This window comes from Balaenoptera ricei, chromosome 2 (genome assembly GCF_028023285.1).
Source record: "Balaenoptera ricei isolate mBalRic1 chromosome 2, mBalRic1.hap2, whole genome shotgun sequence".
Classification (NCBI taxonomy): domain Eukaryota; kingdom Metazoa; phylum Chordata; class Mammalia; order Artiodactyla; family Balaenopteridae; genus Balaenoptera; species Balaenoptera ricei.
In genome coordinates, this window is record NC_082640.1 from 24,015,814 (window position 1) to 24,291,063 (window position 275,250).

Sequence of the window (275,250 nt, forward strand, 5' to 3'; positions counted from 1 at the left end):
ATTTGTCTGAGGCAGGAATAGGATCAAATGTGGCACTATCGCTATAGCACCTAAAACAAAATGTAGCTGGAGTGTTGAGTTTGGGATTTTGCTACGTGTGCCCCCCACCCCTGCCCGCCCTTCTCCTACCCCCAAGAATGTCAAGAATTTGAACTCCTGTTCTTAAGGTGAAAGGGCATTCACTCAAATCTGTATGAAGGAAAAAAGTGGCAAATCCTGAAACATTGGAACTCTCCAATGACAGCGCCCAAGTTTAAGATGGCAACAGACGACCACTGCCTTGGGTGTTTCACCAGTAACCGGAAACCACATCTGAATTAGGAGCCAGTCAGATCTTCATTTGCATCTCAGTAATCCTCTACTTCTTTATTTCAACATTGAGCTTTAGGCTTGAAATATTTGCTAAGAAAGCAGAGAGGCGATTAACAGAGATTTTTCAAATGTGTGCCAGCGTTACACATTCTGTCAACAGAGAAAAAGGAAACTATACAGCGTAGGTTACAAAATGGTTATTTCATGTTTCGCAAACATTCCAATCAACCCTTCACTGTGGTGTTATTCAACAGTAGAAAAGCAAAACAGACGTGAAGCCAGCTCCTTTCCATCTTGCAGAGATCCATCAACTGCAAATATACCCAAGAATCCCAACGAGGAAATTTTCCTGTTTCTCCTGCTAGAAGATCGTCTCCTTGAGGCTAGACAGGGAGGAGGGAACGGCGGCTCAGAGAGGACCACAGAACCTACTCCAGCCTGGGGATGGCTTCCTCTGGGCTGCATCCCATGAGCCCCAAAGATCCCCAGTTTCCCAAATGAATTGATGTTGACTATCTGGGGTTTGCCGTATCTCCTAGTGAGTAATTGAACAAGTTTGGGCTTTGTTATTTTGTTTTGTTTTGTTTAAACTCCTTTTGCTTCAATTAGCTAGAGCTACCAGATTTTAGAAGAGCTTGGCCACCACTCTTGATACCATGTTATGTGGTTGTTTTTAAATCTTTTAACTTTATTATCTTTTTATATTATTATTCCAACAGACTGCATGAAAGGCAGTGATCACTAACACAGAACACAACAGGTGCTAACATTCAGCCAGGTTGCTCTCAGAACCCGGGCTGGCGGGCCTGAGCCGCTGACATGCACGCGGGTAGCTCATACACTGCTACCCTCATAGCACAGGCTGCAGGAGAAGTGACAAAGGACAGATGCTCTTGTACCCTTAGAAGCTATTTAATAAATATCATTGAGAAACAAAAAGGAAAAACAAAATCAGCCCTGTGGAGCAAAACCGCCTTAGGTCAACTGAACATCATCTAGTTTATTCAACCAAAAATTGAGAGAGAAGGAAACACAAAAAAAAAAGCAGTTCTTAACACTAGCAGGAAATAAATTTGTACAACAATTCAGTCTGTATAATATGATGAAATAAATCTACAACTTCTCTTATGTTGGTGCTTTGAATTATACATACAAACGACAATTACAGGGACTTGTTCACAAAGCATGGAGGCCTAGGAAAGTCTAACTGAATCCTCCATGGCAATCTGGGAGTGTAACGCGCTGCCCGGAGTGATAGAATTTCCTACACAGAGGCCCACAGCTTTGAGTGAATGATTCGCCTACAACATTTTTCTTTTTTTTTTTCCTTTTTCTTTTTTTTTTTTTCTTTTAATGCATCAATCAAACTGTGACCAGGAAAAGGAAACAAAACTGGCAGTTTGTCCATTTGGATATCAGAACTAGTTTCTTCTTAATTTCCACACTTTATTTTCTCCCATCGTCCTTAAAATGCATGGCGTCCTTCGTGCCTTCCTGACAGAGGCAATAAAGTCTTCTTCTTCCAATGTACAGTATTTCTTACAATATAAGTTATATGCAATGTTTAGCGATTTTTTTTTTTTTTTCACAGCACTAGAGAGACCCTGTTCAATAGGGAATATGAGTCTGAATGGCTTATTCACAAATGGTATCCAGATTCAGGGAGTGAGAACACAGACACCACAGTGGGTTCCTCTGTCCAAGTGGCAAACATCGTGTTGCTTTCTGCCTGCAAAAACATATAGATCCATCGGGTTTCGGTTTCATGATACTGCTCCTGCGAAAATGCACGTAGAAGGGGCTGGAGGGACTCTCGCCTGGAGATCTTTGAGCATCGAGCAGGGACCCTAACCCATGGCGGTGACCATACTGGAAGGGTGGTGAGGTCCGAAGGAGAGGCTGGAGGGCGGGTGCATCGGCGTGGGTGTGGTCAGCATGTGGCTGGAGTGGCTGAAGGGTGAGATGTGACTGAGGGAAGACATGTGTCTGGAGAGGGCGGCGGGGTTGAACGAGCTGCTCTTGGGGAAGTCCTCCAGCGTGTCGTGCACCTTTTTGCACTTTTTGGATTTGCTAGACATTTTTCGGTTTCTGGTCTGGATGCCTTCCTTCTTCATAGTCAGGGGTCTGTTAATCTAAACAGAGATCAATTTTTTTTTTTTTTTTACTTTATTTGGCTGGCTCTGAAATAGTGCAGACTTTCACACCCCAACCCGGGTTCCTCTGACTGCCCCAGATCAGGGATCTGCTTTCAGGGGGCCCCTTCCTCCCCACCTTCCTGCCTCCTTCCCAGGGACCCAGGGTCCTGCAGGCTAGGGTTCTGCAGTGGGGGTCTGTCAGCCTCTATCAATTTCAGAAACCAAGAGGCCACAGGTAAGGTGTTCCAAGCAGGGCTTATTCATTATGTTCATCTGCACCAATCATTTGGGGGAAAGTTTGCCTCAGGGAACTTTCTGTCTCCAAGGACCATATTCTAGAGACCCACCCAAGATGGTTGTATTTCTCTGCTAACTAAAATATAATAACTTGGGCTTCCCTGGTGGTGCAGTGGTTGAGAATCTGCCTGCTAATGCAGGGGACACGGGTTCGAGCCCTGGTCTGGGAAGATCCCACATGCCGTGGAGCAACTGGGCCCGTGAGCCACAATTACTGAGCCTGCGCGTCTGGAGCCTGTGCTCCGCAACAAGAGAGGCCGCGACAGTGAGAGGCCCGCGCACCGCGATGAAGAGTGGCCCCCGCTTGCCGCAACTAGAGAAAGCCCTCGCACAGAAACGAAGACCCAACACAGCCATAAATAAATAAATAAATTTTTAAAATAAAATAAAATATAATATAATAACTTGTCTTCTTCCATTAGAATGACCTTAGACTATTTCATGAGCATGGAGGCAACAGAGGGATTTTCAAGGGGGAAATAATATCTTGTCTACTGGTCCAAAATCTGTGTTAGGACTTTGCAAGTACTGCAAGGCAACCGATCTTAAGCGTTTGTCTCTGCCTTGAGAAGCTAGGACTGCTTCCCTCTTCAAAGTAATGTCTGGTTGTCTCTCTTCTAACGAACTTTTCGAAACAAGAGGTGCTGTAAAATCTTCCCCTGAAATGTATAAGTTCTGGGGTCATAATTTAAGACAAAGTGTCTTTCCAAAACATAAGCTCCTGCCCAGGCCACAGCAACTGTGATGATTGAAAGCTGCGATTTCTACCTGGTCCTGACTATCCACTTTTTACTAGACAAACAGCAAAACAACCAATCCACAAGAATTTAATATCCACTTATGGGGTACAAAGCCCTGTGCTAGCCTGAAAGTACTCTCCTCCTAAAAATCAAAGACCAGGCCTGAAGTTGAGTAAAGAGACAGAGGCAAGCGCTAGTCTTCCGTCTCCGGGGCAGCAGACCAGCACTCTCTTTCTGATAAGCCTCATGTGTTTTGTTTTGAATACACATTTGTTTTAGGGGGGTGGGGAGAAGAATCAAGAGAGGGGATTTGACAAAGCAAACTGAGATCATTCCCCACGAGGAGTCAGAATCAGATTGACCTCAATAGCGGCCATCTGCCCCGCAGAGCAAACCAACGGCACATCTGGCCATGTTTCTGGGGAAATGGGCAAAGGGACTCAAAGAGGGAAGGTCAGGGTCTCAGTCGCTCCTGACTCCTTGGGGAACAAACAACTCCTTCCTCCAGGGTCCTCAAGGGTGGAGGAAGAGGAGATTTCACGGCTCTAGGATCTGCCTGTTTGCTCCAAAAGCTAGAAGGAGATAGTTAAGGAAGAGAGAATCTAGCAGCCAAGAAGGCCAGGCTCCGACAACGCTACTGGGAACAGCAAACCCACAGCTTCCTGGGCCTGAGCTGGTCACCTGGAGACGGGTACAGAACCACTCCGTGGGACTGACACCTGCTTTCCCCCTTGTGCAGGAAGGCCACGTGAGTGACGATAGAGGACCTAAAAGGTCGTTGCCCAAAGAACATCTCAGGGTTCCTTCCTCAAAGTCATAATCAAGATAAAGATGCAGCTACAGAGGCGATAGGAATCTACTGTCACATGGAATCTCCCCCAAGATACTGCCTAGACACACGGCTCTTTACGCTGATATCTAGATATACAGAGCCAGGTATCTAAATATAATATCTAGTTACACAGATAGCCACACAAAGCCAGATAACTAGTCCCAACACTGATACTGAGATAGGTAGTTATCTACACACCTAGATAAGAAGACAGGAACTAACTTAGGTCGTGCATGGTATCTCGATGGGCAGAACAAAACACAACAAGAGGAGAATGTTAATAGATTATTATCTCTTATTGTTAAATACACAACAAATCCGCCTCCTTCTGTGAATTCTTACTAAACCAGAGAAGGCAGAAGAACCACTCTGGTGGATGAGCACGCTTCTACCTCCCAGCCACTGGGGCCCGACCGTGAAGTCGGGAGCTAATTAAGAATAGGGTGGGGGCTTCCCTGGTGGCGCAGTGGTTGAGAATCTGCCTGCCAATGCAGGAGACACGGGTTCGAGCCCTGGTCTGGGAGGATCCCACATGCCGCAGAGCAACTAGGCCCCGTGAGCCACAATTACTGAGCCTGCGCGTCTGGAGCCTGTGCTCCGCAACAGGAGGGGCCGCGACAGTGAGAGGCCCGCGCACCGCGATGAAGACTGGCCCCTGCTTGCCGCAACTGGAGAAAGCCCTCGCACAGAAACGAAGACCCAACACAGCCAAAAATAAATAAATAAATAAATAAATAAATAAATAAATAAATAAATAAATAAATAAAAGAATAGGGTGGGAGTGAGGAGTGAAGAAGTTTCCTTGACCTGTCTTTGATTTAATGAGAAATTCGTATTCTTCAGAAATAGATATTTTTTTAGATTGGACACAATTGACAGCCTATCTCACTGTGGCTGGGTAGTCAAAGAAATTTACAGCTGGTTCATTTCTCATAATTCCTATACTTCTGTGGAAACAGGAAAGAAGTATATATACACACGCAATTCATTACTTTGAACAGAACTTTGGTATATTCTAAAATGAGAAGGTGCTTACTCTCCTCTCCTCCCTATTAGTCCTGAGGTTATTGATCTCCCTGCAAGGCCTTTCGCAATTCAGAAATCCATCCTGGCCCTTCTCCTTCATCAGCCATGTTCCTTACTTCTCTGAGTCATCATTTCTTAAAGTAAAAGGGAAATCAAAATAATTTCTGCCCTGTCTACATCATGGGACTCTTTGAGGCTCAAATGTAATCAAGTAACATGAAAGTTCTTTGCAAAACCATACATTACAACCCCAAAATCATTTTATCAGCTGTACCAACCACTTGGGTAGCTCATAAACCCTAAGGCCCCAAATCTTCCAGATTTTAATCACAAATCTGCTTCTCTCCACGGCAGTGAGCTAGGAAACTCCCCAAAGTGAAAACGGGTCTGGGGTTTCATTGCTGATGAATGTACACAGACCACAGTCTGAGGATGTGTGGGAGAGAAGCGATGGATTGTAGTAAGACCCCAGTTCCGTCAGCGCTGGGCCCCTCCTCTCGAGAGCGGACGGCATACGGGCAGGGAGGTTAGTGTTACGGGGGTCCCCGGGAAACAAATCAACTCATTCCCAAGAAGCACAAAAGGACTAGATTGCTGGGGTCACCCTGGGAAGTTCTCCTGTGATTCAAAAACTCTAACCAAAAAAGCTTCCTCCCCAATTCCCAGGTGTTTCTGGGTAAGATGCGTTGACTGCCAGAATGGTTCTGAGCAAAGCCCTCCGCCTTTCCCCATTCACTCCCAGACATTACCAAAATCAGACTGGTCAAGAGACTTCAGGAGAACCAGACAGAGCCAGAGAGATGATGTGAGAGAGACAGGGAAAGACAGACAGAGACATACAGACAGAGAGAAAATTCTTTCTCTGGGATCAACATAAACTTCTGGCCTCATAAGGGTCATGGCCTGTCAGCCAGAGTTGCTGCAGGGAAAAAAAAAAAAAGTAGCTGAAATTTTTTTTTTAAAGGTAAACATATTGCAAAATGGGAGGACCGCCAAATTGAAAGATTAAAAATGACACAGCCAAACCCATGTGACTGACTGACAATTATCATTCTGCTAATGTGATCTAGAAGGAGAAAAGCATTCTTTTCCCTGGTAAGGATAACCTCCGTCGGCTGCTTTGCAAGAGTTCTCCTGGTGAGGACAAAGTCAGCAGATGAAATCTCTCAGCCATTTCATCTCATATCTTTTATTCAGAGAATCCTTTTAAAATTCACCAAGCCTCTTTACCCCTCAGTAACTGAATCGCCCTGAACTCTTGCGCCGTGCATTACAATCCTATTTACCTTTCTCTTCACTCTCTGGCTCATTCTCTATTTTTTTTTTTTTTGCAAAATGTTTAAAAGTCAAGGAAACATCAAAATATGACTGGTGACTTTGGTTTTTCCAAGAGAAAGATTTTTCTCCCCTTAAAAACCCAGACCAGGCCCACCACGCGTACTGTTTCCAATACAAACTAAGGGGCTGGGTCATCCGCTTTAAAGCCTTCAATCTCAGCAAGGCTACGCTGTGCCGAGTCCTTTCCTACACTGGGTCCTATTGCAATGCCTTTTCTGAGCCTTGTCATTGGGCGATTCAAATGGATAACCAACAAGGACCTACTGTAGAGCACAGGGAACTCTACTCAGTATTCTGTAATAACCTAGATGGATAAAGAATCTGAAAAAGAATAGATATAATATATGTATAACTGAACTTTTGCTGTACACCTGAAACTAACACAACATTGTAAATCAACTATACTCCAATAAAATTTTTTTTAAAAAAATCAGAAAGGGGACCAGGGAAGGGGGAAGCTGTGCACAGGGCATCATCCGAAGGGGGCCATTCGGGGTCGGGGCGGGGGTGGTGCCCGGGACACTTACATTGTGCAGCTTGTAGTACAGCCCGCAGGCATTGCAGACAGGGTCTCCATTGGCATTTCTTCTCCAGAGAGTCGTAGTTGTGGTTTGACAGTTTGCACAGGACGTACCTGCCCTTCTTGCTGCTGACTGGGGAGCGGGAAGAGAGGGGAGGATAAAAATCAAAACAAATGTTAAATGGGTTTGCAGAACTACGGAGACCGACTTAAAAAAAATTATCATTGAAATCAAAACTAGCAAGTGGCCCACATGAAAGTAATAAAGATCCCCAGAAGCTGCATCAAGAAGAAAAATACAGCCAATCCACTGGCATAGGAGCAGGTCAGACCATAGTCCGGTGGTCAGCACAGAGCCTGCTGTCCCCTGGGGAAGGATTCGGGAGGATGAGAAAGCCAACACCACCTCACCGACATAACGAGCCCTCCTCCCTCCCCCACAAAGTTTGCCAGATGTTTCATTTTTATGGGTACCAATTTTGACTTAACCAGACTGGTTTGGGTACCAGGCTCTCAGTGGCTTCCTTCGCCAGGCCTACAGGAGGTCTTTTTCAAGAGCAACTGCCCAGAAAAGCAGTTCTCAACAAGGATACTGGTCATCACAATAGACCAAGAGCCAAGGAAGAACAAACCCAAGCATCAAAAGCGCTTTCTAGATCCCAAATAAAGAAACGCTGGGGGCTTCCCTGGTGGCGCAGTGGTTGACAATCTGCCTGCTAATGCAGGGGACACAGGTTCGAGCCCTGGTCTGGGAAGATCCCACATGCCACGGAGCGGCTGGGCCCGTGAGCCACAATTACTGAGCCTGCATGTCTGGAGCCTGTGCCCCGCAACGGGAGGGGCCGCGATAGTGAAAGGCCCGCGCACCGCGATGAAGAGCGGTCCCCGCACCGCGATGAGGAGTGGCCCCCGCTTGCCGCAACTAGAGAAAGCCCTCGCACGAACCGAAGACCCAACACAGTCAAAAATAAATAAAGTAGCTATAAGAGCACCCAAGCCCTTACATTAGAAAAAAAAAAAAAAAAAGAAACGCTGGATGATAAGGAGGGCAGAGTGCTGACAGAATGCGAGAACGTCTGCGCATGTGTGGCTGGCACACACGGGATGGGCCACGGAGAAAGCACCAAGCCAGACATCCTAAGGGAACAAGACCCCAGCCAATCTGCAGGCATCCTAAATGTGCACGGCCCACGTTTTCAGATTTGATCACTCGTGGGGACAGCCATCTTCATCCTCTTTAGGTGGCTTTCAGTTAGTGAGACGAACTGAGAGGAACAAGGAATTTTGCAATCCACCGGGAACACTGGCCCCGCTCCTAACTTCATTTCATTTCACCCTCTTGAAAGTAGGTGCTTCCTATCTGCTGTTCACAGAGCAAAATGGTTACAGGTCAGATGTCAGCCCCAAGCTGAATTTTCATTATTTGATTGTGTCACTGCCTTCATTTCCTTTAAAAGGGAGATTTTTCTTTCGCTTTTCGACACACTTAAATGTATAAGGGGACTGTTTCCTATGTCCATACGTTAAAAAAGAAAACTTCAGCTCAAAAACTTTTGAAAGGAAATGAGGTTGGGTCACTTGTAACCATGTATCTCTCATCTCCTCACATCCCCTTGCAACATAAAAAGAAAATTTCAACTGCAAAATTATTTCAGTCCCTGGGACTTAAAAATATTAGCACAGACAAGAGAAGGAGTAAGAATTCAGCTGGTCTTTATCTGTGATCAAGAAAATTCTGGGGTTTCCCTGGTGGCGCAGTGGTTGAGAGTCTGCCTGCCAATGCAGGGGACACGGGTTCGGGCCCTGGTCTGGGAAGATCCCACATGCTGCGGAGCAACTGGGCCCGTGAGCCACAACTACTGAGCCTGCGCGTCTGGAGCCTGTGCTCTGCAACAAGAGAGGCCGCGATAATGAGAGGCCCGCGCACCGCGATGAAGAGTGGCCCCCGCTCATCGCAACTGGAGAAAGCCCTTGCACAGCAACGAAGACCCAACACAGCCAAAATAAATAAATAAATAAATAAATAAAAATTAAAAAAAAAAAAGAAAGAAAATTCTGGCATGGTTAGGAAAGCACGGAACAAAAGAACAAGGATCAGGGCGTGCTTTTCCATCAGTATTTTATCCAGCAAGAAGTTGGGCCAAACACCCGAAGAGGTCAGATATTGAAAACCCAGTGGCAATTCTGAACGAACCAAGCTGATTCCTTTCCTTTCAAAGCTACTCAATTGTTCCACAGAGATGCTGCCCCTTCCCACAGGTTTAAATAGCAGAGCTGTGGCTTTTTCCGTTTGTTTGTTTGTTTTTAGTAATTCTTAGTTTCTGTGTTCTGAGGAACTAGAAAGGAAAAACAGCCCTTCTCCCTCATAACTGAGAAGGTTCTACTTTTGAGTTGTCCATTTGGAAAATAATTCACTGCAGTCCAAGAGTGCTGTCTCTTATCCCATATGCCTCTGGTCCACCTGCCTTTATGAAACATGATAATTTAAGACTTAACCGTTGCTCTTTGTGTACTCTTGGGAGGAAAATGATATATGAAATCGGTGCTTAAGGATTTTGACAATTACATTATCATATGATTATTATTATAGCCCTGGACTAGTTTTCCCCCTTTAAAACAAATACTTGGATATAATAGACTAATATCTACTCAAGTACCGGATTTCCCAGCCCAACAACTGGGAAGGGATGGTACAAGTGCATAATACCAACCGATAAAATAAGAGTTCCAAATAACCATGCTCATGGTGCAGCCCTTTGCAGTGTATTGAAGGTAACATGAATCCAAACAGGCTTAGACTTTATGAGAATTTATACAGAACCTCTAAGTCACACTGTTTGGGTCACTAGCAGAAGACAAAGTATATTAATAAAGCAAGCTAGTTGTGAGACTTATGAAAATCTTGCAACACTAGGAAAAAAATTCTATGGGTCTTCCTTTCTATTTCCTGCACGAGTTTATGCAGTGTTAGATATGCATCTATAGAAGAGCTAACTACACAGAGGGGGCGGGCGGGGTGGTCTTCAGCAAGTCTGCAAATGTGCAGAGCAAAAGCAGCACACTGGAGAGACAGAGCAGGGAAGGAGGGACAGGAAATATAGGAAAGAACAAAAAGAAAGTTCTAGGTATTCAGAAGTCAAATACATCTATGGGCTAAAAATATAAGTATATATATCCTGAATGGGCCCCGAGTGTTTCTCTGGAGCATGTGAATTCTATGGAACTAAAAATAAAAAAACACCCAGAAGAGGTGAGTAAGAAAGAGAAGGCAGCCTCACATGTGACAGCAAAGGAACTCTAGAATTAAAAGTAATTATTACTCAGAGTTCTAGAGATTTCTTATGAAAGGTGAATGAAGACAAAATTATGTAAAATGCAAGTCCAGCCCTCCTGTACAATCTACCCAGACAGAAGAAACCCCAAGAAAATGTCAAATGTATTCTTGCTCATCAACCAGACAACTACGGGGTCTGACACTTTACTGCTCTCTTTTTCCTTCTTTACTTTTACCTTAAAAAAAAAAAAAAAAAAAGTCCAATTATAATGGTACCATGACTTATTTTAACAAGAAGTTTTTTGTTGTTAGTTTTCTTTCTTTTGTTTTTCTTTTCTTTTCTTTTCTTTTTTTCTCTTTTTTTTTCCTAAGACCAGGTTTTGAGTGATTCAGAACATTCTTTTGTGGTGCGATCATATTCATTCTGTGCTAACACCTCCAGCCATTTTTTTTTTCAAACACGTCTTGTTCTGATACGTTCAAACATCTTGATGTTTAGGTTGGGGAAGCTGAGTTGTTGTTTATGAGTTATCTCCAGAGCTCAGATATCCGGCAGCTTTTTCCTAGGAAGTTAGCTTTGCACATGAGAGAAAGGAAAAAAAAAAAAGTACCAAAGAGCATGGGGACAAGTCGGGGGAAGGTTGAGAGAGCTGGAGAAGGGGGCAAAGATGAGAAAGAATAAAGCCTAGAGACCTAGGATTGCCAAAAATTAAAGTCATGTGGGCACTGCCATCCCTAGAAAGATTTTCCTTCTTCTGAAGAGGATGTGAAAGGTGTTGATTTGCACTAAAATCTGATGGAGAAGACAAATAATTCTTTAAAAAGAATGCAGAGGATTTGGGAAGGGTCCACCTTAGAATCTGAGGGATGCTGCTTCATCCATTAATTTGCATGGGGAAATTCCCCTCCTCCCCTCTCTACTTGGTGAATCACCACAAAAAGCATTTTGATCTCTTGACTGTGGTTACAGTTATCATTTGCCAAGCCTGCTTTTATTTGTCTGTTACATACACTTGCTATTCAATCTGGCCTGAGATTCCAAAGACAAGTTTGCAAATGAACCTCTCAGGCTAGTTTTCCTTATAAATGCTTGCCAGTGCCAGGTTTTCTCAAGTATTCCTAGGGGTCAAGAGGTTTAAGAAGGGGACAAAGAGGGGGGAGAGAGGAAACTATCACCCGACCGGCAGGAGTTCAAAGGGAAAATAAGACCAGACACTAGGGGAAACCAAGAAGCAGGACAGGAATCACACAGTTTTCCCCACAGGAATTACCTGTGGAATTCAATTCCTCAATTCTTCAGACCAAGGAAGAAGAAAAACTCCATTAAGTCCAATGGCTGCTGTTTGTGAAATTCAGTTAATTAGCCCTGGCACATGAGATCTCATCCGTGGCACTAAGGCAACCCTGAGACTGTAATTACTTCTTAGGAGCCCACTTGTATGACTTCAGAAACAAGTTCTGGGTGGCACCTGGGACACTCCATCCCCGTACTAAATTCCTCTGTGAAACCGTGACTATCAATGCATCTTAAATCAGTCACCCTGGTCCTGTTAAAAGCAATCATTCTATCAGTGAAGACATTTAAGATTTGATAACCCAGAAGTCAGCATCCTTAAAAATGTGATAAGTGACTTAAGAACCATGGAGGGGGAGAAAGGCGGCGGGGGTGGGGGGGGTGGACCTTTCTGTATATCTAATTTGAAAAAAAGAAAACAAAGAAGAAAAAAAAAAACTATTCCAAGCAAGCTGATTTTGAGCCGTCCTGCCAATTTCCAGCAGAAAGCTCTTCTTCCTGAAGAGAGGAAGTTAAAGACACAAAATGGAGAGTGTTGGGCCAGTGCTTCCCAAGGACAACTCACCAGCCTGCGCTTGGGTTTGATGAGGGGCCGGTTCTGTCCGTTCATCTTGTGGTAGAGCCCACAGGCATTGCACAGGTAATGCCCTGTTCCATCTCGACGCCACAGTGGGGTAGACGTTGCTCCACAGTTCACACACTCCCTGCCTTCTGGAAGCAAGATCACACATAAGTCACTTATGGAAGGAAAACACACAGAAAAGCTGCCAGCAGAATTAGGGAATGAAAGTTAAATGGAGAACTTTTTCTCTCTTTTTCCTCTTTTGGGGAACTTTCCCAGCTTCCTTGAAGGTGGCTCCTGAGTTGAAAAGAGTTACTGTGTGACCCTTTCATGGCCTAACCATTCCCCGTGTACACACACACACACACACACACACACACGGCTCCCAGCCCAAGAAACAGCATAGGAATCAGTAGCAGCAGAACCTCGTCCTGGGCCTGCCTGACTTGATGGGGAAGGTCAGGCAGAGCCAAGGAGGAAGGCGAATTTCAACTTGAAACGATTCCCTGAGAAAACCCTGAGCCCCAGACGATGGCGAAAGCACAACATTCCATTTCGCTTCCCTCAGAGGAAAACCAAGATGACCCATTATCGTCACCAGGTCTGTCTATGCGGATTGATTAAATAATGAAGATTAGGATGGGGCCAAAGGAGAGATTCATCGATAGGTAGATAGAGAAACAGATAATCAACAGATGAACAGATGGATCAATCGGCTGATTGATTCTAGCACCGAGGGCCTTAGATTTTACTTCCAATAAAACTGTAAATGTCCCTGGCGGGCAAGGAATAGATGAAGACCCAGCAGGGTCCACTCATTCAGTCCCCCATCATCTTTTTTACTCTCTAGAAAAAAACCAAGGTTTTCTGTGGTTTTCCAGCCACTGAGACCCCAGTCTGAAGGTTGGAGGGAAAGGTAGAGCAATCCTGAAGGCAAGGAAGCTGGAGGTGGGGAGGGAGGGAAACAGAGCGAGGGGGCGTGTTGGGAGGGGCAGAGGGAGGAGAAGATCAGGAGAAGAGGCCGGTTTATGGGGGGAGGGCAGTGGGGAGGCCCTTGGGTTGGCTCATTAACCAAGACTTGCCTGCAGTTGCTCTTTTTCCAAAAAAAACAAACAAACAAAATCAACAAAAAACCGGCCAGGCCGGGTTGAAACAGCACTCACTCCAGGGGCTGGAGAGTGACGGGACCCACCTCCAGAGGGAAAGCCCTGGGAGAGAATCCCTCCAGATACTATTTTAGGAGGAGGGGAGTTCGCTCACAGAGTTCTTCTCAACTTCCTCGGGAGGAAGAAGAGCAGGACGGTTGCTGGGAGAACTTGCCCCGCTCCTGGGGGGCCTCGTTCTCCTGGCAAGGACGCACCAGCTTCACTGCCAACCGAGAGGGACCCAGGAGGAGCCCCCGACCCTGCAGGGCCAGTGGCTTCACCAGAGCTGGTGCCCCCAAGAAGAGGAGTCAGGAAAGGGTCTTTAGGGTGCAGGGAAGGGCCTTGGGGATGGTAGGAGAGAAAGATGAGCCCCTACCAGTTGTTTTAAGAGGTTAATCAGCTGACCCCAAACTACCAGGAAGAAGGGAGGAAGGGTGGAGGAAGGGAACCCGCAGGCAGGACGCTTGGGAATCTTGACTCCCCACGAGGAGGGCAAGGCCAGCCCAGGGCCTGGGGACCTGCTCAGATTTAGGAAACCCCCAGACCAAGTATGAGGGTGGCAGGGAATTTACACCCCTTAGCCTGGGCTTTTCCCCAGGGACAGGCTCTCAAAAAAAAAAAAAAAAAAAAAAAATGTTAAGGAGTTGAGAGATTTCAATTTCTTGCTCCAAATTCCAAAAGGTTCTTAACCCGGGGTCTACAGAGAGCCTTCCAAGAACCCCTGAGATTATCCACAGAAACGTGGCCCTCACGGGCCAGGAGCATTTGCTAGGCACCCAGCAGCTCTGAGTAGGCTCTGGGCTGAATCACATCCAGATTCCTCTCCTTTGGGGTCACAAGCCTTCGGGATGGGGCTGCTGAAGGTGGGAGAGGCACGGGGAGGAGGAGAAGGCAAGTGGGTGAGGAGGTGTGGCCGCAGGCATAGCCAGGGCCCTGCAGTCCTTGTGCCCCCGGTGGGCGCTGCGTCAGCCTCTTCTGGGGACACTGGCCTGGCCTGGCACGCTCCCCATCCTGCGCAGACAGGGGCCTCGGGCTCCCAGCCGTTTTGTCCCAGACCTCTGGGGGGTTTCTCGGGCTCCAAATCCCCTCCATCCCCGGCAGCTCGGGCTGGACTGCCCCGCTTCTGGGCACCTGGGCCGGGGGATCTCCCTGCCTGACACGATTAGTCTGATTTCCTTTCCTTTGTCAGCCAGTGGGGAGGATAACAGCTTCCTTTTCCGAGGGACCTTGAAGGCCAGCAACAGTTGCCTCTCCAGCAATTGCACATTAGAGCAATTTTCTGTCTTGATTCACTCGGCAAGTTTGCGATTGCCTTGCGTGGCTTTTTCTTATTTTATTTTATTTTTTTCCTCTCCTTGTTGCCTCTCATCTGTGACTTCAGCAAACAACCAGTTTTCCTAATGGAGGCCCTGACTGTCTCCTGCTTTCTTTCTCCTCGCTCACCGCCTGCTGTGAGCTGCTCAGACAGACACCTCGCTCTTAGGTGACAACCACAGCGCCGGGAGGCCTCCTAACCCTCAACAGCCATTTTCAAACACCCCTTGGCCTCCGACTGAAATCCTGAAACTGAGGCTGGACTGAAGGAGTAGGGGAGGCTGCAGAGAAAAAGGGGGAGCTGGATACCCACCGCGGAGGGAGGGGGGAGCTAAGAAATGGTCCCCCCCCCACACACACACAAAAGGCTTGGTGTCTTGTTTGCAAAGACACATCTCAGCCCGGACAGCCCGGGCGTTAAAAAAGCAATAGGTGCTCTAAACCACAGCTCAACCGTTTCTCCAAAATGCGACAACCCTCCCTTCTCTGGGCTCCTCCTTCAGACGATAGCAAAGAAGAGGTTAAAGGAAAAAAAAAAAAAAGAAAAGCAACCAGCAACCACTAAAACCAAGAGAATCCCCTTCTCAGGAATTCCCACTCCTTCCACCCTCTTCACGGAGCCTCGACACTTGCCCCGCACGCTCCACGTTCCCGAAAGTCCCAGCTCCCTCGCCGCCCAGGTGTGCTGCTCTGGGTTTTTTTGACTGTGAGAAAGGAATAAGGAGGAGGAAGTCAAGACCCAAATTTAAACTGGCTCCTCTCCTCTCCAAAAAAATAAAAGAAAATAGGTATATAGGTACCCCTGGTTCTGGTTTAGGGAAACCGCAGCCCTCGCCCTCACCCCTCCCCAAATGTCCCAGTCTCCAGGGAAGAGACAGAAAAGCCAGACAAACCCGAAGGCAGAAGGTGTGGACGGAGGGGGAGAGATCAAATGCGGAAATGAGGGCAGAGGACGAGAGGCATTTGGAAAAGTCACTCTGTCCCCTCCCTACACAAACCACCACCCCAGCCTCAGAGACCACAATCTGGCCCCCAACTTTTCAGCCCTACCAGAAAAGAGAACTTCCCCAAAAAAATCCCACCCCGACTTCAAAATGGACAGGTTGTTCTCTTACTGCCATCAGCCTCGGAGCCTGGACCGAGCCCCCTGCACCCCGCCCCCGCTTTTGTGAGCAGATCTGTACCCCGCTTCCCGGGGACCCTCCGCTCGCCGAGGCAGCCAGCCCACTTTCCTGCCCTGTTCTCCCTTCCCCTTGCTTTCTCTTCGGCTCCACCAGCGAGCCTACCTCCCTCTCCCTCTGCCGACTTTCATGTATTGAACACGCAGGTCTGAGTTTTCTGTCAGCCTAACCGCATCCGGGCTCTATTAAAGTTCCTGGCTCGGGATAAACAATGCAACTGTCGCGTGCAGCAGTCTGAAAATAATTGGATTAGCTAAAACATATCAACTAAATAGAGACAGTCCTGCCCAGGCAGTCGGAGTGAATGTCACCCTGGAAAAAAACCCTGGAAACTGATCTCATGGTCACTGGGCACCCAGAGCCCTCCCTCGGAAGTTTTCTAAACCCGGGTTTTGCAGGCTCTGTTTCAAGACTGGTTGTCTCATCCAGCAAAGACAAGTGATTTCCACCACTTCTGTGTATACAGAGTCTCTACAGAGAGAGGGCAGAGGGTAGCCAGTTGGGACAGACCAGGACGGAGACGCCCACCCTGAAATGGACACCCCCAAGGAGACATGACAATCTTCCCCAAACCACCTCAAAAAATACAGTGAAATCTCATCTCAGAGACTCCCCGACTCTGATTCAGCTGCTTCGACATTGGTGGTGGTTATTTTATTTTTAAAGCATAAATACTTTGTGTGGGCTTTACTGTTTCTTTTCATGCCAGCCTCTACACCAAGAGAATAAAAATGCTGCTCGCTTTTAGCTGGGGTGTGCTTTTCTGAGGGAGAATGGGCAGAGGAAGCAGAGACATACCTGGGGAATCTTTTTCCATCCTTCCTAACCCCTCTAGCTTCAGATCAGTCGGGAAGTAGGTCGTAAGATGACTTCCTTCCCCTGCCTGAGCTCCCAGCACTAAAAGATACTGCAGGTAACTAGCCTTTCTGACTTCCATTGAACTGCCTCCTCAGGGCAGAGCCCACCTCTCTACCCAGAAGTCAGGATGGGAGACTTCTTTTCCACGCAGAGAATGTGTGTCCTATCTTTGCCACGGTCCCGCCCCCGGCGAAAAATATACACACGCTTTATTTGTACATGTCTGTGTAAAGGGCTGTCCTCTGGTGACTGTATGACCCCCTCTGAGCTGAGCGGAGGGGAACGGTCAGGACATAGAGGCCAGGGGGGTCAGAGGAGGGACCTGTGTTTGTTTGGGTTTCAGGAGGTTTCGTTTTAGCATTAAACACTAAAGATTTATTCCCTCCCCTTCCATTTGCGCTTGGAAACTGACTAAAGGTTACTGCCAGCACCCAGAAGTTCCTTGGCAGGACAGGCAGGAGATGGGGGTCTGTTTTTGTTTGTCTTTTTCCTTCCCCAGCTCTTGGGGTTGGCTTTTCAATCAGATCTCACTTGCCCTCTGCTCTGAAGACAGGAATGAGATAGGACACACCTCATTCTTTCCCCGCTGGAAGAATGGGAAGATATTAAATCTCGAAGGGTCTGAACGGCCACCCAGCTCCCGGGAGGGGCCGGAGGGAACGCTCTAGTCCCTGTCCCGGATTTTGGAGCAGGGAAGGGGACGAGGGGAAAGGTCTCGAGGGGAGAGAAGGTTCCTACCTGTGCTGGATCTGGCCTTGGGCCTCGACTTGCATCCGAAGCCGGTGGGGGAGCCCCCGAGCAGGCTGCTGGGCGGGAAGAGTCCGGAGCTGTACTCGGGAACGTAGGGCGGGTAGGTGGTGATGGGGTGGTGGGCTGAGGCCGCCGCCCCTCCCAGGGTGGTCATGCTGCTGCGGGGATGCGCCGACTCGAGCTTCATGCTGTCGGGCAGAGGCACCTGGTACTTGATGCACTCCTTCTCGTCCTGGCGGCCCGAGCCGGCTGAGCCCGGGGTGGACAGGGACGGGTCCGGGGAGACGTCCTTTGGCGGGGTGGGCGGAAAGGTGAAGAGGTGCGGGCTGGAGTGGCCCGCCGACAGGGACGAGGACGAGGCTGGGGGGTACACCGACAGGGGCCCCGGGGAGCCGTGGTGGATGGACGTCTTGGAGAAGGGGCTGAGGTTCCAGGGCGAAGCGGTGTGGTGGCCGCCCAGCGCCTTGCCGCCGTCCAGCCAGGGCAGGGATCCGTGCAGCAGAGGCGGCCGGCACACCTGGCTCCCTGCGTGGGTAAAGGGGAAGGCCCGGGAGAGAGACAGGCGAGTGAGAGTAGCCCCCAGAGGCCTTCAGGCACCTGGGCATCCTCGCCCTCCACCCCAGCCTCCCTAGCAAGACAATCCCCACACACACCGGACCTCACACTCCCTGATCCTGGGGGCCCCAGCAGTACCTGGGCCAGCACACCCCCTTCACCCCTATCTCCCCACCAATGTCCCATCAAATCCAGGGAATTAAGGGCCTGTGTCTGACACCCAAGAGGTGCTGTCATGGAGCGAGAAGGGCCCTGGCTTCCTTGGCCTCTCCAGATACACTTTCTGAATCACAGCCCTGAGGTCCCTCTCTGGAACCTGACTTGATTTATTGGTTTCCTTCAATGGCCCAGCGGCCCCCAGCCCAGACCTAATCCCAGGCAGCCTGATAAGAGGGTGGGCTGGGAAGGATGAGGCCTGAAGGGGTGAGCCCAGCCATACAACCACTCAAAACCAGGAGAACACACGGACCCTAAGAGAGGCCCAGCTGCAGAGCCAGCTCCCCACGCCCAGAGCAGGGAGAGGGCTTGGAAGAGAGGAGAGGGAGCATTTTAGGGTTACTTGCACGTAACCCCACTTCACTGCTTGCTCGTATTTGGCCAGGCCTGGAATGGGATTTGCAGGGAAGTGAACTGCTCAGGCTGTCGGAGAAAGTTTCCAAGGCTGGACTCTAGGATGGCACTTTTATCTGCCGTTCTCACCCTCCCAAATCCTACTGGAAAAAAATAAAACAGGCCCATATGCCCCCAGAGTTATGATTCCACCAGTGCAATATGTGAATTTTCACCTGAGCCCCTGAGACACAAAATTCCAGTTTCTGTGTCTATTTCACTCACACACAGAGTAAATAGAGCTGTCGTTTGAAATGCAGAGTTTTAAGGCAGCTGTAACTCAGACCAGAAGAGGCTCTGAGAAGGGTAAGTTTAAACGGCAAGTACAAATCCACACACTTATTGATCTTTTAATCCAGTACCTGTCTCAGCATTTGACATTCTATTTAACCATTAAGAACAATACCGAAACTAAAATCTTAAGAGAAAGGAAGGGGAGGGGAGTCGAGGGGGAAGGAGAGCTCTCCGAACACCAAGGGTCAAGCTTCACATTATGCAGGAAGTAGTATAGTAAATAATATTAAGGCTGCATCTACCGCATTTCCACTTAACTGCTGATCTGCACAGAACAAGGGCAAAGAGCGCCCCATCCGCAGAAACAATTGTTTGAAACCTGGTGACAGCAGGGAGGAGAACGCCTGCTGCCCTAGGGGCTCTGTCATCGGCCCCAACCCCGGGACCTAAGTCGGGGAACCAGGGCAGACCTCAACTGAGATCGCCTCACAGTTCCTCCGCCTGAAATGTTGCAATTTCTTCTTTGGGAACACGCTTACAGATGGAAAGCCTTAAGAGCTTTTTCCCCCCAACTACATAGAGCTGGGTTTCTCTCTACCATTTCAGAACTCCCCTGAACTCCTCAAGGTGAAAGAGAAAGAAAAAAAAAAAAGAAAGAAAGGAAGAAAAGAAAAAGCAACTGGAATCGCTCCTCCATAAAAGGAAACCCTGATGGATCCCAGATCTTCTTTGGGAGCCTAATGGGTCTGTTGTAGGGCCGAAGGAGAGAGCAAGGCAAGAGTTGCAGGGAGCAGGCAATGAGACAACCAAAAAGTGTAGACGGAGGAAAATTCCGTGCAGCCGGGAATCTAGGAAACCCCAAATGTCTCAAACTTAAGACGGGAATCTTTCCACCAAAACCCGGTCAAGCACCAGACTTCCCTTCCTCAGAGCCTAGAGGTAGGAGATGTGCCTAAAAACCAAATGCACTAGCTTTGGGGAAAGGCCGAAACACAGCGGTGGGAATAAATACGTTTCTCGGGCCTTTCTGGAAATGTGCCGGAGAAACATACCGAGGCACGCCGGCAGAAGCCCCAGAGAGAGAACCACGGGATAACTGGGGGAGCGAAGCCCCTAGAAAGAACCCAGCCCCAGCCAGGTTTGGCCGGCACCGGATGCCCGGTCGGGGGAGCGGTGGCCGGTGGAGGCAGAGGCTCGGCTCCCGGCGCCCGGGATCTCCGAGGCCCCCGAACCAGCGGCCGCGCGGGGAGAGAGGGTTGCAGCGCGGCACCCGCCAGGTGAGCGCCAGGCCCCGGGGACCGCAGTGGCGCAGAGGCGCCTGCTGCGACTGTTTTGAAAAACAGACTCTCGCGACGATCGAGACGCCTTCCTCGCCCATTTCCGGGCCCCAGTTTTTTTGTTGTTGTTGTTGTTTTTTAATGAAGCAGCAACGGCACTTGGGGGCTTTGGCCGGGTATCCCCACCCCCTGGTCCCTCCCTGCCTCTCCGACCCGAGAGAGCCGGGACAGTTGGACGGAGGTCCCCGCACCCGGGGCGGACTCACCGTGGTGGGTCGGAGGGTACCTCTGCACGGTGGCCCTCACCGAGTTTCCATAGTAGGACGGGACGTGGTTGCCTTGACCGTCAATGTTAAAAAGTACATCCACCTCCTCCGGCAGGGGGTACTGCGCCGGGTCCATGTAGGAGTGGCCGAGGCCCGGGTGGTGCGTGTCCGGATGCTGCCCGTTGAGGACCGCGGGGTGGTGGTGGCTCACCCAGCGCGGCTGGTCCGCCGTCACCTCCATGGCCCCGGCTGCGCTCTCGCCCTCTCGCCGGGCCCGGAACCCGCGCGCTGAGAGGGAGGGCGGTCGGGCTGGGAGGTCGGAGGCTACGAGGCTCTGCAGGTGCTCCTGCCGTCGGAGGGGTGGGGGTCGTTTAAAGATTTGTTTTCAGTTGGGAAATGGGAAAGCTAGGAAGGAAAGGTGAGCAAATGAGATTTTTTTTTTTTAATCTTTGCCGGGTAGTTTAGCGAAAAGAAGAGAAAGAAAAAAGAAATTCCAAAAATTACGTATGGGAGTATAAAGGGGGACCAAATTGTAAAAGGGGGGCAAAGACTGGCTGGAATTCTGCAAGTGAGGCTCCTCTGCACCGGGGGCTACTCGACGACTCCAAGACTGAGTCTCTCCCGGGTCACCTGCAAAGGAGAGAAGGGGAGACCTGGATGAGGTCCTAAGTACTTAGCACCTGAGTTTATGAAGTGGCACCACCTCCCCCCGAGCCGCCCGGCCCCGCGCCCGCGCCCCCGGGACACGCACACACGACGCACACACGCGCGCACACGCGCACGCCCCCTCCGGAGGTCGGAAAACCGGGAGGCAGCGGGGGACTGAATGACTCCCAAATACATCCCCAGCAGCCCGGCTCTCCCGGGAACCCGGGACTGACTGAGCGGTTCCAACTTGGACGACAACTCCCTCCCTCCAGGGACCCAGGTCCCAGGACCTACTTTCCAGCCTCCAGAAACTCTCCAAAAGAGGAGGGTTGAGTTTTCAATGTTTTAAAGTCCTCCCAAATGGAGAGAGAAAACAAATCAAACTTAAAAAAAAAAAAAAAAGTCGCCAGTACCAACCTGGGTAGCGAGGAGCAGAGAGGAGGAGGAGGAGGCGTGTGACCTGGGAGAGCAGAAAACTGCCCGGTCAAATTGCGTGGCTCGCTCTGTCTCGCGCTCTCTCCGTCTCTCTCTTTTTTCCTCTCTCTCTCTCTCTCTCTCCCTCTCTCAGTATTTTTTTTTTTTTTTTTTTTTTTTTACAGGGAATGCATTCTTTCTGAAAGTATCAAGACGGCGCCAGGCAGCTCAGTGTTCGCAGACAGCTGTGGCGCGACGGAACTTAAGGAGGTTCTAGTGTCATCCGCGCCGACGGGGGAGGAGCCTGGCTCTGGCGAGGAGGGGACAGGATCACCAGCACAAGGAAACTGCAACCCAAACCCGCTCAGGACTTCACCGCCCCCCCCCACCCCCGCCTCTCCTCCCGCCCCTCCACTGACCGGAAAGGGGCGCCGCGGAGGGCGGCCAGGGCGGAGGGGCGGCGGGGCGGGTGGGCGAGGCGCACCCGGGTTCGGGGCGGAGGGGGCGGGCCGGAGGGAATTCGCGCTCTGGCCCTTTAAATGTGGCTCCAGCTCCTGCCAATTCATTCCGGCTCGGTAGGTTATTCCGTGCCGAGGAAACCGGCCTGCCCCATTCATAAAGTTTATTTCTACAGGCGGCCTTTCTTTTTCAGACTTTTAAAATGAGCAAACATTTTTTGCATTCAATCCAGGGTATGGGGTAGTTTATTGATGTGGGGTCTCTGCGCAAGTAAAAGTGATCAGGAAAAAAAAATGTAATGTCATAGTACTTGGAGATGTGCCTCTCTCACCTAGGGATTGAGAAATTGGGCAAAAAAAAAAAAAAATCTGTCTTTGATTGAAATGTCGGTGATACTTTGGTGGTCGTGGTCAACATTCTCCCAGCCTCTTGCGTTAATAAGCCTCTCGAATGTTTCAGCTGTTGCAGCTGTCCTTTCCAGACCTAATATTTGTAATCAATGTGTGCTTTTTGGCTTGAGTGACAATAGTGATGGATGAAAAGGAGAGGGGGCGAGAGGCTCTGTCTCCCCCAGCACAGAGAGAGCGGGTGGGGAGAAAAGCGCTCGGGTCTTCACTCCGGTTACCCAACTTTTTCCCTTCTCCCCGCCCAGGGCCCTACTTAACTCCCGCTCCCGGCGTTTTTCCCCAGCCCCCTCCTCCGACCCCCACCCCGGCCGCCGGGCAGGGCAGCGGCGGCCTCCCCCGGGTCCCGCAGAACGCGGGACTCGCCGGGTCAGACCCCGCAGCCCCGAGCGGAGGGAGCGGGTCTCAGACACGGCCCGCGGGGGGGGGGGGGGGGGGGCGGGGCGCACGGGGCGTGGCCGGGAAGGGGCCAATCAGCGCGCGAGGCTGCGGCCGGGCCGCGATTGGTCGGCCCCGCGGGCTCCAACCTCCCCGGCCTCTCTCGGTGCTTTGAGCCACTGCATCCCCTAGCGGCGCTCAGGCTCCTGCAGCCGGCTGGCCCCAGAACGCGGCCCGGGTGTGCAAGAGACAGGCGGGAAGCGAAGACTCAGGTTCCACCCGTGGCTCACCCCAGGGCAATGTGTGCGAGGATAGAGTGTGGGTTCTTCCGCAGGCTTTCCCACGGACGGTACTAAGAGCTTGATTTGGGGTTTTATTTGAAGGCATTATTCCCTCTTCGCTTCTCTGCCCCATAAAAGTTCCCTACAAATACACACACAAAAAAGTCGACATAGAAGAGACCGTTCCTAAAAGTAAGTTCTAGAGGATTCTTTTCGTGCGGTGAAGGAAAAACATCAACACTCAGCCTTACTTGGTGTGGGGTGTGTGTCCTGCTTTAATATACAATTCTCGTAGAAAGACTAGTAAATTTTATTTGGAAGAAATGGTGGAAACGTGGGTTTTCCCAACTTGGAATTGGAGCTTCTCTTGAGTCTCCGTCTTCTTAAATCTTATGTTCGTTAGAAACCAGGGTTGAATTTCTAGATACGGAACAGGAAGAAAATCCCTAAATTAACCCCCCTCCCCCATGTTTCTCCTGAGCCCATTTAGTCCTTGTTTATTAGGGCGGCCCAGTAAAAGAGCATCGATTTTCCCTCATTCCGACCACGTCTCTCTAGGGCCAGTCAAGCTGCCAGCCTCTCCTCCTGCTCACGGCGCTCTGCAAACCTTTTAATTATTTAGTTTCTAACATTCACCGGAAACCGCTCCATAAACAAGGACAGACGAACGCATACACATTTTTGCTAAAATCCCCGAGATTAAGATTAAGGATGGCAGCAGAGGCGAAAAAAATGAAAAGAGCATCTTTGCGCGTCGGTCTAAGACCAGGCAACACTAGCCGGACCCCAGTTCAAAGCCACGCGGAAAATCCCAAACGTAGCTCTTTGGTCCTCTACGCCGAGAACTGAAAGCCCGGGAAGTAAAAGGGACCCATCCTCCGAGAGAGAAACTGCTGACGCCAGGACTTGAAAATGTTAACTCCCGAGGCTAAGACCGATTTTAAAAGACAAAGAGAAAAATATCTGAGAAGGAGGCCTTCCGGTGTAGCGGCGCCTCTCTGATAACAGACAAAACTTTTTTTGGGGGGGGGGCATTATTCATTTTAATTAAATCGCAAGCGCCGAGTCAGGCTGCAGTAAGCTCAAGATTCACCCCCAACCCTTGGAAAAATAAAAGATCTTGAAGCCCCTCTTGGTCTGGGTGGTTTGGAAGTGGCAGGGAAGCGTGGGGGGCTGTGGCTGGATGCCCCGTGTAATAGAGCCAGCCTGTAGGGGGTATTTAACATTTAATTCCCAGCCGGTCCGCCCCTGTTCCCGGACTGACAGTGGGTAATTGGGAAAGAGGACGTTGCTCTTTTGATGGCCCGCGCCGGCCAGTCTCGCCGACGCCACACTGGGTTTGACGTCACGGGCCCAGCCCCAGAGCCAGGAGCACAGAGCAGGGGGGGAGGGAAAAGGAGAGGAGGGGGATACTGGGGAGGGAGGGCCGAGGTCGGCCCCGGGACCCAGGGGGAAGGAAGGGGGAAGGGAGCCAGGCCGGAGAGAGGCTGCGGCGCGTGGCCTGAGGCGGAGAGCCTGGCTGCGGGGGTCTGGGCCAGGCCAGGCGCCGGCCTGACCCGCCTCGCCGGCGAATGCAGGCCGGGCTTCCTCCTCCGAAGGAGGGTGGGGGAGGGGAGGGGGCTCGAGGCCCGGCGAAAGGGGGGAAAGGTGGTCCTGAGCCCCCCTCAGCCTTAGCTCGCAAAGCTAATCCTGGCCTCCTGTGGAGATGCCTCGGCGCCCTCCTACAGACCTGAAGGCACCCCTAGCCAGGACCCCGGGCCGGGCCTGGTCTAGCGAGTCCCCTCTTCTCCCCGGGAGCGACCGGCGGAGCTCCGGTGGAGGAAGAGAGGTGGAGACCTGGGAGGATGCTGCCGCCGCCGCCGCCGCCGCCGCCACCACCGCTGCAGGGCCCCGGGCTCCTGCAGAGCGCGAGGCCTCCCTCACCAGGGTAAGGGGCTGGCCGAGGTCTGGATGCCTCGGACCCTGGGGGCAAGCATCCCGGAGCCGAGCAGGCGACAGCGCAGCCACCGCCCATCCCCCGCCGCCCGGAGCTGGTACCTGGGCTGTGCGTGGGGCGGCGGGAGCGGGTTGGCCTATTTGAAACGCCAGGCCTCGAGGTGGCTGCTTCAGGCGTCACGTTGAGCGGGGTGTGTGTGCCCTCTTGGGGAAAGGGTAAGAAATGGAGCCTTACTTTCTCTCCTGGGTTGGGGTAAGCTGGGACCCACACACACACACCCCAAACACATGCCCCCCTGTTCAGGTCCCTCCCACCCGCCCTCCCCGGAGCTCAGAAGCTCTCTTCGGATGCAAGTGGGGAACCCAGTCCCGCAAAGGAACCGGAGCCCGCGGTGCAGAGGGGAGGAGCGTACCCCCAGGCTCACCCCTGGGGTCTCAGGACCCAGAGAGCGGAGATCCACGCGGCCAGCGTCACCCACCCGAGCCTGGCGACAGGCGCGTCCAGGCGAGCTCCGCGGGGCCGAGGTGCCGGGAGAGCGGCCCCGGGCGCCCGCGCGCTGCCCGCCTAGGGTAACCAGAAAAGCCGAGCCTCGGGGTCGAAGTCATAAAGTTACTAATCCCGCGCAGGGGGAGAGAGCGTGCCTCGGCCGCCTGGGGCGGTCATTTGAGCGTGTTTACTTAAGGACTTTGCAAGCGGAGCGCGCGCGAAATAGTCGGATTTCCAGAGAGGCAGCAAATATTTGCAGGCGGGAGAAAGAAGCGGAGCCGGGCCGCGCCGCCGCGTCCCTCCCACCGGAGCCGCGGCGCCGGCCTGGGCGGACCCGGCCGCGCAGTTAAAGACAGAAGTGAAGCCAGGGACCTGCGGGGCTGGGGGCGGGGAGGGCGCAGAGCCACAGCAAAGGCCAGAAATTGGAGCGCGGCCCCGAGGCTCTGGCGAGCTGGGGCTGGAGGAGGAGAAGTCCCTTCCCATTCCAGCCCGATCAATCTTCCTTGGCTGCGATCGGTCATTAAAAATGGTGTGAACCGGTCGCGGTCGCTGTGCGTCTGGGGAGGAAGTGGAGGCCAGAGGTGCCGAGGCCGGCGCCGGCGCCCCGCACCAGCCCGGTTCGCGCGCGGGCGGTCTGCAAGCCTCAGGCCGGCAGCCAGTTCGTCGCCGGGAGCCGAGCGCGGCCCGGCGGGGCCTTTAATTGGATGTCTCCATTTTTATAGTGGCCATTGTTGGAGCAATTAGCGAGAGACAATAAGCGCCAAGAGGCGTTTAATTCGATTCCATGCGCCGGCTGCGGCCGGGACTAGGGCGCTCTGGAAGAAGTGGCTGGCCCAGAAGGGAAGACCTGGTTAAGTGTCGGATCCCTGCCTTGCCGGTTTTGTCTTAGGTGTGGGAGGTCTCAAGAGGCAAGCTGAAAGCGGGGTGAGGGCAACCAGATCCTGGTCCTGGTCCTGGTCCTGGACGGGGGGAAACCCGTCCTGGGCCTCGCTAGCCCTGAGGGGCTCCCCCGGAACCGCCGCGCCTGCAGGCAGCACGCGTCCGAGCTGCGGCCACCGCGCGGGTCCCCAGTGCTTGTTAGAGGAAGAAAAGCAGAGAGAACAGGGACGTGGAAACCGGCCTCCTTCCTCCTTAGCCCTGGGTCCCCCACCTCGATCACCCGAACTGTCCCAATTTCCTTTCCCATTGGGGGAGGAGGGGCAAAGGAGAGAACCCCCTTCTGGCGCGTACACACCTCCCTCTCCACCGAGCCAGCCTCGCTACCCCCTCCTCTGCCTCGGCCCTCGGATTATGTTACCGTGGCCGGGCGAGGATTTTTACTGGATACGAGAATAGCACAGGTAAAGCTGTATAAACAGCTCGCCGGCAGCCGGGCGAGAGGGTTACGCCGGGGACACGGCCGGAGGCGCCACCGCCAGGCCCCGGCTGCGCGAGCGAAACGGCGGGGGAGCCCGCTCGGGCGCGGCGTCCCGGGACAGCGCAGGCTACACACATATTCTACGATATCTCTGCAGTTCCCACCCAAGCCCCCTTTCTCTTTCCCGCATGAGCTGAAATGCAGAAAGTGGAGAGCGGAATCACAAGCTGAGGAGAGAGAAGTGGGCAGTGCTGACTGTTCTGTTCAAAGGAAATACAGCGAGCAGGGAACTTGGGGGGGGGACGCAGAATAAAGGGGACCCCAAAATTCACAGGCAAAGGGAAGATGCTATAGGTGGAAACGACAAGGGGGAAACCCGCGGGAACTCGGGCGAAAAGCGCTCTCGGCACGCGCCCAGACCCTCCCGGCTCCCACGCCCACCCGCCCAGGCCCAGGGTCTACCTGCCCTGGAAAATGAGCCAGCACTTTGGGGGTGGTATGTGGTTTGATTTACTTTTTTTTTTTTTTTTTCCGCTTATTCATCTATCACCGGTTAAAACTCGGAAGGAAACCCGCTCGGGCCAGGAGGAGCGGCGAGAGACGTCGGAGAGGAGATGCCCTCGGAGATTACCCCCTCCCAATCTGCCCCTACCGCCCGGCCGGGCCCTCCAGCTTCAAGGGATCCTGGCCCTCCCTCTGCCGATACCCTTTTCTCCCCCGTAGAGAAAAACCCTGATGGTAGCGAGATAAAAATTGGGTAGGTAAGGGTGTAGCGGAAAGGGGGAGGGGGAGGGAGACGACAGGGGATTTCTGTTTTCGAGTTTAACAATGCACATGTCAGAGGGTTGGCCATGGGGGGAGCCCCGGGGTTGGATAGGGGAGAAAGATTTCCCCTTGAGGGCCAGTTGAGAGGAATGCGAGTCACACTGGAGGAAGGGGGCCCCTCCGAGCTCTCCCTCCCTCCTGGTTTTGGGGGCCTGGGGGACAGGTGGAGCCGCGAGAGAAGGGAAGGGATGGAGGTGCTCCAGCGGGTCCCCGCGGCGTCTCCGCGGCCACAGGCCGTCTGTCCCGCCCCAGCGGCACCACTGTCATAGGAAGCGGCTAGCGGCGCCTCACCCCAGGCTCTCGTCCTGGGGGTGCCTCAGGCCGCACCGCTGTAGCCTCCGGGACGCCCAGGGAAGGGAGCGGCCACCGCAGCCAGGAAAGGAGTCAGCAGTGCGGGATTCACCCACGTGAACAACAGGCCCTCGCGTTTTGGGGGCAGAAGGGGTGCACGTGGGGCACCGGTTCCACTCTCCCCTAGCCTCCCAGCGCCCCCGGTTTGTCGCCCGCCGCCTCACTGCCGCGCATCTCTAGAGGCCCCTGGCCAGCCCCGAGCCCCAGCGCTCGCCGCGGCCGACTCTCCGCCGGCCACTTCATTTTGGCATTTCAGGAGAAGGAGGGCTTTCTCTTGGGGCTACTGTGTTTTTACTTCTCTAGCCTGAAAAATTGGGGTGTCGATTGCTGGACAATGACGGCTTCGAGGGCAGGGGCCTTCACGACCGGGAGAGGGAAATGGGGGGAGGTAACTCCGTTCCGACCAGCAGACAGCAGAGGCGCGAAGTGTTCGTGTCTTCCTCTGGACACGCCGGAGAGCGCGGTAAAATCTGTAGATCTGCCCGGCTCCGAGGCGCCCACCCTCCGCCCTTCCCTCTCGCCAGGACTGCGCCCGGCCGCCGCCTCTCCCCGGCGGCCTCGGCTCGCGCTCGGCTCTCCGCCGCCTGCCACCTCGCGGACCCCGAGCAATTTGTTATATAAAACCAAACAACAACCACACACGTGTGTCTGCACACCCGCAGCGACGGACACCCAGGGAGTGCTCCGCTCGAGCGCCCTGGGCCACGTTTCTTTCTCCTCCTTCCAACCGCCGCACCCCCTCACCACCTCTAGTCCCGGCTGCCCAGCGGCCAGGAACAAAAAGTGGGGTTCGTACTCCAGATCCGGGGCTTCCTTGGCCCGCTCGCTCGGTTACTCCCACCATTAAGAAAAAGAGGTGATCGGAAATATTTGGTCCGCACACAAAGACACACCACAAAAGGAATGCACTTTTCTGTGCGAAAGGGCTGGAACACCGAGAAGGAGACCACACCTGAGCGCAGCCGAAATGGTTAGAATAACCGGCTGCCGGAGAGCACTGGGCCTTCGGACTCTGCCCCCACTACCTCATCTGCATCTCTAATTGCCTGCTACCTCCCGCGGTTCCTGGCGCAAAGTGCCTTAACCTCCGGAAGAGGGGTCCTCAGCCACCCGGCTCCCGCGTACCTGCCCTTTTCCCAGGCCTCTCGGGGTGGCCCTGCGCTGCTGGGCGTCCACCCACGGGTGTCCACTCCCACCGCTTCACTGCATCCCCCGACTCACCCCCACCTCCTGTATCCTTGGCACAAAGTCAGGATGAACATAACAAATAAAGCAAAATGCAGCTTCCTCTGTCTCCGGGCTTTTGGCAGGGAAGACCAACCCTGATCCTGATTCGTGGGGGTGGGGGGGAGGGCAGGGTGGGTGGCGATTCTGTGTAGAAGGGAGGGGGGCCCGTGGGGTGCAGGGCTTGTGTAGGGTGCACCACTCACCCGGCTCCTCAGACCCCAGCTGCCTTCTCCAGCCAGGAACTTGAGGCCTGGCAGGGCTACTGCTGGGAGCTGGGCCTCCTGCCCAGTCCCAGGCAAAGTCGATATGGGAGCCCCTAAGACCCTGGGTCTGCACCCACCTGGGTCTTGGTTTGTCTGACCTGGATGCCGTATCCCACCCCAGATTCAAATGGGCAGCAAGTCCTTCCCTCAGAATCACACGTTTTAAAGGTTTAGTGGTAAGCCCCCTCCTCACAACCAGCCACTGGGGCCCTGCAAGCATCTCCTATCCAGGACTCCATCTCGATTGACTCTACCAGCCTGACTGGGACCCCCTGCCCCAAGCCTGTCACACAACCAACAGCCCCCCTCCACACACACACACCCCTTTTCTACCACAGCCGCTAAGGGATGGGAGGGCTGCAAATGTTACTTTATTATTATCTGTCCCTTTAAACTTCATTCTCCCCCCACAACCCCAGTGCCCTGGTGAATGTGGGTGACAGAGGAAGGGAAAATCACAGGTGAACTGGGAGCCAAGCAGAGGAGAGATCCTCCGGGTTAGACTCCTTTGCATCCCCTGCCCTGGACAGACTCACCCGTGTCCACTTCCTCAAAGCACCCTCCGGTGTCTGAGAGGAAGGAAAGGTGAATAAAAACAACTCTCCTACTCAGAGTCACTCAACTTCCCTTGCATTTTAACGTTATCTGTCTTTGTTGGGAACTGCTTCTGAATGAGTGACTTCTTGGAGGTCTGTTGGTCCAATGTCCCGGGAGAAAGTAGAGTTCTTGTTTCCTCTCCCCCTCCCACTCCCCAGGACCCTGGACACCCTCCCTCCCAGGCTGTGGTTTTCTCACCCACCTCAGGGTGCTCCTGGAAGCAAAGGTGCCTGCCAGCCACCAGCTCCCCAAGGGATGCCAGATGCCCACACATCTGGGCTCCAACTTTCAACCCACAGTGCACAGCTGTTTCTTTAATTATATGCAGAGACAATGAGCCTAAACAGTCACTTGTAGGCAGAGGGAAATAAACATGAAATTGACACTGGACCCTGCAGCCACCTTGGGGAGAAGGCTGAGATGCTCCTTCAAACTGGTTCTATTCCCCAACCCTCTGCCCTCCCTGAAGTGGAAAATGTATGTCCAGCCCTTCCCAAGCATTCCCACCATCTCTTATTTTTCTGTTTAGTTCTTCTTTGCATGCCTAGTTCTACTGGCTCTTTCCTCCAAACAAGGACACACACACATGCACACACCACGCGCGCCCAAGGTCATTGCAGAAAGCCAAAGATTTCCAGGGACCAGAAAGAACAATAAGGACTGGGGTCTAGTTCACTTTCTTCCAGGGGCAGCTGTCTCTCTGGAGTGGAGACCTCCTCTTAATTCTCTCCACGTGGAGCAGGGAAAGCCATTGCAGAGTTAGAGACAGAAGATAGTGATATTCACTGACCTGGGTAGCCTGCTCTCGGCGGCCAGCTGTTTTTTATTTTTTCCTGACTTGCTGGAGGTCTGAAGGCAGAAATGACAGGCAGACTTCGCCACTGTTGTCGCCGCTGAGGTCCTCACCGCCCCAGCTGCTTACGGCATCTCACGCGGGCTTCCAGCGAGAAGTAAAACCTGGGTGATGTGCATCCTTCCTAGGAACACCCTCCCCCGCCTTCTGCACACTGTAGAGAACGGAGCTCTTCCGGGTTGCGAAGAGGGAAAGGGAGGGAGGGAGGGAGGGAGGAAGACTGAGGGAGGAATGAATTTCACCCCTTTTTGCAAACAGGCAAACCGCACATCAGGAGTGTGTGGCACTGGCAGAGTTGAGGGATGGGGAAAGACTGCCTGAAATGTGACCAAGCCCCGTGGCACCTACAAAGTCCACTGTCTCTAGCAGGGCTGGAATTAACACTGTAAATGTCACCAGTAATGTTGACTGGGTCATTAGCTACCATAGATATAAAAGCCTTTGCAGAGTTTCCCTCCCATTTTGGGAGGAAGTGGGGACCCAGTGGGAGCATCTAGAAGTAAAACTCTCGGCCACCATTAGCAGGGTCTCTGCCCCTCAGGTCCTCCCCCCCATCTGACTGTTCCACCCGTTTCTGTATATGCTGACGCTTCAAAAATGAATACACGCTACCTTCCGGTACTTGCAGCCACAGCTGGCCAGTGAAAGGAAAAGTAGGGTGGCCAGTGACAGCTCTGGGCTTGCTTGCTACTCTTTGGCTCTCCTCATGGTCACCATAAAAACATTTGGAGGTAGCGATACCTGTGCGCCCACTAAGTAGAGGTTTGGGGATGGGCTCTCTAGGGTTCCCAAGCTCTTTCAAGAAGACTTCTAGGGGAAATTAACCTTCTAGGAGAGCGAGATAAGGGAGCAAGAATCAGAGGTCACTCTGAAGATAAAATGTCAGAAAGAAAATGATCCTATTAGTCTACCCACTGGACCCAACAAACTCCAGCCCTCCCCTTCGAAACCCCCCTCTCCTGTACCATCCCTACTTCTGCTGGTGGGAGGTCAAAATAATTCAAGGAGGGACTCTGCCATGAATAAATTTGGCAAGAGTAAAATGAAACTCCATAAACATTGGGGTAGAAAGGTCAGCATCCATTTGTTTTGACAGGTAGAGTTTTCCCTTCACAATATTTATACAATAAGAATATGGAGACTGACTTTAAAAATAAATCAATCTTCGGGGAGAAATAAAATGTGTCCAACGCTGGGCCAGGAAGTCAACAAGTTTCTTGTGCTGGAACCAGTTCGGTAGGAAGGAGTGGCCCAATTTGACGGTGCCAAGCGTTCAGGGGTGGTTGTCCCTTGGGGGGAGGACGAGGCCATTGGTCAGCAGGGTCAGAGTGAGAGGGCAGAGGTGGGGCGGCGACGCGGAGGGAAGTGGGGGAGGGTCGAGGAGAGCAGGTACCCAGCGCTGCCCAGGTGGCGGGCATCCAGATCGGGGATGGGCTGCTGCCCCCGCCCTGGAGACCCGCCTGCCTGCAGCCGCTCAAGCCCCTGAACTCAGACACAGCACCGACGGCTTTGCGCCCCGCTCGGCATCCTCCGGGTCCAGGTTTAAGCCGAGAGCCGCTGGAGAAAGGGGCTTATATCGTTTGCCGACCTGGCCAGGAGAGGAAAGGGGGTCTCCCTGCCCCTGAGGAGGCCCCAAAGTCCACCTCGCGTCCCGACTCAGCCCCTCCTCTGCCCTGCTGCCCTCTGCCCCCGCCTTCCGCCACCAAGTGGCAGAGCCAAGTTCTTCGGCGCCAGGGCGCAGAGTCCGCAGGGCCGCGCGTTTCGAGATCGCTGGGGAGAAGGTCACTCTTTTGACAGTCTTCCCCCAACCTGTTGCCCTGGCGCATCTCGGGGAGCTGTGGGCTGTGCCGGGAGGGCCGCCAAGGGTTGGGCCGCGGGGATTCCGGGCCCGTCGGGGTCCCTAGGCCACCTCGCTCCTCCTCGCTCGCTGCCTCGTGGAGAGTAGGACCCCGGGGCCCAGGAGGGGTCATCCATCACCCAGATGGCGGTAGCTGTCCCCTTAAACTGGATATTAGCAGTACCCCCGCCTCGCGGTCCACCAGGCCCGTGGGGCCATTTGCCTCTTTCTCCAGCTGCCCTCCGGCTTCTGGGCCCTTTGGAGATTCCCATCCCTCCCCCTCCCCCCTCGCCCCTCCCCCACCACAGAGTCACCTCCAACCTGAAAGCCTTTTCCCGTAGAATCAGGATCCTGCCCTGCAGCCCCTGGAACCCCAGGCCGGCTCCCTCTCCGCCACCCCTCCCACCCCCACCCTCGCCACTCTGTCCCCAGCGCGCGCCCGCGACCCTCCGCCCGGTTCCGGCCGGTCTGGCGGCCCCTGTCCCCGTTCCTTTTCTGCTGACGCGGGCACTTGCTTGTCTCTGGGTCTAAAGTGACTCTTTGGTTAAGGGACTGAGAAATCTGATCGCGTGCACACCGCTCCCCCATCGCCCAATTCTACCTTCAGTAAAGGAAGGCTTAGTTTAAGGAAATTCGACTGCCAAAGACACTCGGGCTTAAAAAAAAAAAAAAAATCCAAAGGACTTAATTAAAATATAACTGATTTTGAATTTAATGGTCAGACAGGGGCAAGATTCAGAGAAGAAATGCCAGCTGGGCATTTCTTGTTATCTTGATGGACTTAGCGGTGGAAAGTGCTGCTAATTAGGGTCCAGGAGCGAATTATTCCAGGAGGGTTGGGGGAGATTTGATGGGGGGCGGTGGGTGGGAAGGGGGGTGAAGAAAGGAGAGAATTTATCCTGAGAAGTAAACAAAGTGAAGGAAAGACGCTGGTCGCTTAGCCAGACGGGCCAAAGATTTATTCGATTCGCGGACACCGGCCCATGCACACGGTAAAGACGTTGCTTTTATGAAGCTACAAGTCGCTTTCTGAATTTCAAAAGCTACCACCCTGGCTCGCTGATTCGTGGTTCAGGTCTCTGCGCGTGTGTGTGCGTGTGTGTACTTGCGCGTGAGAGACAGCAAAAAAAGACCCTCTCTTATTCGGGGGCGACTATGTTAAACGCTGAGGGGCCACGGATTCCAGGGTGCTCAGAGCTGCCCCGTCCTAACAAGTCCGAGGGGGAGAGGGTGACTTCACCCCCAAGGTTTCAGGACTCTCCAGTGAGCCTTTTCATTGAGGAATCCTTGCTTGGTAAGCGCCTGGAGCGCCAGTGCCAGAAGGCAGGGACCCAGCTCCCCACCACATACAGAGGACACTCAGGTGCGGCTCACCTGTTCCTGCACCCCTGACTCTCCCCATCCCCGCCCCCAGCACCAACCACCGGCCTTTTAATCCCTTAACCCTGGACAGGCGATCCTCCTTCCCCGGGTTGGATTCAGAGGCTGAACCACGGAGAGAACTGTTCTGAGGCTCCAGGGCCTGGGGACTGAGCTGGGTTTGGGTTCTTCCTGGAGGGAATCACGCCATCCTAATTGGCACCAGCATCGACTGCTTTCAATCCCGTGGTGCGTCGGACCTCAGTCCCACAAGCTAAGGCGTTTGATTGGATTTTAACTATAAAGGGAAGTCGCTGGGCATGTGAGGTAGAAGATGGATCAGTAAATGACTAACAGATAATAATAGAAACACTGTGTCCCTGGATTTCTGCGATGGCCGCGCAGATAGGAACTTCACCTGTTGGATAAAGAAAAAGGAGACCCCGTAGGAAGAAATAATCGCTGGCAGAATCTCCAATCTTACTAAGAATGTGCCGCCACTTAGAGTTGTTCTAAGCAGGGCTCAGGGTGGGGGGGGGGGGACCATATATTTATTCTTCCGGGTTTCCCACATCCCATTTGTTTTCCGTAAAACACAGGTAATATTTTTTTCTCCTGTGCATCGGTCTACAGCGTCATTCCTCTTGTCCATTTTTCTACCGTCCTTTATATACCCTCAGATTGGCTTAGTTCGTCTAAGTTCACTCTCTGCCAGACGAAAACACACACTCAGATTAGCCTTGGTTTAAAAGTTCCAATCTTTCAAGCACACTCACTGAGATTTATTTTATTAGAAATGTGTAGGATGGGTGGGGTGTTGAGAGGGAGTAAACGGCCCTCTAGGGTCGTTCACTAGTTCTTTCATTTTTCTTTCTTTTTTTTTTCTTTTTAACAGAACATTTTTATTAAACTCAAGTTTCTGGTCTGGCACTTTGCCTGTGTTTCTCTAACCAAAACTGCGGGGCGGGGGGCGGGGGGGTGCGCTGGGTGGTGTGGAACCATGGATGTCTCAAATGAAAGTTTCACAAAGCAATGACTGGAAATTAAAAAAAAAAAAAAAATCAGACCTATTCCACCCAGGCGCCCTAAATAAGTAGCCCCGTTTGCAAATTCCTATCAATTATTACGTGATGGGAAAAAATCCTATCTGAAAATAAAGCACGTGGACGTGGAGAATTTTAATTAAATCTTACTGTGGATATAATAACATGGAAGTGATTTTTCATTCGGTGCTTGCCTGCTCACCAGTGTTTTATGGCGTTTTCTTGCCTCTGACTTTATTTTAAAATATTAGACGAGGTGGAGAATTATAAACGACTCTTTCCTTATCTGTACTGCTCACATATCCAGGATCAGAGGAGCTGATTAAGAAAGAAGTCAGAGGCAACGTTGGATTCATAATGATTTGGAATAATGAATCCTTATCTCCGCTTTCCAGATTATCTGCCTTTCAGCTCCCAATGTTTTGTTACATGGGATAATTTATTGCATCTAATACATCACAATGAATCTGATGGTAGAAAGTGATGGCCAACGTTGTGAAAGGGGGCCCTTATTTTTTATCCCGGGGCAATGAAACTGCTTTTTGCAGTTTTTAATTGGGAAAATATAAGGTAGATCTGATAAAAAAAAAAAAAAGCTGGGTATAATCTTGCCTGCTCGTGCTTTACCGCTCTGCTCTTTAATTAGTGTGTCAATTTCAGGCTGAAATTAACAAGATCGACCTGAAACCAGCGCTTAGTTTCTCCCCAGCACCAAGATCCCGATTTTTAACATGATTTATTTTTATGAAAAAAGAGATAATTAATCATAAACACTGACGAAAGCACAGAGCCAAGTTGAGATAAAATGCCATTTGCATCTTTATATAGAAAGATACCAATAATGTTAATTTTTCTGAGATTTCTTCTCTCCTCACCATCTCCTGCCCCAACACAGCTCCCACCCTGCCCGCTGCCCACGCCAGCCCCATTCCAAGTACACAAGAAAAAAAAAAAAATCAATTCCAGGTTCCTCTTTGGTATTCATTGCTCTCTTTTTTAAAGTGTATATATTTTTATATATATTCAGCTCCTCTGGCTTTGTCTATTAACACATGCAGAATTGTACAGGTTTCCCTCCCCCAGAGCAGAGTGGTGGGTGGATCCGCCTGTTCTCGCAGAGCCCCCCACCCACCTACCCTCATCTCTTCCCTCCTTTAGCGTTAGAGAGAAGAGGACTCACATCTCATTTAATGGTTAATTAGTTACAATAATTGGCATTTTTGTTTCTTTTTGTCTTTTGCCCTAACGACCATGGAACAAAAGTCATCTAAACGCAACAGGCTTTCCTCTCTGCCTCTTTCAGGATGGATTTCAGAATCCAAGGCTACACCCGTAGTCCCCTCCCTACCCCTGACAGCACTAGCCACCTCCTGGCTTCAGGAAGTAGAAGGGGCAGGAGTCACTAGTAATTTGCTCTTTAAGCTTTTTGTGCCTGTTGATTACTTTCTTGTTGCTTGGATTAAACAATCGTTGCAAATATGCAAACCAGTGAAAGGCGATTCATACATATTCGCTCTCCAATTGTCCCTCCTGACGTCAGATCATAATTTCTTGGTAATTGGATGGCTTGCACCCGAATAATGCTCATCTGACATTCTCTACGTTTGCTCTAGGTTGTAGTAGACTTTGTACTGGGAGGGGGAAGGAGGACTTGATCCTTTTTTAAAGAATTCTTTTCTGTTCACTGTAGTTTCTATTATCTCCCTTCCTCCCCTACGCTAAAGAACATTAACTTATGACGTGTAAGGATATGGAGTTTGTTTCCTGGGAATATAATTTCCCAGGCAGTTTTTGAGTAAGTTGAAGAAAGTTGAATACAGGCCGGTAAAGATGGAGGACATGGAACAGTTGGGGTGGGAGTAAGGGTGAGGGTCTATAGAGCCAGATCTACTCTCCTCCCTCTGCTTAGATCTGCAAAGAGTCCCACTTGGTCACTTCTACCCATCTTGCAGCCTCTCCTGAGACCACCGTAGGTTCCCAGCTATCTGGAGTTCAAGTCTCCACTCCTGATCCTGCCCCCACTCTCTCAAGCCAAGTAGGCAGCCAAATCATTATAGATTTTAAAAGCTTGAATCTTGATTATAAAGCTATTTCAGGTTTTAGGGGGTGGTTGAGAGAGAGAGACCTGATTTTCTGGGATATTTTCTCTTTCTGTTCACTTTGGCCTTAGTTCAGTGGACTTAAAAGATGTCTAGTTCCAATTCTGGGTCCAATATTGTAGGACTTGCCTCTCCTTCCCCTCTCTTTCTCTCCCTTCCCGCCTCCTTTTCATCCCTTCCCCCTCTCCCTTTTCCTCTCTTTTCCCTGCTCTTCAGGACACATCACTCCAAGAATTTCAAGTATCAATTATAAGTAATATTAATTTCTCAGCCCCAACCGGTGAAGAGCAGATGATCTGATAGGAGTATAAAAACGGTGCTTCCCTAGATGAAACAGACCAATGGAGCCTGCTGGGCCAATTCCCATGCCCAGATGAACATTCAATTTTCCGGCATTATCTCCACACTTAAACTCGCTTTCTCCATTTCTGTGCCAAGATAAATTTGCATAATATTTGCAGCTGTAATTAGCTGATGAGCATCTCCTAGCCTCCCCCTTTTGTTTCTCTCTGCATTTGGTCTTCCATTGATGCCACGTTTGATCTTTAATATTACAGGAGTCCCGATAGAGGATTGCATATCTTATCTTCTCAGCTCCAAAATCTTTTAAGAAGGAGGGAGAAGGGGAGAGAGGGGTGCGGGGGAAAGGGTGAGTGAGGCGAATAAAGCCTCACTAATCAGAGTTTGAAAAGGTTATGATGGCAGAAGGTATAGGTAGTGACAGGACAAATAAGAGAAATGGAGAATTATGATGGGGAGGGGGTGGGAGGGGTAGGATGAGCCTTCGGAAATGGGGAGTCTGGAATGAATGGGTTTATTTAGAGAATTAGGGAGTGGGGTAGGGGGGATTGGGCTGAGATCTGGAACGTGGATGGGCTGGGGGAGTGCCGTTGGCACCCAGCCTTAACTGTGTGGCCCTTCCTCCCTTTCTGGGCAGCTGGTCATTGCCGGGTCGGGGTCCGGGTAAGATGCTCTGTTGGGTTGCTCCCTTCAAGCAGAAACTGCAAGTTTTGAAACCAGGCGACTCCCTTATCTGGTCATCTGTTTGTCTCTGTTAATAGAGACCACAGCCCTCCTGAATTTCTAATATGCCACCAACACTTTATTCCCTCCAGCGCTGTTTAAAAGAAATGAAAGGCCAAAAAAAAAATTATTTTTTAAAAAGGAAAAGAAAAAAGATACAAGGGACTAAGAAAAAGGAGACGAGGAGTCCGTCGCACTGAATAGTGTCGCCTCCAGAAGTGGAGCGAAACCAGAAAAGTGGCCCCTTGCCTCGCCTGGCTTGTTATTGTTGTGTTAGTTTTCCCCAAATCGGGAGTCTTCTGACTTGGGTGGCGGCGGGGCCGGGAGGGAAGGCGGATTAGAGGAGCCACTGGTTGAATTAGTATTTGTGGGAATCCGGAGGGGAGAGAGAGAAAGGAAAGGAAAGAGGCAGAAGGAGGAAAAAAAGAAGACAAGAAAGAGTCGATTTCCATGCCAATCATCGGAACAAATAGCTAACATTTAACGTTTACACCCGCACTGGCGGCGCCCTGGCGCTCCGAGGACCTGGAGCCGGGCTAAAATGTCCCGAAAGCCTTTGGAGAAAACGAGTTTCCAGCTATCAGGTTCTCCCCGTCCCCCCCTTCCATAAGGCTTCGGTTTCAGGCTGGAGTTGTCCAATGTCTGCGTCGCTGCTCCAAGCCCCTAAATGAGTGTCAAAGAGGCAAATATCAAATAGCGCCGGGGTCAAGGCGATTTAGTTAACCGCGCAGGGCGCTCGGGACTTGAAACTTGTGTGGGACTCGCGGGGGAGTAAGGCGGGCGGAGGGAAGGCCAGTGAATGAATGATGCGTGAATGAATGAATGAGGAATGAACACCCAGACACACGTGGGCTGAGAGCGCCTCCACGCACCTCCTCGCCCCGCAGGGCAAAGCAAGGCTCTCAGTTGGAGGAAAGTTCCTTAAAACTTTTATTTTTATATAATGAGGCCAATTTTCTAAAGCGAAGTTAAGAAATTGGGCGCTTCTCCAGCGCTTCAACGGGTACCTTTTGTCATTGTATTGCCTCAAGGCTTCAGTTTCCCCACCTGCTAATTGAGGGGGTAGGACCAGAGGATGGCCAAGGTCCCTTCTTCGTGCGGAAAAAGCAGGCTGCAGGCCCAGAGCGGTTAATCAGGAGGGGGGCGTCCCCGAGTTGACCAGGTCTGCAGCCCCCATGCGCCCTGGGGACCCCGGTACCCACCCCCCCGCGTCTCGGCCACAGGCGCTGGCCAGACTTCCAGCAGCGAGAGCTTCAAACTCCCCCAGTCCAGCCTGCAGGGTTCTCCCCCCCACCCCACCCCTGCCCCGCCCTGGGCTCCGCCTCCAGGAGCAACGGCGGTTATTCTCGATTATTCTGGGGGTCGCCGTCTAGGGAAGTCCCGCGTGCCCTGCTCCAGCCCACCCAGACTCGTTAGGCGCTCTCTCTCCCGCAGTCTTGTGCCTCTCAAGTGTTTCCCAAAGAGAGCATCCTCTTTTTGGGAGGGGAGGGGGTGCGGATTGAGGTTTCCTTCAAAATTCCCGACTCCAGAGCCAGAGCGGAAGCCCAAGCGGACTCAGCCTTTGGGCGCAAAGCGGAGCTGCAGGCGCACGGCGCGCGGGGTTAGATATCGATAAACCCAAGGTCGCTCCTTAGGACTTCACGGTGTCTTTTTTTTTTTTAATTTTTGAGACCCAGGTCTCTGTGCGCAAGCAAGGTGGGGGGTTGTGTTTGCACGCGCGTTGATCTGCGTGCGTGGGAGTCTCAGCCGCCAGCCTCAGGAGCTGGGGGGTTGGGGGTGGGAGCTGAGGGCTGGCGGCTACCGAGCGGGTCGGTGGGGGGGGGGGGAGGGGTGTGTGCACCAGACTCGACGATTCATTTCGCCGAACGCTGAGTCGAAAATCAAGTCGAGCCAGTCGGCAGCCGGCAAGAGGTTGCTTCGGAGGCTGCCGCTCAGGCTCCAGGACCGTGAGCCAGGTCCGCACTGTCTTTCCTGCCTTGCCCCTCCCAGTGCCCCGCTCCCCACCTCCGCCTCCTCGGGCGCAGCTCGGGGTCCGTGCGAGGCCGAGCGCCTGGCCCCCGGGCTTCTAGCCTGCGGAGTGGGGGGTGAGTGCCGCGGACAGGAGGAGCGCGGGGGCCGGAACACAAGAGCGAGGTGCCCGGACGTGCCGGGTGGGCTGGGGGGGGGGTCTATTTAACCCTCCTTTTGTTGAGTTTTTCCCTCTCCTCAGTGTAATTCTCAGCGATAGTCACGAAGACTAATCACGAAGCTACTTTCCCCCTTCTTTCTCAAATTAAAAAAAAAAGAGAGAGAGAGAGAGAGAAAATACGCACCCAACTCCACTACCGTTCGGGTTCCGGAGAAATTCTCAAATAGAGCAGTGTAATTTCTCAGTTGATTTTGATTGACATACTGTCCCTGGGATCATGTGTTAATCCCTTCTTCACTCAAGCCTTTTCATAACTCATTTCTCTCTTGCTAGATGGGGACTCTGATGGTTACCGAGGCAACGATGATAGCGCTAAGCTATTTCCCTGTCTGCAAGGAGACCATTATTCCGCGTGCATAGGCCATTGGCAACAGAGGTCGTCACAAAGTCGTTCACAACACAGCACACGTTTATTAAACTTTTATTCTCTCTTTTCCCCCAACACAGAAACTAGTTTGCACTTGTACGGCGGGGGGGGGGCATCGTTGGCCTGCTCCGTGTTGGCACTGACTGCTCTCAGGTGCGTGGGCCCCACGCGGACACTCCTCACCTGCCACCGTCGCGCGGGGGCCAGAGGTGCCCCCACTTCCCCATCTGCCCTTTGAGGTCTTCTGTGACGCTACCTCTGGGACCTCGGGGATAAGAAGAGGGGGCAGCATCTAAGTGCAGACGGGAACCGGCTTTCCAGGCCCCTTCGTTGTCTACCCTCCTATGTATAGTCACCCGCTGTCCCCTCTCTCGGAGTGTTCCCTCGGCGACACCCCTTTTCTCCTCCCCTCCTGGGGACCTGCGCCCGCTGGCCCCTCCGGGCGCGCTGGCCGCCCTGGCTCCCGAGAAGCCACCTGCCAGGAGCGCACGGGTCTTAGGTTTCTGTTCCCAGTTTGGCCAGGAAAAGGGCCAGAGGGGGGCGCAGGCTCGGAGATGGATGGATTTGGTCCCCAGGCTTCCGGCTGCGGCGGCCTGGGGCTGGGGCTGGCAGGTGGGGAGTGGAAGAACCGGACCGTCTGGGGCGGTCAGGCAAGAACACGACCCCGAGAACGGTCTCCGTTAAAGCAAGCACGGCAAACATCTGTCTTCCCAGCCTGCAAGGCCCCCAAAGCCAAAGGGCGGTGGTGAGGGCCTAGGACGGCACGGCCTCTATTTCCCATCTTCTCCCAGTTCCTCCCTCCCTCCCTTCCTCCCTCCCTTCCTTCCTTCCTGACTTTTTCTTCCCTTTCGCCCCTCCCAGTCTTTGTTTTTCACGGGAGGACCCACTGGGGCCTCAGGGAGTGAGTCTCGGGCTCCAGAGCGGTCTCTGTGACCTTGACCCGGGAATGCCTGGCCTCCACCAGCCCCAGGTCCCAGGCACTGCCTTCGCCGCCCCTGCACCCGCGCACCCTGGGGTCCCGGGGGGACACCCTTGCCTCACCCACAGCCAGGGTTGCCCCCACTGCGGCCTGTCGCGGCCCCCCCTTCAGCCCCCCTCCCGTCAGGACCGGGCCTCGGAGATGGCTCGCTGCTCTGAAGACGCCAGCGGGGACGCAGAGCCGTGCAGCGGCGGGGCAAAGGTCGGGGGCTCTTAGGTCAGCAGGTGTAGGTGCTCCAGGGGGCTGCGAGGGGTCAACTTCCCTCCCCGAGCCCGCAATTGCCCACGGCCTGTCACGACCCCGCCGGCGATACTGAAGGCCAGAGGGGATGCCGTTTGCACGGGTGACCCCAGCTCCTTTCTGCCCCCGGAGCGAGGGGTGCTTTGCTCAGCCACGGAGGTGACACGGCCTGCCGCCTTGGGAACACGCCTGGCTCGGGGTGGGGGGCTGAGTGTGGTTTCGGGGCATCCGAGGAATGGGAGGAGAAAGGCCGCAGCGGGCCTCAGGGGCCTGCTCCCGTGTGCATTCGGGCTAGGAAGTGGAGGTGACAATAGTGCTAGCACACTCGGTGGCCCTGGGAGTCTCTGCTGAGGGTCAGCTTTAGGTGTGACAATCTGCCATCTGTGTGTTGTAGGGCACCACGTGTCACACAACTCACCAGGCAGCTGAGTTATCTTGGGGAAACCAAACTGCTGAAACTCTGTTCTAAGGAAAGGACCGTCCAGGTTACAGGAAGCTGGGGCCCTTACACCAAAGGCCGTAACAATAACAACCTGGTTATATTATAACAGTGACTGCATCCATCATAAAATATATCAGTTACAGGATAATGCTCATTAAACTCAGAACACCCTGTCAGATAGGTTTATCCCTGTTTTACAGGTGACGCATCCTGTCTGGCCGTGACCAGCCCTCATCCCTGCTCCTGGGACTTCTTTCCTTCCAGGAGACCTCAGTGTGCGCTGCGGATTATCAGTGGGGTTACCGGCCTTTCTATTTCTTCATTCATCCCTCCTTCCTTCCTTTAACACTGTGTCCCCATAATGGGCACCCTGCTAAGCTCTGAGACCACAAAGCAGGAAGCTGTCTCTGTGTACAGGTAGAGTGGGGAGAAGGACAAACAAGTAAATCATTCGAGATGCAATAAACACTCTGTGAAATGCCTGCTGTGTGAACCCAGAGGACAGAATGCTTGGGAGTGTCTTCGAATGTTTACCAGATTGTGAAGCTTGATCTGACTCTCCGGATGCTTATGAGCTCACAGAGTGGTGCAGGGGGCAAGAGGTATTCCAGAAGTGAACAGGCAGTTTCGATGGCACTGGGGTGGGGAAAGGGTCCGGAGAGTTTGATAAAGGATGAGAAAGGCAGTTCCCCGAGCAGGGGAGGAGTGGGAGAGGTAGGGACACAGGGCAGTGAAGTGTCACGGAGTCAAGCTACGTGGCCTTGTCCTGTGGGCACTGGGGAACCAGCGATGGTCTTTATGCAGACGAACAGCGGGATCAGAATGAGTGAAGTTGGAGATTCTAGATGCCATTCCGGTGACCAGTCTCCCCTTTTCCCTCAGCTACACACCCACAACTAAAGTGTCTGCTTCAATACTTCCAAACTGTATAAAGCGACTGGGTAATAACAATTTTTTAAAAAATGCTTAGGCGAAAGCAACACTTACACCAAGGCTCCTGTTTCTCTGTGTGTTTTCTCACTATCGCTGCGTGGGACCTTGGTCCTCTGGGCTCGTGTAAGTGTGTTGAGAACAGCAGCCCTGGTCGCTGGCTCTGCTGCAGTCACAGCTCTGCCTGGACCAAAGGCACTCTGACAGTTTCATGGCCGCGACAGAAATCAGCCAAAGCCCAGAAGGTGAGCAGTGACACCACCTAGAAAAACGCGCTGCACCGTGTCTGTGACAGCAAGAGACGGGGAAGCCGCTCGCCCTCATGAATATATGGCAGGTATCTACAAACCCTCACACTAATTGATGGTCTCCCTATATATCATCCCAGATAAAGGGCCCCTGTGCAGTAAATGCTGATGTTGAGAACACCCTGATAGGGCTTTGTTAACAAGAAGATAACAGAAGAGCAAGATATGTTTGTTTAGCTGCCTATAGATAAACCCAATAGGTCTTTGTTAACTTTTCATGACTGATGGCAACCGCTAACCATGATAAATAATCCTGCAACAGGGAACTTTATTTAACGAGCCAGAAATGGGACCTACATTTTTAGCTCCTTTGAATGAGGAGGAGGTATTTTCTGTGTGTGAGTACAGCTATGTCATAGTACATCAGCGCCTGATTTTCTCTAAATAACTTTAAACCGTCAGCCGGACCTCTGAACCAAGTTGACCCTTGATACTTGTTCAGGGTGTGCTGTTCCAACCACACAAAAGCCGAGCAGGTCTGAGGAACTGGATTTTACAGAGTGAAATCTAGTCTTCAAAAGAGTGGCAGAACCTTGGGAAATCAACACAAACATCTTTTGAGCAGCTACAAACAGGTAAAAATGTGCTTTTCAATACTTGTGAGGAATATGGTGGCCAGAGATGACCAACCCGTCAACATGTTGGACGTTGCAGAGTCTTATCCAAAACTGATGGCTGAATAAACATTTATTTTTCAAAGCTGAGGCGGTTAGTTTTTCACTGTCTTTAACGATGTCTTGCCTGGTGAGATACATCATCCTTTACCTAGATGGGTCCCCAAGTCAGGCTATGTCCAGAACTCACCCAAAACGAAAGCCTCAAAGTACATCAAAGGCAGCTGTTTCATAAATCCAGTTCCAAAGACCAAATTTGTGTGCTGCTGGAAAAAAAAATGATCATTCCGCTGTTGTCTTTAGTGCAATCTTTTACAAGAAGGCAATCATTTTTTACTAAAAACACCATCTGAATTTTATCTTTGCTAAAACGCTAAGAAGGAGGGCAGGAGTTTGACCCAAGCATAGAATCTTCCCTAACTTGCAGACTAAGTAATTTTGATGGGAGAAGTGATCCTGGGTCTCTAAAGTGACCCAGATTTGCCACCAGTAAATGGGGATCTCGGGTAAAATGATGTTTCAGTTAATAAAAAGAATATTAAGGGGAATTCATTCTCCATGTAGAAAAACGACTATTTGCAAAAGCCACAGGTTACATATGTCCTAAAGTACTAGCGAAAGCTTTCTTTTCTTTTCCTTTCTTCCCCCCCACCCCCCCCACCATGTGTCACAAATAAGAAAGAGCTATTGTAATTCGGTTCGCCTTTTGGTTCTGAGAGAAAGCTGCGGTTGGATTCACTCTCTGGGGCAGCTCAGCCCTGAAAGCATCAGATTTGATCCCCTAGACTCCCTGGAACCGCAAGTTCACATCCCCAAGGGGTTGGGCTCAACCCTTCCTCCTTCCTGGGCAATAAATAGCATGGAAACCAGGTTATCTGTGTGGCCAACTTTCAGGAAAGACCTTGAAAACAGAGACGGGGTGGACCTGGGCAGTCACGTGGTGCTTTCCATCTCCATGGGGTTTGCTGCGGGGTGGCTGCGGCCACCTGACAGGCGGCAACGGAGCAGCAATCCCAGGAGATGCTTCTCCCGGGTTTCTAATGGAAGGCCATTTCAAAGCCTGCCTGGACTCAGAGGCAGCCGGCTCCCTTTACCCTGGTGGAAAGCCATTGGGTGGCTCCATCAGATTAGCTGAGGGGGGGGGGGGTAGGGAATTTGGAATGTTTACTTTCACATCCAGCTTTTGGTGGCATGTCTGTAGCGCCTTCTTATCTTAGCACCATATTTTGTATTCGTGATTAGTGGATTGGCTTAGGTACATCGTGATTAATCTTTCTTTCTTTCCTTTTGTTTTTTTTTTTTTTTTTGGCTCAAAGCGTTGGTGCCCTCACCTGAGTCTAAACAATCAAGTTACTGAAACCCTAGCACACTTTTTAAACCTTGCGCCGCTTCTTTACATAAAGGGCACTGTCTCCACTTGAGCTCTGAATATACTGTTTGTCCAATTTCTGACATGACTCCACTTAATATGAAAGACCAGCTTTTCTTGTGGGGAAAAAAAAAAAAAAATTCAGACAATGCCAGCCAAGACCATCGAACGGCAGGGTTGAGGTTTGTTTGTCTTAGCGACGTGGGCTGTCATCACACCTGAGCAGTGACTGGGGCAGAGGCAGCTCACCTGGGCCCTTCCTTACGATTTCTCCAAACCTTCTGTTTTCCTTCTGATCTTTGAGCACCAGTGAAACATGATTAACAGCTTAAATGAAGCCAGATTCTTGTTTCTAAGTGCATGATACATATTAAAAATGATAGCCATGTGATGTGACTTTTGCGTCTGTAAACTGCATAATTGTAAAAATTATACATGAACACATACTTAGGGAATGCTGTGAGCTGTAGGTCTTAATTACACCATGTATTTTTATATAACCATCCTTCAGCTGAATCTGTGTCCACAAACTTCTCAGAGACAAAGTGGGCCACTGTCAAATGTCAGCGTTAACCAGTTGCTTGGGAAAGGAGGTAAATACACTTCTTATGGCAGAAATACCATCTTTTGAATTCGGTCAGGATTTCTGCTGCATTAAATTGCTGTATTGTCTGTGACTACAAACTGAAACGTGGGCTAGCTTAGTTTGGGCGGTCTGGTAATTTGAAGCCCTCCAGTAAGGGCTTGGTATTTTGTAATCAATAAGCAGAGCTCCTGTGTTGTTTTTAGTGATTTGAAACAAAGTTCAGTGACAATGATTTGTCCATAAAAACATTTGAACAAATAACTAACCATCCAAGAAATGAAGCAGATGTTGAAAGGGTTTATATTATATCCAAGATGCTAGAAAGGGCATGGAAGTGGTTCCCAAGTCCATAGATTCAGTGTATGTATATGAACAAGTACATCATGTGTTCCTATTAATGGTTGAATCAGTGCAGTAGAAAAATTTCACTACAATCTCATACGAACCACTGATAACTGATAGGGGCAGACTCCTGGATATACAAAATGTGGACTTAATGAAAAACTGTTAGTAAGTTGAAAACATTAAACTCTGTGTTTTCTTGCCTTCTTCCATCTGTTGACAATAAGGCAATATAAATAACTCTATGCTGTTAAAGATACCGTCCCATGCAGGAAATGTTAGGGAATGTATCCACCCCGTCAGCAGCTCTCGGCCACCCCACCACTGCTACAGCCATTGTACCTGGTGGAGAGATGCCTTTCTGCTGTTCTTCCTAAAAATGTGCTCTTACAAGAGGTAAACAACCGGAAAAGGATGTGCCTACTTTTCGTATCCTGATTTTATTTCAGTTTTTTAACTTTAAGCCTATTTTTTAACGTTATTTTCAATGAAATCCACACCTTAAAAATGTTGAGGGTGAGTCATTTCTGATTGGGTTCCTTTCATGTGACACACACATATCCCTTCCCCTATGGACCTGACATCCTAACAGGCATCGGACAGATTTGACGTGTCGCTACCTCTGAAACGGAACTAATTTATTTATAACGTTTGAAGTCTCGAGCACAGAATGTGAGAGCTACAAGGAGCATGTAGACCTCATGGGACCTCTTTGTTTCAAAATGGAGGGGCTGAGGCCCTTGGGAGAGTTGGGCAGACAGTTAGGAAGTGAGGCTGTGATGTCTGTCAGTGCTTCCTGGTCAGAGCTACAGCGAAGGAGCAAAGAACATCCGCGGTTGTGTCTGTCCTAGAACTGCAATGATGTGCTAGCTACTAGCCACCTGTGGATATTTACATTTCAATTAGTTAAAATTATCATTTTTAAAATTTTCAATTAGTTTAAATTACTATTTAAAAATTTTTTTCAATTAGTTAAAATTAAACGAAATTAAAAATTCAGCTTCTTAGCTGCAGTAGCCGCATCTCAAGTGCTCCATAGTCCATGTGGCCGTGGCCCCGGTATTGGCCCGAGCAGAAGTGACGGGACATTTCCATCCTCATGGCCTGAGCCCAGAGATGAATGCAGTGACTCCAGAACACAAATGCTTGTGCGTGGAAGGGATTCCTAAGCACATAGGGAAGCGGGGGGGTGGTGCAGTGGCAGCTCCTCCACTAGGGGGTGCTCTAGACTCCAGTGCATCCCTCCAGCCCGACTACATTCAGAAGGCTTTGAGAAATTCCTCCTTGTTTTAAGTGTAAGTTAGGTTTCCTTCCTTTATCTGATCCCTTTCCTGCACTGAGGCCTGAGGTTGTTCAGGAATGGACAGGCAACCATGTGCCTGCTGAATGTGGGTGAAGGCCAGCAAGGCCTTGTCCTCCATGATTTACTGTTTCGTCTAGTTCTCTGAGATTGTTCAGCATAAGAATCAGAAAGTGCCAATGCCAAATCCATTGCACTTTGACTTGCTGCATATCAACATCGGTCATCCAGGCCTGCTGACAGCGGCATACCTCTCCCTCCGCTCTCCACCATTGGGTACCATACAGATGGGTGTAAAATTGAGCTGGAGAAAATGGGCACTGGGAGGAAGTCTTTCTCCTGGTGGCCTTCTGTGTCCAGTAATCAAATAGCTTGATAATAAAATCGCCTGGCTAATGTCTTGTCCACCTTTCCAGCCTCGACTGTAGCATCAAAAGAGCATTGCTCTTTTTTAAATGAAAAAAAAATTTTTTTAATTGAAGTATAGTTGATTTACAATATCGTGTTAGTTTCAGGTGTACAGCAAAGTGATTCAGTTATACATATACATGTATCTATCTAAATTCTTTTTTTCAATTCTTTCCATTGTAGTTTATTACAAGATATTGAGTAGAGTTCCCTGTGCTATACAGTAGGTCCTTGTTGTTTATTTTATATATAGTAGTGTGTATATGTTACTCCCAAATTCCTATTTTAGTCCTCCCCTCCCCTCTCCTTTGGTAACCATAAATTTGTTTTCTATGTTTGTCTGTTTCTGTTTTGTAAACAACTTCATTTGTACTATTTTTTAGATTCCACATATAAGTGATATCATATATTTATCTTTCTCTTACTTCATATAGTATGATAATCTCTAGGTCCATCTATGTTGCTGCAAATGGCATTATTTCATTCCTTTTTTATGGCTGAGTAGTATTCCATTGTATATATACATCTTCTTCATCTATTCATCTGTCAGTGGACATTTAGGTTGCTTCCATGTCTTGGCTGTTGTAAATAGTGCTGCTATGAACACTGGGGTGCATGTATCTTTTTGAATGAGAGCCTTCAACTTTTTAGGATATATACCCAGGAGTGGGATTGCTGGCCAAGATCGCTGTTTTGATGGGGTGTCGAAATCCAGAATCTGAGTCTCATAGAAAATTCAGAATTTATAGAGTACTGAAAAATTATTGGAAGAGCAAGATAGTACCTACTAACAAATAAAACTAAAAAAACAAAACAAAACTCACAATAGATACTATAGCTCCCATTTGTTGAGCTCCTACCATGTGTTAAATGCTTTACATATGATCTTATTCAATTTTTACAATTACCCAAAGAAGACAGTCCTATTCTCCTTTTATAGAGAAGGAAACTGAGATTTAGAGAAATTAAATTTTTTTAAATTAATTTATTTATTTTTGGGTGTGTTGGGTCTTCGTTTCTGTGCGAGGGCTTTCTCTAGTTGTGGCAAGCGGGGGCCACTCTTCATTGTGGTGCGCAGGCCTCTCACTATAGTGGCCTCTCTTGTTGCGGAGCACAGGCTCCAGACGCGCAGGCTCAGTAGTGGTGGCTCACGGGCCTAGTTGCTCCGTGGCATGTGGGATCTTCCCAGACCAGGGCTCGAACCTGTGTCCCCTGCATTGGCAGGCAGACTCTCAATCATTGCGCCACCAGGGAAGCCCCGAGCAATTAAATTCTTTATTGAAGTTCATTCAGCAGTTGAGCAACACAGTCAGGATTCAGATCCAGGTTCTGACTAAGAAAAAAGTGTGCTCTTGGCTACTATCTTGCTGTCTAGATTCCTTAAAATTTAGTTAACGATCTAAATGCAATGTGAAAAGAAGACCTATAAAGCAGAAAATATCAATTTAATGCATGAAGCTCATCAAACAGCCTGTATGCACTTTAATGGGGGCCTAGGTCTGGCCAATTCAATTTTTTAAAAATCGGTGAAAATATGGTAAGCCAAAAATATTTTTATCACACTTCAAACAATATTTGGCTTGACGCGCACTTACTGGAAGTGGGTGTGATTCCTGGGCACAGCGACCCTAGGAGTCAGGCGGATAACCCACCCATGTCACAAGGAAGGCCACCGTGTGGTCTGCCTAAAGGTTTTCAGATTCAACATTTTTACAGCCCTGTGATGCGCTCTCCCCAAAATGAAACCAAACAACAAAGCGACCTTACCTACAGGCCTATTTCCATGTGGGGTCTTTGTGGAAAATGACATTTGAGAGGGTGTCAGCTGAGTTTCTAGAAGGTTGCATTCCACAGCAGCCTTCCTGGGAAGCTCTGATGGCCTCACTGAGCCTTCAGAGTAAAATAAAGTTTTTCCTCATACTTTTTAAAAAAACATACAGGTATTTATAAATGCTTTTTCCCCCTCTTACCTTACTTCCTTAGTGAGAATTCACCATATTTTTCCTTTAAGCAAAACTCTCCTCTGGCATTTAACATGACAGGATTAACAAAAATTTGATTTACACCTATTGCATCAGGATACATTTATTTCAGTAGATTGATCTTTCTAGAAAGGCTCAATTTTTTTGTTTTATTCAGTTTCAGATCCAATCTTTCTTCCTGGGAATGTTATAATTTTGTCAACTTACTGCTGTGGTTTTTTTTTTCAATTAAGATTTTTTTTAATTGTAGAAAAGAACAAGCACAAAAATAGCTAAAACTTATATATACAGTTTAAACAAATGACTATAAAGTGGTGTTTGTATAACCACCTCCCAGGTCAGGAAATCAGACTTTGCCTGTACCTGGAAGCAGCCCGAGCTTGCTTATGCCGCCTCTTCCACATCCACACTCCCCTCTCTCCCCACAGAGGAAGCCGCCATCCTTACTTTTATGAGGGTCCCTCCTGGCTTTCCCACCTTTGTGTGCATCCTGAAACACGCGGTGTAGTTTTGCCCTTTTGGGACTTTATATACGAGGACTCAAACTACATATACTCTGATGTCTGGATTGGTTTACAGCGTTTTGTGGTAAGCTGTCCCTTGGTCTCATGGACCTAAAATTGAAAACTGGTCAAACGGGAGTCAGAACTGATCATCTTTCCACGCACTCTGGCTTGGATCCACTTTTGAAATGTGGACCACGTCTCTCATGTCTTTCTCTGTCATCTCTCTGTGACACTGGGGACATGTCTCAGGTCATCTTTGCATCCCTGTAGCCTGGGAAGATGCCTAATGGTTTTTTTGGGAAGCACGTGGATGTGGTTAAGTGCAGCACATTCTGGGCCTCTTCTTTGTTTTTGTGAATGTTGTAAATAGCCACGTCAAAAAGTAATAGAATGAAGGAGAGAAGAGGAACTGGTCATTTAGAAACCTTCTAGAGAATTCACTTTCTAAAAGCTAGCCAAAAAAGCTTAGTCAACATTCCAAACAGTATAAGAAAAGAAATAATCAGAATATAACCTGATGATATTTTTGGATGATTTGAACTCCCTGTGATGACTACTTTTATTAGAGGTTTAAATGAGATCCTAGAAGCAGCAGAGACATTTGCTTCAAACCACTGAACTGGGCAATAGTTAACTCATGAAGAACAGTAACAATGACAATCTTCAGTTTTGTGTTGTTTTGCTTAAGATGATCCCATCCTAAGCGTTTCACTAATCAAATACAAGACCAAGCCAAAAAAAACCACAAAGAAAAAAAAACTCCCACAAAACTTCAGAAGGTTAACAAAATCCTGACTAGGTTCCAAGGACACAGTAGGAGATGATTGCTTGGGGCAGAGTACCTAAAATATGCTTCTGTTTTTTTTGTTTTTTGGTTTTTTTTGGCCATGCCGCATGGCATGCAGGATGTGGGATCTTAGCTCCCTGACCAGAGATCGAACCTGTGCCCCCTGCAGTGGAAGCACGGAGTCTTAACCATTGGGCCACCAGGGGAGTCCCAATATACTTCTGTTCTGAAAGCCCAGCACATTTACATCTCGTGGCATCCTTCTGTTTACGTATAAATGCATTTTTTCATATATTGTCAACTCTGCTAGTTCCCAGGATCGTTAATGTAACCGTTCGCTAAGCTTTTCAATATTTTGTTGTAAATATAAACCCTTCAACTATATAAAGCTATATCCACATTAAAAACCACTGCAGTCTAAGGTGGATAGAAAGATGATGTGGAGAAAAAACTAGTAAGGAAGGGGCTTAGGATTTGATGAAATGCACATTAATACCAGAATATGGTGGAAACAAGTACAAAATGGTGGAGGCCAGACTGCAGGAAAACTCAACGTGGAGCTAATGCACTTTTGCCATTTTCATGAAGTGTGTCTAGCCAACGTTGAATGAACGAACCAAAGTGCTTAAAACTGTCCTTCTATAAACTAAACTAAAAGCTGAGTTGTCCGGGATGAAAAAGGTAACCAGCAGTTGTTTTAATACTTCGCACATAAACTAAATGTTATGTTTCCCTGATAGGAAGAAGAAAACGTTCAGCTGTCCACCTAAATATCTCATTTCCAGTGTCACCACTGGCCGGCACGCCGGGATTAATAGTTACTTTAGACTTTTTAGGCCACAACGAATGCAAGGTTCTCAAAGAAACGGTTTCCTAAGAGAATGACTGATACTATTGTGGAGAGAACGTTATTCAGAACATTATCTGTTTCATTCTTCAGTTGGGGGGCGACTATCTACTTCTAGACTTGAACTTCTAAAGAAAACTGCTATGATCTGAAGAGATTGGCCATAAAACTATTTGTATTGAAAACTTAGCCCGTGTGCCTTTAGTGAACTTAATTCATTAGCATTCTCACTGGCCAGGTTTCCATATCTGTGTTCATTTTATACTTTAGTTTGGTTACCAGGTCTTTGTTGAATCGTCCTATTCAAAGGAGAACAAAGGAGGTTTAGGTGATACAGTAGGGTAAGGCACTATATTTTATCTTTGCAAAAAGCCCGACAGAGCCAGAATGCTCTGATGCCCTCTGATTTTCTCCAGGATATTTGGAGCCACAAATCAGCTAGAGGATAGAGCTCCTCACTGTGCTTCAGTGCAGACACCTTTAGAAGACAAACAGTGTGCCAGTCACAGAAATCGCGCTTGGCCAGCTCCTCAGGGCTCCGCGGGCAGATCAGCTCACCCGAGGAATGGGGTTCCTGGGAGGGAGGGGTCTCTCTCTCTCTCTCATACCAACCCCTCCAATTAAATCACTAGCCCGGCCAATTTTTTTCCAGACTACTTCTCTTCACGAAGCATCATCAGTGCTGAGGTCAGTTGGTAGTGCTGGCATAAATGACGATGGTCCACCAGCTTCCCGACCGCTGGGAGACTTCTCATGCTCCCTAGGGAAATACTCTCCTGGTGCCTTTGCATCAAATTTTCTCAGTTCCGGTAGTTCCTCAAATGTCTGCTGCTCTCTGATTTCCTTCTCCCTCAAAAGTCAAAACCCACTTTCTTCTTCTTGCGTGGGTCCCCTCAAGGTTTTCTCCCAATTAAACTGTCATCTTTCCCAATGTAACCCTCTCCCCTCTGGTCCAATACAGGTTTTTCCTTTCCCTGTTTAGTTCAACTTCATTAGGGCAAGTGAATTAACCTCCAGTCTCTTTGTGACGTCTGTGGCACTTGTGGTTACTCTCTTTTTCTTCAGTGTGACTTTATGGAGGATGGTTCTGCCCAACTTCCTAACTCTGCTTTGGAACACCAGGGTTTCATTTTCTAATCCACATTTCCTTTTGCAGTTTCTCGGACTTCCTTTGGTTGGTATACGGACAGGCATCCAGTAGAGACTGAGACCACCAGCCCGTTTCACACAGGCCACTGAACAGTCAGAAGATGGTAACAACTTTGGGTCTCTGGTGACCTGAACTGGATTCAACTCACTGACCTATTCCATTACTAATCCCTTGAGCTCTCCAGCCCCCTGAAAATGATTCTTTGGTTTTATTATTGCAAAGGCCATTTATAAAATCATGAACTGGATTTAGGAAAGCAACCATGAAATAGCAAGGGACAACAAACTGATTGAAATTCCTTCAATGTCATTTGGGCTGAAGTCTCTCAGACAGTAGGATTGGGCGAAGGTTATATATTGGCACCTCCATTCTTATTTCAGTGGCATGACCAGGTCACTTAGACATGGCAACGTCAGATACACTGACCATGCCTCGAGGAGCTAAATCCTAAATAAAGAAAATGGAAAAGCAAACTATGAAATAGCCAATAATCTTTATTTTGCACTTCCCCACCCCCATCCCTCTCCAAAAAGCACTAAATGGGTAGATTTGTGCATGTGAAAATATTGTATAAAGTATTTAGGATGATCTCAAATTAATAGAACAAAAAACACGTGTCTCAACATAGATGCTTTGTTTCTTTGTAGGGATAGAAAAACTTTGACTTCTAGAACAAGGAGGGCAATGAAATACTGCAATCTTGAAAGGGTGACTCCATTTCCACTGATTTGCAATTTAACATCCATGGCAGAAAGCCTCATTTCTCTAACCACATAATATGTTTTAAAATATGATTCATACACTAGTATCAATTTACTTGGCATTTAAAAAAATCACAATTTCTATTAATATATTTGTATTAGGTTCAAAGCCCATATTCTAGTATTCAAGATATCCATTACACTGGCCCAAGTTGGGATTACTTCAAAATCAAGTAAAAGTCCATATTTATTCCAAAGTTGCTAAAATATGCTAATAAAATTAAATTTGATGTTTTACATTAAAAATAAAATATTTGGTTTATCTCTCAGACATCTATAACATATAATAAATAGTGGGCAGTATAGTAATATAATAAAGTTTTGTGATACCCTGAAATTTGATGAGTTTTCTTTAAAAAAAAATTTCATAATATACTTCATTTCAGCCTTAAACCACAATATCAATGAACAGATTTGCAGAAATAAAACAATATAAACACAAAATGCTACAGTATATATATATATATATTTCCTTTTTTTTTTTTTTAACTTTCAGGGAATCTACATGTCCTTTGAAACAAAAGGAAGTCAAAGAAATTTACAGAAACAAGAGATAACAAAACAATTTCAAATCATAAACCATAGATTTAAATTGCCTTGTTTTCCTTCCAACTGCTCGGGTCCTTTCCCCCAGTGTTTTGGGTACTGCATGGGTTCAGCTCAAGGCAGGTAACTTTGAACTACGCATGGCTCTTTTTTTCTAGCCTTCTTTGCTTATGTACAGCAGTAATTACAGACATGGCTGAAATCACAGCAGATTTCAGAGAAAGCCAGATTTAAACATGATAAAAAATTTTTAAAAATAACTACTTCATAAATATTTATTATTTACATTAGGGGAGATCTCCTGGTCTGAAGAGTTTTTATACAAGTTGATGAAATGGATAAGCTGTGAGAAGAACACCAGCAGTTTAGAGAAATGGGCAAAGTCGGGAGGCAACAGAGACAGAAAATAGGTGAGAGTCAACAAAAATAATTTGCACAAAAGCCAACAGGACATGATAGAAACCTTTTTCTTAAAAAATATAAGGTATTTCACAAAAAGCCTGAACATTTTACATGTTAGTACTAAAAACAGGGAGGGAGGGGAAGCTTCATATATTTTTCATCACAAAAATATTTACCGACACTCCACCTGGAGTTTTCTTTTATGTGATTATGATTATCTCACTAGAGAGGGAAGGAGGCTGGAGGCGCAGACAGACTACCAACGTCACCCTCAGTCACGGTCAAGGCAGGCCACACGCCATCTCCTCATCTAACACCTTAAGGAAAAGGCCCTGGAGAGAATCAAGAAAATCGGAAGGGAAGATTATGGTCTTTTTATTAGTAATACTTGTCACTGGTAATAGAAAACAGAGGCGAGGTGGCCCCGGTGCCCCGCCTCCACGTGAGTTTTCCTTCGGTCTCGACCACGTGGCCCCGGGCAGGGGTGTTCCGGAAGGAAAATCCCTGCGGGTGGTGTGTTTCTGTCCTCAGTCTTGCGAGGTTCATAACCTGCAGGAACATGGTGGGAGGTGACACGGAGGCGGGGTCACGGCACCTCCCCTGAGGCATCAGGACAGGGGCCCCCGGGGCGTCAGTGCGCCCGGTGCTTCCTCTTTTTGTGCTTTTTATCCTTCTTTTTGTTGGCACACTTGGGACAGAACCACTGCATCTCTTCCGGGGGCGCGGCCATTATCCCGACGCAGGGCCTGCATGGTTACCAAGGAAGAAAAGGCTTCAGACAAACAAGCTTTATTTATCCACACATTCTTTTCCTGTGTTTTTAAAGAATTTCAAGTCATTAAATAATGTCCTAAGTCTGTGATGTATTTACCAGAAATCCAAGTCACATAGCTCTGACGGATGCTGCGCTACTGCTGGGCGTGTGGGTGATCACCTTACACAAAGCCCCTCTCCAGGCCCCGCTGGAGAAATTAATTAGCTCATTCATCCTTTCAGCCAGAAATAGTCTAATGCTTCTGAGCCACGGCTTTGTTTTTATCTCAGAGATATCATATAGCACGTGACTAAGTGGACTCCTATCTTTTTATATCTGATATTTTCAAGATAAAACAGGAAGACTGCATGCATTTTGATGGTGTTTCTTCGGTTTTGGGGGGGCGCTGAAGAGGTGCAGAAACCACACAAGCTGTCCCTTCACTTCTGCACTTTGTGACACGTTTATGGGGGGTTCCCTTAGCGTTGCCGTCAAGCACTGCAGCTGCTACAGAAAACGACTGGCAAGAAAGGAAAGGGAACCCCCTCTAGCTCCTTTTCCTTTGTTAAAGCAGGAGGATACATAAGCCAAGCAACACATTTGGAATTTAGGCTGAATAATGATAGTCCAAAGACTCGTGATTTTTGCAATGCACATGAACGCCTTTCTCTTGGCAGTGATTCTGCTCCGTACACCGCTCTCCGGAGAGGAACTGCCCTGGGAGAAAAGCCAGGACGGGCCAGAGGCACCCCCACACCCTGCGTGCAGAGCCCCTCCCCCCAGGGCCACGATGGGGACTCACCAGTGGTACCAGTCGTCACAATCGTCACAGCCAATCATGGGGCTCCCGTCATCGGGCTTGTTGCAGCCGGGACAGAACCAGATCTGGTTCCCCCATTCGTCTCGGATCTGGGGTTGCAGGGGAGGGAGCAAAACAGAGATGCTTTGAGAAAGAAGAACCCAAAAAAGGGCACAATAAGGATCATTACTTCACACTGAGAAGCTAATACACCGACAGATTAAACTAAAAACAAAAACAAAAAACCCAGTAGTTAACAATTTAGTAAAGCTGTGATCATGGTCACCACTATCCTGGGATCACCTGAAAAAGCAAATGGCTACTAAGTGTTCAATGATAAGACATTTCTTTTTCTGTTTTTTGCCCCTTGGCTTGCAGGATCTCAGTTCCCGACCAGGGATTGAACCCAGGGCCCGGCAGTGAAGGCCCAGAATCCTAACCACTGGGCCACCAGGGAACTCCCAAGACATTTCTAATGAATATTTTAAACTCTCTTTTGTAAGTCATAAAAACAAAGCATTTTATAATCATTTCTGTGAGCAATATGACCTACAGCCACTTTTATCTAAAGAAATCCTGTAAACACACACATCCTGAATGACTAGGGTTTTCATGGAAGTAACGATGAATATTTTTGAAAGCTATTGAGCTTAACTCTATGTTGTTTCCTCCATCGCATTCACAGGCCTGGAATTAATAAATACGGCCAATGTGCATGTATTGCCTTATTACTTATTAGCCAAACCCTTCTCCTGAACTAGCTGATAAGATCAAGGATATAAAAGAGTTGTTACTAAGTAACTTTCCATTCCCTTTATGACATTTTCAGTAAAGTACAATCAACTAAAGGGCAAATGAAATAAGGGACGCGGGAGGCCAAAGAGCCACACATTTTCATGTTATTTTGCAACAAATAATGCTGTGCTCTGAACTTTGCTTTACTTAACTTAGCAGTTCCAAATGAGAAGCATCCCTAACTGAACAACTTCCTCAAATTCCACATGAACAAGACCGATTTGGAAGAAACAATTCTATGACGGGCATTCAAAACCAGGAATGATAATTTTCTAAAGTTTTTCCAATTACACAGCATATAATTTCATTCAGTTTATTTTGCAAGCTATAGTCTCTTCTGGTACTTTAAAATACAACACTGACTAGATGTGCAGGAGAGAAATGGCTTTCTCTGTGTGTGATGGGTGTACGGGGGGCAGAGATGTTTCATTCCACTGATGCGCTATTTTAAGGCTGACCATTCTCAAAACAGTCTCTACAGAGGCAGAGGATGCTGATGTGAAGGCTTCCTAAACAAATCTGTGGGCAGCTACATCCCTGACTCGGTCCTCTCTAGTTTCAAGGGGAGAGACCACCAGTTAGCACGTGCCAGCTGTCTGGGGCGAAGGCTGGCCCAGCGCCCTGGGCCCTGAAGCTGCCATGCATGGCCAGTCCTGCTGCTGGCTGACCTTTCTTGAAATTAGGAGGCCGTGACCCTGTGACATGGGAAATCTGCCACAGCACCCATAATAACTAACGCCCAGCGCTTCACGGTTTACTAAGTTCTTTCAAATGTCTTACTTGGTTTCATCATCCTAAAACAATGCTTGGATAGGTTAGAAATGGGGAGACTGGAGCTAAGGGAATGTCAGTGACAGTTCCAATGTCACAGATTGGGCAGTGACAAAATCAGCCTTTTTGCTGTATAGCCTGTGTCCTTCCTTCAATTCACACATTTTGTCTTCTGTCTACAAAGCGTCTCTGAGGAGACAGAAGGCTTTTCATCCATGTTGTCTATGCAAATCTGATCCATCTCCAGGGAGTTAACTCAAAAATCCACTGGAGAATCAGAAATCAGCGACCACCTAGTCTATCAACCCCCTAATTACACCTGAAGAAATGGAGGCCCAGGAGATTAAGTGTAAAATCCTCCCCAATTAACCAATCTCGGGGTGATGCGGCCTCAATTAAACACCTGTAGCAACTGGTCCTTGAATGGACTGATTTGATGATCACAGATTTTTGTATCATGTCTTCTATTTTTGTCTTGAATGGCCAATTTCTTTCTTCCTGTTAATATTTCATGCCTTTATATCCTCTCTGAAGATTTTTGAGATTTTCTTATCCTTCGTATCATTATAGTGCCTCAAATACTTAATGATTCATTGAAATTTCCTTCCCAAATGCCTTTATAGAGATGTAATACTTGCACAATTTATAACAACAACAGCAGGAGTCTGACCCTGCCACCCTCCAGCCCCATCTATTCAGAAAGACCCGAACCACCACTAGGCTGACAGATCTCAGTCTACGTACTTGGTGATGTCGGCTGTGTCAGCTCAGCTAGGACCTCCATGTGCCTGATATCTTTTTGTCGTCTGTTTATGTGTCACTCTACAGAGCTCAAAGGACATATTTATGTAAGTGCTTTATTACGTGATTGAATTCAGGGCTTGAGTAAGATCTGATACTATTAAGTATGGGGAGAACACGTAAAAACGGTTCCATGACAACCGTGCGAACTTATTCATCAAGGTGAGTTTTTCCACCTGAAGACCGGCTTGGACCCAGGAAGCGCTGTGTCTGGAAGTTCATTTCCGTTCACTCTGCAGGCCCTGGTATGTTCTGCACCTTAGCCAGCGAGTTACTATAATTAGTGCTGCTGCTCAGAAAGAGCAGCTGGCCCATCAGACGTGTGTATATCACACAAATTATACTCTTAAGTGAATCACTGCTTGACCAAGAAAGTCAATGAGGGGTTTAACTATCACTATTCACCTCTATATTTATACACTGATTGTGCTGTGTACAGGTATATAGTCATCTTCCAAAACAATGCCGAATAAAGAAAAACAATGCTCTGACATTATTTATGGAGACTAAATATGCAAACATCCTAACAATACTTTTCAGCTGAAAGCTTGAAAGTGCAATGAAAATGCCTTTCCAGTCATAAAGAATTGCCTCTGAAATTCAATAATGATTCATCTGACACTGCATTTTTAATTGAAAACATTTTCATGAGGAAAGAGTGAGCTCTTAAGTGGCTGTTTCTTAAATACTCCAAAAATAGAAAGTAGCGCACCACGTAAGTGCTGACCGTCTCCGTGACCACACTCCGGACGGGGGCTTTGGAACTGGCAGCTCCCGAGGCGGCGGGGGCCGGAGCGGGCATCCCGGTGAGGGGCGCGCTGGCCGGGGCCAGAAGGGGCAAAGGCACGGGAGCGGGGGTGACGTGCACGGGGACAGGGGCGGGGGCCGGCGTGGGCGGCGGTGTCTTGGGTCTGTTCAGAGAAGGCGCTGGCTTAGCCTCGGGGGCTGGGACCACTTTGCTGATGACACTGTCAACAAAAGAGAGAAAAGGAAAAGTCAAAACACATAGTTGAGTCAAGCCAGGTAGCTAAAAACATGATCGCACAATCACTTGGTTCTTCTAGCAGCAAACGACTTTTTGGGGAGTCCAGAGAGCGACGGAGCTCAGGGTTAAAGGCCCTTCCCCAACCTGCTTCTCCACTTACTGGGTCACGGCTGGCCGAGATGTCAGGCAGCGGGGGTGAGGCTCCAGCTCCTTCCCTGGTGATGTCGCCAAGTCGTGATTAGAGCTGCGTGCTGCTCTCTCTCTTTTTTTTTTTTTTAACAACTTTATTGGAGTATAATTGCTTTACAATGGTATGTTAGTTTCTGCTTTATAACAAAGTGAATCAGTTATACATAATACATATGTTTCCATATCTCTTCCCTCTTGCATCTCCCTCCCTCCCACCCTCCCTATCCCACCCCTCTAGGTGGTCACAAAGCACCGAGCTGCTCTCCCTGTGCTATGCGGCTGCTTCCCACTAGCTATCTATTTTACGCTTGGTAGTGTATATATGTCCATGCCACTCTCTCACTTTGTCACAGCTTACCCTTCCCCCTCCCCATATCCTCAAGTCCATTCTCTAGTAGGTCTGTCTCTTCATTAACACTGTCTTACCCACAGAACCCATGCCGGGGAAGAAGAACTAGGCTCAGAGCCAGGATATCTGAGTTCAAACCCTACGTCTTCCACAGGCCGGCACGTGACCTGGGGTAAGTCGTTTAAAAGTAAAAGTTAAAGGAGGCAAGAATATACAATGGAGAAAAGACAGCCTCTTCAATAAGTGGTGCTGGGAAAACTGGACAGCTACATGTAAAAGAATGAAATTAGAGCACTCCCTAACACCATACACAAAAATAAACTCCAAATGGATTAAAGACCTAAATGTAAGGCCAGACACTATCACACTCTTAGAGGAAAACATAGGCAGGACACTCTCTGACATAAATCACAGCAAGATCCTTTTTTACCCACCTCCTAGAGAAATGGAAATAAAAACAAAAATAAACAAACAGGACCTAATGAAACTTAAAAGCTTTTGCACAGCAAAGGAAACCATAAACAAGATGAAAAGACAACCCTCAGAATGGGAGAAAATATTTGCAAATGAAGCAACTGACAAAGGATTAATCTCCAAAATTTACAAGCAGCTCATGCAGCTCAAATATCAAAAAAACAAACAACCCAATCCAAAAATGGGCAGAAGACCTAAACAGACATTTCTCCAAAGAAGATATACAGATTGCCAACAAACACATGAAAGATTGCTCAACATCATTAATCATTAGAGAAATGCAAATCAAAACTACATTGAGATATCATCTCACACCAGTCAGAATGGCCATCATCAAAAAATCTACAAACAATAAATGCTGGAGAGGGTGTGGAGAAAAGGGAACCCTCTTGCACTGTTGGTGGGAATGTAAATTGATACAGCCACTATGGAGAACAGTATGGAGGTTCTTTAAAAAACTAAAAATAGAACTACCATACAACCCAGTGATCCCACTACTGGACATATACCCTGAGAAAACCATAATTCAAAAAGAGTCATATACCACAATGTTCACTGCAGCTCTATTTACAATAGCCAGGACATGGAAGCAACCTAAGTGCCCATCAACAGATGAATGGATAAAGAAGATGTGGCTCATATATACAATGGAATATTACTCAGCCATAAAAAGAAATGAAACTGAGTTATTTGTAGTGAGGTGGATGGACCTAGAGTCTGTCATACAGAGTGAAGTAAGTCAGAAAGAGAAAAACAAATACCGTATGCTAACACATATATACAGAATCTAAAAAAAAAAAAAAGGTCATGAAGAACCTAGGGGCAATATGGGAATAAAGACACAGGCCTACTAGAGAACGGACTTGAGGATACGGGGAGGGGGAAGGGTAAGCTGCGACGAAGTGAGAGAGTGGCAAGGACATATATACACTACCAAATGTAAAACAGATAGCTGGTGGGAAGCAGCCGCATAGCACAGGGAGATCAGCTCAGTGCTTTGTGACCACCTAGAGGGATGGGATAGGGAGGGTGGGAGGCAGAAAGACGCAAGAGGGAAGAGATATGGGGATATATGTATATGTATAGCTGATTCACTTTGTTATAAAGCAGAAACTAACACACCATTGTAAAGCAATTATACTCCAATAAAGATGTTAACAAAAATGAAAAATAAAACAATAAAAGTACTAGTTACTGTGCGCCTCTAAGCAGCTGGTGCTATACTAGAGGCTTTCCATACATCACCTCATCTAGCCCTCACAACAACTTCAAAGAAGTTATAGTGACACCGCTTCATAGATGAGGAAACAGGATTAGAGAGAGAAAGGAATGTGGGTAAATGGGTGGCAGGCTTAGAACCGAGGTCTATTTGATCCTAAAACTCTTCTTTTCTTTTTACAAAGTGCCTTTATTTGAGGGGAAATAAGTATATCATCTCAAGTTTAGAGAAAACATATTTGCTTCTGGTCTCCCTCCCTCCCTCCTCCAGAAGGAACCACTGTCCTCCAGCCGGGAGGTGTGTTTCTAAATTTTTGTTCTTTGAACTTTTTCTGCCTTTGCAGATACCCATAAACAATGCATACCGTACCACTGTTTTATGTGTTTCAAGTATATAAACAATTCACACTATATTTATCCTTTGCAACTAGCTTTCCTCACTTAGTTTTTTTTTGTAACTGAGATATAAGCAACATTGTGTAAGTTTGCACAGTGTGTCAGCTTGACACATTTGTAAACTGCAAAATGATTACTGCAGTGGCCTTATTAGCTAATACCTTTATCACACCACGTAATTATCATTTCTTTTTTTGAAGGGAATTGTTCGGATCTAGTCTCTTGCAACCTTGACATTTGTAATACAGTACTGTTGACTATAATCTCCATGCTGTGTATCAGATCCTTAGAACTTATTTGTTTACTAGTTGCCCGCTTAGTTTTATGCTCTTGATTTATTGATATATATTACTTATTTTAATTGCTATATAGTATTCCATAGTATGAATAAGTCAAAGGGTTTTTGCCCATTGTCCTACTGACTGTACAATGTATTACCCTGTAAATGTTACATGTTAACTTGTAAATATGGTGATGAATCTCCCTGGGCTATATTCCTAGACATAAAGTTTCATCTTTATTAGGAATCCGGAGCTGCTCTCTGAAATAGGCTGCACTGACCTACCTCTTCCTACGATCCCGCACGGACCTTCCTAGACCTTGCTTTTCTGATCAACAAAGTATAAATAAAGATGGCGGCCTGTGAGGGCTACGGTGAGAACCTGAATAGGGAGGAACCCGTCAAGAACTATGTACAAATGGGAAGTGTCATGGCCATTGCTCATGTCATCCCCAGCATTGTCATGACCAATCCACACAGGGCCTCTTTCTCAAAGTCCTTGTTTAGAAAAACACCTCCCCTACAAAGCACTGATTCTTTGCTATTCTGGTCAGAAGACTATAAAACAGTATTTCAAAAATTCCATCATTATACAAGCAAATAAACAGTGCTGTTACTTGCTCTCCACTTGTTTCACGTGAGTGTGATCACCCTCCTAACTCGAATGCAGCCAAAGACCAAGAGAATTTAACATGGGCTGTTTGTCCAGGAGACACTCAATAGCTGCTTAATGTAATTCATAGTGAATATTTATCCAGCATTAACCAAGTTCCCAGCTGTTGTGAGTGCTGGAAAGCCAAGTGCATGCCGGCACCTGCTGAATGTTTACTTGCCTATCTCAACCCTCATAACAACCAAATGAGGTAACAAGTGCTGATATTATCCTCCTTTTGTAGAGGAAGAAACCAAGGCACAGAGATTAAGTACCTTACGCAAGTTCACAGACTACTATGTGGCAGAGCCAGGATTTAAACCCAGGCAGCCTGATTTCAGAACCCGCGATCTTAACAACTACACTCTGCTGTCTCTCAGTGCTTACTGAGTGAGGTTTGCCTTACATGTAAGATGAGAGGTCCAAGTCATTACTATGGAATTTATATCCATAGGGCAAGCACTCCTTATTCTTATGGTTAGACTAAAATTTAAAAACACTGTTCTGGGAGGCAGTTTCCCATAATGGTTTAAAATATGGGTGCTGGCGCATGCTAATGCACATATATGGAATCTGAAAAAGTGGTACTGATGAACCTAGTGGCAGGGAAGGAATAAAGATGCAGATGTAGAGAATGGACTTGAGGACACAGGCAGGGAAGGGGAAGCTGGGACGAAGTGAGAGAGCAGCATGGACATATATACACTACCAAATGTAAAATGGATGGCTAGTGGAAAGCTGCCGCATAGCACAGGGAGATCAGCTTGATGCTTTGTGACCACCTAGAGGGGTGGGATAGGGAGGGAGGGTGGGAAGCTCAAGAGGGAGTGGATATGGGGATATATGTATACTTATAGCTGATTCACTTTGTTGTACAACAGAAACTAACATAACATTGTAAAGCAATTATACTCCAATAAAGATATTAAAAATAAAATAAAATAAGGGTGCTGGAACCAAAACTAAAGGAAAAGCAGGAACCCAGAGAGGTAAGTAGAACACAGATGCTTCACTCTGAGGACATTTGTGTATAAGGTGAATCTGATCTTTGGTTTTGATACAGAGGACGGGTTTCAAAGCCCAGGGCCTGTCAAAGTGGAAAGTCTAATAGAACTCCCTCCCCACATTAACGACTCCCAACAGGCTATACCAATTAGGTAAGAATGAATCAGATCTCATGAATTCTCAACTCTGGTGGTCCAGGACAACACATTTAAAGTAATTTGCACTTGTAATGCACCTAGGTACCCAGCACGAATCATCTTGAAAGGAAGTAACTTAAAATCTAGGCTTCATATTATTAATACAGACAATTATTTAAGGAAAAAAGCAGCACAGAATCAAAGATAAACATATAAGGAAGCAAGGCTGCAACAGGGAGAACCAGAAGAAATAACAGACAGTATAAAGAGACCCATAAAGACCACAGATACTGCAATTATCAACTACAATACAACTCTGCTTACAGTGTTTAAAAAAATAAAAGGCAAAACTGGAAATTATCTGCAGGTAATAGGCGGTTACACAGAGTTATCTAGCAGATTTGAAAAGATCCAAACAGACCTTATAGAAACGGAAAGTACAGTAACTGAAATTTAAAACTCACTGGATGGGAGAACTAAACTGAATAGAACAGAAGAAATTATGTAGAATGTAGCCTGGAGAGGCAAAGAAAATACAATAAAAAGGTCTAATTAGTACTGTTTAATCTAAATTCTAGAAAGAGAATGAAACAGAGGTAAAATGTTAACAAAGAATATCTGACTTTTACAGAACTGATGAAAGATACTAATCCACAGACGTAAGAAGCCCAACAAATCCCAGGCAAGATAAATAAAAAGAAATCTATACATACACACATCAGAGTGAAAAGATAAAATATCACAGGCAAGGAAAAAAGTCTGAAAAGAGCCCAAAGGAAAAAAGGACAATTACTTTCAAAGAAAAAACAGGTGACAGCTGACTTCTCAACAGCAATGCTAAAATCTAGAAGACAGTGGAGTAACATCTTCAATATGCTAAAGGCAAATAAATTTTGTCTTCAAAAACACCTTTCAAGAATAGGATGAAATAAAGACATTTTCTGGCAAGCAAAATCTGAGAATTTGCCACCAGTGGACCCTTACTAAAAGAAATTCTAAAGTAGCAATTCCCAATTTTTTTGGTCCTAGGATCCCTTTACAATCTTAAAATTAGTGAGAAACATAAAGAACTTTTGTTTATGTGCATTATTATCTGCCAATACGTACCATATTAAAAATTGAAACTGAGAAATTTAAAAATAATTAGAGAGTTCGTTTAAAGATAACAATAACAAACCCATTACACATTAACAGGTAGCATTTTTTTAATGAAAAGCAAGAGGCAGTTTCCTACAAGTTAGTTGCAATGTGCAATCTAAAACCATATCAATAAGCTTTTCATATTCTGTTATATTAAAGTCCATTGACCTGTCTGGCACTTTGAATAGATATTTTACCAGTGCATGATTTTATAACATCATGCACTGGTGATCTGGAATATTGGTTCACTGAATTATGCAGATCTTTCAAATATTTATACATTATATAATATTTTTAAAAATCATATTTGTTGGTGTTGCCATCCATCTCATCAAAAATTTCTTAAATTGTTGAGGAGCTGTCAATTTGTAATGATATGTCTTCCAAAATTCTAACTTTCACATAAAAGCTTGAATTTTATCATCTATAACAAATGCTCTCAGGTATTTTCTTTGAAATAACAGTCTTGGGCCTTCTCAAAAAAAATACAACATCCGGGATTCCCTGGTGGCGCAGTGGTTGAGAATCTGCCTGCCGATGCAGGGGACACGGGTTCGAGCCCTGGTTTGGGAAGATCCCACATGCCGCGGAGCTACGTGGCCCGTGAGCCACAACTACTGAGCATGCGCGTCTGGAGCCTGTGCTCCGCAACAAGAGAGGCTGCGATAGTGAGAGGCCCGCGCACCGCGATGAAGAGTGGCCCCCGCTTGCCGCAACTACAGAAAGCCCTCGCACAGAAACGAAGACCCAACACAGCCAAAAATAAATAAAAACAAACAAACAAAAAAACCTCAAAAAACAACATCCATGGCTGCTTTGTATCCTAATTGTGTGCATATCTGTCTTTATCACTCACATTAAGTGGTATATTCCTCAGGAGTAAGGTATGTACTATCTTATTTGTCTTTGAATTATCTGCAGTATTAAACACAGTGTCTTGATACATGTTCATCAACTTTAATATGTTTAATGCCTAATATTACAGGGAGAATGCTCCTATAGAATAATTATTTTACTTTTGAATATTTTTTGCCTGTTTAAAATATTTAAAAATAGGTCAGTTTACTCTATTCTTTCCTTCCTGCCTACCTTCCTTCCACACTACTTAATGAGTCCCAAGACCACTGAGATTTCTATGTGCCAACATGGATTCTAATTCCTCATCTTTCTATTCATTCTTAGACCAAGAATGATCACGACACCAATGCAAGGTACAAACACATCATGAAGGTTTCATTCTTTTATCTGAAATGCTTTTAAATTGTTTTAAGCTATACCAAACCCGTAATGAATATTATTTGCCTTGCCTGACTCTGTCTCAATCCCCTTTCATCTCTTTCTATTTTTCTTAGATTTCTCCCTTTCCTACAAGGCCTGTGAATGGTGCCCATGAGAATGGTTTAGCAATAGCAGTGCAGCCAATGGATGTAAACAGACTGTTGATCAATTTATGGGGCAGTACCTGAAATCTCAGAAATACCTACTTGTACAAATTTTATTTTTCAATTCAGAGAAATGGTCTTTTAATGAAAATAACTCATAATAAAGATAATCCTTCCAAAATGCCAAATATTCCTCCAGTTCAATTAAATTTCCCCTTTAAATTTGGTATGTATTGAATATATATATATATTTATATTTCCCATTCAAATTTTCTGAGTAGCAAAAGGAAAAAACATAAAAGTGGGTACTCAGTGTTGATGAGACAAAACACGTCCTAATTTTCTGCTTCCAAGAGATTAGACTGGTATTATATAGGCTCTTAAGTGACTTGTCTTTCCCAACTCTTTTGTATTTCACCAGAAAATTCACAGAGTTTGAAAGTTATTTTTGATTCTAGCTGCTCAGTTACTTTTGTGGTAACTGGAGGCACAGTTTTGAGAACAATTCTTTTATTATCTCTTTAATTTACAGAACATTACAGAAAAAATACATAAACAGTATCACATGATATAATTTCTCATCACTTGTGAGATAAACTATCATTACTCAACCTAACATGATCACTGTAAAAATAATTTTGGATTCCTATTGGCCTCCACCGCCGATCTTTATTGTTTCCTACTTCTAAACAGCACTTTCTCTGTACTTCTTTCCCTTTAGTGGCACTTTCCCTCCTCTTTAACTGCATAGTAAGCTCTCCTCCAGAGCTCTCTGTTGAATAAGCAATGTCTTCAGAGTAACCAACACCGCCCACAGCTGGGTCCCACAATGGCTCCACGCTGCTAACATTACATCTTTTGGAGGATTTGATCAGAGGGCTCTAGCTGCTATAAACACTGGTGTTATTCATAAAAACATGCAGAAGGAGGAGTTTTGGCAGGATTTCTTTACCTGTTTCCCCAGCACAAAACAGTGAAATAAATAGAGTGGGTCATGCGCTGCCTGGCCTGTAATGCAAACTCAACAGCTTGACAAGTCAACAAAGGGCCCGTCCTCACCTCTCCAGCCACACAGAGGCTCGGAGGTTAGAGGCAAACACCATTTGGATACATCTACATGGGGAGTTTAATGATCCTCATTAGTCAGCGATTGTGTGCAAACACTGTGAAGCCGGCCATCAAAGTTATCAAAGTCCGTATGACTGGCTACTGAACTGCACAAAGTTCAAAAGTTCCCTCACATGGCTCACTTACTTGCCTCAAAAGCCAACAGCCATTTTTAAATGGTGACAAAACGATGCCATAGGTAAAGACTACTGTAATAAGCACCTCCATGAATGTTATATAAACTTCTCAACAGGGAAGTTCTTTGATGTCTGGGAGAAAACCCACTTTGATTAAAAAATATATATATACATACACACACACACACACACACATATTCAAGCCACAACTTGATTTTCTTCTTCAGAGTTAGAACTTTGATCAATCTCAGAAATACCATGCACCTTTTGAGATACACATGAAACAGATTCCCATGTTGCATTGTAAACTAAGATTTCACTATATATTACTATAAAACCAGATCATTGTGTCTGTAGTTATCTAAAACATCACAGTTTTGCTCTCTTACTTTTCTTGTAAAAGTCCCGGAAATACTAAGCCCAAGCGTGGCAGGCAGCCCCCTCCCACCCTGGTGGAGTGTTCTCCCAGCCTGGGTGGGCTCTGACTTGGACAGCTAACAGGATATCGTGAAAACAACTGTGTGTGACATCCGAGGTAGGTCATAAGAGACACTGCAGCTTCTGCCTTGCTCTACGGAAGCCAGAGGCTAAGTCATGAGGACACTGAAGCTGCCTTAGGACGAGGCCCATGTGACCAGTAACTGAGGCCTCCTGCCAACAGCCTGTGTGAGCCCGCAGTGCATTCTCCATCCCTGGTGAGGCCTTCCAGTGACTGAAGCCCTGGGCAACAGCTTGACGGAGACTGCAGTCAGAACCACCCGAATTCCTGACCCACGGGAAACTAGGAAGTAACACGCTTATTGCTTTAGCTGCTAACTAAGTTTTGGGGTCATTTGTTATATGTGGGAATGGAAAATTAATATACCAAGTATTTAATTTATCACATTTAGGTACATAAACGAATATTCAGAATTCAGGAGAAATTATATTTTAGAGCATCGGTACTTAAAATGCCAAAGTGTAACACAGTCATTTCCATATTTCACATGTGATCAAAAGGAACAAATAACAAAAGACAATTATGAGAATCAGTGCTATGTTGATTCTTCAAATCAATCATTATCCTTATTCTTCTTGATCCTCACAGCTCGACTTTTAGCATTCATATAATTAGCACATAACTGTAAATGGATTTAATTCCTCAAGCTCATGGCTTGCCTCTTGAATATTTACATCATCTTATCTTGTCATAGCCCAAGTACATACCAAGTAGCAAACATTTTGTCTTTTAATTCAGGCATGACCTATTTGAAAAATGAAACAGATTGCATGAAGTAATTAGAGGAAAATATAGCCACTGTAGAATCTTCATTTCCAAAGAAGATACCCAAATGATTAGACTTCTATTGTCAAATGTTCAAAATCTGTAAAATACCCTAAAAAGGGCATGAATACTTAGATAAATAATAAATAATGCATATTTCCTCATATTTGCAAACAGATATACAAAAGGATAATTTAAAAAAAGAAATAAAGATGGTAACCTATAGGTCGAGGAGGATAAAGGTAGAGGGAAAGGGCGGAAAGCAAGACATCTCTGAACATATTACATAGTTTCAACTTTGGGGGCAAGTACATGTCTTACATATTCAGAAAATTAAATTTATAAAATTGCCTACAAGTCAAAAATAAACGGAAAGGAATGAACCTCAATGCATATCTTGTTGGTGACACAACCACACACACAGAATTATTTCAGGTGACTTCAGGAGGTCATCACTTTGGACCCTCCTCAGATTCTGCTCCACCCAAGTCTTTTCTGATCCTTCCTTGCTGGAAGCAATCACCTTGAACTTCTGTATCATTTGAGATGTATCTCTTATAGACTTTAACACTTTCCACCTCTATTATGATTGTTTACATCTACATTCCTGAGAGAAGAACCAACATCTGATTCAAATTTACCATTTGCACAAGTGTATCTCCTTCGACACAGTTTTACTATGTATATAATCAAAATTAGTATTTTTCAAATGCAAAACAATTTGTAAAAAATGTAAAACCATGAGGGTGTTGTCTAGGGCACTGTCAGGGTTCTTTTCAAAAACCAAATTCCCTGGAGTCAGAACTTCTAAAAGATTTTGTGATTTTAGAAAAGCTTCTGCTTCTCTCCAGCAAAGAAAGGGTACATTTAGTAAGAAAAAGCAAAACCAAATGACACTGAACATTCAACATTGATGAAACTTCACTTTTAATACTCTCTGAGCCTGGAGTCTACAGAGGAGGATGAGATGCTTTTACATGAACATATGCTAAAGTTGCAAGTTAACCATAAAAGATAAACCTTCACTCATTCATTCATTCATTTTAGGATTAAATAACATCCCAGTTATTTGAAAACATTAAAAGCAGTAAGATGATATTCAGTGAACCTGAAAAATGAACAGGATTGTGATTAAGATTTGTATCTCACTGTAGTGTTATAATATTCAGTTATTACTGAAGTCATGCTTGGAAAACCCAACACTACTTTAAAATATATTAAAATTTGATAATAGCTGCTGTGTCTTCACCAAAAATCACCATGCTTTACATGAATTTTTATCTTCCTCAGTAAATAGCATGGAAAAAATATCATATATATATATTTATAGCATGTGATATATATAGAGATGTATACACACACATACATGTTTTTTCACCTTTGTGGACTAAAGAAGCAGAAGTAATTGATTAAAATCCTAAGTACACGCGGCATAGAGAGCCAAAGATGGGCAATCAGTGAGTGTGCTCTGGGAGAAAAGCTACTCCCAGATTCAAAAAAAAGCAGATTCAAATTGAGGGGTGTCATTTTTCATCTATCCAGAGTATATGAGAGGTGCATCTGTTACTAGATAGATAATGCAAGTCTTTAAAAAAATCCACATTTCCCTTTTACATAGACTACAGAATGACCGACTTTACATTATTTAATAAAACACATTTGGAAACTTAGTCACTCCACCTGTAGGATCTTCCAATTCCTTTAAGCAACTTATTTTCAGCATCCTCTTATTATTCAAAGGACCTCTAAAGCTAGGCAGAATACCAGGAGTCACAGTTTAGGAAGGAAAAGCAATCTCTGACAGAAGATTTCAAGACCAAACGTAGCCTTCCCATTGTACTCCAGGGCTAAGAGTAAGCTTCCTCTGTCCCCTTCAGCCCTCTTACTTAAGGAGTTTTTACTTGATAAAACCAACTCCTAATGTTACAGCCATTCTGGAAAAGTAACTCAATTAAACTTTATTTTGATACCACTTCAAATCTGTGAAAGCTTGTTCAAACAGAGTGAAAATCAGTGCTATGGTTCATCAGATGAGAGGCTGTTTCAGTCCGTGAATCCATCTCAACAAATATTTATCGCCCGTCTACTACGTCTCCTACCCTTGGGTGGCTGGGTTCAAGGTGAATGGGGCACACCCTCAATTTCCAAGAAACGGCTGGGGGGGAAGACAGTCACATAAGGGTAGTAGATCGATAAAGCATACGAAGTGGAATAATTTGGATGAAAACAGTGTATTCTGGGCACTTGGCAGAAGGATGGCTAGCCTGGGGTAGGGGTGGGAAGGTGGGCTGTGATCACTTTCCCTAATGACAAGTGACAGTTTTAAAAGATGAATACGAGTGACTCCGATGAAGAGGCAGGGGGGTGGAGGCATTTGAGGCAGATGGGACAACCTGAGAAAAGGAATAAAGATGCAAAGCATCCTGTTCTGCATGGGAAACCGCAAGCAGTTTGGAAGCGCCACAACATATAAAGCATAAGCGTTCTAGACAGACTGCTCTGGAGGGACTAAGTATGGAGAACAGTTCTGAGAGGCAGCAGGAAAGGAGAAGAGGGTAAGGAATTGACAAATATTGTCGGTCAGGCGGGGAGGGGCTGGGGACTGGTTGGTTGTCGGGTGGGTGAGGGGTTGGGAGTAAGGGAGGGAGGCATCCCCCTGCCTTGGGTTTCTGTGATGCTGGAGCTTTTACAGTTAGAGGGTAGAGCTTAGAGCTCAGATGGGTGTAGGGTGATCGGTGCTGGGTACTTGATTTGAAAAGTGGAAAACTGAAAAATCTGTTATTCTCTCAAGGAGGCAAAATAGCTCCGGTAGCTAAGGGCATTTGTGTTTCCGAGCCGAAGGCATCTTTGCTTGGAGGGTGGGGGGCAGTTCCAGAGGCCTGTGAATAGGCATCAACATCTTTCCTCCTCTGGTGCTGATGACTACTTGTGTCTAGACAAGGAGGAAAGACCCAAATTTGAAGATGGTGACTGGGAGGTACAAGAGTTCAGGTGACATTCACAGGAGACCTCACAGGAAAGGGTCTTTCTCTTTCCTTAAGTTTTGTTCAAAACAACACTTTTGGAGCTGGGAGACACTCACGTCTTAATTTTCAGATGTCCTGTCTGGTGACATGACATAAATAAAATCTCCCAATTCTTCCAGTCAGAGTGTGTTTGTCTAATTTCAAGTTACTCTAGAAACTAAGACAGCTTGAAAATGGAGGCTCTGATCTCATCATCAACAAATAAAAAGCATAAGGAGTACAAGGTTGGGGAAATAATGGTGTATTCAATTTGGAAAGGCCATGTTTGAGGTGCCTCTGGTCTTTCCAGACTTTCTAGCAGGTAACTGGGCAGACTAGTCTGCATTTTGGGGAGAAATCTGAGCTGGAAGTAAAGATTTGGGAATCATCATCACCTAATTTTGAAAAGTGAAAAAGAAACTTTAGGGAGAAAGAACAGAGTAGTAGGCCAAGGGCAAGAAGAGAAAGAAAAAGTGATCAAAGAAAGATAGAAGCAATGATGGAGAAAGAGAATCAGATGCACGTAGTACCAAGAAAAACAAGGACTAGAGAGTTTCATAAAGGGCTTGGTGGGAACAACGGTATCTGAAAAGCAGGAAGGATGAAGTCACAGGCCTGCAGCACCGCCTTGGGACGCATTTAATCATCTTAATGAGAAGCTTCAGAAAAGTTTCCAGGGCAGAAACCAGAGCGTAGGGAGTTTAGGAATAAAACTGGAAAAAAAAATTGGAAGAAAGTACATACAAGGAATATGCTTTGAGAAGCGAGAATGAGAAGAGGAAGTTACATGGCCTTTCCCTCATCTAGAGGGGGAGGCTGGTGAAGGTGGGAAGGTTTAGGATGGTAGAACCCAAGGCTGAAGGGAAGATACCAGAGGAAGGAGAGAAAGATACAGAGGAGAAGAGATAACGAAGGGAAAGAACTTCGGGGGTGAGGGGGGGAGGGCGGGGTCAGGAAAGGCAGAGATGGAGAAGGAGCTGGTCCTGAAGATCAGGAGGGATGCTGGGTTCCTTGCTGGACCCTGGAGGACAAGCCGTGAGGACAGATGCAGTTCTGGAACCCAGAAGAGTAAATCCAAACGGGGTAACGCGTCTAGTCAGTCCCCACGGTGACGTGTCCCTCAATCCAACCCATGTGTTGAGACTACGGCAGCCACACTTTTAAAAGGCTGCAATATTCTAAATGAGCGGTTCCCAACCTTTTTGGCACCAGGGACTGGTTTCGTGGAAGACAATTTTTCCACAGACCGGGGGCTGGGGGGCAGGTGGGGGCGTTGGTTCAAGCGATGGGGGGTGGCAGATGAAGCTTCACTCGCTCGCCTGCCGCTCACCTCCTGCTGTGCGGCCCATTTCCTAACAGGCCATGGCCTGGTACCGGTCCGCGGCCTGGGGGTTGGGGACCCCTGTTCTAAATCACAGAGGCCGGGCAGTGACACAAATTTCCATCTCACGAGCTACGAAGGCTGGAGTGGGAACAGGAAGGAAGAAGCATCACACAACGCCTCTAAAGTCTCTATGTAAGTATTTTAATGTCATAGCCCCTAAAAAGACAGGGAACAACAACAGAATGCAAAGAATTTAAATTTTCTATGTTGCTGTCAGTAATAGTAAGAGTGTTCTCATCAGTAGGTATACATTCTCTTTAAACACTAGAAGTGTGAGTAGTTTGATCTTTAGGGGAAATTATAGTCAGATAGTATCCAAAAGGTTACCATGATATAGCTAAATTACCTCTGCCTGTCACAGGTTGAAGAACATTTAAATTCTGGAAGTCCGCATCAGCTTTGTCTAGATAACAAATCTTAAGTACCTTCCTATATTCACTCAATTAGTGATCTTGGGCCTTGATAACACTGCAGGGAGAAACTTTCCAACTATCATTCAAATCATATCTAAAAAGGTGGTCATAAATATTTTAAAACCTAAGTGAACTAATAAGACCTAGACCCATTAAGGATAAGATCTTTTACAACAAATTAAATAAAACAATTTATTGAAGTCTGGACTCAAGATAAGCTAGATTTACTAGCTGACCTTTTATTCATTTAAAGAACAAAATTAGCTCTAATTGCATTAGAATGGAATCCAGTAAATTTTCCCCAGTCTTGTAATGTGGCATCCGTGTAAGGACTGCTGTAATTGTTTACAAGTAAGATGGAAATGCTTTGATTATGATCTTTCCAGTTGTTTTACTGGGTAGTAAAAACATTTCCCAAAACCTAAAGCCAGTTTTTCTGACAGCATACTATTTTCTTCTCTTGAATACACTGCATCTTTGGTGTTAATCAACAAACTATCATGTGCCAGAGGAAGAAATTAAACTTGGGGATTCCATCATAACTTTAGCTCAGTAAAAACGAGAGAGTGATATACGGAGGTTAAGATATCCTAGTCTGGAAAAATCAGAAAAGGGCTGAAGACCCGAGTAAGAAAAATTTTAACCACCTGCTTCCTCTTGGAATTATAACTGAGATATATGGGTTTGGGTCTGCTGAATTTATAAGTATAAAAGGTAGCAAGAATAATGTATACCACCCACAATTTGTGTTCTCATTGTTCAGCTGCTAGGAAGTTTCATTTGTAATGTTACCATCTTTCACTAGCGTTAAAAGTAAGTCATTTGCCAAAAATTTTAAATACAGTCACTCAAGAGTTTTATTCTTATTTATTTTTTTTTGGGGGGGGGGGTGGGTCACTGTTCTTGTTAGTTAGCTTCTAATATAGGCAAAATAACCTATGAAATGTTTCAGCATCAGTGGAAAGTTAACCAGGGCAAAACAAAGAAAACTATCAACACTTTTCAATCTCTCTCTCTCTTTTTTTTTTTTAAATCAAAGCAGACAGTTTTATCGGAAGGGAAACAAATTAAAAATAGAAGAACAAAAGACCTTCCAAATCTGACAGGATGATGGTCTGAAATGTTCTTAAACTTTATTTCTAAAGGATCTTTTCTTTTAACCAATAAGCTTCCTTGCTCTGCCTCCTCAGTACACTTTCATAAAAATATGAATCTGATTGCCTTTCCCTAAATAAAATAAAAACATATCAATTGTTTTTGCCTGCCCCTCATCCCTTATTCTGGTAGGAGAGTCCTTCTTTCCTTCTGGAACCTAACATTTCCCCTTCTAACAGGGCTCTCCCCCTCCCACTGGGGCTGGTTCCTGGATGGGAACCCACAGCAGATGCTGTGAAAGCGGGGGCGGGCAGTTCAGCCTGTGAGCACTAAGAACCACACCAGCCAAGAGCAACTTGCACCATCTTTGCCACCACACAGAGGTTAGACGGAGAAAAAGAAAGTGAACAGAGTCTTAATGACAGTTTTTGAACCCTTGTTACCACTTTGCCTAAAGCCAGTTTCTTTGAGCTAGTTTGATTAGGGTTTCTCCTACTTGCAACCAACAGTCCTGACTAATACATAGAGAAAGTGAGTGTTTCAACTAGGGAAAGGAAGACTCCTTACAGAGGCACCTTCACTGAGTGTGTGTCTATGTTACATCCTTGGATCAGGGGTTGGTGTAAGAAACAGTCAAATAAAAAAAAGGTGTTCTTGCCATCTGGTTCCTCATGGAAATAAAATTTCAAATTTAGTGTCTTCAAAAACTTTGTCTCTCCTGAGAAACTAGGAGGTACCTTCCTTTTTAAAACTGCATTTCACTCTGCACTTATTGCTAGGAAGCCATAATCATATTTGATGTGCAGTCATTTGCTTCTTTTTCCTCTCCTTGGCCTTGGTTTCCTAGTATTTTCTAGTATCTTTATGTTCTCTCTTTAAGTCACCCTTAAATTTTAGACTGGAAAAAAATCTACATATGAATAAATGACATTTTAAGTGTAGGACAAAATATAGAAAGTGAGATAAAAATCATTTGCTATTATTTTTCTAAAGAACTTGTCACTAAAACACCACTATACACGTTTCACCTATTATATGTCTTTCAGTGAAATCTGGCTACATAAAAATATAAAACACTTACTTTCTTTAAAAATATTTTAAATGGTTATTTTTGTAATTGCCCATGGTTATCCTCTATTGCTGGCTGTCCTATCAAAAACAGTTAATCAGAAAAGTTTGGACCACAAAAAAGACAACAGGGCTTCCCTGGTGGCGCAGTGGTTAAGAATCCGCCTGCCAAAGCAGGGGACATGGGTTCCATCCCTGGTCTGGGAAGATTCCCACATGCTGCGGAGCAACTAAGCCCGTGCACCACAACTACTGAGCCTGAGCTCTAGAGCCCGCGAGCCACAACTACTGAGCCCGCGCACCTAGAGCCCGCGCTCTGCAACAAGAAAAGCCACCGCTCCGCAACTACAGAAAGCCTGTGCGCAACAACGAAGACCCAACACGGCCAAAAATAAATAAATAAAATAAATTGAAGAAAAAAAAAAAAAAGACAACAAATATCTGTACATATTTTACATTTTTAAAGGTTGAACATTATTTTTCAAGATTAATCAGCAAAGTTTTAGCTCTCATTTTTACAGCATATATAAATAATTTAGAAATTACAAGTATTAAGAAGCCTCCTCCCAGCCATAAACTAAACTCTATAAACTGCAATAAAAAAACTGAATTACTTACATGAAAAAAAAAAGTGTCCAATTTTCAGCACCTCTGCTAAAAGAGGTCTGATTAATGAAAGAATTTCCTGAATTATAAGAAATACATAATACCGTGAGTATTATAATACTCACAGCTGTGGTGATAAAATGTTAGCAGAAAGAAAACTGTAATTTCCAGCAGTAAAGTGGTCACTGAAAAATATCTCAGCGTAATTTGCATATTTTGGGAAAAGGATTAAACTTGTGAAAGAGAATACTTATTGTGACCTCTCAGCCAAAAGAAAATTTAGAATTATTAATGATAATGATACTGTTTTCATGAAAGGTATCATAAATGATTCTGTGTCACTTGATCAAATACAGTATCTAACTGGAACAATAACTGAGCCTTACTGGATTTTTGGCGGGGCCCAATTCATTACCCCCTCCCTGGTGAGCTCATTGAATACGGGCAGCAATGTCCTGAGAGCAGGACCAGCTCCCAACTTCTCCAGTACAGTAACCCTACCGACCAGACCAAAGCTCCCTGGTGGGAGAGCCACTCTGCCCTCAGAAGAGCCAAGGAACAGACGGAGAAAAGGACAGAGCTGCTTCCCCAGTACCAGGGAGACGACAGCATTCAAGATACATTTGAGAAATGTGAGGGGGAAAGAACGCTTAACCCCCTAAGCACCACCATTATTCACCCCCAAATCTTTACAAACCTTGACCTTTTTTCTTAATACCTTACCAATTCCTAAAGTTATCTTTTTTAATGAGAAGCTCCTTTAACAGAATTTTGAGCTTTATAAATATAACCACACATTTAATGTTCTGCCATGTCTTTCCCAACAATCCTATCTAAACAGTCCCACCCTAAGGTACTCCCTTCCTCACGTTACTCTGCTCTATTTATATCCTTCATAGAAATGAATAAATGAACGAATGCCGAAAGTTAGCCCAATTTCCCTACACTTGCTCAAAATAAAGGGATGGTAAGACTGGGATAACAAATGACATGGCGACTGTGCTGCCACTTGCCCATCCCATAGCGGACATCACACGCACTGTACTCTCTGTCACCAAGTCCAGCGGGACCTTCAAAATCCTGATCAATATGGCTCCAGGTGCTGCTCCTGGGCAAGCTGAAACCTACCTGCTTTCTCGGCATCAAGGCAAAACTTGACTGTTGGGCCAGACTCAGTTACTTAATGATTTATTTGAATGTGTTGTTTCTCCCCATTCATATCACCCCCACAAACTATGGATGTTGAGATTGTAACTTCAGGGTTAGTATTTTAGTTTCATCTTCAATACAGACTAACAGGAACTCTGGGTCCCCATTACTGGGAGACCTATTAAAGGAATTTGAGGTCCTTGTAAAGTCACCCTGAATTTTAACACTATCAGAAGGAGGCACTGGACTGACCACAGACCCTTTAGAATCCAGTTTCCAGGCACGTTAAATTAAGGGGAAAACAAGGGCCCTCTGTCTGGCTTCAAGGGACAATAATAGAGAACAGAGGAAATAATCTAACCTCAAAGTACCTTCCTGGATCATGGGTCAAAGGCATAATTTCTTTATAAGATTTAGAAACTAAATATTGTCTTAAACATCTTCCAAAGAGAGTGTATAATTTGAACCCTGTAAAGCTTTTTCTTTTTCCTGTAGTTTCAAAAGACTCTATTCTCTGCCTGTTCTTTAGCAGTAAACAACCCCTCCTCCTAGACTATTCAAACTCCCCCATTTGAATGCTAGTCTGCTCATTAATTCCACTTCAAAAGAGCATTATTACACCCCCTGGCTGTATACAAACTAAGTGAAGGCACATTTATATGACTCTACCATCTCTTTTCCATTATTACTGCCAAGGAATAAGTCATGTATCCTTATGCTATGACAATAAAAGATTACTTTTAATTTCATATTATTTTCATGTTCATAAAATGTTATCCTTCTTTTAATTTTTTTTCAACCATTCTTGGCTTGTGAGTCATAAAAAACAGAGAGTGGGATGGACTGGCCATGGCCATAGTTTGCTGACCCCTGATTTAGATTTAAAACAAAAAAACAGAAAACAAATAAGTTAAAAAAAAAAAAACCCTTACTCATTAACTTATATTTTATATAAAATCCTATTGCTATGTGACTTGGGCCTCTTCTTCTCTCTCTTTTTAAGTTTAAAATGTAATATATTTCACTTAAGTTATTCCTTTGTTCATTATATGTATTTCCTTGTGTCTGACTTTGGTCAAGTGATTAATTATTCATATGATATGGGAGTTATTTACCTAAATGTCAGAAAGTTTACATGTTACATAAAGTTATACTTTCAAGGACAATTTGTCTAGAATGTCTGGGTACTATAATTTCCGTAATACTGAACATTTTGTTCCAGAGTCATAGGATCTATTTCTCACATCTTCCAATATCTTAGGTAGATGAGTGATTTATCGAGAGGAAAAGAAATTACTCAACAGAATAACTGAAAGACGCTTAAGGGTAGATGAGATGAATATTATTATCAGTGCCTTTTTACAAACCTTATTTCTCTAAAGGAATAAGCAAGCCAAACTTCTGTGTGAAAGGAAAGATGAAGTAATGGTGAGTTATGAGAAAAATGGAATAAATATGAATGGGTAGGAGAAAAGTAGTTCTCCAGTGATAAATAAGAACATCTTCCCTTTAGAGTAGTGAACCCAAGTACAGGATTTCCAAGGAGATGGTAGGTACAGTTATTTTGGTTGGGTCTCTTTGTTAACTAGCCCTCTGTCCTCTGATGGTTGAGGGAGAAGGATGTTACTAAAATTTTTGTAGGTAAGATAGAGGGCACCAGAACCAATATTTGGTTTAAAAAGAGCTCAATCTATAGTATTTTTGTTACGTTTTCTGAGCTTGTCAGCAATACTACCACCTACTGTCTAGGTCTCTACTGGCACAACCAAAACGAGTAACGTGGAAATTACACAGATAATTTCGGTAAGAAAAGCACAAACTATTCGGATTTTCTTCTTTCAGAAGAATATACACTCTCCTAGAAGGCCACGTTTGCCCTACACCACCATTCATGAGAATGACGCTGGGATTTTTCGTTGTATTACACTTAGAACTAACAGAAGCAGTGGCTGCATAAAATACACGCTACACACAGACTTTAAGATGGAACGAACCATGAGAATGCAAAGCAAATTTCCTGTTGTCTACTCTACCTACTAAATAAGTAAGTTCATGGCTACTACTTTCATTTTTATGGCTAAAAATTGAATGAAAGTTAAATGCCTTGTAAGCCTATTTTCTACATAATATTTGATGGTTTGCAAGGTAAACTAATCCATTTTCAGGCTTACTGGTAAAAAATAAGGTTGTAAACTTGTACTTTGAGCTTGTAAAATTCATTTAAATGATGTATAATATGATTTTTAGAAGAATGATTTTCAACATGATTTACAAAAAAAAAAATCAATGCTTCATTATCCTATTAGGATCATATAATAGCACTGTAGACCTTAATTCATACCCTCAAAATGAATAAAAGAAACAAAGCCAACTAATTTACTTTGAAGCAGGGTGGGTGGATGTGATGATTCCGTGAAAATTAAGAAAATAAACAGCAAACATGGGGTTTACATTTCCAGTTCTCTCTCTCAAAAAAAGAGCAGACAATTCAGACTTCAGTTGTTACTACTATATACTGTTTCACCAAGCCTTTGGCAGTATCCTTGTTTTATATGCACAGAATAAAACCATGTGCCATCTGAGCAAGAAGAGAATCTTCATTCTTTGTCCTGGTGACAGAGAACACACACTTGAAAAGGTTTAACATTACATCCACCTGGGTGTAACATGGTAGTCAGTCCATTCAATACATAGTTTCTTATTTTTCAGATAACCAGAGCCTTACAAACTATGCAGAAACAATGTCCTGTGCTAGTCTTTATAAAAGAGAAAAAGTGCCAGAAAAAAAAACCCCAAAAAACAAAGGATCCTATATGTTGAATAAAGCAATAAGCATTAACTCTGAGGAAGACACCAATAAAAATTTGAAAATGAAGACTTCTCAAAATACAGCTTGACCCTACTACATATTCACACTGGGAAAAGGTCTATAGAATCAAATCCACTAGGAAGGAGCAGTGAAGGTTAAGTTCCATCTATTGCACCCTAACTGGAAGTGTCTGTACTTACATTTTGTCTTGGCCAGCTCCAACTCTGAGAGTCAATCTGGGGATCACGGGGCTTGGGGCTGGGACCACTGGCTCCACTTTTATCTGTTGAAGATATTACGTTAGAGTCAAATACATTTTTTTCAACAAAAGTACCTCCTCCCTTTTCTCCTACTTCCTCATCTCCACAAACTTGATAAGCCTTTAAGTTTCAAATGTGTCTAAAATGCTAGATGTAAAGATAAACTGGGCTATTTTGTTTTCGCTCCCCAACTGAAGGCTACCAGGCAACATGGGAAATTCCATAAACTTTAAACACTTTAGTAAATATGGGAGTTATTTCTGCATTTTCTTAGTTTTGACTAATTTCTTGGATTTTATTGTTAGAATTTTTAAACAGAAACTGTTACCTGGGTCATTCAGTGGAACGTTTAAGTAACTGCCAGACTTAACAAAAACAGAAAAAAAATGCAGTGATAGCTTCACTACAAGATAAAATGCATCTATTTATGGGTCTTGAAAAACATTAAACTCATCTTATGTTTACAATGTCATAAAAGAAAACTGACACACGAAGTGTAACTACAACACTGAACTCTTCCATTTTTTGGCTAGTAGAAAAATGATCTAAAATATTGTACGAGACAAAGCATATTTATTTAGAAAGGATTTATGGTGAAGGCAATAACTGCTGAATAAGTTGAAGATCTCACAAATATCTGAGCTAATAATCAGAAAGGGAATACACAAATTAAGTATGGTGTTAAAGGGATTCTCCACAATTTCTGGCTTGAAGATCCTATATAGAACAATTGACATTTTGAATGAACAAAATGAACAAGAGATGTGCAGTTCAAATTATTATCTACATCAGAGTATTCCGGCATTTTTGGTGGGATGGTTCCTTGGTGGTCCCAGGCACGGCCAGATGTTTAACATCCCTGGCTCGGGTACAACTACATGCCAGTAGGACACTGCTAGTCACTGTGACAACTAGTGCAAACCACTGACTTATATATTTCAAGCTCAAGAGTTAAATCATAACAGAACAGTGCAGTGGTTCTAAAGGGGAAGGAATTTATAACGTAGTGCTCAGTATAGTATATCATACAATCAATATATTGCACATTGATCAAATCTATCATTTTTTTCATGTTTTTACCTGTCCCCTTCTTGAGTTTTTTTTTTTTTTTTAATCCCGTCACATCAAGATCTATGACTTCGATCATTCTCTTGAACAGTGTATGGTAGGCAGGAGGTACTCAACCAATGTCTGTTGAATGAACCACTTATCCTGCAAGCACCCTCAACTCCCTTGCCTCTTGGTCATTTCACCATTCATCCAGGACCAATCTAAAATCATTCTCTAGGGCACTGAGTAATTCCAAAGAAAATATTTAAAACTGTACAAACTTCTGCCATCAAAACTCCAATTTCATCTGTGCCTTTAATACTATCTGCTTATTTGGATTCCCAGTTAAACTAGTTAAGAGCAGAGACCATGCCTGTTCTGTTTGTTGCTATTTCCCAGATCCTATCGTAGGGTCTGACACATAAGTGCTTAAGATATATTTTAAAAATTAATCGGAAGCGATTATTTACAGCTTTTAAGACCCATCCCATGATTTCCTTCCTCTTCTGCCCTTCAAACCCCACAGGAAAAAATACTGAGGCCACTAAGCAGAATTCCTTCAATTCCCTACAAACTTCTCTGCACTCACAATTACACTAGAGTCCATCTCCTCCAGTCTTCGAAAGACTTCCTCCTTATTTGTAGCATCTTCAGCTTCTCAGTTCCACTCATTATTTTCATCTAGCTTTCAAATGCGCTCAACTCTATCCTTTAAAAAACTTACCTCCCCTTCAACCTCTCGCTGACAACCCCTCACACTTTCTAGTCTTCACTTCATCGTCTGCATTTCTCCATTTCTCCTTCATTCCTCACCCAACTCCACTCTACTTTCTGGCCCAACCACACCACTAAACCACTCCTTCTAGACAATCTTTCCAAATGCCCCGTCTGTTTCTTCACTGAGGTCTTCATCACACTCCTTCCCTGTCCCTAGCAAAGTCCTCTCCTCTCGTCTTTTTTTTTGAACACAGGGTTCCATATCTAAACAAATCTGAAAATCAGTGGTCTAGCCTATTTTGTAAACTACTAAGACTTCTATATTTTTCTCACCATTCTGTTATCTGTGGGAAAATAAACAAATATATACAAAACAAACATTTATAAAACACTTAATGTTTGCCAGGCATTGTGTTTGGTTATTTTCCAGATGTTCTCATTTAGGTTCTTTAACAAACCGGTTGGGGTATGGTTTCCATTTTACAGAGAAACTGATCATACATGAAGCAACCATTTTTCCTTTCTTTCCTGTTTCTTTTTCCTTTTCTGTTTTAAGGTCACAAAAATAGCAAAACTAGGACTGAATACAATTCTTTTTATTCAGAGAATAAAAAATTATATAAAGTTCCTATATTTCTTCAATTCTAAAAAATTTTAGGGTCACACACTCCTAATTGACCTGAGTATTGGGAGTAGTATTCCATGTTCCTTCAACCCACAATACTATTATTGAAGCACTTAAATAACACTTTCTTAAGCTTTATTAAAAAATAAAGCTGTTTGCCCTACCTTTCAAAAAATCTTCTTCACTATTATTATGCTTCACATTGTATTTTGGTCCACTGCTATTACCACACTACACAATAACTATAACTTACCTGTATAGCACTTCACAAAGTGTGTCCCATATACATAATCCAATTTGATCTTCACAACTCTATAAGGTAGGTGTGGAAGCTATTATTACTCACATGTACTAAGGGCTCAGAAAGATTAAGTGGTTTGGCCAGTTACAAAGTTAGTAAGTAAATGACTGAAATCCAGTTCTCCTGGCACCAAATTCATCCTGTTCTACCATACTACTCGTGACTCTTTGCCAGACATTTCTGAGTCCTTTTTTCTGGTAATGCTGATGTCTTGCATGAAGCTATTTCGTTTCTTTGTCAATGTCTTTTATGATGAATGACATATACTTGTGAGATGTCTAGGGTACACTGTAAAATATATTTTTTTCTCTATGTTATTTACACCATGTAACAGGTGTAAACTGGACTGTCCCAGGCAAACCAGGACATATTGCAACCCTACCTAAAAATAGTTAAATACTTAATAGTTAAATTTAATAGTTAAATTTCATTCTTAAAGAAGTTAAAGCAGATTTAACTTAAAGATAAAATTCAAGCAAGCATGGAAAAAGACTAATAAGGATGTTAACAATGTAGATACAGAAAGTACAGTTTCTAAATAAAAATTTCTCACCAGACTTTTGTTTGTTAACTTTATCTGAATGCCCACCCAAATAAAAACACAGGGATGTTTCCTACAATCATGAAATAATTTCTCATGTGTCCATCCCAGCAAGCAACAAACTAGATGACAATGACTTCAATTACTTACTGCCATCTTTTAATGGCATGAAACGAAAATCTGGGGGAAACACGAGCTTGTAAGGGTTAAAATAAAAGAACAGTACTTTAGAGCGATGCTGAGAATTGGGGCACGCAGAACAGCATTTACAGTGGATTACTAAGCTTCCCAATTCACCAAAGAGGCAAAGTCCAGTAATATAAGACTCCTTTGTAGCTAACTAAAAATACATTGTCAGTGGATTTGTCCAGTTTTATGTATAAGCAATACTTCTTTCACCTGAACTAATACTAGTAGTCATATAAGCCCCTTATTGCCATGTGCTGCATTTTTTTTGCTAATCTTCAAGGATTTAGCTTCTTTGCCACATACCTCAGGGCACCAACTGATAAAGCTCTAACTCTCCATTTTTCCGGGACACCAGCAGTGCGGCCTTGCAAAAAATGAAAATCGCTCAAGAGATTTAAAGGGGAAATTTATTTTTAAAATCCTGACTTGAAGCAAAGAGGTGGATTTTTAAAAAGCTTATCTATAAGGAATCAGTTTAAATTTAAATTCTATCTTGGAACTCTTTCATGCATTCCAGCTTTAAAGTTTATCTTCTGACAGGGACTTTCTGCAAAGGTAATGGGCAGCTTTGTCAATATAATCTGGCCAAGTTTTACTTTCTATTTTTTTAAATGTTAAACTTCTTTCATTAAAAAAAAAAAAAACAAAAAAAACCTATGTGTGTGTGCTAGGTAGGGTGGCAGCAAGTTCAGCCAGCACTAGTTCAGACGTCTATCTATGCTAATATGTCAGAAAAACACCCAGAAATACTACTGGTGAAAAGCTGAATTTAAAAACCGACTATTTTAGATGCTGAACTATGACAAATGGTAACCATCCTGTTGTCTTTCTTAACGATGAAGGTCTGTACATTATTTCCATTCAGAAACATAGTCTAACACTGATAGACTGTTTAAAATATTCAACAGACAGAAGATCTATGGTTGTGGTGAAGTAAAACAAGTGGGATCCCGCGAGGACAATGAAACAGGACTCGGGCTTTCAGTAAGTGTTCAGTTCATTCCTCTGAAGCCTTGGGGATGGACTTCAGGAAACTTCGATAAATTCAAACATACTCACTTAAACATTAAGTTACTGGCTTCCCCTTGGAACAAATAGTTATAAGAAACAGGAGGGAATATTTCCCCCTTCTTACTGGGGTTATTTTATTTACTGAAAACCCTTCATTTCACTAGTTAATCATGAAAGCTGATGAGAAAAGGCTGGAAACGAGTCAACAGTACTTTACATAGAAAGGAAAGACGATGGAGACCTTCTGTCAAAGGCACAAACCGGGAAGACCACTTCTCATTCTCTAAAAAACAAACTGTTTAAGTTCAATAAAAGATTATTTCGGGGCAGATGCTAAGGGATTTGGGGATAGACTGGAGACACATGAGACATTTTAATTGCTCTGATGACTGAAATCATTCAAGCTTTGAGGACCGCCACTGCCTGTCCTTTAAAATATGGCAGCTGAACGGGAGCTCACTATGGGCTGATCAGGGACTAAAGTTTTCTAAAAATCACGATGGCCCTTTACTCTAGACTGTGAGCCATTCTCATCCCCCTCACCAGCTTCCATCGTGGGCCTGAGAAGCCCACGGGCTTCAAGCAGACAGGCCTGGGTCATGTCACAGCTTGTCCACAAGTCACCGTACCTCCCTGCGCAGTTTTCTCAACTGAGGAACAGGAGCGACGGTCTCCCCGCCTCAGAGCTGTCGGCCAGGCCTGGCAAGGACCAAGTGTACTCACTCATTAAATACCAAGTGTGTGCTGATGTCATTTACCATCTGGGTTAGTTCACTCAATCGCCAATGTTAGCTCAAATAAAACAATTCATCAGCCAACAGGAGAAAAACGGGGGTGGGGTGGGGCGCTCCATTATAGAAGTATGAGCTTTCCATTATAAACAGATCCCAATTATCTCTGGGTTGATTATCAGCATTATTGGTTATTGTAAAGAAACTGGATTGTCCGAGTCCATGTATCTTAAATGACACAAACTAGTCTTCACTCAGTGTTTCCTATGAGAAGGCAGAAGAGAAAGCCTTTTAAGCCAAAATATTCTTAGAGCACGTATAAAACTATTGTTTTTAAACACAGGGAAAGCATACTTTATAATGATGCGGTCTCTTCCCGGTGTCGAATGGGAGAAGGGAGAGAGGGAAGGAAGCAGAGGGTCAGAGGTTAGGAGAGCCTGGTGAGTAACTAAGAAGTGGCAGAGCTGAGACCAAAAACCAGGTCAGTCTGACTGCCAAAGCCCAGGCTCTTCAAGGCCCAGTATTGGGCCTTTTTATCTACAGTCTGTGATGTCATCATTTTGGGGTGAAACTCTACCAGGTCTTCTCAGATCATATTCCAATAAGAGCATAAAGACATATTTCCAAGTTCGACAGATGGATTTTGGCTTGTCTTCTATACAAGGTTATATGAACCTTCAATTCCACTAACATAAACGAGACATTTTCTTATTTATATTTTTACTGAAAATACCACAAGTAAAAAGAGCCATGGTTTGAAATAAAGTCATGTAATACATACACTGACACAAACACAAATACAAAATTATAATAAAAATTTAAACTGCTCTGAAATTTTCTATTAGGTTTATCACAGCTAAAGCTATTATGGTCAAGTTTGTGACCGTTTAACACCTTGCTCTTCGTATGTTTTCCGTAAAAATTTACTTGGGTTCTACTTGAAACAGATGAAAGACCGGACTCCTAACCCTGACTGAGGCATATTACTGCCCATAAAGGGGAGTTAGAAGACTGTGCATAAATCGCCATACTCTGGATTATTACCACTACTAGAAAAACGGTTTTTCCTTCTGAGGGTGCATCACTGAACCCGGTGCCATAAATTATTTCACTTAATCCATTTTTAATTTAACTGTAGGAAAGGAGTGTGGTTAAGAACATTAGTTATAGCAGCTGATGGCCTGGGTTGAAATTGCGGTTCCCGTTCAACCACTTATTGGGTGTGTGATCCTGGGCAAGTTTATTCATCTCTCTAAGCCTCAGATTCTTATCTTAAAGTGACAATAATTACAGTATCTACCTGATAGAGTTGTGATAAGGAACTAAACTTGTATATGGTGTTTAGCATACAGTAAATACTCAATAAATGTTAACTATTACTGTCTGCAGTTTTTTAAAAAGTGTTATTATCATATCCCACTTTAAAGACGAAATGCCGGGAAATTCCTTGGCGGTCCAGTGGTTAAGACTCCATGCTTCCTCTGCAGGGGGTGCGGGTTCAATCCCTGGTCGGGGCACATCACGCATGCCGCACGGTGCGGCCAAAAAGATAAAATAAAATAAAATGAAAAATAAAGATGAAATGCCTATGGATTAAGGAACTAAAACACCTGCCTCAGATCTGCCTGATTCCAAAGTCCAAGGCTCCTTCTATCTACCATGCAGATTCCCGTTTAATTAATGGGATCTTTATTGGTTCTTGTATTGATAAAAGTGGGTATGACTGGTAAAAACTTTACAGGCAGGTAAAGTAAATATGGGGAGGTTTTTCTTTTAATTAAAAAACAATGGGGCTTCCCTGGTGGCGCAGTGGTTGAGAATCTGCCTGCCAATGCAGGGGACACGGGTTCGAGCCCTGATCTGGGAAGATCCCACATGCCGTGGAGCAACTAGGCCCATGAGCCACAACTACTGAGCCTGCACGTCTGGAGCCTGTGCTCCGCAACAAGAGAGGCCGCGATACTGAAAGGCCCGCACACCGCGATGAAGAGTGGCCCCCGCTTGCCGGAACTAGAGAAAGCCCTCGCACAGAAACGAAGACCCAACACAGCCAAAAATAAAATAAATTAAAAAACAACAACAACAAAAAAACAATGCCCTTGCTTGCTGATCCAGGTCAATGTCCATGACCGTTGCTTCTGTGAGCTGGTGAGGAGGAGCAGGAGGAAGGAAACTACGGCCCTCGGCCTTCTGACCGCGGACTTTTTCTTGGGGCAGCTTATGTACGCCTTGTTTTGATTTACTCTTGTTGTCTTCTGTGCGTATGTAAGAAAATTCTTAGATCACAGGCAACCCAATTTCAGGTCTATTTTCATTTACTCATATGGCTTGATACTTAGGGGGATTAAGTGGGGTTGAAAACAGAGAAGTCCTAATGTTTAAGTTAATATCTCAATTTCTACTCCTTGTCAATGGCATCCCACGGGTTACACTAGATTTACCCTTTCCTAGCTGTGCAAAGGGCTAAAATTTAAAAGAATGCCCAGGAAGCAGACATAATTTTTCAACACTGGAACCACAGCCGACTCACCCTGTCACACACAGGTCAGTCACCAGGGTCCAATGAAGCAGCCGCCTCTTTTCAGGTTTCTGTGTTTTAGTGGTTGATTCAAAATGGAATAGTAACACTCGCCATCACCATCACCGCCTTCTCCACTTATTCAGCATTTACTTATGTGCCAGAAATGGTACTAAGCAGGTCTCAGATGTTATCTCATTTAATCCTCACCTAAGCCACTTGCCCAAGTTCACAGGGCTGAAAAAGTCAGGATGGGAACTCAGGTTTAACTCCAGAGACAATAATGTTTATTATTTTTAAAGCCCTGATGGCTGACTTTTGTTAAGTTTTTATCTTTAAAAACTGATCCATAACCATCAAAACTGATACAAGGACTTGTATTCCTCTGTTAGGTGAAATCTGTGTGACTCATAACTGACCCTTTGCCTCTAGCCAAGATGGTCTGAGAGACATGTCCTTCCCAAAGTCAGGTAGGTGCTGAGAAAAAGCATGGGCCGCTGTTACCAGCTAACCTGATGGGCTTTACTGAAGCTCACAGTGCCCTCTGAAACACCTCTACTGACTTTCCAGAGGTGAGATGGTGATGAAAGCAACAGTACTCTGATGTGCTGAGGGCTCATTTGGCAAGTTATTAGGTACCTGATGGGTAAGCGGCTAATCGCTGCCGGGCAGGATCACCAGCCATAAACATTTCAAAACGGGAAGTAAGTCTGTGTGTAAATGACCTGGCTCTTGCTGGTTGTGTGAGCTTGATCTTGGACAAGTCACTCAGGCTGTTTCTCATCCATAAAGGTTGATAATAATACCTGCTGGACCTGTGTGACGGGTGTGTCGGGGGAGAAACTAAGGTTCGTGGAAGTGCTTTAAAATCTTCCAGGTACCACGGAAAAATAACATAATGATAAAGTAATTTCAAAAATGGAAAAAAGAGTTGGATTTCTGTGTCTTGTTAACTTGCTGATGTTCAGTTATTAATATCAGAATTTCCATTCTACTGCCTTATATTTTAGAATAACAGCCAAGGGGGACAGAGAAAGGAAAAAGTTAGGCAGAAAAATGTGAGAGGGTAGTTAGCTCGTCAGCTAAACTAATCTTCCCAGTTAAGTCTGAAATGGAAAACATTGCAAAAGTATGGATAATGGAGCTGCTGTAGGTCAAATACAGCATATTTTATCATGTGGAAAAAATTACTAGGTATGATTTTGTAGCCACCCTCAAAGAGGAATGCTTCCAGAGGGCAGGGAAAGGCTACCTGAGGATCTGTACGTATGGCACCAGACACTTAGACACTTTTTAAGAAAGTTTAAAAGAAATTTCTCCATCAACAAGTCAACCACTATAACCCAAAGAACTATGGACAGAGAGCAAAGCTATAAAAGCAGAGGTCGCATCTTGTGCCCAAAGGATCGAAGTCTTGGCTGCTACAAAGTGCATGATGCACATCAGTTTCTTTGGCTATATTCTACGGAAGCCGGATTTACTTACATGGGAAAACACTTAGAATTAGTTTCTACCCACCAACCAGGCTGCCAGATGAGCTAGATACTCAGAGACATGTCCTAATCTTATTAAAGCAGAAAAGAGGGACTTCCCTGGTGGTGCAGTGGTTAAGAATCCGCCTGCCAACGTAGGGGACACAGGTTCGATCCCTGGTCTGGGAAGATCCCACATGCCGCGGAGCAACTAAGCCTGTGCGCCACAACTACTGAGCCTGCGCTCTAGAGCCTGCGAGCCACAACTCCTGAGCCCGCGTGCCACAACTACTGAAGCCCGCATGCCTAGACCCCGTGCTCCGCAACAAGAGAAGCCACTGCAATGAGAAGCCCGCGCACTGCAACGAAGAGTAGCCCCCGCTTGCAGCAACTAGAGAAAGCCCGCGTGCAGGCGCAAATAAAATAAATAAATTAATTAATTAATTTTGTAAAATCCTGTAAAAAAAAAATAAAGCAGAAAATAGAAGGATAAGAGATGCTACAGAATGTAGAAGACAGGCATAACCTTAAATACTTGCAAAAATGGCTCACCAAACAAAACTGAGTCAGTGAGCAAGGACTCCAGGGGCCTTGCGGTCCTCTTAGGACAGCGCCATGGTTTTACCTGCTCTTAGAAAACTGGGTGCTGCCTTTTCTGGGTATCTAATATTTGGGTACAAATTAGTATGCTGCAGACTTGATAATTACAAAAATATTATTCACAGTTGAAGATTACAGATCTTTTCAAACTGCCAGAGATTAGTGTGGTTAACAGAGAGTTGATGGTCTGTGATTAGATTGCTCTTGGCCTATGAATTTTTAACGTTTTCCAGAGCATTGGGGGGTTGATGGCAAGTTTATGGGTTTGAGAATTAAAATTAAATTTTGTAAACGCATTACAAACGTGTTTCCAGTTAAGCTGTGGGTGATTTACATCCGAAAAAGACAGACAACTGCTGGCTTTGTTCACCTGCACTTTCAACAGAACTTGGATCAGACAGGGCCCCCAAGGATAAAGTGCTTACTTTCTCATGCTTGTGTTTCTCCTTCTCTTTCTCCCTCTTCTCTCTCTCTCGCTTCTCCTTCTCCCTCTCCTTCTCCTTCTTCTCCTTCTCCTTCTCTCTCTCTTTCTTTTTCTTCTTCTCCTTTTTGTCCTTTTTCCTTTCTTTCTCCTTGGGCTTCTCTTTCTCTTCGAACAGCTTCTCGGGAAGCATGGGTGTCAAGGAGGGCAGCATGGCTGGGATCCTCACGGCCGCCGCGGGGCTGAACAGGGGCAGCGCCATGTCCTTGGGGGGCAGGACCAGGGGGGCTGGGGCAGCCTTCAGCTTCTCTTCTCGGCCTTTCTCTTTCGCTTTCTCTTTGTCCCGCTTCTCTTTATCCTTTTTGCCTTTTTCTCTATCTTTCCTCTTGTCTTTGTGCTTCTCCTTTTCCTTTCTCACCATTCCATCTTTCAACCTCGCTTTTGGACCCACGTCTTCAGGCTCTTTTGTCTTACACCTGAAGGGACCTGCCTCTCCGTCTTTGAGAAAGTCCTGCCAGGGGTACCTGGCTTCCCTGCTGGTCTCCTTCCCTTTCTCCTTCTCTTTGCTTCTCTCCTTGCTTTTGTCCCTGTCCCTCTCCTTATCTCTCTGCTTCTCTTTCTTTTTCGTCTTCGTCTTCATTTCCTTTTTCAGCTTCTTTTTGACGTCCGTGGAGGCCGGCACTTTGGGTTTCTCCTCATATACCTTGTGCAGCGGCTCAGGGGTGGGAGGAGAGACTGAAGGGGAGGAGATGTAAGGGAAGCTGGGGGGTACGCTGGGAGGGGTCCCCATCTTGGCTTTCCGGACCACCTCGTCGATGGATGCGTCCATCGTCCAGGAATTGTCAGAACTTGAAGTTCCGCCTGAAAGAGGGAGAGGGGTGGACCCGGACTTGGGGAAGTTGCTGGAGGAAGTGGAAGCTTTTGGGGTAGCACATTCTGAACCTGAAATCCTCTTAGGACTGGTAAAAATGTCTCCTTCTGACTCGGATCCGGAAGAAAACTCGAAAGGGTCTGGCTCCCGTTCAGCACAAGCCCGTGCAATCACGGCATCAATAGAGTCGTCGATGGTCTTATCGGTCACGACGGCCTTTTTCGGCTGATTCTCATGGTTCAGTTTCCCAGCATCGGGGGCTGTTTGTATTTGTTTCACCTGAATGGTCTCTTTACTAATTTTTTCACTTATTGTAGCTGAAGGAGTCCTGTTAGGGGTGTCGGGTCTGATGGGTACTTGGGGAATGTGAGTGATGACCTTGGGACTCTTGGGGCTTTTGGGGCTCTTCGAACGTCCAGGAGACTTCTTTTCTTTGCATATGGTTTTTGGAGACCGAATAGGACTTCCGACCATTGCTGGTGACGGAGTCATTTTGGGTGATTTAGTCTTCTGCCCTGGAGAACTGGTTTTAGTCTTTGTTTTAGGTGTAAACGACCTTGCTTCCAACGGTTTTGCGGTTGGCAGCTGTGATTTTGCCACTGGAGCTAACATTGGCGGCTCTGGTGACGGAGGAGCTAGGTCCGTGCTGTCCTGGACGTGGACGGGGGACAGCATTGGTGGGATCTTCTGTGGGTTTATTGAGCTGAGTGGCTCTCGAGCCTCCAGTAACACCACGTCCAGGGCGTCCCCTTTAGTGCTTAGCAGGCGTGGCCGCTTCATCGTGGGCATTTCTTCAGCTTCTGGACTGTCCAGCGGTCTCTTACCCAAGAAGTTCTCATCATTGATAATTTCCTCCTCTTCCAGTTCATCATCTTCTTCCAAGGGAACCTGCATGGCTTCTGCTGATGTGCCCCCATCGGTGGGCACCTGCTCTTCTTCTTCTTCTGGTAAAGGCAGAAAAATGAAGTGTTATTAGAATATACATATATATAAAACCTAAGAAATAAAAACAATGCTTCAAACATGATTTCTAAGAAAGAAAGGAAATTATTGACAGTTGTTAGAGAGTAAAGTGGTAAGTTTTCTAGAACCTTCCAAACTTGCATGTTGTCATGCTTTGAAGAGTGACAACCAGTGACAGGAGATATACAAACCGTTTTCCTTTCTAGTGGTGTGGCCCTAAATGCAGGATCTGGAGTTTGCTAAGGATTTCCTGTTTGCCCTCTGCTTCCTTAATTAATTCTTTTCCTTACTTGACTAAATACTGCCTTTCTGTTTTCCCCCTCCTCTTACGTACACGTGTGTACACACACACACACACCCACCCACACACCCACACCTACCTCTAAAAACCAAGAGATGGGGGACTTCCCCGGTGGTCTAGTGGTATAGAATCCACCTACCAATGCAGGGGATGCGGGTTCGATCCCTGGTCAGGGAACTAAGATCCACACGCCGCACAGCAACTAAGCCCACGCGCCACTATTACTGAGCTCGCGTGTCTCAGTGAGAGAGCCCGCGTGCTGCAAACTACAGAGCCCATGCGCGCTGGAGCCCACACTCCTCAACTAGAGAGAGAAAACCCTCACACCACAACCAGAGAGACGCCCGTGTGCTGCAACAAAGAGACCACACGCCGTAATGAAAGATCCTGCATGCCTCAACGAAGATTCCGTGTGCCGTAAGACCTGACGCAGCCAAAAAAATAAGGAAAATAAATAAATAAATTTAAAAAATAAGTATCTTAAAGAATCAAGAGATGGGTTATTATATGACTACTTTCCTCAGAAATGACAGAAAAGAATACTTTTTAAAAGAACCTTCATAACATATTTTAATTCTTGGAGTTTGGAAAATGTAAATCTCCAAGCTGGACACAATTCATACGCTATTTATGTCTTCTATTCCGCGGGCTTGAGGACAGCCACTTTGAGAAGCAGTGTGGTGACATGAAGGACACATCGGCTTGGCATTAGAAAGACGGTGCTTCAGCAGGCGTTCAGGCATCACAAAGCAACAGGCCTAAGGCAATCTCTTAACCTCCTTGAGGCTGTCTTCTGACCTCTCAAAAGGGGCTAACATTACTTGCCCTGCCCACTTGACTGAGTTGCTGTGGGGTCAGATTATTTCTCTCCACACATATTAACTAAGCATCTACCATGTGTAATGCACGATGATAAAGGCTGAAAGAGCTACAGAATAAGTCAGAAATAAACCACGACCTAAAAGAGCTTACAGTTCAGCAGGAGTCGCCGTGTAGATGTCTAGCACATAGAAAGTGATTAATACCATAAGAGAGATAAAGTGCCATAGCAGTTCAAAGGAGAAACAGAATACCTAAATGTCAAAGACCTGGGACAGACTTGACTACTCAGGTAGCATTTTGGATATTTGGAGATTGATAATGGTGAAGTACAGGATGTAGGAACAGGTGACACAGAGATGGAGGGGTGCACATAAGAAGTTGTATAAGAACCAGGGAATAATTTGTCTGGAAGGTAGGGTGCAAGATGGGAAATAGGAGAAAGTAAGTTTAGCAAGCTTACATCCAGATCCTAGAAATTTTGAATTCCAGAAAAACAAACATGATCTTTATTCTAGTGGTAGTTTAGACCTTGTAAAGATTTTTAGACAAGGGACAAAAATGACTGGAGTGTATGTTAGCAAAATTACGCTGGCAGGAACATATATGATGGATGGGAGGCAATGGATCCTAATGGAGAGGTGACAGGTTAGGGGTTATGAAATGATGTAGGGAAGTGACAAGAAGGGTCTGAACTAGAAGAGCGGTATCGAGTAAGAGGCAGATGATATTCTGAAGACAGAATGAACAGAATCTGATAAGTGATTAGGTATAAGAGTGGAGGAAGGATTCAAACACAGGTTTGAGGCTTTGAGCCCTGGTGAGTGAGAAATGCAGTCATTCATATAAACAGGAAGTAAAGAAATAGAGAAGGAAGATGATTATGAATTAGCTCAATCCTTGAGATACACTAAAGTTCAGAAAACCGGACAGGGTGTTAGAGAAATCTTTGCTGTGCTCAATGAAATCACAATAATGGATAATGTCAGCAAGGGAGCAATCAGGGTAGTCAGGTTTAGATATTCTAAGGATAAAGAGAAGAGGAGGCACTAGAGAAATCAGGAGATGTCAAAGAGATCAAGGGGGTAACAGTTTTCAAGGGGAGGACTCAGGAACAAAGTCAAACGCTTACGAGGGCAGCGAGAACAAAGGCTCACAGCGGAAGTCCCTCCAACAGGAGCACTAAGGGGGGAAGACGTAATGTTCGTGAAAGCGCTTTGTAAACTACAGAGGACAAGACAAACTGGAGACACAATAATTGCTACCATTACTCGAGAATAATACTGTCATCCATCCAGTCACCTAAGTGAGAAACATCACTCCAGGCTGCTATTGTACTTTCCCCTCTTTCTCCAGATCAGAATTGTGAACTGTTTTCTATTCTGTTTCCTTTCATGTGTTTTCCCCATCGCTACTGTTAGCTCAACTCAGCACTGGGTTTCTACGCATCGTGTTAAAGACTGTACTACTTTGCCAGTGTGTAATTCTATCAAATTGGAACTGGCAAGGTGACTACCACATAGGCATTTGAACTGCAGGATGTGTGTCACACTGGGCTATGGAAAACTGGACTGTTTCTCCAGCAAATACTTTAGAAAACAGACTGGTTCATTTAGAATTTGGAGCTCAAGTACCTCAGAAAAATATTTTAAAAATTAATGGTTGTTGCTTACATTTAAGTGAGAAAAATTTAACATAAAGCTTAATTCAAAGCGGTCTCCACAAGCTAGGAGGGATTACTCCATTTCTGTTATTTTATTTTTATGGTTTCTTTTTTTTTGTTTGTTTATTTCAAGTCCCTGCTGTTAACTTGTATGCCTCTAGAAGCTTTATGTGGTTTAGAGGAATATAAATGAATTATAAAAATAAACTATTACAAGAGCTGATTTTATTTTATTATTTATTTATTTATTTATGGCTGTGTTGGGTCTTCGTTTCTGTGCCAGGGCCCTCTCCAGTTGCGGCAAGCGGGGGCCACTCCTCATCGCGGTGCGCGGGCCTCTCACTATCGCGGCCTCTCTTGTTGCGGAGCACAGGCTCCAGACGCGCAGGCTCAGTAGCTGTGGCTCACGGGCCTAGCTGCTCCGCGGCATGTGGGATCTTCCCGGACCAGGGCTCGAACCCGTGTCCCCTGCATTGGCAGGCAGACTCTCAACCACTGCGCCACCAGGGAAGCCCAAGAGCTGATTTTAGGAATACTTAAATATACAAATGTTTATTTTTAATTTACAATTTTTTTACGCTTAAAGATTTTATAAGGAAGCTTCAATTGCAGCATCAAAATTAATCAAAATGAAAAGGGAATTCTGCTGGAAGAGAAAGCCTTAAGCTTTAATAAGAACAGGTGTGAAATGTTTAAAGTGTGAAAATATTTAAAACAATTTTCTGAATTAGAAATTATCTGGTACATTGCAGAGCGCAGAAGTGATGTGCATGTAAGGCATAAAGCATAATAATGAATGGATGCCTGTAGAACAGCTGTCGACTTCCGACTTCCGACTTCCGGAAGACAGCATTAGCATCATCATCACACCTCCCCTCGGTTCCTTTCTGATTCATCCTCTCCTCTCTCCACTCCCACCCCCATCCCCAGGTAACTACTCATCTTTTTATATCTGTCCTTTCTTTGTGTCCGGTACAGTTTTACCACATTTGTATGTAGTGACTTGTTTTTGAACTTCATACACGTGGTATCATACTATAATGTTCTTCAGCTTTTTTGCCCCTAACATTATGTTTCTGAGCATCACCTATGTCCATTCAGGTAGCTGTAGTGCATTCATTTCCACTGTTGTAAAAATGTACCACGCTTATTAATCCATTCTCCGCAGTATTAAAGTTTTCCACTTGAGTGAATATATTTTTATTTTTAAAATATTACAAAATGCAAACAAATGAATATAACTGATCTAGCTTATGCTTGCTCAAACACAGACTTAATTGGTGATTTTGCATAACGAGTGTCTGGCTTTCTATTACATGAGTTATTTTAATTCTGTGTTCTAAGAGTTTGGAGTAAGATAAATATGTGATGGCTACTGAATGGTTTATTCTTTACCATCACCCAAACTCCCACCTGAAGGTTAATCTCAGTTTGATTACAGGTGAACAGCAATGAAGTATTCCTTGTGTGTATGTGTATAATGAGCATGATTCACCAAAAATCTGTAAAATATCCTAAAAATGGTTTTTAGCATTTTCCTATACTTATCCATGAAAACAGTTTTACTATAAAGTAGCACATAATTTGGTTAACAGAAGTTTAATATTACAAGATACTTGATCTTTTGACATGTTATTATATAAAGGTGTAAAAAAATAGTATAAAAATTTTTTTGAGTCACAAGCTCTTTCTAATTTAACACAAATACGGACACAAAAATAAAAGCTGTGCTCGAAAGTCAAAAGAGTGATGTTACAATATGAGGAGTATTTTAAAGATTTTTTTATTTCCAGAGAACTAAGAACTTATTTTCTACTGTTTAAATATGTTTATTTTTTTAAAGATTTTTTTTTGATGTGTACCAATTTTAAAGTTTTTATTGAATTTGTTACAATATTGCCTCTGGTTTATGTTTTGGTGTTTTGGCCGCGAGGCATGTGGGATCTTAGCTCCCCGACCAGGGACTGAACCTCCCCCCACTGCACTGGAAGGCAAAGTCTTAACCACTGGACTGCCAGGGAAGTCCCAGGTCCATCTTTTTTTAAAACTTCACAAATACTGAGAGGAGTGGGGGGAGACAATACAAACCCCATTCCAATTTTCCTTCATTAATGACACAAATAAATAATCCACACTCCCTACATTTCCCGGAGGAGTAATGAGCAAAATGCACTTCTTTACCAAACTTATCGAACAAAACCGAAACAAGGCAATATGGTCTGAACACACCAAAAGGATTTTTAGGGGTTAGTTCTGAGCTACTATAAATATTGACTTAGAATAAAATATCTTTTAAAAAAATCTTTTTAACTAGAATAATAAATGCCTTTAAAGAAACACTATAATCTAAAAAGCTCATGGACATTAGGAAAAAAAGGAAATTGCAAAGGCATGAAAGCTTTTTATCTCATTAACTACACAGATTCATGATCTTAAGCAGAAAATATACTTGTGCTACTGAACTCTGTAGGGACAATAAAATGCTATCTGCATATATTTCACCAAAAATTAAATGTATTTAAAACTAGATTTCCTGTAATTTTTTGGAAATACACATGCAGAAATTAATTTCTAGCAACGATGACATGAACTTTCCTACTGTCTTATTAGTTTATGCACACTGATGTTTTTATAACAGAGATGAAAGGATTCATTTAAAATGCACATTTTTCAAAAAACATCTTTCTATATTAGGTATGTTTATTACAACCAGTTACTTGAAGTGACTCCATACTACTTACATTCATTCATTCACTCCTGACTCATCATTCAAGCATTCGTTCACCTACCAAGTGCCTGGTGAACACCAGTGCAGGGAGCACCATGTTAGATCCTAGGAACGTACAGTCAAATAAGACATGACTTCCTATCCTGAAGAATCAACTACATTTTGTGGCCATCAGTTCAAGTGCTGTGGCAAGGATCGGTACAAGGTACATACGTAGCCACATCCAGGGATACGAGGACAGAAATCCCAAGGTTAACTAGAGAGGAAGTGGATGGAAACTATATCTGGGGTCTGTTACCAGAGCCACAGTTCGACCTAGCACAGCCCATTTACTCTCTCAGACCTAAGTTTTCCCATCTGCAAAATAGAAGTACTGGGGGGTGGGAGGGTGGGAAGGGACAAACTGGGAGATTGGGACTGACATATACACACTACTATATAGAAAATAAATAACTGATAAGAACCTGCTGTATAGTGCAGGGAACTCTACTCAATACTCTGTAATGGCCTATATGGGAAAAGAATCTAAAAAACAAAAAAATGAGTAGATATATGTATATGTATAACTGAATCACTTTGCTGTACACCTGAAACTAACACAACATTGTAAATCAACTATACTCCAATGAAAAATTTAAAAAATAGAAGTAAAAAAAAAATACACACACACACAAGTATTGACATCTGACTCCTGCTTCGAAGAACTGAAGGTCTCTAATATTAGGGCCATCTCCACATGCAGGGCGATGATCTAAAGGGCAGGACAGAGTTCTTTCTGCCCCTAAATATCTCACTGACCACATGCTACAGTGCTTGGCATTCCGACCACTTGATTTATGTCTTGGATAAGGGCAGTATCTTTAAGATGTTGCTGCCAAAATATTTTTAAGACTGTAAAGCTGACACATGAATGATTCTATCTTACTTTTCGAGGTAAGGAGACTCTGAGTAAATGGTACTTCAGTGAAGTAATCTGACAGAATGCTGAGGATGGAGAGGGTCTGGAACCCAGGGTGCTGCCGAGAGGGGGAGGCTCGGGTGGGCTGCTGCTGTTGGGGGGCGTGTCTAGGGCAGCTGGAGCGTGACAGGCAGACACTGGATGCCTGGGAAATGCAGGAAGAGCAGCAATATTAAAACAACCCATTCCAACATTTTATCTCTTAGTTCCAAATGAGGCCAAAAATTTTTTTCGAATCCCATCTACATGCCCTCATAAAATATTTTAAAAATTGTCCTGTCTATAATGGGACTGAAATTAGACCCTTGAAACACAACTCAACATGTATAAGTGGGTAGGTATTTTCTAAACAAACCTATTTACTTAAAAAAATGAAATGACTAGCAAAGACAAGACAATTAGGCACTGACAATTCATACAGTACAACCAATCAATAACACAATAAATTAATAGCAGAGTGAAGCTGATGTGTTATAAATACCTATATATACACTGACCTGCAGAAAAGCACTATTTCACTAACATTCTGCACAATAAAAAACTAAAATGCTATATAAGCAAGCCAACCTGAAATGACACCTAGTATTATAAATGGCCTAATCTATATGTTAATACTGTTGTATCACATAACTGCAGCAAGGCTAAGATAACAGTATGACTTTGGGGTTTCTATGGCTACATCCTGGGCTGGCGTGCCTGAAAGGGCTGGCTGCTGATACTACACGAGCATTCTGAGTGCTTCTTTTTGGTTATTTACGATATGATTTATGATAACAACAACATCTCCTATTTTCTCTCCTCCTCAGACACAATAAATTGCTATCGTTAATCACCCTTCTTAGTTCAACTATGATTACAATAGCATAATAGGGTCTGGCTATGGTAATATTGTGGATTTTTTAAAAGAAATAAATACAAGGAGATCTCTTCAGACAATGTCAATATCTCTAATATTTTAATCATCTTCCTTTAAGTCTTTCAGAATAAATTCTATTACAACTAAGATTCCATATCCAGGATGTAAGCCCTTTGTGCAAATCAAATTCATGATCGAGCCCCACACATTCACAAATCACTACCACCATGATGTTCTTAAACTCACCACAGCAGTAAGACTGCACATAGGATACGGTTTCTTTTCCAAGACAGACAATGACAGTTGTTTCTCTCTTGTATTGATGAGACTAATCTTACTGCTGTTTTTTCCTCCCCAGAACTAGACAAACTAGGCAAATTAGCCATTCGTCTATCAGAAGGCAAAGCAGTAGAGAAAGAATAAAAACTTTGCCATCATGCAGACATGTGTGACCCGCCTTTGCCAATTACTGGCTGTGTGGTTGCTTAATCTTTCTGAACTTTCCTTTCCTTTTATGCCCATTCGGGTTAACAGCTAGTACTACCTCTCTGGCTTTTGAGTAACAGTAAGAGGAATCCTTTTCCTCCCTGCATCGATGCCCTTTCCACCAGATCTCGGCAAGAGGTGGAGCCTACTTGATTTGGGTGGCCGGGTAACTTGCTTTGGCTGATGGGTCAGAGTTGGCAAATGCAACACAAGCACAGGCTGGAAAACCACGTGCAGACTGGGGCTTGCCCTCCTGCTGCTCATGGGAGACTTGCAACCACCCCAGTGCCCGGGTTAGCCTCCTGGGTGATGAGAAATGCGTGGCTCAGAGCCCCAGTCAAACCGTCAGACGTATGAGTGACGCCATCGATTACTAGCTGATGGCAAATGTCCAACCGAGCCCAGCCAGACCCAGCAAAAGGACTGCACCGCTGAGCCAACCCCAAATGCCAACTCCCAGGATTATGAGCCAGTAAACAGTTGCTGTTTTAAGCTACTAATCTTTGGGGTGGCTTGCTACACAGCAACATGTTAACCATGTGTTCACATGTACAGGTACAGTGGATTCATGTTATTTGGGGTGATTATGTTCTACAAAGGGGCTGCAAACACTCAGTCAGTGAAAACCGCTGCTCCCAAAGGAAATACAAGGTTAGGTTCCTATGAGGCTTTGGTCACAACATTTTCGTCAGCAGATCAATACAGAATCTTGTTTTATGTGTGTTTCTGTTTAAAGACATCTCATTTAATATATACTGTTGATTCATTCACAGTGAACTCACGGCCAACAGTACTGCACGGAGCTGCTCTATTCTTTCCATTAAGGCACATCAAGCCCTCTCGCACCTGGGAACACCAGCCAGCGTCACACTTGGGGGGCACTTTAGATAGCAGAATCACCCAAAAAAGCAATAAATGCAAAAAGCATGGCAACAAATAGACTGAAAATACACCTGTCGACAGTCTGAGCTGAAATAAGAAGGCAGAGTGTCACTTTGTTTAGACTCAGCTAGAAATGTGCACAACTCAAATTTCCTGCCCCCCTGCGCCTGTCCGTGAATGACTGTGGAAGCACCGTGTGTGCACTGATCTGGGGGTTACAAGTACATTCCAGCCAGCAGGCGGAATCACAAACACAGAATCAGCGCATAATGAGGGTCGGCTACATATAATTAAATGGACACAAACCCGTCAACGTCAAATATTTTTATGAACAACTGATTTAAAAGAAAAGATTTTACTTGAAAAGTAATTCCAGTCCTCAGAAGGTATTTAATAAGAAGATGAAAAGTGCCTTATGAACTATAACACTGTGATTATACCTGGCAAGACAGTTTCCCAAATCCAAACTGGGACGTATTTTAGTTTAAATTCAAAGAAGCAGCTATGTGCAGAACAATCTGCTCAAGCCACATGATCATTCTTCGACTTTCTGGAACATACCCAGTTCCTTCCCTTCTCAGGGTCTTTCTACCCACATATTCCGCTCCTCTCCACTAGCAACACTCTTCCCTTTGTTACTTCCATGCTGGTCTCTCACCCTTTAAGTCTTAAGCTTAAGCACTTCTCAAAGAAGCATCCCCTGGTCACGCCTTATCTCCAACATGAGTTGCAATTTGTAACTGCTTGATTGTTAGTGCATTTTTAAAATCTATTTCCCCAACTAAGCTTCACTAACCATGTTTTCCCTGGGCTGCAAAGCAATCATCCATGGCTAATAATCAATATTTCCTTCAGCAGCATTACTATTAGAAAAGTAAGAAAAACTATTTTACCATATTTTTTCTGATTCTAAGTTGTCAAAATATGAATAAGTGTATATATCTGAACTGCTATTTTTAGAATAATCAGTAGCATCTTCTTGTCTCTATTGGATGAGGGACAGTAGTGATGGAGAAGTCACTGCCTGCCCATGGGTGAACCTGACCGTCATTCCTGGTAGCATGACTGACTGGACACCAGTGTTTCAGTCAACAAACAATTAAAAAATTTGAAGAAGAAATATTCTTCTTCAGTTCTATGCAGTTAAAAAGAAACATCTGTATGATAAGACTAATTGGCAGCATGTTTTTTTTTTTCCCTAGTGGTACATAAAAGAATGGTGCTTCTTATGACTGATGGTGTCTTAAGATCAGTGAAATATGATAGCCGTTCCAAATTATTATTAAATGTTTACTATGCTCCTTACTATATAATACAGAGAAATTGTTTTAGTTATTAAAGTAACATTAAACTGGACACACCTGAAATCCAAGGGTCCACGAAGACCCACGAGAACTTGCAAACTGCGACTCAGAGGGAATGGCTCAGGTAAGTGGTAGCTTGGCTGTCGCCCAGTCTCTCCATTTTCCTCCCCTTCTTGTGCCCACTTACATAAGACCTGCCCCCCATCAACTAGATCGTGCGTACAGTCCTTTCTATGAGACTAACTTGCCCCGTGACCTATGCGTTGGGACAGTGATTAGGAGCAGGCTCTACTCCAAGCCACACATTATTACTGAGGCAGCGTTTCATTACAGCGTGAACAGCAATGGACTGCGAGACGACCCTGGTTCCACGTTCCTTTGCGACGATGCGCACGAGATTCTTTATCCGCACACACACAAAATAATGCCAGCCCCACCTACTCCCCAGGGTTATCGTGCGCAGTCAGCACGAGCTCAACGTGAAATCATTTTGAAAACTGTTCAGACAGAAGTTGGTGTCAGAGGCGGCAGCAGCAGCCGAGACCCTCCGTTGCCACCGTCCTCCACCCAACCAGCAGCCCCGCCCACCCCGGCCGCCGAGCCCGGCCCCCAGAGGAGCTGCTCCAGCAGTGAGCTTCCCCCAACTACACACGTATAATCCTAGAGATCTTAGCAAAATCATTTCAAAAGAAAGCTCGGTATAATTACACAATGGCTGTTATCAAAGCAAGATTAGAAAGAAGACCAAATTTCGGATGACTCTCGTTTGAAATGGTAAGAGAAACATTAGTTCAGTACCAAATGGTAAATTTAATAGGGGGAAAGAAATTCAATATTTAAGCTTCGGATTTTTATGTGTCTATCCTTGCCTCACTCTATTAACTCCAAAGATCCTCGTATTTACAAGACAGCCTGTAAAATCTGCTGCTGGCCTCTCAAACTTTGGTGACTCAAAATAAACAAAAAAACACCCTAAGAATCCATCCTCATACAAGCCACAAAACAAGCAATTCACAACAGCATAAAAATTACTAGAAAATGCTATGAAATTACAATCAACTCTTTCCTGGCATGGATAGGGAGGAGGGGGAGGAGCACGGAGGTTAACCAGTCTATGAGTAAGAGAAAGTTACCACACACGTGAGATACGGATTAAAAAATTCTTAAAAAGCAAAAGCAAAAGGTACTGATTTTTAACACTGAAATGACTTGGAACTTCATTTAAATTTTCTTTGGTAAAAGGCGTGTCAGGAAGGCCCAACACCTCAGGGATGAATGTCATTACAATACTGCACTTGTGTGACTTCGCAAAGAAATAGTTTTGACTAAGAAAAGGCTAAATATGACAGCTGTCTGTTCTATCAAGGCCACGGGTCGGATGAGGCTGGAACTGACTCTCTCCAACTCCAAACGCTAAACCAGAGCCTTCCCGGCTCGAGGGCCTCCGATGCTGTCCTGTCCCATCACAATTAGAGTAAAATCCCACCCTCGCTGTGGCCCATCAGGTCTCACACCATCTCCCCCTGCCCTCACTCACCATTCCTCTTCTCAAACCACACTGGTCTTTCAGTGTTCCTCAAACTTGCCAAGCTGATCCCCTGGAATGTTCCTCCTCCAGGTCTTCTCTCTGCTTCTCTTCTCAGTTTACTCACACCTCCAATGTCCCCTTGGCAGGGAGGTCTGCTCTGATCCCAGCCCCCTGCGGCCTGCCTGTCCCCCAACACTGCCACGCCCTGCTTTAGCTCCACTGCACTCAGTCCTACCTAACATCGTCTTATTTATTTGCTTAGCTATTTTTTTGTCTCACCCACTAAAATGTAAGCTTTCTGAGGGCAGGAACTGTATCTTCTGGACTATATTCCCAGTGTCTAAAACAGCAGCTAACCCAGAGGAGGCCCTTAATGTTTGCTGAGCAAAAGCTCTTAATGAGCACGCTATCCTGCCTGCGGTGGTGGCTGAGGCCATGGGTTTAAGAAAGGCCGATGGGGAAACACACAGGCTGAGAAGAGCAGAGAACTGACATTTTGAGACACAGCAAAATGTAAAGTAGTGGCAGAAGGAGAATGGGATGGAATTAGCCAATAAGTCGGAAGAGGAGAATGTATAAGCAAGTATAAGAATTTTTAACAAGTAGGGAGTATTCAATTGTGCCAAAGATCAGAAAAGTATCAAATAAGCCAAAAGAAAAGTATTACTATGATCCATGACAAGAGCTATGAAATAACTAAATAGGATAAAGTAATAGAAAATAGCAACCAGGGAGGTAGTGTAAGGTACAATGCTGCCTCCTTAGACGGAATGGAGAAACTATCTAAACACTGATTAATTAAACAGAGGTGTGAATAGTTAGCACAGCCAGTCAGAAGCAGGCCGGGGGAAAGCACTCTGGGCGCAGGGAACAGCCCGGGGAGCAGCCGTGGTTTCGTGCTGGGGTCTCTGCAGGAAGCCTGTGTGGTGAGAGTGAGTCAGGGAGGGGAAGACGGAATGGGATGGGCTGGAGAGGCACACAGGGCTTTACTGAAAGGTTGATGGGACGTCAGTGATAGTTTTAAAATAGTTTGATCTGTCTTGAAAAAGATTATTCCAGCAGCTGTGTAAAGAATACTAGTCAGGTTATTGGTGAGCTGAGTAAACAGCTTTAGTAGTGGTGGAAGCAAAAGCTGGAAGGCGGTAGGGTAAGGAAAGTATCACGAAGTAAAGACCGCCTCATTTATTCATCCATCCATCCATCCATCCATCCATTCACCCACCAAATATTTATTACGATCTATATACAACAGGCCGTACAGATTAAGTAAACAAAAAACAAGGTTTCCCTTCTCATGGACTTTACACGCTGGTAGGGCGGACAGGCAACAGATATATACAAAAGATAATTAATAGTGATTAAGTGCTAGGAAGATAATAAAACAAGATCGCGTGCCTGGGGAGGGAAAGGGCTATTAATTTAGATAGAACGTTCACTGAGGAAGTGATGTTTCAGCTGAGACCAGGTTTGTGAGAAAGCTAGAGGCATGGGGTGATCTTGTGAACAAGCATCTCAGGGAAGAGAAGGCAAGGGCGAGGCCATGCCATGGGAACAGGAGGAAAGGCAGGCTGGCTGGAGGTGAAGCGCGTGGAGGAGTGTGTCTGAGCTCAACGCGAAGCTCAGTGATCAGAAGAGTGGAAATGACGGAGGAAGGTAGGAAAGATTGCTACAGAGAGGTCTCAAAATGCTCACTGTGCAGACGGATGAACAAGACCAGCTATTAGGTAAGGCGAACAAAAGAACCAGAATATAACAGTTCTTTAGTCTACTCATGGGGAAAGAAATTAAAGGACTGGCTGCATTTAACACAACCACGCCAATAGGAAATCGATTATTATATGAAATTACACACATATAAAAAGTCACTAAGCATGCATGTCGGCACTGCTCTCCCACTTTTACACAGTGAAGCAGACACGTGCCAGAGGGCAACGCACTTAAAGTGGATCAAGATAGGACATTTGTCTTTGGGATAATACTTTATTCTATTTTGCGCAGTTTGCTACCACAAAAATAAAAATAAAGTAAAAAACTACAACTACATTTAAGTTGATTGATTTTTACATTGCACAGACTTCTAGGTACAGAGTATACGTACTTTTAACCAAACCTTTATTCTAATGTAGGATTGTCCCCATGCTCGAAATGACCTTGACAAAATTCTGGAAAAAATATCTGAAGACCTGGGGCTCTAAAGCTCTTTTAGAATTAGCTCTGAATAATTGTCCCACAATATGAGTTTCTTGATTAATTGCTTAAGATAAGGTCTCCTTTTCGTTGCTGGCCTCCAGTGGCTCCACTAGTTCCCACAATCACTTTTGTCTCATTCTTCTAAACCTTGGAAGGCTAACAGAAAAATCAGAGATACACCAATTCCATTACTTGAGGATTAGCTAAGAGATAACCCTTTGTATTCCATTACTGACCATTATTTGAGTAATTATTCAATAACTACCGTACATCTGAAAGATGCACTAATTGTTTTCTGAGGCTCACACCTGCTTTCCACCCGACAAGTTGTGAATGTCATGTTCTTTAACACTGTAAATCTACATTTGGGTCACATGAGAAAAATGGCCAGTAACTTTCACTGCATTTCATTTTTTCTTGGATTTCTTTTCCTATCTGAAAAGTAAAAGCTGAAACAAGAAGAATTAGTCAGTTGAAGGTCTTACTGACTAACTAGAAAATTAGGACTCTATTTTTGACCAGACTTACATCTTGCAAGAGTCAGATTTCTGCATAATTTAGACAGAAAATTGGCAGGGGATTCCTGCCAATTTCAGCAAAATTAGTATTCAGCCACCTGAATTTTTGGCAGTATTCCAGTATGTTTATCCAAAGCAATAAGTAGACAGAAAATAAAAGAAAATTAACAATCATGCCTAAATAAGTTAGTTTCTCTCTTTACCTCTCTGTCTTCTCTCTCTCTCTCTCTCTCTCTCACACACACACACACACACCCCAACATAAAAAAAAAAAGGAATGAATAATTTTAAAAGCACATTTCATGAATGGATTCATAGTTTTGTGTTCTCCCCTTAATATCAGTTGCAGACAAAACAAGAAAACCCATCCCATTTTCAAAGTACAAAGGACCCTAGGACAGTCAGCTGCTCAAACACAGTCTACAAAGGGGGAATGTGTTTTCTTTTTTAATTGCTTATCCTCCAAGTAAGGCAAACCAGTTACCTTAATTCTTGACTTCCCTTGCTAATAAATGGAAATGACAGAGACAGTGATTCCAAATTCACTAGAACTTGCTTTGGAATGCATCCTAAAGAAAGAAAGCTGAAAACCCCACAGAGCTAATTTTTGCTTACCTTTAGCTCCTTCTAGAACTCTAACTGGCACCAGAAAGAAAAAACCAAGAGACACAAATCGTGCGTTTAATATTTACTGAGCACCTACCATCTGCAAGCTTTGACCTCAGAGAAAACTGGGAAGTATTTAATCTTCGTGGCCATATTAAGCTTGAGTCTGGCAGCGTCTAATTTTGGTGGCTCACAGACACCCCTGGCAGCGAGCAGGGTGTTGGCAGGGACACTGAAGATTAGAGTAAGGCTTGGAAGCTACGTGGAGAAGGTCGACAAAAGGGGGGCTTCCATTCAACAGTGTTTGTTGTGCACCTACTATGTGCTGGGCACCAGGAGCTAAGGACTCAAATAAGTAAAAGACCCTCAAAATGCTCACCTATGGGAAAGTTACAAATTGAGAAACACATGTATCACTTAAAATGAGGTAGTTTGGGGCTTCCCTGGTGGCGCAGTGGTTAAGAATCCACCTGCCAATGCAGGGGACACGGGTTCGAGCCCTGGTCCGGGAAGATCCCACATGCTGCGGAGCAACTAAGTTCGTGCGCCACAACTACCGAGCCTGTGCTCTAGAGCCCGCGAGCCACAACTACTGAGCCCATGTGCCACAACTACTGAAGCCCGCACGCCTAAAGCCCATGCTCCACAACAAGAGAAGCTACTGCAGTTAGAAGCCTGCACACCGCAATGAAGAGTAGCCCCTGTTCGCCACAACTGGAGAAAGCCCACGCACAGCAACGAAGACCCAACGGAGCCAAAAATAAATAAATTTATTCTAAAAAATGAGGTAGTTTGCAATAATAAAAAATAAGCAGATGGAATTCCCTGGCAGTCCAGTGGTTAAGACTCTGCACTTTCACTGCTGGGGGCCTGGGTTCGATCCCTGGTCAGGGAACTAATATCCCACAAGCCGGGCACGGCACTGCCAAAAAAAAAAAAAAAAAGGGCAGAGTGCTAAGGCTCTCAGAAACAAACAGGAAGAGCAGCACCATCCAACAGAAATAAAATGTGAGCCACATAATGGGATTACAGTACCTGAGACATGACAGGCATCAGGTTCAACAAATCTTTGTTGAATTAAAATGAATCACACTTTTCCAGGATGTGCAAAGTATAATAATGTTTATTCCAGATGAATATGAAAATTACTTGTCTTTGCTGAGATTTCACTATATGGCAATTGGGGGTGGGTGCACTGGCCAGAAATATGCTCTGTAGTAGGAGACATCAACTTGGAATGCTATACCTGCTACTAAAAATTCATTCATTCTTGGATAAATAAAATGTGGTATGTCCAAACAATGGAATATTATTCAGCAACAAAAAGGAATGAAGGGGCTTCCCTGGTGGCGCAGTGGTTGAGAGTCTGCCTGCTGGTGCAGGGGACACGGGTTCGAGCCCTGGTCTGGGAAGATCCCACATGCCGCGGAGCGGCTGGGCCCGTGGGCCACAACACTGAGCCTGCGCGTCTGGAGCCTGTGCCCCGCAACGGGAGGGGCCGCGATAGTGAAAAGGCCCGCGCACCGCGATGAAGAGCGGTCCCCGCACCGCGATGAAGAGTGGCCCCCGCTTGCCGTAACTGAAGAAAGCCCTCGCACGAACCGAAGACCCAACACAGCCAAAGATAATAAAATAAATAAATAAAAAAAAAAAAAAAAAAAAAAAAGGAATGAAGTTCTGATATATCCTACAATATGGATGAACCTTGAACATTATGCTAAGCGAAAGAAGATGGTCACAAAAGATCACATATTATATGATTCCATTTATATGAAATGTCCAGAATAGGCAAAACTAGAGAGACAGAAAGTAGATTACCAGTTGCCTAGGACTGGCAGGAGCTGGGGGGAAATGGGGAGTGGCTGTTAATGGGAATGGGGTTTATTTGGGGGGAAGGTGAAAATGTTCTAAAATTGATTGTGGTGATGGTTGCACAACGCTATGAGTATATTAAAAACCAGTGAATTGTGTACACTTGAAATGGGTGAATTGCCTGATGTGTGAATTACCTCTCAATAAAATTATTATATTACAACAATCATTTACTCAACAACCATGTGAATGCCTACTGTATGCCTGGCACTCCTCTCGGCACTGGGAAAGAGTTCCTGCCTTCACTGGGATAGAAAGCAAAAAACTCAAATATACATGGTATTTTTTTTAAAAGGCAGGATAAAGGGACAGAGTGATGAGGCGTGGTGCTGTAAATGGGGAAGAGGTGACAAGGGTGTGTTCATCCACGTACAGCAGAGACCATGTGTATGTGTCGGACACCTGTATTCAGGTGTTTTAATAATTAGATAGTAATGCAGAATGGGAATCCAGACACCCTGCGCTAACAGAATTCTCCTAGAGTTTAGCCTTCATTGTAAGACCTAACATGGTGCACTAAAGAGAATTATTTTTTAAATATCTGTCTTCCTGTCATTTTATCATAAATACTTTTGATTATAAATATTTTTAAAATCATTACCATATGGATTTTATATTCTGAATACTGCTGTGGCTAAACAGTAGAGTAGGGAATTCAGCTGAGACAGAGAGAGAGAGAAAGAGAGAAAAAGAGAGAGAGGAAAAAAAAAGAGAGAGAGAGAGAGCAGGAGAGAGGGAGAGAGAGGGAGAGAAAGAAATAGGAGAAAGCAAAGTAGTCCATCAATTTTCAGCCAACTTTATTGCCTTCTCCTCCTTCCAGCTGCCTGTGTCACATGGCAGGCCCACAGGCGGGGAAGTGTCTTTTCTGTATTTCTAGGCAGGCAATAAATGTTAAGTCGTCAGGGAGGCCTTACTTGCTGAGTAAGCGATACCTTCAAGATGGTTCACTTAGACACTCTAGAAGGGACATTAAGTGGCAGCTTCTGTGTGTGGCAATACAGTTTTCGCATTTAAGGCTTTTCATCCTGGGACTCTTTTCAGTCTTTCTTTCTCTCCTTTTTTTTGAGGGAGGACATTTGAATTCTCTCCACCTTTTCTTTACCTTCATTATCATACCTTCCGTCTAGTCAACATTTTATTTGGATGTTTCTTATATACATTCCTTCCAGTTTTTCTTCCCTTTAGGAAGTCTCTAGGCTCTGGAAGTGACCTTGGACCACAACTGGACCCGAGGGAGGAGGCCTGCTTCGGGCACGGGCTGCGGAGGCTGCTGCAGGTGAGCCCGTGCAGACAATGACGAGAAGACCTGAGCACTGGCTCCCTGCCTCCTCCATCTCCCGCCTCGCCTCTCTGGCTCTCTCCATCTCTCTGAAGGCATCAGAGAGCCACCAGGAAGCCTGCACTGTAGGAGCGCGATCCAGAAGAAGAACCAAGAGGTGAGCCTGACATCTGAGCCTACAAAAGCCATGGCCCAGAGCCTGAGTGCAGGCTCAGCAGGCTTGTGGGGCAAAAAGGAAGGATAAGACCTGACTTACATGTGATCTCAGCAGAATCCCAAGATCTGCCGGGTTGAGAACAGACTTTCGGGGAGCAAACAGGGGCACAGAGAGAAGATGGGAGGCGACTGCAGTGGCCCAGGGGAGAGGTGTCTGGGGCCTGGACCAGGCAGGGGAGACCATGAGAGGTGGTCAAATTCCTGTTAAGAGCAGAAGATTCCAACCGGCGATCCAAAGCTTAGAAGTGTCTTTTGAGGGGCACAGTAGACAGGAGGTGGTGCATAATGTTTGTCAACATTTTTAGTTAACTGCCAGGATTTAAGAATCCAGAAATGTCAAAAAATAAAAATCTAAAATTTCTGCCTTTACTAAAAAACATCAGAAGATGTAAAATTCCACAGCCACCTTCCCACGAGGCCATAACCCACTGGGGCAGAGTGAGGCTGCCCACAGGAGCGGGGGGGCCACTTCACTGTCACCATGTCCCCCAGCTCCTCTCAGGATCTGTTGTCTGCAACCCTCACTGCAAAGTCTGAAACAGACCTACCCCAGGATCTTCTCAGTCGGTGATGACCTAGGATTTGGTTAGATTCCCTAAAGCTTTCTCTGGAGCTTGGTTTAACTAAAGAAAGGCAAAGCTTATGGTTTTATAGGCGCATCAACAAGAACGTCTTACGGTACTGTTACCGACATGAAGCAGTATCATACAAATACATAAGTACATTTAAAAATGTTTCTGGCTGGGAAAAAAAGTATTATAATTTTCAGCTGAAAACAATCCCTGAACTACCAGAGGTGAGCTTATAAATATGCCAATGAAGTCTAATTAGAGCAAATGTATTAAAAATATATTTGATAATAAAATATTTACCTTAAGTATCTCTTCAGATAAGTATATATTTGCCTGTCTTCTCCTTTTCTACCTACCCACCTCCTACTTAAAAATCTATCTTGCCTATTAGGATCTCTCTTAAGCTGTGTCCTTTATATTTACACAGTAATTTAATTTCTTACTTGGGTTTATCACTCTGACTTATTTTCCCCTTTTCTTGTCATTTCTGGTTTTTGTTTTTGTTTTTGCATCTTACTACTTCAGAACCACTATAAAATTGGAGTAAAGCCCAACTCTTAAATGAACATAAATAGTATTCTACACTCTTCTTATTTATTGGTAATGCTGTTTAAATAATATAGGGTTATTATTTTTAAAAAGTAGAGAACACAGAGAAGCAATGTGGAACATCACAACAAAACAAAGCAAAACAAGACGCCACACGTAACCCAGCTCCCGGAGGAGCCGCTTCCTTGTCCTCATCTGAATCTGCACAATCGTCCTTAACTGGAAAGCACTGAATTGACGACAGTAATAGAGACTGTGGAAGACTGCTACCAAAAACAGAGAAAAAATTTACATCTCTCAATTAATGGAAATGAAGAGATTCTTGTAGTTCTAGTTATAGGAAGACCTGTCTCTGTATAAAACATTTTCTAACGTTTAGAAATTAAATCCTTCTGAGTGGAATAAAATGCAGAAAGAGAACAATCTGAAAGGCAAAAAACCTCCCTTAAAACACAACTATGCATTGCAGAACAAATATTGTTATTACATTAAATTCAAGTTTATGAGAATTTTGCTTATGGTAACTAAAGATTGTTTATGATAACTAACCATTTCAAACAGTGCAAACAAATGGGAAACACTAAAAAACAATTCTGCTTTGAAGATGAGAATTTTATCATAAGCACATGCCCTCAACTACATGGTGTAACCTAGGTTATAATATGCCTACTTCTCTAGAGGTCAGGCATCAAAAAAAATCTTGATATTCTAGATTTTCCAGACAGTTCTCTGAACCTGAAAACAAAAGCTACTAAATAATAACTATCTGCCAAAAAGATCATTTGCATTTCTTGATAAGAGAAAGGGAGCCAGTCTTAGGCTATTACCTAGATAACTGTAGGTAGGCAGGACTATAAAAGCCATTAGAATACTAGTTTTTATCTGTTCTAAATCACCAGCACAATAGCTCACGGTTATTAACACAAAGGCAGTCCCACAAGCTTCACTTGCCCACATAGGAATTACAGCAATTATTATTCATAGTGACATCCTTGTAGATGTCAGTAGATGAAGTATGTTTGGAGTACTCCAGTTAAGAAATTAGTAAAATTGATGATACAATTTGAAAATGTCCATAATGCATTAAAATGGCGTTTTTGACTCAAAAGGTAAAATTTCATAGAAACCCCGTTTATGGAACTCCCCCAGTTACCTAAACGTGTAGGGCAAGGGTAACTCTGTTGTAGTGTAACTACTTTAATTGGCTCGTTCGACAACCACTTGAGCGCTTCCTGCATACCGGGCACTGCTGTCCTAGGTGCTGGGGACACAACGGTGAAGAAGCCGAGGACACATGTGGCAGCTCTCCTGGCCTGCAACCCACAGGGTCACACACGTGAGCAAACACAGACCTTCCTGTTCAACCTTATAAGAGCAAACGTATAAGGAACACAATTCGTCCAAAGATCAATAAAGAACTACAATTCTAGGCAATCAATTATACATTTATGAAGTTTAAAATGAATCAAAAATAAGAGGTGCTTTACCCCAAGGTTCACAGGAAGCCTGCTAGTTTGCCAGTATTAGTTAATACCTCGGTCGTCTCCTCGGGGTAAAACTGGATGCCCTACACATTCAAACAGATGAATTTTGAAAAAATTATTTATATAGTTTGAGTGAAACAGTAGTAAGATAAAGTATCAGGAAAGTAAACTGACATGATTACTCAAAAAGCAGACTATTTAGCAACCTATGATTTCTGAGTAACATATCTTTTAAGTGAGATTTGGACATATTTGTGTCCTTTGATAGAAGGAAACTAATGTGACAACTAGAGAACTAGGACTTTTCCTCAAAGTTTTAAAAGTGATTTCCCTCCTCTGCCCCCCTTGCCCCACCAAAAGCATAGATAGTGCACTGGGGTAGTGAGGTTATGGGTGTTTTTCTTTTCTACTTTCCAATTTTTCTTTAACGTTGTGCATATTTAAAAAGAAAAAAAAAAACCTGAATAGATTTTTAAAGAACACTTGATCACTTATAAGGTCACCACCAAGAGAGTGAACTCTTAACTTCCACCAAAAGAAACAAGTTTGGTGTTGAGAAAGGTTAAAGAGAAAAGGGAAGATGTAGTCCCATGAAGCCGTGTGAATGACCTACATGCTTGACTTCTGTGTTTGTTATGGTTTGATAGGCAGGAAATTTCAAACTCCTCAATGATAAACGAAGCACAGACACTAAGGCACACCGGCTTCCTGACAGGACAAAACGCTCAGACTGCTCAGATGTACTTTAAAATCAGAACACACTAGCAGAGAACTGTCACTGTCTTCAATGTTTTTATACCAATATATTTTCTCATCAAGTCAGCACAAAATGAAACAAACTTCGTGTACAAAAAAATCAGCTTTGGCTCTCCATTTCTCCTTGCCTCTCAAACATCCTGGCACCAGGTACAAAACAGTAAGTAATAAACACTGTCTAAGGATGAGATACTCATACTTACTCATGTTGATAGGGAAAGGGCTGAACGTTCTCTTTTTAATGGTATGAGGCTGCTCAAAAAGAATTTTTTAAATAAAATTATAGCCTAAATATTGTGAACTGCATAGTTCAACTGTCCTAGTTTTAATGTTTCTATCAAATTTCATAAAATTCAAGTATGAAATATACTTTATACCTTGGAATGGTCCTTTATTTTCAAAATGAAAATAAAGTTTCGCTATTACTTCACTTCAAATGTTAGCTCTATAAATTTCTTCTTCAAGATATCTAACCTTGGTTTTTGTATAAAGAGTCAATCATGTGTGCAAAAATTTAATTCTTTTCCCATTTATTCAAATTCAATGGACTGTCAACTACAGCAGTATTTGTACAGTGACTCCAAAAAACTGGGGAACAGAGTCCATGTTTTGTTTATATTTAAAGCAGGAAGGTACTCCTTAAAAAATATGTATCGGACTTCCCCGGTGGCGCAGTGGTTAAGAATCTGCCTGCCAGTGCAAGGGACACGGGTTCGAGCCCTGGTCCGGGAAGATCCCACGTGCTGCGGAGCAACTAAGTTCGTGTGCCACAACTACTGAGCCTGTGCTCTAGAGCCCGTGAGCCACAACTGCTTAAGCCCACACACCTAGAACCCGTGCTCCGCAACAAGAGAAACCACTGCAATGAGAAGCCTGCGCACTGCAACGAAGAGTAGCCCCCGCTTGCCGCAACTAGAGAAAGCCCGCACACAGCAACGACGCAGCCAAAAATAAATAAGTAAATAAATAAATTAAAAATCAGTTAATCAATCAATCAATCAAGTAGCCCTTTCACTAAAAAGAAAAAAATAAGTGTCATCATGCATCAACTGCGGTACTTAATTCAGGATGAACATCAAGACAACTGGGGACTAATGTGACAACTAGAGGTGGAAGGAAAAAAAGAAAAGACTTGTTTTTACTATACAGCAAACACAGTAATTACTAACTTCAAAAATAAAGTCAGAAGAAAATAATTAAGCTCCTTTTGACTGCTTTCAACATAAAGATGTGGTAAACACTGGAAAAATAAAAATTAGCATTAGTTTTCATGCAAGTAACATTACAGATTACAGATAATAAACAAAGCCCTCCTCCAAAGTACACAGGGGTCCATTTTCATGACATATACACACAAAACCCATGATAAAAAGGTTAATAAACAGACATATAAACCATATATTATTACTTAAGATGTGACACAAAGCAATTTTCAATTATATCTGATACTCTGCTCCTGTGACTCTCTATTTTTGTTCACACACCATGAATCACAGATATAAAATGTCAGCCTTCGACTTGAACTCTTTTGCTATTGGAGATTTCTGTCATAATCATAATAGGATTTAAACATAGCTGCTCATTTTAATGATTTGGGTTTACTCACATAGAAAGAAAAAACTTTTAATAAAGATAGTATGGGGAAATTAACTGTTTGGTAGGCTGACCAGAAATCTTATATAGAAGATTATACATATTAAAAGAACCTAATGTTACTAAGTGGTTTAAATGTATAAGCTAGGAGACACAAGTTTTCTAATAAACCTATTATTTATGGCAGACCAATACAGTGCTCCAATTATGAACTGTAATCTGCTTTTGTTTTCTCTAAAGTGATATATGGCTGAGATAAAATGAACTCCTAGTGGTTTCTTAATGTTTCAAGGAGTAGCATTATTATTCTGTAACACTGCTTTAAAATAGAATACCTTTTATAAGTTCCAGTACATAAAACTGGCAGTAAGTAGTCAAAATACACATTGAAACATGAATAACTAAGTAATAAACCATGATCAAGGGATTGCTAGCCATCTGCTTTAAAAAGCGATTATTTGAGGACAGAGTACAATTGTTTTGAGTCAACAATCAAGTCTTAATTGCCTGGCTCAGTTATTATCTCAGTTATGTTGTACTTTTATCCAAAAGGTACTTGACATAAAAACACCAAGCCCCCCTCTTACTAATCAGCGCACTGTCATTTGTAATGTCTTGGGGATTTGAGTATTAGATTATTTTAAATTAGATATTGAGGCATCTGCTTGATATTTGGAGCACAACTTGATTATCATTTACAGTCTACTGAAGAGGAAAGAGACGTCTGGAGAAATTAAGGGATGAGATTAGATAGTACAAATATCACAATGGAAAAATCGCACAAGTTTAAAACTCACAAATCGGTCCTCCCCTGATTCCAGAAAAAGCAATAAAGATATCCACCATATTAGGACCCCAATACAAACCTAGTCCAAACCATTTAACAATTAACATTAGTTCAATGATAGTTTATTTAATAAGCAGAAAAAAATTCAAGCAGGAAGAAGTACTCAATTAGAGCCTGGAGAAATCTGACAAGGTTCCAGGGGCAAATAGTCCTTTTAAAAATTCCTTTGAGTTTGAATGCTGAAGAGTTGAATTTATTAAGAGGTCACCATTTTTAAAGAGAAAAAATAAAACAAATATGAACACATCTATATTTCAACATAGGCTTGACAAAAATTTGACTGTGATTTCTTGGAGATGGAAAACTGTACCTTATACAGTTCAAATATGTCTATTACCTGGCATGAGATCCTTAAATGTTTCTTGAATTAAGAGAAGCATGGTTTTTGCTTAGCTCTGGAATTTCAGCTTCTGATCATATGATAATGTCAGAATTAGAAAATAAAAATCACTTTTAAAAAATAGAAAACTTTGCTGTCTTTTAAACTTCTAAAATATTCAACTAACAACAGTATCGACCATTTAGCTGAAAACTCAAGATTTTAAAATGTAAACTTGCATAGAAAGACTATAAAACCTTTACCTGAAATATTCTCTGTAGTATGTTTCCAGACTTTGACAGCAGCCCACAGTAAAAAATACTTTACATTTTCATACTTCTACACGGACATACACATCTATGTGTAAGTACAACAAAAGTGTCATGAGACAATACCTAACCTCTCTATGAGTGACGAATTCTGTTTAAAAAAACTTTAATGCTGTTCTCAGCCCACTAACCTGATTTAACAATCATTAATGAGTCATGACCTGAAGTTGGAAAAACACTGCTCAGTACATCTTGGAAATCTTTTTTTTTATATATAAAAGGGGGGAGCTGTCAAAGGGAGTTGATGTAGGTTTTAGTTTTGAACAAAATATTTTGGATAAGTAACCGAATACTAAGAAGAATTTTTAAAGGTAGTAGGGCAGTAACCTCAAGCTCGGTAGCCTGAATACTATATTTTTTTAGCAACTAAATAATGTGGAAAGGATAGGAAAACTACCAAATAAAACTACATTTACCGTCCTACTTCAACGTAAGGTATGTCTTTTACTAATTAGATTTCCAAGAGGAACAGTATGCATTATTAACAAGACCAAGAAAGAATTAAGAAATATATAATGTCTAAGACAGCTTCTGACCTAAAAAAGGGCTCCTGAGAATTATCTGGGGATTCCAACTTCCCTCAAACAGAATACCACTAATATCCTCCAGATTGTCTGGCCCTAGCCCTCACCATCTCAAGAAAATGTTTACATTACAGCTGGGTTCAAATGCAAGGTCAGTTAGCTTTAAGATTTGGGAAACTACCAAGAGCTTTTTAGCTACAGTATAAATCACTGTTAACAAAATTATTAACTTTCTAAACTGACAAAAACAGTTTCACTCTATTTCAGTGCTACCAAGTTTCCTTAAAGTATTTGGCAAAAATATAAGCTTTATTTCAGAAATGTTTTACCTGCAAATCAAAAAGCTTTTCAGGTTGAGCCATATTATGTTAAAGAAGGATAACAATTAACTGCGATTTTTTACCTCTGTTCTGAATTCAAAAATGCCAGTTTATGTCAAGTAAACAAGATAAGGCATTTATATTGTACAAATGCAGACTTGTTCTTTAGAAATTGTTTCTATGAATAATACAGAATAGACACCAGGAGATTATTTTCTATTTCATTATATGCTACACAAAAATCAATATGACTTTACTGCGGATAAGACCGCTAGAAATACATTTTATCATTTATATCTCAGAACAAAATGGACAGCATGAAAACCTCAACATTATAAACAGAGATTGGGATCACACAATTCCCACAGCATTCATCTAGTGGGGGAGAAAACCCAACAAATGACCCAAGCATTTTATATATATATACCTTTCTATGTACATATTGGGGGGAAATGTCATGAAGCATCTGCTATATCCCCAGACCCTACTGGGGTTCTACATATACATTATCTCTAAATCTTAAATACCTGCAAGCCTGGACATATCTCCGTTTTACAGGTGACAACACTGAGGCTTGGGAAGGCCATGTGACTTGCTCACGTGTACAGTTAATCCAAGTAACCGCAGGACCGCGCACTCTGCGAGAGGGAAGCAAGGACCCCTGAGTTCTTGGTGGGGCCGCCCCTCCCAGGCTCAATACTGCCTACCTCGCTGCCGCAAGGTGTAGAAAAGGCAAACCCCAGGAGGGGCCTATCACAGAGCAGCCATGACTGCTCAGAGGAAAGCAAGGCTGATACCTCACTGGACACCCCCGATTACCGCAGTCTCCTCTCATCGCAGAAGCTAAGCCTCCCAGGCTGCCCAGCCATCATCACCAGGCTCCTCACTCCCGCGTGGCTCTCCAGCCCCATCTGCCCAGACTCTGCCTCCGAAACTCACAACCTGTGTGTCCAGGGTCTTCTGCAAAGGCTTCCTTTCACCGTCTGTGAAACCTCAGAGGATACTACTTCCATGACAGCCCCTCCACTGGCGCCATTTTCTCTCCCATGTACCACATGCCAAGCTGTCCCGAGGTGGCGTTAGTCCCTTTGTGCTCTTCATTTTGCTTCTCGACCATCCTCCCCCTCTGCCACGCTCCCTGTGACGCGCACACCATCAGGTACCATCGCTACCACTCTCCTTGTAGTGCTCATCTTTGGCCCAAGGAGTTAGTCCTCTTCGTTTCTGGAAGATTCTAGTCCCCAGTTTCCTGTTCTCTCCACCTCTACCCAAGTGACCCAAACAACATCAGTGTAGTGGTTTCAAAGGCTGAAAGCCAAGAGCTGAACTCCGTGCACCCCTTCCTGGCGGGCATGTTGCCTGACCACTGGAGCCTTGTCTGTAGCAGGAGGACAATCACAGAGCCTGACCAACTACAGATTCGGCACCCAACACCCCCCGTGCTCTCAGCCCCCATCTTTTCCCAGGCTGCACACCTCAGACCAAACCTAAATCACGCTGCAGTCTCTCGGCAATCTTGCCCCTCTCTTCCATCATGGTACAGACCTGGCCAAATCCCAGTCCTGGTGAAATCCAGCTCTTCACTTACCCGAAGTCTCTACCCAACTGGCTAAATCTGGACTCTCTGAACACAGAAACATGCATTTCAAATGGGCCCAGAGCACTGCCTGGCAATCCTACACTTCTCTAGATAATTCTCTCTCCTCTCTTTCTTGGAGACTGTTTCACGCTTCTCCTCTCTAATCAAACTGCCAACGTCCCCCTTCTCCCCCTCTCCCTCTCGGCCCTTAACGGCCTCTTACTTTGCTTGTGTCTCCAGTGGAAGCAACCGGCACTGCCTGCTGCTCCTCTACTGGCCGGTTTACTCAGGGACTCCGCTCCTGCACTGAGGCTCCCTTGTACCCGTCAGCTGACTCCTCTCAAGCGGATCCTTCCTAGTAGCAGACACCACGCCATCTCCAATCTGAAAAGCAAAACTAGACTAACCCAAGACCCTTCCTTGGCCCCGCCACTCTCCCACGTGTCTGCCCTGTCCTGTCTACACGCTTTGACGCTGCCCTGCTCGCTGTCTCCACTGCTCACCTCCCGTCTGCTCTGCAACCCCCTCCAGTCAGACTTTCAGCCCCAACCCTCCCCCGAAACTGCTCTCGTCGAGGCCAACAGCGGCCTCTATCCTGCCAAATCCACTGGGCCATTTTCAGTTTTCATCTTATGTAACTTCTCAAAAGTATTTCCTTCTTAACTGCCTTTTTCCTCACTGGCATCTGCGCCTTCTCCTCTCCCCACACCCCACACCCCATCCATTATCGAGTCCCTGTGCCAGCGCCTCCAGCGCCACCTCTGTAACGCAAACCAACTCGCCCGCTGCCTGGTAACAGGCTCCTAGCCCGACCCCTGCCTGCTAGTCTCCCAACGAGCAGCCACAGGGGGCTTGTCAAGCACAGACTAGATCACGCCCCTCCCTTGATGAAAACTGCAGCCACAGGGGGCTTGTCAAGCACAGGTTAGATCACGCCCCTCCCTTGATGAAAACTGCCTTTACATTAGAACAGATCCAAACTCTTCTATACCAAGGCCTACCAGCCTCTCAAATCCCCGTACCTCTCCACGCTCATTTCCTACCATCTTCTCCAGGCCCTGTGCTGCCACAGACTACCTTGTTATTCCTAGAAAATGTGAAGCCTGCTTCTGTGTGAGAGCATGTGTACTTGCTGCACCCGCTGCTTGAAATAGTTTTACCTAAAATATACACAAGGTTGGTGGGGGGAACATCCACCTGGATTTTTTTTTTTATCAGGTTTGCTCTGATGCCACCCTGACTGCTCCACCCAAAGTACCGCCTCTCCTGATTCCCCATCCTCACTCTCTTTCCTTCCTTGCTTTATTTTTTTCACAGTACTTACTACTATCTGAAATTTTGTCAAATGTTTATTCAGTTATTTTTATATTGTCTGTCTCCCCAACTAAAATGCGGGCACAACTAGAGGATTTACCCTGTTTGTTTCGTGCACTGATGTATATATATTGATGTATATACTTCCCATGTCAAAAAATGAGCTTATGTGTGTAGAGCACATAGGAGGTATGCAATGAATATCTGTTGAATGAATGAACCTAGTAAGTAGCGGAGAGGCTTCAAACCCAGGTCCCTATCATTCTGAAGCCTAAGTTCTTTCTAAGATACAACATACTGGGGCTTCCCTGGTGGCGCAGTGGTTGAGAATCTGCCTGCCGAAGCAGGGGACACAGGTTCGAGCCCTGGCCTGGGATGATCCCACATGCCGCGGAGCAACTGGGCCCGTGAGCCACAACTACTGAGCCTGTGTGTCTGGAGCTTGTGCTCCGCAACAAGAAAGGCCGCGACAGTGAGAGGCCCGCGCACCGCAATGAAGAGTGGTCCCTGCTCGCCGCAACTAGAGAAAGCCCTCGCACAGAAACGAAGACCCAACACAGCCAAAAAAAATAAAATAAATAAATAAATTAATAAGATACAACATACTGCCTATATTTCTCAAGAAAATTAGCTAAATAAGTATAAGCCCAATTCAGTTACTTTTTGTCAGTCCATTAACTTACTTCAAAATTATTCATTATGCTTTAAGATAAAGGATATACCTCAAATAGTAAACAAAATAGATAAGGCACCAGTATTGAAAAAAAGAGAACTATATACACTCTTGGGTTGGTTTAAAGCAACAAGATACATGACAGTTCAAATTTATAAACACAAAAATAAAACTGAGTTTTTAAAAGATTCCTTTAATTGCAGTTAAACTGGGATTTACAGATTAAATCTGCATACTTTAAAATCTCACCTGATAGGAAAGACATGCTTTTTACAAGCTCAGCTAGCTGGGAGGTTATGTTAAATAGAAAATTACGTAATAGATGTGGTGTTCGTTATTAAAACAAACTCTACTAAAATTGAGATACATGTAGATATTAACAACAGATACACTGATATTTTTAGAATTAATCCAGTTCTTATATTCTTAAAATTAATTAACTTCTTATATTTATCACATTTTATAGCTAAGATCCACATATGAAGCTGATGGGAGTTGAAGCTGAGTGATGGTTACATGAAATTAATTAATTACACTATTCTACTTTTGTATACGGTTGAAATTTTCCATAACAAAAAACCTTTAAAAATTTTTTGAATATTCCACACTTAGTTTCTGTGTATATGCAACTTAAAAACACGGTCAAAATTGGAATACCTACATTAATTACCTGAAGACAAAGACATAATGTAATAATCCATTAACAAAGGAAACTAGCTACCTGGCTGAAAACAAGGTTTCTATTCTGTGTAGTACTTTAACAAGTAACTACTGGGTAGCATCCAAACTAAACACTTTGGGGTTAAGTGAAAGAACTACACTGAAACAATTTACAAACCAGTCACTCATTTAGGTACAACAGATACAGCAGACCGTTTAGACTCTTAACGAGACTGGGGCTTTAAAAGCTACACCGTGTTAAACTCAGGATGACATAGTTCTTTAGGAGCCTAAAAAGTCCTCTTCCTAAACTCTAACAGGAATTCAGCCTCCTGTAGGAAAGTGAGAGCAAAGGGAAGAGCAACAGGGTTCTTCTCATGAAAGCGCCAAGGAGTGGGGAAAGCGTGAGATACATAGCTACGATAGGTACGTGTTGCAAAGACATGTTTATCATATATATGGAAAGGACTAATGGGTCAATGATTTAACAATAAAGTTTTTGCTCCACCTTCAATGCTAACGACAAGGTGCCCACTATTAAAAAGACTCTACTTAAAATGTCCATATTTATCTCATATTTGAGTTCTTAAGTACAAAAGCTTAGGCAGCACTTACTGCCTCTCCCCACCCTCACCAAAAAAAGGTAAGCAAAGAGGCTTTAGACATTTACAATAGACTATAACAAACTACAGTGCAAGTCCAAATTTGGAAACACTCAAATACAAACATTGTATGAAATCAGATTTTCTTTCATTTATTCTTTTGATATGTATTCACTGACTGCCTACCAAGTGCCACACAGTGTGCTAGTTTCTGATTATACAGTGGTGAACCAGAGATGGTCCCTGTCCTTCTGGAGTCTATAGTCTGGGGGCAAGAAGGACAATAAGTAAATAAACACAAACTCTTAATTACCGCTTATGATAAATGCTGTGAAATAAACAACATGACCAAAAATAATGGGATGGGGCAGACACCCGCTCTGGCCAAGGATGCCCAAGGAGGTAACGTTAAGCCAAGACCGAAAGGACGAGGAACTGACCAGTGTATTTTACCTCCCTTCTCCCCTGTGTATTTTAATGCAAATCTCGGACATTATGTTACTTCACCAGTAAATACTGATACTTCCATATGTATCTCTAATAGAAAAGACATTTAAGAAGTATGTATAACCACACTGCCATTATCACACCCAGCAAAATTAATAAGAATTTAAATGCATGGTTCATATTCAAATTTCCTCAAAAATTGCAAACATGTGTTTTTGTAGTTGGTTTCTTTGATCAGCATCTAAAACAGGACCATGCATTGCAATTAGCTGCTATGACCCTAAGTCTCTTTTGAGCAATAACAGTTCGCCTTCCTCTCCTTTTCATGCTGTTCATTTGCTGGGTCGTTTGTTTGGCAGAATGTCCCACTCTGGGCTCAGCTGCTCCCCTCCTCATGGTACTGTTTCACTTGTTCCTCTACCCTCTGTTTTTCCGATAAGCATGTAGCTGGATCTAAAGTCTTAATTACATTCAAATTCAATTTGCTTGGCAAGAGCCCTTCATGGGTGATGCAGTGTGCTTCCTGTTGCGTCACACTAGAGGCACATATGTCTGGTTGTCCCACTTTTAGTATTGTCACAATTCGTCACTGGGATGATTTGAAGAGAGGGAGGAAGAGTGTCCCTGGCATAGGGTCAACCGTGTGTTGTTGAGGAATTGAAAGTAAGAGGCAAGGAAGACTCTTTGGAAGATGAAGATGGAGAAGATGCATTTATACACATAGGTTTGAAAATTGGGTGGTGAGTTCCTCACTGAAAAGGATTTTAAACACTAATCTTAAAACCTATGGCATAACTGGCTTGGCAACCTTTTAGAAGTGGGAAGTGCTTCTGATTTCTCTCTTTCCATTATTTCTGAGAGAAAGAGGTAGAAAAAGGATGGCAGGTATTGCCTGGAGCAGCAGGGACAAATAGCTTAAGTAGTGCTGTGCGACATTCTCACCTTTAACCCGCATTTAAAAGAAACCCCTTATTTACTCTTATTTCATTTCTATTTAAAAACCCAATAGGTGAAAGTAACTAGCAGAGGGCATCCTGAGGTCCAATTCAGAAAGAAACAGAAAAGCACCTGGATGCAGTTCACTCCCCAGTGAGTATTTGTTCAGGTCAGAGGACCTGGGCTGACAGATCAAGCCACTGGCAAGTAACTGCTGGATGGGATTTGGACTGGGGGGGAAAATGTTAGCTCATCTACTTGTATTAACTCCACTGTCTGCTCAAGTTTCTGACTGGTGTACCTGCTAATACCCAAAGATAGCCGAAGGTAGATTTTTCCCTCAGAATGACCATGTATTTCCAAATTTAAGAAAACCGTAACTTCCATACCTGGAAGGGTTAGGTCATTCAGTCTTAATTTACAGATGAAATCAAGATCTACTAAAGTTACTGAACTTATAAAACTAATGAGTCCCAGAACAAAAGTATCCCAAATTGTTGTTCCTTTCTTCCACTACACCATGTTGTTTCTTACTCATAAAAATTACCATTTAAGAATTTTTCTCCTAATTGTACTTGGTTCTCATAGATAAACTCAAGTTCAAATTTTATTGCATCTACGGGCTCTTTATTTTTCCATTTCAATTCCTCAAAGACACACGTTTCCTGAATGATGAGGTAATGAGAACAATATCTTTCCTACCACGTATAAGGAAGCGCTCCCGAAACAAATGTACATAAAAAGAATACGTAAATCACTAATAATTCTGATTTCAGAATTCTGGATGACAAAATTATTAGAGTGAATGTGATTCCTTGTAATAGCCTAGGCATTGTTTAAAGTAGGGGTCCCAAACCCAGATGTTTGAGGGGCCAGGAAAGTGTGGTCTACAAGTAAAGCAAGCTGGATATACCACATGAAGGCGCCACAGAGCATACTAGAGAGGGGAGTCTCTGCTCCAGGTCATTGGGGCCATTAGGGACGGAAGCTCAGTGTTCCCAAATCTTCCAAATTTTAAGGAAAGATCTAAAAACCAGTTATTTGGTGTGGAAAACTTATCTAAATTAAAAATGTTGGCAACAAAAGGAAAGATTTTAAGTACACTGTGTAAGTCCAACAACACATATCTGCAGGATGAATGAAAATTATGTCCCACATAAGAAAGTATGCATTATTCCTGGTTTGAACTTATTGCTATATATTTTTAAAATTCTGGCCTGGCTCATGAGTCCATATACAAACAGATATTTAAATTCAGGTCAGAATCCACCAAATTATTCCTAGCTTTTGGTTGGCAGTTAGGTTAATGTTCCTGAAAAGTAATTTTAACTGAATTATTATACTCAGAAACATGTTTAAAATTTATAAAATATAAAAGTAATTTCAAAAGGCCTGATATTTAGGAATGTTTTTGCTGCAGTAGTTAGTGCTGCCTATTTGCAACACATCATACTATACATTAGATTTTTATTAGATAGGTCCTGCCAAATAAAGCAGGAAAAATTCTGTGGTTACAAATTGTAAGTGCTCAGCATAAGGAGGAGATTAAGGGCTCTGGGAGCTCAGAGTGCCGAGAGCATAGGTTTTAAGTGCCATAAATACCTGGGTTCAAATCCTGCCTCTGCCAATTCCTAGTTGATTCCTCTTCTTGCAAATGAAGATACCCTTACCTGCTTTGCAGTGGTTAATTCTCTTCGCTGTTATGAGAATTAAATGGGGCTAGTAAAGCATCTGGCATATGTTAGACTAATAAACGATGTTAGTTTCCTTTTGCCCTTAATTTGCAGCCATCAACCACAAATAATATTTCTAAAATTTAATTCATCACCCTTTCTACATAACTGGCTTGTCATCCCATCTCATTTCCTACAATTTGAATCATTTTTTGAAATTAAGTTGTGAACCGATGCAGCAGTTTAGCCAATGACACCGGAACAGTGAAGGCACGGAAGCTCCTGGGGGAGTCAGGGCCGTTCATTTAACACAAGCGCTGCTCTGAGGGGTAGACCGTGGTGGAGGCCAAGGCGTGGAAGTGGTGAACAGAGTTCTACCCACGGGCATTTTATAAGCTGTTCCCCACTCCTGAGTAGGGCCAGCAGTTCTCAAACTTCGGCATGTAAAAGAATCAACCAGAAAGCTTTTAAAAAACACAGACCCTGGGCTCCCAAGAGATTCTGGTTCAGCAGGTCTGGAATGGTGCCCTTGAACTTGAATTTCTAAAAAGCTCCAGATGATGCTGATGCTGCTGGCCAGTGGACCAGGCTTTGTCAAGACCACTGAACACATTCTGGACAACAGGCATCCAAGGAAGAGGGGACGGCCACAGCCCTGGCTGAGAAGTAACACGCCTCCTCAGATTCTTTTCCTTTCAAAGCAAGTCTCCTGAGGTACCGCACGCACCCTCTAAGCGTAGTTCTCAGTGTGGTCCCCCTCCAACACCACGAGCAACAGCACCGTCTCTTGGGAACTTGTTAGAAGAGAACATTCTTGGGCCCATCCCAGACCCGCCGGCTCAGAAACTCTGGGGTTAGGGCCCAGAAATCTGTGCTATAATAAGCCTTCTAAGTGATTCTGACCTAAACTAAAGTTGAAGAACCACTGCTCTATTCAGTTCCCCATAAACACTTCAAACAGAGCACATCCAAATTAATCCTTCTTACATACCAGGTTTCCATGTAAGCATTTGTCGAAGAAAGGGTTCCGTGGCTTGAAAAATGTCTGATAGTCCCTTCTGTCTCATTATGTGCTCTGTGACTCTGGAAGCATGGAGTAGCCTGGATGCTTTACTGTTACTTTTTTTTAGCAGCTCTCAATACCGCAGAAGTAGGAGAGAAGGGGGACGTGAAGATGGGGATGCAGACAATGATGATGTCCAGGTGACACTTACAAGGTGTTAGGTACTATTCTAAGATCTTTTTATTTATGAAGCCGTTTCATCTTTGTGGCCACCCCATGAAACAGCTATTGTTAGAATTTAGAGTATTTAAAGTTACCAACATCTAAAAATCAGGACATTTCAGGTTTCTGCTTTTAAAACTGAAAAACCTGGCAACGTAGAGCTTGCATTCCTGCCCGAGGATAATCAGCTGGGCTAATAAGCAGCAGCCGCCCAGGCCACCCACTTGCGACAGGAAAGGTGCCCTCCAGTTCAAAGGTTCCGCCCCGACCCCCAGGCTCTTTCATCATTTTCATTAATTCCTGGTACTGGAAGGCATGAATTTGTGGCACCTGCTTTGAAAAAAAAAAAAAAGTATATGTCTATTTATATACAGAGGGGATGGGGACGGGGAAGAAAGGGAACAATGGAATTAAAGCCAGGTTGGAAACGGGAATAAAGGCTTTGAAGGGGAATCATCAACACGTGTGGGCACAGGGCAAACCCTAGAGATGACTGTGCATCATTAGTATTTCTAACTCCTAAGCATCTCTTGAACCGATCGCCTTCTGTCTATTCCTGTTGCCACTGACTTAGTTTAAGTCTCCACCAACTTTTGCTGATTATTGCAGAACTCACTGCACTAGTTCCCTCCCTGCAGTCTTTTCCAGCTTCAGTCCAACCTCCACACTGCCTTAAGAATGTTCTTTCTAAAATACAAATCTAATCATTCTGCCTTCTTGCCAAAAACCTTTCACGGTTCCACATTATTATAATAGCAGCTTTCAAACTAAGACACAGAACCTCCTCTTTAATGAAAAAGCTTACCTGGGAGATAAATGTATTAAAAAGATGAACATGGAAACTGCTCTAACTGTCCCTTACAATTTAGTTCTCACCTTCTTCCCGGGTGGTCCAGCTAGAGATGCCATTTCGCAGCCTCCCTCGAACCCAGGTATGGCGTGTGCCAGAGGAGAGCCGAGTGGGTATGAATGGCAGCATGTTACTGTGGGTCATCTCCAAGTCAAAACAGCCTCGTTGGATTCGGGGACACCCAGCTGGCAGTAACTCTGCTTCCCCCAAGTAGACTGGGACAATTCTCCTAGGGGACAGCTCAGCAACGCGATGGCAAAACCCAAGTCCCTGAAGGACTTCGGCGAAGACAGCTGTCTTGCAAGCCTAGACCAGCCACATTGGTAGCTGCAGGACTGAACTCCTGTCTTATTGAAGCCACTGTTTATTTGGCCTTTTTATGACTGCAGCTTAACCTTATCTTTAATTAATACAGTTTGATTTGTGTTTTATTTTTTTTCTAACGTAGACTTATAACCCTTTTAGAAAGCAAGCCAGTGATAAACTAAACGTACTAAGTTCTAAGAAAATCCTATTCTCCCCAAAGTAACAAAGAACTAAAACAACCACCCATATACCCAAACTAACAAAAAATAATTAACATGCTGAATATTCTGGAAAAAGAAAAGGAGTTGGTATTAAGAAGATATTCAACCAGGGGTCAGGCTGATTGCAATCCATTTTCTAATTTAAACAGTACAGCAAGCAGAACACAACAACATGTATAAAGTGTGGGGAACAGAAAACTAGTATTCCCTTTATGAAGAGAGACAGACAGAAACCTGACAGGCTGTCTGAAACAGCAGCACTCTGAAAAAACAGGCAGTACTAGTAATGTACTGTATTTTTTCTCCTGAGGTATAATTAGCAAATAAAAGGCAATACAAAAGATAAGACACTACAAGGCTATACTACAAATCATCCACCTAACTTTGGGAAAGACATTTCACTTTTCATTTTTCTTTCTGTGGTTCAACAGAGGCAGTATTTCCCAAACTTCTGGCATTTGTATATTACCTTTACCATTTTTTTTTGCAATATTAGCATAAAGTGTGGATTATTATCCCTTTATTTCTCTTAAAATTCAGCTAATTTTTAACTTATATCCCACTTTACCCTTGTTCTAAACAATAATACCTGTGAAATCACCAGATCCTTGTGTTAATTATGTTTTTGTAGTATACGTTAAAATACAAAAAATAAACTTAAACGCTAATTTGTCACCTAACATCACCTTGTTTGCCAGCAGGGATGTGCACCTCACACTTTGGGAAACGCTGGATTTAGATCCATCTCACGAGCATGATAATTCTGTGCTCTAAGTCAGGTCTCAGTGCCAGACCTCCTGAAGGACCGCTGGGTCTCCTGGTGCTCCGAGTGCTAAGGCAACAACACCACGACCGACCGGAGATGTGGATGATGTACCTCGGCTTTAACCCCAGAGCTTCCGTGTGCACTGGTGGTGCCCTGCATGTGCCAGAGCCTGGGGTTCAGAGCACAAAGATTGCTAACAGTTATTCAAGCTATTTGAGTCTACAGAAGGCTAAGCCAGTTGGCCCAATGAACACTGTTTGCCCAAGGACAGTCACCTAAATTCCAGCCCAAGATGCACGGGAGAAAGTCCAGAGTGTCAGAAAGGCTAGACTTCACGTGTGCAGTGTCAGATACGAAAGATGCTATTAGGTTAGGGGTGTCAACAGCTATAAGAAAGCCACAAAAGAATACCATGTTTTTGTTGGTGCCATCCTGGTTCCATAGGGCAAATTAAAAGCAACTCAGCAGAAATCTTTAAGTTTTCCCAAAACAGCCACCTTCCTAAATCCTTCCAAATTTTACTGGTTTTTTTCAAAGTTTACCTCTGAAAGGAGAAGAGAACTTCAGAATGGTAATCTTAATCGGCAAACATAAGGTTTCTGCTTTGAATAAGAATCGCGTAGCTGTGGTTACAACCTGTCTCTGCTAGCTCTGTCAGAAGGGGTACCGACGAATCCAACCCTGCTCTACTTAACCACGGGCATCATCAGATATCTTGCTTTTTCTACTTCTTGGTTATGTGCCAGCAATGGAGAGGAATGTTACCATCTGATATTCAAATTAAAGACAAGACACCATGAAACAATAACTTCAGCAGGAAAAATTAAAGGAGAGCTGGGGGAAAAGAATTAGACAACCAGAGAAGCAGCATAATGTATATACTCTAAAGCACGCAAGCGGCCAAAGAAGAGTCTCTTCAGAGCATCAGCTCCTATCCTGGGAGCATCTTTAATGACCTGTGATGTAGTTCACTAAACGCCATCCTATTAAATTCCCTTTTGCCTGATTAGCGGTTGCCAAAAACTTTTGGAATATAACTTTCTGCCTAAAATTGGAGCATTTACCACAATTTTTAAAAGTACAAACTCTATAAGGCAGAATCTTTGCGTAATTTTAAGTTTCTAAAGTAATGTTATTGCCTTGCAATATTTTTACCCCTTGAGTTGTAAACTTCATAAAAACATTCAAAAATAGACTGCAACACAAGCATCTCTAGCTATATGAACTCTTTCTAACAAAATTCAAAATGTGAATGAATTTGGACCATAAGGGATACTTATATTTTCATTGTATATGAAGATAAACAGATACTGTCTAAAAGAGAGAAAATAATCAATGCTTTGAGTTAAAATTAGGAAAAATTCTACCAAAATCACTGGCTCCCCCCAAACCACACGCTTCTCTCGACTCTCCCACTTCTCTGAGGGCGCACTTGTCACCGTTTCCTCTTCCCGACTATCACCTCACCTGACAGGTGTCAGCTCTGGACTGTCTACCTCAGGGGCCTCAAACTCTAACGCTCACAGGGGAAGAAGATATACAGTCATCTCTTGGTATCTGAGGGGAACTGGTTCCAGAACCACCTCCCGTCCCCCATCTCCAAAATCTGCAGATGCTCAAGTCCCTTATATAAAATGGCACAGTACTTGCACATAATCTACCTCCTCCTATGCTTTACAACATCTCTGATTACTTACATTACCTAGCACGATGTAAATGATATGTAAATAGATGCCAGTGTACAGCTAATTCAAATTTTGTTTTTTTGGGACTTTCTAAAAAAATTTTCCCCAAGTATTTTCAATCTTTGGTTGGTTGGATCCCCGCATGTGGATCCCGCAGATATGGAGGGCCGACTGCATAGAGCTATAATGACAGGAACAGATTATTACACATCGAATAAAAAAAGAATCCTGTGTCCTGCCTAATAACTTAAAGGGGGATAAAAGTGGGAGAGGGACAGAATTCCAATGCAGAAGAAATGAAAACAACAGAAAATCAACCCTTACAACCACTATTATAATAACTGATTAAGCAATAATAATCAATGAATGCTAAATGAATGCTGAGGAACAGAATATTCACACAGTCTTAGACTCTTCCCCCTAACACTCATCAGGGGAAAGTTACCTTTACAATGAAGAGCATCCGGCATCATTACCAAAAAACCCCAAACTGGATAAACAGACATTATACATCTTCTGATGTAACACACTGAAAAGGAATCAACATCATCTATGAAGTATCCTTGCCAAAATGTTTCCATCTGAATTTAATCATGAGGAAACAATCCACATTGGCCTGGACTCTTCAATAATATCACTACAGTAAAAGATTTAAGAGGAAAAAAGGCTAAGAGATTGTCAGAGACTAAAAAGATAGAATTTAAATACAGAGACTAAAATACAGTGTGTGATCTCTGACTGGATCCTGAATTGAGGGGTAAAAAAGATAGCTACAAATAACATTATTGGGAAAACAGAATATTGGACAATAATATTGCATCAATGTTAAATTCCTAAGTGTATTAATTTGTGGTTATGTAGGAGAAATGTCTTTGTTCTTAGGAAAAACATGCTGAAGTATCAATATACAGGGCATGAGTGTCATAATATCTGCAATCACTCTCAAATGGTTCAGAAAATAAAGCCTGGCTCTGTGTGTGTGTGTGTGTGTGTGTGTGTGTGCGCGTGTGAGTGAGTGTGTATGTGTGCACACGTACCTGTCTGTGTGTTCAAAGAAAAAAGCCGGTGTGGCAAATTGTTAAAATTATCAAATTTGCAATATAGCTTTTAAAAACAAAAGGTATTTATCAGTCAAAATATCAAAAAGAAAAGCAATGCAAGCACTTATTATCTGGAAAAAAAATTAAATGTAACTGTTACCAGCTTTAGTGGATCAGATGGAAAATTTTTTAATGCTATGACATTTTTGGAATGTTCTAATATGAAATACTAATTTAGGAATTTTCCTGATTATTCCCAATAGATTAGAGAGGTTAACTCTGTTAAACACTAAACACACAAAATAACTGGGCTCCATGCAAGCCTCACGGTGAGTCTGAAATGTAACGACCCCCTGAATTCACAGATCACGGGAAAGACGCTGACGATCCAATGGAACCGGCCATCGAAACAGCTACGTGCAACACTGTTTTCCACTCAAGCCCAATTTCAAAGGAAAGTAGTTTTCAATGGTTGGTTGGTCAAAAACAACATTAAGTAGCAAGCACTAAAAAGTTAATTGAATGTTTGCCAGAAAGAGTATGCCTCGTTTTTATACTGGATAATTAATTTCTTTGTTTTTATAAGAATTTTAAAGAGTGACCAACATGCACCCTGTGGGTAATTAACTTCATTCAAAAAGACCTCTTACTTTTGTGGCATGGACTATGCTTAGGTTTGGAAACACTCCAAGAATGTTTTTATTTGTTTTAAAATTTTGCTTCTTCTAGTACTTTTTTTTCTTTACCTTAAGGATATACATTAAGTGTTATAGTATTTAAACTCCATTACAAATACCTTTAATAATATCATTGACATTATATGTCTAAGTAAATCCTCATAAAGAAAATAGGTTTTATAATATGAAGCATTCTTAAGTAAATTATAATCAAATGCAATAGATCTTAGTAACTTTAGATGTGCAAGCTAAAAATTTGTTTTGGGATGATTGGTCTGGGTTTAAAAAAAAAAAAAAACTGAACATGTGGAAAGTTTCCATAAGCCTGCTGAAAGAAATTATAAATATTTATATACACTACTACTTTATGAAGCACGACTTTAAGAAATAATTTTAAAGATTAATATGGCATCCTAAATGTGAATTATTTTGTGATGAATTTGCTATGATTTTAAAAATTATGATTTCTTGCTAACTTAGGATAAAATTCACATGCTCCCAATCAAAATCTTTGTTAATATGAATCCTAAAGAGAAAAAAATTCTGTAAATCAGAATAAGTTAAAAACAAACAAGACCCTATAAGTAGGTGTGCCTCCCTTGTGTAACACCTTCCTTATGAAATCTCTCCGAAAATCAGGAAAATTGCTTCTTAAATACATCCTATGTGTGACAATTTCCATAAAAAGTTTTTCTGCTGTAGTAATTCAAAGAATCTGAACCATTTCATAACTTTCTACTCTATTTTCCGAGACTGGATCTCACAGTCCACATGGCACACGTTTTCAATGACACCAGCGTTATACAATGTTTGTGCTTGTTTCCTGGTTCCTGGCAGAGTTACACAATAGTAGCTGGCTCACTGGCTCCCCGCTCAGCCTTCCAAGTAGTTACATATAAAATAGTCATGCATTTTATCAGCAACATTCTAGCTCCCCAAATCAATGAAAATCCCAAGAAATGATACAGCATTCTAGTTATATGTCCATTAACATGATTTTGAGACAAATGCCTCTATTAAAAGTGTAGTTCATCAACATGTATATAAGACTATTGTACTCTTCATCATTTCTTGGCTTTTTTAAAGAATAGAAGACTTACTTTGGCAATAAGAAATAACGGGGAAAATGGGAAGCAGTGGCTAAATTTCTGGTGTTGAAACCGTTCGGTAAAGGCAAGAGTGCAGGGATAATTAGTCAAGTTATCCAGTCAGTGGTTTTACTCTGGCCTAAGTTTTACACCATCATACAAATACCTACTCCTCTCCAAAATATTCTAGTAGACAATTAATGGGGAGGCAAACAAAGAAGCATTAACATAAGTAGATGCTAGTTAATATGGCAATTGAAGAAAATAAGGAGAAAAGGGAATCCTAATTATAGGTACTTTTCTTTTAAAATTACCCAAATCCCACAATCTAGGAGGATAAAAATCACTGTTAATTAGGGTTTTCATTTTCTCTTAATTTTTTCTACACACATTTCTATTTTTTTCCTGTATAAATGAAATCATACTAAACAGTTTATATCCCATTTTCACTTAACATTATAGTCCAGAGCATGTTCCCACTGCTGGGCATTTAGGTTTTCCCTCCATTTTTTTTCCTCTGTGTTCCTTTGTGTTCTTCAACATCAACAGGACTGGAAGCGTCCTGAGACCACAGACTGCCTTTCTTGACTGGTTTCCCAACATTTATTAGTCCACTGTTGCACACGGAATATACATTTACATGTTGACTTTAAAAAGAACTATGTTGTAACCTGGTCCTCTGTGTCACAAAACTGAATTTTATAGTGAAAGCAAGATAAATAATCATGATTAAACAATCAAAGGCAGAATTTCTGAAGCAAGATGGTAGAATGAAAGAGGGATTCATTTCTGTTCTTATCCAATTCTCCTGCCCTCCCCCCAAAAAAGTTATTAAAGAAACTTAAAACGGTGTTAAACCTACAATGCTAAAGCAAGCAGGAGAAGAGAAAATAACAGGTGGAGATGTCGCTGTTTTCAGCAAATGGAGAAGGGTGGCTGGGTAAAGGGAAAGGACAAGCTGATATTTCAAGTACTTGCAAATGCAAATGAGTAAACACACTGCTTCCCAGGACAGACAGGGAAAAGCTGGGGAATCAGAGGCACCAGGCCCCTTGGAGGACGGGCAGGGGGTTACCAGAGGGGGGCTGGTTGAATGGGTTACAAGTCAGCCCCCAGATGGCCTTCCCAATGTAAGCGTCCAGGCACCTACTCCTTCTTCACTCTGGCAGAAGACGTGAGGTTTTTCATCAGAGAACGGGGTTAAAAGAGTCCACCAAGTGCCCAGCAGTACAATGAAAGCAAAAAAAGAGAACCCCACGGAGGCAAATGCGAGTGAAATTCTAAAATCTAAATTTGCTAGAGAGAGAATACTGACAGGATATGCATGACTGGGATTCCCAATGGCACAGGATTTCTCGACTATATTTTTAAACGCTAAGATAATGGAGTCATTTGTCCAAAATTCTATAGGAAAATAAATACCAGTTTAGAACTTTTTATTCAACCAAACGACCTGTGGTAAGCGGAATTCTGAAAGTGACTCTCGCTTGTGTACAATGCCCTCCCCTTTGAGTGTGAGTGAAACCGGGAGTATGAGGAGACCTCCGCTCTTACAATTATGCAGAACTGAGAGGAGCCAGGTAGGCCTAATCCAATGACACGAATCCTTTAAAAGGAGAGTTTTCTCTGGCTGGTAGCAGAAAAGAAAGCCAGGGATTCAAAGCATGAGAAGGATCTGATGGGCCCTTGCTGGTCGGAGGATGGAGGGGAGGGAACAAGGAACGTGGGCAGCCTCAAGTACAGCCAGCTAGGAACTGGGACCCCAGTCCTACAGCTGCAAGGAACAGAAATCTGCCAGCGCAGAAAAACTGGAAAAGGGGCCCCAAGCTCAGGCTGGCTGACATCTTGACTTTGGCCTTGTAAGAGCTTGAGGAGAAAACCCAGCTGACTTCTGACCTACAGAAACTGTGAGAAATGAAGAGAAACTGTCTAAGATGCAATGTTGTATGAGCCCCCTCTTTGCCCGCGCCCTGGTATTAGGAGCCCCTCCTCGGGAACAGTCACAGGATGGCATGAGAGCTTAGCCCCATACCCAGGATGAGGCTGGGTTCAGCAAGAATTGGCTTTGATCTTCACCCCCACCCCCATTCACCAAAGCACAACATTAAAAGATCTGGGAGAAACAATAGAGAGCAGGGTTATTACTTTCTTAGAGAGTCGGAAGGTTGAAACAGACTTGCTTTTTACCCAGCTTTACAGCTTTATACTATAACATAATGGAACAGAGCAAGGTTCCATATTGGGTTCCAGGGGTGGGTAAACTGAGCACGAGGACCAGTCAGCAGCAACAGTTGGGACCTGCTTTCAGCTGCCATCAGCAACCTCACGCCTCTTCTTTTCTTGCCCCGACGCTCCTGTTCTGCTTTCCATGCGCGCTACGCCCAAGTCAAGTCTCGACTCCTTTACTAGTCCAGTCACTAGCCCAACTGGATATTCCCACCTTCACACAGTCAGCCCCACACTCACTGAAGGCACTGTCGGTCCCTGTCTTGTGACCGCAGCACCAACGCCGTGAATGTCCACCATATGCCAGGAAACCTGTGCGAACCATCTCATTTCATCTTCACCTCAACCCTACGAAGGAGGTATTGTCATCCTCATCTTGTAGACGAGAAAGCACAGGTCCTATACAATGTGCAGGCCACACAATTAGTGAAAGAATGTATGCACTGGAAAATCTCACTCCGAAGCCCATTTGTTTTTTTTCCCCAATTAGAATCATGGCCCAATTTACCAAGACTCAACCAGGAACCCTATGCTTTTATCCTCTTTTCCTTTTTATTGTAAATAAGACTCCTAAAGTAATGACTGCTGACAGGTCAATGATCAATAAGAAATGTGATGCACTGATTTTAAGAAAAGTATCTGTCTTAAGCATCTCTTCAAAATGCTTAAGGCAGAGCTGTGAAATGTTTAAGAAACAAGTAAGAATTGTCTGCTAGCTTCAGGAGAGAAATAATTGTCACAAACTCTAACTTTAGTGGGAAACTGAAGCCATTACAGATATATCAAGAACTTTCCAAAACAGCTGACATAGCTGAAAAGGAAGACACAAATATTCTAGGCAGATATCTAATGGGTCGATAGAACAGGGAGCAAGGGCTCACTGAAGCAGTCACCAAGGAAGCCGCCCCTTGTTTAGGATTTACCATGTGAAGAAAGGTAGGAGCTTAAAAGCACATCAAAGAAAAAATGAAATGTTTCAAGAGCAAAAGACCTTACTTTGAATACAGTTTGAAGGTTACTGGAGCAATGAAGGCTTCCTATATAGAGCAAAAGAGGAAGGTATTTTTGATCAAAACATCATCAGGCTCATATTTAAATAGTCTTAGCTTATATCCCAGCCCATCAAGAAAAATTCTCTAAGAGAAAAATACACTAAAATAGTTCCATATTAAATATTTGATTTTATATATTCAATAAACATATATAAAATGTTCATAGATGATTTTGACATTTTTATAGTAAGTGCTCAATAAACATTAAGTGACTGAATAAATGAATAGAAAAGAGGTTTCCAGGAAATGAACTCCAATTTAAAACACTGACCAACAGAAAATCATGTTTCCACTTTCAACAGTTCAATGTACAGGAACCAAGGAGCTCACTCACACACCACACCGCACTTGCCAGGATGACCAGATACCCCCTCTCCTACATTTGAAACCAGACAGCATTGAGATGTGAGGCCGGCAACAATTACCTGGTTGGTTTTGTTTTTCTCTCTTACTATTTTCTACCTTATATGGTCATTTTCTTCTTATTTGCTCTTATGAACCTTGAAGGCTAAGACCCCCTGCTGACAGTAGGTACAGTATTTATGACATTGAACAGTGTGTACTGGTTAGGGAAAGGGAAAGTTTTTAAAATGTGCAACATTCCCAAGGCAAATATAGTTGTAACTACAACTTTGGATTACATTCCATTGCTTCCATTAGAACAGCTAATTGTCAACTGAGAGCTTACTTCAAGACAACATAAAAATGGAAAAGGGTAAGGATTTAGCCCTAATAAAAATAAAATAAAATGTGCGATTCCTTTGGTGATATAGGGCAGACGATTACAGTAGGAAAGAAGAAATGTATTTTGACCTTTGTACCTACTCTGCTGGGCAAAACATTCAGTTAAAGATAGAAGACAACTGACCCTGTTTCTCTCTGTTTTTCTTCAAGAGTTCTTTTGAGAAGGATGATTAAATAGACATGGGGTATACAGAAATATTAAAAGAGGTGGTATTTTAATTATGAGGGTGAATTTATATAAGAAAGCTCCGAATAAGGATTGAGAATATCTGATAAAAGTTGATATGGGCAAAAGAGAGGTAAGCAACTGAAGCTGGACGGGCAGAAGGAGATAACTGTGGTAAACTCACATCAGATAGGCTAGGACAGTGCTGAGAGCAAGGGGATCAATGAGAAGGAAGGGGAAGCAGTCAGAGCAGAAGACGACCAGGAAAGATCCGGCTACAGGAGTGAAAAGAAGTGACAAATACAGTCAACGATATGAAGGGAAACAAGCACCTAAGGCACAAAAGCCAGATGAGATACACAAAAGCACAGAGGAAAACACCTGAGAAGATGAAAGTTTGGTCCAGTAAAACGAACTCCTGGCTCTGTAGGGATTCTGCTGGGTCACCTCACAGGACAACTTGCAGAAACTTACACACTGAATGGCTCCTCCCTACTTCTTACATGTTTATCTCATCTTAAAGGACACATACATTTCAAATGATAAATTCAAAACCAAAGACAAAACATTCCTTCCCGTAAGGCCTATACTAATTCATTGTTAAATAACAAAGCTTTCTTTCAGTAATTTAGGCCTTGACATTATTCTCTTAAAAGATAGAGAGTTCACAAAATAATTCGCAACTTTCTCAATATACATCTCAAATACTCAAGAGTGTATTTTAAAGCCTACTTATAAAATAAATTTTAATATATTGAAATAATGTAATAAAGAATGATTTCCATTTTAGATTCTTTGACATTTCAAAGATGGATAACTGACCAACTGAAGGATCAACCAACAGATACATATGCTGTTGGAATTTTGTAAAAACAAACAAACAAACAAACAAAACCCAGTGTGTTTCAAAAATCAACCTAAACTTCATAGCAGAACTAATGATTAGGGATAACAAATATTTTTGTTTTACTAATCTGACAATATAGTCTATTTTACCATGTTAAGATTTAATATTTTAACACAGTTTTAAAATTTTTGAAATATTATGTGCTGCTTTTTAAAGTAATCATTTTTATTGTAAAAGAAGAAAAACTGGAGCAATCGAGTTTTCATCTGCTTTTTTTATATTTGCAAAATTTTTGCAATCAAGTAGAATAAAGAGAAGAAAATTACGGTGCTTTCTTATGAAAGTAGTATATGCAAAAAGGAATGAAGAGTCCTTCAAGTTGAAAGCTCAGGAGCTGACACACCTGTCTGTGCTATAGTTGCTGACAGACAAAACACACTGAATTTGTTTATTGATATGTTTAGTTCAGTTCAATCAATTAGTTCTTAACCAAGCCCTTACGAAACAGATGAAAGTGCACAGAAAACCCAAAACTTTCAGAGAAAAGTGGCAAAATAAGCATTTACAATGTATATCTGAATTTTGTAATATATAAAGTTGTATACATGGAAATTGCTCAATAAATATTTAATGACTGAATGAATGACTGATGTTTCAAAACATCCTGGTTTTGAAAACAAATTGTTAAAAGAGGAAAATCTCTTCTTTGTTAATATGAAAACTGGCTACAAGTTAACTATCAGCAAAAGTCATTCACTGCTACAATTTATACGCATATTGTAAGACCACATAACACCATTGTGCTTGAGTTAACAAGCAAAGCAGCTATTCCATTTATGTTGGCAATGTTCCGCAAACAACAGAGCTAAGTCCAGTAGATACAACATTTTCAAAATGCATGTAAACTATTTAGATGAATTCTTTCTGCTGACAATCCCGGGAGAGAAAAGAGAAAATGATGTGTTTTACCCTAAGAGCTCAAAGCCCTCTTGGGAGGTAATTCAATTGAAATTTTACATTCAGTCTAGCCAGGCAGTGATAAACAGATGCTTAAATTAGCTGCCTTATACCATAATCAAATATCTTAAGGAAAAAACTTTTTAACAAGAATATAGAGAAGAGGGTAAAGAGAAAAAAGAGGGGAAAGAAAATATTTTTTTAAACTTACTGATATTTTTAGGGAAAAAAACATGTTTTTGTAACTTCTTCTGTAAGTAGTACACCATAAGAATCAACCATGCCTTTCAATACATTACTGGTTAGTTCACAGCATTACCAGTTAGCACACAAATAATCAGAAATAACTAAATTTATATTAAGTTTTTTAAAACTGATATAATTTGCTGGGCTTTTTTTTTAAACAGTTGCATGTACAAAATGTAATTTGTATCTGTGTCTTTTACAATAAGCATCTTCAAGTCTTTGCTGAAAGTAATTAGTGGTACAAATAATAAATAAATAAAAGATGAAAGATTAAAGCTCATTCACAAAATTACTCCCACGTATCAAAATGGGTAAAACCATAAAAGCAGCTAAAAAAACAAATTATGACCAGTAACCAACCAAAGAAAAGTAACTTCACCTATATCAAAAGCCTGCAACCTTCATTTAGGTGACTCACTAGATTAACTAATGCTCTTATATTTTCCTCTAAAACTTATCTGCTGACACTCCCAGTCTGCAGAAAGCAGGCAGCTAATAAAGCCTGGAGCAACTCTCCATCAGTCCCATAAATATTGGCCTCCACTAGTTGAGCTATGTGTTTACCAAAAATCAGCTGTGCTGTTCTCAAACTAGTTCTTGCCAGTTGTACTTGTTACTGCAGCTATGTTGCTTAACTGAATATTAACCAAGGAGATATGAGTGCAAAAAGTGTCTTGTTTCTTACAAAAACTAAATTGAACGCTTCGGGAAGACTCAATATAGACCCATCACTGGGGGGAAAATGTCTGTTGATATAAGTGTGGGCAAGGATTTAAAAAACAAACTAGAAGCATTAGAAGTTAAAATCTAGAAGGATCCTGCACTGATTACTTTGCAAGGTTTTAAAGTTCTAACTTCAATTCAAAGAAAGTAAAACTGGAGATCACAGATGATGTACCAGAGGGTGTCTGATGCAAGAAAAGTCATGTTAAATTCCAACCAGACAACCAACACTCACTGAGCCTTGACCCCATTGAGAGAGCCAGGTGGAGGGACATTTATATGTCTCAACTGAGTATCGAGTGTTACGGTTTTCATGTATGAATCTTTTCTTTAAACAATTCTCCGCTTTAACTTCTTTTCTGTGATGAACTGACCAGCTGAGGTCTGATAAGAGCTTCTATGGACTCAGCTGGGACCTGGAGCACAGATGCAGGAGCTCACTCATGAGTGATAAGGCACCAGCACAGGCACAGGCACAGGATGCTTGGAGCACCCAGCCAGGCCTGGCTAGCAAGGAGAGGTCAAAGAGAACTTGAAAGGGGTTAAATCCTAAGAAGGATATAGAAGTTCAGCAGGCAGATAAGAAGAAGTGGTCTCTGAAGCAGAGAAAACAAAGGCGGGCGGTGCATTGCAGGCTTGTGAGTAAAGGGCAAAGGGGGGTGATGGAAGGTGAGGCTCATCCTACCTGCCACGGCCAAGGCTTTGATTTTTATCAGGAAGGCAGAATAATTTGAAGAACTTCAAGTAGAGCAGTAACCAGATCTCTATTTCAGAAATACTGCTCTAGCCCAGTATGGTGGACAGAGAAGGGTAGCTGTGAAATTAGAACTGGGCCCTTGGGGTCGGAAAAGAATATGGATTTCATGTCTAGGAGGTAGAATTGACAAGAATTCGAGAGAGAGCTGATTAGAAGAGTGCGAAAGAGAAGATGTCAGAGGACCCCACGGGCTTCTACCATGGGAATGAGATGGATGATGGGGGCCCTTGAACAAGCATGGACATGGGGGAGACCCAGAGGGAAGGGGCATGGCTCTCAGCCTAGAGGAAGACAGCTGAAGAAGGGCTTTAAACGTTTTTCTTAAGATGGGAGAGATCTGAGCGTGCCTGCAGGCTAGGGAAGGGGGGATGGAGAGAAAGAGCTGGAAACGAGAGGTGATAGGATGCAGAGCGACGGACCGGACGCTGGCCAGGTGAGTCAGTTCACCACAACGGCAGCCGTATTCTAAAAGGCGGATTCGAGGGCCTAGAAATCTCTATTTAAAAAAGTCCCCCAAACTAGCACAAATTTAAAGGTTGAAAGTTTACAGGCCTGTCTAGTACTGAGATGTATGAGATGAATCTGATTTCGAAATGTGGTTAAGTCTATTTAGCTTTTCATAACAATTTTCCATAACAGATGTTGAATTTTAAAATTCAATGAATAGGGACTTCCCTGGTGGTGCAGGGGTTAAGAATCCGCCTGCCAATGCAGGGGACAGGGGTTTGAGCCCTGGTCCGAGAAGATGCCACATGTCGCAGAGCAACCAAGCCCGTGCACCACAACTACTGAAGCCCGAGAGCCTAGAGCCCGTGCTCCGCAACAAGAGAAGCCCCCGCTCACCACAACTAGAGAAGGCCCGCGCGCAGCAACGCAGATCCAAATGCAGCCAAAAAATAATTACTTAATTAATTAATTAAAAATTCAATGAATAAATAAATAAAAAATAAAAAGGCCTCCCAAGTTACTCTATTACTGCTCTGTGGAATGGAGCTGGAACCACTGACCAAGAGCTCACATGGAGGATTTGGTATCTAAGACTTAAATGCTTCACTTTTCAACTCTATAATTTCCTCCGGCGTTCCGTTTTAAATGGCCAATTAAAATTATAAAGAATTTTAATAACCTAAGGGTACAATCAGGTATCTTCCTCTCTAATCCTTAACTTTGTCTTTATCACCCCCAATTCTAGCGTGGATTGAAAAGCCTTTCTTGAGGTTTGTTCTCAGACTTCAGATGATTCAGCATCAAAACACTCCTGGGGTTCTTATCTGTTTCAGTCCCAGGCAGTCAATTCATCTTCCTAAATAGTTCACAGTTATCACCGGGAAAAGTTTTATGTTGCATTTTCATCTACTCTGCTCTCTGATCTCCTGCTTCCTCTCCCTATAAGCAACAGAAGTGGGGAAAGAAAAAAGAAGAGAAAGAGAGAGAGGAAAAGAGAGAAGAGCTACACGCGGAGTCTTTTCACTGTGAAGATAAAGCCTTTCTTGACTGTGCGATCACAAAAAGTTCTCTCCACACTCGCAACAATTTTGTAAGCAGCATTTCATGCCAGCCTCAGAGCTACACTATTTTACATAAGGCAGCAAGTCCCGGTGTAACTTCACTTTCCTTAGCACCCCTTTAACAATGGTATCCGTCCAGAAACTGCTTTAGATTCTGTTTCCCTAATCATTTCCTCCACCAGCTTGTATTCCTTTCATAAAAGAACATTTCAAACAAAATTTAAAGATACTCTTAAAGAACATATTTAGAATAATTTCAATATGTGATTACTCCGGTCTATATTATTTTCCTATTCATGTCATGAGTGCAAGTTTCACTTCCTAAATAAGACTGACAGAAGTTACTCGAGAGCAGAGATCAGGTTATAAGTGCTGCAAGTAAAGTGAATATTAGTGTTAAGATGGGGAACTGGGAAGGAGATGAACACTTATTGGATGTCTGCTATGTGCTATGATGTATACGTTATCTCATTTAACTTTTACGACAACTCTGTGAGATATGACTATCCTCATTTTGCTGATAAGGAAGCTTGAGTTCACAGGGGCTCAGAGAACCATACAGCTATTGAGGGGCCAGGCCAGAATTCTCGGCCAGGTCTAGGAGTGCAAAGCCCACACTTTTCTTCGGTTATTATATACGGTGAGGAAAGAAAACAGGAATAGTTACATATTTGGGAGAAAAAAATTAAAAGGTTTATATGGAAGAACAGTAATAAAGGAAAGAGGCAGGAGAAAGCAAAGAAACTGCTTGAGAAACAGAAGAGGGACCGGAGCTCCAGGTGATGCCAGCACTTGGGGAGGGAGGGGGCAGCGGCAGGAGGGGAGGGGCGGCTGGTCACGTTGAATGTGGCCGATTCGTCCAAAAGCATCAACACAGGGAAGACCTGGCCTAGATGGGGTTCTTCAAACTTAAAACCCGAGGACAGGTGGTCAGAAATCATCACTGGGGCAGGTCAGAAATCATCACTGGGGCAGTGCCCACGAGAGCACTCAGCTCGAAGAGGCTCCCCTGGAGAAAAGGTGGGGCGCCTGTTGATGGGAGAGAACACAGGTGCGCTTGTCCTCGTGGGGAGGAAAGGTTGGTCATCTGGGGGAGAGTGGATACAGCACCAGGAGGAACAAGAGCACAGGCACAGAGGTATTTGAATTAAAAACGCTTGTAATCAAATAAGAGACACAAAGGAGAAAGTGAATATACGGGAGACATGAAGGGTAAGCCAGAAGCTCATGAGAATGGTCACCAATGGGATGAGTGACCAGTGTCACCTACGGGGTGGTGGCAACAAGAGGAAAGGATGGGGGGGTGGGGCAGTGGGGCAGATAAAATGAGGGAGCGACACTTCTCTGAGGACACTTCCAATTTGTTGGAGCCATGTTAATATTTTACATAAGGAAAAAACCTCAAGGATGGGGAAAAAGCCTAAAAAGGAATATAAATAGAAACAACTGAACCTAACTCTATTTCCAATGAATAACACACATACCTATACTGTCGACAGGAGAAAAGGGGACCAATCCAAGCGACGTGTGTGTGTGTGGTAAAATATATATAACATAAAATTTGCTACTTGCACTATTTTTTTTTTTAAAGTATGATTTCACTTATATGAGGTACTTTATTTTTTTAATTAATTAATTTTTGGCTGTGTTGGGTCTTTGCTGCTGCGCGTGGGCTTTTCTCTAGTTGCGGCGAGCGGGGGCTACTCTTTGTTGCGGTGCGCGGGCTTCTCATTGTGGTGGCTTCTCTTGTTGTGGAGCACGGGCTCTAGGCGCACGGGCTTCAGTAGTGGTGGCACGTGGGCTCAGTAGTTGTGGCTCACGGGCTCTAGAGTGCAGGCTCAGTAGTTGTGGCGCACGGGCTTAGCTGCTCCGTGGCATGTGGGATCTTCCCGGACCAGGGCTCGAACCCATGTCCCCTGCACTGGCAGGCGGATTCGTAACCACTGCGTCAGCAAGGAAGTCCACTTGCACTATTTTTAAGTGTACAGTTCAGTGGCATGAGTTACATTTACAATGCTGTGCAGCCACTACCACTATCTATTTCCAAGACTTTTCCATCACCCCAAACAGAAACTCTAGAGCTGGTAAATAAGCAATAACTCTCTAGCCCTTCCAGTAACTTTCAACACAAAATTTTGACCACATACCTTCAAACTAAAGATTAAAAAAATAAAATAACTGTGAACAAAAACTGAAATCTAGTTAGTAGGATTGTTTCCCACACTGCTATGGGTTAGCAATTCTGAAGCTCCTTTCCGCATACTCTAGAGTTAAGCAAATAAGAGAATAAACTCTGTGCTTTTGGATCCAATTTGGAGCTGGCAGTATAAACTCCTGCTCTTACTACTCTGAAGAGAGAATTATGGAAACAGATACAGATGTCTGTGCACGCACATGAATGTATTTCCTAGCTCTGTCTGCTAAGAGCACCTAATAGCAAGGACACGGTAGCAGCAGTGGTCAGTCCTAGTGCCCAGATCCTGGGTTCTAAATTCCATTCTTCCAAAAAAGGAGCCAGGGCGCTGGAGAAATCGCTGGCTCCTGGGCTAGAGCTGGGAAGTACAAGAAGAGATGGATCATCTTGTTGGGCCACAGAGTAACGAAGTGCTCCTAGAACGATGGAAACATGTCAAAGAACACCAAGGCAACTTGGGGGGCTTGCGTGGGCCAAATCAGGGACAATTTAAGTACCAAAATAAATGATGACAGTCATGGAGTATAACCACTGACTAAAATAAAAATCCACAAGTGGGGACTTCCCTGGTGCCACAGTGGTTAAGAATCTGCCTGCCAATGCAGGGGATATGGGTTCGATCCCTGGTCCGGGAAGATCCCACATGCCATGGAGCAACTAAGCCTGTGAGCCACAACTACTGAGCCTGCACTCTAGAGCCCGCAAGCCACAACTACTGAAGCCCGCGTGCCCTAGAGCCACATGTGCCACAACTACTGAGCCCACGCGCTGCAACTACCGAAGCCCGCACGCCTAGAGCCTGTGCTCCACAATGAGAGAAGCCACTGCAATGAGAAGCCCGTGCAACACAACAAAGACCCAATGTAGCCAAATAATAATAATAAATAAATAAATAAATAAATAAAATAAAACACAGCTGTAAAAAAAAAAATCCACAAGTGTACACTGATATAAATACATGAATAAATAAGTGAGAAAGAAGGAAAAAGCTCCCTTAGAGTAGAATGCCAACTAATAAATGTAGAAGGAAGGACAGAATTAGAAATTTACCATCCAGCAACTATAATGGTAATAACTGGTCCAGGTGAAAATCATCAGTGGATGCTAAAAGTGGTGGATAAAACTGGGTGAAAAACAGAATGTTTACATCACCTTAAAGCATCTCCCCACAAGAAAGTTAGCCATGACAAAGAGAAAAATAATAACCTGACAGTGGAGAAGCCTGGCAGACACTGCCTTAACCAAGGAAAGTCAACGTGAAATCAACACCACTGGGCTCTTCACACGGCCCACGAGAAGAACACACCACCACTATTCTGTGGGATTCCGGACAAAATCACATAACTTGAATCTCATGAAGAAATATCTGACAAACCCAAACCGAGGGACATTTTACAAAATAAGTAGCTTATTCTCTTCAAAAACAGCAAGGTCACTGAAAGGCAAAAACAGACTGAGGAACTGTTCTAAATTAAAGAAATTAAAGAGACGTGACAACTAAAGGCAACATGTGATTCCTAATTGGATGCTGGACCAGAAACATTTTTGTTTTCTTTTGCTGTAGAGGATATTATTGGGACAACTGATGTAATTTGAATATGGTCTGTAAATTAGATAATGCCATTATATCAATGTTAATTTCCTGATTCTGATGACTGTATTGGGGTTACATATGAGAAATTTCTTGTTTTTAGAAAATACACACTGAAATATTTAAGGGTAAAAGGGCATCTTGTCGGCAACTTTCAAACGGTTCAGGAAAAGACAAAAGAAAGCGTGTATATATATATATATATATATATATATATACAGAAATAGAATGACAGAGCAAATGAAGTAAGATGTTAATGTTTAGGGAATATAAATAAAGAATATATGGGGGATTCTTTGTGCTAGTCTTACAATTTTTCTGTAAGTCCGAGATTATCTCCAAGTAGAAAGTAAAACAAAACCATCCAGTGTATTAAACCAGCTATTGCTTAATATTTTTGCAAGAACCTCAAGTGCTCTCTTGGGCAGTTCCTGAAGCCCACCGGTGACTTGCTCACTCCTTCGACCCCCTTCCGATATGAACCACTGCATCTTCAGACAGCTGTAACTGTTAGACAGTTCTTCCTTATACTGAGTCTCAATCTATGCCCTGTGTATTTTTCACCTATCAAACCTATGTGCTTTTTCCTGTGGTTACAGTCTTATTTCCCTAAATCCTTTCAAAGGCTTTCTACCAACTTTAGGTTTCATGGTAACATGTTCTTTTTTTTCCGAGACCAAACTCCTTGCTCTCATTTTCTTGCTTTTGAAGATTTCTTTTCTCAGCCTCTTAATAGTACTATTTCCTCCACTATAAAATGAAGTAGGTGGACTCGATGGCCTCTCAGACCCTAGCACAAGACTATGAATTTCTCAGAGGCAAGGACTGTGGAGTACCTGTATGCCTGCCGCTGACACATGGTATATCTGAATGCACGTGTTGGACTCACCAAACCTCCAAACCCAACATGCTAAGACCAATGTTTCTTTGATATTCTCCAGTAAGCGGATCTCTGCGCAATGCCACACGCTATACCTAATTTTCCAAAATCTGAATAAATTTTTGTTTCCCTGCAATCCAGTAAAATATATAATGCACCCACCACTTTAGGAAATAGCTGTTTTTGTGAAGACTTGTGGTTAAATCAAACCTGCTTGATTTATAGTTTTGAACCCACTGTAAGTACCCAATCGATAGCTGTTTAACTGACTTTACTATTTCTTTCCATTATTCATCCTATGACACACCTGTGAAGTTACAGGAACAACTCCTATGGAAGCCGATCAACATCTAATATAAACAGTCCCTAGTGATAGTATCTCTGCTTAAGAATCACAAAATGCAGTTCTGTAATTTAAAAAAAAAAAAGTCCACTAGGGCAGAGGAGGTAAGTAACTCATCCAGAGTTACACAGTGAATTAGATTTAAAGCTGGAACTAGAACTCAAGCCTAACCACCCCCCAACTCCCCTCCACTCCTGGTCAGAGCTCTTTCTACTGTATCCTATCACTCTGCCAACTTGATCCTGGAATGCTTCCTTGAGGATAATTTTTTCATTACATTTAAACACACAATTGTTACTCTATCATGTTTTGACGACCTCTCTAGAAATGGCGTGTGTCTTGCTCTCTTTATTTGTAAAACATATATAAACATATTTGATATAAAAAACAAATTATTTATAAAGTTCATGCTTCATTGCTAAATTTTGCATTAAACCCACCATCCATTTTATTCTTTTTTTTTTTTTGTCCCTTTTATATGTTTCAGTGACAAGAGTCTTTTGTTTATCTCCTTCCTAATTTAATTATTAGATCACCCTGTTTTATAAAACATATGGTTCTTTAAAAGGGAATTCTGGAATTTTTATATACTGCTGACACAGAGGTACTAATTAAAGGCAACTCTTAAAGGTTAGGGACCCAGGGTATTAAAATATAACTGAAGATTTTTAAGGTACGCCACAGTATTGCAATACATGGTGGGAAAATCGTGTCTTCAAAGACCTAACTTTTTAAGGGAATCCTTTGGTGAGGTGAATAATTTCGCCCTAATTTATCTCTTTGTCCCTCTGAACACTGATATGCTGGATTTGCAGAAATGTAGATAAGTTAATATGAATGGGTTATACAGTTGAAACGTTAGACATTCTATATTACTCACCATCAACAATGATGTTTGCCAAATTACAATGTAAATAGCTCGGTGATGAGTAGTAAGGAGTTGCTTCTGGTAACCTTGCTAGCAGGAACAGAAACCATTCAGAAAATGCACACAGAAGAGGGACTTAAAGCACAGGAAGAAACAATTTGTTCTGTGTAGAACAGCTTGTTCTAGAAACATGAATGCATTTATAAGAAATTGCTCTCAAAGGAAACTAATGGCAGCAAGATGATACCTATCATACAATCCAAGAGGGGGGGCAATATAGGAAAATTCTCACATAGCTTCTGTTACTCAACTGTTTACTTATCTTAAGTTCTCTTAAGCATTGTTTTATAGTGCTAGGGGTATTGGTTGGAATAACTGTATATTTTTGATTTCTCACATCCACTAATTCCCTCCAGATCCTCACCGGACCTTATATACAGATGATCACACTAACTAGAAAATATTTTTTGTTTTCAGATGTGCAAAAATGTTTCAAATGAAAGCACTATTCGAAACTGAGGTTTTATTTTCCCCAAAAGTAGAAGGAATAAATTTTTAAAATCCAAGTATGTATTTTTCTTTACATGCCTTTTTATCTGTAATGATACACGTTGATAAGACTAAAACTAAGAAACAAAACCAGAATTAAAACAATAGTTGAAAAGCCACACATAAAGCCAGAAAGGTAAATAACTATGGTCCATTAGATGGACAAAGCAAGTTACCTAACAGGTAGAGGTAGAAAAGTAAATATCCTGAAAACATCTCTCGTTATTTCGAATGCTGTCTGAATTATCTTACTTTTTAAAAGCCTGTGGTTACATGCTGTATTTCTTTTAGGAGTCCATTTGGTGACTCGTTACTACAATAAATTTCTAAATATCATCTAAAATAATAACTGTGCCATTTTCCAAATAAAACAGTTCCTTGTTGTTGTTCATCTTAATCTTGTGACAAAGATGAGGGTGGGCATCATCATTTCATTTAATATAAACTGAAAGTAGTTCTGACTCCAAACTATACAAGATAAATATATATAATCAAATATGTATTAGCATGTAACCAAGTGAAATGCAAGGTTGCATTTCATTAATAGCATATAATTCCAAAAATCTTTCATAGACAAGTTTGCAAGTAGTTATCTACTGTACATTTTAATGTTTAAAATTGGTCAAGGTAATTTTATGCCAAAGGTATAACTTCTTAAAATAAAAAGGATGAAAATGGAGAAAGGAAATAAAAGTTCCTTGTTATTCTGCTATTTGGAAACAGTACTTAAACAAAAAACCCAAACATGGACATATTTAACATTTCATAAAATTATACATGTTTAATCTTTTAACTTCACAAGGATATCTGTATTGGAAGCAGCCTAAATGTCTGAAAAAAGTAAATTGGTTGACTGTATTACAATGCATCTAGAGGTGGGTTTACCATGAAGCTAATAGCCTTTGGATTCCCCTAAGGCTGTATATCTAATTTTTAAAAATTTCTTATTAAAATATAATAAGTATACGAAAAGTACGTATATTACAGCATACGGCTTGATGAACTTTCGCTCAGATCAAGAGAAGGGCATGACCAGCAGCCTAGGCTTCCAGTCGCCCCTACCCTCCACAAGGTCACCACCACATGCTCTTTTAAGAGCAGAAGCAGTGCTGTGTTTGGTCTGGCTTCTTTCACTGACTCTATGTTTGAGAGATTTTTCTATATTTTCTGTAGTTGGAGATCATTTTTCATTGTCATATAATATTCCACACTGTATATGTATGTATGTATGTATGTGTGTGTGTGTATATATATATATATATATATATATATATATATATATATATATATATATTCCACCATCAATAGGAATTTGAATCTGCTTTTTTGTATTTGTTATTTTATATTACTTTCTTAAAGAAGGCTCCCAGAGCTGTATAAGCTTTAAGCCTCACAAAACCAAGATCTGCTCCTGGGTATATCCATAGGACGGTCTTGTATTCTTTTTAAAGGCATGTTTTAGAACAACGAATAGCCTGGGAAGGTCAGAGGCACACTATCTGTGACCTATCGTTTTGCAGTAAAGTGGCATATGGTATGTACTCATAAATGTCTACTGAATAAATGCCAAATTGGAAAGTACAGTAAAAGTCATCGAAAGGAAACCGTGACAGGTAAGACGACAGAAACATTAGCTCAAATGTTTTTCACATTTGAATTGTCATCACACTATGGGAACTACCTCTCTAGCCAGGCCCTTCTCAAAACAACATACGTGGTGTATAAGGGGCATTTGAAGGGGAAAGAGGGACGCTGAATTTATCATGCAGTTTTACAAAGTGGAGTAAGAACCAAGAAACCTCATTCTATCTCCATCTGTCACTAACTAGCTTTTAAGACTTTAGTCAGGTCACTTTATCACTATGAACCTGAACCACCTTATTTTTTACCTTGAAGGGTTGTAATCTCAGACGTCTCTCCAGTTCTATGATTCTTAGACTCTCTTACTGTAAGATAATAATGATAAAAGAAAAGTATTTCTACTTTTTATTAAAAGAGTATTTGAAAATTCTAATAATATATTATGCTATATTCTCATTATATTCTCATTCATATTCTGAATATTTAGGAACTAAGTAAACAGGTAGTTTAATTTTTTTCTGTGTGTCTTAAGAACTGAGCAAGAAATTCCAACTTAAAAAAAAAAAACTTTTGTTGACTATTCTGGGCTAATAAGTGTGTATACCTACTTTACTGAAAGTTTTTAAAATACCAAGAAATTAATCACGTAAAAAACATTCAAATGTGGGGGGAAAAAACCCTACTAGGTATCCACACCCTTACCACCTCCTCAGTCCCTACCAATGAGTTCTAAGGCTACAAATTCAGGTATCGTTAAAACATTTATAAAGTCAGTATTAATTACTCCTAAAGACTCAGAGGCTGATAATTTTCTCATTTTTCTGTAAGATTCTCAACGAAGTTTGTAGTTACAAAAAGGGAGTAACAAGTAGTAAGTTATAAAGTAAAAGTATTTTTAAAAATCAAAAAGAAAAAGGATAGTAACAGGAAAAAATAAACATCGGATGTGGAATCTCCATTTTTTAAAAAAAGTAGTGAGCCGATAGGAAAGTGAGCAATTTGGGTAAAGGAAGTTCAAAGAGAGATCTGAAAATCAGGATGACAGTTTTATTTAGATTTGCTAAAGATAAAGGAAGCAAATCAAAGTAAAAGTGATGGGTTTAGCACCGTCCTATTTCCAGTACAAGGAAATAGTCTGGAGGAAGAATCATGCACTTTCAATGTTCAAGCAATCTGTTGGGGGAGGTGAAAAAATAGTTTTAATAGGTGGCAGAAAAGTTAAAGTGTAGATAAAGATTTCAGTAAAATAACTGATTTTGGCTATACTCCAAAGGTAAAGAAAGTAACCAAAGAGCTTTTACGACTTTTAGGACAATACATTTATATTTTCAAATAAGCTAATTAAAACTAAATGCACAAAACGTGACGTAACAATTAATACCCATGACCTTGTGCACAGCTCCCACATTCATGAACATGTGAGGCTCTCACTGGCTTCTCCCTCCCACGTGTACGATAAACGCATTTCCGACAGCAGCATTTCAGTAGCTACTGTGACAATAAATAAGTCGTTCCTTCAAACTTAATTCTTACACAACCAACAGGAAAACTTTTCGAAAGCAATCTGCTTTAAAATACTGTTGACTGTTCATGATTAAATTTAGAGATGACAAGGCCCACAATCAGGAATACGGAGATTCCTGAACATTGCGGGTAAAGCACTGTTTTCCAGTAACAATCTTTTTAAATTAAAAAAAAAGAAAAAAAAGCACTTTACACTATTTTAGGAAATTAACCCTAAGCAACAGTCTCATCTTTCCCTTGTTGAAATTTTCTCTGTTTTGACTATTCAAGAACAAAGAAAAGAAAAATACCAATCACTTCACCAACTAATTTATACACATGTAACATTTACCTTTTGGTCATTAGGTGTCTCCCTTCATTATACAGAAGAGACAAACCGTAAGTAAGAAGGAAGAAAAAAAAAAACACTTTTTTTTTTGTAAATATAAATTTTAAAGTTTAAGAGTAATATGAGATTACTATCACTTCTTTGGAGTTTGACTATATTCTGTCAGTAAAACAGTTCTCTGAGGGCAAAAAAATTTATTTGCTTTTGAAACCAAGTTTGCTATTATTGCCCTCTTGATTAAAGTACAATTAAAATGTTCTCCACGAAAAGAAGTAAAAACGTGCCACTTTTTGCAACGCACTTTTCTGTCGGTAGATAGGATTTCTCCTTTTTCTCTTCTGTTTGGAGTAATCAGACACCAGAGATGGGGGGCAAATTTACTAAATTAGATATATTTAAAAAGGACCATTGTTCTATTTTTAAGGCTCTAATTTTCTTAATATTGCATTAGGACCACCATACAAAGATAACTTTTGAAGAAACAGTCAACTTCTATTTCAAACTGCTTTTCCCCTCGAGGCCAGCCGCTGTCCTGGTCCCACTCACCCTACAATACAGCCTGTCTGCTCTCAGTGGCGTTGGCCATACCTTCCTCCACACCTCTGGATTTTCTCTTTGTTATGACACAATCTCGCCAATCCAGTAATAAAACAAATCGACCTAACGTTGAGGGAAAAGTGTCATTCTTCAGCCAGAAAGAGAAATGGCTAAGTAGGTAGAAATGTAGGCCCATATTAGAAAGATTAATAAATGTGAGGCTCAGAGACCATCATTTATAGGAACTTTCAAAGAAAACGGTTACAATTTCCAGAAACGGTGCCAGATGTTTACATTACCTTCAATTTAAATGGTTAAATAAATAAACAATGTGTGAAGTATGGAGAGAGGGTGAAAAAGTAAGAAGGGACAATTATGACAGCAATAGCGTTTTTTATTTACTACCATATAAATACCGACTGATAAATAATACCTAAATCAACATGAAGGCTGCTTTCAGTCCTTATTTCAATTAATGGCTCAGATAAGCAAGCTTCATTTAAAACAAGGAAAACTTACAAACTGGTACCTTTAATTGAGTGCTAAAGGAAAAACAGTGCATTTTGGAGAATTAAGAAATATGAACGCAAGCAGGGGCAGCGTGATTCCAAACTATAAACCCACGAAGTTCAGAAAGGCTTCCTTTTTAATAAGACTACTGAAGAGGAAAAGGAACTCGAGTTCAGTATGTAACTTCTTTAGTATACGTGTTCTCGATAGTTATGTGATATTTGTAAGCAAGTAATCTGGGGAAAATTCTTCCAAGTAATCTGCACCTTGAGGGAAAATTACTTCAATTGACATTTCTCCTAACATTGTAGTCCTGTTTCCCACAGAAAATTAACTGAAAAAAATATTAAGATGAAACGTAACATTTTAGAGCCTACGTTTTCTAATATATTCATGAACATATGTCATAAAAGTATTCCTCTGAGTAAGAAAGAAAACAAAAAACAACAAAAAATCCTTTTTGTCTTTAAACGTGTAGAGCTTATTTATATCTTTGGGTTAGAAAAGAAGTGCCAAAATAATGCAATACTCACCATCATCTCTTGATAAGTATAAGGTCTTTTTTTCCTACCACCATCCCCCAACCAAGGAAGCAGAAATCTGATTTTTGCAGGAAAGTCCAGAGGTAAAGATATATGTAACTTCATAAAAATGATTATCTTAACAAGTAAACTCAATTAATATGTGTAATTTATAAATGCCTTGTAATATTTATTCTTTTGCATTTCTTTAAAAAAATTAGCCTCTAAAACTTCGGCAGTACAGGTTTAAATGTAGAGCAATTAAGGACTTCTAAAAACATTAATCTGTTCCTCAGTTTTTCTCTTCTTTAAAATGCTTGTAAAATTAATTGCACTCATGAGCTCCATACAAATAAATAAAAACAGTAAGAGGTATATTTTATATGACAAGCTTACAGCTTTACAAATTCGTTAAGAGCATGGCAATAATATTTTCAGTGCATTTTACAATTACTTATCGATCCTAATGCACTTGACTTATCTGGAGAGATAAAACTTATCTTGACCTTGCTGAATACAAACAGCCTCAACTAAAACCTGTGATGGCCTCTCCAGGGGGAAAACACAGCAATAATCATTACCAAGATGATACAGGAACAGTAAGCACTCGATACAAAGGCTTCCACAAAATGAAAACTTGTTTTACTCTCACTGTGGTCATAAGCCATGAGAAGACAATAGCTTTATATCTATGGATAAATAGCATTAAGTTACTTTATTTAATCGACCTAACATATTTTAGTTGCCTAACAAGAATCTAGTACAGTTTCTATATATCCTCTGTCATGTGGCTGCTTCTTCAAAACACCTGGTCTCATCTGTCTCATGATGCACCTAAAGCACAGAGAGTGTGGGACTGATGGGAGGAAGGGGAGAAAACTAGAAGGTCTTCCGACATCTGTAACGTCAGGGGAATTTAGGGGGAAATGACAGAGCTTTCTTAAGGCGCATTCCAATCTTCAGCTCACGCTTTGTTCCAATTCCTCTAAAATATTCTAAAAATATACATATAGTGACCATAAAATACATAAAAGATATTTCTAAATGCTTTTTTAAAAATAATTACATTGGTAGCTCCCCTCAACCATCTTATTCCTCTCTCAAGTTTTACCCCGCATTTTTATTGTCAGAGTGAATGGCTAAATCAACATTAAATCACCTATTCAGCTTTTCAAAGTCTGTGATACATAAAGTAGGCCAATGCAAGTCCTTCTTCACCTTTTAAAATAAAGGCCTGTTCTGAGATAAACACAATTTCAACAGTCGATTAGACCCTTAACTAGAGTATTACATAAAGTTAAAAAAAAACACCAAAACTTGAAGAAAATGCTAGTTAATTCCAGAATTTCACATGGCTGCCAATTAAAGATTTAAAAATAAACTAAACCATTAAGATTCTTAATTCTCAAATACTTTTCTTTTACAAATGTTAAAGCATAGGATGAAATTAATTTCAAACACATTAAATTATTACTTAATTTTTTAAGTTCCTGAAAATTATATCACTAGTAATCTATAATTTGATTTCAAATAAGATTCCTGTGTGTTTTAAGCTACTCTGGGATTTATGGATAAATTATGACTTTATGAATCACAGCCCTGACAACTTCAAATTCAGGCTTGGATTTCCTCTAACCGCCCTGCCGCCCCCGCCCCCCACATTTCCCACGGCAGCCAGGCACTGAATGCACGTTTACTGTCGTTTTATGTAACATTTATGTTCCTTTCAGAAAGAGAGGTTTAACTTTAATTGTGCTTTAATATTCACTATTTCAGTAGCTAAATATCGACATCAGTAGTTTGATTTTAAAAAGGCACGAAAAAGAAATTACATAGAGAATTTGCTAAGTAGATCAGTGGTTTCTTAAAGCAGCACACTAATGCTGATACATTTTTTAAAACCCTGCAAGAATTCCTTGTCCTCTATTATTATTCAGGGCACCTGAACACAAGATATTATTACTATGGCACATTAACTCTGCTATTTCTCAAGATAGAACCAGGAATTTTAAACGTTTCCTATCAAATAATGTGCTCAGAGCACCTAAATAAAACATACTGTGATTTTATACATTTCTATCTACAATATAGTGCTGATAAACCACAATATAACTTTCTGTATTTTAATAGGTGACAGTTTTTGGCATTGGCTATAGAAAAGTACAGGCTAAAAAAAAAAACCACCATCCACAAACTCTGCCACAAAGAATAAGGCTCCATTGCTAATTATATAGGGAACTGATTTTAATTACACAGAGAACACTGCTTTTAAAAACACTTTCCAAACTGCAAAAGCAGATGGGGGAGTTAGTGAATCAATAAAACACATCTACCGTGTTACAACAGTGCCCTCTACTGGTAAGTGTCAAACTTTGCAGAGAAAAACAACATTTTACTCAGAAACTAAAGCCGGAGAGAACTTTAATTACTGAAAATTTTGCTGCCTTCTTTTAATATAAATAATCAAATTCAACTTGTGTCACTTTAAACCCAAATCAATATTTACCTTTATATTTGAAAAGCTTCTTAATGAAATTTAGAGTTTTGAAATAACTAAATTTAAGAAATACGGCTTACAACTATACCATCTGGGTAAAAGACAATTTTTTTTTAATAATAAATATTAGAAATATTTAGATAATTTGTAAATAATATTTCTTAATCTAAAATTTGCATATTTAGTGCAAGAAACTAAATTTTCACTCATTAAACTGTATGAATTTTTACCTAATTCTCTCCATCATGCATAAAATGTCATAATATCAAGATAACAATAGTTATTTGTAATCAACTTAGATTCAGAGAAAATTTATTTCTCGTACTTATTTCTTTTAACCAGCTAGTATTTCTTAAACTAGTAAGTGTTTCTGTAAGAATACCCTTGGTTTCAGCAACAATTAACAATCTATGCTTACTTTTAGCATATGGATCTCAATAACAAAACAACCATCCTTACTATTATAGTTCTTGCATTTGAAGTAAAAAACTTGGCCACACATGAAATCTGATTTACAAGAAATCACAGTATGAGACGTAAAGTTACATGTACTTTAAAATCTTTGAATCTTACACTGTAAGATCGAAAACTTTAAAAAATAGAGCTTAAGAACAAGTACATCAACTGACCTCAATGTATTACGATTTTTAATCTAGCAAAAATAAACTATTCCTTATATCTAGAGCTGAAGAAACTCTCCTGTTGTTTTTCCTTATAAACAGTTTATTTCTATCACAGATATATACAATCTAAGTTACAGAAACTGTAATTTAAAAAGCAGTACAAGAACTTCATAACTGTGTAGGAAACCAATTTGTTTTATATAACATGAAACTCAAGAAAGGTGATGCCCAGAATATAGTCTTTCAGCAACTTAAATCCAGGTGGGAGGGAGAACGGGGTAGAGGAAGGGATAGAGAACAAGGAAGCCACAAGCAGGAAGCTGTCAGGCAAGAGGGTAAAGTCTCTGGTGGGGGCAGGGGGATGTTGAGAGGTCCAAGGAACAGACTTTGAGAAAAAGAGGAAGAGGCAGAAATGTCTCCAGTTGTGCTGCTGGGCAAGGGCTAAAACTTTCAAGTGAGAAGGGTTCAGCTGATGGTTTAACCAGTTACCACTGGACTCTTCTTCAACAAAAGACCCCCATTTCTCAGTAGCAGTTAATTTTCAATTTTATAATGGATGTCAACAGAAAAATACAATTTACATTATGAACACTGCTTTTATAGTGAATCACCAGAAAATATCTTCAATTAGGAAAGAAACTGTATGCAAACTGACCACTGGAAGAGAAGAAACAGAAATAATTATGTAAGCAGCAGAGAATTACATTAGACGTGAAAATGGAGCGAGTATACCCTGATGGATCTGAGGATTTTTTTCTGAAAGAGTCAGAATTGGTATGTACTTTAAAGCACGACAGTACAACGATGACTGGAAGATCTTCAAAGTTAAAGAGGGAGTTATGGATTACAAAAAGGAAAGGATCCAATGACTCATTCTTGGGATCAGAGTTTTTAAAGTTCCTACTCATAAGAATGAGTTCAGAGTTATGTCTCTGTTTAAGATGTAGGAGGGAAGAAGACAAATCCTTAGAGCAAGTTGTTTGGCCTTTTCTGATACATATATTACTTACTATAGACCATCTGTCATTTCTCCTCATGATCTTTAAAAAAAAAAAAGGATGTGCACCTGAAGTCCCTAAATTTAAATATTTGTAAAGTGAAATCAAATACAGTCCACCCAAAAATTTAAACTCCTGAAAACTGTTTATTTGGACCAATCAAAACTCAGAAGTCAGGCATGATAAAATGGGCAAAGGATAAAAAGAGGCAATTTACAATGAAAAGAAAACAAATAGTTCATAAACACATCTACTGGTAATCAAAGGCATAAGATATAGCCCTTTTTCACCAGGCTGGCAAAGATCAAAAATAAGCCCCAGGATAGAGATGAGTGTCGGGGAAGAAGCAGTCTCATGCTGCCACAGGAGAGCACACTGGTGTGACCTTTCTGGAGGGCAATTTGGAACATGTATCCTTAAAAATGTGGCAACCCAGGCTTTCCTGGTGGTGCAGTGGTTGGGAGTCCGCCTGCCAATGCAGGGAGCCCTGGTCTGGGACGACCCTACATGCCGCAGAGCAACTAAGCCCGTGTGCCACGACTGCTGAGCCTGTGCTCTGGAGCCCGCGAGCCAGAACTACAGAAGCCCGCGCGCCTAGAGCCCGTGGTCCACAGCAAGAGAAGCCACCGCAATGAGAAGCCCGCGCACCGCAACGAAGACCCAACACAGCCAAAAATAAATAAATAAATTTATTTTTTAAAAATGTGGCAACCCTTTAATCAATCCAGCGATGCAATTACTAGGAATTTCTCTTAAGGAAATTATTAGAAAGTGCAAATAGATATGTGGACAAAGGTGTTCATGAAAGCATTGTTAAGATGGTGAAAAATTCTAAACAACCTAAAGATTACAACAAGGAGTCAGGTAAATGAATTCCGGCACACCTATATAATGCAACAATGTAATAATGTAAGCTGCCACTAGGATAAGGTTACAGACATGGAAAGACATTGATAATAAAATAAGAGAGTGGGAAGGAAACCAAATCAGAACATAGTATGCATGGTGTATTCTTTTTTTTTTTTTTTTTTAATTTATTTATTTATTTTTGGCTGTGTTGGGTCTTCGTTTCTGTGCAAGGGCTTTCTCTAGTTGTGGCAAGCGGGGGCCACTCTTCATCGCGGTGCGCGGGCCTCTCACTATCACGGCCTCTTGTTGCGGAGCACAGGCTCCAGACGCGCAGGCTCAGTAGTTGTGGCTCACGGGCCTAATTGCTCTGCGGCATGTGGGATCTTCCCAGACCAGGGCTCAAACCCGTGTCCCCTGCATTGGCAGGCAGATTCTCAACCGCTGTGCCACCAGGGAAGCCCCTGCATGGTGTATTCTTATTTTGGAAAAAAGGAACCAATAAGAACTATACCTACATACACACACCCGGGGGAGAAATCAGGATGGATCCCATTACGCAGTGTGATTGTAAGTGATGTCTTCCTTTTCTTATATGGATTTAAAAAATTTTTTTAATTAATATCTTTCTTATATAATAAAGCTTTTATTCTTAACATAGAAGTAGGACATGAGAATATAGTATGAAATCTTCAGATTAACAAACAAGATAGGGGAATCATTCTATGATGTGTTGGTTTATACTCTCAACTCTGAATCCAGTGATCTGAATTCTAATCTTAAAAGGATCTTTTTAGAAGATGATATGGAGTTATGATTAAAAGCATGAATTCTGAAGTCAGATCTTCTTAAGTTTAAATCCTACCTCTGCATTTCCTAGGTGTGTGACCTTAGGAAAATTTCTTAAAGTTCTCAAAGTGGGTTTTTCATCAGAAAAATAAGGGTATTAATACTTTCCTTATGGGTTATGAGTAAACAGATAACAAAATTATAGTGATTATTAATTATATTATTGTTGATTACTCAGCACTTTCTAGGGGCCAGAAGACAGGGTGCTAAGATCTTTACCCAGACTACCATTTCATCTTCTCCATTACCCCATGAGGTAGGGTATGTATATTTGTGATGTATATTTCACAACTGAGGAAATGAGACTTGGAACGTTTAAGCAACTCATCCAATAAAACAGCTACGAAGAGCTACTCCAGAATTTGAACCCAAGACTTGTGTGCCTACAAAGTTTAGGGTTTAACCACTCTGTTACTGCCTCCATCCCTCAGTGGTCACTCTAGCTGTGCTACTGTTGTTCTTCCTACTACTATTGAACCATGATTTTCTATTATTTTATTTTAGAATATTTCACTTGTCAAACAATATAATAAAAATCTAACTCTTCATTTTGACTAACAAATACACCAATCTTCCTTCCTATTCAGAGCAGTGCAAGACTATATCCCTTTCCTTTAAATTTCTAGTAGCCACCCTATCTCCTCCATATGGAATGAGCATGTACCTGCTTCAGAATCTCTCTATATATTCTTGTACACTGTGGTTCTAGTAACAGTAAAACACAAATTTCCTGGCTAATTTGGAGCCAGAGCGATTTTTTTTTTTTAATGAGTCAGGAAATATTTGTTTTTGAGCTCCAATTTAAACACTGCATTTCATCCTCAGTATCAGCATAATAATTCTCAAAGAAGTAAGTAACTATGTACTAGTTCCCTACTCTAAAATATAAAATAGCTTTTAAATGCATACTTGAAATCACATCTTTAAAAAACAGCATTCCTCACTTTGGAATTTAAACTGTATATTGATCTAAAATTGAATTTATCTCTTAGATCTGGAGTTACCATTTTGGGTAGATTACATTTTAGAGCACACCAGAAAAACAATGAATAAACTCTTTGCAGCCCTCCACCTCAGCATCCGCCTGATGCCTTGAACACCACAGGGTTTTCTTCAAAGTCGCTTCCAACTGGGCTTTCCAGGTTCTCCTCTGACTCATCTGTCAACTGCAGCTTTTTCTATAGCTCTGTTTTCTTTCTTAAAACTCCTCAAGGGTTTCCCGTTGCACTTAAAATAAAATCCTGCTTCTTCTCCCTGAGTACCAGGTCAGGACTGACCCCTGCTGCATCTTCTACCCCTCTACCTCTCAGAGGCACTGGCCTCGTTTCTGGGTCTGGAAAACAATCCCAATCTTACTTTCACGCTCTGGCACCGGCTCGCTCTTGCCTCGTACCCTCTTCTTCCCCGATTACGACCTCCTTGTGGTCACCGAGACATCAGCCTAAATGCTCCCCTCTTGAAGGAGGCCTTCCCTGACATCCCAGGGCGGGTCACAGTCACACCCCTTCTTTTAAATCTCTACACACATAACACGTGCCATCATTTCCTCTTTTCTTCTTTGGTGACTATTAGGCCACACGAGATAGAACCCAAGCGCCAGGAAGCAGGACCCTCTGCCTATTCTATTTGCTGCCACATCCTCAGTGCTCAGAAAGGTGATGGCACGAAGGAGACATCTGTCGACAGAGCTAAATTTAGTTTTCTAAGTTTACTAATCATAAAGGTGACATATGCACACTGAAGGAACTTAGAAAATACAAAAAAACATTTTTAAAATTATTTTATATTCCAAACAAAACTGCTATTAATATTTTGGCATATCCATCACGAAGATGACTCGAGTTCTTAACTACCAGTCGGGAAAGAGCAAGAGGCTATACTGTTAAGCAAAGCGCAAAGCAGGGCGCAGGATGGTGTACCCTGAATGCAGCACTTTGTGTAGGAAATGATGGGGGGAGGATAAAACAAGAGTCATGGTTGCTTTTATCTGCATAAATAAACACTGCAAAGAGAAACATAAAAGTGCTCTACAGGGAACAGAAGGGAATGAAATGGAGAGGGAAAGCCAGGGGAGAAACCTTCTCAGTGTGTACTTTCTTATGTTGTTTTGATTTTCGAGCTAAGTGAAAGTATCACCTATTCAAGACAAATACCTTTACTAACCTTTCTATTTCTCTTTCACTCTTGCCTGTGAAAACCCCTCAGTCTAGATGAGCCCAGTTGCCACTTTCCATGGGCCTGCAACCAAACTGCTAGACAGCAAAAGTGAAACAACACAGGCAGGCCTGTTACTACTGCCAGCCTCAAAGCAGGCCCTCAACCCAGCTCAACAATCGCACTGCGCCCTTCTGGTCGGCCTGCTTTCCTTCTCTCTGAACCACTGTTCCTACCGTCTCCATTCTCCTCAACCTTCCGACGCTCACTCCTGACTCACCACTCTCCACTCATCACCCTGAATCACGCTTCACTCAGAAGCCAACAACTGGGAACTCCCTCCCAGCCCCTCACCAAGTCTAGGAATCTCTCTGCATTTCTACAGGATTCTCCCATAACAGTGGAGAAATGTCTTATCAAAGACCATCTCTCCACACACATATGGTCAACTGATTTTCAACAAAGGACTCAAGGCAATTCAATAAAGAATGGGTTACTTTTCAACAAATGGTGCAGGAACAACAGGACACCCACATGCACACACACACAAAAAACAACCCCACAAAGAAACTAAACAAAAAAAATCAAAACCACCCAAACCTATTCTCACTCTATACACAAAAATTAACTCAAAATAGATCATAAATCTAAAAGTAAAACCTAAAACTAAAAAACTTCTAGAAGGAAACATATGAGAAAATCTTTGTGATCTTGGGATAGGCAAGGATTTCACAAGATACAAAAAGTACAGAAAGTATTAAAAAAAAAAAAAAAGAAAAAATGGACTTCATCAAAATTTAAAATGTCTGCTCCTTGACAGTGTTAATAAAATGAAAAGACAAAACAGAGGCTGAGAGAAAATATTTGCCAAACAAAAAGTGCATATATGATAAAGGACTGGTGATCAGAAAATATAAAGAACTCAATAATAAAAAGACAAATAAGCCATGTGACCCCGACATTCTACTCCTAGACACTTACTCAGGACAGATGAACACACATGCCTACACAAAAACCTACACGTTAACATATGTAACAGCTCTATTCGTAATTGCCGAAAACTTTTTTTAAAGGGTCCATCAACTGGTGATGGATAAAAAACTTGTGGCATATTCATAATATGGACTACAACTCAGCAATAAAAAGGAATTACTATATAATGAGTGAATCTCAACAGCATTATGCTAAGTAACAGAAGACTCAAAAAGTTACATAGTGAACAATTCCATTTATGATGCTCTAGGAAAGGAAAAATCACAGGGATAGAAAACAGAGCAGCGATTGTGGGGGAGGGGGTGCAAAGGTGGAGTGTGGAGGGACGGGAGGAAATTGATTACAAAGGGGCACAAGAAACTTACTGCGATGATTCACATTTTTTAAAAATTATCTTGAAAATTCTAGGAAAATGGTGGTAAGCAGTAGCAGCATAATTTTTGGATCTCTCTGAATCTCCATATGATAACAGCAGAACAATGAGATACAAAATCAGAAATCTATGGATAATATTTACAACAAAACTAAGGGATAAGGTATCCCCAACAAGTCCAATATACAAGCAGATGTGGACAAAAAAAACAAGAGACACAAGACCTGTCTATCATCAGGATATTACGAAAAAAGTAGAAGAAAGCAACAGAGCCATGGACTTAACCTGAGAACAGAAGAAGAACCTTAATAATAACCAACAGACATTCACAGGAAAGTGCAGGGGCCACTTTGAGAACAGTGGCTAAAACTGCAGAGGTTCTGGCCGCTCCAAACCAGACGAGTCCCTGGGTGAAGTCTGAAGGGGCTGATGAAGGCCAGGGCACCCTCCCACAACAGGGCCCCATAACCAGGAGAAACCCCTGGGACAGGTACCAGAACTGGAACAGAACAGGGACAACAGGGATGAAAGAAGGATGAAGTCATACAAAGTGCACGAGGAGAAGCAGGCAGATGACCTCAGAAATCAAGCTGCAGTATATTTTAACACTACATGCAGAGACCAAAAGAGGGAGCTCTGGGAAGATACAAAAGCTATCTGAACCAAGCCCTCTCCTAAAAGTTCCAGAAAACTAACCTCAACGAAAATGAGCAACAGAAAAGCAGTTCTAAGAGGGAAGTTTACAGCAATACAATCCTACCTCAAGAAACAAGAAACGTCGCAAATAAACAACCTAACCTTACACCTAAAGCAATTAGAGAAAGAACAAAAAAACGCCAAAGTTAGCAGAAGGAAAGAAATCATAAAGATCAGATCAGAAATAAATGAAAAAAACAATAGCAAAGATCAATAAAACTAAAAGCTGGTTCTTTGAGTTGATAAACCATTAGCCAGACTCATCAAGAAAAACAGGGAAAAGACTCAAATCAACAGAATTAGAAATGAAAAAGAAATAACAACTGACACTGCAGAAATACAAAGAATCATGAGAGATTACTACAAGCGACTATATGCCAATAAAATGGACAACCTGGAAGAAATGCACAAATTGTTAGAAAAGCACAACCTTCCAAGACTGAAGCAGGAAGAAACAGAAAATATGAACAGACCAATCATAAGCACTGAAATTGAAACTGTGATTAAAAATCTTCCAACAAACAAAAGCCCAGGACCAGATGGTTTAACAGGCAAATTCTATCAAACATTTAGAGAAGAGCTAACACCTATCCTTCTCAAACTCCTCCAAAATATAGCAGAGGGAGGAACACTCCCAAACTCATTCTACGAGGCCAACATCATGCTGATACCAAAACCAGACAAAGATATCGCAAAAAAAGAACACTCCAGGCCAATATCACTGATGAACATAGATGCAAATATCCTCAACAAAATACTAGCAAACAGAATCCAACAGCACATTAAAAGGATCATACAGCATGATCAAGTGGAGTTTATCCCAGGAATGCAAGGATTCTTCAATATATGCAAATCGATCAATGTGATAAACCATATTAACAAATTGAAGGAGAAAAACCATATGATAATCTTAACAGATGCAGAAAATGCTTTTGACAAAATTCAACACCCATTTATGATAAAAACCCTCCAGAAAGTAGGCATAGAGGGAACTTACCTCAACATAATAAAGGCCATATATGACAAACCCACAGCCAACATTGTCCTCAATGGTGAAAACCTGAAACCATTTCCTCTAAGATCAGGAACAAGACAAGGCTGCCCACTCTCACCACTATTATTCAACAGAGTTTTGGAAGTTTTAGCCACAGCAATCAGAGAAGAAAAAGAAATAAAAGGAATCCAAATGGGAAAAGAAGAAGTAAAACTGTCACTGTTGGCAGAACACATGATAGTATACATAGAGAATCCTAAAGATGCCACCAGAAAACTACTAGAGCTAATCAATGAATTTGGTAAAGTAGCAGGATACAAAATTAATGCACAGAAATCTCTTGCATTCCTATACACTAACGATGAAAAATCTGAAAGAGAAATTAAGGAAACACTCGCATTTACCATTGGAACAAAAAGAATAAAATACCTAGGAATAAACCTACCTAAGGAGACAAAAGACCTCTATGCAGAAAACTATAAGACACTGATGAAAGAAATTAAAGATGATACCAACAGATGGAGAGATATACCATGTTCTTGGACTGGAAGAGTCAACATTGTGAAAGTGACTATACTACCCAAAACAATCTACAGATTCAATGCAATCCCTATCAAACTACCAATGGCATTTTTCACAGAACTAGAACAAAAAATTTCACAATTTGTATGGAAACACAAAAGACCCCGAATAGCCAAAGCAATCTCGAGAAAGAAAAACAGAGCTGGAGGAATCAGGCTCCTGGACTTCGGACTATACTACAAAGCTACAGTAATCAAGACAGTATGGTACTAGCACAAAAACAGAAATATAGATCAGTGGAACAGGATAGAAAGCCCAGAGATAAACCTATGCACGTATGGTCACCTTATCTTTGATAAAGGAGGCAAGAATATACAATAGAGAAAAGACAGCCTCTTTAATAAGTGGTGCTGGGAAAACTGGACAGCTACATGCAAAAGAATGAAATTAGAACACTCCCGAAACACCATACGCAAAAATAAACTCAGAATGGATTAAAGACCTAAATGTAAGGCCAGACACTATAAAACTCTTAGAGGAAAACATCAGCAGAACACTCTATGACATATATCACAGCAAGATCCTTTTTGACCCACCTCCTAGAGAAATGGAAATAAGAACAAAAATAAACAAATGGGACCTAATGAAACTTAAAAGCTTTTGCACAGCAAAGGAAACCATAAACAAGACGAAAAGACAACCCTCAGAATGGGAGAAAATATTTGCACACGAAGCAACTGACAAAGAATTAATCTCCAAAACATACAAGCAGCTCATGCAGCTCAATATCAAAAAAACAAACAACCCAATCCAAAAATGGGCAGAAGATCTAAATAGACATTTCTCCAAAGAAGACATATGGATTACCAACAAACATGCTCAATATCATTAATCATTAGAGAAATGCAAATCAAAACTACAGTGAGGTATCACCTCATGCCGGTCAGAATGGCCATCATCAAAAAATCTACAAACAACAAATGCTGGAGAGGGTGTGGAGAAAAGGGAACCCTCTTGCACTGTTGGTGGGAATGTAAATTGATACAGCCACTATGGAGAACAGTATGGAGGTTCCTAAAAATAGAACTACTATATGACCCAGCAATCCCACTACTGGGCATATACCCTGAGAAAACCATAATTCAGAAAGAGCCATGTACCACAATGTTCACTGCAGCACTATTTACAATAGCCAGGACATGGAAGTAACCTAAGTGTCCATCGACAGATGAATGGATAAAGAAGATGTGACACATATATACCATGGAATATTACTCAGCCATAAAAAGAAATGAAACTGACTTATCTGTAGTGAGGTAGATGGACCTAGAGTCTGTCATACAGAGTGAAGTAAGTCAGAAAGAGAAAAACAAATACCGTATGCTAACACACATACATGGAATCCAAAAAAAAAAAAAAAAAGGTTCTGAAAAGCCTAGGGGCAGGACAGGAATAAAGATGCAGATGTAGAGAATGGACTTGAGGTCACGGGGAGTGGGAAGGGTAAGCTGAGACGAAGTGAGAGAGTGGCATGGACATATATACACTATCAAATGTAAAACAGATAGCTAGTGGGAAGCAGCTGCATGGCACAAGGAGATCAGCTCGGTGCTCTGTGTCCACCTAGAGGGGTGGGATAGGGAGGGTCGGAGGGAGCAAGAGGGAGGAGAAAATGGGTATATGTGCATATGTATAGCTGATTCACTTTGTTATACAGCAGAAACTAACACACCATTGTAAAGCAATTATACTCCAATGAAGATGTTAACAAAAAAAAAAAACACGGCATCAGAGAACTATCAAGGTCAAAACCCAAACTAAGTTACTATGTGAAAAAGGGAGAAACAGATTAACACTCCATCAAAAATGAAAGCAAAACTGAAAAACACATGGCAAAAACATAAATTGTTCAGCACTGAAACAGACTATTTAAAAACAAGCTAAGGAACATTTGGAAAATTACATAAGCTATGAAAAATGCATACATGAGAATTAGAAAAATTCAGAAATGAGGTGATAGAAGCAAAAAAATTAGAAATTTAAAAAAACATTTTAGAAACAAAGACCAAACTAGAAAAAGCAAAAGAGCTAATAAACCCAGTAATGCCTGAAGAGAAATAGAACATGAAAAGGAAAATTCTATAAATCAAAATTAAAAGATTAGAAAGAATTAAAAAGAAAAGACAAATATTGGTGAAAGGCAAAAAAGCCCAAACATATAGCTAACGGTAAGTCCTGAAAAAGAAAATCAAACGAAAGGAATAGAGCAAACACAAAGGCAATACTTCAAGAAGATTTTCCTGAAGATTTTAACTACATATTGAAAGAGGACACAATGTACCTGAGAACATCAACCAGAACAACCAATGCCAAGATATTTTGATAAAGTCTGTAGACTTCTTAGGAAAAAGAAAAAAATCCTTTGAGCATATAAGTAAAAAGAACAAATGATTTTAAAAAGGAAAAGACCATTAGTGACAGGCTAACCCAATAGCAAGGAACATTCCAGAGCTTAGACTGTGGTTCTGAAATACCATTTCCCAAGAGAAAAATTGGTGATTGGAGTTCAACTTCCAGTAATGGCAGAACAGCACATGTCAGACAAGCCTTCCCCAGATAACAACTGGGAACTCTGTATTTTCCACTCAATTTTGCTGTGAACCTAAAACTATTTTAAAAAATAAAGTCTCTTCTTAAATCCCATGTATTGTAAAACAGCATCAAATATGTGAAATACTCGTTTATTTTTGTAAATACAAGTTTACGAAATACGTATAAGAGCTGTACACCAAAAACTATAAAACATTGCTGAGAAAAATTATAGAAGGTCTAAATAAATGGAGAGTTATCCCATGTCCATTGATCAGAAGACTCAATAGTGTTAAGATTTCAATTCTCTCCAAATTGGTCTGTAGATGGGATGCAGTCCCAATATAAATTCCAACAGTCATTCATGTAGAAATTTATAGGCTGCTCCTAACTTTTATATGGAATTGTAAAGAATCTAGTTTCAAGTACTATAAAGCATCTGAAATGCTACTCTACTTTCAGCCTAAAAAGTTAGTCTGCCACAGTTTCATGGATTTTGGTAGATGACACCAGACTCCTGGCTCAGAGATGAAGAACAGTTTATTACTCACAGCCATTCCACTCCTGGTATTTAACCAAGAAAAACGAAAGCATAAATGCTCCTGGCAACTTTATTTAAAATAGTCCAAAACAGGAAACAACCCAAACGTCCATGAATAGGTGAATGGGTAAACAAACTGTGATATGTCCACATAATAGAATACTACTCAGCAATAAGTTATGAATATTTGCCAAAAAATAGGTGAATCTCAAAATAATTATGCTGAGTGAAAAAAGTCAGAAAAATAGTATATACTATGATTTTACTTATATAAAATTCTTGAAAATGCAAAGTTACCCTACAGTGACAGAAAGCAGATCACTGGTTGCCTGGGGAGGGAGTTAGGGAGGACAGAAGAGAGACGGTTTACAAAGCGCTTAAGGCCAACTTTTGGAGGAGATGGACATGTTCAGTATTTTGACTGTGACAGTGATTTCACAAGTATACACATAGGTCAAAACTTATCAAAATGTATACTTTAAACTTGTGGAGCTTAGTGCACATCAATTATACCTCAATTAAGCTGGAAAAAAAGTTAAGACAATAATCCAGTGGAAAAAAAAAATCAAACACTAAACAGATTTCAGCTGTTGCCCAACATATGAGAGACACAGTTTGGAGTTTGAGTTGAACCAAGTTAACTTCCTGCTGAAACAAAAAATCAATGTTCTTCAAAGGATAACAGAATCCATACTCTACAAAGGATCATTAACAAGGTCAAGAAAATAATAAAAAATTATTAGACGTATGAAAACCAGGAAAATCTGATCCATACTCAAGAGAAGTGGCAGTCAACTGAGACCTACCCTAAGAGCCTGTAACATTCTAACATATCAGACAGCAAGGAACCTATCAAAAATCACTAGGATAAGTCAGGAGGAATAAGTAGCAAATATAAAGAGCCTTCTGCTAGCAAAAGATTGGGCTACTGGGCTCCAGTAAGGATAAGAACTGGAATGGATTAAAATCCATTATATATGGTTAAATCAATGAGCTCACAATAATATAAAATGTAATTGGTACCTCATAGGTAACAATGGATCACTCTGTCAACTTGAAAACAGAGTATATTAAAAAAAAAAAAAAAAAAAGCAAGCATTTATCCTGACTTTTATTTTATATTTTATACTATCCCATTGGGTAACCAAATAGTATGAGAGGAAGTGTCTCCTTATAAAATAATTCCAATGTGTAATCAAAAATCAATGTAGAGATTACTTTGGAAGGAGAAAGAGGCTGTGATTGGTATGGGGCAAAATAACCTAACAGGTCATTTCAATTTCTCAGTTCTAAACCTCTAAGACTACTTTCAAAATAGGTAGATAGAAGCTTTCCATTTAAAAACATCAGCACTAGCAATGCCTTATCTGGGATACGGAAATTTGAGTGCTTGATCAGAGCAAAACCTTTCCAAAAGACAAAAACACAAACCTGCCTGAAGGAATCCAATAGTGACCTAAAGATCTACATGGCTGCCATATGTTTGTTAACTACAAATGATTCTAGAACAGTTTTAAAGTAAAACTCCTTGGAACAAGTTCACTAAACCAAAGATTTACTTAAGATTTAAACCAAAGCTTAATAAATTCATATGCATAAATTTATTACACATATTATATTATAATGTAAATATTTAAATGTATTTAAAATAAAATATATAATACAAATTATTAAAATACAATAATATAATAACTATAATATATAATATAAACATATTATTTATATATAAATTCATATATATATATGAAATGTTCATAGAATTACAGAAACTAAGGTTGATAGGGACCTCTGGTTAAATCTAATCCATTGTTTAAATTCTTCAAGCTTCTTATACCATCTCTCCATTGCTTCCCCCACAAAACAAAAACAAAAAGCAACAACCAAAAAAAACTTGCTGATGGCATCACTACCTCTTCCCAGACTAGTCCAGAGGCATCCAAACTTTTTCAGTTCACAGTGCCCTTAGCAAGTCTCAGTAATTTTTTCACGGTCCACCAGAGCCAAGAGAAGTACAGAACCATTCCATTTGTTAAGTACCAATAGTTAGTATTTACATCCTATCAACCTAGTAGCTATTTAAATCAAATAACATACATTCTTTTAGAACTTGCTTTTTAGTCTTGAGTAACCCAGTCACTCCTAACTGGCTGTGTGCCTGTCAGTCCTGTACAACTTCTCTAACCTTGCAGACTGGACCCAGCCACCCTCATCTGCTTTACAGTGGTTTTCATACAGTTCTTGCTTTTTAATTACAGCAACCACTAAAAACCTAGTTTTGTAAATACATGACATCATTAAGAAGAATTTAGCGTCATCTAACGTTAAAACTATAAACTACCTTGAGCTAGTAGTTTGCAAGTGTCCCACAGATATTAAGTATCTTTGTTTTTCCCTTGAAACTTTAAAATACCCTATGGCACCCCTCACACCCCTGTGAGCTCACTGTGTCACCCAGGGTGCCTGAGCATAGAGCTACCAACAGTATGACTAGTCCACTGTGTACTTGCTCTTACTAGTTATCAATTAGTTATAGGAATTAATATACACTTTTAAAGGTAATAAATCAATTTAATTTTTTAAAAAGCAGTATTTTATTGCATCATGGATCGTAACTCCCTACTGCACCAACCATGTTTAAAAATCAGTTTTTCAAACAACAAACTTCAAACACTTAAGAATTCATTTCTTGAAATAAAATTTCAAAGGGTGAATTTAGACTAAGTATCTGCCATTATCAACCATATTTAGTATAAGATGGATGGGGAGACACAAAACCACAATGCTAGGGCAATATACACAATAACTGTCATGAAATAAATTCTCTAGGAAACAGCCAATTTGTTCAACAAACCAGGGGCTACTCTAGGAATGGAACAGTGAACACAACGGACAAAAACACCTTCTTATGGATTACATTCTAGTAGAGGCAGACAGACAAACTAAATGGGTAAAATATGTAAAGTGCAGCCATAATGCACCACAGGAAAAAAAAAAAATGGAGCAAAACACAAGTGACTCCCTTTCTGTTTCCTTACTTCATTCTCAGCTGAGGATGGTCTCAAATTCTTGTCTCTATCAAGGGCAAAGACATGGGAGAAGGAATGAATGAGGTGAGACCAGGCCAGTAAACAGCAGACAGTCTCTCCCTGGACATGGTGTCAGGAAGTGGGGAAGCTGGAGTACGGGTCCCCATTATTCTCGCAGCTCAATCTGGAATGGGCTGCACGAAAAGCCCATGTCAGGTGTTTCAGAAATCACGGCTGCCCTCCTGGAACCCAGAAACCACACAGTAAGATCTGAAGACAGGATGTGTACGTATAGAAGAGGATTCCAATTTTCAACAAGGTGCTCCAGAAAGGTCTCAAGAATAACATGACATGTGACTAAAGACCTGAAGAAGGTAAGGATGCGAGGAGTAAAGTAGGACACACAGTCACATACACACACACTCACACACACACACACTCACATACACACATATACACACACAGGGAGTTTCCTGGTGGTTCAGTGGTTAAGACTCCGCGCTTCCACTGCAGGAGGCGCAGGTTCGATCCCTGGTTAAAGAACTAAGATCCCACATGCTGCACTGCGCGGACAAAACAAAAACAAAAACAGAACATATATATACACACATACAGCAAAGGCTCTGGTGTCATCCCCACCAACAAGCCTCAGGTCACTGAAGTTAAACAGGAGAGAAAGAACATAACTTTCAGAATCCCTATGCATCCCCAATTATCATTCACACTTGTTTGATAAAAGATTAATTAAGAAACAATTAAAAACAAATACATGGAGAGTCCTACAAACTTGGCTCTGCCATCTTAGAAATTATGGAACTTCTCTGGGACTCAGTTTTTCATCTAAAATGAGGATTAAAGACCTACCTCACAGTGTGGCTACAAGGATTAAATAGATGATGTATTTGAGGCAATGAGCACAGACGGCGGATGCTCAGAATAAGTTGGCTAGTTCCTAACTGTCGACACAGAAACTCCACTTCCGGCTCCACTGACAAAGCAGACGCCACAAGTGCTGCAGCAACAGGGTGATGCTGCCTTGGTCTGAAATCTGATAGACCAAGCCTTCAAGATCAAGTGCTGGCTGAAGGCACAGCAGGTCAAAGTTTTATTACAACAACCCATAAGCGACTAAGTAAAGTTTGTGCGAATGCTGGCATTTTGCTGTCAATATTTCTTGAAACAAGTGGGCTAGAAGGGCTTGGCCATTTTTGGTCAGACAGTATTATCAACAGAAGCCACAAGGAAGGCAGGGGGTAGAATGTTTCTCTGTAAAGTCAGTAACAGCAGCCTGTTTTCATTGTCTGGGGAGTCAGGCAGGGGAAGAGGCTGCTTAGGGCTCAGCCCTTCCTATTTGAGGACACCCAGTTCTCCACCTCTCTCCACCCTGAAGGGAACAGGTTCCAGACAGGCAGCAGGGCCAGGGGCGCAACTCTGCACACACTTTCTCACTTTTTTGTCCTGCAAGTAATGAAGTAAGGTAGTACCTTGGATGATCTAAACAAGCAAACAAACAAAAGTGAAAAAGAAAACCTGTAATATACCAGCAGATCTGATGATGATGGTGATGATACTGACATTAAAACAATTAATGACCTGGGTGCTTGACTAGTTCCAGGCACTGTTCTAAGTGTGTCATATGCATTAAACTCACAACAACCCTACAGTAACTTCTAGTTAACAACAGATATATCTTTGAGGGTCAAAACAAACAAAAAGACAGAACTCAGTTAACAACCTAAGACTTGTTCAACACAACACAGCTAGGAATTGAGGAGTCAATGTTAGAGCTTTCTGACTCCCAGTTCTGTGTTCCAGTCTGCACCACACTTGAATAAGAAAGCCTGGAGCCTTCCTAACTAGTCAGGAATGACCAGAACTCGTGAAAAACCGGTTAAGTATGTATCCAAGAATAAATCAACTTTGTTAATGATATTCGTTGCAGCTTGGCTGATGTGGATGAAAGACGCCACCTGCCGTATCAGTAAAGCAAAGGAAGCCGCAGCCAGCAGGCCAGCAGGCCAGCAGCCATTGCAGTCACCCTGTGCACCCTGAGGAGGTCCTTCAGGCTGGAGAAAAGCAGGAGACTGGCCCCAGACAGTTCAGATGCCTATCAAAGGAACGATTTCATGAGCCCAGACACAGGCTCTTGCATCTTCCCATACACAGAAAAGTGCTAAATTCCTTACCTTGAGATGTCTGGTTTTCTTTAATTAATAGTAATCTTTTGATGTTCCCACTCCCTGGTTTTTTTCCCAAAACGCCTGTATATCCTGGCCCCTCCCTGGCCTCTTAGGAGCAGTCCCTCAGAGCGACCTGAGAAGCTGTCTTCCGGGCTTAAGTCCTCAGAAAATTCACCGAATAAAACATAATTCTCAACTTTCAGGTTGTGTATTTTTTTCAGTTGACACTGACATAAATGATTACATCATATAGGAGGTTCTAAAGCACCAAGTGCCAGGGAAAAAAACTAAATATAAAATTCAGGGAAGGAACTAGAATCCAAGTCCAAATTATACAAAATTACTGGAAACCCCTTGTAATAACACTCATTTCTTTGATGATTTTTAAACTAGTGGCTTTAGAATAAAGATGAAAAGCTTACTATTCTACCATTAACATTCCTTGGGAAAGACCGTTTTTAACAGCCAAGTCAGTTACTATTTTCAAAGAGTAGTTCTTCTACGAGGGGATAGGCTATAAGGGAGAGTTATAGGATCTCACGTCCCCATTTGTAATAAAACAGAGCTCAACAGTTAATATGCTACTGAGGCCATTTAAACCTATTCGTAATCTGTCAACCCCATAAATCCTCAAATTCCACTCGTCCTTACTCCCACCTCCCCCCAAATAATTCAGCTGACAGGTAGATAAAGTTTCTGAGAAATCCCTAAGGTTGGCAGGAAAAAAAACATGTTTCAGAAATGTTGAAAAGGACCCTGGGGTGTGGTATGGTGGAAAATCAGAGTACTCCCCTAATGAATTTAGAAAGCTAATAGTAGTTTCATAACTTCTCTAATTTTCTCCTATGTTTTCTTTCTTAACCTTAACAAAACGTCACTTAAGATGCTGAGGTAAACAATCATGTAAAAAAGCTACGAGAAAGCTAAGAGCTTTCCTTGGATGATATTTATACCCGTGTGAAAGAAAAAAGTCATTATTCCCTCAAATCAAAATACAATTACCCTTTCATGAAATAACTCACAAATAGGATGAAGAATTCAAGCAACATAAAATCAAAATGCCTTTTAAAACTTTAGAACAAGTCTGAGTAGAGTCCTGTGACAGTCCCCCAAATAATACACTATCCAGTGTCTACTTTAATGTTCCAAAGACTTTCCGGCACCAAGTCCCTGACTCTCTGGGAGTACCCATTGCTATTCCACAGGCACCCTGCCAGCTTCTCCTCCAATTCCAAAGAACCTTCCCCTACACAGATCGCCTATGAGAGCAGTGGTGAGAAACAGTTCTAACTTGCTAATGGGATGAAATGATGTACCTGTGATAGGAGAGACATCATCAGAAAGGAGTTCGTGTGGCTTGCTGAAGAGCCTGCATTTTAATTAACCCTCGTTTTTTCCTTTATCTTCCTTACTTTCTTTCACATTTATTTATTTTAGGCACCAGCATGACCACCCAAATAATATCGCCTTAGAAACAAAGTGCTACTTGCACTGATCGTTACTCAAACAAAAAGAGAAGCGGATTCGATTCCATTAAGAAGTAAATTCAAAAGAAATTTTAGAACATTAACGGGGGGGATTTCTAGTCCTCATAGTCTTTTGTGATGGAACTGTAATATCGTTATCATAATATTCTAAAGACAAAGCACCATCTATCTTCCTTCCAGGGAGCTAAAAGTTTAAGAGATTTCTCTTGGTTTTTAGGGTCTTAATTATATATATAGATAGATGTCCCTCAAAGAGCTAATCTGAAAGTGAGATCACTACTTGCTTTTCAGAAGGATTCATCACTTTATAAAGGATTAGGGGCAAGTATCCTTTAAGTAGGGAGCATTTTGGCTTTACTTTAAATTCTATTTTTAAAAATTTGAGTGACATCATTTTTTTCAGATATACACATCTATTACAAAAAGGGAGAAAATTAAATTAATTTAATTAAAATCAGATCCTATAAGCTTGCAATTGATTAAAGTATATAAAAACAAAAGTCATAAATGCTTGGGACTTCCCTGGTGGTCCAGTGGTTAAGAATCTGCCTTCCAATGCAGGGGACATGGGTTCGATCCCTGGTCTGGGAACTAAGATCCCACATGCTGCAGGGCAACTAAGCCCGTGCTCCGCAACTACTGAGCCCACGCACTCTGGAGCCTGAGCCCCACAACTAGAGAGAAGCCTGCGTGCCGCAGCGGAACATCCTGTGTACTGCAACTAAGACCCCAGACTGGGAAACAACCATTTTTCTGAGGAGCCCTGGCTTTCAGAGAGAAGTAAATTCAAGACAACAATCTGGCTCTAGTGGTGCTCAATGCTACTGGGCTGGTTGTGGCTTCATGGCCTCTTTTCTGGAACTTTTGTCATTTGGATATTGGACCTCCTGTAATTTGTAAAAAAAACTTTTCTCTTTTAAAATCTTTTTTTGTTCTGCTTTCTATAGGATTACCTCACCTTTATCTTCTAATTCTCTACTGAGTTTTTTTTTCTTTCTTTCCCTGATACCATGATTTTACATTTCTAAGCGCTCTTCCAGTCTCAGAATGAATGCTGCTTCTGCTGCTTCTACTTCTCCTCCATCTCCTCCTTCAAAGTATTCTGTTCCTGCTTCACCATTACAATAGGTTCTTTTAACTCTCTTAAGATATCAGTACAGAACAACTTCCAGCTTTTCCTCTTGCATAATTCTGTGTCCTCCAGGTTGCTCTGTTGTTTGTTTTGTTCTCTTTCACATTAGGAGCTTTCTCCACTGTCTGGGAATCCTTGGTGATCTGCTCATGTTTAAGAGTGGAGCTAAAAAGACAGTTGGGAGCTCTAAGTATGTCAGTGGGGCTTGGGGCTTACGTCAGAACTTCCCTTGTTTGTCAACTATGTGAGCAACTTCTTAGGTAATTCATATAGACTCGTTTTAGAACACTGGAATAATACGTTTTCATTTTTTGGTACCATTCAGTGGAACGGTTACAGGCAGTATACATTTTGAAGTGAATTTATATTTTCAACACTTTTCACCACCACTTTGATGTAACTACCCTTGCCATGGCTGATTTCACACTACCAATGTGAGGTTTGTGGATGTGCAGCTGGGAGGACGCATACAGTAGCACACAATCATACAGTGTTCCACTCTACAGATAAAGAAACTTAACCTTGAGAGTAAAGTCACCAGGATGTGGTAAATTTTGAGTACCTTTGCATTTAATAAAATTTAGGTAATTGTAAGTGTATAGGATTTTATTTTTAATAAAGGCTATGTTAAACAACCAACCCACAAGTTTCCTGAATATTTAACAATTGGCTCTTGCAGGTGGGTATGAGCCAGCTCCAGCCTACCACTGGCCCTATGTGCCAAAGACTGGACAATCTGAATACAAGTAAGGATGACAGCTGCCACGGGCTGACACCCATCACATTTGTTTAAACCCATGAGCTCACAATAAGTTCACAATGAACTTAGGAAAACACAGGCACAACTAGTTGGTGACCGTTGGAAGAAGCCAGGGAACCAAGTCATTATTTTGAAAACTGATGAATGAAGAAAAGAGATCAAACACTTATTTAGCCTATCCTATATAAACTGTACCACTAGGTACACAAATAATAGATGAACATAAGTTTTTCTTATAGTAGTACTTCAGCTAACAAAAGAAGAAAGAGGGATAGAATTTGTCACCATTTTGCAACTTCTATTGATTTAAAGGTTCAATATTTGCTAAATCACACACACACACAGAAACACACATACACACACAAATGACATGTCCCCAGATGGAATTAGACATCCCAACTATGAAATACTGTTGCCAAAACAATCAAACCTGACAATGATCCAGCTTTTAGATCCAACTACCAATTTATATGATATAGAGAGGACCATGTAAAACAAAACCATTAGGATGCTATAAGCAAAATTCAGACTGAAAAACTCTGTAAGACAAACAACCCAGTTTCTTCAACAAATATACAAGTGTGAAAGGGAAAGAAAGATAAAAGAAAGGGAGGGAGAGAGAGACATCAACAAATGACAATGTGTTATTTGGATCCTGATTCAAAAAAAAATTAAATAATAATCTAATAAACCTTTATGACATTTATGAGACAAACATTTGAAAAAAGACTGGTTATTTGATATTACAGAATTATTATTACTTCTGAGGGTGTGATAATACTATTGTAGTTATGCTTTAAAATAGTTCTTATCTTTCAGAGATATATCCTGAAACATTTATGGGCAAATTAATAGGATGTCAAGGATATTCTTCAAAATAATATGGAAGACTGAATTATTTGTAGTGAGGTGGATGGACCTAGAGTCTATCATACAGAGTGAAGTAAGTCAGAAAGAGAAAAACAAATACCGTATACTAACACATATATATGGAATCTAAAAGAAAAATGGTTCTGATGAACCTAGGGGCAGGACAGGAATAAAAACGCAGACGTAGAGAATGGACTTGAGAACATGGGGAGAGGGAAGGGTAAGCTGGGACGAAGTGAGAGAGTAGCATTGACATATATACACTACCAAATGTAAAACAGCTAGTGGGAAGCAGCTGCATAGCACAGGGAGATCAGGTAGGTGTTTTGTGACAACCTAGAGGGGTGGATAGGGAGGGTGGGAGAGAGGCTCAAGAGGGAGGGGATATGGGGATTTACGTATACATATAGCTGATTCACTTTGTTATACAGCAGAAACTAACATAACACTGTAAAGCAATTACACTCCAATAAAGATGTTAAAAATAAAAATAATATGGAAGGGGGAGAAATGAATCGGAGTATAGATAAAATAAGACAGGTCATGAGTAGATATTGAAGCTGGGTAATGGATACATGGAATTTAATTATTGGAGTCTGTTTACTATTGTGTGTTTGAAATTTTTCTATAATAAAAAATGTTTAAATATTGAAATACTTCAATAGCTATTCATCTTACCAAAACTAAAAGGCAGACTCCAACCACAAGGCCTCCCAGGATGATCCCTTCTGGTGTTCCCCACCCCGACCTCCTTTCTTAGCACTCTGCCCCTCTATAATCACTCTGTACCAGTCATGCTCACCCCCAGGTCAAACACACCAGACACATGACCTTTTGGGGGATTTGCACTAGATTTCTCTGCTGAAGGCTCTTTCCCCAGATGTCTTGCATGGCTAACTCCCTCCCTTCCTTTACGTCTTTGCTCAGATGTCCCTTTCTCAATGATATCTACCTGACTACCACATTTTTAATTGCAACTTTCTTCCCCAACTCTAGCGTTTTCATTACCCCTCATAATGCTCTATTTTTTCTCATAGTACTTATCCCCTTCCACGAATACTATATAATTTACTTATTTTTGTTATTTTTATTTCCTGTCTATTCTAACCACTAAAGTGTAAAATCCACAAGGACGAAGACTATTGTCCATTCTGCCCACATGTATTTTCTGTGTTCACAATAGAGCTTGGCACACATAACCAGAGATCAGTAAGTATGTGCTGAATGACTTCAATAAATGAATATGTATTACAAGACCAATATTTTAAATAATATCCATTTATAACTTTAAATTTAGGTATGGTATGGATTTTGCCTCCCACGTGACTTCCCCAAATTGACAGCAAGAGTTGCCCTACAATTCCAAAATGAAATGAATGAAATCGATGAAAAGAGTAGTAACCGTCAAGTGTGCTTCTTAACTAAAACACCATAAACATTTAATCTATAGTTACATCACTGAGAATAGAAAATAACACCAGGTTTTGTTGTTGTTGTTGGCTGAGCAATTCACCCTGGCCCAGACAGAGAGGATTCATCAGGACATGGGGATCCTGAAATCTTTCACTTGATGGTTCCCAATTGTTTCTACTAAATAATGCCCCCATTTTTTAACATCAAAAGGTATCATGAACGCCCACAACAATATAGCTGTAATTTCAGTGTACATTAATTAGGGAAATACATAATAACAAACGGCTATGAACTAAATGAAACTGTATGCTATTAACCACAACTGTTATACTCATTTAAAATATAGTTACATGTATGTTCACATAAGTGCTTTTACTCAGCCTACATACAATGCTTTACGCAATATAAGTTCACACGACCCAGGCAATAACCTCAAGTCTTCCCAGAAGTCCAAGATCTACAGGATGAAACCAGTGGCATAAAGTATCGAAAATCTTCATTATGGATCTTTGAACCTTATAAATGGAAATATCACATTAATACAATTTAAGCACAAAAAAGCTCAAGTAACTTAAAAAAAAACAAACTAGTCCTCTGGAGTCAGACTGTCTGGATTCAAATCCTGGACCCCCCAATTACTAGTGTGTAATCTTAAAAGTTTACCATCCCTACACCTCAGTTTGCTCGTCTACAGAATAAGGACAATAACAGCACTTAATTCATAGGGTTATGATGAAGACTAAATGAGTTAGTATGTGTAAAGCCCTCAGAAGAGTGTGTGGCACCTAAGTCAGGGCATCTAAGTGCTGCTGTTTTTCACCAAGTTTCATCAAATCCAGCATTTAGTCTCTTGTCCTTCAAGGTGTGATATAAACTCACCATGCATTACACCTTTTTGCTATTAAAGTTTAGAAAGGTTGAAAAAATAAAGTCTCAAAAAAAAAAAAAAAAAAAACCCCGCCATGACATATTTGTTGAAACATTTAACATCTGTTAAACTATAAACACGAGTTTACTGATAGGCTCCACTGCCACAGTGGGTTAAATACCACTTTGGCAGGTTCGACAATTGCATAGTATTTGTAAGAAGACTTACAATGTTTACTGTACAGATATGTAAAGGTACAGAATTCTATGCCATTTTTAAAACTTTTTCCCAAAGCATTTTTGGTAATACTACAGAGGACAGTTCTGGCAATCCTTTCCTTCCCAACAAAGCCAGCTTTAATAAAAATGAATGCACTACCAGCTTCACTTGAAGTTGAACTTTAAGAAACCCTTTAAATGCAAAACTAAGTGTATCCCTGTTTCATATTTAACTTGCAATAGGATACCCAGCCACTATCAGGGGACTTGGCAAGGTTTGTGAGTTGACGACGAGATGCCTGCTGAGATGGGCTCCACACACAGGTAACACAAAATTGCAGACAAAATCTTCCAACCTACACCTCAGTCTCCTTTAAAGTTAATCTGAACATACCATACATGAAAGGAAATGAAAAGTGAGTTTTTCTCCTTTACCATGGCACTGGGACTTCCTGAGTTTTCCATTCCATTGCTGATTGGTCCAGAACTACTGTTTCCTTCTAACTATTCCCAATTGTATCTGTCAGACATAATTAGGGTTACACACTAAAAAGGAAGTGTTAAAATGTAATAGTGCCATTAAATCCAACAAATAATTTTTACTTTCACCCTCAGTGTATCAGGAAAAATAGCTATTACCATTTGACATCTGGGCTCAATGGAACCTTCATATTTTTAAGCTATTTTTATATATAATTTACAGAAATATGAATAAAAGGATAGTGAAAACAAGGCTAGAAATGTTGCTATCTCTGCATTTATTTGTGATTTGTCTAATAATTATGAAATGTCAGTTTTTTCTCTTTTCCATTACAAGGGGAAAACGAAAAATTCTGCATTTTCAAATATGTTCAATTAATCCTAAAAGTAGGCTAGAACAATGATGTTTCCCGTCTTCTAACATACATTCTTGAAACAGAATATAGAATTAGAAAATAGTCCCAAAATTAGAAAAATGAAGGGTGACAATTTATTTCACTATTGGATCATCCTTATCTAGGTGATTTCATCCTTCTTCCATTTTATTAGTCTTTTTTTTTAAAGCATATTTGGGAATAACTGATGAGTAATGATGAGTCATAATAAAATAATACCTATGATGATAAAATAGCAAGATGTTTCAAGATACAGGAAAATATGATCCATAAGAGCCCATAATGTAACTTAGATTTATAAAAGGGTGCAATGGACCCACATGGTAATGGCAAGGCAGAATGAGTTTTATTCAATTAAAAAAATTAAATAAATTTTCTCTTTGTGCTTTGACAGCATCTAAGAAAGAATAAAAATCATGAAATGCCAATCCTTTCAGACAGTAAGAACTGCTCAATACTCAAAAACAAAATTAGAGCCAATCAACTCTAACAATACACCGAAGGTTAAGAATACTTTTTCTCAAATTATTTAAATGTTAATACCAGAAAAATTAAAAAAATTAAAAAATTTTAAATGTAAATAAAATCATCTATTAAATTAGAAACACTGTTTTAAATGAAAGATGGAATAAAATGGGTATTCTGTATTACTAGCAGTACTGTAAACTAATATAATATTTTAAGAGAAATTTCATTAAAATTTTTTTAACTTCCATAGTCTTTAACTCAGTAATTAAACTTTCAAAATTCAATCATAAGAAATAATCTGAAATATTGAGAAAACTGCATGAATGAAAGCATATATTGCAGTGGTATTCATATAAGTTAGAACTTAGAAGAGGCCTAAATCTTCAAGACTAAGGGATAGCCTATCATACAGTCATTTAAAATGATGGTTATAGGGACTTCCCTGGCGGCCCAGTGCTTAGGACTTTGAGCTGTCACTGCCGGGGCCCGGGTTCGATCCCTGATCGGGAACTGAAAATCCCACAAGCTGAGTGGCGTGGCCAAAAAATAAAATAAAATAAAATGATGGTTTTAAGACTATCTAGGAACATGGCATAATATTCTTCATCTTTTATTTCAGATGAGACCTCTCAACCATCATTCTGTAGCTGAACAGCTAACTGCTATGAGGCATATACTCATAGATATTCACTAAGTAAGTACCGCAAATCAAAATCTTTAACACACTTGCAGCCCCTCCATACCCCCACCCTACTTCAAACACATCGTTGTTTACACACACCCTATCACGACTAACAGGGCGCACACACACACTTACTTTGAGGACTACATCACTGTAATAATAGTGCTTATGTTCCAGTGAGAGATTTTTGTTTTTAGTTCCCAATTTTTACCTAAAAAATTTAAAACAAAATGCCCCCTCAAATGTATTTAATCTAAGTTTGTAAATATATACTTTGAAATTCAATTCCAGTGAGACTTCTAGGATATTGGTATAATCACAAATTTATTACGGCATCGCAAAATGATACAATTCTTTTGTAAAGCAATGTGTAATACATGTCAAAAACCATACATGTGTTTATACCTTTGACCTAAAAACTCCTACCCTGGGAATTTATCATAAAGAAATAATATAAAAGAAAAATGTGCACAAAGATACTCGATGCAACATTGTAATACTGAAAAACATTAAAAGTTTCTAAAAATAAGACAATGGCTAAGTAAATTATGGTACATTCTTTAAAAAAAGAGTAAATATAAAATACACAGGAACAAGGAAAAGAGATGACAAAAATGTTAAGTTAAAAAAGCAGAATATAGGGGCTTCCCTGGTGGCGCAGTGGTTAAGAATCCGCCTGCCAATGCACGGGACATGGGTTCGAGCCCTGGTCCGGGGAGATCCCACATGCAACCAAGCCCGTGCGCCACAACTACTGAGCCTCCGCTCTAGAGCCCGCGAGCCATAACTAATGAAGCCTGTGTGCCACAACTACTGAAGCCCGCGCGCCTAGAGCCCGTGCTCCACAACAAGAGAAGCCATGGCAATGAGAAGCCCGCGCACCGCAGCGAAGAGTAGCCCCCGCTCGCTGCAACTAGAGAAAGCCCGCGTGCAGTGGTGAAGACCCAACGCAGACAAAAATTAAATAAATGAATAAATAAATAAATTTATTTTTAAAAAAGTAGAATATAAATACTGTTAAATTAAAAAGGGTTTAAAAACTGTATTAACTATGTCAATTAACCAAAAATTCTCTTCATAAATGAAAAAGGGATGGGCACACTGAAAAGTAAGGAAGACTGTTATGTTAGAGTGGGGAAAATGTGTTCATTTTTAAAGTATTTTCTAATGGGACTTTGAAGATAATGTTTAAAAACCAAAACATGGAAGGAAAAGTAGATACTCATGGATAATAATTTCAAATTTTTGAGAAGAAAATCTAGAGTTTCAGAAAGGATAACAGGCCTTTGCTAAATGATAAAGCAAATTCTTGTCTAGATGCAAAAGTTTCCTTAAGGAAAATAAATTTTAAATATATTCCTATGTAACTGCTCTAGCAAAGTTCCAGAGACACTAAATTATTAACAATGCTGCTGTTTTTCTTTCTAAAACAAGCCATCTATGGTTAAGTTGTATGCTTGTTCTTAAGACTTTAAAAACTTTTTTTGGCATTTGATTGGATATTAACACTAACAGAAAAGGAAAGAGTGCCACCTACTGAACTGTAATCCCTTCCACAGTAAAAAAGAAATCAATATTCCTATTTAGACTGCAGAATTTGAAGTCTCCAGCAAGAGTAAAGTGGATAATTAAACATTATGAGCTAGCAGCGTATTTTAAACATTACATTTTTACTACATAATACCTGATAAAAATGAATAATAACTTTAAACCAAGTCTGATTACATGCAGAAAAACAATCAATCAATGCGTTAATTGTGCACATGGCAGTGTATTAGCACAAAACATCAACAATTAATCAACACTGTAACGTAACATCACAAGGCTCACAACAAAGAAAAAGAGAAAGAGAGAAAGTATTGCTTCTTTTCTGTGGTAAAATTAGATGCAAATAGCTACCTTTAAGTATTATGTAAAATAAAATTCTTAAATATGTCTAAGGGTTAGAAAAAGTTGATTACAAGTTATTGAAAGTGGATCAGTAAAATTAAAGTCTATCACCAAAAAACAATGAAAGAGACATGCAGAAATATAAAAGATAGCTGCAAAGATCTGGCCCAAACAACTTGCACATTCATACACATCTTCAATTTATTTCTCTCAAAGCCAACCAGCGAGGTAACATTCTGAGTGACGCTATGGTCTTCAGGTGTGAGTCTGTGGACCTGAGCTGGCTGGCAGTGCAGCTCACACAGGAGAGGCAAGACAGTCCGTCAACCAGAAGGCAGTAAAATACCCCAGCAGATGAGAACCTACTCTGGGCCGAGCACTTCACACACCGTCAGAATTTTCACATCAGAAAGAATTAGACTGGGTGTTATTACCAACGTGTACATTTATGGTACTGTAAGTGTTTCTTCAGGATATAATGGTATGACAACCATCATACTTGGTGCTGAGATTTTCAGGAACAAATTGTAAATGTGGTCCTGCTCTCAAAGACCAAGTTGAAGACTTACAATAATAGAGGATATTAATCTCATTCACTTTTTTTTTTCTCCAGCCACGCCACGTGGCTTGTGGGATTTTAGTTCCCCGACCAGGGATTGAATCCGGGCCCATGGCAGTGAAAGCATAGAGTCCTAACCACTGGACCACCGGGCAATTCCTTCATTCACTTATAATAACAACCCTATGGAGGCTACTATTTCCATTCTACAAATGTGGAAACTGGAGCTTAGGAGAGGAAAGAATAGACATAACAATATTGGGGAGAAAGCAAAAAAAAAAAAAGAAAGGCTTTAAATCATCAAACCCCAATGAAATACCAATCTACAATTTTTGGCAGTCAAACACCACATGACTACAGCAACCATTAGGCATCACAGCACAAGCGTTACCTATAACTTTAAGCCCTAAACTAATAAACTGAAGGTTAATGTTTAATCTTTTGTAACAAAACTAACATGAGGTGTTTTTGAACAGTTTCTGTTCTAAAATCTCAAAGAATATTAATTCAGTATCCTACAATGACAAACAGGGCCATCTTCAAAAATCCTCACTACACCATGAGGTCAATGAAAGGAGAGCCTTTGCACCCCCAACATGGAGCACAGGGCCTGGCACAAAGCAGGTGCCCTAAAATTAAACTAGTAAAAATGACAATGATAACAATGCACAAACCCGGCCTTTTTTTTAAAGCAAGTGCATCTGTTGCCCTTAACAAGCAACATAGTCTGCTCCCGTCCCAAGTTCATGCCGGATTATTTAATCTTGAACTCTACCTGATTCCTCTTTTTAAAAAATAAATACAAGGTTATGCTAGAGCATTGCCTGAGGGATAGAAAGTCCATTCTAAGGTTAATCTCCAGATCAGGCCAATCTGTTTAAGATCAGGACACCTACATGTTGAGATTACCACCCAGCCTCCCCAGCATGAAGCCCCGCTCCTCTCTCTAACACACTCTCTATAATTTACCCACCGCCCAATCCTGTCCACTCAGCACCTCTCCAATCTGGCCCTTCCTCTGATCGCTTCACCACAGTCAGAATTCAGGCCCCATCACCTCCCCCTTGCATGACCACACTAAGCTCCACCCAGGCTCTTTGCAAGGTCTTCTCTCTCGAGGCCATCCTCCTCCTCACCATGAGAATTTACTCATGGAATCAGCTTATCCCGGCCACTTAACAGCCATCAGTCCCTCATCCTTACAGCACACTAGGTAAATATCTCAAATAATAATTTGAAATCATCTATAAATATTAGTCTAATCTTTCTTCTTTCCTATAGATTAGAAGCTCTAGGAAGGCAAAGTCGGCGCTTTCTTTTTCGTTCACCCCTGTATCTCCATAAGTAAGCAGCATGCCTGGCTGACGGTAGGCTCTCCGTAGCTATTTGATAAATAATGAAAAAATGATTCTGAATTTGCCTTTAGCACCAATGGTACAGGATAAATATATAGCCGCTTTAAATTGAAGCAAATAACTTGATATTATTCTCTCTGAAACAGAAAAGCTCTATGTAACCATAGCAGATAATTAAATAAAATGCAATTACTGCACTGTCCCAGATAAGATTCAAATTCAGCAAAGCAAGATAGAATAAATCCTAACTACGACAAAAACACTAACGTTGGGGTCTTAACCCAAGTCAGCTGTGTAACAACTATCTCCCTACTCCCCTCAACCTCCCTCCCTACACACACACGCACTCACACACACACACACACACACACAGGAAATTTAATCCAAGAAATCTAACTGTGGATATTAGGAATGTTAAACTTCTGAAATTTTTAAAATTCGATAAAAAACTGACAAAATATTTTTTTCTGTCATGGACACCTGGAAGGGAGAAACAGACAAATTTGGTGGTTGTAGTATGTAAAATATCAAAATGCTTAACTTTTCTAAGGCATTTGATATTACTTTGTTGATTTAGAAACATACAAACTATTTTATTATAACACTGGAAGTGTGCTCTTATTTTTATAAATCCAGACAAATTAAAGGGAAAAAATTTCAACAAGGAAGAGAATTTTGGCCTGGTCCACTATAAACTGTGGTCTATCATATCAGCATGTGCTGGTACTTTTACTGTCCATTGTGAAATGTATACACCTCTACTTAAGGGCTGATTCTGCTAGTTTGAATGCAAAGCAAGAGATACACATATTTTTAAAAAACCTAATTTAAAAACTTATGCTGTAGGTAAAAATCCATTTCAAAGGACAATAATAAGCAGAAACTCACACAAGTGAAAGAATCAAATAAGATGTTACCAAACGTGATTTCTTTTTTCTTTTTTTTTAAGTAACTGCACTGAAGGAGTCAATCTGAAAGGAAAAGAAGAACACTGGAAGAGCCCAAGGATAAACCCTGCTCTGTTTCACACCTGGACTTGGAGAATAACAGCAGGGTGATGAGCGATGCAAAGGACACTGGGCTAAGACCAATTCTGGGCCTCGAGGGCCAGCTCTGTCACTCAGCAGCTGTATCACTCTGGACAAGCTACTTCCTGAGACAGCTTCCCCAGCGTTCTGAACAAACTGCCCTAAGGACAGCGGTCAGTACCTTTCTCTGTGTCTCGAACTGACCGCTCAGGTAGAGTAAAAGGGCTTTAGGTTTTGTACAAAAGGAGGAGTGGAGAGAGAGTGCAGAGGAAGCAAGACCAGTGTAAGTTCTGGAGACAAAACCAATCATTAGAACAAGACATACTGAGGGTGATGATGGAGACACACATTACATGGCGCCTAAAGGAGCCTGGCTGAGGAGGGGACTCCAGATGAACCCGAGCAAAGACATGGAGGTGCACGGTTCATTTGGGGAAACGTAAGCAAGTTAATGATGCTGGAGATTAAGGCCTGAAGCAATGAGGGGCAGGAAACTAATATGAAAACGCAAACAGAAGTCTCATCATGAGGGCCCTATAGGTTCACGCTCAGAAATTTGTCCTTAACATCGTAGACAAGTCACCACATATCAACCCTTCATATCACATCAGATGTAACCTTTAGGCTCAGATGCTGTAGGATTAAGAAAAACAACACGATGCCTCCAGGTAACCACCTAGGATACACAGAATAAACTTTGCCCAGACCTTTGCGCCCCAGCCCTGGGACGTCAGGAGGGAAGACCCTGAGAGGGTCCAGGGAAGGGCTGGCCACTGGGCTGGACTCGGGGCCAGGACGCCTTCCGCAAGCCTGTCCGCTGAGAAGACGGGCTTGATGACGGTACTGCTCCACTCAGGAAGGCCTGCCCAGGCTGAGATTTCCAACAACCACAGAAGGAAAGGCCAAGAGTGGGGAGAGGGGACGCCTCATTCTCCTCTCTACTGTCAATCCCACTTCCCCGTGTAGGACTCGACACTGGGCACCCACGCACACAGCACTGAACGGAATCACCAAAACCCGAATCCAGCCCTGCTCCCAGTGCACCATGTAACGCAAGGCAAGGTAACTGAAACATTTTTTTTTGAACTTTCATTTCTCCTTCTGTAAAGTGGAAGTGATAATAGCATCTGCCCTTAGGGTTGTTTCAAGATTAAATGAAATAATATTTATAAATTTGCCATGTGATGCCAAGCTTTTATATCTCTACTTTCAAATAAACAAATACTGATATTTTAGTGACTTAAAAGCAGTGCAAATTTCCTCATTAGCGCTCTTCTATTCAGTCAGTAAGTAATCTAAGTTGGAAGAATAAACATCTTTTCTTTAGAATGATTAAAGCTACATTTATCTTGACCCAGTGCAGCCAAAATTTAAAACAAAAAAATTTTTTTTTTTTAAATTAGGGACTTCCCTGGTGACGCAGTGGTTAAGAATCCGCCTGCTAATGCAGGGGACATGGGTTTGAGCCCTGGTCCGGGAAGATCCCACATGCCGCGGAGCAGCTAAGCCCGTGCGTCACAACTACTGAGCCTGCGCTCTAGAGCCTGCGAGACACAACTACTGAAGCCCGCGCGCCTAGAGCCTGTGCTCCGCAACAAGAGAAGCCACTGCAATGAGAAGCACGCACACTGCAACGAAGAGTAGCCCCCGCTCACCGCAATTAGAGAAAGCCCGTGCGCAGCAACGAAGACCCAACGCAGCCAAAAATAAATAAATAAAAGCAATCATTAAAAAAAAAAAAGTGGAAATGTTCAACTAAATACAGTAATTTTTTTTTAATTTAAAAATAAGAGGCCCAAGTGGAAATCAAATTACATTTACATAAAAAAAGTTTTTTTAAGCTATATTTATCTTGAATGAAAAAAAGAACTTGCTCTCCACAGACATTTTTGGTTTTCCTTGAGAAACAAGGAGCACGCACTGTACCTGTAAGCAGTGGAGAGCCAATAAGGTGTTTTACACTATGGGATAGACTTAACTTTTATTTAGCAGCTTATCGTGGAAGATAAGGACAGTTCAGGAGAGAGATAATGGTTTAAACAAAGGGAATTTGGGGGTAGTGTTTTAGACATTTTTAGGAAAGAAAATTAGCAGAATTGGTTATGGGACTGAAGGAGCAGAGTGAGCGGAGGGGCCAAAGACAACGCTCACACGTCTAGCTTGAGCGGCTGGGTATCAGATGGTGCCACCAACAGAAACAGATAACACAGGTCATCAAGGGTGAGATACTGTGTGTAGCCCTTGACGTGCCAATGTGAGGTACCCATGGGAAATGCGGAAATGGCCGCTTGACGCCTGGATATAGAATCTCAAAGGTGGGGTATGAGGGGACAATCTGGGGACTCATCAGTATCCAGATGACAGGTGAGACCAGGAGAGTAGAAAAGATCATACACTGAAACGCTGTACAGTGTGGGAAGCAGCAGGTCAAGGATACAATTTTGGGAGCATCAACATCCTGGAGGTAGAAGAGCCACGGGAGATGAGCCCATGGGAAGCACAGAGAGTGAACTAGTCACATAAAAAGAACTAAGAGAGGACGATGTCACTGAAGAAAAGGAGTTTCAAGGGGTGCCCAACAGTGACCAATGCAGCAAGAAGGTCCAATAAAGGGAATCCTAGGAGAAAGTGGCTTTAGTGGCAGTGCAGTTTGGGGATCTTCCCAAATGGCCACATAAAAACAGAGCAACTACTATAATGAGGTGACAAAGTACACCCCTCAACACCAAAACACAGAGGGTGAGAACCAATCACCAAGAGCCACGAGCCCTGAGTACTACCCATCTGCCAGGGAAAACGGTGAGAAGCAACGGGGAGACTGAAAGAAGATTCTCCTGAAAAAGGAGAGCCTTAAAACCCCAGCAGGTCCTGACTGCCAGCCAGGCAGTCCACATGAGAGGAGGGGCTGAGGCTGGGAAGGTCTGACCACTTCCAGGGGCCAGGGGAAGCGGGGGTGGGGGGATTGATGTAGAGGGCGCAAGGGTCAAGCCCCCTGAGCTTTCAAACCTGACCCTTGGCTCCTCTGCCCAGGACAGAGCCCACTGAGAAGAAACTTGCTGGGCCTGGAGTCATAGCCGAGGAGAAAAGGAAAAGCAAGCTGGCAAGAAGGAAAGAGAAGATCCAGATACAAGTGCTGGAAGAAAATGAGACAGAAAATCTCAGAAAGCAAGCTATGTCTGCACATTACACAGCAACAGCAGAAGAGGGAGCACGTAAAGCTAGAAAAACCACCCTCAACTTCCTTCCAGATGTTCAGAAAACCTACACTCACCTGCACAATTTCTATAAGAAAAAGGAGATGAAATACCAAAATAACACCCCTACAGACAATGGAAGTACACGAGAAACACATACTCAAAAAACAGATGAAAACTGTAATGTTCTATTTGAAGATGGTCTAGAAGACATGAAAGAGCATAAATCAAAATTAGGAAAACTCAAAAGATGTAACAGAACTCAAGAAAGTAGTTATATGGTCTGACAAGGTACAATCATAGAAAACTGGGGGTGAGGAGTAATAGGATAGCATAAGCAAAAAAAAAAAAATTTTACCTGTTTCATGAATCATAAATGACGGTTTTAACACTGTATGTGTAATCTAGGATATGGCAAATGAGTAATTATGGAATGTTCTAATTCTATCATCTTCTTTTTATCCCTGGGAACCAGAATTCTTGTTAGAGACAAAAGTATTTACTGATGTAACATGAAAAGCAAAACACCTAGAGTCATGAATTTGAATTGGAAATATCTGCATAAACTCCTGAGGTCACCTATCTATTATCTGTCTGTCTAACTGTCTATGTATTCACACACATCTGTATGTATATACATGATATAGATATTTATTTAGTTATTGCCTAGGAACAATGACAACCCAGTTGTAGTAAGCACCCCAACTGCCCAGATTGTGAACTGGAAATGCCATTTCCCAAGAAGCCAAGGCTTTCTTGGAAAAGTGACTGATTCCGAGTGTGGCACAAGAATATACACGATGAGCTAGGGCACTGTAAGACACCAGGTAGCAAGGGCACCGTCAGAGACCACTAGCATCATGTCAAAAGGACACGGAAGCCAGACAGAAGGAGCCTCCACTGGCCAAAAGATGGGAAGATCTGGTTTGCAATAAGGGTAAGAATTGTAATGAAAGAAACCTAACAAATATCTTTAAATCTATGAGTTCATAATGATATATTTAAAAAAAAATAATTAGTCACCTATGAATGACAAGGAACCAATTCATTATCTTAAAGACTAGGGAGATAAAATGAAAGAACCAAGCATTTATCCTGCTTTTGCTGTATGAACTAAGTAACTAAACAGTGGATGAAGGAAAGGATTTCTTTATAAAATTATTCCAGTTAAAGAATGAGATAAAAGCAAAATGATAGAATATCAGTACCTTGTGACCCCAACGAATGAACAGATCTAGGCACTGAGCACTGAAACTCCTAGTATCAAAAAGAGTGAAAACCAGGGACTTCCCTGGTGGCACAGTGGTTAAGAATCTGCCTGCCAATCCCACCCCTCTAGGTGGTGACCACCTAGAGGGGTGGGATAGGGAGGGTGGGAGGGAGACACAAGAGGGAGGGGATATGGAGATATATGTATATGTATAGCTGAGTCACTTTGTTATACAGAGGAAACTAACACAACATTGTAAAGCAATTATACTCCAATAAAGATGTTAAAAAAAAAAAAGAATCCACCTGCCAATGCAGGGCACACAGGTTCAATCCCTGGTCCAGAAAGATCCCACATGGATCCCTGGTCCGGGAAGATCCCACATGCCGCGGAGCAACTAAGCCCCTGCACCACAACTACTGAGCCTGCACTCTAGAGCCCGTGAGCCACAGCTACTGAGCCCGTGTGCCACAACTGCTGAAGCCCACGTGCCTAGAGCCCATGCTCCGCAACAAGAGAAGTCACCGCAGTGAGAAGCCCGAGCTCCACAACAAAGAGTAGCCCCCGCTCGCTGCAACTAGAGAAAGCCTGTGTGCAGCAACGAAGACCCAACACAGCCAAAGAAAAAAAAGAGTGAAAACCAGACATTATTTGCCTCCTGATGAAGGAACATGACCCTGCATCTATCTTGCCAGAGGTACTGATCAATCCTCAGATTCTTGCTGCCAATTTCCAAGAAACACATTGTGCTGCACCATGAGTACACAGTCAGCAAAATCCAGACTGGGAAATCCTATAAGTCCAACCACCCAGGTTCCTCAACGAATACATTGTAAGGAAAAAGAGGGATTTGGTGGGGGCAGGGAATTACAGGGAGGATCTGTAGATTAAAAGAAACTTTAAAAGACATGTGAAGTAAAAAGAGGGGCTATGAAAAGAAATTAAAGTATCTAGAGATACATGTTTGACTGACAGAACTATAAAGAAAAGCAAAGCAGTATGTGCTATAAAGTGAGGACAGTGGAGGGAGGGAAGAGGGGCTGGCCATGTGGAGGGCTCTGGGGTGGTTGGTAAAGTTTTATGTATTGAACTGGGAGATGGTTAAAAGGTATTTTCTTTATAATAATTCACTAAGCTATACCCACACCCCCAGAAAAAAACAGATCCGTAAGGATAAAAATTTCCTTTAAGTCAACCAATTAGGCAGTACTTGGGATCTCAGTGAGAGTTGCTTCAAGAAAAGGATGGAGGGAGAAGTCAGATGGCAGTAGCTTGAGAAATAAATAGTAGGGATTGAAATAGACACATATCCTTGAGTCTAAGGAGTCAAAACACTTCCTATTAAAAGATCTAGAAGGATTCATACTTTAAACAAGGTTATTCATGGTGAATGGGAGTACGAGGAAAATGAGGAGGACCTTTCGTTTTATACTGAATATACTTAGGCAATATTTCTTTTTTTTTTTCAACACGCTTGTGTTACTTTTGTTAATTATTTTGAACCTGTAAATGTTTACCTTTTAAAAGAGCTTCATAGTGACTTCCCTCATGGTTCAGTGGTTAAGACTCCGTGCTCCCAATGCAGGGTACCCGGTTCAATCACTGGTCAGGGAACTAGATACCGCATGCCGAAACTAAGATCCCGCACGCGGCCACAAAAGTCCTGCGTGCCGCAAGTAAGATCCAGTGCAGTCAAATAAATAAATAAATAGAACTTCCCTGGTGGCGCAGTGGTTAAGAATCTGCCTGCCAATGCAGGGGACACGGGTTCGATCCCCGGCCCAGAAGATCCCACATGCTGCAGAGCAACTAAGCCCGTGCACCACAGCTACTGAGCCTGCGCTCTAGGGCCCGTGAGCCACAACTACTGAGCCCCCGTGTCACAACTACTGAAGCCCGCGTGCCTGGAGCTCCGCAACGAAGAGTAGCCCCAATCACTGCAACTAGAGAGAACCCGTGCGCAGCAACGAAGACCCAACGCAGCGAAATAAAATAAAATATAAATAATAAAAAATAAATATTTTTTTAAAAAACTACACACAAAACAATATTTAATAAATAAACCAACAAACAAACAAATAAATAAAAGAGCTTCATAATATAAGCCCTGGGGGAGAAGAGACAAATTGAGAAGAATTTCAAATAGTTTCTGGAGAAGAGTTTAATTTGAAGGTGGAAATACTCCACCTTCAAAGAGGGGGCGTGTAACTCCCTGCTCCTTAACTGTGGGCTAGGTATAAGGAATTCTTTCCAAAGATGACAGTGTGGGAAGCAGGAAAGAGGGTATCTTTACAGTGGAGAAACCTGAGAAACACCACCTCGGTCAGGTGACCAAGGTCAACATCAATACTGATCAATCACGTTGATAGGATGTCCCCCTAATATGATGTGATGAAAATGGCACTTTACTTCTGTGGTCTTCCTCCCCCAAAACTCATAACTCCAGTCTGATCATGAGAAAAGCCTCAGACAAATTCAAACAGAAGGGAATCTATAATATATCTGACCAATACTTCTCAAAACTGTCAAGGTCATCAGAAACAGGGAAAGTCTGAGAAACTGTCACAGCCAACAGGAGCCTAAGACAGGACAACTAAAGTAATGAGTATCCTGGATGGGATCCTGGAACAGAAAAAGGATATTAGGTAAAAACTAAAAATAATGGACTTTAGTTAATAATAATGTATTGACATTGGTTCATTAACTATAACAAACATCCCATACTAAATATAACATACTAAAACTATGGGAAACTGGGTACAGGATATAAGGGGACCCTCTGTACTATATTCTCAATTTTTCTGTAAACGTAAAACTATTCTAAAAAATAAAGTTAATTTAAAATATTTTAGAAATAAAAACCCTAAAAGTAGCAACATCACAGTATCTTTACCAAGTTTGCTAGGTTGACGTTGGTAAGTTTCTGCAATAAATAAAGCAGAGTAAATGGTTTCTATTTATTTTTTCTTTCTCAAATATTATGGACAGATCAACAGACCACCTGAACACTACTGAACACACTCTGAGAACCAAACAATGACTTTGGCAGAGAATGCTATTTTTCACGCATTCCTCAGCACAACAAAACAGGGAAGAAAAATTTGTTACTGTTGTGAATCTGAAAATACGTATGGCAGGCTGGCGGGAGAATGTTCTCGGTAAAACACACTGGGTACCGGCCATCAGAACTGTAATAGTCTACGCAAGACGTGCATTTATAAAACACTTCAAACAGGTCTCACTTGTAAACATTTAATCAGATATAACGGGCAGGAATGCCTTCTACTTCATCTCCTCCCACACCATCTTCACAGGGCTGACAATCAGAGAGCTCCTCCATCAAGCACGCACCCCAGCCCAGCTGTTAAGTTTGTGTTCCCTCAGCCCTAAGCATGTGATTAACGTTGTTTTAGATTTATTCTTATTGTCAAGTCACTTCACAAATGCATACTGTCTTTCAAGCGAAAAGGAAATTCCTCAAGAGTGAGGAAGCAGGACTTCCCTGGCAGCACAGTGGTTAAGAATCCACCTATCAATGCAGGGGACACAGGTTCGAGCCCTGGTTCGGGAAGATCCCACATGCCGCGGAGCAACTAAGCCCATGCGCCACACTACTGAGCCCCCATGCCACACCTACCTACTGAAGCCCACATGCCTAGAGCCCGTGCTCTGCAACAAGAGAAGCTACTGCAATGAGAAGCCCGCGCACTGCAACGAAGAGTAGCTCCCGCTCACTGCAACTACAGAAAGCCTGTGCACAGCAACAAAGACCCAACACAGCCCAAAATAAATAAATAAATCAATTTATTTAAAAAAAAAAAAAAAGAAGAGAGATGGGACATTCATTGTTACGTGTCCTATGCGTTCAGCACCGTACTATTCTATATAAATGTCTTACAAAATCTCTCACTTAGTCCTCACCATCACTCACGTGGCAGGTATTATTATACCTATCCTATGGATGATGGATATGACGTTCGGAAAAGTAAAGTGACTTGGTGAGACTGTAAACTCAGTAACTAGTTGAGTCACGTCTGAACAGCTCCACGAAGCCCAAGCTTCTTCTACTACAGCCCGCTGCTCCTTCAGGCCTTCTACGCTTCCACCCCCACCAGATGACAGACTGCTGTGTGTGGAGAAGACATTCACACGCTTTTGTGACGAGAACCAAGTCAAAGGATTGATAAGAGGGTAGTCCCATGACAGTACTTTGTGAACAAAATGTTATGACCAAAGTCTGACCATGTCCATGGCTCTTAGGAAAATGAAAACAAAATAAAAAGCTTGGTGAACAGGTGTTATTATCAAAGCTGTTCACATCTGTACCACACTGCACACCACTAACCGGAATACTAGATACTTTCTAACATGCTGTGCCTGTGGAAAAAAAGACATCAGGTTGTAAATGACTTATTAAGTTGACTTGTGTGGCTATATTAAAAAATGGTAACCACAGGACTGTACTTTATGTCCTTTTCCATGAATAAGGGGAAAAGTTTTTGATAAGCATCTTACTGTACTGCCTATCATTACTACATCCTTATGAACCATAAGCATATCGTATGAATCAGCAATACCTCTGCTCCTTAGAAAATCCCTAAGTGTTAGCTGAAAAGAGAAGTGGTCAAGGCTTACATTATTCTCCTCTTAAAATGTTTATAATTTTTATTGAAGAAAACTTGAAATAAGATTCTTCTTTTGCTTCAAATAATCCAGAAGAGAAACTGAAAAATTTACTACTGTAATTTCAGACAGAAGTCACTAGCTAAAATCACTGAATTGTTTTTCATACTTCCTTCACTACCCAGCATAAATCTACTATCTCAGTTACATTTCCTTGGCAGTATTTAAACATGATAACCGTATCACTTGGAGAGAATTTCACTGTGCCATAAAAATGAAACAAAAGGGTTAAGCGTAGATTATAATCAAAGTCCTAGCCTTGGTTTTGAGTAATGAGCTCATTAGGGCTTATTACATTATTAAAAATAATTAAATAACTCTCTAAATGAATAAATGCAGGCCATGCATGGACCAGAGATGAACCTGTGCGTGACCCAGGAACTGAGATTAATCAAATATGAATTCAAATTTTCAAAAAGACTAGAAAAAAATTAAACAATATAACTATTAAATAGGAGGTGTAACAAGAGACAGAATGAAATGAAAACTACAAAACAGATTTAGAAACCTCCAAAGCGCACCGAGAAAATGGACTAAAACTTTCTACATGGGGAAGATAGTAGTTCCGACTGAATCACACGCCAGCTGATAACGAACATAAGTCTTGGCCGTTACACATTACCACTGTCTAACCCACTGACATAAAACTCATATCCTTCTGAGATCACTGATGTGTCAGTTATATACAGTGCCTTTCCTTTAGTTTCCTCCTATGTAACGCCTTCAGTTTCCCCCCAGCATTTGATTACCATTCATGTTTTCTTAGCACAATTCCAAATTTTGTGTACTTCTAAGTGGCCTTTCAGCTAAAAATTTCAGAGCCATACAAAGATGATTCTTAAAGTACAAGAGGACACATCACGGACTGACTTAGCACTACTTTCATGAAGAGGTCCAGGATGCTGAATAAATCACATCCAATGACAACAGCAAAGAAGGACATTCCAGGCCTACTTGATAGTCACGACCTGTTTATACGAGAAAACGGAGTTCTTTTCAATACAGCTACTACCAGGCCTCTGCCCAAGAAACCCTCCTTTGATAATTTTAATATTGAAACGTATTTGTTATATTTTTAAAGTAAATAAACATATGCTTAGAGATGCTGTAACAAATATAAGTTTCTATGATCAAAAACATTGACATTGGGGAATGAGGGGTTTAAAGAGAATGACTTTACATAGGGAGCGACAAACAGTAAGATTTCCTCCAAGGTAATAAAGGCTACAAATACAAATAAATTCAAAGCCGGGGAGGAGACAGATTTTTAGCAGCTACTAAGGAAAGCTGGGGATGACCGAGATGCATGTGAAGATTTCCAAGTCCTGCTGTTCATGTACCATTAGGCCAGAAAAGGAGAAACAAGGAACCTCTACAGGCAAGATCCTATAAACGTTTACTTGAATTGAGTTCAAGAACATTTACTGAAGGCACCCTTTGCATCACATTTACTGGTGAAACTGATTGCTGCCTTCAGTCAGGATTAAATCTCTAAGAACTTTAAGCAGAAAAGTGCTAAGCTGTCAAGCAGAGTCTTTTTCTAAGGGACTCAAATCAGAAAGCTATGACAACTTTCCAAAAGGTTACAGTGAGTTCTTTCCACACCCATGGTGCCTCTCACCAAGCACGAACACAGCACTTCACCTCAGCACATTTGATTACAGCACCAGCACTGTTCAGTAGAGGGCCTGCTGCCCCGAGACCCAGAGTGTCTGATGGCCACGCACCAACCCAGGATAAATCTCTACAACTTAGGGCCAGTTTTCATCCAGTTTTTCAGATGAGGAAACACTGACACACAGACTGTAAAACAACTTATTTCATGTCTAAAGCTAGTCTCTGAAACAAGTAAGTTAACACTTCAAAATGCTATTAAAGTGCAATTGGAGATTAGAAGAAATGAACCACAAGAAACTGGGACCCTCGGGAATTGCTGGTGGGAAGGAAAAAAGGTGCAGCCACTGTGGAAACAGTATAGCTGTTCCTCAAACAATTAAATATAGAATTACCATATGATACAGCAATTCCTCTTCTGAGTATAGACCCCAAAGAACTGAAAAGCAGGGAATCAGGTATTTGCAACGTTCATAGCAGTATTATTTGCAACACCCAAAAGGTAGAAACAACCCAAGTATCCACCACCAAGTGAATAGATAAACAAAATGTGGTTTAATACGTACAATGAGGTATCATTCCGCCTTAAAAAGGAGAGAAATTCTGACACCTGCTACAACATAGATGAATCTTGAAGACATTATGCTGAGTAAAGTAAGCCAGACACAAGATAAGTAAGATTCCACTTATATGAAGTACTTAGAGTCGTCAAATTCATAGACAGAAAATAGAATGGTGGCTGCCAGGGGCTAAGGGGATGAGGAGTTATTGTTTAATGGTTACAGAGTTGGAGGTTAAAAAGTTCTGTAGATGAACAGTGGTGTTGGTAGCGTAACAATGTGAATGTACTTAATACCACTGAACTGTACATCAATAAAAAGGTTAGAAAGTTATTTCTGCCATCATTGGCATTATCCTGAAGCACATCTATGGCTTTAGAATTTTAAAAAAGAAAGAAATTTCAGCTTTTCCATTTTTTAACAAGAAAAAATATTCTGTACCTGTGTTAAAGACCACAAATTACTATGTATCTCTTTAGAATCTTAGTGAACCTAAATGATTAACATGTAAAATCATGCAGGAAAAAAGGAACTCTGCATGGATTGACTACTGTGCCTGATTAGGTATTATTTTACAGTAAAAATTCTATATGACCAAACATAAACATTTCTACTCATCGTAAAAATGCAGATAGCACACTCTCACTGCTGATGGCCCAGGTTCAATCCTTGGTCGGGGAACTAAGATCCCACAAGCCACACAGCGCAGCCAAAAACAAAACAAAACAAAACAAAACAGATAAATAGATAAATCTGCATAATATTAGTGAATGTTCACTCACTCACTGTTTCCAGTATTATCCAACTCACATTTATAATAAGGGGGGAAGGGGGAGAGCTACCCCAATTTTCTTTATGTTTCAAAGGCTTTCTCATTTACTTAATATCCCATTCTCATATAATACATCTTTGACAGACTTCTCTCTGTGGTCACATTCTGTTCTCCCCTACTTAAAATTTACAAAGGAAATCAAAGCCTCATCAGATATACCCTTGATTCCATGGGTCTGCCTGGTGAGGCCCGCTGCAAGTTTGTTGGCTTAAAGGTTAGAATAATTTGTAAGTAGTATTACAATATTTTTACTGCATTTCTAGAATTTATATGTTAGCATAACTTTTTATGTAATTCTGTTAGGAAATCTAAGAAGATTAAAAACCCGTTAAAATAGTTACAAATATATGAGCGAGAAACAAACAAAAAACCCCACAAACCTTCTTGAGAAGACACAATGGGTGGCATGTAATCAGGGATGTATTCTTTTCTTTCCTCTGCATCTTTACTTCCGGGTTGAGGAAACTGAAGTACGTTGTTCTTGCTAACAGGAAATGAAGGAATTTGATGTGGGAAAGTGACAGGTTCGATGTTGTGGATATAGTCTTCTAGTTCATGAAGACTAACCCCCATGAGTTGGAAAGCTTCACCAACATCATCCAAAATTGGGTCTGTCCGGCCATCTGAAACAAAGTCAAAAGCAAAGCAAATTATTTTAAGCAAATTCCATGAATATTTTTTAGAATATGAAGAAAAAAGTATTAGGTAAATATGCAGCTCAGAATCAAATATACTATATACTTAAGACCCAGTTACTGGAAAAAACTGAATAGATTTTCAGTAGAACATCATATTGTTTAAATATTAGAAAGATGACTCTGAAAGTCAATTTTAAATATGATCTGACAACCAACCAGAACACCACAGACAATTCATACTAACAATCAGCCAGGACAGAACTAATGTCAAAAGTAACTTATAGATGGTCAACAGCACCTGGAACAGAGGCTGACACAAAGTAAATGCCCGATAAATATTACTATTATTGTATTTTATCAAATAAGTATTGATAGAACGCTGAGCTAGGTAAATGTCCATTCCATTTTCTCTACTGCTCAGTGATACAACTCTGGAAACTACAACAGTGGTTGGCATATAGTTGGCACTCCATAAACATCTGTTGAATGAATTATACCACTGAATCAATTTTTTAAATCCAAGAAAATGTGCTGAAAGAGCTTAGACCATAAAGGTAATTTACATATAAATTTTAAATGTATTTAGAAGACACCATATAAAATGGGTAGAGATAAAATGATAAAACATTAGATATAGTGAGATTCTCTTTACAAAAGGAAGTTTCTCCTCTGCCTGCCCTTAGCAGAACTTAAGGTCTCTACATCTTTTAAAACTTCTATGAAAATTCCAGTTCCAGATTTCCAATAAATAGCTTATTTTTTTTTAACTATAATCTCCTATGATCATGCCAAACTCAGTTTGTCTGAAATTAAATCATGATGTAAAATGGAAAAGAATAATCCAAAGTTCATAAAAATCAGACACATGTTGGCTCACACCCACACAAGGAAACTTCTGGAAGGATATACATCCAACTGTAACAGTTTATGGGGCTGAAAGCTGCAGAACAGGGGAAGGGCAGAGTTGAAGCAGGAGACTCGTTTCTAACTTCAAAGATTTTGTAGTCTGAATTTTTATACAAGTATGGGTTACTTCTTTGACGTAGAAAAAAGAGAGGATAAATAAAATGAATACTCATTCTTTCCCTTAATGACAGACAGGCATTTCAACTCTCTGATTCTTATTAAAAGCAATATTCTTTTCTCAATCTTAAAAATGTGGTCCTCTTGAATTCTTCCACACTTTTGCAATTTCAACCCAAGACCTTCCGGTGCTCCCCTGGCACCCTTTTGGGTCCCGGCTTTCAGAATTTTTCCTTTCTCCCTCTTCCTACTCTCACTGTCTCAGCCTAGTTTCAAGTCTCCCCACTTGCGCTTCTCTTGCACTTAACCGACAGCACAATTGTCTTGAAGCCTCACTTTCATCACGCAATCCCCCTCCGTAAGAGTATGCAGTGTTTCCTACCACGTTGTAATTTCTCTGTTAAGTCCCTCCCTAAGCTGATTTCGTTCCATTTAACATTTTCCTCTAGCACCTTCCAAATGAACTGGTTACATATGCCAAGCTGGCCGCCTCACTTACTCCCACTTGGTTATCTCAGGTTATGCTTTTCTCTACCTGGCACGCTCCCTACATTATACAACCTTGCTTCACGGCTCAACTCAAATCTCATCTTTCCAGTGAATCCTGCCCTGGAACCCAGAGTGTGCATGTGTCTCTCCTTCACTGTATTCCTTTTGCATTTACTGCCTATACCTATACCGTGCACTGCTTTCAGTGTACACACACATTATTTAATGTATAATACAATGCATACAGAAACTTCTGCTCCTGAATGCTTTGGCAAATCGTTACCTTAGGGAATTTTTCAAATGCATTATTTGTTGAATTGATAGTAACTTCTGATACTTGCTTTAACTTTAGAGCGTGTTTTTAAAAAGGAACAAATACCATCAGTTTGTTTTTACTGACATTGCGACACCCTTTTACACACCTTACGGGCAGGGACTGTGCCTAAGTAATCCTATGTCTCCAACACGCAGCACAGAACTCAGATCATAAGTGGTGCTCAATAAACGTGTGTCAGAAAGACAAAGGAAATAAAGAAACAGATACAAGAGTGCATAGTGGTGACCTGATGTTACAGAATTCTGGTTTAAAATAAGAATAGTGTAGAGAAAAGAATAAAAGTCTATGACTAAAAAGGAAAAAAAAAAAAGGTCATGAAGAACCTAGTGGTGGGATGGGAGTAAAGACGCAGACCTACTGGAGAATAGACTTGAGGATATGGGGAGGGGGAAGGGTGAGATGTGACAAAGTGAGAGAGTGGCATGGACATATATACACTGCCAAACGTAAAATGGATAGCTGGTGGGAGGCAACCGAATAGCGCAGGGAGATCAGCTCTGTGTTTTGTGACCACCTGGAGGGGTGGGATGGGGAGGGTGGGAGGGAGGGAGATGCGGGAGGCAGGAGATATGGGAGCATGTGTATGTGTATAACTGATTCACTTTGTTGTGAAGCAGAAGCTAGCACACCACTGTGGAGCAATTGTGCTCCAATAAAGATGTTAAAAAAAAAAAAAAAAGTCTATGACTAATAAGTATACCAGGAATTAGCATTTTCAAAAACTCACCAAACCACAATGGAGAATAATGAACACGATCATCGTATTCTCACTAAAAGCAAGAAAATCATTACAGAAATTGGGTAATTATCGAGGTTCACATTAACACAAAACAGGGATCACCCGATGACTCTAGAATACCTGGTTGCTTGGAGTGCCAGCACCTGTCTGGTTCCATGTATAAGGCAGGAACGGTAACTATGTATTCAGGGTTATTCTGATTACCTAAAGGTACAGAACATCTGTCCTCATTTAGGGAACTTGGTAGCAAAAATATAACCTGGACTACGCATGCTGTTAACAGTATACTCAAGCACCAGAAGGGAGGAGGGAGGGAAGAGAAGCAAAAGCAGAGAGTGGTGTGCTGGTGGTGTACTTTTAAGATCAAGATGAATGAGAGCTACTCAGCAGTTCCAAATTCAGATTAGAAGTATCCATGAAATCAAGCTGTCTAAAAATACACATTTTTAAAACTCAAAAGGTGAAATGACTAAATAGTTATTGTGGTGGTGGATTATCAGTTCCCTTATTTATTCAACAAATACTTCCTGGGTGCCTATTCCATTATGGCACTGTACTAGGTTACAGAATACAAATATAATAAATTTGTCTCCTGGGGAGGGGAGAGGGGAGGGTGAGAGATATACACAGATGATTACAAAACAAGGTGTTCAATAACATAGCAGAAATATGCACAGAATTATGAGAACAGGTATCACGAGTTTGCTAAAGCAAGTGATAAGTGAATCTCAAACTAGAAGTCGTACTACTGGTGGACCAGGGGGCGAAGGACACGCTAGGAAACAGCATGCATGCAGGAATGGATGGCATAAAGTGTTTCGGAAAAGGCAGGTAGCTCAGCATGGTTGCAGATTTAGGATGACAGAATGGCAGAAGATAAGAAAAATGCTAGCTCACAAAGGGAAGTGTGTGCTGCTTGAGAGCTTAGATTTTTCAGCCTGTAACCAACTGAAATATTTTTAAGAATGACACAACCAGATTTGCATGATGGAGAGATTAACAGATTATTCTGGCAGCGCTATGGCGCTGGAATGGAATTTGGGGCCTAAGAAGTAAAGTGTATTCATGGGTCTCAATTTTTCAGTGAAGCAACCTCTTTAACAAAAAATATCCTATGAAACACTTCACCCAGTTTTCCAGCTTAACACCTGAAAAATAATGCCCCGAAACTTAAATGAGGGGTAGTTCCCCCTCCACACACACAGACTTCCCATCAATGAGATGATATGTTGCTTCTACTTAGTAAATGCCACCAGCTATAGATACTACCAGACATTCGCTTAAAAACCATGTACTGTAGCCCAGATTACCTGGGGAGCCTTGTAAATTGCCGAAGATCCCTCTAACACACTTTGATAACCACTGACACAAAAATATAGAAGAGGAGGAAATCAATGGGTGGCTGAGACGTAAGCCACAGTTAATCTAAGTGAAACCGACCAAGTCGGCCTTGGGAAGGAGTAAGCAGAGATGCTGTCTATGAAACGAGCACATAAAGAAGAGGCAGAGTCCCTAACGGAGCAGAGCTGTCAACGAGTATGTGTTGTCAGGAGCTGAAGAATGGCCAGGCTTGTAAGAAACGGCCGGTAGACGGAGCGCCTGTGACAACTAGTTGTAGTAGTTTGCGGGCAAGGGAGGAAAAGGACCAAAGTAACAGAGGCTGTAAGACATTCTGGAGGTGGTTCTACACGCAGCCCAAGTAGACGATGATTAAGACCGATGATGAGATCACAGAGGAGGGCAGAAGCTGTGGAGCTGGGAGCGGGGACAGGGCTCGGGCTACGGGCGGGATAAGTTAGCGGCTGACGAAGAGGGACCAAAGGGATGACTCGAGTTTCCAGGGACAGTGAAAGCGGAGGGGCGTCAGGGGCCGAGAAGACACCCAATCGCGGGGTGGCGGTGAAGGACCAACACCTCCTGGACGCCGGGAGAGCGAAGGGGAACGCGGAGGTGTCACCCGTGACTGGCCAGAGGCAGCCCTCCCGCACCCAGCCCGGTACTCACACAGCTCAGAGTACCGGTGGCAGCCCCGTCCCAGCTGCTGCAGGTAGCGCTGCAGCACGTCCGTGAGGAGGTGGCAGGCGCTCAGTTGCACCGAGTCCCAGCCCAGCGCCTGGCAGATCTGCGCCACCGAGACCCTCAACAACGACCTGGAGTAACTCTCGCACATCCCGCTCCGTGGACTCCACCGCAGTCCTTGCTGCCACTTCTCTCCACCCCCGCCGCCTAACCTTAGAAGAGCCCCTGATTCATCCTCTAGGGCCCCCGCGGCGGGGAAATCGTCCCCCCCGACCCCCGGCGACCACCTCAAAGCCTCAGCAGCACGGAGCGCGCCAGCCTGAGAGCCGCCATTTTGGGCTCGCTCCGCCTCCCGCTGGATGGTCGCCGGGGGGAGGCAGCACTAGCCGAGTGCGGAGCGCGCCGATGAGGAAGCTCCGCCCCGTTGGAGCAGAGCGATGGTCCGGGTATCGACTCTCGGGCCTGGAAGAATGCAGGAAACGGCAGCTCAGAGCGCCGGTGGAGGATGCGCCCGAGGAGGCAGGTGCTTGGGGCCTTCCCGGGGTGCTCGCTCGGAGATGAAGGAGGAGGGAACGTCAGTGGTTCAGGGGCCGAAGAGCGAGCCGGGATATGAAACTGAAATGCGGGTGTTAGAGAAGAGTGGGGATCTGAGAGGCTGTGAGTGCAGGGGTGGGATTTGGGGCGTGGAAACTTCAGGACTCTCCCAGACTTCGACCTAATCCTCTGCTTGCCTCTGCTAAAAAAAAAAAGCTGTTTACCATTGTACAGATTAAATCAGGTCCAAGCTGTTAAGCATGCCATTGAAAACCCTTCACTATAGAGCGGGGTGCAGGGTGTGGCCAGCGTGGCACTGACCTCCGGGCAAAATTTACGGGGGCAGCAGAAAACGTAATCAAGATCAATAATATTTTAATACAATTTTTAAAAAATCCAACCACTGCCCCCGAATTCCGGCCTCACTCACTTCTTTCTAATCCCAGCCCTGGTTTCAATAAAACTTTATTTACAAAAACGGGTGGCATGCTTGTGGGCAAGAGTTTGCCGATATGCCCTTCACCAGCCTCTGGGACCTGTCAAAGGAAGAAAGGACTCAGTTGCCTGCGGAAAGTCCTTGACTCAGCGAAGCAGTCTGTGTATGGAGAACTGTTGCCTGCCCCAGTCTTCTCCTCGCTCCAGCCAAGTGTTGCCAGATCTTAACCAGATGCGGGACATCGAGATTTTGTGATCAATAGCTCGATCAATATTTTTAACTATTGGAAATACATTTTTAAAGTTTTAATTTGCAAGCCAAACTAATCCCACGGTTAAGCCAGATTCAGCCTATGGGTAGCCAGGTTGCAGTGGCTTACCTACTCAGTCTGTTTATCCTTTTGTGCCTTTTTCTTCCGAAAGCTTCTGGAGTGTTCCTCCCTTCCCCTCCTCTCCCTCCTGTGTTCCCCGCTTCTTGCACCTATCACAGTGCATTTAGTATTTGAGTTTACATGCCTCTCCAATAAACTGTGAGTTGCTGCATGGCTCTACGTTTTCCTTATAGGGACCATTCCAGAACTTTGAACATAATATTCAATTTTTTTGAAGTCCCAGAAACCCAGTAGAATGGAAAATATGATTCTTCCGCTAAATGACAATCTGTAGACAAGGAGCAAGATGCTAGGTGGCAGGGTGCCTATAATATTTTCTCCACTGACACTTCTGTCCCCAAGATTATCAGGGACCTTCTAGATGCTAAATCTGGGGGACACTTTTCAGTCCTAGACTTGCTTGACCATTTTGTAGCCATTTGAGAATGTTGAACACTACCTTAATTTTGAAACTCTAGTACCTTGGATCTTACAACACCCTGCTCTCTTCTGTTCCAATACTTCTGCAGGCTCCTTTTACATCTCTTATATTGCCTCTGTGTGTGTGTTTTACCCCTTAATCTTTTATTTTGGAAAATTTCAAACCTACAGAAAAGTTGAAACAAGTATAAACACAGGTACACACTTCACCTAGATTCACCAATTGTTAATATTGACTATTTTGCCACATTTACTATGTTTACATACACACACACACACACACACACACACAAACCGTTTTTTTTTTTTTTCAGAACAGTTTGAAAATAAGTTGCAAACTTCGTGACATCTAACCCGGAAACAATTCAGCGTGTATATCCCCAGACAAGGACATTCCCCTACATAACCATGTGTCGCAGATTCAGTTCTCCAGTTCTGAGGTGTAGATCAACCTGCAGGTTTATTGAGTGCTGCTGGGATCCACACCTGTGCAAGGGAATGGGGTTGCACTGCATTTTCAAGGAGGGCCTCAGGCAATCCCATAGGGAGCTCTAACTTGGGGATGGCCTATCACCTCTGTCCTGAGTTGGGACAAGGGTTCTGGACCTTTATGTTCCCTTGTTGGTAAGTCATTGCCTGAGGGCTTCCCTGGAAAGGGTGTGTGATCTCGGGCAAAGGAGCTGAGTGCAGCTGGGGCAATTCCACAGAACACTGAAGCCTTTAATCCTGAGCAGTGCGTTATGGTAGTCCGTACTGTCTTAGCTCCTTCTGGCTGCCATAACTCAGACAGGGTAACTTATCAACAGACATTTATTTCTCACAGTTCTGGAGGCTGGAAGTCTGAGATCAGGGTGCAGCATGGTCATGTGAGGGCCCTCTCCTGGGGCACAGATTTCTCAGGTTGTATCCTCACAAGGTGGGAGGGGCTAGGGAGCTCTGTGGGATCTCTTTTTTTTTTTTAAATCAGTACAGCTTATTTTTTTAAATTATTTTTTAATTTTTTTCACTATTTTTTTAAAGTTAATTAATTAATTAAGTTTTGGCTGTGTTGGGTCTTCGTTTCTGTGCGAGGGCTTTCTCCAGTTGTGGCAAGCGGGGGCCACTCTTCGTCGCGGTGCGCGGGCCTCTCACTATCGCGGCCTCTCTTGTTGTGGAGCACAGGCTCCAGACGTGCAGGTTCAGTAGTTGTGGCTCACGGGCCCAGTTGCTCCGCGGCATGTGGGATCTTCCCAGACCAGGGCTCGAACCCGTGTGCCCTGCATTGGCAGGCAGATTCTCAACCACTGCGCCACCAGGGAAGCCCTGGGGGATCCACTCTTAAAACCAAACCTAATATTTTCCACGTAGTCTTCTTCCTCTTATTTTCTTTATTTTTCTTTCTCCGTGGCTGAGTAATACCAGTAGTAAGATATATAAGTCAAGAGATTTTTTAAAAATAACTGTTCTGGTTATGAACTTTCAGACTTACTTTTGTGCACATAAACACATTTTCAGCATAATTCCCTGGAAATTCATTTGTTACTGTGTCTATTAATACTTCAAACTCATTTTTAAAATTTGTTTATTTATTTATTTTTGGTTGTGTTGGTGCATGCAGGCCTTCTCTAGTCGTGGCGAGCAGGGGCTACTCTTTGTCGTGGTGCGCGGGCTTCTCATTGCGGTGGCTTCCGTTGTTGCAGAGCACGGGCTCTAGGCACGAGGGCTCAGTAGTTGTGGTACGGGGACTCAGTAGTTGCAGCTCACGGGCTCTGGAGCGCAGGCTTAGTAGTTGTGGTGCACGGGCTTAGTTGCTCTGCGGCATGTGGGATCTTCCTGGACCAGGACTCAACCTGTGTCCCCTGCATTGGCAGGCGGATTCTTAACCACTGCACCACCAGGGAAGTCCCAAGCTCATTTTTTAAAATTGGATTTTCTATCTTCTTACTGATTTGTGGATGTTTAAAAAAACATAGTCTATATACAAGATTTATTTGTATTGTAAATATCTTCCCTCAGTCGTTTGATAATTTAATTTTAATAAAGCCCAATTATCAATGTTTTTCAAATGATTAGTTGTTTTTTTTTTTTTTGGCCTGCACTGTGTGGCTTGTGGGATCTTAGTTCCCTGACCAGGGATTAAACCCGCCCCATGGCAGTGAAAGCGCTGAGTCCTAACCACTGGACCGCCAGGGAATTCCCTAAATGATTAGTTCTTCTTGAGTTATGTTTAAAAAATCTTTGCTATTCCCAATATCATGTAGCCTTTCTCCTATTTTCTTCAAAAAGCTATATTATTATACCTTTTATATCTATGATCTATCTCAAATTAAAATTGTGTATGGTATAAGGATCAGGGATTTTTCCTATAGAGATATCCAGCGGATCCAGCAGCATTTACTGGAAATATTCTTTTCCACATTGAATTACAGTGACTCATAAATCAGGTGGCTGTATACGTAGTTGTTTCTAGTCTATTGTGTTCCATTAGTCTATTTTTCTATCCTTGAAACACCACCACACTATCTTAATTACCATGATATCTTAAGTAAACCTTTCTTTCCCCTTTTTTAAAGCATGGTTATCTCAACTAAGAACAGTGCTGCTATGAATATCTTGTACATGTGACTGCATGCATTTCTGATGAGTATATATTTTAGATCATTGATCATTCGGTATACAAATGTTCAACTTTAGTAGATACTGCCGACCAGTTTTTCAAGGTGTTTATCCTGATTTAAACTCTCAGCATGTATATGTATGGGACTTCAGTCCATATTTGATATAATCATCTCTTTATCTTAGCCATTCTAGGGCTTTTTTCTTTCTTTTTTTAAAAAGCAAATTCAGGGAATCCAACCCAACATTTTAAGATACTATTCTCCCCCCTCCCATTTTCCTAGGTTATCTAAATAAGTGTTGTCCTTATGAGTTCAGATTCTCAACTATAAGTAAAACTGGGGACATCTGAATGAGATTTTTGGATTGTATCAAGTCAATATCCTGGTTGTGATATGTTATAGTTTTGTAAAATATTACCATTGGGGGAATTTATTTTTACTTATTTATTTTTTTGGCCGCTCCACCTGCAGTGGAAGCGCAGAGTCTTTAACCACTGGACCGCCAGGGAAGCCCCCATTGAGGGGAGTTGAGGCAACTGTACAAGGGATCGCTCTGTATTATTTCATACAACTGCATGTGAATCTACAATTCTCTCAATAGAATGTTCAATTAGAAAACAAGCAAAAATCACACACACACACACACACACAGAGTGCTCAGAAACTTTTGGAAAGAGAATATCTAAGTTCCAAACAACCAATATGCATGATTAACCCCACTCGCTGGCCATCAAAGAAATGCAAGTTAAAGGTATTATTATATAACACTACACTCCTATCAAGATGGCAAAATGGTGTTGATGAGGATGTAGACAACTGCCAGAGAGTATAAATTGGTATCAATACATCCACTCTGTGAAAGTGTTTGGCAGTGCCAAAGCAGCAGAACATTTACAGAACCTATGGCCAAGCAATCCCGCTGCTAGGTATGTGCACAACAGAAATTCTTTCAAATTTAAACCAAGAGAGGTGCACAAAAGGTTTAGAGAAGCATTTATAATTGTTCCAAGCTGGAAATAACCTAAACGTCCATCAACAGAATTACTAAACTCTAAGATATTTATCACATGTGGTAACATAAAACAATGAAAAAAACTGCTCTACAAATGTGAGTGAAATCTCCCAGACATAATACTGAATTTTAAGAAAAAGCAGACCCCAAAGGCTCCATCTGTATGATTCTGTTTACTTAAATTTCAAAAACAATCAAAACACATCTATGGTGATAGAAGTCATGACTGTGGGTACTTTTGTGGAGATAACAAAAAGGGCAGGGACACAAGGGAGGCTTCTGTAACGATAGGACCTTTTAGATCTTGATCTAGATTGTAGATACATGAGTGTTTACACTTTGCAAATTTTCCTGAGCCATAAACTTATGAATTATGCCTTCTTTTGTACATACACTATACTTCAATAACAGTTTACCAAAAAACCTTACCACGTTTTTTTTTTTCATTTTTTGCTTGTCTTTGCTCCAGACTGTAAGCTCCTATAGGGAAGTATAATTATTATCATCGTAGCTTCAGAATTTACGAGTGCTAATACACAGAACATCAGAAACATGATGTTGAACCGATGGTCACTTACATAGATCAGGTAACATTTGATCACAGACACAGCATTAGTCCCACATCAGTTTCTAAGTATTTTGCAAATATTGATTCATTTAGTCCTCATAACAACACTATGAGGTAATAAGTACTATTTTAATCGTCATTTTACAGATGATAAAACTGAACGATTAAGTAACTTGCCCAATGTCACACAGCTGGTAAGGGTTGAACTGGGATTCCAACCCAGTTTGCCCCAAGTTTATGCTCTTAACCACTGCTCTATGCATCGAACACTCGTGTTAAATCCTTGCTTAGTTTTATTTCTCAAGACCCCATGCTGCATCTGCAAGTAGTGGAAGTGCAAACTTTCTAACACAAATTAATTTGCAACACAAATGAGCTGATGTCACTCATATGCAAAGAACTCTTTATGTTTCAATGAGAAAAAGAGAAAAACTCACTTAAAAAAATGGGCAATGAATGAGTAGTCTATTCTTTTCACCCATCAGATCATTAAAGATTAAAAGATAGACAAAGTCTCAGCGAGTAGAGGAAATCAATTTTATACAGTTAGCACAAGTTTACAATCTTTTTGAGAGCCATTTGGCAGTGTCCATCAAAAAATGTACATAGTCTTGAGTCATCGATTCCACTTCCAAAAATTAAGAACACAGAAGTACTCGTCCAAGTGTGCAAAGACTTCCCCAAGGATGCTTATTAACAATCATCCTTGTGACATTTCAGAGCAACACAGGTAAAGACCTATGAGCTTTCAGAGAAAAACAAATGTCACCAAGGCTCGGAAATCAAAATGCCTCTTGTAACTTTTCAGGGAAGCTAGAAAATGACCCTGAGATTCTGTTCAGTTTATCTTTCCCTGGCAGCCTTCTTCTTAAAGTGGCAACACTGCTCTTTACAGGTTTGTGGTTGCTAATCCATTTTTATATTACTTATTGTTCATTTTTATGAATAGTTATTGGTAAAATAATAGCATATGCATGTATTTACTTAATGTTTTTTAAAAGAGTAATATAAAGTGTTAAGTGAGAATGGGCTTTGTATTTTTTTATAGTTCTACAGTCTTTTGTAATTCCTATACTACTTTTGCAATAAAAACCCCTAAGCCCTCTTTTAAATAAATAGGAAAAAACCCTGACACTTTGGCATGGCCAACTCGCTGTGTGGAATAGCTCACGCGCCCAATCTTAATGGTTATCTAAATGCTAATATGGGGTAAATATCCTACTGAAATGTTTCTCAGTCCTTGGAAAAGATTTAAAAATTTATTTAGATTTATGCCTGAAACTCTACACCGTGCACGTGAGAAACAGCAGATGACCCGGACAGCGCGTTTGCTTCCCTGTGCTGGCTGTTCTATGAAGGTGTGGCGCTCGGGGGCCTGGGCTGGGGTTGTGGCCTGATGCCTCCTCCTTCCACTCTGACCCCACGGAGGCCAGGCTTTCCACGGCTGTTAGGCAACCAGAAAATCAGAGGAGCCTCTTCAACTATCTTCTTAATAGAAGCATGTTAATATTTTTAAGTGTTTTAAGATCTCATTTGGAAAAGTGCTGTTCTTATATAATAAGAAAAGACAGTGATTTTCTTATGGTGAGTCATTTATTGTAAGATAATTTACAAATATCTCGCTGTCTTTACTGATTTAAACAATGGACCAACAATTTCTTCTGACAAGGACAGCAGTAAGCTAAAAACAAAATCAGCTTGCTGAATCTTCTTTACCTGAAAGATAAAAGTACAGAACAAATAAAAAACAATGTTTTTTTGAAAAATAAAGATGTCAAGAGATAATACATATTTCAGTGGGACTTAAAGAACTGACTCTACATAATAAAATGCTACTACTCTACACCAGTGGTTCTCAAATTTTGGTCTGGGGACCCTTTCATGGGGTCCGTGAGGGCGAAACTATTTTCATAACAATGTTATTTGCCTATTTTATTCTCATTCTCAGGTGCACACGGTGGAGTTTTCCAGAGCCTACGTGACATGTAATATCAGAACAGAATGAATACAGAAATGGAGAGAACTGAGCTATCCTCTGTGAAGTCAGATATCAAAGCGTTCTGAGACCAGGAAGTTTGAGAACCACTGCTCCTCACCAGCCTGTATTTAATAACTCAAAAGAATGCTAATTTTTTTCTTTTTGGCCGCACCACGAGCCATGTGGGATCCTAGTTACCTGACCAGGGATCGAACCCGTGTCCCCTGCAGTGGAAACGTGGAGTCCCAACCACTGGACCACCAGACAGGTCCTAAGAATGCTAATTCTTTATCCTTACAGTTTATTTAATATATCTAAGAAGAAAAAAAAAGCCCACTAGCATCACCCACATACTCCCACAAGCTGGCTGCTGCTCCAATGGCCTGGCCATCTCATCTCTCAGGGAATCACTTTCACTGCTGCTGAATTACCTTCAATTCTACCTGACTGGGTTTCTTTTCTGACGGGGTAGGGGAGAGTGTGTGAAATATTACCACTTTACCTCTTGTCTGAGGACGAAACTCGATTTTCATTAGTTCCTGGGTTATTATATTAGAAGAAAAAGACAAACACAAAACAAGCAGGTCAAGAAACAATCCATGCTGGTTAATCATACAATTTCTGACGAAAAAAGCCCACTTCCTCACTCACTACCTTGAGTATATCACATAAATACTTACCAAAATATTCCCTTAAAACAGATTCAATGATTGTTATAAAAGGTCATAGACTTGAATCTGGTTAGAAGCAATAAAACCATGTTCATGCAAGTAGGCAGGACTATGAAAGCATACTTTAAACCACAACTTTTCTATAAATAGCATACAATATATTAAAAAATTTTAGGCTAGCAACTAAATATTTGGTACCTCAATTATGGTTTATTCATGCCTATTATATTATTACCAAAGAGCCAAATGTGTTTGTATTAAAGCCTTTAAGCAGAAGAGCTGACAGGTTACAGAGCATGCAGGTCCATTCATATAAATAATCCACCGTGGGGCTGCACAGCTAACTTGCAATAAAGGATTTAGACTGCCTTTCTAGAAAGTGAAAACTAGTCAATTTCCAGTTATTTGAGTTCTTAAAATTCTTGGTCTTCATGTCCCAATCTCCCTCTCCTCATTTCTCTGGTTTTGCTACTTTTCAGCCAAGTCCCCGCATTCCTAATCAAGAAAGAGCCTGGTCCTCAATTCTGCAGAGGCTGTAGCCTCCGTCTATTCCGAGCATTCATTCCTCTTTCCCTGGCTCTCCACATCTCTCAGCTCCCAGACCTTCAGAGCGCAGTCAGAACTGTCCCCCAGGCCTCTGCATGCACACCACCCGAGAAGAAGTCGGCGTGGCTCCAGCAGTACGAAGTACAGCAAGGAGGACGTGAATAATACACTTATTTAATCCCTGTATTAGCCCCCATGTCATAGAAAACAACTGCGTTGCAGGGAGAGTATCTTAACCACGTCTATCAAGCTGGTAAATGGCAGGGCCGCTCATCACTGCACTGGACTCTGATGTTAACAGAGCAGGAGTGACAGGCTGAGAGATGGATTAGTCTTTTAAACTCACGCTTGAAAGCAAAATAAGAGAAGGAAGGCTGCTGGATCCAACCAACACAGGACAGTCTCAACCAGTTTATTTGTGTCTCTGGCATTCTGCCCATTTCTATCCTCCAGAGACAAAAGGACCAACTTAAATGTCATCGTAGTGATAAACCTTTCCCTGATTCTTAAACCTGGATTCACGTTTTCACATCCCCAATAAAATGTTACTTCTCTCTCTGCTGAACTGCCAGGTCTTAATATATTCATGGCAGGCTTCCCTGCTGGCGCAGTGGTTAACAATCCACCTGCCAATGCAGGGGACAGGGGTTTGATCCTTGGCTCGGGAAGATCCCACATGCCGCGGAGCAATTAAGCCCGTGTGCCACAACTACTCAGCCTGCGCTCTAGAGCCCACGTTCTGCAACAAGTGAAGCCACGACAATGAGAAGCCCATGCACTGCAACAAAGACCCAACACAGCCAAAAATAAAAACAAATAAATAAATTAATTTAAAAAAATAAATATATATATATATATATATTCATGGCACGTCATTCATTCACCCTACAAATATTTACTGAGGAAGTATGTGCCAGGTGATGGGGCTACAAGACTGAATGAGACACTCCCTGTCCCAAGCCGCAGGAGGACACAGAAAAACAAAAGGGCAACTCCTAGTAAAACAGTGTAAGTGCTATGATGAAGGGAAGCACAGGAGGCTGCCCCACTCAAACCAGGAAGGGGGGACTTCTGGAAGAAAGGATTACCCCAGCTCCGTTAGGAAAGATAAACAGAGTCAGATGTAGAATCAAGGGTGTAGGGGAAGGATGGCATTTCAGGGAAAAAACATGTGCCACTCAAAAAATACATTTTTTAATTTGGGAGAGAAATGACAAGGATCTGCGTGAAGAGGGCATAAAGGAGAAAGGGTCAAGGGATATTTCGAAGGTAAAATTTACAGAACTTGGTGACCAATTAGCAGGAGGTAAGAGAGAATGAGTCAAAGATAACTTACGACATATTTTATCTTTCAGCACAATTATCTGCATTTTTTTCTTATCCTATTGCACGTAAATGCCTTGGAAGAAAGGATCACATCCTTTAACACCGTGCCTAGCATTGTATGAGGCATATAATGGGTGTTCAACTTAATAATTTTTAAAACAGAATTCCCATTATCGTAACCCTGGTTTCACAAACATTAACATATCTAGCTAGACAACCAAGACATTTTCTTGAGGAAAGTGGTATTTTAAGAACTACTCTAAGACAGTACTGATACAGAAAACTTAATTTAAAAATTCCAGGACCCTACCACCATTCAATGATCTGCAGATTTATATAAAACCAAACCCCAAACCAGTCCTGTAACTCAGAAAGTTTGATTTATAATATTTTAAGTTTCAAAGACAGATTTTATAAATGATACTGAATTATTCACATCCTTATTCCTAAAACTTGAAGAAAGTGCAAGCTAGCAATATACTAATTTCTAAAAAGAAGAAACTAAGCCTGAATATTTCAGCTGAAACAATCAAAATACACCAGAGATCTCATTTACATCAAACTTTATGTTCTACGATTAAGGAAACAAGATTAAGCAATGGATCATTTCATCTTTAACAGACAAAACAAAATGGGAAACTCAAACATGCAAAGGTTAAACTAGCAGGCACAGATGACACACGGAGTCTGAGGGCGACGCACGGTTACTTACAGAGCCGCAGCACCGGAGATGATTTCAATCAGCTCCTTGGTGATGACAGCTTGGCGGGTGCGATTGAACGTCAAAGTCAATTTGTCAATCATCTCAGCTACAAACAAAACAAAACAAAAGATTAGACAACAAGATCTGAAACTAGAAAAGAATACCTTTTTCACTAACTCATTTATAGATGTGTGTTGCTTAATTCAAAAATAAGATTCTGTTTCCTTTTGGGTACCCAAACTGGCCGCTCAAAAAATTTTATGAAGGTATTTTTGTTTCTGCCACGAGATACCTTTTCAAAGTACCTGCACACTTACTGCGTACCAAGTAAGATATTACTTCCTTTAAGGCAGAGAATATAATTTTTCTATCCTCACAGAATCGGTGGCAGAGCCGAGGACTAGACCCCAGCTCTCCTGCTTCCTGGTCCACTTCCAGAATCGCTAATGCCTTCTGACGTGAGGGTCTTCACGCTGCTTTCCGCAAGGGAATTCTCTCAGGAACATGCTCAGCGCTTACAAGCATTCTTGCTGGCGTTGTCCATGGCCGTCATCCTGGCACTCTGCTCACTCGTGGTGGATTCCTTCAGAGAGTAGTAGATGATGTTGGCCAGGCTGTATTCTTGGTAATTCTGCAGCACGTCAGCATCAATATCATCATAGATACTCATGCTCTCTGTTAAAACAAGCCATGGATTTCTCTGAAGCGATACAGCACAAAGACTGATTTAATCAAGACAGCTTCCTAGTATAAAAACTCTTTATAATTACAGAGAAGTCAATGTAAGATTGGCTAAAGGATTCAGTTTTAAAAGCTTCATCTATTTCCGTACTACAGATAATAGCAGATTTTCAGCAAAATATGATGTGTAAACAAAGCATTTGATATTCTACTTCAAATGCTTAACTTCATAAAACTTAAGAAGTCCACATTTAAAGTAACAGCACCACATTTCATGGATACAAATCCTTTGGACAGTCTCTGGCAGCGTGCTGGGCACGAAGCCACCCAACAGTCAGTGACTGTGTTTTTCAATAAAAAAAATTAAGGAAAGAACTGAGACTCGTATAGTGTAATATAAAAATCCCATTTCAGCCATTTGATTATTGGGGAAATCTGAAAGTGTCAGGAAAATAAGGGAGGGAAAGCTTTTCTGAGAATGTGGAAGAGAGGAAGAGTTAAGAGGCTGCTGTGCGTTTTAGTAATTAGGCAGTGGAAACGTAGCAGCAGACTTCAAAATTCATTCATTAGTGTAAAGTGCTGAGACAGTACTGGATTTCATCAAACTTAAGATGCGGTGGATTATAACTCCTATTTTATGTACCATGAAGAAAGAAAATAACATAGCCAATTAAAAATGACATGCCATCGACTGGTAGAAGCATCCCAGTTTCTAAGACGTTAAAACGTAAAAGTTACAGGGACTTCCCTGGTGGCGCAGTGGTTAAGAATCCACCTGCCAAGGCAGGGGACACAGGTTTGAGCCCTGGTCCGGGAAGATCCCACATGCCGCGGAGCAATTAAGCCTGTGCGCCACAACTACTGAGCCTGTGCTCTAGAGCCCGCGAGCCACAGCTACTGAGCCCATGCACCACAACTACTGAAGCCCATGCACCTAGAGCCTGTGCTCCGCAACAAGAGAAGCCACTGCAATGAGAAGCCTGCACACTGCAATGAAGTGTAGCTGCCGCCTGCCTCAACTAGAGAAAGCCTACTCGCAGCAATGAAGACCCAATGCAGACAAAAAATAAATAATTTATTTTAAAAAATGTCAAAGTTATACACCTAGAACAGGAGAAAGCTAATATACAAAAAGGGAAAATAATCAGTTCCTGAGTATTATTTCCAGGATGCATCACTGAGCAATGATCACTTTGTTTCAACAGCAAAACAAGAGAACTGAGTTGTTCAACGTATATTAGTTGTGAATAGTGTTCAAATCTCTATTCTAGAGCATCTGTTTTGTGGTTAGGGAGGGCTCCCACACACAGATTGCAAAGCCGATAGATCATTCTAGCTAAGTTCTTCAATCTCCAAGGACAGAAATCATATCTAATGATGGCCTTCAATGGATATTTATTTATTTATTCAATTAATGAAAGAATGGAGTAAGAGTTGTCAAACAATAAATGTTTATGATTTCATGGAAGCCACTAATAGACGGTGACAGAAACAGCCCAATGTTATTTTTGTTACTGCTGAAAAAAAGCCACCCTGACAATCACTGTTTTCCTACATGTACAAATCTCTCCTTTCTATAGGAAAAATACTCGTCATACAAAACCTACTTACCAGCATTTGCAATGGTATCAAGGGAAAAGATGGGCTTTTCTTCTGTCATGTAGGAGATGACAGACCTAGAAATGGCAAAAGCAAATGTAAATTCCAAAAGTATAATTTTAAACTGTTAAGTAGACATTTACTTAATTGAAAAATCTGAACATAAACATAAAAAAGCTCGGATTTCAACATTTTTCTTGCCTGAATCGGTTAAAGATGATAGACCCTTCATCAAATTCATATCCAGAATTTAACAGTTCAAGGGCAATGACCGACGCATCCCCAAAGGTAGGGGGCCTTCTCCCCACTTCTTTGAATGTCACCAGAAACTGGTTAGAATGAGTCCTACATGAAAATGAAGAGGTCACATAAAATAGTTTAACAGAATACTTCTGCTGAAAGAACAGAGAACAAGGAAAAAACACTCTCACTACAGATCAAGCTTTTTTGAGGGGGCCGGGGGGTGTTCACTGAATTAAGGTGCCCCTACATTATCATGATTGTCCCTTTCCTTCAGCATCTGCCAAGAACTAAGGACTAACATCAGGCCTTTCTTGTCTTACATTTCTCTCTGCCTTTACTTCTCTCCTTCCAGTCCTAATCAACTGTCATTCATTTCTGGCATTTCTAGGCTGTGAGAGCTCCTTAGAGTCCTCATTAAAAAGAACAAAAAAACGCCCCCCAAAACAAAAACCCATAGCTTCTGATATTCCTATTGTATTCCATTTATGGTCTGGAAGAAGGAAAAACAAAAGATAAATAGAAAACAGAGGAATCTATCCATTCTACTATATTCTGGAAAAAAATTCAAAACAAAACAAAACCTCTGGGTATAAAATGGTAACCAAAAAAGACACCTTGCTTAAATAAACTATCAAAGAAACTTCCCTTTATTCATTCTTGCAGCCCTTTAAACATAAACAATATATACTTAAATTACCTGTGAAGTATACTTCTGAGTTTATCACCAACTCCAACAATCTTAACTTCTTTCCCAGCTGCTGTGAGATTGGCCACCTCACTCTTTAAGTGTTTAGCAATCGAGGAATGAATAGCACCACAAAGCCCTCGGTCTGAGGACACACCAATAAGGAGATGTTTCTTCTTGTCTTCAGGTACCTTAATATCAGCCTTTTCATACAGAGCTAAAAAAAAAAGTATGTGTAATTACACTAAATACAGCAATAATCCCTAATTTACAAAATGATGCCTCAATATAATCAAGTGTCTGTGCACGTATTTCATTTACGATCAGGCTGAAAACCATAAAGGTTTAAATCTCTATTAAGACAAAGGTTCCTAAGGGCCAAATTATCTTAAATACTGACTAAAAGAAATCGCTAGCACAATTAAAGAACTTGTAAAAAGGCCAGACTTATAGAAGTACCAATTTCTCTGGACTTGCCAAATTTCTAAAGAAGACAAATCTTCAGTGTACAACCAAAAAAGCAGAAAACAAATATTTACTGAAATGCTCATATAATCTACATAGCAAGCTTTTATGAAAACTGTTGACATTAAAATGATGGACGCCATTTTATTTTTTATTATTTTTTTTTGCTGGGCTGCGTGGCTTGCGGGACCAGGGATCAAACCTGTGTCCCGTGCAGTGGAAGCACGGAGTCCTAACCACTGGACCGCCAGGGAAGTCCCTATTTTTGGTATTACTAACAACCTCACTTTGTTGGTCTTCCAAGAAGCAGAAGGCAAGAGGTGTTTAAATAGGACAAAATATACATTGATTTTACTGGGGAAATGCATGTGAGAGAAAATAGGAAGGACGTCAGAATAGCCATCACACCAAGATGCCAGTCTGACCAGTGGGAAGAAAGGTGGGGTGGCAGCTTCCTGGACCGCTGTACAGTTGAGGGAAAGTTCAGCGAGGCTGCCAGGGAGCCCCAAGTCTCACGAGAACACGCCTACCTGAGTATCCCACCTGTGCTCAGGTGCTGGCCAGGAGCAGCCCATGGGAAGCATGGCTTAGGTGCAAAAACACAGGACGATTCAGCAGCTGTGCTCACTCTAGTTACAAAGTGCATCTTCATGGCTGCCACATTCCCCCACTTCAACAAAATTCCTGCTATTGCCTTTTTCAGTATAGAGCAGTGATTCTCAAATTTCAATACCTGAGGACCCTCCATAAAAAGCAGAGAGAAGTAAATACTCAACTCTAAAGTTTAGGGAAGTGGAGAAAATATTCCTTTTCAGTCTCTTTTTATGTTTTATATTGTACAGCATAAAATGTCTATTTAAAGTTCTTAAATATTTTACTTTTTATTTTTTTTAATTTTTTTTAAAGTTCTTAAATATTTTAAATGATTAGCCATTTAATATCTAGCAGTTAGTATTTTTTGTTTGAAGGACTTAGAAGCTGAATGGCAGCCTTAACTTGAATTTTTAATATTACACCACAAATATTATAATTAGATATCTGAGCCAATTTCCTTATTTGATAGTTTTGTGGTTATAGAGTTTTGAGGGGAAACAAATTTATTACACTTACTCGTTTCAGCATGAAAGGTGAACAGTGAATGACTTTCCCCTTTTCATAGAAATAGGCTAGAGTAATTTATCAACCTCTACTGGGCCGCTAACTAGGTGCTCAGTATTATGCTGGTGGGAGAACAGGACTCAGGAGAGCAAACGGCTGGGGTTGTTAATGATTGCTAACCCTAACCTAGCAAGTCTCCATTATGCCTCCTAGGAAAAGCTGAATATGGCTGTTTTTTCTTGTGGCTGCACCACGAAGCCTGCAGGATCTTAGTTCCCCAACCAGGGATCTAACCCGAACCCTGGCAGTAAGAGTGCCAAGTCCTAACCACTGGACTGCCAGGGAATTCCCTAAATATGGCATTTTTAAAGCAAGGAGCCATTTCCACTGAAGCCTAGTGCCCTATCGTTTTCTCATACAAAAGTTTCTTTAGAGCATGCTTAAAAAAGCATGCTAGGACTTCCCTGGTGGCGCAATGGTTAAGAATCCGCCTGTCAATGCAGGGGACATGGGTTTGAGCCCTGGTTCGGGAAGATCCCACATGCTGCGGAGCAACTAAGCCCGAGCGCCACAACTACTGAGCCTGTGCTCTAGAGCCCGCAAGCCACAACTACTGAAGCCCGCGCGCCTAGAGCCCATGCTCCACAACAAGAGAAGCCACCGCGATGAGAAGCCCGCGCACCGCAACAAAGAGTAGACCCTGCTCACCGCAACTAGAGAAAGCCCGCGCGCAGCAACAAAGACCCAACGCAGCCAAAAATTAAAATAAATAAAATAAATAAATTTATATGTAAAAAAACTGACTGGACTTCCCTGGTAGCGCAGTGGTTAAGAATCTGTCTGCCAATGCAGGGGGACACGGATTCAAGCCCTGGTCCAGGAAGATCCCACATGCCACGGAGCAACTAAGCCCGTGTGCCACAACTACTGAGCCTGCGCTCTAGAGCCCGCGAGCCACAACTACTGAAGCCTGCGTGCTTAGAGCCCATGCTCCCCAACAAGAGAAGCCTCCACAATTAGAAGCCCGCGCACAGCAATGAAGATTAGCCCCCCCTCACAGCAACTAAAGAAAGCCCGCGCGCAGCAACGAAGACCCAATGCAGCCAAAAAATAAAACACTGATTAAAAAGAGCATGCTATAAATGCATGCTTAAAAAATATGAAGAGCACAAGAAAACTATTGCACAAGGTAATTTATATGTAATACATAGATGTACTAACACATAGATGATACAGATACATCTTTTCTTCAATTTGGAAATAAGCAAATTTCTCCCTCTTTACAGTTGATGTTTAAACATTCCGCTCATGTACTCAGAGTCATATCCATGACTACTCAGTCACCTTCCACTCCAGGGCACCCCCTCCCCACCCTGCAGTCCTAAAAGATCACATCACAGTGTAACAGGAAGAAATCAAGCATTTGAGTCTGATGCACTAAATTTCCAAGTTCTTTTGATGGTATATTTAATAATCTAAGAAAATTTTCAGAATATCTTAAAAGTGAACATGATCACATACAGTGGTTAACAAATAGAGAAGCTCAGATGCCAAGTCACAGAGGTGTAGTTATGACTGCACTGGGCTTCAGTTTTTCTTATCTGCAAAGCGGGAGCTCTGACAGTCCCCACCCGCACAGGGCTGCTGTGATAGATGGGGGCCGGGAAGTACTCAGGACAGATGAGTCACGAGCAGTGATCTCTAGGTTAAACGGTACTTCGTAATTAGTGACTGTACTCTCCTCTTACCCAAGGATCCTATTCCATACACTCGGGCTGGTTTCAGTTCCCTCTCGGCTCGGGAATATTTTGCTGCTGCTACCATTTTCATAGACTTGGTAATTTTCTGGATGTTTTTGATTGATTTTAGTCGCCTGGTAACTGAAAAATAGAAGTGCTGTGTTAAGATAAAGGAGTTACGATTTCATTTGTGAATTTATCGAAATATTTTCCTAAACTGCAAGGTAGAATAATTAGCAGTTAGACCTTCAATTAATAGCAGCTGCTAAGCTAGGCTTAATGTTAGAGTACCAATAACTCAGACCTTGCGCTACCTGGACAGGACAAGCAAAACGGCAACATAATAGTATCAATAAATTATGTATTTAAAACACTAAATGGTACTGAAAATGGCCTTTAGCCACATATTCCATAACATTTTATACACACACAGCTTTTTCTAGTTATATCATTATCATTCTACAGACAACAGAATCAACAACCATGTTGTTGACCTCACATGGGTCTTTTCCAAAACAAGTTCAATGCTGCACACAGATGACATAGCTTCACTGTGTCCATTTTGACCAAATACGTAAATGGGCTAAAGCAGCACATTTTTATTTGTCAAAATTTAGTTTTTCTTAATTCACATATTGTGATAAAGTACTTACTATCTTTCAAGGTTGCCATATTTCGAACTTGGATCCTGAGAATAAAGGTGGTAAAAAACATTTTAGTTTTTTGAAAAATAGCTCAAAGAAAAACTTTCAAAGTTGATAAACTAATTTAAAGAGTGTCCCATAAAGAAATGATCTATAAGACTCTGAATGTGTGTGTGTGTGTGTGTGTGTGTGTATGTGTGTGTGTATATATACATAAATTCCTCAATACTGATACCAAACCCTATACCATCAAAGGTCTCATTCTATTTGATCTAACACAAAGCTTCCACTGAAGTCACAATGGCATTCACACATGCTCTTTTCCCACCCCTATGTCTTTGCCTATATTATTCCTGACTTCCTCAGTTCACTGAAACCTTTTCAAATAACATTTAGGGTCAACTACACATTCTAACGTGACCATATGTGTCAAAGTACAGTTTATTTAAACCAATTCTTAACTTTTTCAACTCAATTTAGTAAGCTTTTTACTAAGCAGCTACTCTGCTCCAGGACATGGTCTCTAACCACAAGAAGCATACTATTATCTCATAAACAAGATTTATGCAAATTTAGATTTACATGAAATTTACATTAAATATTTTCTACAGTCTTTAAAGTGCTAATGCATTAAAGTCAAAATAACTTGACTTAAAAGTAATGTTGGTGAAAGATAAATTACGAGAGGATCCTCCTCTTACTGGTGAAGACATGTTATCGAATATACATTATCTTTTAGCTCTTAAGTCCATAAAGTACCTGTGTTGGCCTGGAAAGCTCCATGGGAGAAATGAAGAATCGGTAAATTTGTGCATAAAGAAGGAGGGCCTAAGGAGGGCATTCCTAGGAACTGGATGTAGTTTTGAAGCTGGAGACATAGCTTGGGTTAATAAGTTTAAATATTATTTTATAGGTACTGGGGAAATGATGAATGTTTCTAAGCCCATAAATCAGTTTAGTTTTTCAGTAAGGTATCTCGGATGGCAGTGAAAAGCATAAAATGATACCAAATGTTGATGACATGGAGGCCAAACAAGGGGCTTCCAGACAAGAGAAGGCAAGCACCTGGACTGAGAGGTTGGCTAGGCAACAGAAGACCAGATGTGAGAGCAAGCTGACCCAAAGGTTTCTAATTTAATGACCTAAATGAACAGTGTTGTCATTTAACCAAGAGAGAAAAACTGGGTGGGGGAGAACTCCCTGGAGATAATGAATTTTGAGACAGATTTGTAACTATCAGTAGACATAGTAGTTGGTGCCAAAAAAAAATAAAATTAAAGAAAAAAAGAAAAAGAAAGAGAATTAGAACGAGAAGCAGGGGGAATATGTCCTAATTCTATAAGGCCAGCATAACCCTAATACTAAAACCAGATAAAGACATTATATAAGAAATGAAATTTAGAGAACAATATCTCTCATGAACATAGATGCAAAAATCCTCAACAAAATACTAGCAAATGCAAGCCAACCATGTATTAAAAACAATTATACACTACGACCAAGTGGGATTTATTCCAGGTATGTGAGGCTGGTTCATCATTCGAAATTCAAATATATAATCCATCACATCAACACACTAAAGAAGAAAGATTATATCATCAATAGATGCAGAAAAAGGATCTGACAAAATCAAATACCCATTCATGATTAAAAACCTCTCGGCAAATTAGGAATAGGGGAGAACTTCCTCAACCTGATAAAGAACATCCACAAAAAAACCCCCTAAGGTTTAATGGTTAGAAACTAGGAGCTTTCTGCCTAAGACTGGGAACAAGACAAGGATGTCCTGTCTCACCACCCCTACTCAACATTGTACTGAAGTCCTAATTAATGCAATAAGACAAAAAGGGAAACAACATGTGTACAGGTTGGGAGGGAAGAAATAAAGCTGTCTTTGTTCATAGATGACATGATCAACTACATAGAAAATCCCAAAGAATGGCTAAAATTAAAACAAAAACTGACAATACCAATGACGGCAAGGATGTGGGGTAACAGGAACTCTCACTGATCACCAGTGGTTATACAAAATGGTATGGCTACTTTGGAGGATGGTTTGGCAGCTTCTTACAAATCTAAACATAGTTTAAACACATGATTCAGCAATCATACCCCTAATCATAACCCTAAATACCTACCCAATTGAGCTGAAAACTTATATCTACATGACAACCTGCATTCACATGCCTATAGCAGCTTTATTCATGACTGCCAAAAACTGGAAGGAATCAAGATGTCCTTCAATACATGAATGAATGGATGAACAGACAGGTGCATCCATATAGCTGGAGCAGTATTCAGCAATAAAAATAAATGAGCCATCAAGCCACAAAAAGACATGGAGGAACCTTAACTGCATAATGCTAAGTCAAAGAAACCAGTCTGAAAAGGTTACATACTGTATGGTTCCAATTATAAGACTCCAGAACTGACAAAACTATAGCAACAATAAAAATATCAGTGGTTGCCAGGATTTTAGGGAGATATTTTTAGGGCAGTGAAACTATTCTGCATGATACTGTAATGGAAGACACAGGTCACTATGCATTTGTCAAAACCCACAGAAGTATACAACAAAATGAGTGTCCTTAATGAAACTATGCACCTTAGTTAATAATGCATTAACACGGGTTCATTAATTGTAGTATACACTCCACACTAATGTAAGATGTTGATGACTGGGGAAAATGTCCAGAGCGGGGTGTGGGTATATGCAACTCTCTGTGCTACTCAATTTTTCTATAAATCTAAAACTGTACTAAAAAACAGACTAAAAAAAGTCTATAATAACTTTAAAATGCAGGCTATGAAATAAGATATGATGCCATTTTTGTGATTCTATGTGTTTATGTGCACAAAAGTAAGTCTGAAAGTTCATAACCAGAACAGTTATTTTTAAAAATCTCTTGACTTATATATCTTGCTACTGGTATTACTCAGCCACGGAGAAAGAAAAATAAAGAAAATAAGAGGAAGAAGACTACCTGGAAAATATTAGGTTTGGTTTGAAGAGTGGATCCCCCAGGGCTTCCCTGGTGGTGCAGTGGTTGAGAATCTGCCTGCTAATGCAGGGGACACGGGTTCGAGCCCTGGTCTGGGAAGATCCCACATGCCGCGGAGCAACTAGGCCCGTGAGCCACAATTGCTGAGCCTGCACATCTGGAGCCTGTGCTCCGCAACAAGAGAGGCCGCGATAGTGAGAGGCCCGCGCACCGTGATTAAGAGTGGCCCCCACTTGCCGCAACTAGAGGAAGCCCTCGCACAGAAACGAAGACCCAACACAGCCATTAAAAAAAAAAAAAAAAAAAAAAGAGTGGATCCCCCAAAGGCAAAGATAAAAGCTGTCAAACACTGACAAGCTCTGCTAGTTCAGAGGGCAGACTTATCGACATAATGACCATCCCATGAACATCTTTTCATCATGGCACTTGAAAAGTAATATTTTGGGGATGATTTTCTTTTTTTGGAATAACAACTTTTTTGCCCATCTAAATTTAGATACTATAAAGAGTGACACTGGGACAGCATGGTCTCAGGCATGCACTCCAATTTAACTGACACAGGTTTCTAGTCAGAGCACATCATATGGAACAAATTCTGAACTGCATGCTATATCTGGATGAACACAGAATGTTCGGGTCTCCACACGTATCCCAAGTGAGAGGTATGCAGGAAGATATAGGATCTTTTGTGATTCTTTCTGCTGTGCACACACCCTAATTTCCCCAATTCTGAAGCACTCTCATGTTTAGACTTCATTTAATTCTAAACATGTCTATCTGTGTTACAAAGTTATTTTTTAAGTACAATTTGAGTGCAAAATAACCACGAGCTGATCTGAACTCTCTCTAGCGACAGACTGCTCTACTGAATATACAGTTTTTGCAAATGAGAAGATAAAGGAAGTTCTGAGTCAGTTTTGTGTTCTGGAGAATTGCATCATGTCCTGAAAAATTCTCCGGAGATTATGTGAGAAACTAGAAACACGTCAAATACAGCAGAGGGCAAATCGCACAGATAGATGGCGGATTACCATGATCTACTATGATCACACAGCAGGTTCGTGGGTGAACTATGTAACATTCAAAGAAATTACAGACAGCTTGAATGAATTTTAAGGAGTGCATAATGCTGAATAATACAAAAATTAAGGAAGAAGTAGCATCCACTAATTCCTAAGGAAAAGAAAATTATGAAGTATGTCTAATTCTAACACTGAATGCCTGGGTGAAAGTCCGACCCCGGCCTCTCCACCAAGTGACTCCCCAGAACTTTATCACCAACCATGACCCACAAACCAGTCTTGTTAGGCTTCTAACCTTCTTACATTACATTTTATGTAGAACGTGTATGTATAAATTCGTTTTCATTTTTCAACTGATACATCTGGATCCTCACAAGCATTTTTCCCACTGTCCTCGGTTCTTTACAAATACTGACTCACTTAATCCTCACACTAATCCAGTGAATGGGGTACTAGCATTACCCCCATTTAACAGATGAGGAAATGGTACAGAGACACTGAGTAACTTGCCCAAGGCCACACTGCCAGGTGAGCGGTGGTCAGGATTCAAAGCCGGGCAGTTTGGCACCACTCCATCAGGTACACTACAGGCTGCTGCCTCAAGTTTAAAAGTAAATATCTGCTATCTCAGCCTGAGATGACAGCCTCTCTTCTCTCCCCTGAAATGCCATCTCTCTCCCTTTTCAGTGTCCATAGTTCAACTTACGGCCTACTGGTTTCCTATTATAAAACAGTTCCATTTTAGACAATGTGGAACACTAGGAAATAGAAATGTATTTCCCCCTGATTTGAGATACCAAATTTCTTATTTCCGTTTTCTTAAATACTAGTTTAAAAAAAAGTTTAATTTCCAAAAATTTAGGGTATTTTACTGACACCCTGAACAATTAAAACAACTTCACTATCTTTAATCAAGCCTAATGTTTAGTTAATGTTGGTATGCTAACCTCCTTGAAACCAAAACTATAACAACAAATTGCAGTTTAAAAAGCTTTCAATAACCAAAACACAAACAAGGAAATGCCTCTTTCTGGTTCTGCAAAGACAAAAGTATAATATATTTCCCTTCCAAATTAATTCTGTGGAGTGTGAAACATTAGTTTCTGAATTTAAAAGGCAATTACAGGGAGTGGAAGGGAAAAGGCAGAAGAGGCAGGAAAGACAGCAGGCACCCAGAGTGATGGAATATATGAAAAGGAAGAGGACAGAGAGAGTATGCTTTCCAAGGTAGAAACTGATGTTTGATGAATATTCATAACCTAACAATTTAAAACCAACACTCCAAAGGGAGTAAGGTCAGGACTTCGACATTTATTTGCTGACTGAGGTTCCAGTTTAAGCCCCACCCCACGCAGTAGTTGTCTCAGACCCAGCGAGCGCTTAAATGCTTCTTTACTAAAAGATCTTCAAAAGATCTTACAGGTTTTTTAAAAGTTATTTTTACAATTTTATGTAATATATTTTGTCCTCATTTCAGAAACTGTCCATTTTTAAAGATCAACTTGGGTAACTTAAAGTTCTAAAAATACTTCCAGATAACATTAATGCACAGGAAGATGGGAAGGAAGGAGAGCTGATGTTTGCAGAGCACCACTGCATGTGAGGAACTGTCCCACAAAGCTCACCAGGACCATGTCAATTTGTTCACCACATTTTAGCACTTTCCACAGTGCCAACTTGGCGCAGGGCAAGCACCCAACAAATGTGCGCTGAGTGATTAAGAAATGGGACAACCTATACCAGTGAGAATCCAACTAAGGTGACTTCTTACTTCCCATGAATACTCTTTCAGTATTAGGGGAAAGAAACTCTGAATTCCAAGGCAAATCCACTAACATTTGTATGTAGGTTTTTCACATCAGATTTAGTTACTTCATTAAGCTGAAAATCGTTTATTGTTATAAATATTTTGCTTAATGAACACATATCTATTTTAATTAATGCTTTATAGTCCCTTCTCATAAATTAGGATACAAAAGTCTAGTTTAGTGGGGTGGCTCTTTAGAATTCTCCTTTACTGTAAAACCGGAGAAGTGCTACAGTCTATAGCTAACCCTTTAGCACTGTATCTGAAATTCTTCCAGACTCTGTCTAGCTTCAACACATCTCATGCTATTATAGGGTACCATACAAACCAACGTTTGTCTGCCTATTCCTAGGCCTTCTAAGATGCTTTTTCTGGGGGTGGGGGGAAACCAATGTTTAAAATCCCTAAAACTTGCGTGGCAGTGAACAGATGACGCATAAAAGTCCATCTATCTCCTCCTCCTCGGGGCCTTGGGACGATGTCATGACCTTGCAGGGTTACTGATTCAGCACAACGGTTTCGAGATAGTGCAAGGTGTCTTCCCCTTCCTCGCCAACAGATATTTAAAGTCCCCTTTGCAACCCACGAGGGCACTTATTTCATTCACTTGGGCCCAGCAAAGCGCCTGCTGCAAGGTCGTTGCTTAGTTCGCGTTGGGGGTTACTGCGCTCTGCACCGGAGAGTTTCAAAAGGCGCCAAGGGCAAAAAGCACACCTTAACCTTCCGCTGGACCTTCCCTGGGGCCCTCCCCTCCCCCACTTTGAGGGCCCGGGTAAGGCCTCCCAGAGGCTCGCCGCCTGGCGCGCAGCAGAGGCTCCCTAAGCATTTATTTAGTAGCTGAGGGGATCCACGACTGCCCTGAAATTAACTGGGCCCAAGGCCCCACTCTCGAGGTCCCAGATGAGCACTCCTCGTGGCCCTCACCCCGCCCCAGCCCGCCTCCGGAGACGTGGCGCGCCCTTCCCGGTTCCGAGCGCTTCCTGCAGCCCGGGCTCCGGGGCCTCTGAGGGACCCGGGCCTGGCCGGCCCTGCGACCCCGGTTCCGTCCCACTCGCCTCCACCCGCTTCCCCTGCCCCCTGCCTGAGCCCCTCCATCCGTCGCAACCCTCCCGTTCCCACCGCGAGCTGCCATACCATTGCGGCTGCACGGCCCAGGCCGAGAGCCCGGCAAGGCCCGCCGGAGAAAACATGGTGATACCGGCTCTGCTGAAGGTCGATCAGCCAGGCCTCACCGCGCCTGCGCGGAAGCTGCCCCACGCGCCCCGCCCACCCCGTGGTCTCATTCAGTCTCGCTTCTTCCCGCAGGATGGAACGAAGCCTCGCGAGCGTTGGGGAGGGGCCCAGGCTTCCGAAGCCCCACCTCCTTTCGAGGAGGGTATTTGTCCTGCCCACCCCCGCCAGCCCTGTTCCGCTTCCGGTCAACCCGGCGCTTGGCTCCCGAGAGTTGTTGCTGCGGAGGGCGCGATGGGGAAATCAGATTTTCTTACCCCTAAGGCCATCGCCAACAGGATCAAGTCTAAGGGGCTTCAGAAGCTGCGCTGGTATTGCCAGATGTGCCAGAAGCAGTGCCGGGACGAGGTAAGCGGGCCCGGGGCGGTTCCCTGCCCACCCCCTCCTCTCCCCGGAGGGACCCCGCTGGAGATGCAGGCTGAGGTCCCCGACGCCGGGGTGAGGGCCTGGGTTTCCCGTCCCTAGTCGTGGGGGCTGCGCAGGGTGAGTCAAGGACTCAACTCAGTAGGGCCGTCCTTCCCTTCAGCCCCGTCCTTGCGGGGAGCCAGTGGCCTTTGACACCTCCTTGTTCCCCAGTCTAACCCCAAAAAAGAAATGAAGTAAGAAAAGGTTTTGCAGCCCTCGGAGAAGTGACCCCACTCAAGTCGTCAAGAAACGCGGGGTGAACAGTGCCGAGCCGGACTCCCGGGATTGACAGTAACAGACGTCTCTGACTTGACGTGGCTCTTAGACATGATCAGGGTGTACACCTCTTTTCGGGATCAGATGAAAAAGGAGAACTAAGCTCTTGCACACTAGTCACCTAACAAGCATTTATCGAGCACCTGCCATGTGCCAGGACCAGGATGTTATTGCGAGTGAGATGTGGCCTCTGGAGTCAGAATCAGAGTTAGGAAGCCAAGCTGTGGCCACTTACAAGTCACATTCTCTCTGCGTGTTTACTTATCTGAAAAGTGAGAATAGTAAGTGTCCCTACTTGTAAGATTGTTGTGAGTTTTAAATGAGTGTATTATGTGTAAAGTGGCTCAAGGGGTCTTTGAGCAGATCTTGAGAAAACTTTGTATGCTGTGCTGTGGAGCTTACACTTTTCCACATTATTTAGATGAATGATGAAGCACCTGGAAAAATTGAGAGCAGGCTAGTGACAGGATCACGTTTTTCTCTGGAGATTGAATTGGGTAGGAAAGGAAGAACACTGGGCACTTGGAATAATCTAATCCAGTGTTTCTGCAAGTGAGGGATGAGATACTTTAGGTGGGCCTCACGTTGAATTACATTGATACAGTTATTCTCTTTCATTTCTCTTTAGTTCTCTTTACTACTAGTCAAGGTAAAATTCTCACACAGAAAACTAGAGACTAGTACAGGGAACGTCCATATATCCACTACCCAGATTTAACGCTTTAAGTTTCGCTTAACATTTTAAGTACTTTGCCATGTTTCCTTTTCTCTGAAATATGTAAAGTAAATTACAAGCATCAGGATATTTCACCTATAAATATTTAAATACGCTCCTCTAAAATATTAGGATATTTTTCTATATAGCCACCATATATGTCATCACACGTAACAAAATTAATAAATATTTCTTCATATCATCTGGTGCATACTCCATAGTCACATTTTCTCAATTGTTCCCGTGAATGCTTTTTTAAAACAGTTTTTTTAGCACGGAGAACTATATTCAATATCCTGTGATAAACCATAATGGAAAAGAATATGAAAAAGAATTATATATGTATGTATGTATATATATGTATAAAAAACTGAATTCCTTTGCTGTACAGCAGGAATTAACACAACATTGTAAATCAACTATACTTGAATAAAATAAAGTAAAAACAAAAACAAACAAACAAAAAAACCCAGATCCAGTCAAAAGCTATAGTTGGATTTGGTTGTTTGAACTTTTTAAAAACTAGACTATATTTTAGAGCAGTGTCAGGTTCACAGCAAAAACGAGCGGAAGGTACCTCTGTACCTTTCTCGTACCCACTGTGCCCTCATTATGTACAGCCTCCCAGACCATCAGCCTGGTGCAACAGAATGGTACTTTTGTTACAATCAATAACACTACATTGGCACATCATTAGCACCAAAGTCCATAGTTTGTATTAAGGTTCACTCTCGGTGTTGAACATTCTGTGGGTTTGGACAAATGTATAATGACAAATATCCACCATTATAGTATCATACAGAATAGTTTCACTGCCCTAAAAATCTCTGTGGTGTCAGGTGTTAGGACTTTTAATTCTCTCTCAATTTTAAATTTAAAATAGAATTCCCTCCCTTCCCCTCAGTTGTTTTTCTTGACATTGACTTGAAGAGGCTAGGCCAGTAATGATCCTAGAGGATTCCCCCTTTAACAATTAAGTTTCCTTGTGGTTGTCGTTCGTCTTCTTTCTCTAACTCTTGTAGTTTTTGTAAACTGGAACTTAGGTCTGAAGGCTTGATTAGGTTCAGGTTAATTATTTGGGAGCAGAATCCTTGATAGGTGACCCTGTGTATATCACATTGCATCAAATAAGGAAGCCCATGATGTCTGGTAGTGCTAAGAAAATTGGGTACAGTTGACAGCCTGTAAAGTAATGTTGGAAAGTAATATTTTCCCCTTTGCAAGAGCAAGTAACTATGGGGGAACGAGGAACAAATACTAGTGGAGTGTGGAATCGTGCCCATAGCTCCAATTTCCCATCAGCCTTTTACTCGTGTTTTAACATCTTTGCTTGTGTCACTTATTTCATTAGAAGTTGCAAAGTGGTTATTTTTCTAGTTCTTTTTACATTTATTGTTGACCACCATTCTTTTGTAACAATGAGCTTTTTCTCATTAACTAGGGTTATTTGGTTATCCTCAAATGTTATCCTAAAATAGAATTCTTCAGGGAAAGAGAAGACACGTTTGATTCTCTCTTTTAATTACTACTTTTCAGAGTAAGACACTTGGGGTGATTCTGACCTGTTTGCCCTCACATCTTTTCATTGCCCTTCCCTGCCTGGGGGAGGAGAAGCTGACCCCTACAAGCCCCCTCCCCTGTCTCTGTCTCTAATACCGGCAGATTGAGGGGGAGGAAGGTCAGATCCGGAGTATTCCCCTCCTGCCCATCCACTCCCTTGAGTTTCTAGAATTTAATAACATTATTTTGCTTTCATCTTACTGATTTATTTGTAATTTATGGAAAGTGGTGCTGGCTTTTCGTTTATGAGACTGATATCAAGTTTCCTTTTAAGACACAGTTAAGGAAGAGTAATGCATAGGTAGGGCACAGAAGAGGCAAGAATTGTGTAGGCATCTGTGGATGACTGAAGATTAGGAAACTGCTCTAAGCAAGACTGAGTGTTGAAATCAGGGCAGTGGCAATGGGATTGAGCCGAGGGACTGGGTAAGTTATTAGGACGGCAGAGTAGACGTAGTGCTGAGTGGAGGTGGAGGACGCTGGGATGCTGTCCTCGGTCCTGGCCTGGGTGACAGTACAGGACAGTGCTGTTCACCAAGATGGGGGAGACAGAGGAGAGGCACATTTTTCATTTCTCTTACTAGTGGAGAATCAGGTTCAAATGTTAAGTAGAATAGACACAAAGTCAAAACTTGGATGTTTTTTACAATCATCTGAAGAAGATACAGATTTAGTATGATAAAATAAGGTTTATGTATAAAATGCAAGTGTATTTTGGGTAATGAGCTAAAGTATAGGAAAGTGAGTGAAAATAGTTTCCTTAATGGAACTTCACTGATGACCCATTTTACTTTGCTATAGTCCTCGAAACGCTTGCATAACACTTTGTATGAAGTAGGTGCCCAATAGGAATTTGTTAAATTGAGTCAAAAAATAAAATCGGTCTTCTGTTACTGTGCCCTGTAATGTTTCTTACTAATGTCTGTTTTCCAAAGCAGTATTTTTCTGTCTCTTTAATCTTCTGGGATTCTTTGATTAGCAGGGTTGCAAAACTCAACTTTATAAAAAAAAATTTTTAAAACGATAGGGTGCTTACAGCCAGTGACTTGATTATTTTTTACAATTTATCATCAAAGAGCAGCTTTTTAGGATTTAATTAAATACTTATATTTAGGGCCCATTATAATGAGCTAAATCAAGATTTAACCACTACCTTTACATTTTTGTAGAATGGCTTTAAGTGTCATTGTATGTCCGAATCTCATCAGAGACAACTATTGCTGGCTTCAGAAAATCCTCAGCAGTTTATGGATTATTTTTCAGAGTAAGTAACTCAAAGCCATCCTTATATCATAAGCTTTATTCAGTTGGACGTTTAATAGATGCTTAATATTTAATATATTGGAAGCTCTGTTTATTCCTTACATATTAACGTGATAGCTGTATTATCTTTGTGCTCAGTTTTTGTTTTCTTTTGACAGTTTATCATTGTGTGGAATTGTTAAAAAAGTATGTCTCACAAATCAGTCTTTCTTCCATTCACTTCAAACATATGAAAAACCATCTCTCAGTCTAAAACAATTGTGGCTAAGAGCACAGGTCTGGAGTCAGACTGCTTGTCTTTAAGTCCTTTAAACCCGGGCTTCTCCACTCAGGAGCTGTGTGACTTTGGGTGAACTTATTCAGTTTCTCTGTGCTTTAGTCCCCTCATCTGTAGGTTTTGCACCTTTCAAGTATTGTCTTTCCTTCATAGGGTTTATGCGAAGATTAAATGAGTTAATACTTTGAAAGTGTTTAGAGGAGTGGTCAGTACTCGATTAATATTAGCTGTTAATTATTATTATTACAATTAATATTTAGTCTTGCCTCCATCCCTTTCTTTCTTTCCAGGGTTTTAGACCTTTTGGCCTTAAACCCCAAAGACTTTTGTTTATGTGGGTTATAGCTTGTAAATTAGGGATTAAAACTGAGACATTAAAAAAAATTTATTCATTTAAAATCACAATATAAGCCTATTACAGTTAAAATAACATTGTTACATGAAAATTAACTATATTTTACAACACACAAAAAAATTAGAGTGGAGTTGTTTTACATTTTTGCAAATCTCTTCAGTGTCTATCTTCATAGAACACAGTTGTATTTCTCACATCTGCTTCTACCTTCATTCTCTTCTGAAATGTTGCTTGGTTGAAATACATAGAGAAAGTCCAGCTTTTACACAGATGTGTAGTTGGAAGCGGGGAGAGTATTTTAGTAGCCTTTTCACATAATTTTGGCTATTTTTCTGTGATACTACATTGAAACACAATGGCGTGGTAGTTTCTTAAAGATTAGTTGCAATGTGGAATCAGAGACCATATAGCAAACCTTTTGTACTCTATGACATTAAAATCCATGTGATCTTTTACTTTAAGTGGATCTTGTACCCATGCATGGTTTTGTAACATCACACATCAGTCATTTGGAAAATATTGCTTCATTGAGTTACACAGGTATTCTGAAATTCTGAACGGTGATACATTTTATTATGCAATATCATAAAATCATATTCACTAATGTCAACTCAGTGCTGTCAGAAACATCTTTAAGTATTGGGAAGTATGTCAGACTCATGGTGGCGGATACTAGTTTACCAGAATTCACATTTTTTGCTTGAAAGCTCAAATTTTATCATTGGCAACAAATACCGTCAGTTGTTTTTCTTGACGTGACAGGCTCACTTTGTTTATTTTTGAGAAAATATCTACTGAATACTTAATTTGAAATAACTATTGTCTATATGTCTGTCATTTCTCAAATATCAAGTGACGCTTTCATGTCTCTGTGCCAGATGGGAACAGCCTTCTCTTTCTCTTCACCTGTAAACGTCTTGGTCAGAATGTATATCTTATTCACCTATGTTTATCTGTCACTTAACACAGTGTGCTCAGCTCAGAGGGACACATTAAGTGCCAACTTCACGTTTTATTATCAATAGAATGGGATGATTATGCCACATTCAGTAGCACTGAGACTCCATGAAGAATCCGCTCCAAAGATGTGTGGGCACTTTTGCTGTGCCTCCTTTACCAAGACAAAAAGTTCCAACTCCAACTTGACTTTTAACTTTAATTCTTGAAAGCTGTAATCTTTCAGGATTCTTCCCTTGTTCAGTTTTTAAAGGTTCGGAACAGATATTCAAGTAGATGTTTTATATATCATGTGCTCATGCAAACTATATGATGGCTTAAATTTCAGGAAGGTGATGCTATGTATTTGTAGAAATTACCTTAATGCTTTCCCTCCCTGCTTTATTAGGGAATTCCGAAATGACTTTCTAGAACTTCTCAGGAGACGCTTTGGTAAGTATCTTAAGTCTTGTGCACATAATGACTTTATAATCTCATAATCTGCTCAGGGTCAGCAGTGTTGTAATTTCTTCTTAGGAACCAAGAGGGTTCACAACAACATCGTTTACAATGAGTACATCAGCCACCGAGAGCACATCCACATGAACGCCACTCAGTGGGAGACGCTGACAGATTTTACTAAGTGGCTGGGCAGAGAAGGTAAGAACAAGACATGATGTGAGCAGCTGTTATATGGCCGCACTGCAGGCAGGGAGAGAATGATCATATTTTCTGTGTAAATTTATGAAAAAGAGGATGAGTAGGGCAGTTAGAAACTGGGGGAGAGGAGCATAGTCTTCCAGGATTGGTTTTGTGCGCTGCAGGTGTGTAAGAGCGTCTGGAGGGATTCTGTCAACAGTGCAAAGACGTATCACTGAAGCATCCACTCGTTAGGTTAAGGATCAGTACCCGTCCTCTTCCACTCTTCCCCCTACCTTCATTGCACTTTTGGAAACTTCTGTTACCCCTTCTTAAGGCAGTTTTTAAATTTGCTGCCTCTTTTCCCATTTCTAATAGGATGGAAAGTTCAGGAAAAGAACAGAGAAAGAACTTTTGTATCAAGGTATTAGTTATTCAGTGTGTTTCTTTATTCCATTTTGGGGAAGATTTCTGCTTAGTTAAGTTAGCAGAATATCCTGTACTCAGTGGATGTTAAGTACTTAGAGACAGTTGAATAATTACTAAGCAAGATAATGCTTTTTTTATGTTTCCCTTGTTTAAACGTGTTGCCTCAACCTAGTCAAAAATCAAAATAATATTTCTTTTCTCTTTAAAGAGATAAAATATTCCAATTAAAGTCTAAATGTCACTAACTGTAAATATGGAAAATTCACGTGCTGTATGAATTTGTGTATTTGAATGTGTTTGAATGAGTGTATTTGAATGAATGAGTAAATACTGCAGAGAGAGACCACATTTATATGTACCGTCAGCTTTGATTGTATTCAAAATTATAGTGTCTGTTACTTTTTTTAAGGCTTGTGCAAAGTGGACGAAACACCAAAAGGCTGGTATATTCAGTATATAGATAGGGACCCTGAGACGATCCGCCGGCAGCTGGAACTAGAGAAGAAGAAGAAGCAGGACCTTGATGATGAAGAAAAAACTGCCAAATTTATTCAAGAACAAGTGAGAAGAGGTCTGGAGGGGAGAGAGCAGGTGGGCATGGCATCATCCAGAGAGGCAGTAGACAAAGGTCTGAAGAAGCAAAATTGCTTGTTTGTTTAAGCCTTGAATGAGTTTTGTAGGAGAAAGAGCATAGCCAGGTATAAAAGTCCAGGCTGTGGAGTTGAGACAAACCTGGGTCCATTCCTGACTTACTGACTTCACAAGTGTAATTATGGAATCTTCTAAACCTCAGTTTCCTCATTTCTAAAATAGAGTCAGTAGCTAGTGGCGAAGACATAAACAGAGCGTTTCAACTGATTATAATTAATGCAGTGCTGGGGATGAACACATTGTGTGAGAACACAGAGGGCTGGCACTTGCTCCAGCCTGGGGAGGACCTAGAATATTTGGAGGTAGATATATCCCCTAGGCTGAGGAGTCTTGAGGAATTAATGGGTAAAATCCAGGTAAATGGGGGAGGGAGAGCATGATAAAGTTGGTTCAGGTGTTAGAATAACTAGATCAAGGCATTTATTTCAACAGACATTTATTGGTCACCTCCTGTGTGCCGGGCATTCTTCTAGGCACTGGGGATACAGCCAGTGGACAAAAGATAAAAATCCCTGCCCTCAAGGAGCTTACATACCAGAAGTTGTGTGTGAGCAGGAAAATACAGCCTAGTGTGTATGTGAAACTGCTAGCCATTTAGTATTTTTAAAAACTTTTTATTGTGCTGTAGCACACATGAAGTAAAGTGGATGACGTGCATTTATCTTAAGGTTACGGCTCGATGAACTTTCACATATGTATGTGTCTTTAGATGGATGGATGGATGGATCAATAGATAGGTAGTCCCTGTGGCCACCACTCAGATCAAGATATGGAACATTTCTAGTATCCTAGAAGGGTCCCTCATGCCCATTCCCAATGAATATTCCTTGTCCTCCAAGAAGGAAGCACTGTTCTGATATACTATTGATTGTTGGTTAGTTTAGTCTGCCCTTGAACTTCATAGGAATGGAATCATCCAGTTTGTTCTCTCTGTGTCTGGCTTCCTTAGCTCTGTATAATGTTCTGTATGTGTAGTTCGTCTACATCCTTTCCTATCAGTGCTTCACTCTTTTTTTTGATTGATGTATTTCATTTTACAAATATAATACAATTTATTTATCCATTCTCCTGTTGAGAAGCATGTGGCTCATTTCCAGCTTTTAGCTATTATGAGTACAGCTGTTCTGATCATTGTGGAGCACATGTTGTATAAGCCGTTGAGTACAGAGTGATGCAGGCAGTAGCAGGCGATGAGAATTAAGACATCAGTGAGGATCACTTTGTGAATCAACTTTTGTACCATGTTGATTGAACTTCTTGATAAGTGAGAGAGTGAGTGTGTGTTAACGTTACTTACATTAACATGCGTATTGTCACACAATCTTTTAGGAGTTTTCTACATTAAATTAAAACAGGAACAGTGCTTAAACTGCTGTAAATGTGAAATTTAAACTCCTTAAGACTGAAAGCTTGTTATTCTCTTGCTTTTTAAAAATTTAAATCTTCATTTTCAATAGAGAAAAAATTATAACTTCCTATCGTGGAAATTACAAAGGATTCACATCTTGTACTGAGGAAAGAGGTTTACTTTTTGGAATAACGTTATTGCTCTGTAACATTTTAGCTTAATATTGCTAAAACCTTCAAGTTATTTGTACTTTTCAGGTGTAAACAGTATCTTTACCCAAAAAAGCAGGGGAAATTCTATTGATGAGTGCTTCCTCATTCCACATTTAAACATATCAGTTTTTTCAAAGTAAGATCATGTTCTTTTGTGTTCCTTTGTGAAATCCTATATGGACATTACCTAACAAAATATTTCAGCTAGATCTCAAGGTCATCCTTCTTATTTATCAGTAGTAACAACAATTAACATTTATCAAACACTACAGCAGGCACTATGCTAAGTGTTTTATTTATATTATCCTAATTAACCCTTATCGTAACTCTAAATATGTAGGTTATCCCTACTTTAAAGATGTAATGATTGAGCCTTCAGGGAGACGATGAGATTGACCGAGATGACAAGGCTCATAGGTGGCAGAGGTGGATTTTATACACAGTCGTCTTTGAGTTAGTCTTAGACCCTTGATCATTACACTAAAGCGTACCACAAAAGAGAAAGGTTTTGCTGTTTAAAGTAATCCTCTAGCTAAGATTCCTAGAGTTTATTGCTTTATGTTGTTGTTTCCTGCTTAAATTGTAATAGAAATAAAAATGTAGGTAAACTTCTGCAGTTTGGTACAGAAAAGCTACTTTTTTCCCCCCATAGAATAATTCTTTATTGAAGAATATTTGCAATACATATAATTTCTTAATTAGTATCTTAAACCATTTTAGGTAGCAAGTCATAATTAAGGACTATTGAATATTGATGGTAAATGCAGTTGTGAACCAAACCTTCAAACTTTTTTTTTAAAGGAAGTCCCTGTTTTTACGGAATTAAGCAGAGAAAATGATGAAGAAAAAGGTAGTTTTACTTTTCTTTCTTCCTTTTTTAATATGGATGCTTTTGTATTGGCTCTGCCAGAAACTAGCAACATGTTTGGGAGCAAGAGGTATTATCTGTCTGGATTATTCTCATCAGTAAAATGAAAAGGTGCTAACAGTGAACTGGATGGAATGCTGACAGCAACAAGTAACCAGACTGAGTAAAATGAGCCTAAACAATAAGGAAATACCTTGCCATACCAAGAGTCCCAGAGGTAGGGTGGTTCCAGATGCCACACTATCAGCAGCTGGACACAAGGTGGCTGCCGGCAGTCCAGCCGTCATATGCAGACCCAGCATTGTCCAGAAGAAGACAGAGAGCATCTCTCTCCTTTGGAGTCCCCTGTGAGCAAGGAAACTTTTCCTAGAAGACCTTCTTCCCACCAGCAGACTTCCTTTTGAATGTCATTGACCAGACTGTATCACATGTCCACCTCAAAAACAGTCACTTGGAAAGGGAGTGGAATTATTTTGATTGGTTTAGACCAAAGAGCCTTACTAATCACCTCCCATAGGTCCCACCCCCTAGTCCCATCACCTTGGGCATTAGGTTTTCAGCATTTGGATTTGGGAGGGGACACAAACCTTCGGACCATAGCATCCTCCAAGCCATATGTGAGGGGTTTGGACACCCAAACAAAATTGGATTCCTGTTACCAAGGGGAGAGGGGCAGTGGAGTGGGGAAGTGGCCAAGGCTGTCTGCTACATCATATGATGGTCTTTCCCAGCTCTGTTAAGCATCAGCCCAGTATATTTTACAGGAGTTTATGATCTCTGGGTAGGAGCATTCCAGCTCTCATGTATTCAAAATGTCCATGAATTTCTACGTAGCTGCATTGTGATATTTATTATAATTTTTATTATAATTTTGTTTTATTATATCTGCTGTTTTATTATAATTTTCCTGAAATATATATGGAATACCAATTCTTTTCTTGCAGTTACATTTAATTTGAATAAAGGAGCATGTAGTTCAGGAGGAGCATCTTCCAAATCAAGGTGAGCTATGTGAACAGGTATCTTAGAACCTGAAAATTTTGATGAAATGTTGATTACTACATTTTAAAAGGTGCAGTACTGTGAATTATTTTTTTCTGGTTGTTATTTTCATCTCTTTTTTGTTTAATGATTGTTTTGTTTTATTTTCTTAGGAACTGGTTTTTTTCTTATTTGCCTATGATGAGCTGATTCTATCTTTTAAGGAAAAGCTCATTTTGATTAAATGCTTCACATGGTAAACATTTGCTTCTCCCTGAAAGCTTCTCCACTTAAAGGTTCTTTCTGTGCTATGGCAATACTATTCAGTTTTCTGTCATAGCCCACTATCAAGTTTGTTAGCTGGAGTACACACTTGTTATTTTACCTGCTCTATTATGATTTTCTGAGAACAGAGACTAACTTATTCAGCTATCTCCTTAGCACCTGGTAGAATATAAGTGCATTAGTAGACACTCAGTAATAATTGCCTTCCCTTCTAGATGGTGTGGTACTGAGCAAGACTTGACCAGCCTTTTCTATAAAGAGCCACGTAGTAAATATTTTAGACTTTGTTGGCCATGTGTCTTTGTCATCACTTAACTCTGCTCTCAGAGTGAGGATGCAGCCACAGATGATACATAAGTGAATGAGCTTGGCTGTGTTCCAGTAAAATCTTATTTATAAAAACAAGCAGCAGACTGGATCTGGCCCTCAACTGCAATTTTTCAAGCCCTGGTATGGCACGTAGTCAGGTATTTATATCTACTTTTCATGTTCTCTTCTCTTGCAGTTCTCATATATTCTTTCACCAAATATCTGTGCAGTACTTGTGATGTGCAGTGCATTCAGTTTGGTTATGGAGGTGAAAAGATAAATCAGACAGGATATTCAGGAGGGCACTGTATATTCAGTATCTACTGCAATTTAGTTTTAAGCTGGGTGATTTGCTGTTTTACTTAATATTCTACATGGTGCTTATTTAACCTAACTCAGTTTTTTGTTTGTGGGAGGTTTTTTTTTTTTTTTTTTTTTTTGGTTAGTTTACAGGCTAGTGGTTATTTGCACGACTACATAAGTGTCTAGGAGAATTGAAGGAAACGGGCAGTCTGAGTCAACAATGCCTAACTGCTTCAGGATGACTTGCCAACTGTCTTAACTTTGACCAAAGCGTTTCAGTAGTAACATCTATATTAGATATCATGAAGAAATTGGTTAATTGGGTTCTATATATGATACATTTGAAAAGAAAATTTCTTTTCAAAATATTGCTGTGATATGACCTGGAAGACAGGCTGGAGTATATCTTAACAAATGCCATATAGTTTTGGACCCTTATGTGTTTCTATTTTCCTTTATTATTTGTTATTCCTAAGTGTAGATGAATGTTGAGATTGGTCCCACTGGGCCCCAAATTGATCGCCCTTATGTTAGTTTTCTATGGCTGCTGTAACAAGTTACCACAAACTAGGTGGCTTGAAACAACAGAAATTGATTCTGTCTCTGGAGGCCAGAGTTCTGAAATCAGTATCCTTGAGCCAAAATCAAGGTGTCTGCAGGCCTGTGCTCCCCCCGAGAGTCTCTGGGGAGAATCTGTTCCTCACCTCTTCCGGCTTCTGGTGGCTGCAGGCATTCCTGGGCTTTTGGTTGCATCCCTTCAGATTTATCTCTGCTCCGTCTTCACATCACCTTCCCCTCTGTGTGTCATCCCCCTCTGCTTCCCTCTTTTTTTTTAAATTTTATTTTTATTTATTTACTTATTTATTTGGTTGCTTTGGGTCTTCGTTGCTGCACGTGGGCTTTCTCTAGTTGCATCGAGTGGGGGCTACTGTTCGTTGCGGTGCGTGGGCTTCTCATTGCAGTGGTTTCTCTTGTTGCGAAGCTCGGCTTTAGGCATGAGGGCTTCAGTAGTTGTGGCTCACAGGCTCTAGACCGCAGGCTCAGTAGTTGTGGCACACGGGCTTATTTGCTCCACGGCATGTGGGATCTTCCTGGACCAGGGATCGAACCCGTGTCCCCTGCATTGGCAGGCAGATTCTTAACCACTGTGCCACCAGGGAAGTCCCTGCTTCCTTCTTAAAGGATGCATGTGGTTGCAGTTAGAGCCCACCCAGATAATCCAGAATAATCTCATTTTAAAATCTTTAACTTAATCCCATTTGCAAAGAGCCTTTTTCCAAATAAGGTAACATTTGTAGGTTCCAAGGATGAGGACCTGATAGCTTTGGGGGTCTGCTATTCAGCCTATTACATCCCTATGCCAAACTGTGATTTTATTAGTAAAAACATTAGTTTTATTTGACCAAGTTCTGTGACTTCAGTCTCAACTGTCTACAGTAATGTGAAAATAGTGTCGTAGATAATACAATGGAGAGACTATCTAAGTTTTCTTTTTCTGAAATTATGGTGTATTTTTTTAGAGGTTGGGATTTATTTTCCTGTTGATTTATATCTCTTATATATTTAAAACCCAGAATTAACTAAGTGATCTAGATATCAAAAATGGATAATTTAGGCTGTGTGAGGCACAAAGATAAGCCCTGCTTCCCCATTGCTGGAACAAAGATTACTCAGTTCTCACTTCTGTTTTTCCTTTGGGCTTCCCTGTCTTTTTTTTTTTTTTTTAACATCTTTATTGGAGTATAATTGCTTTACAGTGTTGTGTTAGTTTCTGCTGTATAACGAAGTGAATCAGCTGGATGTATACATACATCCCCATATCTCCTCCCTCTTGTGTCTCCCTCCCACCCTCCCTATCCCACCCCTCTAGGTGGTCACAAAGCACCGAGCTGACCTCCCTGTGCTATGTGGCTGCTTCCCACTAGCTTTCTATTTTACATTTGGTAGTGTGTATATGTCCATGCTAGTCTCTCACTTTGTCCCAGCTTACCCTTGTCCCTCCCTGTGTCCTCAAGTCCATTCTCTATGTCTCCGTCTTTATTCCTGTCCTGCCCCTAGGTTTTTCAGAACCATTTTTTTTTTTAGATTCCATACATATGTGTTAGCATACGGTGTTTCTTTTTCTCTTTCTGACCTACTTCACTCTGTAGGACAGACTCTAGGTCCATCCACCTCACTACAAATATCTCAATTTCGTTTATTTTATGGCTGAGTAATATGCCATGCTATATATGTGCCACATCTCCTTTATCCATTCATCTGTCGATGGACACTTAGCATGCTTCCATATCCTGGCTATTGTAAATAGTGCTGCAGTGAACATTGTGGTACATGACTCTTTTTGAATTATGGTTTTCTCAGGGTATATGCCCAGTAGTGGAATTGCTGGGTCGTATGGTAGTTCTAGTTTTAGTTTTTTAAGGAACCTCCATACTGTTCTCCATAGTGGCTGTATCAATTTACATTCCCACCAACCAGCGCAAGAGGGTTCCCTTTTCGCCACACCCTCTCCAGCATTTATTGCTTATAGATTTTTTGATGATGGCCATTCTGTCCTGTGTGAGGTGATACCTCATTGTAGTTTTGATTTGCATTTCTCTAATGATTAATGATGTTGAACATCCTTTCATGTGTTTGTTGGCAATCTGTATATCTTCTTTGGAGAAATGTCTATTTAGATCTTCTGCCCATTTTTGGATTGGGTTGTTTGTTTTTTTGATACTGAGCTGCATGAGCTGCTTGTATATTTTGGAGATTAATCCTTTGCCAGTTGCTTTGCTTGCAAATATTTTCTCCCATTCTGAGGGTTGTCTTTTCTTCTTGTTTATGGTTTTCTTGCTGTGCAAAAGCGTTTAAGTTTCATTCGGTCCCATTTGTTTATTTTTGTTTTTATTTCCATTTCTCTAGGAGGTGGGTCAAAAAGGATCTTGCTGTGATTTATGTCATAAGAGTGTTTTCCTCTAAGAGTTTTATAGTGTCTGGCCTTACATTTAGACCTTTAATCCATTTTGAGTTTATTTTTGTGTACAGTGTTAGGAAGTGTTCTAATTTCATTCTTTCACATGTAGCTATCCAGTTTTCCCAGCACCATTTATTAAAGAGGCTGTCTTTTCTCTATTGTATATTCTTGCCTCCTTTATCAAAGATAAGGTGACCATACGTACATGGGTTTATCTCTGGGCTTTCTATCCTGTTCCATTGATCTATACTTCTGTTTTTTGTGCCAGTACCATACTGTCTTGATTACTGTAGCTTTGTAGTATAGTCTGAAGTCAGGGAGCCTGATTCCTCCAGCTCCGTTTTTCTTTCTCAAGATTGCTTTGGCTATTCGGGGTCTTTTGTGTTTCCATACAAATTGTGAAAAGTTTTGTTCTAGTTCTGTGAAAAATGCCATTGGTAGTTTGATAGGGATTGCATTGAATTTGTAGATTGTTTTGGGTAGTATAGTCATTTTCACAATGTTGATTCTTCCAATCCAAGAACATGGTATATCTCTCCATCTGTTTGTATCATCTTTAATTTCTTTCATCAGTGTCTTACAGTTTTCTGCATACAGGTCTTTTGTCTCCTTAGGTAGGTTTATTCCTAGGTATTTTATTCTTTTTGTTTCAGTGGCAAATGGGAGTGTTTCCTTAATTTCTCTTTCAGATTTTTCATCATTAGTGTATAGGAATGCAAGAGATTTCTGTGCATTAATTTTGTATCCTGTTCCTTTACCAAATTCATTGATTAGCTCTAGTAGTTTTCTGGTAGCATCTTTAAGATTCTCTACGTATAGTATCATGTCATCTGCAAACAGTGACAGTTTTACTTCTTCTTTTCTGATTTGGATTCCTTTTATTTCTTTTTCTTCTCTGATTGCTGTGGCTAAAACTTCCAAAACTAAGTTGAATAATAGCAGTGAGAGTGGGCAACCTTTTCTTGTTCCTGATCTTAGAGGAAATGGTTTCAGTTTTTCACCATTGAGAATGATGTTGGCTATGGGTTTGTCATATATGGCCTTTATTATGTTGAGGTAAGTTCCCTCTGTGCCTGCTTTCTGGAGAGTTTTTATCATAAATGGGTATTGAATTTTGTCAAAAGCTTTTTCTGCATCTATTGAGATGATCATACGGTTTTTCTCCTTCAGTTTGTTAATATGGTTTATCACATTGATTCGTTTGCATATATTGAAGAATCCTTGCATTCCTGGGATAAACCCCACTTGATCATGCTGTATGATCCTTTTAATGTGCTGTTGGATTCTGTTGGCTAGTATTTTGTTGAGGATTTTTGCATCTGTATTCATCAGTGATATTGGCCTGTAGTTTTCTTTTTTTGTGACATCTTTGGTTTTGGTATCAGGGTGATGGTGGCCTCATAGAATGAGTTTGGCAGTGTTCCTCCCTCTGCTATATTTTGGAAGAGTCTGAGAAGGATAGGTGTTAGCTCTTCTCTAAATCTTTGATAGAATTTGCCTGTGAAGCCATCTGGTCCTGGGCTTTTGTCTTTTGGAAGATTTTTAATCACAGTATCAATTTCAGTGCTTGTGATTGGTCTGTTTATATTTTCTATTTATTCCTGGTTCAGTCTCAGAAGGTTGTGCTTTTCTAAGAATTTGTCCATTTCTTCCAGATTGTCCATTTTATTGGCATGTAGTTGCTTGCAGTAAGCTCTTACGATCCTTTGCATTTCTGCGGTGTCAGTTGTTACTTCTCCTTTTTCATTTCTAATTCTGTTGATTTGAGTCTTCTCCCTTTTTTTCTTGATGAGTCTGGCTAATGGTTTATCAATTTTGTGTATCTTCTCAAAGAACCAGCTTTTAGTTTTTTTGATCTTTGCTATTGTTTCCCTCATTTCTTTTTCATTTATTTCTGATCTGATCTTTATGATTTCTTTCCTTCTGCTAACTTTGGGGGTTTTTTGTTTTTCTTTCTCTAATTGCTTTAGGTGTAAGGTTAGGCTGTTTATTTGCGACGTTTCTTGTTTCTTAAGGTAGGATTGTATTGCTGTAAACTTTCCTCTTAGAACTGCTTTTGCTGCATCCCATGGTTTTGGGATGTCGTGTTTTCATTGTCATTTGTTTCTAGGTATTTTTTGATTTCCTTTTTGATTTCTTCAGTGATCTCTTGGTTATTTAATAGTGTATTGTTTAGCCTCCTCGGGTTTGTATTTTTTACAGGTTTTTTCCTGTTATTGATATCTAGTCTCATAGTATTGTGCTTTGAAAAGATACTTGATTTGGTTTCAGTTTTCTTAAGTTTACCAAGGTTTGATTTGTGACTCAAGATATGATCTATCTTGGAGAATGTTCCATGAGCACTTGAGAAGAAAGTGTATTCTTTTGCTTTTGGATAGAATGTCCTATAAATATCAGTTAAGTCCATCTTGTTTAATGTGTCATTTAAAGCTTGTGTTTCCTTTCTTATTTTCATTTTGGATGATCTGTCCATTGGTGAAAGTGGGGTGTTAAAGTCCCCTACTATGATTGTGTTACTGTCGATTTCCCCTTTTATGGCTGTTAGCATTTCCCTTATGTATTGAGGTGCTCCTATGTTGGGTGCATAAGTATTTACAATTGTTATATGTTCTTCTTGGATTGATCCCTTGATCATTATGTAGTGTCCTTCTTTGTCTCTTGTAATAGTCTTTATTTTAAAGTCTATTTTGTCTGATATGAGAGTTGCTACTCCAGCTTTCTTTTGATTTCCATTTGCATGGAATATCTTTTTCTCTCCCCTCACTTTCTGTCTGTATGTGTCCCTAGGTCTGAAGTGGGTCTCTTGTAGACAGCATATATATCGGTCTTGTTTTTGTATCCATTCAGCCAGTCTATGTCCTTTGGTGGGAGCATTTAATCTATTTTCATTTAAGGTAGTTATCAATATGTATGTTCCTATTACCATTTTCTTAATTGTTTTGGGTTTGTTTTGTAGGTCTTTTCCTTCTCTTGTGTTTCCTGCCTAAAGAAGTTTCTTTAACATTTGTTGTAAAGCTGGTTTGTTGGTGCTGAATTCTCTTAGCTTTTGCTTGTCTGTAAAGGTTTTAATTTCTCTGTCAAATCTAAATGAGATCCTTGCTGGGTAGAGTAATCTTGGTTACAGGTTTTTCCCTTTCATCACTTTAAATTTGTCCTGCCATTCCCTTCTGGCTTGCAGAGTTTCTGCTGAAAAATCAGCTGTTAACCTTATGGGGATTCCCTTGTATGTTATTTGTTGCTTTTCCCTTGCTGCCTTTAATATTTTTTCTTTGTATTTAATTTTTGATAGTTTGATTAATATGTGTCTTGGCATGTTTCTCCTTGGACTTATCCTTTATGGGACTCTGCACTTCCTGGGCTTGATTGACTATTTCCTTTCCCATATTAGGGAAGTTTTCAACTATAATCTCTTCTGATATTTTCTCAGTCCCTTTCTTTTTCTATTCTTCTTCTGGGACCCCTATAATTCGAATGTTGGTGTGTTTAATATTGTCCCAGAGGTCTCTGGGACTGTCCTCAATTCATTTCATTCTTTTTTCTTTATTCTTCTCTGCAGTAGTTATTTCCTCTATTTTATCTTCCAGGTCAGTTATCCATTCTTCTGCCTCAGTTATTGTGCTACTGATTCCTTCTAGAGAATTTTTAATTTCATTTATTGTGCTGTTCATCATTGTTTGTTTGCTCTTTAGTTCTTCTAGTTCCTTGTTAAACGTTTCTTGCATTTTCTCCATTCTATTTCCAAGATTTTGGATCATCTTTACTATCAGTAGTCTGAACTCTTTTTCAGGTAGACTGCCTATTTCCTATTCATTTGTTTCATCTGGTGGTTTTTTACTTTGCTCCTTCATCTGCTGTATATTTCTCTGTCTTCTCATTTTGCTTAACTTACTGTGTTTGGGGTGTCCTTTTCGCAGGCTGCAGGTTCGTAGTTCCCATTGTTTTTGGTGTCTGCCCGCAGTGGGTAAGGTTGGCTCAGTGGCTTGTGTAGGCTTCCTGGTGGAGGCGACTGGTGCCTGTGTAGTGGTGGGTGGGGCTGGATCTTGTCTTTTGGTGGGCAGGACTGTATCCAGTGGTGTGTTTTGAGGTGTCTGTGAACTTAGTATGATTTTAGGCAGCCTCTCTGCTAATGGGTGGGGTTGTGTTCCTGTCTTTCTAGTTGTTTGGCATGGCGTGCTGGTTGTTGAGTTGAGCTGGGTCTTAGCGTTGAGACAGAGATGTCTGGGAGAGCTCTTGACTATAGATATTACCTGGGGCCGGGAGGTCTCTAGTGGACCAAAGTCCTGAACTTGGCTCTCCTACCTCAGAGGCTCAGACCTGACACCCAACCGGAACATCAAGACCCTGTCAGCCACACGCTGTCTTTGGTTTTCCGTCTCTAGACACAGCCTGGCCTCCACACACCTCCACGTCTCCAGGAAGGCTTGGCACAAATGCCCACTCCAGTTACTGAAAGCAGAATCCTAGGGCTGTTCTAGAAGCCTTCCGTTCCATTTCCAGTCTGTTACTGTTCATTTCCTGCCTTGATTTTAACCTCATTTGACCCTGTCTCAATCTCTCACCTTTCTACTAGAATCTTTTTTTGGGGAGGAGGGGCATTATTGTTACAGCAGCTGGTGTAAGATTAAATATCATACAAAGCAAAGCTGGAAACAAATTGGCTATTTTCTTTTGCGTTTTAATTTCATGTTCAGAAGTGAGATTGATGTTTAATTTTCTTTTCTGTGCTCCTGGTGATAGTAAACTCTTAAAATGATTTGTATACATATTCTCTTTTGACTACTCTAAATAGTGTTTTTAAGACGGGATCATCACTTCTTGAAAGGTAAAACTTTTCTGTAAGATATTGTGCTGGTGTCTTTTGCAGGTGAAGGAATAGTTTTTACTGATTCAGTTTCTTTTTAGTCATTAGTTTATTCAGTTTTTCAATTTAATCTTGTGTCAATTTTGATCATTTGTATAATTTTTGTTTTTTTAGAATATTCTTTTCAACTAGGTATTCAAATTTATTATGTTTTATTAATCTTTTAGAATACTGTCCTTCATCATGTCTCATCAACTTTCTTTATATTTTTCATTTGTTCATTTTAGCTCTAAGAGACTCTTTTTTTTTAAATTTATTTATTTATTTATTTATTTTTGGCTGTGTTGGATCTTCATTGCTGTGCGCGGGGGCTACTCTTCGTTGTGGTGCGTGGGCTTCTCATTGTGGTGGCTTCTCTTGTTGTGTAGCACAGGCTCTAGGTGCACAGGCTTCCGTAGTTGTGGCATGCCGGCTCAGTAGTTGTGGCGCATGGGCTTAGTTGTTCCACAGCACATGGGATCTTCCTGGACCAGGGATCAAACCCGTGTTCCCTATGTTGGCAGGCAGATTCTTAACCACTGTGCCACCAGGGAAGTCCCTCTAAGAGATTCTTGATATCACAAGCAGAAAGGATCTTTCTGAACGTCAGATCTTACCATGTCTTTCTCTTGTTAAAGACCATCAGCAATTTAAGCCATCGTCTATATGATAACCTCTAGTTATGTTTACAGGTGTACCACCTGCCATCTGCACCGCAGCTCCGCTAAGCCATTTGTCTCCTAAGCACTCTGTGGTCTCACCCTCGCTTGCATCTACTGCTCTTTCTCCCGGAATGCCCTCCGTATCTGTTCTCCCACTACATCATGAGATCCTGATGGGCTATTCTGTTCATCTTTTTATTTCCAATGATGCTCGCATTTTAATCATTTAGTAATGCTGAATACATTTTCTAAACAGAAAACTTTATTTTTCCTATTCAGTTTAATTTTTTTGTGTGGTGAAATATACATAACATAAGATGGTCCATTTTAACCATTTTTAGGTATACAATTCAGTGGCATTAAGTAGACTCACATTGTTGTGCACCCATCGCCGGTATCCATCTCCAAATCTTTTCATCATCCAAAACTGAAACTCTGAACCCACTAAAAAATAACTCCCCACTACGCTTCCCCTTAGCCCCTGGTTACCTCTGTTCTACTCTTCTGTCTTTATGAATTTAACTACCTCATTTGAGTGGAATCATACAGTGTTTGTCCTTTTGTGTCTGGCTTCTTTCACTTAGCATAAGCTCTTCAGGGTTTATCCATGTTGTGGCATGGATCAGAATTTCGTTCCTTTTTTAATCTGAATAATAATACCCCACTGTATATATAGACACATTTTGTTTTCCTAGTGATTATAGTAGGAAATAGGTGGTTTGTGAACATGTAAGGAAGAGGTAATTACTAGACCCCAAAATAGCCACATAATCCTAGCTGCCCTTCTGCTGGGATTATTAGTGCCTATTTATATAGACATATTGGGGTTGTTTATGAACTGGAATTATTGCTAAATTCAGTGGATTCCTAGCTCAAAGTACATTTAAATCTAAAGAATATTTATTTTGAGTAGCACATTGAAGAGTTTATCTTTATTTGGACTTAATCTGTTCACAACCAATGTATATTATTTACAGTTGTCACAAACCTTAGAACTTAAAAGTATGTCAGAGGATTGAATTATGGGACAAAACCTAGTAAGTGAAATGTTGCAAGAGTAAATGTAAAGCCTTCCAGTTAGATAAAGAGAGAATGGCTTCCATGAAGACGGGGTGGGGGAGTCCTGACCTGCAGCCTCCCCATATAAGAAGCAGGGATTTCAGTTGCCTGCAGGCTCCACTGGGAGTCCTGACAGTCATCCGGCTGCTAATAAAGCTAATGCTGCCTTTAAATGCCTTAAGGAAAAGGTCCAAAGAGTGGAAAATATTAACTCTACTGTATTTTCTATTAATCATACTTTTTTTCTTGTTTCCATGGTAGCTTTGTGCAAATATGTGTTCTTTGTATTTTACAAGTATGACAAATCAAATAACTAGACTGATAATATTCAGTGAGTCAGCAAATATTAATGGAGCATCTATTTTATCTGAGTCACAAGATAGTTACTGCTACTTTACAGGGGGGGAAAAAAATATATATATATATATATATGTGGCTATATATATTCTCTCCCCTACTGTGAGAGAGGAGTCACGTATACAAATGGTTATATACCAGGTGGAGTGGGAAGCCTGCCCCAAAGTGCTATGGTGGTTCAAAAACGACAAATTCCAAGAAGCCTCATGAAGAATGGATCTTAAAGAAGTTCAGCAAATGGAGATAAATGGAGAGACTATTTTAGGTATAAAAGAGGCATGTGCAGATTTGCAAAAGCTTGAAGCACAGGACATGGCTCAGTCAATAGCAAATTGTTCAGAATGACAAGTATACATAATACATCAGGGATGGCATTCTGGGGCCTGTGGTGACAATTTTATCATGGCACTCAGAAATTTAGAATGTACACTGATGACGTTAGGCAATTGGGAATGATAAAAAAATTTCTAATTGAATGTTGAGATCTTTGCTTTAAAGAAATAGAACTGATAACAATGTGCTGGACTTCTACCAGCTGTTTTACAAACATCTCACTTAATCCTGCCGGTCGAGCTACAGTTGGGTCACATTATTATCCCCGTTTATATGTGAAGAAATGAGGCTTAGAAAAGTTAATTGCTCAAGGTCCCAGCAGAAGTAGGATCAAACCCTGGTGGCGGCAACCCTGAAGCCAATGCTGTCATCCGTCACTCAGCCACACTGATAGAGTGGCACTAACTGAAGGTGGGAGGGACAGGAAGGGTTCCATGTTCTCATGGTGCTGCCAGTCTGTACGTGATAGACACACCCTTCGTAGTTTTGACTAATCTGTTGGAAACTAACCATATAACAGATTTCTTCTGTGTTGTTCCTTTTGCACATTATAAAGCCTACGTCTTTGCACAGTTTTTGTTAACAGCACGGTTCCTCTTCCCATCAGTTCTTTGGGACCAAGTGCTCTGAAGACAATAGGGAACGCAGCATCGGTGAAACGGAAGGAATCTTCCCAGAGCTCAGCTCAGTCAAAAGAAAAGAAGAAGAAGAAATCTGCACTCGATGAAATCATGGAGGTACGCTTTATGAACTGCTTGTCAACTCTAGCTGTTTGGGGAATGATGTGATTCCAACCAAGGAAAGTTAAATAGTTTCACCAATTATGAGATTAATATAAAGTGAGAAAAATGTGCTCATACCAGGTTAGGAAAAAAGAGCCTAGATGTAGTTCCATCTGAATGGAGCTGGAACCTCCTTAGATAGGTTTATTTTCTTGCCTCAAGTGCTATCTTCAAAACACTCCATGAAATTATGGTCAATAGAGTTCGTTTAGGAGAACCTCAGTGGTAATTGAAGCCAGAAATGAAAGCTCTGCTCACCTTTGGTGGCTTCGTGAAATTGGCATCCTCCATGGATGCCCCCACCAACCTGGGCTCTCGTGTTGCCTCTGATTTCCACTTACCACCTCCTAGCCGGGAGAGAAAGCTCTGACATATTTTTAATTTGATTTAACCTGATGGCCAAGTTTATACGATGAATCATTGAAAACCTATGATTATCTGGATCTAGGGCTATACTTTTGCTCTAAATTTACCTGAAATTCTAGAGCCGTTCTGCAGAAGGTTCTTAATATATTCCTAAATATTCCTTTCTCCCTTCCAACACATCACCTTCCCTTATCAATAAATTTATGAAATAAGTAGAAAAGGTGAAGAGAAAGAATAAATGGATACAAGAAGCTAACGTTTTTCCCCGTAACATCATTTCCTCTGGTCTCCTCATCCCTTTTCTTCATTTGTGAAGGGATGGGGGTAACTGTTTGGTCTTCCCTGTTACTGAGTCCTCACACAATGCGGGACAGTTAGAAAAGCTTAAAGTATAATATAACGTGTGTACGCTGTGAGATGTAGTCACTCCATCATTCAGCAGATACTGAGTTGCTGTTATGTGCTGGGCATCATGTGGTCCTGCATGTGTAGAGTAGGGAGAAAAACACAGTCCCTGCATGTCATGTAGCTTTCACCCTAGTGAAGGAGGCATTCCACGACCAAGTGAACCAGTGGATAAGTAATTACAAAATGCTATGTGCTGAGGAGGTCTGAGGGCAGGGAGTGGGGAGATAGCTTGTTCCCCCGCTAGGGCAGGGGAGGTCTCTAGTTCAGCATCCAAAGGGAAGATCCAGGTGGCTAGAGCATGGTAAGCACAAGAGTGGTGACATTTGAGGTTGGAGAGAGAAACAGGGGCAACACCACAGAGGTCTTATAAGCCATTTCGAATTTAATTCAAAGTAAAATGGAAAGCCAGATCTACCTGCTTAGAATATAACCATGCCAAGTTTAGAATACTTTTTGTTCATATTGGAAAGTTGGAGGAATTAAGATGAGGTTTTGAATCAACCAAAGAGCGACATTGTTCAGTCCCTTTGAAAGTAGGTACTTAGGGTTAACTGAGCAGGTGAGAAAGAAAAAGCTGTGAGATACAGCTAGGTCGGCTGGTCAGCACGTTTTCTTTTGGTCACCCTTTCATTTACTTCTCTCCTGGTTGTGTTTTTCTTCCCCTCCATTCACAAGCTTTATTATCCTTATCAAACAGGGAAGCTCCTCTTTGCCATCAAACTGTATACCCAACTATGCTGTGCTAAATTGGTCTGTAAGAGTTATGTTTTTACCCCCTGAAAACATCGCCTGTTTTCCAGCTCATGACAGTCCAGGGGAGGAAGCAGGGATAGGGCAGAGTAATGCTGGCAGGTGGCGTTGCAGTATTGACCCAATAGAGGTTGTTTGCGTTTATCTTCTTGGTCAGTTGACTTGCCTATCACTTATTTTCTTAAATCCAAGTTGCTTTTTTTTTTCAATCAAAAACTAATTGCAAACAAGGTTTGTGTTTATCTGAGCTTGCAAATTATATCGATCTTCTGTGAAGTGTGTTTTATGGTGTTCTTTTGCTAAATGGAATGTTATTTGAAATAAATTGAGGATTTTAAAGAGGTAATTTTATGAATGTCTCATGCGTCCTCTAGATTGAAGAGGAGAAGAAAAGAGCTGCCCGAACAGATTACTGGCTCCAGCCTGTACGTATCCCGCTGGGGCTTCTTACTTCTAAATGTGCTTTTAAGCGAATGATTTAAATAGCATTTGGTATAAATGGCTAAATGTTTTAAATATCTGTAAATTCTATAGATAGATTTATAACTTTAATGACTTGTCTTTGCATCTACTCTGTAAGTATTGGTTGTATTGTTATTAGAGGGTTACTTCATGTTCATGGACCAGTAATGCTTCTTGAGTTTAATGCCAGATTTGTGTATGGACACCTTGAATTTAAGCCTGGAATTATTTTCAATTTTTGCTATAAGAATACCCAGTTAGGTACTTTGTTGTAAAAACAGCTTTTTTTTTTTTTTCTTTAACATCTTTATTGGAGTATAATTGCTTTACAATGGTGTTTTAGTTTCTGCTTTATAACAAAGTGAATCAGCTATACATGTACATATATCCCCATATCTCTTCCCTCTTGCGTCTCCCTCCCTATCCCACCCCTCTAGGTGGTCACAAAGCACCGAGCTGATCTCCCTGTGCCATGTGGCTGCTTCCCACTAGCTATCGATTTTACGTTTGGTAGTGTATATATGTCCATGCCACTCTCTCACTTTGTCCCAGCTTACCCTTCCCCCTCCCTGTGTCCCTAAGTCCATTCTCTAGTAGGTCTGTGTCTTTATTCCCATCCTGCCCCTAGGTTCTTCATAACCATTTTTTTTTTTTTTTTTTTTTTTTAGATTCCATATATATGTGTTAGCATACGGTATTTGTTTTTCTCTTTCTGACTTACTTCACTCTAGGTCCATCCACCTCACTACAAATAACTCAATTTCGTTTCTTTTTATGGCTGAGTAATATTCGATTGTATATAAGTGCCACATCTTCTCTATCCATTCATCTGTCAATGGACACTTAGGTTGCTTCCATGTCCTGGCTATTGTAAATAGAGCTGCAATGAACATTGTGGTACATGACTCTTTTTGAATTATGGTTTTCTCAGGGTATATGCCCAGTAGTGGGATTGCTGGGTCATATGGTAGTGCTATGTTTAATTTTTTAAGGAACCTCCATACTGTTCTCCATAGTGGCTGTATCAATTTACATTCCCACCAACAGTGCAAGAGGGCTCCCTTTTCTAAAAACAGGTTTTAATTATATACGTTCAAGGAAAGATTTGTTTTTTATTATTGCTTCTTCTTTCTTTTTTCATTTTTTCTTAATCTAATTTACTAAAGTCTTTAAAAAATTTTTTTTATTGAAGGAAAGATTCTTTAAATTCTGTAGTGCTTTCCAGTTTTCAAAAGTTTCACACACATGATTTCATGTAAGCCTGTAATAACTATTTTTCCCCTCATCCCTTTATTGCCCCTCTCCACTTCCCTATCCCCATTGGTAACCACTAATTTGTTCTCTATATTTGTGAGTCTGCTTCTTTTTTGTTTTATTCACTAGTTTGTTGTATTTTTTAGATTCCACATATAAACGATATCATAGTTTTTGTCTTTCTCTGACTTATTTCACTTTATTTCTTGTTCTTTTAAGATAACAATTGCATAATAATTTTTAAACATTTCAGTACTTTAAATATTTTTTATTTATTGCTGCTCGATTTTGAACTTACTGGAATATGAAGTTTTCATAAAACCTTCAGGGTATCTTAGTTATCCTTAAAGAAGCTGGCTTGATCAATAACACGAGAGTGAAAAGTAATTATTTGGGTAATTTCTGATTTGAAAATTTCTGATTTATTATTATTATTAATAATAATCTGGAAGATCAAAAAGCATAAAGTTCTAATTTAAATCTTCATAGTTATTCCCTCACTAGCTTAAAAATAATTTTGTTTCCATGTCTTAGTTTATGTCCTTTTACAGTGGGAAACATTTGCCTGGTGATCACATGAAAGATCATGAAATAAGTTATGTAAAATGAAAATCCTTGCTGTATTAAATAGAAAATAAGTACTTCATAAACCAGCCAGAGAAAGACAAATATCACATGATATCGCTTATATGTGGAATCTAAAAAAAAAAAAAAGATACAAATGAGCTTCTTTACAAAACAGAAATAGACCCACTGACGTGGAAAGCAAACTTATGGTTACCAAAGGGGAAACGAAGCGGGTAGGGAGGGGGTAAATTAGGAGTTTGGGATTATCGGTTACACACTATTACGTATAAAACAGATAACCAACAAGGACCTACTGTATAGCACAGGGAACTATACTCAATATTTTTTAATAACCTATAAGGGAAAAGAATCTGAAAAAGAATAGATATACATATAACTGAATCACTGTGGTGTACACCTGAAACTAACACAACATTGTAAATCAACTATACTTCAATTTAAAAATATATATATTAAAAAAAAGTGCTTCATATGAATTATTTCAGGTGATTCTCGTATCAGCCCTACAAGGTAATTACTGTTATTATTCCCTTTTTATAGGTGAGAAAACTGAGGTATAGATTATTTGAGTAATTTCCCCAAGGCCATTTAGAAAGTGGTGAGCTAGGATTTCCCTGGCAGTCAGATTCACTAGGTTGTACTCTGCCCTGATAAACAGTACTTCCTGGGATGCGTTAGTCTCCCTTACTTCCGTCTCTGAGTAGAAGTTTGGGTCAGGATTAAAAAAGGAAGGACCTAGAGAGAGGCAACCATCTATGAATTATTTTGTTTGCTTTCCCTGTCGGAGTAGCTAGCATTTGATATTAATAGTTTCATATATTGTTTATGAACGTGTAATCAAGAATTTTGCTTAGAGCAGTAGTTCTTAAACAGAGCACAATTCAAAAAAAATTTAGACCATTTCTTTCTAAGATATATATGCTTCAATACTACCACTATCCAGTCTCCTGGGGTGAAATGGCTATTTTCACTAACCGCCTAGGTGATTCTCATGTTTAGAATCACGTTTGTTCAGAACCATTGGTTTAAAGGAAAAAGAAAACAAACCAAAAGCAAAAAAAAAAAAAAAGAAAAGCATTTTTAGTTAGTCCAAAAGTTCTCTTCCCATTGACAATACTTTTTTTTTTTAAGATTTTTTTTTAATGTGGACCATTTTTAAAGTCTTTATTGAACTCCTTACAGTCTTGCTTCTGTTTTATGCCCTGGTTTTTTGGCCACAAGGCATGTGGGATCTTACCTCCCCAACCAGGAATTGAACCTGCACCCCCTGCATTGGAAGGCGAAGTCTTTAACCACTGGGCCGCCAGGGAAGTCCCTGCATTGACAATACTTTCAATAAAATTTTATTTTCAGTTTGATAATCTTCTGGTATAGTAAATTATTCAGATTTTCTTCCTAGTTCCTCTTGGAGAATGTTACATTAAAAGTGAAGATCAGCCAACAGGGATCCAATGACTCAGTGTGTGTCTCATTTTGAAATGGGCAGTATGTGTGTTAAAATAACCAGCAGCCCACAGCGATGGATTGGAGAGCTTTAGTTTTTAAACTCAGAAAAGAAAGTTTTGACAGATGTGCTATGAGCAAGTGTCAATAGTACAATGAAGTAATGAATTACGTTTAAATTATAAGTGTGTGTACCCATGAGGGCCTTGAGAAATTTAGCCCAGAAATCAGAGAAGCTGTTGGTATTATATGGCTTCATTGAGAAAGTCTTAATAGAATACTGGCTTAAGAATAAGAACATTCAAGCCTTCTCTTAAACATATTTTTCTGCTGTTAAATATTCTCCCCCAAAGTCCTTACTAGGTTTTTGTTAATGTAATGTTTAGCCTGGCTTATTGAAGTACTTGTGACCATCTAGTACTTCTGCTGTATCCACTTGAAGTAGCAAATACAGAATTGCTGTAGTGAATCTGGAATTAAGTCAGGTGATTTAATTTTCATCGTCAGCCGTTAGCTAATCGAACTCAGGAAAACAATGATAAAGAAGCAAACTCAGAATGCATTAATAAGAAATAAACTCATGGGGCTTCCCTGGTGGCGCAGTGGTTAAGGATCCGCCTGCCAATGCAGGGGACACGGGTTCGATCCCTGGTCCGGGAAGATCCCACATGCCACGGAGCAACTAAGCCCGTGTGCCACAACTAGTGAAGCCAGCGAGCCACAACTAGTGAAGCCCGCGCCTAGAGCCCGTGCTCTGCAACAAGAGAAGCCACCACAATGAGAAGCCCGCGCGCAGCAACAAAGACCCAATGCAGCCAAAAATAAATCAATAAATAAATTTATTAAAAAAAAAAAGAAAAAGAAAAAGAAATAAACTCAGATTTCTCTCCCGTTGAGAACTAGATGCTCAGCAGAGCGATGCTTTCAGCTGGAGCTGGTCTGGAGGAGTCCAGTCTTATCAAAAAGCCAGAGCAACATCGTGAGAAAAGAGCATTGTGGAAAGTGCTGTGCTTTAGCTCGAAGCCTCCGTTTCTTGCAGTTCCCAGTGAGACTCTTGCTCTCTGAGTTTTTTTGTCAGCGGTGAACGTCAACATAAAACATCCTTGGCATTTTTTCTTCCTTGAATGGAGAGAAAGAAAGAAGCTGTCTATGAAAGACCTGGATTAATAGAGTTGAGATTGGTGGATGAAAGTCTTAGATTTCAGGAAACCTTCACTATGGAAATCAGCCATGAGATATGCGTTTTTTTCCTCTTGGTAACCAACTGTGTTGAATAAAAAGAGACAACTAAGGAAATGATCTGCCATCGTTGGGAAGGCCTCCAACTCCAGAATGTCTTATTTAGCAAAGCAGTTAACATTTTACTATGGTTTTTGGTGGAAATGTTTAAAATGAAGGATCAAAAGAGGAAAGATAATTTATATCATTCCTTCCATCTTTATTTTTTTCTTATTTTCCAGGAAATTGTAGTGAAAATTATAACCAAAAAACTTGGAGAGAAATATCATAAGAAAAAGGGGATTGTTAAGGTAAGAACATGAAGTTATGATGGAATTTGGGGAAGGAGCTGGTGTGTGGCTGAGTAAAGCCATTTTGATATTCCTTAAAAATCAAGTCCTAGTAACAGAAGCAGTGTGTCTAAGGTTCTTGCTGGTTCCATGAAAGGAAGGCTGACTTCACAATGGTTGGAGAAATATTTCATTTCCAGCCATAGTTTATACTTAATTTAGGTCCACTTTCTTACTAGAGCAAATGGTATGTATGAAATCCCACTTAAAAAAATTCAGTGAGCGCACCTTGCTAGTAAGTAAGGTACATTCCCTTTGTTAATGATGGGCAATGTGATAGTGCCCCAGAGTTCCAAGGAGGACTTCCTTGTGGTTTGCCTGAGAGACTTATCTTTTGATTGCTCTAGGATTTTAAAATTTAAAAATCAATGCTCCAGTCTTTTTCTTTCTTTCTTTCTTTTTTTTCTTTAAAGAATTTTATTTATTTATGGCTGTGTTGGGTCTTCGTTTCTGTGCGAGGGCTCTCTCTAATTGCGGCAAGTGGGGGCCACTCTTCATCGCGGTGCGTGGGCCTCTCACTATCACGGCCTCTCTTGTTGCGGAGCACAGGCTCCGGACGCGCAGGCTCAGTAATTGCGGCTCACGGGCCTAGTTGCTCCGCGGCATGTGGGATCCTCCCAGACCAGGGCTCGAACCTGTGTCTCCTGCATTGGCAGGCAGATTCTCAACCACTGCGCCACCAGGGAAGTCCCAGTCTTTTTCTTTCTTTTGCTTTTCCTAAGTATAGTTTCATGCTAGCACCCAGCCTTGTGCGTGTATAAGTTGCCCTCCTACTGTACTTGAAATGACACAGAATTATCCCTCTCATTGTATTTCTTAAAGTCTTATTCTAAGATCACCAGCCTTTTCTTTCCAGATGAAAACCTTAACTAAGCTTTGAATTGAATTCTTTAAGAACCATAGCCTGAGGTCATATATGGCATCTAGAAAATAAACTCCATTGATACAAGGAGTTACTCTTAAAACAAGTTACTCTTACCTTTTGGTTAGAATTTCATTGTTTACATTTATTTCTGTCCTTTGGACTTTGTGTTCACATCTCTCTTCTGTTATAAAAGTGTTGGTTTTACATGGCAGGAAGTAATTGACAATTACACAGCTGTCGTGAAGATGATTGATTCTGGAGACAAGCTGAAACTTGACCAGACTCATTTAGAAACAGTAATTCCAGCACCAGGTAAATCTTTTTGCAGACCATTTAATATACCATCGAAATAAGTGATTCCATTCTTAAAACCTTAGTTTTTGACGTTACTTGATAGTTCTGGGTATGAGTTTCCTTTTTAGAAACATGTAATTGCCAGTATAACTGATCCCAGTTTGACTTGGTGAGGTGGTAGTTTACCAGTCCTCTGAGAAAGCTGTTTTGTGGCATAAATAAATTTTCCCTTTCTCGAATCTTTGTTTTCTTTCCAGAAGCAAATCACAGACATATCTGGATACACTCAATCATATTAGGATTATTATTAATATACTTGTTTAGCTATTTGAGATGGTAGAGTAAAAGTCAGTATTATTTTGCATTTTCTTTTCCTTAATTGTCTTACACATATCTAGTATAAATGCTTCTGTAGTTAGGTTGTTTGCCTCTGACCCAGACTCTTCATGGTGGTATCATTGCTGGCACAGTGATAATGTTAGTCTCTAGTCTCCTGTATTCTTTCTCCCTAAAATAAAATTCATTTTATGGATTAGAAATTGTGGACTTTTTTTTCAGCTTCAGTAAGATGTAATTGACATAAACTGCATCTGTATAAAGTATATAATTTGATGTTTTCAACACATGCATACTCCCGTGAAAACCATCCTTACAATCAAGTTAGCAAATGTGTCCATCACCCCCCAAAGTTTCCTCTGTTTCCTTTATAATCCTTCGCTCCCTGCTGTGTCTCCCGTGTCCCCCACGCAACCACCAATCTGCTTTCTGTGACTCTAGATTAGCTCATATTTTCCTACAATTTTATATAAATAAAATCATACCACGTGTCCTGTGTCTCTGTCTGGCTTCTTTCACTAAGTGCGTCATTTTGGATTCATTCACGTTGTTGTGTGCATCTATACTTTATTCCTTTTTATTGCCAAGTATTTAATTATGTGGATGTTCCAGTTTCTTTATCCAGTCACTTACTGATGGACATTGGGGCTGTTTACAGCTCTTGGCCATTACAAACAAAACTGCTATATGAACATTCACATACAGATCTTTGTATGGATATATGATTTCTGTTGAGAAAATTCTTAGAGATAGAATGGCTCAACCAAATAGCAGGCATATATTTACGCTTTTATGAAACTAGCAACCATCTTATGATTTTAAAAAGAGAAATTAAAAGTAAGCTGAATTTTTTCTGATTACTTCTGGGCTCTGGGCATCTCCTCCAAGAACCTTATACTCCTTGGTATAAAATTAAAACATCTCTTGACAAATAAGTAGAAAAAATGATGAGTCTTGTAAGGTTATAGTAATCAAAGTATCTACAAACTGTACTTTAGAATCATACAGATATTAAATGATTAAGAACTTCTAAGAGAATAGTTTTGTTTTCTACTACGTTGATTCAGTGTAATTGCATTTGGCTGTAAGAAAGTAGAAGAAAGTGGCCATTTTCTTTTTATTAAGTGTTAACCCTTTTCTGTTATAGGAAAAAGAATTCTCGTTTTAAATGGAGGCTACAGAGGAAATGAAGGTACCCTAGAATCCATCAATGAGAAGACTTTTTCAGCTACTATAGTCATTGAAACCGTAAGTATAGTTTACACAAAGACAGAAATTTCAAAATGCTTTTAAAACGTGCTATGGTTTTTTTTATTGGATTGGTGTTTTACGTTTGGGTTTTCTGTTTGCCTTCTCTCCTATTTGGAAATCTGTAAGCTTATTTTCTCTAATGACTGACATTACTAAAGCATTTTATCTTCTGATTACAAAAGAAATTCCTTATGTGTCTTAATCTGTTCAGGCTGCTATAACAAAATACCATAGACTGGGGTGGCTTTAGAAACAACAGAAATTTACTTCTCACATTTGTGGAGGCTGGAAGTCCAAGATCAAGGCCCAGGCAGATTCGGTGTCTGCTGAAGGCCTGTTTCCTGGTTAATGTGTCCTCACATGGTGGGAGGGGAAAGGGAGCTCTCTGGGATCCCTTTTTAAGGGCACTAATCCATTCTCAAGGGCTCTGCCCTCATGACCTAATCACTTCCCAAAGACCCCACCTCCTAATACCATCACATTTTGAATGTATTGAATGAATTTTGACAGGGACACAAACATTCAGTCTCTAGCAGCTCTCTTGGATAAAAGCTGAAAAATACAATTTAATATAAATAATTTTTAAAATTGCCCGTAAACCTCCAGGCAAATGATAACCTCCATTAATATTTTGGTCTGTTTTTTTCAGTCTTTGTATTTTATAAAATTGTATATATTACACATAGTTTTGTATCCCAGTTTTTTTCCCCCACATCTAACATAAAATTCAATCTGCCGTAGTAGTGTGATTAGTGGGGAATGTATAGTCAGAGTTAATGGGGGAAAAGCCACAGAGTTCAATAATATTTTTTAATGTCCTTCTTTCTTTCATAAAGGATTTAAGGTAGGAGAGATCAATAAAGTAATTAATTTTAAGAAATCTGACATTTAAGTAAAATTGCTCGTTGACTTAGAACTGATGGTCCACTGACAGGTCTGCGCATGAGGCTGAGTGAGACCTGAGCTGTCTTCAGAAGGAAGGGTCTGAAACATGTTTTTTCCTAACTGCCTGATTCTTTTTAGATCCCTGCGCTACTGCACCGTGTATCTTTATCTCTAAACGAGAGGCTTTTTCATCTCCAGTACAGGAAGTTTTAGTGTTTGGGGGAATAATCAACTTCCTGAAGAGTCTGATGAAAGTTTTGGGTTCTCTGCAAGAAACTGCGCATAAACTGCCAAATTTTATGTGTTCCCTTTAAGGAGTTGTTAGGTCCCCTGAGCCCACCTATGAACTGGTTTGAGAATATGTGTTTCAGGAAAGCTTTCTAGAAAAACCATTTAGGTTCTTATTTGAAAGAAATCACATTTCAGTAAATTAAGCATTTTTTCCCTGTCCTTGAAAATACTAACCTAATCACCAACTAACATAAACTCTAAGGGGAAAAAAAGGAACAGGGAATGTCACCTGTCAGTAGGGAATTTATTAATCTGACTACATGAACAGATTGAAGCTCTTTTTTAAATCAGTTTTTTTTTTTTCCTGATTCAATCAGCATAAGATCGTGGAAACTCTCATATTTCCTTGGCAGGTTGAATCTCCTCCACTTTGTAGTTTCCTAATACTATCCAACTTAGATCTCGCTTCACGTTTTCATCTAAGGGAAACAGAACGACTCAGTACTGTTGAGGGTATTCTAGGTTCCATCCACACCTTTGGTTTCCAGTCTGTATGATTTTCGAGAGCTGCTTTCTTCCCGGCCTTGCTGTGAACCCATAGCTCCATCTTCCCCTCTAATGCTTTCATTGCTCTCAGAGCCGGACCGAGATAGAACCTCGGAGGTGATCGCAGGGAAGGCCTTTCTGGTTGATTGCAAAGCAGCGTGTACTCTTGGGAGAGGAAACCCACATGCGAATTTTTTGTTTTTTTCTTCTTTTGCAGCCTGCCTCCATTAAAAATATCTGTGTTGGTTTGTGCATGTCGGTCAGCTTGTCTCTACGTCCGCATGTTTTCTCCAAGTCAATGCCCTGAAAAACATGAACTTTTCGAGTGGTTTCTCCTTTTTTTATTATTTCTGGCATCTTAAATTTTAGTATCAGTATCATAAGATTTGAAATTTACACATTTATTAAGCAGATTTTTTAAATAGCTCACAAATTGTTCAAAACCAGCCCCAGCTTTTTAGCTACTTCCCTAGTTAACCCAAGTCTGGCCCCCTTCTTTATCCCTTGCTTGGCCTTCTTATCACAGAAGTGTGATTGACCTTCGACCTTTGAACTTGATAATGAAAGAGTCAAGCTGGGTCATGCTTTATCTGGGAACTTATTTCCTTTATATGTAATCATTATAGTACATTAAAAGGAAGACATTTTAAAAGCATTTTTTAAAGGAATCTAAGAAATGCTGAAATCTCAGCCCAGGGGTAGAGTCATCGTCATCATTTTCTATTTCGCAGTGGAGAGGAGCAACTTTTAAACTTTAACCGAAAGATTTAATAGTAAGAGTTAAGAATTACTGAGCTCATATGCATATTATGTTCCAGATGTTATTCTGAGCACTTTATATGTGCTAACTCATTTATATTTCTCAGCAAGCCAGTAATGTAGGTACTGTTACTGTTCCCCACTAGGGGATAATGGGGCACTGAGGGGTTTTGTCACCTGCTGAGGGTGGGGTTTGAACTTGGGCAGTCTGGGTCCAGAGCTCATATTCTTAGCCTCTGTGTTCCCAGGCTGTATCAGCTTTTATGACAGGTATCATCTTTCATTAATCCAGTTTTCTTTCCCCTTTCCCTTTTTGTTGGATATGAAGGGAAGAAGAAAACATATTTCAGGTTAGACTCATTTTCTGCAATAAGACCAGCCTGTCACAGCTAAACTAGACAAATATGTTTGAGTATGAGGATTTGTATTGCTTAAAATAATATTTGTTATTTAAAAAAAAACCCAGCTGATAATGGCACAAACATGATAGACATTAACTTCTCATTTTGAAGTCCAGAACAGGTCTTCTGAATCAGGGAATGGCTCTTTTCTTAGGGGTGATTTGTGAGCCCAGGGTCCTTCTGACTTGTGGCTCTACCACCTTCAGCCGGGGCTTTGACAGCTGCCATGTCTGTGTGCTTCAGGCAGGCCGCGGGGAGCGTGACGGGTTGCCTGTGGAGGGGAGCATGGCCTGGGCCTGGAAGTGGCCCGCGTCACTTCTGTTCCCTTCCTTGGGCCGGAGCTCCATCTCACGGCCATACCTGACCACAGGAGGAGCCAGGAAATGTGACTTTATCCAGGAAGCAGAGGAGATACTGACCAGCTAGCCAGGCTCTGCCACAGGGTCTAGAGATAACACATGCCACATAGCACTGAAGAAAATATGGCCAGTTCTTGATGAGGATGCCGTAGAATACTTTAAAAATTCACAGATGTGTGGAACTGTTAGCTACCTTAATGGTATCTTAGCGATGTGAAAAAGGCAAACTTGGATCCAGAAGTGTGTGTCCTTTTCTTGTCTTGTAAGTACATGTGTGTTCTTAACCTCTTCTTCAATTATTTTAATTTGTAGGGCCCTTTAAAAGGACGCAGAGTTGAAGGAATTCAATACGAAGACATTTCTAAACTTGCCTGAGTTTGAAAACTTGTTAACAGCACATTAAAATCTTAAAGCATCAAATTGGTGTTCACGAAGGCATTACAAGACTCTACTGTGTTAGGGTGTTTCTCTTGTGTGAAACAAAAGGATTTATTTAAATATTACTGTATAGTTGTTTAGCTAAACTTATAGAAAAATCTAATTATATCTCATGAAGTATCAAAATTATGTAATTTTGTCTTTGTTATTTTTTTTTCTTTGTAATATTTCCTTGATGATTTTTTATCTTCATTAAAAGAACATTATTGTAAAGTGTTTTATATAGGACAATTTAGAATCATATAGTTAGAGGAAATCCTTCATATACTCTAAATTTCTATTTTCATCAGTAAAGTAGTAAAGTTGAACTGTAAATACAATTGCATTTTAAAGAGTCAAACTATAAATAGAATAGCAGCTTTATTGAGATATAATTCACACACCATACAATTTCACCCATTTAAAGTGGACATTTCAGTGGTTTTTAGAATACTTACAAAGTTGTGCAAGCACCACCACTAACTAATTTGAAACATTTTCATCACCCCCGAAAGTAACCCTGTATCCATAGTCACTCCTAACTCCCCCTCTCTCCCCAGCCCCTGGCAACTACTAATCAACTTTCCATCTCTGTGTATTTGTCTGTTTTGGACATTTCATATAAATGGAATCATACGATATGCGGTCTTTTATGACCAGCTTCTTTCATACAGCATGTTTTCAAGGGTTATCCACGTTGTAGCACGGATCACTATCTCATTCCTTTTCATTGAACAATTATCCATTATATGGGTATACCACATTTTAAAAAAACTATTCATCAGTTGCTGGATTTGGGTTGTTTCCGCTTTGAGGCAATTATGAATAATGCTGCTGTGAACATTCGTGTACAAGATTTTGTGTGAACGTACGTTTTCAGATCTTAGGATTGGAGTCAGAGTCATACTGTAACTTACTCATGTTATACCATGTTTAACATTTGAAGAGCTGCCAGGCTGTGTTCCAAAGTGGCCACACCATTTTACAATCCCACCAGCAATGGTGAGCTATCCATTTTTAAATAAGTAGGGCAGCATATTATGAAGGGATACAAAAGACAGGAAACCCACCTCACAGTTGCTTATGGAAAAAAAAAAAAGGAAGTTTATAGTTCATATAACTGCGAAGGAGCAGACCCTCGATTCAAGTGAGATTCAGGGTGCAAGCAGTCCAGATTCAGGGCTGGGTCCCTGTCATCTCTGGCTTCTGTGTTGGGTTCATTCGCAGGTACTTTTCAAAACAGCAAGATGACTGCCAGCGTCTCCAGCCTCCAGGTTTACATCTTACCCTTCTGTCACAGTTCCAGCAAAAAACCTGGGATTGAGTCTTACGGATCCACACCGGGACAGATCATTCCAAGTAAAAGGATTGGAATACTACCGACTGGCCAGACTTGGATTGTATTCCAAGCCATGGGCCATCCCTCTTGAACCCCACCCTTAGGGGAGGGGTGATAAATCTATTATGAGAAGGCGGGAGAATATTTACTGGTGAACAGAGACAGAGTAGGCAGCGAAAGAAATAGTAATAGGATGATGTCAGTAGCTTTACAGAAAATGTTCTGGGATGAATTAAAGCGTTTCTGAAATAGCTGGACAGCATCGTACTGGGGAAAGGAGCTGGGTTTTGGAGTTGGGCAGACTTTAGGTTGAATTTTGGCTGTTCTATTCACTAGCTAAGTCATCTCAGGAAAGTTAATGTTCTTGAATTTCAATGCTTTTAATGTATAAATTGTCAAAAATAGTGTGTCCCGGCAGGGTTGTTGTGAGAACTACAGAAAATGCATATGGGGTGTCAGACGTAAAGCCCAGCACTTAGTAGGTGTTTGATAAACGGAAGTAAGCAGTAGTGTCAGTAAATGAGGGCGAGCGTTTGTGACCTGAGGAATTTCCATAAGGGGAATGGTTCTCCCTGATTATAGTGGAGAAATGAAACATGACAAATTTCATAGGCCTCCCCCAAATCTGTAAGTTTGGAATCAACTCAGTGGTTTTCTTCTTAGAAAACCATGTTTCATCCCTACCGCCCACGTTTAATTCTTTTCTCCAGCATCTTCCTGAAATTATCACAGAATAAAATAAAGTAGCATTATTGAAGGTCAACTTAATTGAAAAAGTCTGAAGCACAAAAATATGATGCTAGACTGTAGAACCTTTTTTCCTGTAAGTTTTTAGAGGCCAGTATGGTTATGTTAAGCAGAGTGACTGCAGACACCTAAAATCAAGTCTTATGTAGACTTTTTTCTCTATTTTCTTTTCTTTCTTTCTTTTTATTTTTTTGGCCGAGCCACACGGCTTGCAGGATCTTAGTTCCCCGACCAGGGATTGAACCCGGGTCCCCTGCAGTAGAAGCGCAGAGACCTAACCACTGGACCGCCAGGGAATTCCCTGACTTGTTTTTTTCTTTTTAAAGCATTGTAAGCTATTCTTTTTAAAAAAAAAAAAAAATAGACTTTATTTTTTAGAGCAATTTTAAGTTCACAGCAAAATTAAGCAGAACGTGTAGAGATTTCCCACGTGCCCCCTGCCCCACTAGCCACAGCCCCCCTACCATCAGCATCCCCACCAGATGGTGCATCTGTTACAACTGATGACCCTGCATGGACACGTCATCCTCACCCAGCGTCCGTAGCTGACGTCAGGGTTCACTCTTGGGATTGTACGTTCTATGGGCTTGGACTAATTTATAATGAAATAGATTCACCATTATGGTGTCATGCAAAATAGGTTCATCAGTCTAAACGCCCACCTGCTAAGCCCCCCTCCCCTGCCTGCCTCCGTCAAACACTGATCTTTGTACTGTCTACATAGCTTTGCCTTCCCCAGAATGCCTGATAGTTGGACTCATACAGTACGTAGCCTTTTCAGACTGGCTTCTTTTACTTGGTAATATGCATCTGTTTCCTCCACACGTCTTCTCGTGGCTTGATGGCTCTTTTTTTTTTTTAAAGTGCTGAATAATACCACCTTATCTGTATATACCACAGTATATTTATCCATTCACCTACTGAGGGACATCTTCGTTGCTTCCAAGTTTTGTCAACTATGAATAAAGCTGCTATAAACCTACGTGTGTAGATTTTTGTGTAGGCCTAAGTGTTCAGCTCATTTGGGGAAATACCAAGGAGCGTGGTTCCTGGATTGAATGGTAAGATTGACTTCCAAGGTGGCTGTTCTTTTCTGTTTTCCCACAAGCAGTGCATGAGAGTTCCTGTTGCTCCACATCCTCGCCGGCGTTTAGTATTGTCTTGATTTTGGCATTCTAATAGGTGTGTAGTAGTAGCTCATTGTCTTAATTTGCAATCCCTAATGACATACGATGTTGAGCATCTTTCCATATGTTTATTTGCCATCTGTATATCGTGTCTATTCAAGTCTTTTGCCATTTTTAAATTGGGTCATTCACTTCCTTACTGTTGAGTTTTAAGAGTTCTTTGTATATTTTGGATGATTGATAGTCTTAGATAATGTCTTTTGCAAATATTTTCTCTCAGTCTGTGGCTTCTCAGTTTTTGGAAAGCTATTCTTTTTCACCAGCTTGCTTGAGGTCATATCAAACTATTGGCATTGATATCTTAGGAAACCAAATTCCTTGAGTTTTCTTCATTAGGAATGCCGTCAGATCCCATTGCCTTATTTGCTCTTTTTCCCCTTGTGTACTTCTAACTGCCTATCAGTTTTTGCTGACATGTTTGAGTGAATTTATTCAACAAACATTTACTAAAGCGCCTCCTGTAAGTAAACGATTGCAGGAGGTGCTGGAGATAAAAGGGTGAGAAGCAGGTGTAGGCCCAAGATGGGTGTCGTGTAGGAATTGAAATGTTCAGTGAATTGATATTCATTTGATATTCAAATGAAATGATTAGCCGATAAAGAGAAATTAGCTAATTTGGAGTAGCTACTTAAAAACCCACCCTGGGACTTCCCTGGCGGTCCAGTGGTGAAGTCTCTGCGCTCCCAATGCAGGGGGCCCGGGTTCCATCCCTGGTCAGGGATTTAGATCCCACATGCCGCAACTAAGACCTGGTGCAGCCAAAAAAAAAAAAAAAAAACCCGCCCTGATTTTGACGTACTGCAGTGAGAGACCTTTACTGTTACCCGTATATACCTCAGTTCCCACTCTGGTGAAATGGGATCACAGGATTAGAATATGGCTCAGCCTTCGTTGTAAGTTCGTCATTAGGTTGACTGAAGTGACCCCAGAAACGTTAACTGGGTAATTGAATCACTATACCATTAAAAGGAAGCATCCTTGATTTTTCTTTCTCTCACATGGATATTTCAGAAAAAGTCACCCATGTAGACTTTGCCAGTGTGAAAAAGTGTTTTTTTGTTTGTTTGTTTGGCCATGCCTCATGCTTGCCGCTTGCGGGATCTTACTTTCCTGACCAGGGTTCGAACCCGGACCACGGCTGCTGAGCCCTAACCACTGGACTGCCAGGGAATTCCCTGAAAAAGTGTTAAGAAAGGAATAAGACTACTAAATTATTACAGCATATAAGCATTTTTATGTATCTAGGCAGCCAGGTAATTTCTACTTTCATCTTACTGGGTCTTTGGAGTCTTACATCTCTTTCGATTGGGATAAGGCTGAAGAGAAGATGCTCCTCCTTATGGTATTAAGTGATCCTTTAAAGCAAGTAGAATGATTTGCATAAGACCTCATACCATTAGGTACTAAAATAACTGCTGATTCATAGTTCATTTCTACTACACATAGAGACACTCTCTAATTCCCTTTTTTTTACTTATTTCTTTGGATTGCCAATTTTCCAACTCTAAGAAGCCTTGTTTAATTTTCAGATATTAAAAAACACAAACAAACAAACTTATGACAGAAGTATGATCTGAACGCAGTCTTGTTTCTCAAACAAAGGCTCTTATTTTCCTGACAGTTCTGACAATAAGACATACATATCTAACTGGTTTAATGGGAACTGTTTAGATTGATACTTACAAAAAGCTTTGACAATAGGCTACTTTTGTCCTAAAGAAGAATATGTTTGACAAATACCAGCCCTGTAATACCCCAGCTTTATACAAAATTAAATATTGATCAATTACCAATGGGTTCCAAGGTGCTTCAACGAATAAACATAGATAATTGTCAACTTGTTTTTCTTCATCACTGAGAGCATAATACTTTCAGAACTAATCAAGAGGTAGACAGTGGAATAGTTCCTTCTTTTCCAATGATTCCCATTAATTTGGTTTCTTCATTTGAAATTCAAAATTGATTATTCACTTATAATTCAAAATTAATTATATAGAGAAGGCAATTTTCTGGTCTCAAGAGGGACACATGTGAACAGTATTAATAAGGTTACTTTTACAGGAAATGAATTTTAAAACACCAGCTGTTAATAAAAGTTTTGATAATTTGAATAACATGGGTTTGATTTTAAATCTAGTTTCTTTTGCTAGGACTATGTTGCTCAGTACTCTGCATGTAAATTTACACCCCAAGATTTTCATCATTATTTTTAAAACTACTGAGCACATGTAAAATACTAGGAATAGAACTAACCTTATATAGCTAAAGGTAGCAGTTTTAAGGTCAAAATTTTTTACAAAGTAACCAGTATAAGAACCCACTTTTGAAGTTTGTGTTGAATATTAGCATTTTAAGATTAGTATTTTTGAAATAGGGATAGAAAAGATGCAATAGATTTTTTAAAAAATCATAGGTGCCATAGATGACCAATTATTATAGAGGAATGAAACTAAAAGGCAATGCTATTTACCTCTTCAGCACTGAGGTTATCTTGAAATTATAGAAATAATCACGTTTAATATTTTGCAATTATGTCAAAAGATGATCGCTTGCTTTCTCAAATATTGGTTGGGTACGTCCAAAAAGAGGTAGTTTTGTCTACTTTCTAAAATGAAAAATGTTTTTTACCAAATTATGGAGAGAAAGCTTCATAAAAATGCAACTTAAAAAACTTTTTTAAGTGCAATTTCATCACTTTGGCCTTTGAACATATATCCATTTTCAGAATAGATTTAAAGGAAAGTTATAAACAAAGGAAAGCACAGAATGATAATGGATCAGACTTGCACCAGCCTCCATAATCACGTAAGCCAATTCCTTATAATAGATCTCTTCATATATATATATATATATATATATATATATATACCACTGACCCCTGAACAACATGGGTTTGAACTGCATGGGACCACCTGTATGTGGATTTTTAAAAAACAAATATAGCACCTGTTGTTTCATTTTACAGATCTTTAAAATTAAGTATGGGGAAAAGTTTGTGTTTAATTAGAGATCACAGTATGTGGAATCAAAGAACTAGGGTTTGAGGACTTCCCTGGTGGTTCAGTGGTTAAGAATCCACGTGCCAATGCAGGGGACACGGGTCCGAGTCCTGGTCTGGGAAGATCTCACATGCCACAGAGCAACTAAGCCCATGCACCACAACTACTGAGCCTGTGCTCTAGAGCCTGTGAGCCGCAACTACTGAGCCCACATGCCACAACTGCTGAAGCCCACGCGCCTAGAGCCTGTGCTCTGCAACAAGAGAAGCCACCATAATGAGAAGTCCGTGCACCGCAATGAAGAGTAGCCCCTGCTCACCGCAAGTAGAGAAAGCCCGTGCGCATGCAACAAAGACCCAACACGGCCAAAAATAAATAATATAAATAAAAAATAAATTTATTAAAAAAAAACAAAAAAACTAGGGTTTGAGTCCTGATCTGTTCTATACTGTTTCAGTTTCCTGCCCTTGGGTGGGTCATCTATCAATTCCTTTGTCTTTGAGACACAGATAAAAGTTTGTTGATTTTCGACTGTGTGGGATTTTGGCAGCCCTAAGCCCCACATTGTTCAAGGGCCAACTGTATATGTGTGTACGTTTATATATGTGTGTATATATGATATAGCCATCCTACTAGTTCTCTTTCTCAGGAGAACCCTGACTAATACAGGCTTCTTGGACTAAAAAGTGTCTCTGAGGCCAACACTAAGGAGGGAATTTTGGCAAAGCATCATGGGCATCATAGGTACCTTGGCAAGGTTATCCCTACAGAGGGTGACAGGGCTTTATATACATATATATATAACTACAAAACAAGATAAGTGACCTCCCCTGTTCTTATTCCAAGTTCACCAAATAACCTTATAATTGAATTTCCCATGTAACTGACAACCTAATAATGTATTCAGTTGCAAGGTTGAGGACCTGACACTGAAAACAGTGAAGTCCTTACTGTAAGTGCCAAACCCAGGACTCCGTCTGGACGGCAGCTTCACTCACCAACGCAGCCCTCCTCTGCACGACCTCGATTA

The 275,250-nt window shown here is 41.6% G+C and overlaps 5 protein-coding genes across 14 annotated transcripts; 2 read left to right on the top strand and 3 right to left on the bottom strand.

The window, feature by feature from the left end:
* Positions 1-339: 339 nt before the first annotated feature.
* Positions 340-31,150, bottom strand: GATA3 (GATA binding protein 3). 3 transcript variants are annotated; one of them, XM_059912104.1, is made up of 6 exons: positions 30,936-31,150; positions 20,520-21,149; positions 17,567-18,103; positions 12,334-12,479; positions 7,208-7,333; positions 340-2,444 (listed from the first exon to the last, which is right to left on the bottom strand). In XM_059912104.1, the coding sequence occupies exons 2-6, from the start codon at positions 20,758-20,760 to the stop codon at positions 2,160-2,162; spliced, it is 1,335 nt and encodes a 444-aa protein (XP_059768087.1). In that variant the 5' UTR covers positions 20,761-21,149; positions 30,936-31,150; the 3' UTR covers positions 340-2,159. The 3 variants fall into 3 exon arrangements, with proteins under 3 accessions (XP_059768087.1, XP_059768088.1, XP_059768085.1); XM_059912105.1 differs by lacking the exon at positions 30,936-31,150 and adding an exon at positions 21,585-21,864 and having other exon boundaries at positions 12,334-12,476; XM_059912102.1 differs by lacking the exon at positions 30,936-31,150 and adding an exon at positions 21,585-21,862.
* Positions 24,553-29,345, top strand: LOC132358588 (collagen alpha-1(I) chain-like). Of its 2 annotated transcripts, none has more exons than XM_059912100.1 (4): positions 24,553-25,030; positions 25,343-25,608; positions 27,450-27,639; positions 28,362-29,345. In XM_059912100.1, exons 1-3 carry the CDS (start codon positions 24,809-24,811, stop codon positions 27,616-27,618), a joined length of 657 nt encoding a protein of 218 aa, XP_059768083.1. In that variant the 5' UTR covers positions 24,553-24,808; the 3' UTR covers positions 27,619-27,639; positions 28,362-29,345. The 2 variants fall into 2 exon arrangements, with proteins under 2 accessions (XP_059768083.1, XP_059768084.1); XM_059912101.1 differs by having other exon boundaries at positions 28,583-29,345.
* A 23,393-nt stretch (positions 31,151-54,543) lies between the features above and the next one.
* TAF3 (TATA-box binding protein associated factor 3) lies at positions 54,544-206,899 on the bottom strand. Of its 4 annotated transcripts, none has more exons than XM_059912107.1 (7): positions 206,550-206,899; positions 201,700-201,942; positions 92,018-93,828; positions 81,778-81,860; positions 60,046-60,301; positions 56,970-57,076; positions 54,544-56,159 (listed from the first exon to the last, which is right to left on the bottom strand). In XM_059912107.1, the coding sequence occupies exons 1-7, from the start codon at positions 206,713-206,715 to the stop codon at positions 56,045-56,047; spliced, it is 2,781 nt and encodes a 926-aa protein (XP_059768090.1). In that variant the 5' UTR covers positions 206,716-206,899; the 3' UTR covers positions 54,544-56,044. The 4 variants fall into 4 exon arrangements, with proteins under 4 accessions (XP_059768090.1, XP_059768089.1, XP_059768092.1 ...); XM_059912106.1 differs by having other exon boundaries at positions 92,018-93,825; positions 206,550-206,798; XM_059912109.1 differs by lacking the exons at positions 201,700-201,942; positions 206,550-206,899 and adding an exon at positions 130,519-130,602.
* A 7,197-nt stretch (positions 206,900-214,096) lies between these two features.
* ATP5F1C (ATP synthase F1 subunit gamma) lies at positions 214,097-231,982 on the bottom strand. 3 transcript variants are annotated; one of them, XM_059912110.1, is made up of 10 exons: positions 231,866-231,982; positions 224,910-224,944; positions 224,266-224,397; positions 220,967-221,171; positions 220,228-220,371; positions 220,039-220,103; positions 218,266-218,421; positions 217,756-217,852; positions 215,003-215,039; positions 214,097-214,238 (listed from the first exon to the last, which is right to left on the bottom strand). In XM_059912110.1, exons 1-9 carry the CDS (start codon positions 231,919-231,921, stop codon positions 215,033-215,035), a joined length of 897 nt encoding a protein of 298 aa, XP_059768093.1. In that variant the 5' UTR covers positions 231,922-231,982; the 3' UTR covers positions 214,097-214,238; positions 215,003-215,032. The 3 variants fall into 3 exon arrangements, with proteins under 3 accessions (XP_059768093.1, XP_059768094.1, XP_059768095.1); XM_059912111.1 differs by lacking the exon at positions 215,003-215,039; XM_059912112.1 differs by lacking the exons at positions 214,097-214,238; positions 215,003-215,039 and having other exon boundaries at positions 217,752-217,852.
* A 171-nt stretch (positions 231,983-232,153) lies between these two features.
* KIN (Kin17 DNA and RNA binding protein) lies at positions 232,154-268,078 on the top strand. Of its 2 annotated transcripts, XM_059915324.1 has the most exons (13): positions 232,154-232,309; positions 236,087-236,181; positions 238,158-238,201; positions 238,286-238,408; positions 239,226-239,407; positions 241,829-241,877; positions 242,840-242,897; positions 254,591-254,720; positions 256,664-256,714; positions 261,497-261,565; positions 262,682-262,781; positions 264,247-264,347; positions 267,844-268,078. In XM_059915324.1, exons 1-13 carry the CDS (start codon positions 232,196-232,198, stop codon positions 267,904-267,906), a joined length of 1,179 nt encoding a protein of 392 aa, XP_059771307.1. In that variant the 5' UTR covers positions 232,154-232,195; the 3' UTR covers positions 267,907-268,078. The 2 variants fall into 2 exon arrangements, with proteins under 2 accessions (XP_059771307.1, XP_059771308.1); XM_059915325.1 differs by lacking the exon at positions 238,158-238,201 and having other exon boundaries at positions 232,231-232,309.
* Positions 268,079-275,250: the final 7,172 nt, after the last annotated feature.

Coding starts and splice junctions, on each gene's coding strand:
- GATA3 (XM_059912104.1), bottom strand. CDS start 20,760: ATGGAGGTGACGGCGGACCAGCCGCGCTGGGTGAGCCACCACCACCCC. Junction 7,334..12,333: donor TCAAACCCAAGCGCAGGCTG/GTGAGTTGTCCT, acceptor CCCGCTCCCCAG/TCAGCAGCAAGAAGGGCAGG. Junction 2,445..7,207: donor TGTACTACAAGCTGCACAAT/GTAAGTGTCCCG, acceptor ATCTCTGTTTAG/ATTAACAGACCCCTGACTAT.
- KIN (XM_059915324.1), top strand. CDS start 232,196: ATGGGGAAATCAGATTTTCTTACCCCTAAGGCCATCGCCAACAGGATC. Junction 238,202..238,285: donor ACTTCTCAGGAGACGCTTTG/GTAAGTATCTTA, acceptor ATTTCTTCTTAG/GAACCAAGAGGGTTCACAAC. Junction 254,721..256,663: donor CACTCGATGAAATCATGGAG/GTACGCTTTATG, acceptor TGCGTCCTCTAG/ATTGAAGAGGAGAAGAAAAG.
- TAF3 (XM_059912107.1), bottom strand. CDS start 206,715: ATGTGCGAGAGTTACTCCAGGTCGTTGTTGAGGGTCTCGGTGGCGCAG. Junction 201,943..206,549: donor CCACCGGTACTCTGAGCTGT/GTGAGTACCGGG, acceptor ACTTTGTTTCAG/ATGGCCGGACAGACCCAATT. Junction 93,829..201,699: donor CATTGTGTCTTCTCAAGAAG/GTTTGTGGGGTT, acceptor TGCCTTTACCAG/AAGAAGAAGAAGAGCAGGTG.
- LOC132358588 (XM_059912100.1), top strand. CDS start 24,809: ATGCCTCGGCGCCCTCCTACAGACCTGAAGGCACCCCTAGCCAGGACC. Junction 25,031..25,342: donor GCGAGGCCTCCCTCACCAGG/GTAAGGGGCTGG, acceptor CCCCCTGTTCAG/GTCCCTCCCACCCGCCCTCC. Junction 25,609..27,449: donor CCGCGCGCTGCCCGCCTAGG/GTAACCAGAAAA, acceptor AAAACTCGGAAG/GAAACCCGCTCGGGCCAGGA.
- ATP5F1C (XM_059912110.1), bottom strand. CDS start 231,921: ATGTTTTCTCCGGCGGGCCTTGCCGGGCTCTCGGCCTGGGCCGTGCAG. Junction 221,172..224,265: donor GTATGGAATAGGATCCTTGG/GTAAGAGGAGAG, acceptor TTTTTTTTTTAG/CTCTGTATGAAAAGGCTGAT. Junction 217,853..218,265: donor CAACGCCAGCAAGAATGCTT/GTAAGCGCTGAG, acceptor TTTTGTTTGTAG/CTGAGATGATTGACAAATTG.